The 232,090-nt window shown below is 37.7% G+C and overlaps 1 protein-coding gene and 4 long non-coding RNA genes across 11 annotated transcripts; 2 read left to right on the forward strand and 3 right to left on the reverse strand.

Annotated features, from left to right (window-relative positions):
• The first annotated feature begins 36,143 nt into the window (after window positions 1-36,143).
• On the forward strand, window positions 36,144-39,365 carry LOC146445502 (uncharacterized). Its single transcript, XR_014855201.1, has 4 exons — window positions 36,144-36,267; window positions 37,349-37,442; window positions 37,717-37,785; window positions 38,887-39,365. It is a non-coding gene; the product is annotated as an uncharacterized LOC146445502 (long non-coding RNA).
• Window positions 39,366-68,583: 29,218 nt separating this feature from the next.
• GBE1 (1,4-alpha-glucan branching enzyme 1) lies at window positions 68,584-201,257 on the reverse strand. Of its 2 annotated transcripts, XM_085075148.1 has the most exons (17): window positions 201,068-201,257; window positions 169,461-169,630; window positions 162,190-162,302; window positions 146,633-146,758; window positions 144,804-144,939; window positions 142,655-142,745; window positions 141,422-141,631; window positions 120,388-120,503; window positions 119,567-119,694; window positions 115,058-115,156; window positions 112,338-112,448; window positions 109,618-109,789; window positions 85,426-85,610; window positions 84,191-84,321; window positions 79,265-79,382; window positions 77,565-77,621; window positions 68,584-70,315 (listed from the first exon to the last, which is right to left on the reverse strand). In XM_085075148.1, the coding sequence occupies exons 1-17, from the start codon at window positions 201,166-201,168 to the stop codon at window positions 70,259-70,261; spliced, it is 2,121 nt and encodes a 706-aa protein (XP_084931274.1). In that variant the 5' UTR covers window positions 201,169-201,257; the 3' UTR covers window positions 68,584-70,258. The 2 variants fall into 2 exon arrangements, with proteins under 2 accessions (XP_084931274.1, XP_084931282.1); XM_085075156.1 differs by lacking the exon at window positions 77,565-77,621 and having other exon boundaries at window positions 201,068-201,254.
• Window positions 200,583-211,643, forward strand: LOC146445504 (uncharacterized). Of its 4 annotated transcripts, XR_014855208.1 has the most exons (5): window positions 200,583-201,099; window positions 201,650-201,961; window positions 209,079-209,218; window positions 210,563-210,767; window positions 211,184-211,643. It is a non-coding gene; the product is annotated as an uncharacterized LOC146445504 (long non-coding RNA). The 4 variants fall into 4 exon arrangements; XR_014855209.1 differs by lacking the exon at window positions 209,079-209,218; XR_014855207.1 differs by lacking the exon at window positions 201,650-201,961 and having other exon boundaries at window positions 200,853-201,099.
• On the reverse strand, window positions 202,357-218,344 carry LOC146445505 (uncharacterized). 2 transcript variants are annotated; one of them, XR_014855215.1, is made up of 5 exons: window positions 218,028-218,344; window positions 215,981-216,035; window positions 212,823-212,907; window positions 205,766-206,296; window positions 202,357-205,073 (listed from the first exon to the last, which is right to left on the reverse strand). It is a non-coding gene; the product is annotated as an uncharacterized LOC146445505 (long non-coding RNA). The 2 variants fall into 2 exon arrangements; XR_014855214.1 differs by having other exon boundaries at window positions 202,357-206,296.
• Window positions 218,345-219,846: 1,502 nt separating this feature from the next.
• LOC146445506 (uncharacterized) lies at window positions 219,847-229,894 on the reverse strand. Of its 2 annotated transcripts, none has more exons than XR_014855216.1 (5): window positions 229,817-229,894; window positions 229,044-229,153; window positions 228,532-228,594; window positions 221,414-221,584; window positions 219,847-219,927 (listed from the first exon to the last, which is right to left on the reverse strand). It is a non-coding gene; the product is annotated as an uncharacterized LOC146445506 (long non-coding RNA). The 2 variants fall into 2 exon arrangements; XR_014855220.1 differs by having other exon boundaries at window positions 219,850-220,036.
• Between the last annotated feature and the right edge of the window lie 2,196 nt (window positions 229,895-232,090).

Consider the following 232,090-nt stretch of genomic DNA (forward strand, 5'->3'; position numbering starts at 1 on the left):
ACAGAAGGCAAACACGTTTTCCTAAATCTTTCATTGTAACCACAAATTATCAGAGGAAAAGTGTCAAGGCTGGAAGGAGCAGAGAAAAGCTGTTCATTTAGTAAACAACTGTAGATGGTAAAATGTAATTATCACAAAAGCAAACTTTACTAAGGGGATAAGTGTGAGGCTGTTACAGTAAAAGGTCTCTTTGCATTTCTAATCTGACAGGCTGAAAGTTCTCTGGAGAAAATGGTTCTTAATAAAACCACAGAGGCAAGAGGTTCTTTTCAGCTCTTGTTCTTCACTGAGCCTCTGGTAATAAGCTTACAAAGCAAATTAAACTTGTTTGTTTGCAGTAGTGACCACGTGTGGAAGGTAAACAAAAGCCTTGCTCAGTATTCACTGGCAAAGTAATATAAGCAGATTTTAGAAAATTAATCATTCTTGACTCACAAGCTGAACTAATAATCTGGATCCCACTTCTTCTTTTCAGCCTTTGAGAAATGTGATAACTCTTTAAACTCACTTTTAGGGATGAAGTGAAATGCGCAAGAGAATTAATAAAAGCCAAGCTCATTCCGTGACCAGCTTTCTAACCTTAAGCATAGATATAGGAGATACCAGAAGCACCATTTCTTTAAGAACAACCATGCACATACAGTTTCTGCCTACATTTTCCCTTGAGAGTAATTTCCTCAGAAGTATCTAATACTATGGATAAATTTATTGCTACATTTTAAGTGGAAAACATAGTCCTCAGTTTCTACATTTTTATTTAAATATAACCAACTCTGTCCTTGTCATATTGCTTACAAATCTATAATTTAGAGCTTTATTACTCCTCAGTTGCCAAAAATATACATATGCAAAATTCAAATTGTGAAAAATATGTCCTAACATGAGACTGGTGAACAAAAATTCCTACCCAGGGTCCTCATAGCTTCTCTGCCCTGAGCAGACACAGAGCTCTATTAAAAATAAAGGGAAAATTCCCACACAGTGTCAACCATCAGAGCTGTAGATTGCAAACGGACAAAAAAATAAACTTAATAAGAAATGTTAGATGCAAAATATTCTAAATACAACCCTTTAGAACTACGAGGACTTTCGGAGTAACCAGAAGCAGTCTGTACTTCCTCTTGCTTCCATTCCACAACAATAATTCCGTCAATCCCAGCTCTACAAAGTCCAGTCAGCTTTTGGAAGGTCTAGAATGTCTTTTGAGAAAGACTTGGAATTGTTTCATCAGTTTAGCTTGTTCATTTGGGAACAGGCAGTTTGATGTTCTGAACATCTGTATTTGTTCCTTCCCCAAGGTCCAGAAGAGCTTGGAATCACAAAATCAGTTGCCTGTGCAGTAAAACACCAACCTGCTCTTGGCAAGTTATCATAGCTCAGCAATGAGTGTTTGATTGATAAATCTGATGACATTGCTTCACATTTCATCCTTCATTCTATTGCTCTTTCTCAGGCAAAGCTCGCACTGAAGTTAAAGGGAGTTATGCTCTGGTAAAGATGGTTCTTAATTTAGCAGCTGTGCCTCTGTCTGTGGATTAGTGGTTTGTTTGTGGCATCTTAATCACATTTTCTGATATGATTAAAGAGCCAACATTGTCTTAATTTCCAGGGCCATAATGCCCTATTGATTTTGAAACAAACTCCCCATTGATTTCAGTAGGAAACTCTACTTTTAAAGGGAAAAAAGAAAGAAAAAAGAGAAAAAAATAATCAATGGCATATTATGGCCCTTGGAAGGTAAACAGGACAGGAGAAATTATTTGAAGATGTTTCAGGCATTACAAAGGGATTTTGTTTCAAAACACGACGAAATAAGAGTACTGCATTGTCTGAACTTTCTTATTGATTTCCAGACTCAAACAATGTATAAAGTACAAACATGCAATGTTCATACCTGCCTGAGGGAAAGATAATAAAACCTGCTGAAGTTATGGTGCTAAGCATGTCCAGTGCACAGCTATAGCAACAGCTGGATGATGGTGAGGGCAGAGTGGGACTGTCGTTTTCTCCAGAACAGTTATTTCACTAGAGCTGGTCAGAGAAAATATCTTTCCTTTAACACATAAATTCTGGGAATTTAAAGCTTATTTGGGTTTGGGTGTGGTTTTTTTGGGGTTTAGGTTTTTTGTTTGGTTGGGGTTTTTTTGGTTTTTTTTTGGTTTTGTTTGTTTTGTTGTGTTTTTTTCGTCTTTTTAACTAGAAATAAATTGCTATTAGTGCACAAAATTTAGATTTAGAATAGAGTTCTTTTAGTAAAATAAAATAAAATAAAACCCTAATAAAAATGGGTGAAATTTTCAATTTATATTACGCTAAGATTTTTCCAAAGAAAAGGGAAAAGAGAAAGGTACATTATTACAAAAAATCTTGCATGCTTTTCCTGCATCTTCCTCTCTGTTGGTCCGGTGAGGACATTTGTAATGAGGAGCTACCAGACTCCAGCGGAGACTAGTTCTGCTCTCCAAGATCCTGTCTCACAAAGACCAGCACAACTTCATGGTGCATTACCCTGTCAAATAAAATCTCTAATATATGCTCTTCCATTCCTCATTCATGTAGTGTTCAGCATTGAGCTGAGGTTATTCTTCAGGCTAGCACAGGTGATTTATTGTGATCACTAGCACTGGAAAAGCACCAGAGCCAAATGGATGAGAGGCATCCATCCCACCCAGGAGCAGCAGGATCATCCCTAACCAAGTGTGGAGAACAAGGAGAGGCAGCCTGGGTCGCCCTGCAGCCAGCCATGCATGCTGGATCAAACAGCACTGAGACGATGGGGTGAGCCCTGCTGACACCTCCTCCCTCCATTTGTGCTGTTTCCCTTCTCCCACAGCCTGGAAGAGAGGCTGGAGCCCTGCCCGAGTCCTTCTTTGCAGAGTCTGCAGCCTGAATGAGCACATCTAATCCCCCATGCACAGACTGGGGTCAGGGCTGCCAGAATTTAACTCTCTCTCTCTAAAGCTGAACATTTCAGTTGCTCCTGTGTGAAATGAAGGACTGAGGTCTCTAGATGGGACTGTAATAGACACACACTCTGTATATTGACACAGGTAAGGCTGCAACATGCTCGGCACTAGGTTACATGTTACTTCTGACAATGTCAAACAGCATTATTCTCTCCACTTTCCTTTCTGTATTTGTGCTTGGATAGAAGATATTTGATCTTCCTTCCTTGGGAAGATCAAATTCACATTCAAATTACAGCAGGAGAGGACAGATGTATTCTTTTCATGACCTGGTGTGGTAGTACCAGTGAAAACTAGGAAGGAAAGGATTCCCATCCCTGAAGAGTTTTCTAAAGATCCCACATCTTTGCTTCACTCTCCCCCATCCACCACAAGTGTAAACTGTGTAAATTGTACCCAGGGAATAAAGATTAAATAGAGCTATTAGAAATTTGTGGTTTTGTTTTCTTTTGTGTTGGATATGCAAGTAAATCAACAAATATTTTTTAATCCAAAAATGAAGTGAAAGAAGAAATGGATCAAAATTAACAGCTCATTGCTAAAAATGAAAGTTCTGTGCAATCAGCTCTACCCTGTGAAAATACTTGAGCACCCCTGTGAGTCCACGTGAAGGTTTCTTTCCTGCCCAGAGGGAAATGATCCCTGCATTCATCCTGGCACCTTCTCCCCTTTTCAACCAGCTGCTGGGACTCTCCCAAGCTTCCCAGAAAGGACACTCCACCCCATGCTTCCATGGAACAGCTTCCCTCAGAAAATACACAACTCCCAAAAAGGGAAAGAGAGGAAAATTACTTTTCTAACACAATGGTGATGAAGGAACCTTCACAGACCTTTCTTCAAAAGGGTCTGTGCTGAGTGTTCAAGGAGAAAATAAAACTGATTGAGATGTTATTTTGTATCAAAGTGGGGCTGAAAATGCGGTAACATCTCCAATAAAATGCTCAATGGGGTTTTCAGCTTTTAGCCCTAGCACATATTCATGATGAACGAATAACCCATGGATTCCAAGGTCTGCAGAAATTCATGCACATGTTACCCTAGGACTGCTCAGAAAAAGAAATAAAAAAGAAGCTATCACAATGTCTTAGCTTACAGATGAGCTTTGAGTGAGTTTTTAATGACAGAGGTACACAACAGATTATAACAGTCCAGAAAATGAAGATTAGCCAGGTAAGTATAGGGAATTCACACAGTATACATTTTAACAGTTTTGTATTTACCTGAGAGACTCAAATGGTTCCTACAGAACAATTATGTCAATCCAGAAGCAGCACATTTCAGGACAGTGATGTTCTAAGAAAAGAAAAGAAAAGGCATGTGTAAATATTCAGAATATTCCTCACACCACAAGAACCCAATTCAGAATTCAAACCGAAGCTGTGTCCTGAATGCATTGCACCCAGAGATTGGCCTCTCCTGTGGCTCTGAGACCAGCTGAAAGCCAATTATAATGTCTGATCCCAGGGAAAGAGGAACTTATTTTTTGTTATTCAAAACTGAATTCTTCTGTAACTGTGGCTGTAAAGTGACTTCTTGAATTTCTTTACATTTCAAATGTATCTGCTTTCTTGACTAGTACTGTTTAGTATTTAATAAGAGGAAGAAAAGGTGACTCCACTTTTAAAAAGGCTCCTGGTATAGGTGGTGAATTTCAAAGCACTCTGCTTGTTTCTGCTGTTATTTCTGAGTGTGAATGTCACAGTATAATTCTGCTGTTATTTTTCCATGTTATTTCTTGAGTTAAAAGACCTGACTGCTACACATTCCAAGGTTGCTGATTTCCACTGCAACTCTCATGCTTTCAAGCTTACATTATTTATACTGCTTTGTCTGCTACCTTCATACCCAGCTGTCTTCTTCTTAAATATTAAAGTAATATAAGGAACTTTTAGGCATGCTTTATACTTAAAACAATATCATATGGCACACAAAGTCCTTGTGTTGTCAAAGGGCTACAACTCACAGACCAGCTTTGTGTTTTTATTTCAGTTTGGCTCTAAGCTAAAGTACCTGGGCATGTATTCTATTGTGCTGTTTGGTTTGAAAATCATAGAGAAGCACTATCCAGTGCAATATGTAATCAAATGTAATGAATCAAATGTCTCTGTAATCACACAAGATGGTCTAACTGAAAGATCACACTGTGGCTAGCACAGGTCTTTCCCATGAGAAATCCTTTTGTGTTTTATAAATAAAGATAAGGTTTGGATGTTATTAAAAACAGTGTCCCAAGACTTGGACGGTGCAGACCTGGCCAATCAGGCCTAGGGGGAGGTTTTTGACTGACCAATCTGGGTGACTTTTGAAAACTCTATATATATGATGAAATCAAAACAATAAAGGCTTTTTCCTTCTTGCCACTGAGAACTGACTTCCTTACTCTGCTAGCTGCTCAACAGCGACATCACACAACCTATTGTCAGAAGCAAGGGACAGGTTAGTGAAACACAATAAAACAAAAAAGCACAGCAAATTAATCAGAAGAATTACTCCATCATCCAGAGTCTGTCACTGAACTAAGGTTACACAGCAACAACAAAACTGTCTTCAAATAATCCACCTCAGTCACATCATTGATTCTCCAGTTCAAAATGACGCTGCTCTTTGGGGACTGGCTGGTGCTCAGAGCATCAAAAGTGCTCACTTCAAAAAGGAGAGCTCAGGTGGCTGAAACAATTCTGAGACCTCAAAAGACCTTTCAGCCTGTGGAGGAGCTGGATGGTATTTGCTGTGCAGTGCAGGGATTTGCAAAGCAGGCTCCCCCGGGGTGGAAACAGTGGAAAAAGCTCTCCATGGCTGTGGGCTTGGCCGCCTGGGCACAGGGCACAATAAGGAAGCTCTGCAGTAGAGGAGGCTTGCTGGCTCCAAAGACAGACGAGGCAACAAAAAGGTGCTCACAATAAGAAAAAGTCTCCAAAAATCAAGGTCATAATTTCAAGGGAATACTTTCTGCTCTCTTGCTTTTCTTGAGGTTCTGGGCCTTTTAAACGGGCTTGGGCAGAGGATGACAGGTCTTGGGTTTACTCTCTTACTCTCCTCTACAATACATGACAGATTTCCCTAGAATGCACAAATTCACAAATAACAAGCACAGCTTACCAGTTCTTGGGCCTCACATGAGAATCCCCCTGACCCTTCTGAAAGAAAGAACAATGCTGCCAAAAGGGATTTTTGTGGTTTGTTATAGGAGAGGGTGGAGCCCTTTTCAATCCATTCCTCTGGACTTCATATAACTCAGAAGATGAAGTGGCAATCGGGTCATGACTTATTGGATGGTCTATTTATTTCTGGTAATTTTCTATTATATTTACTGAGTATTTACCTGTTAGTTGGGAAAACACACAGTCAAATATTACAAAATTGTGAAGAACTGTGCACCCACTAAACAACTCCCCTGTCATGAATGTCTAAAAAAGAAGTACATCATCAATACCAATAGCCTGTAAAGCACCTACCAGTACCAACAACTTGTAAAAGATGGAAAAAACTGGTTTTCCATATGGAGACTCCTATAGTAAGAATAAAATGAATTGTTGACACTTTCATTCCCCTTCCCTGGGTACTCTGTGTCTTGTAATTGCAGTGCACATATCAAGTAATAAAAATTTAGATGGGTGATATAAACAAGATGTTCTTTAAGGTATGAATTTATTCTTATTCTTCACTGACATTGAGAGAGCATAAACATTTCCTCATTGAAAAATGAAAATTATTTTTATGACAAAAGGAAGAAGGAATAGAAAAAAATTAATTACTTTTCTTCCAAAAGAAAGAAGTTTTCACCTGGGACACCCATGTTCCCTGACACAAAAGAATACTGAGTATTAATTCTGAAAGAGCATTCAGACTTTATTATGGCATAGCTTCTAATGGGAATGGATTGCATTCTGAGCCTCAAAGGCTGTACATGAAATTATCTTCTTCTTTCAAAATAAGTTTTAAAAAAGTGAAAAAAATTCCACATTTTCAAATGTTAACTATGTCTTAAAAGAGAGGCTGCATAGAGCTCTACCTTTGGGTAGAGTTGCTTTGGTAAGGCTAATTTCTCACAATTATACAGCATCATGCAAACCCCTGGGGATACTGATTCTATTATATTTTATTGTTCCTGACTTCAGTGAATTTCTTTAAAAGGACCATTTAAAAACCCAAGCTAACAGCAGTTCTGAAAATGTTGCGGTAATCTGTATTCTTTATTAAGCATACTTTTGCTGACTAAACAAATGGCTCTTGTTTATTTCCATAGGATAATAGCTCTGGTGTTCTATTTGTCTGCAAGTCTATTGCATGATTTGCTGCCACAGAGCAATGAGAGTTTTGGCAGTGAACAAGATCCAACCACAGAACCAAACCTCGATTTAACAGAACCCACCTGATCACGCCCGTAAAACAATTACATTGTGCTGTTCTTTATTAACAACATTGAACATTTAAGTCTATTAAGATGCATTTCAATACCTTGGCCAAATGCAAATGCCTTTCAACCTTTTCAGAGCAGTAAGATTTATCATGGTGTTTAAAGAATGATTGTTCCTCCGTTCTGGTACAAACAGGATTTGTTTTCATGGGTGCGTTCCCAGCAATTTAGCAGCTATAATTCAGCGGGCTTGATGTACTCCTGTAAATATTTGTGATGGAACTTGAGTAACAGCCCTGGCACATCTACTTTGATTTACTGAGAGATACTTGCAGGAATGCAGCCACAAATCACATTGCAGTTCACATTGTTAACTACTGAAGTAATTACACAGTTAAAACACCATACAGTGCAGAGAGCAACTCGGTCTGCATCTCCTGTTACCAATAAGGATGTTGTTTTAGGGTGGGACATGGGGTGACAGTTATGGCAAAAGGTAATGTTTATGAAGACATTTTCATCTCTGCTCCTCCATGATTCTACATCACAGAAAATAGGTTACAGAATTAATAAATTTAATGGGAGCATGCAAACATGCCCTAGCATATGCAGATTTGAGACGAAATTAACATTCAAATCCAAGTTCAGATTGCATGTAAGTTTGTGTAGAGCCTATTTAACTTAGAGCCTTTTTGCTAAATTTGAAAGAAAATAGTCTGTGCATCAAAACATCCCTCAAATTACAGCAAACAGCATGATACTACAACCAATTCTTCGGTTCATCACTGTCTGTTCCTGGTACCCACCACCACCCTGATATGATGGCAAGCACAGTGCTACAGCCACTGTTTCTTCCATCTGTCACCCTGTTCTTCGTCCTCCCTGTCACTATGACAGATTAACAACAACTCCACTGGGTACAGCTGTAGGGGAAGCACATATGCAGGAAGTCCACCCCACTGTACCAGTATTTACTACACAGAGACGAAGGTAAAACATCTGCTGGGGCCCAAACACTGATGAAGATATTTCCCAGTCACTGTCAGGGCTGCAGGGTAGCAAACTAATCCACAAGAACACAACAATGAAGTATGAAAATAGTTTATGACACTGATCTCCTTGGTTCAGTATTTATTTTTTCCACTTATGTATGCTCCAAATTACCTGGGGCCTTTAATATTACTGCTCAAAAAAAAAAAAAATCCTTTGGGGTCAAAATATTGCCCAGAATTGGAATGCTCAATTACATATCTTCCAAAACCACATTTATTTTTATTTTTGTCAGCCTCAAATCTGAACCTAAGTAAGGATTCTGCAAATAGGCAGGCTATTAAAATGAGTAAACTTGTGTCTGTATCAGTAAAGAACCTTTTGAATTAAGCCTCTCTGATGTGAAACAGTAATCTGAAGTCAATACCTGGGCGTATTTCTAGTCTTCAACAGCCTACAGAACATGTTTTTCCACTTATTTTCCTTCTATCCTGAAAGAAATATGCCTTACAAGCCCAAAGGACAGGCTACATAATGCCATCCCTACAACTCTGAAACCCTTCTGTAAGGTTCAAGCATGGGAATTACTTGAAGCTAATTGGGAGAAGGAAAGATGCATTGGGCAATAAAATGAATTTAGAGCAATATATGAGCACCAGAAAGAGTGTAATTACTCAGCAGTGCTTTGAGAAAAATCTCTGCCTTCATTTTCAACTACCAGCTTTCTAGAATTGTTGAGGTAAAATTACTGTTGAAGATAAATATGATTAGTCACTTAAAATATATTTCTGTGTTAGGAAGGCTGTAGACTTGTAAGGTATAAAATTTAAACACAGAGATAGGTATATTACCAGCTAGTCAGAATTCATTTCTCTAAACGTCTCCCAGCCTTAGACTGGCTTCTCCAAGAGAAAGACCTTCAGCTAATCCTTCTCACAGTTATGAGGTCTCTGGGACAAAACCTGTTTCTAATTTGGGATGTGAATGGCAGCATAGTCTGGTTCTCAGGAGGATCCAGGATTGCCAGGGCATCAAATAGTGGCCTGGCTTCCCCCCACCAAAACCAAAGATGAACCTACTCCTTCTCCAAAGCCTTCACACCCTCACTGCCAGGTGCTCCACCCTTGGCAGCTTTCTGGAAAGGTGGGCAGTCACAGCAGCATGAAGCCAGGTCCCACAGCGGGGCACAGAAGGTCCTCACAGAACAGTTGCAGAGCCTTATGCTCTGCCTTGGCCCTGCAGATAAAACTCCCAGCTGGCAGGGAATATTCCAAGTCTGTGAGAACTCACCAGAAGGAAACAACCTCCTTTCACTGACAGGAAAGGTCTCATGTGCTGAAATAATCTGATCTCCAGAGAAGTGAAGTCCCTCCTGGGGTGGCTAGGTCCCCAGCAGCCTCTGTGCAGGTCAGTCACCAAGGCTTTCTGCAAACCTACTGCCACTTCTGTCAATGTGATTTGAAGCAGAGACTTCAGGGCAGGCATCTGAAAAGCTCCTGCCAGAACAGAAACATCTTTTTAACTTGTGCCACTTGAGCAGTTCTGTAAATCCATATTGTTCCGTAAATTCTTGTTTGGAGAGCTGGCAAACAACACGATGTTTTTTACTGGTATTTAGACTCTCTTAGCTAAAATAGCTTCATCATTTTTAGAAGTAAAACTCACATAACACTCTCTCTGTGAAGCTTTCCTTTACTGGACCAGAATGTAATAATTACAAGGTGCCCTCTGTCTGGGAACAATTTCAGGAACAGGTATTTTGAATAAACCTACTAAGGAAAATGCTTACATTAGATGATTCATCACAAGACGTTTAACTGCATGTGAAGCCATCTTCCTTTGTGGTCTGGCTTTAACATGAGAGAGATTTTTTTTTTCCCTGGAGCTAGTATCTAGCTTGCTTTCTTTTTTGCTAATGACAGGGGCTTCTTTGTTGTTATGGTCATTTTCCACATTTGATACTTAAAGCATATTTTGCATAACAGAATAAACAAGAAAACATGAAATACACATTTTTACATGATATCCTAGGCGTTGGCTGAGCCTTCCTTCTATTCTGTATGATTCCAGGACAACGTGAATTTGAGTGAAAAAATCACACATTGCTACAAAGATAAAATTTACATGCAATTTGAAACTAGACGTGGATGTATACAACTTTTTTTTTCCCTGGTGCTCTTTGAGGGAATGCTACTCTGGCCTTTCAAACTATTCTGGTTTTCTAAACCTATCTGCCCATGATCTATAAATGTATACAGGACTATTTATAATAAAATTGTCTGTGGTCACTCAATATATAAGTACTATTTCAACTTGAAGTCTGTCTGCATATGACCCAAAAAAGGGAGGAATCTGAATGAAAATTACAAGTTCGACCTCATTTCACAAGGTTTCCTAAGTCATGTAATTACATCAGTGAACACTGAGCTAAAGCTACAGCAGCTCATATTAATTCTGTCATAGGAACACTTGACTCAAGTGGGTCCTCTACCCTGCAATCCTTTCCTAAATGCACATTATTCAAGCTCAATAACTAATTTTGCTAGAATAGTGCAGAAGCCTTCTGATATCTGCTTAAAGTCATTACAGCTCTGCAGAGTAGACATCATATTATTGTTATTTTTGAAATAAAAATCATGGCCATAACCAAAGGCAATGTTTTATACTAAGCTCCCCAAAGGAAGATTTAAGGGCTGAATCCAGATTGATGTTATTCTCTGAGAATTCATCAGCCTTTATAAAAAGGAGCAGTTAAATACATGTTCAGCAAAGATTGTCATTTTTTACCCCACATACAATCTGAATGTAAGAAGTGCCTCAGTTAAACAACATTTTACAATGTATGATCTTCAGACTCTGAATGTAATATTCAAAATGTACTGGTTAACCTTGGCTATAGATTTTAAATTCTCAGCAACAGAACTGGCCAGTAGGTATCAGTGCATACTACCAGATGGAGATTTTTACATTTATGCATAAAGGCACTGGAAAGAGATGAAGTTTTCCTTGCAAGCTGTTCCACATGCTGACTCCAGCACAGAGTTTTACTGAGGCGAATGTAAGAGGTTATGAAAATGAGGTGTGCTTGAATCCCTTTAAGGATGCCTGAGCTATTTTGCAGACCTGCACTATGCCATGGGCATAAAGTTTAACCCTCAGAAAATTGGGGCACAAATCCTCCCCTTCCTGAACATCACGAGGACATTTGGCTGGATTATGATCAGAGTATGGGAGTTGAAGTGCTGCATGCAGAAAAAAGCCAAAGAATCCAAAGCAAGACTTTGCAGCCTGAAACCTTATTACATGGGTTTGTTATTATATTAAATTATCTCTTTTTGTAATCATCATGGCACTGGTTCTAGGTCTTCACCAAAAAAACATACTGAACAAACAAACCAAAAAAACCCAAACAACCAAACAAAACCAATTCTTTGTGAATTTTTCCTATGCCATGATCTCTCTTTCCCCACATTCAGTACAATCATATTGCCAAAATACAAACAGGCTACATGCAGTATTTCAAGTATTATGTGACAGCTAAGGATGATGCTAAAACATTTTATTACAGCCTTAATTCTCCTGACACACTAAACTCAAATAGAACTACCCAAGCTGTATAACATCCTCTGCTGCTCAAAAACATGCAAATGAGATACTGTTTTCTGAATCCAGTGAGCAAATCTTGCCACCCATTTAAATGACTGCACAACTGGTGCTACAATGGTGAATTTGGAGTGGCAGAACAAGGTTACATCCTTTAAATTGTATGTATATATACACATACATATATTTGACCTTGGAAAACATCTCAAAATGCAAAAAGCATCTCACTAGATCAATTTTTGTGTAATGCGAGCACTCTCTTTGGCTGGGAGAGGGTTAATTTTCTCCGTGCTAGCTGGTACAGAGCTGAGTTTTAGATTCAGTATGAGAAGAATGTTGGTAACACACTGATGTTTTGGATGCTGCTGGGCAGTGCTTGCCCTAAGTCAAGGACTGCTCAGTGTCTCATGCTCTGCCTGTGAGGAGGAGAACAAGAAGCTGGGAGGGAGCATGGCTGGGACAGCTGAACTGAGCTGTTCCACACTACAGAATAGCATTTCTAGTGTATGAACTGGAGGAGTTGGCTGGAAGGGGCTGTCACTGCTTGGGAATGGGCTGGATGGGAATGGAGGGTATGGTCAACAGGTGGTGGGCAATTGAATTGTGCATCACTTGAATTTCTTGGGCTTTATTCCTCTCTCTCTTTTTGTTATGTCTTTTTTCTTTCTTTCTTCTTCTTCTTCGTAACAACTTTCTTCAATGATCAGACTGTTCTTGTTTGAACTCACAGGGTTTATCTTTTTTCTGATTCTCCTCCTTCTCTCTACTTCCTGTGTGGTACTTATTTGTCAGCCAGGGTTAAACCAAGACAGTGAGGTAGACATCAATTTGACTTAATCTGTTTTGCCCTTGACTAGATTACAACCCCCTGCAGAATTAAATACTGTTAATGAGCTTTGGACTATATTCAGAAAGCCAGGCCTTGGAAAAAAAAGGGAGCTTCTGTTCAGGCAAACACTTCAGTACAAGGGAATATTAAAGTACAGAATGTGACTGTAAATTGAGGGAGTTACACCTAATAAGCCCCTTCAGAAACTACAGATCCAACACCACAATGCCATGTTAGTGCTCTTGCGTCAACCAGGGACCAGAAGAGAGAGAGGGAGAAAGGGAAGAAGGAAAGGAAAAAGCAATTTTCAAAAGACAGATATTGCTATCTTGCACCTGCCTTGAATATAGGAAATACAGTTTTTGGTTTGCAGCTGCTAAATTTAGTTCATTACCATTTCACGATCAGAAGAGAAAAGAATTATAACAAGTTTCTGAAAATAATCATGCAGGACTTCTCATAGATTGTCTTTTGTTTGTTTGTTGTTGGGTTTCTTTACATAGACCAGTTAGTATCAATCCAGTCTGACGAGCTCATAAAAAACAATAAACAAAACTCTTACCTTTTCCAAATCACTCCTCTCCAAGCCAATCGTAGTTTAACTCAAAAATGCTAAATGGGAAAAAATATCATGATCATGATCTTTGTAGACATTATCTAATTTATGTATCTTTGTCTTCAAAAATTTTGTGTTAGGATACCACAGAAGTAAAAATCTTACAATAATACACTGTGCTAAAGAAAATTAGCAAGAAAAATGGGATGAGAACAGAATGCAACAATCCCAGAACATTTAAATTTCTTTCTTAAGGCAGCAGTTACACTTTTTCTCGTGATGTGTTCTGCTCTGTTTCTACTCACCCATTGGAGAGCTCCTGTCACAAGCCACAAATTCCTCCCAGCCATGTGGTGTCTGGAGTCCACCAGCCCTGGCCATGATGATGGGATTTCATCACCTCCTGGAGCTTGGTGCTCCCTATCTTGTCCTTCCATCTTCAGATGGGTAATTGGGGTCTGCCCATGTCAGTGATACCATTACTGCCACACTCTTGCACAATGCTGGAGGGTGAAGCCATGAGATCCTTCCGTTTCCACGTGTATTGCACAGGGACTTGCTTTTGTAGTGGGAGTCTTGTGGAAGCAAAAGGACACAACTCTCCCCTTCATGAGCTGGTGTAGCCAATGATTGGGGAATTTATTTTCCAGTGAAGTTGTTCAAGAGCTCTCAGACTCCCACAGGAGAGGTGCAGACTGATTTTCTGTCCCTCTCTTACCCTAAAGAATGATGGCCTAGACTGCTTTTATAATGACAGTACACACGCATGCAACCACTAGTGTTTTAAAATTACAGTAATAGCACAAGTAGGCTAAGATGGCTTAAGAGAGGGGCTTATGGGTATCTGTTCCTCTTATTGATGTCCAAAACAAAGACCAACCAATTTAAAAGTGCTTTTCCTTTCCCTTGAAAACTGGGGAATAAAGAGGCCTGTTTTCTTTATTCCTCCAGACAGTTCAAAGTACATCTGTCTAGCTGGTGGCAAGAAAGCAGCTTAGCATATGGTGATCCTTATCCCAGAGAAGACTCCTATCCTGCTGTCTGAGGATTCTTTTTCCTTCTTCCCCAAACCCAACATTTGATAGCTGTCTAATTCCTGACTGAGCTGCCTCTCTCCATACAGTGTGTGACCCAAATACGTAGCTTACTGCTTTGCAAAGCACATTCCCCTGCACTGACAGATAAATCAGTTTCTTGTGGCTGCTTTAAAATAGCAGCTTTAGCTGCTGGAGAAGTTCTCAGCAAGTGCAGCCAAAACACGAAAGGGAGTAATCCACCATGCTCTCAACAAGGCAGAGGAGAGTCTGCTGCACAAGCTATCACCCACACACAACCCCACTGGCACAGCTGCAGAGCTGCAAAATCCTCGAGGCACAGCAGTGGCTGTCAGCAAGCAGCACTAATGTGATTAGTTAGGGGGATCTGCTTGTTTTCCTCACACAGGCCTGGGAAGGGTGAGCATTGTTCAGCTGGGCACTCCCCTTAAGTGGGTCATCTCTGCTGCAGGCCCTAATAGATGCAATAGCTGTCAGCCCTGTCAGCCCATGCTAATGCTGTCAAAGCCAGACTGATAATTTGTCACCTTTTCTCAGGTGTCAGCAAAATTGGGCTTGGCCAAGAAGTGACTCAGCCACTTGTGTCTACACCACAGTTTTTGGATAAGAGTGCTTGCTCAACTTCTCACTGATATAATGTTCTATTACAGACAAGCCTCTGAAATAGACATGAATGGCTTTTTCCCCCGCTGAAAACATAAGAGACTAAAAGATTGATAAACTAGTGAGAAATGTCTCATTCTACCAAACCTGACTTAATGCAACATTTCTTCTCAGACCCTCCCCCAAAACTTTGGCACAGAAAGCTCTAAAAAATAAAGAGCTAAATAAAAAACTGCTGGGAGTTGAGGTGGCTTTAGAAACCAGTGGAGTAAGAGGATCTCAAGTGTAATTTTTCACCTAGTCAGTACACCATCTTTATGATATCTGTAAAATAAATATTGCCTGCTTTTGGGTGTGTATTTTTTGTTTGCTTGTTTGTTTATTGGGTTTTTTGTGTTGTGAGAAGACTGGGAATGCCATTAAAAAGTGGAAGCTGGTGATGGTGACTGCATAACATTTGCTATATAACCTCCCTTCTGACATGAAAATAATAATTTTTGGTTATGTACTTTGTATATAAGGCCCATGATGGATGACTTTAGAGCCCAATATGTGCTTCAACAGAAAAATCTGAGCTGAGAAAAAAAAAATCTTCAGAAAGGTGAATTCATCCACTGCAGCAATTAGGTCAGAAAGGTCTATGAGAAGGTCAGCCATCCTCAGTAAGTGTTTAATCACTCAGGATGATCAGGAAATATGTGCACATACACACCCTAAAGAAAAGAACAATAGTGTTCTTTGATTGATTGATTCCCCTGAAAATTTCTTATTAGACCCAGAATACTTACCCGTTTGGTTTTATGTGTATGTTTTCTAGAATCCAGTATATTTTTCTTGAAGCCTGTCAAATCTTGATATTCACAGTAAGCTAGGCAAGGTGAGCTAAAGACAGCAAGAGAAAAAATGAAACTCCCTTGACAGGTTAGGTTTTGTGGCACATGCTGCAGACGGGAGGTCACATTCTTATCAGAATAATCCATTCTGACCTGAAAAACTTTTTGAACAATGTGACATTACTGGCATGCCTAGATTTTTCTCCACATTGCATACTGCCCAGAATGAAAACTTTAAGATGGCTCTCCAGCCATTACGAGAATGATTTTTTTACCACTTGTCTGAACCAGATGTTTGTAAATAAAAAGTTAATTAAAATTTGAATAAAAACAACTATAAACCTTTTTTACTTCATACAACAGCAAAAGGTAAAAACTCTCTCAGTTACAACATACTGGATAATATGACAAATGACAAAATAAAAATATTTTTTCTGCTCCTTTTCATTGACGAAATCATTGATGTTTTTAAAGGCTTTGTATCTTTACACATTGCATGATGTTACCCCCACTTTACTCTTTCCAGGGAGGTCAGTCAGCAGAACATATTTTCCCATGGGTACAAATTCCAGTGGCTTGTCCTCCAAATCAAAAAGAAACAAGCCAGCTCTACTCTGGCAGCCACAGTGGCCTAGAGTTCAATCCAAATTGAAATGCAGTGTCTCTCCTCAAGCTTATGGCAGGGCCAGGCCTGAATTCCTGCACTTGTGAAGCTTCCAGATCCCAGCTGATCTCCTCTGAGCGTGGGCTGAGTGGGAGCATGACCGCCTCTGTCACAGGAATACCAACTCGCTGAAAAGGATGCTCAGCTCTCACAGAGGCTGCACATTTGTAGCCTACTTGTGAGTCAGCTCTGCTTGCTGGGAGCTGGCAGCCTCAGTGGGATTCACAAACACTCCTTTCAGCAGCTCTGGCCTTTAACTTTCCCCCTGCCTTGTACCTCCTGTATCATTCCTGCTCGGCTAGTACCACCACTGTCAGCAATTAGTAGGGTTGGGTGGAGCTGGGCAGTAAACCTCCAGCAAAATTGATACTACAATTGCAACAGCTGTCTTAGTGGTGCTCAGGCAATAAACCAGAAAGGAGGAAGAGTAATTGCCAAAATTAATTGCTGTCAAAAAAAAATAAAAAAGGAGGAGGGGTGGATAAAAGTGTGCTCACTCTGTTATACTGCAAATATATTGTTAGCACTGATTTTAACCCCTTTCAGAGCTGCTGCCTAACTCTGTAAAAGCAGGTGCAGACCCTCTGAATGCAGGCTAATCACTTCCATGATGAGGATCATCATTTCCAATATCATTTTCAGGACAAATAAAAGGAACACCATGGTTGCTAGTACCTTTAACTTCATTTGTGGCAGCATCTGCGGCACAATGCTGCTGAAACCTCTCCCAGGCCAGTGCAGAAATGTTATCTGTTCTCAGCTGCCAGATACACCTAAAGTTCCCAATGTAACTACCAGACATTCTATCAGTTGCAAATTATCCCTGTTTTAAAAGCAAACCCAAATAGAACCACCAAATATTGCATTCAAGATTTCTCCCACACAAGGTCATTAAACTACCAGAATGTCTTTTGTTTCATCAACGGCACATACAAAATCCAAGAGGACTCTTGTAATGAAAATCTTCTTCTACTTTTTATGAACTGCCAGAACCTACATGTAGAAAGCAGAAAGGGCAATAAGTAGCAGTAATTTACAGTCCTGGAAGAATCTTATCCCTTAGGAACCTACAATATATTAATTGCAAACCTCCACATTTTACCAAAATATATCAAGAATCCCTTTGATAAAATGGTCTGTCACTATTGAATTCAAATCAACATCTAGCTTTTAGCCAATACAAGCTTAATTGATAAGATTTAGTTATATTCCTGTAAAAGGCAATACTTGTTTATGAAGCATCACAAAATGTTTTTGGAATCAATATAAATTCACATTATCCTTGAGACAAAAAAACAAGGCATAGTGTCTGTAACTCACCCATTTTTCCTTTATTAACCCAAGGCACAATTTCAGGAACCCACAACACTATCACATTTTACCAATAATCCCTAAAGTTTTCTATTCCACTATTTTTTCATGCAAATTTAGAGCTCTTCAGGAAGAGAGAGGAGACAGCATTCAAAAAAATCTTCAAGACATGGTTGAAGTGAAAGACTTAATTTGGAGTTACCTGCCTTGATGGTCTCTGATGATTCAAAGTTGCCAGAGGTTTAGAAAGGCTTTTGCACTTAAATAGGAGGTTCTTAACATTTATCTTATCCTAAAAGAAGAGAAAAAAAAAGAGGCAGTGTTGCTTGGCACTCTGCTAGATGATTTATACATTAACTCATTATAAGTACATATAAAATCTCCAAATCTTAAAACATCTGAGAGGTTAATGTTATATTTGGATTCATGTCTAGTAGAAAACCTGTAGCTGTATCAGTCAGTTTAAAACAAACCCCTTTAAGCAGTGATCATAATTTTTATTTTTCTGCAGTTCTGGAAATGCACATTGGCTGCACAACCCCACTATTACTGAAAAGCTTTAAACTCATTCGTATATTCTGGTTATTCTCCAGTGCTAAACATGCCTCTAGCAAAGCAGAGCTCAGCTTATTAGCACAGATTTTTAATCATTTCTCCCTCCCTTTTCTCCTTCATTTTATTTTTTTCTTTTTTATGTTATCCCTTTTCAAGTGCTTTCTTTTTTGGTTAGCCATTAAATTCAAGATGATCCAGTACATAAAAACCTGAATTATATCACCTGGCAATAAATACATTTAACTTAAAGATTTATTTCTTTGCTACCTTTGTGTTCTTCCCCAGTCACACTCCAAGGTCTGTTGTAATACATCTGGCTAAACAATCTTGGCTTATTTTTCTGTGAAAATATGGATTCCTACTGACGGCAAAATTTTATTGCAGAAGTATTGGAAAGTAATATCTGTTCACTCTAACAAGCTCTCCTGAATCCATGCTATCAACCACAAACCTGTTGTGGGCCATTCTTTTTGTCTTTTTTTCCCCTTCTCTGTCTTTTAAACAAGTGTAATTAGAGCTGGAGCAAAAAGGCATCCTTGAAGGACAGATCTGGAATGGTCATCCCTCAAAAGTGTTAGGCAGTGCACATTGACTGCTTGATGCCATCAGTCAGTGCCCCTGAATTCCCTCACAGATGAGAGCACTGCCTGTCTTGCATTCCAAATGCATTTGGACAGCCAGGTTTTCTTTCAGGTCTCTGAAAAGAGAATATTTCCTGACCCAATGCACCTGCTCCCATTAGCAAAAAAATCCATCCAAAACAACACACGTGAGCAAGGAATTCTTCACTAAGATAACTCATCTTCAGCTCTAAAAACAGGCCTACATCTTGAACAGGGCTGCATACAATTCCCTTCAAGTAAGCACTCACTCTCAGAAACACACTTGTCCAAATTCTTACTTTTCCACTGTAGGTTTTATGAGAGAGTGATTCATATGCCTTGATGAGCATAAATGAAATGGAAGAATACAAATTTAGCTGATCTGAACTGCCACTACAGTTAGACTTGGAAAGCCAGGGACATTCACACACTGACTAATGTAATTGGGATGGTACTTAAAAGAGCAAAGACAGCAGCAGAGATATCTATTTTAATACACTGCTAGAAATGAGAACTTTATGCCATAAGCAATTATTTCTTTTTTTTTGTCATAGCTGCTTAACATTCCATAATATTGACAAGCTAAATTTGCCCCAAGACCCTTTAAAGGTACAGTCTTTGCCACTAAAGACACCTTGTATTTGAGTTAGGGTTTTTTCCAACAAGAGATAAAGGTAGAAAAAGTTACTTTCAGAAAAACAAAACCATAGTATTTTCCTTTTTACAATTCCTGATTTGTATTACCACAAGGAAGAGAGAAACTCCTGTCATCAACAAGGCTGGAAAGCAAACAAAATTTAAACAGAAAAAACATGAACATTTCCAATGTGAAAGCTACATACTTGTTGCCTTGAATCATTCCAAGCTCTCCTTTCTCTGTTCTCCATTCGTGGACTACTCATATTAATTTCTTTCCATATGAACAGTTTTTCTACTTGAGATGGTGATAGCACCCATATTTCTACTAAAAAAGAAGATACCTGTAAGCATGTGAAGAGTGGTCAGGGAGGAATATAAGAAGGTTCAAATCATTTTTTAGACTTTTAAGTTTTTCTCATTGGAACTATTTTAAGCCTGCAAGACAAATATGATTCTCTGTATTACTATTCCTCCTAGAGCCCCTCTGCCCCATTGGCAAGGCTGATTGGAATATCATTACATTTCAGCTGCTAGGACTTGAATTTGTCTTATGCTGCTCTTCTTTTTTTTTTTGGCACACTGAAACATTCTTACTCCCCTTGTATCTTTTAAATTTACCAGATTACTAAAATAAAAAATAGCTGACCTTTATAGACATGCTGACACAGATCTATAAATCTTGTTTAGCCACTTACTTCCTAATGATTATTATAAAATGGGATAACTCAACTGGCTTGTTCAGCTTGTAGGTTGTTCCAAAATGGCTTGAATCTTCATGCACTGTCCAACACCTTCTGTAACTGAACTCACCCTTGTTGAGGCCTTCTGGTCACCTTCTGAACACAAATAAAATAACCACAGCTGCAGGTGTTGGGCTTGGTGGCCACAGCTGGAGCAATTCTGGCCCTCCATGATTAGCAGCACTTCAGCTCACCCCCCTGCTCAGTCTTCCTTGAGACCTTCTCTTTGCTTTGCATCTCTTGGGCTTCTTGGGTGTTCTCAACACCTTTAATCTTATGCCCAGGAAAGGTTTATAAACACATATCAGATATTGTTCCAGCAGTAGGGAGCTTCTCAGATATTTTGGTCAGAGATTTATTCAAATTCAAAAAAGTTCAGCAATCCGTCTATTCTTCAAATAGATGCAGAAGTGCCTGAGGATGTGTTACATAATACTGATTTAAGGCATGTGTACATACTCAAACAACACACATACTGCTCTGTCACAGAGCTAACTTTCTTCCAAGCAACAAAACTGTGCCAAGTTTATCATGACAACTCAAGAGTCAGGGAGGAAAACAGGAAGCTCTAAAGAATGAATTACCATCTGTCAAGTGGCTGTGTACCTTGCCTTAAAATTATTGTAGCATAACTGATATGCATCCTTGCGTGTCTAGACACAGAATCTCTTTTTCCTCAGTTACTGATATTGATCAGACAGACTATGAAAACAAATTTTCAGATGTTCTTCATATGCACATTTCATTTTGAATGCATGCTCTGCCATGAGTTTCTTCACAATCACAGGGCTTTTCCTTTTATGTATATGGTCTGTATAACAAGGATAAGAATTATCTATGAAGCACATCCTATTTATCAATTTTTATGTCAGGAAAGGTGATGAATCCAGAGCAACGCTGATGGATTTCTCAAAGTTTGCAGAAACATCCATCATATACAGACAACAACCTGGAGTAAAGTGGAAAAACAATAAAACACGAACAGAAATCCTCTTTGAAACTGACCTGGAAAATGTTAAATCTCAATGACTTTAATTTGTATCTGTGTGTTCTCTTACAGACAACTTTCCTCCACATGGGAAGCTGTGTCATCAGGTTCTGTTGGGACTTTTTCAAATGCCCTGTGTATGCACTGAATTGCAGTAATGTTTCAGTCAGAAAGATGTTTATGAGCACATTTGAAATAAAAGTGAAAGCAAGATAAATTTTTGATCTAAGGCATAAAAAATATCCAAAGAAAAAGTGGCTCTGTTCATATCTGAAACTACCAGGAATTTCACCAACTATCAACATGAAAAGTTACATGTATTGCAAATTCAAGTTATTTTATTAGAAGGTATGATAAAGGCAAAATGATTCACATATCATCCTGACTTAAGTGCGCCATGATCATTCTTTATATCTGAAAAAACAAACCATTTCCATTTTAGAAGTCTAAAAACTTGAGAGTAATATGAGCTTCTAATTTATATCAACATGAAAGAGCTAAAATGCCAAAGACCTGGTTTAATGTACATTTGAGCCTGGGCAAACCTGGAGGGCAAGCATGCAAGTGTCAAAACAATCCAAGCAAACCCAGGATACCTCTTCTAGAGAGAAACTCAGTAACAGAAAGAGTTTAAGGCACTGGGATTGTAGATCTTGTCAATTGGTCTGGATCTACCTGTAAGAGAAAGGAAAATTTCCACAACATCCCTGCAAATACAGCTTCAAAATAAAGCTGATAAATCTGTCCTACATGAATACTAGCTCATACCACAAGGACATGAAGCAATGAATTATTTTAAAGTGAATCCTAAGGGTTGTTGACTAAATACGAACTCTGAAGGGGACTGTAAAAAAGTGCTAATTTTAAGCTTAAGAGATGCTGAGTTTCAGATATGAAAATAAAATTGTCTGAAAGTTTCTTGCTGATGCTGTACATATTACAGATTATGATCAAAAAAACGCCTCACCCTTATCTAGCAGATTTATTGAATCGAACATTGATCTATGCTCAAAACTTGAGGTCTTACCTTCATCCTTCATAAATCTAGGAAATCATTTGCATCTCTGTGTCTCTTAGCACAAGCACAGAATTCCATTGCCCCCAAACACCCCCAGTCTGCAAATGTGTCAGTGAATTAATTCAAGCCATATGGAAAAAAGGTGTTTGTTTTTGAAGAGCAGAATGCCTCTGCAGAATGCAACAGACTGTGACAGCAGCAGTTTCTGTTCAGGTGACATGCCAGGCAAGAGGATGCACTTTTACCCCAGCACACAGGTGGAAGAGCACATAGTGCCCATTTAGTTCCAAAGGCAGGAACTACATTGTCCAAAGGCCAGGTTTTTCTGAGGAGAAGCTCTCTTATTCCTTCATCATCTCATATCTTTCAATGCTTAAAATACTCAAGCTTGTAGTCCTGCTGGAGGCTAATTGCCTACCTTCCAAAGTGGAGCAGAAAAGCATTCAAATCCTTTTTAAAATACCAGGAAGTGCTTCATGAGGAAAAATGAACATCAAAAGTAATTTGCAACCTGTCTGCTCTCAGCATTCTTCTAACTTTTCTCTTTAATCTGATAGCAACAATAGACTGACTGCTAAGAACTATAAAGAGAAAAAAAAAAGAAATCTGGTATGATTTGAATGTCATGGTTGTTTGAAACATCCACTTTTCACAGATGACAAAGCAGAGGATATTAATAATTTTATGACATCATTAATACCTTATATTAAATTTGACCTGAGTGACTAAATCAATGCTCTTTAAAATCAGGGCTATGACTTGGTCCAATAGCGCTGGAAGGCATGTCCCTCATTTCACAGCAGTGAGTCTTCCCCTCTTGCTGTGTCCATAAAGAGCACTGCAGCAGTACTTTAGGGACACCCAAACTCATTCCAAGCACAGGACACACCTGGGCAGAGATCTTGGAAAAGCACTGCTGCAGTGCTAGGAAAGAATCACCCTTTGCTGCTCTGATATTCTGTTTCCAGGTCAAAAATCAGAGTACTGACACTGCTGCAGGGATCTGGTACGGTTTGCTGGGCTCTACAATAAGTCATTTATAGACAAAGATAAATCATTGTTCAAAACTTCATGCAAAAGCCTTGTCTGCAGTGGAAAGCCACAACATGTTAGAATATGGCTTCAGGAATACTAGGAATAAGGAGAGTTTAAAATGCATCATTTCAAGAAGAATTGCTAAATTTAGCAGTAGTCAGAGAGTGTTAATTCAAGGTTTGGTATTTGCTAAAACTGAGCATAATCTCTTTGAAGAGATTGGATTTTTTTTTTTTTTAAGGAAGGAGCTTACAAGTAAGAAGTGCTGGCCAATCCAAAATATATTCCTATTATAAAATAAATGAGGAGTTGTGCTACTAACAGTCGCTAGGTCAAAACACAGTAGTTTTCCCTGTAGCATTTACCTAAAACTAAAATTCCTAAACTAAATTTACCTAAAACTAAAATTAGCTTTTGCTAAGACCTGTATTGTGTTATTTACTACATTATGTAGTACCTAAAAAAGCTTTTTCTCTCTCTCCTGCTGTGAGTCTGCTCTGTGTGTGCAGTCACATCTGCCTCCATTCCTTGACCCCAGTGGGTGCTCCAGCACCATGTGGGTTTTGCTAACGGGCAGGGACTGGGCAGGTAGCTCACACTCTGCCAGCTCCTCCAGCTCTCCCATGAACACAGAAAGAGAAGGACAGGAAATTACAAAGCTACACAGAGCTCTGTGTGGGGTTGTGCACTCCTTACCATCCACAAGGTAAGCTAGCAAAAAGAATGATCCCAAGCAAGAAAGAGTAGACCAAGCTAATAAACCAAAAAATAATTCGAAGTTTTAGATCCACTTAGTAATTTTGCATGTAAGACTCTCTGTAGATCCTATGCTGTCAGCTTTAGGGGTATTTCATGCCCAGCCTTTCAGAGTATGACAGTGTGCAGTGATTTATACGGAGATTCCATAGCAGTGAAAATCAGGACAAAAACTACTATTCAGACTTTCAATGGAAGCCAGACAAATGTAATTATAAATGGAACTAAGAAGAGTTATCTCCTTCTACCCAACTATTTTAGGAATTTTTGGGGGCAAAAATGGTAAGAAAGATAACAAGCATGCTGAGAAACTGTGTTAGGCATTTCTACACATCTACTTTGCACTCTACTTTTTTAAAAGGTTTTTTTTCAATACTGCCTGTTTCAAAGAATGAATTTTTTTTCTAGCTTTCTTTTAAAAAACAACAGTGTATAGTTAGGAAGTAAGGGGTTCGAAAAGTCAAACCAGAAATTACAGAGAAATGAAATTATTTACTACAATTTAGTAATTAGGTAGCTGAGGTTTCTCCTTGTTGCCACACCGCGCACCTATGAAGATCCCAAATGAACAGCCTACATTTTCAAACATCACACAAAGTGAATTTCCAGCTGGGCTACAAAAAAGATTGGGAAAAATCACTTTGCAAGTCAGTTCACTTTATTTTTAAAAGCTCACCAAGGTCACAAGCCCAAGGAAAGCTTAATTAAAGTCAATGGAAGATGCAGAAGCGAGGCAGAAAGAATAAGATGGCAAGAAAAATCATTTTTTAAAGCATATTAGATTATGTGAAGCCAGAGAGGCTTGACACCATCGATTTCAGAAATGGGTTAAAGATAAGGAACCAAGTATTGTAGGAATTACAATGAGGCAAAGCTGGCTGGGAACATCTGCTACACACATCCACTTTCTAATTCCATGGGATACAATGAAGGCTGAGACTTTAGGGTGTCTAAACCCAATAGGCTTTCATTAGGAGCCACATATTTATTCACAGGTCTACAATGAGGAGAAAAGAACCCAGACCAGTGGTGTAGCTGGGCAAACATTTCAGTTTTTCCTCTTGTTAATTGCTAGTAAAGCCCATAATATTTTGCCATTTACATTTTTGATTTACACACCCCACTCTACCCACCACCACTAGTCCTGGAAAAGATGTGATCAGATTTCCTGCCCAAGATGACAAACAGTTCCACTGAGCTGAGAAGCTGTCTCAGGAAAAAACAGAACATGAAAAAAAACCCACAAGTTCAACTATCACTTATTATGCATAAAAATATTGGCAACACATGGTACTTTCATGCAGCTTCTCCTCCTCATCATTGTTTAAAAACCAAGAAAACTCTCCACAGATAATGTGGAGTTATGTTTAATGCAGTCTTTTATAGAACTGCATCTTATACTGACTTGAATGACATAAGGTTAATGCTTGAAGGTGTAATCCCTGTCAACAGAGCAATTTTCATTATCTGGGTGAAGAGTTTGCATCTTAACCTCTAAGGCACTCGACTCCTCTGAGCACTCGTTGGCTGCTGGTGATCTCTGCTGCAGTCAGCAACACCTCAGAGGGATGGCAACTCCTTACATGCTGGATGCAAGCTAGAGTCAGCAAGGCCAATTCAAAACTTTGGGAACCAGCACAAGGAAAAGCTTCCTGAGGGTCTCTGCAGAATCAGAGGTGTCTGGGACATGCCACTGAACTTAGTGGTCAGGGCACATGTAGAATGAAGCTGGAGAAGGGTCGTCATCCAAGGAATTCCCCAAAATCTCCCAGGAAGTTTTCAGATAAATAGTGTTTTCCCTTTGCTTTTTAAAGAGAAAACAACTGATTGCTCTTTTTGGCAAAACATTTGAAAATACAGTTCAGTGTTTTAGAGTGCAGAGCTAGAGACTCTTGGGGAAGCAGAAAAACTGTCTGATTCTAATATGTTAAAAGCTTTTTAGCTTGAGGCAGTGCTGGCTAGAGGAATAGCAGATTTATAATCAATTTTACTAGCCTCTCTGTTGTTTTCCAGATGTGCTTATTGATTATTGGTTTCAAACAGTAATACTTCGTCTGAATAAAATATAAGTAGTTAAGAATCACACAAACATTTAATTATTAAAAAAATGAATAAGTTAAAGGGCTCTATGTATACCAACACCTACTACACCATTTCTTAGCATGTTGTTTCCTTTCTGGAGAATGTGACACTTGCTCAATGCTCAGATGAAAAAGAGAATGAAGAAATTACATCCAGCTCTAAATTCAGGAGAACTCTGAAGTTTAAAAACTCTAAGATTACTCTTAGAATTAGCTATCTGATTACTAGCCAAGGAAAGAATTTAACCAAATACTGGTATTGGAATAGGTTCAATACTACTACATTTATGAAACCCATTTTCCCTGTTAATTTGTCCACACTCCTCTTGTTCACCACCAGTCAAATTATTGCCTTGGCTGCTGAAGGAAACCATTACCTCTTAGGTCGCATGTTAAGTAGACATCAGCAGCTGCCACTTGTCCTGTCCAAATAAATAAATTATTTGTTTACAAAGATACTTTCATTTTTCTCAATGTGACTGCAGTCTGTAATTATTTGGAGATCTTATGTCAGCAGCATTTAGCCTATGACATGCTTGAAAATTGTGGTTAGAGAATTAATATTGCTGTTTGTAGTAGGTCACCTTGGGATATGTTTCAGCTCTTCCCTTTCTTGATGATACACTTCATTATATTTAAGTACATTCCTGGAGGAGGCAGACTGAAGCAAAGGCAATTAGGAGGAGCCAGGTCAACAGATTAAAAAGTTAAGGGGTCTGGGTTTTTCTTTTGAAAAACTGTGTCTTTCTGAGCAGCTCTAAATACCTCTGGACATATGAGTTGGATTAAGCTAAGAAAGCTACCATCCCTGATGGTCAGACTTTCTCTCATTGCGAGGATATGTGGTTTTGTCGCCTGGAACTCAGCCTACCTCAAAGGTTTCTGGTTCAGCTGATGTGGGGCTGTGCTGGAGACATCACAAGAATAATATCGTCTTGTTGAACCTTTAGAAGAGTGCATTTCAGTGTAGATTTGCTTGGTTCATAGAAGGATTTTCTCTCTTGATATGCCTTCCTTATTCTTTGGCAGATATCACCTGCATGGAAGGGGCAGAAAATAGCAAGGGCAGGGGGATATGCAGGAAGAGGGAGGGAATTTATTAAAACAGGTCCCCCCAGACCTTCTTTAGATATTCAGGAGAAAGATTCAAACTGTTATCAGCAGCATTTACTTCTCAGCCCATCAAGGTAGTTCTGATGGTGAAGAAGTGTATAATGGATAGACAGAAAGAAAGTGAAAAAACCCAATGAAGATAGAACAACAATCACCCTAGGGTGAAGAAGAAAGAATATTTATGATGGGACCATTAAAGATCTGTTCAAGATCGAGTTTTCTATAGTTATTCTATAATGCAAAATATTACAGAAATCTCATTATTGGAGATATTGAATTACTATATGGAGTATTGAATTTGTGTATGGAGATAGGTAATGGTGGCAATGGGGACAGCAAGGAACTGGGTCATTGAGAATCACAGAATCATTTAAGTTGGAAAAGACCTCTAAGACCATGGAGTCAAAGCATTAACCCATGAGTGCCACATTCACCACTAAACTGTGACCTTAAATGTCATGCTTACCCTGTGATGGAACACTGATTCCATCACTTCCCTGGGCAGCCTGTTCCAGTGCCTGACCACCTCTGCAGTGAAGAAATTTTTTCCAACATCATGACCCATTTCTACTTGGAGTGCTACCTAGGGAAGAGAGAGGGAGTCAGGGAAGACTGAGAAAAGAGCCTTCTGACAAATTTAATTGGAAAACCAGAAATCTATTACTTTCACTTTTACCTGAAATGGATTTCATATACTATGAAACTGATTTCAGCTTACAACCTAAAAGTCTATTTCTCAAGCTTTTGTACAAGTAAAATTTCACTCACATGAATACAAATATTTGTGAAGAGATGAACATGAAAATCAATAAAACATGGCCAGCTGTTTCCCTTTAAAAATAATTCCAGATATTGTGATTTATTTTTTCTTTTATTTTGCCCAGCTTTAAATTGAACCTAAAGCCTAACTTTCACAGCCTTCAGGGGAAAACACAAAGATTTCTCTTCCAGATAGGCTACAGCAATGTTCTATCTACTTCACAAAAAGAAAAGGTTTTACTATTTAGTTTGGTAAGCTCTATAATCCCTTACTAGGCTCTAAATATTGCACCTTCATTAAAAGGCATAACCTTTTAAAAGCCATCTTAATTTTGCTTCTAAATGTTCAGCTGGCAGAGTGAACAGAAATCTTTGGCTTTTTATATTTTTCATGGGACAGTACTTCAAATCACCTATGTCAAGCTTAGGTAGCTCTTACAGTAGTCCTTAATGTGAAAATTTGCCACTGGGCACTGCCCTTACAACTGCAGCTCTTAACAGTGGTGATTAAGTGAGAGAGAAAAGCCACTTCTACTTTGTCTTTAGCTTTCACAGGATAATGGATACAGTGCAATCTTAGTGAAAACCAGAGATGCAAAGAGTGGTTTGATCCTGAAAGTCATTTCAGTGCTGCAAATGGATGCTTTTTGGAATAATGCCCAGTGAACTGCAACTTTCAGAAAGTCAAGAGACTGCCCTATTACATCGAAAAGGTTAGTTTGGCTGGTATACAACAGATACTAAACTCAAAGTACAAAAGTCAGATTGACTTATTTGAGACATTTATCTGCTGGAATGATAGCCCACCTTTCACTCTGCTCTGCTGAACTACCACATACCTAATCATGTCTTTATGGCCATGGAGGTATATGAGTGACATGAAGCAAGGGTCAAGTGTCAGCCCAGGGAGCCTAAGGAACATGGCAGAATTATGATCACTTATTTTTCCCCATTTAGGAACAAAAGGGGTATATAGTGTTTAATCCCTTGACAGGACTATTCTTCCCAGGACTGACTTTTATCCTGTGTGACCCAATCCTTTCTCCAGTATGAAGTTTCCTGCTCTGTTATCCATGGTGATCTGTAGGGAAGGAGGCAGAATGTGATCCAAATTCTACCATAACCCAAGATATACTTCCATAAAGAGCCGAAAGGAGTTTCTGTGAAATGAGTTCCCTATTTTTGAGCCTTTGCACTGGACTTAGCCCATTAGCAGAAACCCCATTAAGAATGCTGTTTCACTGCATCCTGATGACTAACTCCAAAGCACTCCTCTCCCTAGCCCTCCTGTTTCTACAAAAAAGAAATCTTGCACTGAGGACAAGAGCCACATAACAGCTGAGCTGGTGACAGAAAGCTCAGGCTGCACTGGGAGTGCACTCAAAGGTCATATTAAACAAAAATTATTGGGCTTAGTCTTCTCCTCTCCACCAAGCACAAAGGCACGTAATTCCTTCTCCCTGGCTGCCATCTCAGAGAGATAATAGTTGCAGAGTCAGGTGTTGCCCTTGCTTGTAGTCAGCACAGAATGCTGTCATCTGATTTCACAGATATTGGAGGTGCCACTCGGCCATCTCCACCCTCATTTTCCTTCAGGCTCAGACTGAAAATGAGAATGAAGCTGAAAGAGGAAATTAGCCCCTCGGTCACAAGTATGAACATGTGAATGGGATCAGTGCAAAAGGCTTATTTCTGCTCTTCCTTAAAAACAGAAAGAAAAGTAGTGTCAGATTCCTAAAGCTTGTTCTCAGTTTTAATGAGCACGAGGGAATAACACAGAAAGGACTTGTATGTTTCAAATTGCAATACATCAGGCTGTCAAAAACACTGGAATGCCACATACTCTAATCTTTTTTCACTCACCATTGCACAGTCAGTACAATTATCTTGTTGCAGCAAATTGGGGAAAAAAGTATTAAGAGTAAATTAGTGTTTAAAAGCTATGAAATCTGCATTGCAGGTTGTCCCATTTCCTAAATAGAGAAATATTATGAAAGCACTAAATAAGAATGTGAATTTTTAAGAAGCCTATTTCCCTTTTCACAGCATTGAAAACACTTCTGGTGCACAGTCATGGCATAATCTGTAATAGTATCAGTGACAAGGAAAAAAAATTAAAACTGGATGAGACCTGTAATTTTAGAACCAATACATAACAGCAAACAAATCTGATGGAAAATGCCATGAATAGTAATTGCTTGTTTGCAAAAGATATGAAGGTCAGGAAAAAACACTGGGTGAAATCTAAAAGATGGGAATGCATACTGGGAGAAAATAAAAAATTTCAATTCATGCAGATACCTTTCTCAGTCAGCGAAAGATTTTCTTTGCATTTTTCAAATGGTAAGTGTACTCTTCACTAAAAATAATTAATGGTAAATAATTTGAAAAACCTTTTCTTTTTTCAGGTCCCTGCTGTTTATGACACTTCAAAACTGCCAGGATGAATTCATCTACCTCTACCTGCTCGCAGAAGTTCAAGAGCCACATGCAGTGCTTGGATACTCCATCACCAAGATTCCCATACCTCATCAAAGGTAAAATCTAAAGGGATGTGCACAAACACAGAATTAAATTACCCTATTTGGTTTTGTTATTATTATTAAGAAGAGGAAAATAAGAAGAAAATATTAGAAAAACAGGCTGAGATTACACATTTGAAACTTTTCCTAAAATTAGTCAATTGTGAAAAAATAAAAACAGGCTGTCTTCTGTCAATGATGGAACGTTATTTTGGAAACTGTGAGGTGTGGTTTTCTGTGTCCTAATTATAATTAAGTTCACAGTTTCACAATTGGGCTCCTGGGGGCATTGCAATATATAAAGATTAGTACTGAAATGGTTGTTCACTCATAGTATTTAATTATACAAAGGAAATAAAAGACCAGAATTATCCCTAAATTCAGTTGTACAGAGTTTATAGTGCAGATAATTTTTGGATTTTGTTTTCATTTTGCTCCTGAAGGACTTTGCAGTGAGCAATGGGAGCTGATCTGCTAATGATTCTCCATGGCTGGAGCCTGATGCAGATCTTGAATAGAGGAAACCTCTGCTGTGATTCAGTTAATACCTCCAAAAATATCAGTCTTTACTGTTGGTTTGCTTTAGAGTCTGGTTCTACTTTTAATCAGTCCAGTGGACTGCCAGAGAACCCACATTAACTGATTCTGTTGCAAAAACTCATCTTCTGATAGTGCTTTTTCAGCTGCAAGACAGATGAAGGTTTTAGGATTAATGTTATATTTTTATATTGATGCCACTTTTTGTTTCCCAACTAGACAGGCAAGTTTATGTGGATAAGTTATGCACAGAGAGACATTTCTGTACTGTGGTAATGGAAGCCATAAAATACTTAAACCCATTTGCTTCAGTAATTAAATCATCCATCTCAGGAGAATCAAGAAAAAGCTGCAAATGGAGACTTTTCAAATTAAGAAAAATTAAGCGGCAAAAAAATGTTTAAAACCCACCCAGGTTAAATTGAGTTTTCCTTTAACAGACTGAATTTCTTGAGCTTTAAAAGAAAAACCACAAAAAAATCTGACCAGCATAACAAACAACATACTGAAAGCTGACGTTACTCACTTAGTAATGGTCTATTCTGTCAGAATATGGAGTTTAGAGATTTAAAAACAGATTTGAATGGATTTTTTAAATGATTATTGATCAGTTGTCTTTCACCTTATGAAAGCCCACAACAGATGAATGATAATTAGCCATTTCATCATTATAGTGATTGGTGCATAATTCACATGGGTAGAAAATTAAACAAGACTTTGTTGTTGCTCTTGTCCTTTTAAAGAAGTCTAAAGGGTTTTTTGTTAATTCACTGTGGTACCCTCTCATACTTGAAAATATATTTTCCATTTAGATAAGGCTTCTTTTTTTATTTATATGTGTGCAATCAAACCACTGTGAAGATTCAGGAAGACCTTTGATTATATTGGTGAGCCCTGCACAAGGGGCTGCTTCCAGCATCAATGTTTAATCGATTTTAAAGACACAAACAACGAAGCCCTTGAAAACCAAATTCATACTGAAGTGGCTAAGCCTTTTCTGTTCATCCCTCTAACTCCAGCATTCAATTCCAAGTAAGAAAGATCAAATTCTTCTCAAAGTATTTTTCCCCCACACTTTTTTTGGTGATTAGCTATAGTGTATAATGCAGTAAAGTGCCTGATGTACCACATTAAGAAGGATGCTAAGCGGTTTACAAATCTCAGTAATTAATGACTATTTTTATCACAGAGAATATAGACGACTTTCTTATATCTATCCAAAACTCAATATAAACCTCTATAAGCCTGCAGGCTGCATAATTGGTGCAATAGAGCTGAAAATGAGATGGAGGATATAATACAGCTCAAGTAATCCTGCCTTTAGCTGAAATGGAACAGTGGAGGCTCTGAGCATCCAGAAATGTTGTTTCCACTAAGATTTAAAGCCAGCCAGCTGTCGGCTGCTGCAGTGAAAATTGTAGTGTTATTTACTTTCTTTAGTATACTCCAAATATTTAAAGTGACACTACCATATTTATGGGCATTTTTTTATCTTTAACAACTTAAGCGATGTATGCGATCACATTTTTTCTTGTTAGGGGCCAAATGGATGCATATTCTTCATAAAAGTTTCAATTCAAGCACTCTGGAAATTACCTCAGGTCACAACATCTTGGAAACGATGCAATTGGTTTTACCTTCTCTATGCAGTAGCTGTGAGAAATAAAATCTTTTTAAAATCATAATGGGTTTATAAAGGGCTCAGAGCACAGGAAGGAACACTGAAAAGGTTTATGCAGTGGTGACATTTTAAGATTTAAAGAGAGGGCTTGTTATACAGAGACCTGATGAAATCTGTCAGGTTGGGATTTACTGTTTAGCACATTTACCTCAGATGTAAAAGTGAAAAAAGTTTAAAAAAGTAGAATAAAAACCACATCAATCTCACCTTTTCTTTTCTTTTTTCTTTTCTTTTCGTTTGCATTGCAGAGAAGATTTGAATGCACTGATGAAAATAATGACAAAATCTTTAGTATACTTTCTTTTAATCTATTGTGTAACTTATTAGTAAATAATAAATATGGTATATTGCATCTCCTTTTTATGTAAGAGCACTGGAAAAATTCCCCAGTGTTCTGGCTGAAATACAGTCAATCAGTTTAGGGTTTGGGTTTTTTTCTCCCTAGGGAAATCTTGGTTATTTAAAGTTAGAAAAGTCTATAACCTATGGTTTGGGGTAAGGATTACCTCTGTTATTAATTGTTTAAATTAATTTAAAAATTGTTTAATTAATTTACCTAGCAGAGTAGAGCCCAGGGGCACTGCTGTAAAACAATCATTAACTAACATTAAGCTTGTGGCAGGGGAGAAGGAATCAGTGTAATCACTGTACATCTTTCCCCCCAGATTCACCCTCAGACTAGAGCCTAGTTCTTGGTCTGCTGGAAATGCCATCTTTTGATTATGACAGAAAAATCCCATTAATGTTCCTGCCATTGCCACAGTCCTGCTGTGTTTGTCCTTGCGACAGATTCATCACCCCGTCCTGCTTCATCATCTGCATGGCTAAAATGAGAACACCGATTTTCTGTCCCAGGGACACGGCATGGATTTTGACACTGCTGGACTGAAAATGATGTGGAACAGCAGAACATTGTCATTACTGTTTAATAATGGTGAACAGCACTCGGGAGCTTCTCGAGCTTCACAAGTGCTGCTCAGGAAGTGCAGCCACCTCTCATAAGGGAGGAAATCGCTGTGCTTCATCCAAATGGGCTGGGTAAGTAACCTCTCTGTGGGAACTGTTCTTGTGCTGCAAAGCATCCTCCACGATCACTTACCTCACTGAACTTCTGTCACTGTGGGATTGTGACCAGAGACTGCTGGAAGGAGAAGCTTGAAGGGCTGGTGGCACCTGGTCACTCTCTGTCACCTTCCTGCAAGAGAACACACACACCTCCCAGTGCTTTTAACCCAAGCACAGATGGGTTAATAAAAACTAATTTACCCCAGAGGACCTGAAATTCTGTATTCTGTGATGTTTTGGCTTAGGCAAAACATCACTCAGAGGGATAAAAACTTAATTTCAAAGCTGCAAAGATGAGGCAATGCTGACTTTTGTGGATGGACAGAAAGTATCTGAATGTGCCTCCTCTGATGGCACAGCTAGGACCTCAAAAGGAAATCTATGCCCTGTATTCATCTCTTCTGTGTACTACATCTCTTATGTATTATTTTGCCATTATGGATTACACTGCCAAAGAGTTGCTAGGTATTATGCAAAGAGAAAATATAGAAGGTTATGCTAAAAACTGGTTTATCACACTTACATTAAGGCGGTGTTATCAAATATGTTTTGCTATTCAGTGTGGAGAAACGCTTCTCCTTTTTCATGTTAAATTTTTACAGTTTTAACAGCATCAGATTTAAACTGGTTTCTTCCAAACCAGGGTGAACTAGGAGACAGAAGGAAATACATTAAACTGGAGATGTTGGGAAGCTCACATTATTGTCTTTGGTTCACAAATGCCTGTTTGAGCAATTACTCCAGGAATTTAAGACCACTCCTTCTGAGAGGCAACTAAACTGTTAAGAGACAGTCTTACAAGCCACAGAAAGTTTTGGTGATGTTTCTGGAGATATATGTGACCAAGGCAACAGTGGTTTGGTTGAAAAGAATGTAATATTGCCACAGAAAATCTTCAATTAAAAAAAAAGAAAGAAGTAAGGAAGCAAGACTGAGCATTCTAATAGGAAAAGAAATAGAGCTGTTCTTGTAGGGACCATGTTCTCTATTCATGCCTTGAAATAACTAATCAAAATTTTGATTTTACTATTCAGGTCTCCTCTGTTTTATCCTATAGCTTTCAAATGTTTCAAATTTGCATATTCAAATACACTTCTTATCTTTCTACTACTGTCTCTTTCTCTGGATTTCTCATCAACATTGTCTTCCTGGTATCACACAATTCATTTTTGTATTTCCTTCTCAGTATTTTCCCTTTTTTATTTTCCCTTTCCTCAGTATTTTCACTATTTTCTCAGCTTCTCATATCATCAGAACTTGAATCTGGCAATATATACATTAGATTTAAGTTTTGAAAAGCAACCTACTGGGGAAAGAGATGCAAAAACCTTTACCTGTCCCACTCTCCCTTCCCTGCAGCAATAGCTCAAGAGGAAAATATTGCTGTCTGGATATGTACACACAGAGCTCCTGTCTTTTGCCATGTCCTACACCTTTAATTGGAGTTCTGGATGGCACACAGAGAGATTGCCTGAAGTTTAATAGACATCTGTTGCAGGACAGAAGTTTTGTTAACAACTCTTTTTAAAGTTTATTTTATAGAATTTGGCCTGGCAGATTAATGCAAAATAATTCCTAAGCCTCAATAATGCAGAATCACATACTAAGTCATCCATTTCTTAATGCTAGAGGAACATTAAATTTGGAAATTCTGCTACCTGCCCACAAGATAACATGTACCTGCAAATTTTGAAGCAGACTATATTTGACACATCAGAGTGGAGCTAGCAAGAAGGAAAAAGAAAAGTTATCTGCAATTGGGAAATAATCAAGCGAGGATAGTTATGATAATTTATATAATATATCATTAAAGCCATAGAATTGTTATCTGCTGAGCCTGTGGGTGCATTAGATGCCATAGAAACTGTGCAAGAGTGGCAGCCCAGGTAGAGTGTGAATAATCTGGGCAGGTAGGTGTGAGAAGCTGATTCAAGAAGCTCAAAAGGTGGGAGGATAATTGAAACAACAAATTTGTTTTCCTGCAGGATTATCAGGCCCAGTGTGGTGCATTCAGTCTCCTGGGATCCCATAAATTTCCTGTGTCATTCTGAAGGACAACGAGCTCTCACACACGCCATGCAGAACCCTAGGAGGAGCATTTGCATCTCATCAACTTGACCTTGATATGTCCACAGCACAAAACCTGATCTGTGAGAATGGCAGTGTGGATCTGCCTAACCTGGCCATGTCCTGCTGCCACCTGCACTGCTCTGTGGCAGCAAAGGGCTCTGCCTGCTCTGCTGTCCCTCTCCTGGGAGCCAGAGGTGCCACATGCAGCAGGGACAGCACAGAACCTGGCAGGGAGCTAACAAGCAGTGCCAAGGAAATAGGGAACCTTTACTTCGCTAGGACTGCAGCCTCACAGTCCAAAGGGTGGAGGAATGCTGAGATGTTTCTGCTGTTTCCTATGTCAATTATTTGCATATATTTGCAAGCCTAGCACCACATTTATGTGTATATTTATAAATAAAGGGACACAGTGCACCTGTGTGGGTGCATCTGCACAGGAGACTGGATGTGAGATCGTCAGGGATGGAAGAGCTGGGGCCTGCTCTGCAGAGTGCAGGAACAGCTATGGAAACTTCGTTCCTACTGTTAAGGAAGCATCCAGTGTGACCCTTCATGGGACTCTCTGGCAGCCACACTCCCAGTGTCACAGATTGTCACTGCTGGGACTGAGATCCCTTCACAAGTTCAGGTCTGGTGACCCAGTGGGTCCTGCCTGACTCCCTGCACACCCCGCTCACAGTCAGGCCGGGTTTCCTCATAGGCTCAATCCCAGAATTTCCATAGCAGAATCTCAGCTGTCTCATACCATAAAGCCCTGTATCCACGGCATAGTGACATAGGAACAGCCCAAGCTGGTGCCTCCAAGGAGGGACTCTGAACAAAGGAACCCCTGGGCTTTTATCCCCTCACTGTGCAGCCGCTCCGAAGTCTCGCTGTTCCTCCTCACCATGGGTTCCTGCCGTGTCTCTCAGTGTCCCTCACCCCACAGCTCCCTGTGCCCTTTGGTGGGAAAAGGGTGGCAATTCGTGGCCTCCTGGCTCAGGTTCCCACCTGCACCTCCATCCGCAGCTGCACCCTCAGCTTCCTGCACCTAATGTGTTCCTCAACACTACCATGGCATTGCCACAGCAACACCACAGCCCTCTATCCATCCCTCCAGACCACCACACTGCTCTGGAAGGAAATCCCTCACCATCCAGGCTCAGCTCTGACCCTGCTCAGTGCATCCCACAGCAACAGGGCCCTGCGCTTACCCTCAGCAATTCAGGCATCGCGGCCCTGTCTTGCGTTTTGTGGTTTTGCTCAAGAAGAAAATATCTGTACAGCCTGAACCAGACGCAGTCACTCCTGCTTTGGAGTCTGGGGTTTTGAACAGAGGGAGACAGAGCTTTGATCAGGGAGAAGGATGAGTTGGGAGGCAGGTAATGAGCTATCTTCAGGCGAAGGAAGAGCGCTGAGCTCTCCTCTCGTCTCCCAGCAGGTGCCATGAGGAACGCGGTCACACTCAGCGTGGCTGCTGAGCAGCAGGCCTCCACACTGTCTGCACGCTGACAGGAAAAAAGAAAGCCGGAAAAGTAAACAACCAGTATTTATTTGTGTAATTAATGGAGACTAAAACATGATAGAAATACCTAATCACCACAAGAAATCCCGTAACCAATTTCCAACGTGATTAAACTCGCATTGTTGCAAAATAAAGCAATCTAATCATCAGGCTGTGTTCTAATTACGTCTACCTGATCTCAAAATATTTCTGGGCTTGTTTATATCCCCAAGCCCTTTTATCTCGACGTACTGTAAAATCATTTCTAAAATGAATCAGGTAATGTGTTTTCCTTTCCTTGGCAGGTACAGCAGTGTGAGCACAGGGAGGATCAGAGCCACTGCCACGGAGTGATGATTGAAAATCTCAGGCAAGTGGGGGGAGCAATGGAGAGGGAAATGAGAGTGCTCAGGGGGAAGAAATCGCCCTACTCCTGGAAAAGGAAGGAAAACACGCTGTATACAAATGAGGACAGAACAGACTGACGGGGAGAAGAAACTACACAGTGCAGGAAAAGAAGGTAGAGCAGAGACATGAAGGCAGGGCAATCGGGGGCACCTAAAAGTAGGATGGAGGTAGTGGAGAGAATTCAAGACTCCCTTAAATTACCATTAATTAAGTTTCAAAAATTCACATTTCTATCTCTTTCTCACAGTGTACTGTTTTATTCATTTAAGCATTTCCTCAAACCTGATCTTTGCTCTCATAGCCATGGGAGTTCAAACAGTTAATGAAGGTTGGTCAAGGAGGAGATGGGTGGACGAAGGAGATATATGCATATAGCTGAATAGTTAATATTGCAGGACACATAAGTTACCTCCAAAAGACAGGGAAAGACAGGGACTTTGGAGAGTGGTAAAATTGAGTCTTCTTGTTTTGCTATACAGCAAAGTGAATTACAAGGTTTACATCACAATATTGGCTTCTGGATGCTACAGCAACATGTAGAACTAACATGGCATGGAAGTGGGAAAAGGCAACAGGCTTGAAATTAGAAAGACTAGAAGCTGGAGCCTTAGTGCTTTTAGCAGTGGACTAACCACAAAAATGATGCAGAGGGGAAAAAGAAATGCAGACTTTCAGGGTTTTATTTTCTATTATAAATTCTTACATAACCCAAACTACTTAAAAAGCCTTTCCCCACACACACAGATACACTTTACTTTCAATGTTATGATTTAAATCAAGTTTGCCTCCTGGAGTGCTGAAAATCAAAGGGACCTGTAGCACACAGGCAGAGTTCCAACTAGAAAAATTCCAAACGAAACACTGCACAGTGTTGCCCCTGCTTTCTCAAACAATAGGAACCTACCTCAGGTAAGGAAAAGGTAAGTTGCTTTTGATCAATGTGACAACAGCAAGACCATTTAGACAGGGGAAAAAACAGAGCAGATAACTTTCAACTGAAAAATAAGCAATATTCAGCCCTTATAGTGGAGGCAGACGTTACCACATTTTTGTTAACATTCATGAAGATTTCAGATCTGTGGTGTGAAACACTAGCTCCCCTGGTTTCTTGTTTCTGTGTGCAACCAGGAGGATACAATAATTCAGAAGAATAATGCAGAAGATACAATAATTCCTTGTTTAAGATCCATAGAATAAAATTCACTGCATGAAAGCTTTTTACTCCTCATCTATTTCATTTTAGATCCCTGAGATTTAATGCTGTTCCCATTGTTAGTCACTATTAATGACAAAAACCCTCTATTACCGAGATCAGTATCTGAGAGGGTGGTCTGTCCTCAATGAGACACAGCAGGGTTCTGAAATTTTGGCAGACTTCCTCTGAAGCACATCTAGAGGCCCTCCAGTGCAAAAAGGTATTCAAAGAGGCAGCAGCTGGAAAACTGAAGAGAGAAAAAAAAAAAGTTATTTTGACAATGACCTCCATTTCAAAATTTAAAAAAAAAAAAAAAAGAGAGAGAGAGAGAGAAAAAAGAAGAAATAGAAACCAAACAACAGCTCTGTGAGCTGTTACCAGGAAATGTCATGGGTGCAGCCTCAGAGCTAGAAGAGAGGAAAATCCTGGCCTGGCTCAGGCTTTCACATTTACTTTGTACAAGACAGGACCATTCAGTAAGGCTAAAACAACTTTTTGTATGGACTAATTGGTTTTGTTTAGAACCTGCTGTGACATATACATATCTCACAGGAGATTTTTCCTAAGGTCTAAAGGGCCTTGGGTACCTGATCCAAGGGCAAAGCCAGGAAGGGCTTGGAGAACTATTTGCTATGGGAGAATGCCAGCAGATCAGACTAAGATATTCTCCTCAACAAGTAAGAAGCAGAAGGAAAATGAGAGCAAAACAAAAAATGGAACAAAAGAAACCCTGACTGGGTTAAAAAATGAACAATTCACAGCTTTAGAAGTAGGCTAGCAATTCTCAGAAGTCCTTACAAAACCTGCAGCACAGGTTTGGCTTTTGCTGAAATATACCAGTGCCTATATTATAATACAGAGACATTCAGACCTCCTTTGTACTAAGGCAGGCCTGATTATAGGCAAAAACCTAATGTTGGCTACACAGAGCTCAGCATCTAATCACTATTTTTCCTCACCTCTTCTCCTCTGGCAGCAGTGTTTATATTACTCGAAGTGCTCAAATCTCATTTCTTTGTGCACTCCCCCTTTAAAAAGGTCTCTGAGCTTCTGAGGCTTTGCTGTTTCTCCTAACACAGAGAGACAGAGAAACAGGACAATTATAAACTTCCAATTACGCAAAAAGTTGGTGTAGTTGCTGATGATTTATATGTTGTTTGATCTTTTATAGGTCATCCTAAAAGTTAACATTTAAATTATTTGAGAAATTCTGACTCTTAAATTGGCTGTTTCAATAACGTTATTGCTGCTGACTCCCTCGAGTGCTTGTGCTCTTAGTTTCCTGATTTTAATTATTAATCCACCACCGCATGTTGTGTTTCTCTGTAGCAGCAGAAAGGTTAATATTCATAACCAGTTTTTAGGTTATTTTTAAAGGTAGGTGAGGAACTGTGCAGGGGAAGATGGAGGAGGGAATCAAGTTTTAATTACTTGTTAATATTGCTATCTAGGTTGTGGAGCTGATTGCAGCTCTGCTCCTTCCCAGGCTCTTTATGAGCACATGCAGAAGCACAATTCCACCCAAGGCTGAACATCACTCCCTGTCTCTCCGAAATTACCTCTGTGCCAGCTGCTTTCAGGAGCCTCTGACCAGCAGCTTGTGTAATGTTGATCTGCTGAAGCAATAATTGAAGGGAAATATTAGAGAATCCTCCATAAAAAAGAAAGCCTGAACACACATGGAATCTCATCTGATCTTATGCTGCATTAAAATACAAATAAATCAGACTGGCTTATTTCTTTGCTTGGGAAGGACCAATTCCAACTTCCATGCTCTGAAAACACAGAGCCTGCTGGAGACCTGAACTCCTCTCTGCCTTATTTTTAGTGTCTCAGACTGATTTTTCTCCTGACAAAAATCTGGACTTAAATAACCAGCACAATTTATTCCCTACTGCCTGAGTCTCCAGAAAGTGCGAAAGCTTTTTTTTTTCCCCCTCTACAAAGTCACACTGAGAAATATTCCTTTATATCAGCAAGGATTTCCATCACAGACTCGACTCTACATTTATTATCAGAATGCAATATTTGGTCCTTTTTCAATAATGGGTGCACTCAGCTACATCATTTATAGTGAAGCCAAAATGAGAAAGAAAAGAGGAAATGAAGAAAATCCTTTCATGAGCAATCTTTACTCCATTTTTTTCCTCAGGAAAAAGTAAAACTAGCTCACAATTAGTCACATCTAAAACCTGAATCGAAGCTCAGATTTGCCTGAGACAGATCTCTACATGTCCCTGTGTAACCTCTCTGTGTTCACATGGGGAGGTTCCTGCAGGGACTACTTTCTTTCATTCTGCCCTAAAAATAAAGTTGAAAATGGACCAAATTGGTACCTTCCTGTCTTTTAAACATAAAAAGGAAATTGAGACTCACACACTTCTGTGCCGTTTTAAGTTCTCAGCCCATTCAAAATAAGACCAGAGGCCACTCGCTTCCATCTCCCAGTCTCTCTCCTCCTCTTGCCCTCAGAAATGAACCACCAGGAGCTACAGGGTACAAATCAAGTCTTGCCCAGAAAACTGAGATATAAAACTGAATTTTAAAGGTAACCCAGCAGATATTTTTGGAAGACAGAGTAGGATACATACTGCAGTATTAATTTTCCCCTTCTTACTAAGAGGTTCAGGATCATCTTTGTAATAAGAAAGCCCTGGATCACCAACATCACTCAATTCCAATTCAAATTTCATGTTTACTTGGCACTCCTGCTGTATCTAATCATGCAAAATGCATTCCAAAGCCCATTTTCCCAGGTTCTAAGGGAGCGAAATGACTACAGTCCTGTCACATAAATGAAACGCCTGTTGCCATCCTGAAAAGAACCCCAAATATTTAACTGATGAACAATTGGTGGAAAGAAAATAAAAATGGATGTGAATATATTTTTTATTATCTTGTAGGATTGGTACAAAATTCCTTTATTCTGAATGAACCTCATGGACACTATTATTGCCACACCTTTCTTTTTTTCTTTTTTTTTCCTTTTCAAGCACAGATTTCTTTGCTTTCAGAATTATGAAGCTTTGTTTCACTGCCTGTTAAAATACGGGCAGCAGTAGAAATAAAAATTATTCTTCATGTTTTCGACAGTTTCACTCATCTATATTCACAAGAGGACATTCACCTATTATTCTCTCCTGTAAGAATGATGCAAATATTTATTATGCAGCACCATTTGAAAAGTCTTTTTTATGTTCTACATCAAAAAGATGAAGTGAATGAAAACTGAAAGTCTTGCTGCAGACACAGGAGATAAAAACTCTAACCTGTAAACTGCACTCCATTTTAAATTGCTTTTTCGAATCAGAGAAATGATGAAACTAACCTCAGCTTATTCCCTGTCACCAGTCAAAACATGTACAGTTGCCCATGGCTTCATGCAGAAAGCTGAGTTTTGACTAAAATTATGTGCAGCTAAGACAAAATACTTACAGAGACACTGCAGGGATGCTTCTCTGAAGAGATTTAAGTGTTCTTTCTGCTCTGTCAAAGCCCTCTAGATGGCATTCTTTAGTAAACTTTGGTGATTACACACATTTTGGCCTCAGTGCAGTTTACAGTGTTTTCACTAATGTTTTTAAATTAATCTACTGTAATGACTGTCAGTTTAATGAGTTATTAAAAGATATTCATGCTTTTGTAGTGCAAAGTGTAACAAAAATAGAATAAATAACGTTTCGTTTATTGCAAAAGTTCCTGGAATAAAACATATTTCTCTGCCCAAAGTGCATTGCAGGCTCTGGGGAAAAAAAAAGCAACACCATTTTCAAGCAGTGAAATATTTTCTGGAACAGGACACATGCCTGCAAAAATTATAGCAACCCATCTTCCTCCCAAAGCAAGGCCTTTATAAATGAGAACTTCACAAAGTTTGAATAGTTTATCTGGTAGGGATTCTCTGAATGGTTTTACATGCAGAACAACTGGTAAACAAAAGGAAAACCCGCTGCTAGGACTCCTGCTTAGCCCTACATCAGAATGCTGCACTAATTTGTAGTAGGCCCACAAATGTCAGTCTCATTAGACGAGCAAACACAAATTCCTGTGTAACTCGGGCTCTCTGTCACTTCTCCATGGAGCCAAATAACTTTGCAGAAGCAGATCCCAGCAGTAAAGCAATGTGTCTGGAAAAGGGCAAGGCAGAGAGATTCTGACTATCACTGCCATCAGAAGAAGGTGGCAATCTCCACCCTATATACATACACAATATATATACACACAACATATAGACACACATATGGACTCAAACTCATATATACAAGACTGGTATTCTTCCCTGCCAGGTCAGCACATGACCACTGGGCACAAACAATGGGATTACTGAAGAGGTCATCTCCCTTTTATCCAAGGCTAGGGGCTGTCTGGGGACTCCTGACTCACAGAGAATCAAGGCTAGTACAGGCCATGGGATCATCTTACTCCCACTGATATTTCCCAAGGAGCAGTGCCAGGTCTGTGCTTGTTCCCTGTGCTGGAGCTGCTTCCCAGCCCTCATTCCATCGTTCCCAGATCATCACCACACTCCTGCCTTTCCTTCTCACCTCCTCTTAGGCACCTTCCCAAGTCATGTCTCATACTCCTGGCTCTCAGCTGCCACGCTCCTCCCTTCCTCCCCTTCTCTTTCATCTTCCATTCCAAGTCCTAAATGCTTGAGGAAAATACAACAGAGAAAGCCTTTCCACCTCTCTCACAGGTAGCTCCCAAGTATTGAGATGGATTATAGATCCTGACCCACACAGAGCTACCTAATAATAATTGCTCTGGGGCATGTCTGCAGCCCTACAGGCTTTGTTAGAGAATGTAGATGTTTGAAGAAGACATGAAAACCTAACCCCTAAACCTGAATCATTAGTTAGCTTGCTTGATTCAATAAGTACATAGCTGTTTCATTTCATTTTTAAACCCCCAAATTAAGCCATATACTCCCTCTTGTTTGTATTCCACCAGATGGATGCTACCTCATGCCTTATGCAGAATACCACAGGAAAAAAGGAATGAACAAATGCTATATAAAAGAAGAACAAGCCAAAAATACCCCGGGGTTATTTCAAACTCCAGCAGTTTTTTGCAGGTGTTCTGGGCTTCAACAGCACAGTGAGACTTTTTCATTCATGTTCTGCCTGCTCCCTGGAAAACAACACTGATGTGAATATCCAAGCTAAAGAAAACAAACCTCAATGTATATTTCAAAAGGAGAACTGGCTTTATATCCTATGGATTATTATATAGCTGTGTTCACAAACTGTGCCTAGGTTTCTGAGGCATGTTGAACTATTCAAGCATAAACAGAGCCAAGAATATTTATAGTTCTATTCTGTCATAGTGGATGTTGCAATTGGACAAATAACAGGGTCCAAGGTGACTTACTATAATATTAATAGAGGGGCAGAGTGAGAAATTACCAAACTGAAGTGCTTGGAAATCTACAACCTATAGTAAGAACAACCAATGTCATAAGAAAGTCATTCCAGAGTGAGTACACATGGATTCAGGTTCCTTTTAATCATTTTGTCTAGTTGTGTACTCTGTTTTATGATGGTTTAATTGTAGCTGTACTTCAAATGTGGTGCACTGATGGGGGACAGCAGGGGAGCATTAGGCATAAAATTTAACTGCAAAGCTCAATGCAATCCTAATTATGGTGCTGCTATGACACCTCCATAATTACTCATTCTTATCCACTGGCTCTACTAAAATAATTCACAAGACAAAAAAGCAAACTGAGAACGCCAGCATTGTCACTGCAGTCCAGATCTCGACAGGACTAAAACATGGTGGTGCTTGGCTTTTTGACACCCCCATCCCTCCACAAAATTTACAGAAGCCCTGTTTTTAGGTCTCAGTTTCTGTATAATTCAAAGATCATCTAAACTACCTAGAAGGAAATGTGGAAGTGAGAAGTGCTTAAAATTTCATCTTTTTCAGGTGTCTATGTGTGATCTGTGTTAGCTGTTTTTATTCAGTTAGGATCCACAGACCTGCAGGACTTGGGAACCTTTTTAACACAGGCAGACAACTTACACTTTCCTTTTAAAACCAGCTAGAAATAGAAGTGGAAGTTGTGCTGCTATTTTTCTTTCTATAACAACCTAGGAGCAGAGCATTTCATTCATGGACAAAACAAATAAGCACCACCATGCCTTTGTCCCTCTCTAGAGCAGGAATGCAGTGACAGGGCTGGCATTCTCAGCTTGCTTCTTGTCTTGTGAAACACTAAGCACAGACGGTGGGTAGGGAGGAGTGATGATAAATGTATCATAGCAGTGCAGTAATTAGGATTGCACTGGGTTTTGCACTTGGTGCTGGAAGCAGGGATCAATCTTCAGTCCTCTTTGCCTGGGGAATGCCCTTATCAGGGGACTGAGGAGACAATCTTTCACTTTTGTTTTAAAAGACTGCCCAGTCTAGCCTCCAGCTTTACAATTAAGAGACTTCCATGGGAAAGGACAAGCAAGGGTCTGCCTTCCTCAGGTAGAGAATCAATTAAGACTTCGACCTTCACATCCTAATACAAGGGATATGTATCAGGTCTGGGGAGATTTCTCAGTGCTTCCTCTTCCTCCACACACATTTATCATGCAATGGAAGCTAAACCAAGCCTGGAGAAATAAATGCTGTTCACAAAGACAGAAATCTTGGCTACATTATTTAAAAACCCTGAATTCTAACCACCTTGAATATCCACTAAAATAATATGGGTATGTGGTAATATGGTATATTTACAGCCCTTCCAGAATCAAGACAGTTATTCTGTGCACTGCACTCCTGTACTTGTGCTTCATTTTACCTGATTTAGTGTTTTACATTATATGTCTGAAAGTATCATCAGAGCTGGAGGAGCTACAAAACTCCTGATAACCTGCAACACACACTCTGGGGTGTGAGAAACAGCAGCAACATCTTCTATCACAAAAAGGTTAAAGAGCACTTGTTTTGCCTGTGCAGAAAAGGTCAAGGACAATTACCAAAACTCTCATTGCTGTATTTCAGTCTTTCTGTCCTCCAATTTTAGAGCAGCTTAGGTAGGGCACAAAATCATTTATTGGATCATGACGCAGGAGATCTTTAAATTTTCAGCAGGGTCACAACAGAGATACAGATTTCCTCTAGTACTGGTGACTCTAAGTAATATAAAAAGTTCAAATGCTTGGTTTGAAATAAAAAGCTTTAAGAACTTTTGCAACAGAGAAAGAAACCACACATAGTTTAAAAGGGTTTTTTCCTTTTTAAGAGCAAGGACTATGGAATTTAAAAAAAAAAACAACAAACCTTCCAAAACATACCTAAGACCAGATTCTGCAATAAAAACATACAACTGTGAAACTGAAATGAGACACCACTTACTGCAAGAACTACAAATAAACAGTAACTTTGCAACCCTGAACACTCTCTGCTCAGCTCATTCATTTACTGAGTGCAAGGTTGGCTGATAGCTACTGACAGCTAAGGTTAGATCAACTTCCCAATCTGCTGGAGGGTGCTTAAAGGATTAGTACCAAGGGACTTAATAATATTGAAAGTACCTGATTCTCTCTGCTGTTCTAGGTTATTGCAGGGAGCTTCTTCCCTCTGCCTACACAACAGTAAAATATCTAATCAAAGGTAAAATCTGGTACAATTTTCATTTCCTGATTATTTCCTGGCTGATTTCTGAAAATTGAGACCCATTTCACTTAATCAAACTTGTAAACCAGTCTGGACTCAGAAGGCACAACCACAGATCCATATATATCCAACAAAACCAGGATGTGCATGTTGACTGGAAAAATGGACTGTTTGTTTCACAGTAAGCATATTTAAAGTAACAAAAAATTTCTTTCTAACTAAAATTTTTGCTTAAAAGCAATCTAGATCCACACTTCTGTTATATAAGTATATACATATATTTATACACATATACATGCATGTATATATAAACCATTAGTGTTCTCTGAAGAGTTTTCTAAATTTGATTTAAAATTCAAAGTTTTCTCTTCAAGAGCACCGACAAAGCAAGGCAAAGGAAGTTTCAGTGCTTCACTTGCCTGAAGTTATTTCAGGAGTCACCTGCCTGCCTACCAAAAATACACCTATAATGTACAGGATATGTGACAGTTGGTCAACTAGACTTTTATTATAGGCAGCACAGAAATGGAGGTTTATTCAATGTGTCTGATCTCAGCTGAACCTAGAGGTCTAAATGAGACTAGATGTCTAAAAATCCAGTGAGAGAAACATTTTTTGGGCCCATTTGCCGATCCACCTCACAATATGAAAAAGGACAGCAGATATCCATTAATTACAGAAAACGAGTAACAATCAAATGTCTTCTGAATGCAAACCTACAACATATTCTGGGTTCAAATCCGCCTTGCTTTTTCTTAAGATCTAAAATCCAGTTACTGCGTCATCCATTAAATTGCATATTTACAGCTCTCCTGATTCAAAATATATGGAGAAAGCCAGAGCTAATTAAATTTTCTTTACTCTCCAAAACATAATTTCTGATCTGAGGCCAACCATGGAATATAGCAAACCAAAAGGGATCTGGCTGAGGAAGCTGTGGAAAATTGACATGAGAATGGTTAATGAAACAGAGGCCTCAACAGTCATACAGCAGCAGTGCAATATGAATATTTCAACAGCAAAGATGTCACTAAGAAAGATTTTTTAAGTATGTACTTAAAATGGAAAAATTCCTGAAGATGCATATCATCCATTTTTTTTTTTTCCCCCCCCATAAAAGTCTGGGGAATATTCACTTAATGCCTGTTAGCTCTTATCCAGTCCTTCCAGACAGGCTTACAAGTGACCACACCTGTGGCAAACAGGATGGCAAGGGAGAGGTTACAGACTCATGCAAACACCTTCAGGTAAATACAACACAAACAGAAGAGGAATTAAAAGAGATGGGAAAGATTTTTCACCTGCAAAATTAACGACATCCATGTTTCATGTAAAGTTTTCTATTCCATTCTTAGTGGTTCACAGATAAAAGGTAAAGGGCATATAAGAAAACCCTGACACCTGAGTTGTTTTGTCAATACAGAAGAGAAACACATCTAAATCTCCATATGTAATTCCTTAAGTGGAAAAAAGCTTCCTTTCTAGTGTCAAAATGCTCATCTATATAGGAAAATGGATAATTATAGTTGTCTCCTCTGCTATGTATTAAAGAAAGAAAATTAGATGCACAATAAATAGGTAATTTGTGTCTCTTCTGTAGGAACAAATTATCCTTCTTACCCTTTAACAATCCATCACAACTTTTTTTGCCATCAGCCCAAACCACCAGCTGAGGGGATTTTGCTAATTAACTACAAGTTGCAAGGTGTAAAATTCAGCCATCAGTTTGTTTTTTCTTCTTCTAAATAATAACATAATCAGAACATTAAAATGCTCCCGTTGGCTTTATCTTATATCCTTATATAAACCAGAGTTATTTAAGAACCAGAGTAAATATTGAGAGTATTAACTAGTAAAAGCTAATGGATGATAGAGGCCCCATGAAGCTAAAAGTGAATGCCAAAATGCTCCAGCAAACGAGGCCATTAGATTTTCCACCCACTACGCTGCCAATAAGGCAAATACAATGATTTCATTTATCTAAATAACTGCTGCTAGTCACAGATAATGGCAGCTTAAGCTACTCAGTGTGCAGCAGGCCACTTGGAGAAACAAAACAAAAATAAAGCCCACTGCAGAAGAATAAAACTATTGTGCAGTTGCATGCCTGGGCTCTGACAGAGAGTGCCCATTATTCCTGGTCACCAGAACGAGCAGGCAGGTGAGCAGATAACTGCCTGGATAAACAAATGTTCATAACACAACTCTCACATTGAGATACTGGCCCACAGACCAAACCTGCACAACCTTGATCTTAAGTAAGCTCTTTCTTTTTTTTCCTTTTCCATGCCTGCATGTACCAGATAAAGTCACAGGACTCCCAGCCAGCGACTAGAACAAATGAGCTGGTTCAAAGGGCTGTTGTGAGGCGCTCTCTCACCGTGCAACAAAGTGCCATTTTTCCTTTGCGTGCTCAGTGCCATTTCTAATCCAAAGCAATTGCCCTAAGGTGCCAGACACATACAGAATGAGACAGCCAGCAACAGCAAGTAGCATCAATCTGCCTCCTCCAGACACTAAATGTTGCTGGACAGAAAGCTCATGCTATATTCCGCCTGTGTCCCACCAATTCCAGAAGAACTCATAATAATCTCAGCTGCTGCTCCTCAAATCACCACAGCAATTCTGTAATGAATGTGTCACTAAGGAGAGAAAAGTCATCTAGATTCACTCAGCAACGAATATAAAAAGGGGGCTTAATTACAAACAAGATGTTTTATTTTCCGATAGTTCACAGTTAATTTTTTGCACTGCCATGGCAGCAAAGATGTTTTAGCTGATCAACGAGCAGACCTTGAACCACATAGTTTATAGTGCAGAACTTCAGTGTAAATTGAAGCAGTTGCTGATTTACACTCTGCAGCTGAGGGCAGTAACTTTCTCAGCCAAATAACGCAAGCTACTCACGCTGATGTAGGAACCCAGGGGATGGAGTGAAAAGCAGTGTGGAGAGGGATTATCAATAAATGTTTCTAGCATCAACTGTTTGCCAGAAGAAGGTAGACTCCATATATCATGCTCTAAAGTGAGTAAAATAACGGAAAAAACAATGAATGGACTAGAGGTTGGTTTCTCAGGCTGCATGTCCAAGGTCTCTGAAACTTCACTGATACTTCCTTGAGATTAGTGAAATTAAACGAAACATTGAAAAACATTCAAACATGTTACAGCAGAAAATATTGGGGGGGACAAAAATGGCTCAGTTGGTAGCTCATTTTTGATGAGCAGATTCTGGCATCCAGAAGGGAAAGGTGAACCTTGAAAACTCTCTCAAAGAGATTTGTGTTGGATCTTTTCTCATCTCTGCCTGGGGGACCAATAACTTCAGTAGTACAGCAAACGAAATTAACATGAAGAAGCTCGTGAAGAAAGATAAGCATCTAGAATATCAGTACTCCCATAACATAAGGCTTAGAAGGACAAAGGTAAAACAAAATTATCAGACAACTGTTCTGCATCACTGAGGAAATACCATCTCACCAGAAGCTGGTACCACACGGGAACAGTGAAGCAATTTCCACCCTCTGAAATGCGATGGTTTTCTCCCAACAGTAACAGCATAAAGATAATCAAGACTAACCTAACTGGAGAGAATTTTTTCACACAAAAGCAATAAAGAAAGGACTGTCCACACCCAGGCTGAGGTGGAGCTGATCAGGAGCACCCAGGCACGGAGGAAAGCCATCAGCAGAGCTCACAGCCTGCGCGTCTGCCTAAGAGCAGAAAAAATATCTTTCACTCAATGCACAGCGATGGGGCCCAAGGGCCAGCTGGTGGGAAAAGACATCAGTGCAGCTTCACTGATTGTTCTGAAGCCATCTCAGGAAAGGTGTTCTTCCCAAATATTTACTTTTGGGAAGAGTAAATATAGCAGAGGTCAAGAGGCTGTGACCAGATGTAAAGCTTGAGAAACACCTGGCTTCACATGGCCTTAATATGGGAAGGACCAGAAGTCATCACCAGTGGATAAGAGAGAGCAAAACACAGTCTTTTCAGCTCAAAAAAGTACCTGATTGCAGTCATCCATTTGCAGCACTGACCTTGAACACATTACCCCCTCACTGCGCTCCTTTGCCTTCCCACCTGCACAGCACCTTGAGGGCTGCTCTGACAGAATGGTCAGGGCTGGAAGGTGCCTTGAAGATCATCCAGTGATGTTCAATCTACTAGTGATATCTAAAACCTAAAAAATTATTCTTTTAACCTATCTCTCATAACTAAATTTGATAGATTTGATTTTGATTTAAAATTGCATATTTTATGTCTTTCACATATTTCACTAGAAGCATAGCTCTTGTTTTTATCAAGAAACACTTGACTACTTTGTTGTTAATTGTACAAGGTGTATTTTTCCCCATAAATATCTCTATAATGTAGACTTTAATTTACTTCCCACCATTTTACTTTTAATTATTATGAGACTCCTAAGCAATAAACAGAAGAAACATATTGATGGGACAAGCCTTTTAAATGATGGGACATAATAATTATTAATTACAACTTAAAAGTCCCTAGCAGCATTTGTTTGCTATAAATACTGGCTGACTTCAAAAGCTGAAAAAGACTATTATTGTGCAACAGTCAATTAATTAGATATACTGCAGATACCTTTCTTAATGAATTTGATTATTAATAGCACAACTCTCAGATTTGACTCTCAGATACTGACTCAAGTGTTAGCATCCATATATTTTTTTCAAGGATGAATATATTAGACTGTATGGGCCACCTAATTTATTTGCAAATTATTTCCTTTGCTTTTGTGTGGTGTAGTGTATGTTGAGTTCACCTTATTGGACTTATTCAAACAGCTGTGCTAGGTGGCAGCACTTCAAATCATCCATAAAAACAAACAATCTTTTGCATTTCTTCTCTCTGTTCTCTCTTATTTTCTGTGGAACATGATGGAATTTTACTCTTAGCTTGAATAAAAGAACAGGATTGTAAAATAGCATGCCTGTCACAAGTAAATCAAGAGTGTCCTTTTTAAAGACACGAAAATGCTTAGCAAGTTTCTGTTTTAATCCAAGCATGTTTGGGAACTGGTAATTTCTTTTCAGAAGGAATGTCTCCACAGGTAGGGAAGTTATTTTGTCACTTCTGTGAAAGAGCTTTTAATTACCTGCATTTAATTGAGTCTTGTACATACACATTGGGAAACAATTTATGAGGTTTTCTGAGTCTACAGCATAGTTCACACAATAAATCACTCTTTCTCCCTGTACTTAACTCACATGCTGTCTTTGAGCCATGGTTTGTTGTCGTTGTTTTTGTTTTGGGGTTTTTTTGGGGTTTTTTTGGTTGGGTTTTTTTGTTTTGTTTTTCTTTTTTTTTCTTTTCCTTTTCAAGGAAAATGAAAAGCACAGAGAAATGATCTGGTGCCAATAAAGTGGCACAGACCAGGGTTTAGGGTCAGAACAGGATAACTCGATTTTCTTCCCACCAGTTAAACATCAGGAGATTGGACAAGCCATGTCACCCTCAGTCTGGCATTTGCATTGAGGTGGAGACAAGAATTTGCAATTTCTGCTGCAGTTCTGTGAGAAATGAAGAAACAAAACCTGCACATAGGAACAAAATACCCCATTATTGCTTTGCAGAAGTTCAAACACCAACTCAGGCTAAGATGAAATTCAGCATGCATTTTCCACTTTGCTTCTATTTGCAAATTGGATTAACTTCAGCAAAATCCACTAATTTCCAGTTGTGATCACAACTTCCTGCATAGAAAATGGGAAGGGAAGACAGATGACTAAATGCTTGAGAAAAACTCCAAATATTTGAATTGCAGAAAGACCCAGAGGACCCAGGTACAACCAGTAGAAAACTGCCTCTGTTCTGATGTGTTCCCCTCAGGGATAGGACGGGGGGAAAGGAGTAGCTCTAGCATTATTCAGCTAATTAGTGTCATAGTTTGCTCTTTGTTTTACACAAGATGTGAAAGATTTTCTGTGGACAAGTCAGAGCACAGAGCACACGAAGGAGAAAGTGCTAAACATACTACAGACCTGACTGCTCTGGCTGCTCCTGTGGGCTCCAAGATCTTCATAATCAAGAAGATTATGCAGTGAGGACAAGTTTTTTTCAGTTGTTACCTCACTCAGGGTTTACCAAGATAAAATATAATTCAGAAATATACATGATGCTAACTGCAAAATGAAGTGGAGATCTTACTTCTGCAAGCAAAGTCATGGGAAACATCGACCATGCACCCTTGACAGATCCTTCCTTTTTATTCTTAGCTCTTGACCCTGGGAAATCCTGCTACAAAGGAAAGTTAAAACAAAGATATCTCACAAGTGACAGAAAAACCATCCACAAAGCTGACACAAGAGTATGGTACTAACTGTACAGGTAATACCAGTCTCCTGAAGAATTGATTAAATTCCTTATGAAAATTTTAAGGTATTCTCCTCAGGGAAAAAATAAATCCTATTGAGACAGACTGAGAGACTACTAATCACATTTCTTCTCAATTCTTCTCCCTAGCCCTAATTAGTAGGGAATATTTGCATTGAAACAATCTCTTTTTCTCCTTCATTCATTTGATCAACTGCTTATCCCTCACCTGGAGCCATAATCTCTTGTCTGTAGCCTCATAATCTTCTGCACTGCTAAAAGGATTAGGTATCCAGGTGAAGCATAAACAGCAGGAACAGATGATCACACAGGAAACAAACCCTATTCTGATTTTTCAGATGCCACTTTTCCCCTTGGTAATTAGGTAAAAAGAAACTCTAACCAGCACTACCTCTTAGAAAGCAAAGAAGGAACCCTGTAAACACATACGAGAAACAAAAAGAATGAAAAAAAAAACCCTAATCCAAACCTCAAGACATATATTTTTAAATTATTCTTTCCCAAGTTAAAACTGCATGAAACTACAAAATTAATAATATTTAAAGAGAATAAGAAGATTATGGAAAAAAAAAACAAACAGAGATTATTCTAATGCCTTAACAAAATTGCTGCAATATTTACAATGCAAATATTTTCTGTTCTGAAAACAGATGTCACTGTCTCTTCTGTAGTCGTCTCCTGAAAGACTGATGAAGCTGAACTGGGAGTGGTAAGGTTACATTTTCTGTCTATAGTTTACTCTGGGCAAGATTGAGTTTGCCACTGTACAGCTCATGCTCACATTCTCATTTCTTTTATGAAGTTATAGGGCATTTCTTGCATGGGACTTGTTTTAAAGCCAGGACATTTATTAAAGTAAAGCACTCTGACTGCATTTGCTCATTAAAAATGCATGCAGGAAACAGATGTAAAATTCAATACGTATTCAGTTCAAAATTCAACACTGGTAAAATTCAACATTTCAAAACTCAAAACTGTAAGATCTAAATCCAACCAGTTCACACCCTTTTGACACACCTGATATTTGAGACTTTTGTTATTTACCATTTCACTCTTGTCCAACTAGGTTTCTGACATAAGGGTCAAATACAGCTCTCACTAATACACTGTGCAACTGGAAAGTTTTCAGTAATTGCTTTGGTTGTCTAAATTTGTGAGAGAAGAAAAAAAATGTTTTGAAATGCATTGTGCTCTTTCATCAAGCCTGGGTATACAATAAGTTTTACAAAAAACAAACAATGACTGATGAATATAACTTTTTTGATTATTCAGTAGTGCTTTTATGTGGGAATGGGGTGAAATGACAGCACCACCTGGAAAATGAAGCCAGTAGAGAAGCATAAAACAAAATCAATCTATTCTAAAACACATAAATCTTCATAGCTCTCCCCCAGTTCAAGTAACAAGGTGTTCCTATTTACCAATCTACCAATATTGTCTGGGCCTAACAAAGTGTGGATTCCTTGCCTGGCAGTTTAATGAGCAATGGATCTGCTGCTCTCCATCAGGAGCCTATGGAGATTCACAGGAAGTAAAGCAAGCAAGCCAAAGCCCATTCCCAAGAAGTTCACTGTCCTTTTCATCGATTAGAATAGATTTCAGTCAGTGAGTGGACATAATAGATGGTATGAGGTTGGAAAGGTTGTTAGAGATCTGCAAAACCTCCAGTGAAATGTAGATTGAGTTCACATAGTTCTACTGATGGAACCAGACTCTTCTGTGCTCCTGCCAACAGCACAGGGGCAGCTTCTAGGGAGCTGTCAAAAGATTCTTTTCTGCCCCAGCAGAAAAGCCCAACACCCCAGCCAGGGGAGCTGATATTTGCCTATGCCTACATTTCTTCTGAATAGTTATTTAAAATCCCACCATTTGGCAAAACCCATTGAAAAATAACAGCCAAAAATGTTCCAACTTCCCTTGGCAGCCCTCTCTGCTACACTGTTATACACAACTACAGACACTTGTTTCCAGGAAGAGATATGCATGGACCTGGGAGCAAAAATTCAGCAGTGGTTTGGGGCAGAGAGAAGATATGTGCTGATGATGTGGCAAGGATTGCCCCTGTGGTGTTACACTCCTGATGTTAAGCTGACTTTGAAACAAAAAATGCAACACATTAACTTGAATTGAATTATGAAAGTAATGCAAAAGGGCACTCACCAGAGGATTTTTTTCTCCTTTTTTTTTTTTTTTTTTTTTTTTTTGCCTGTGAAAACACTACCACTCTTCCAGGACATGTATTCATTGCCTGGAGGTTTCCAGGGAAAGTTACCCTACCTAAGACATTTGCTGTGATCTGCAAACCCCTCTCAACCCCAGCTGTGGTCAGAGGCACAGAACAGCAGTGAGCAGGGATTGGCATGCAGGCAGGCACAGTGCTGAGTTCATTCCCCTCATTCCTCAGAGCAGCCTCGGGCCATTGACCTTCCAGAGAAAGCTGCAAAGCTCATCTCTTTCCTCCATGGAAGTGGAAAAATGGCTTAAAAGGCAAGAGCTGAGACTAAAAAAGCTATGATATGGAACAGCCTGCTCTTTTCTGTCCTCCTTCACATTTGTATTCATTATTCTAATCACAGCAGATACTAGAAGAGCTTAGAATCTAGGGCAGGTGCTTTAAATGTCATACATAACTCCAGTCCACTAAATAGCTCAGCAAATTGGAACATCATCAGTGATTGCTCAGTTACTAATTAACAATGAAGGACAAAAAGCACTGCAAATTTGTTATTTGGCCAAGAATTAACTAAAAAGCAGAGGGTGGAAAAGAAAGTATGGGTGTATTAATGGAATAAGCAACACTTGAAGGCTGCAAGCACCTAGGGAGGAGAAAAAGTTATACTTTCTCAGACTATTTTAAATAAAAATAAAAGTTACACATATTTAGATATAATTATTAAATAATAATTTAAATGTGCTCTTTCTTTTGAGTAGCAAAGATTTGAAAAATATTTATATGTAAACACCAAAGAGTCCAGGTATCAGTGTCTTGAAAAGAACTTATATTTAAGTTGGGCTTTATATTAAATATTAAATATTCAAAAACCAAATTCACCATCTATGGTACTCAACCAAGAAAATGTTAAAGATGGATATGTCATATATGTGACTTGAAAGTGCTGTTGGCCAAGAGCTCATACATTGATGAAAAAAAGGATTTTTTAAAGGTTACAGCTTGAACACATTTTGATATACAGTTTGCTAACTTAGAAGTTCAAAAACAACAGTGGAAAAGAATTAGAATACACTGAAGAAAAAATAAAATTCTAGTATGACAATATGACTTTGATATTCAACACTTGCACAAGATAAATTTACTAAAAGCTATCAGATTTATGTTGCTAGAGAGTGGATATTGGGTACTGTTGAACATCAAGTAATATTTCTTAGTAAAAAAGAAAGAAACAGTGTTCCTATTGAATCTCAATTGATTTGTGCTGTGCTGCTGCCAGCACAGACAAACACAAGAGATTAGTAAAGGGGAAAATGCTTATTTTATACATATCTGGATAAAATGTGATCCATCACCATGAAAGCACACACTGTGCAGCTCAGCTAAAGCTGCTCCTTGCAGCTGCCTGGTCTAGACCATCACCTGGCCAGGCTGGGCAGTTTGGTGCCTGGGCAGGTGTTCTGATGCCTCTCAGGTGCTCTTTGGGAATTGCCTCATTTGTTTTGGTGCACAATCAGGGAAACTTGGCTCAGACACAGGGAAAAAGAGAAATGTGTGTACACAAGAGTGATTTATGTAGTTTTGTTTACTGACTTGTCACTTTCAGTCAACTAATTCAGCAAATGTCCTTTTTCTGATTCACTCACAGTCCTGAGTGCAGTTCAGTTTCATCAAAATTGTTGCTTTGTGGGTTAAACCAGTTTGTCTTCAACTTTAATGTTTCCAATTACTCTACGTTTTTCCCATTTCAATTGCCTTTTTATTTTTCCTTTCACTCTAATCTCTCTGTATTTGCTGTAAGTAGTGCACTTAAAGGTCCTTAAAATCATTGCAATAGTGAAAGCAATATCTTGACTCTGTATTAAATAACATAACTGCCCTACAAGGATTGTTAATTCTGACCAGCCTAGTTTGTTCAGAGAGCACACCAACAGGCTAAAAATGAGATTAAAATGTGCACTGAGAATGTTGAGATGGAATAACACTGATAATATCACACATACTAACATTTTAACGAGGATTCAGGGAGATGTACTGGTAACATTTGAAGAAAGAACTATGCAGCTGAGAGAAAGCAAGGAAATTCAGGAAATGCACTGGGAAATATCCCAGGAAATAGGGGCTGATATAGTAAAAAAACAGATTCAACAATAGAGCCTTGAGCCCTTGAGTGCCAATTGAAAGCAGAGGCCAAGCAGCTTTAGTTCATATCTACTCTAGATGGAGTAGGTGAACTAAATAATCAAATTCCAGCATCTCAAATCAAGGCACTGGAAAGTTGAATTTCAAGTTTATTACATGAAAGTTATATTGCTTGTTAGCTCAAGTGTTTAAACCCTTTTTTCTTTTAGTTCAAAAATGTTAAATTTTGTAGTCCATCAATCCAACCATTTCAGAGCTTTGACTGTAGCAAGAAAACCTCATAAGGGAAAAAAATTAAAAACAAATTAATGTGAGAAGATGAGATAAATCAAGTAGTGAAGTCAAGAGTAAATTATCAAAAAGATCTTTTATCGAAAATGAATAATTTTTTCTACTTCAAGAGTAACCCATTAATTTTATTCCCCCCACTCCATTCCTTAGCACGATTGTAGTTCAAGCAGCATAATATAAAAATAGGCTTATTAAGATATGAAATGTATTTAACTCTCATCATAAGCACCACAGTTCTTCAAAATTTAATTTAAAAATATATATAAATCAGGAGACCATAAAAGCATTTGCACTTTTCAATAATTAAGGAGAAAAATGCATTTATAATTGGCAAACGGTAAGCAAAAGGGAGCCAGAAAATAAATGGCCTGGGTTGGATTTGGCAACTCTGGCAGTGCTGTGACTGCTTTCATTGACCTTAAATGAGCTTTTGCAGCATTCCCTACAGAGTAATTCCAGGGATTTTTGTCAAAAGACAAGGTGTAGGAGGTTCAGTGTGACTTGATATTAGTCAAGCACAGTGATTCCTTGCGTATCTGTATGGCATTCCTATATGATGCTGAGCTCCCCAGTCCTGAAGGAAAAAGGAATACTAAAAAGCATTAAAATATATATTCACCCTTAAGGTTTTTATCTTAATTAAGCAAATCATTAAATTCATCTCTGGTCTGGCCAAAGAGGTGGCAGCACCTCACTGACACACGTGTAACACAAGAATCATTTTGCAGTGGCTTAAACTACATGTAAGCCATGGTTAACTTTGCTTATTTGCTTTGCACAATCCTTGCCTGCCTCTTCTCTCATGGAGTGATTGCCAGATGAGAATTAAGGTTGCCTGGGCCAAGGCTCCATGGAGCTAAAAGGAACATCCAAGGCACAATCCCCAAAGCAAGAACCTGAGGGACAAATTCCCACTTGGGGGAGTTGGCGGCAGAGGTTATCAGACATCATGAGATAACTGGCACAACACTTTCAGTGGATTCTGGGGGCTTGTTGAGAGAGCTTGCAATAAAATATGCAGCTAAATCACAGCAGAGAACATTGGTGATGCAGCCAAAGTATTAATGGTGAAGGCAAAGTAATAAAAAAGATGTAATAGTTTGCCAGTCATTATCAGCTCTTATTATATGATTATTATTTGGCTGAGATACCTATATCTAGATCTCAGGAAATGTAGGAAGCCAAATTCCATTTCATAATTCATATGGAGCCCTGATGAGGTAGGCTGAATTTTTGTGCTAATTTAAAATATTAAAACACTTCTGCAAATTCAGTATACTCAGCCTTGAATCCTACCTTCTATTTCATGTAATTCTGATCCCAAGGTATCAGAGTTCTGGTAATTACATCTCTGTGTCACAAAAGAAAAAAACACAGCTTTAAGAGGGAAGTATAGCAGTTCCTACCAACCCAGAATCTGCAATCCCAGAACTTTCCTGACTCACTTCCCTAAGGGAATCCTGTTCAATGAAAGATTCAAAAGAATCTACTGAACAAACAAATAGCATCCAAACTACTTAAGCAAGAGCATTCAGGATTACACAGACTCTATTGCTTCTTTAGCAAGTTGTCAGGGCAACAGTTTTGCCTAATATTTAAATAAATATACTTAATGTGAAAGAAATACATAGGCATGTGGTCTTTCCCTCTCTGTATATTTTCCATAATGAGTGCAGAGCCTACAAAAAAAGCCTCATTAGCAGAATTCCACAAGAAGAAGTTCAGTCTTTTCATCCTGTTCCTGGAAAAAAAATTTAAAAAATCGAATCTCTGTAAATGAACAATCTGATGACATGTTAAAAAAGTTTTCATTATTTATTTTTTGTGCATAAATGTCTAGGAATTTCCTAAACAAACCAGAACTTTTGTGTTAGGTTTGTTCAGGCACACAAACATAAGCTGTTCCTGACCCTAAACCGGGTGGAATCTGAAAAGTATTGATGCAATCTTGCACTCAAAGGGATGAATTAGAGATATATATTTGTGTGCTCATGCATATGGCACACATACATTCAGAAATGTACTCACATACTTTTTGTGGAGACAAAACAGCCTTAAAAAGGAGAGACAACACAGACCCAGCAGGCCAGGTATTCCTAAAAGCAGAAAGTGATGCTTAGTACCATTTGGTACCATTTTCACTTAAGGTCATGGAAAAGATCTGGTCTGGCTTTTTCCCCATTGAAGATCCCAGGCATGATCCAGTCTGGGTTTTCCTGGGTGATTGCAATGAGAGTGACAGCTTTAATACTTTTGCTTAGCCCTCTTAAAATTTCAAGATTACTTTTTTTAAGCTTTAATGGAAGTTAAACTCTATTTAGAAATGATTTTTGCTTCCTGTGATATGAAATGAAAGCATAAACAGGGATTATTCTATAAGCAACAAATCTATTTGAAGTCAGTATTTTTTTTTGGTGCCTTCTGTCTAATACCCTAATCTGTATATACCAGATGCCTGGGCAATGGATGTCTCCAGTGAGCAAGGACTGGCAGCACCTGGAGGTCTCATTTACCTACTGCAGAAATACAACTTTTGCCATTTATACCTTTTCATACCCTGATGAACCTGTATCATGCAACAGGACACCCTCCACGATGACTCCATTTGCTGCAGAATGCAACATTACAGTGCAACAACAAAATGCAGCAGAAAATGGGGAAAATAAAATATGGGAAGGGCATCAAATGCAGGTTTTTTTGGTTTTTTTTCTTTTACTTCTGAGCTTTTGCTGAATATGCAACTCATACCTCATGATCCCTTATGTGAACATAATCATGGAATCATAAAATGGTTTAGGTTGGAAGGGACTATAAAGATCATCTTTTTCCAGCCCCCCTGCTGTGGGCAGGGACACCTTTCACTAGACCAGGTTGCTCAGAACTGCATGCCACCTGGCCTTGGACACTTCCAGGGATGGGACATCCACAGTTTCTCTGTGAAACCTGTGCCAGTGCCTCACCAGCCTCACAGTACAGAATATTCTTCCTAATATCTGATCTAAACCTGCTTTCAGCCTGAAGCCATTCCTCCTTGTCCTCTCACTATGTGCTCATCTGCTTGTGGCACCAGGAAGACTGAGAACCAACTCCTGATTTTGAGCTTTTGGCTGTACCAATGGGAATGGCAACCCTCAGGGGAGGCAGACTGCAAATGAGACAGGGAGTCTCCAGGGGCTGAGGGGAGCTCTGTTTCACTGTGTGCAGCTAAATAAATTAAAAAACTTCCTCACATTAAAAAAAAGCCATCATAAAAACTTGTTAGCTTTTAAAAATCTTCTGGCACATGAAGACGAATTAGTCCCATCTAAAAAAACCTCCCAAGCCAAATTACAGTTGCCATCCAAACATCCTGTTGGTAATGATTTCGTTCACTGAAATGTTACATGCACCGCTTCAATATATAAATCTGCATTTCAGATGAAAAAGTGCAAAATAAGGTCTAGTAAATTAGATATTAAAGATTTTGCTACTGACTGCAGTTTCTGTTGCATTAGACAAGCACATTATTTGCCATAGCAGGCAGAAAAACAATGACTAAAGGCTGTTATTATGCCATAACAGCTACATTAAGATAACTGCAAAAATAATTGTAGATTCACAACATCAGTTCTGTGTAAACAGTTCCAGAAACATTTCTAAAACTTTAATTTGTTTTGCAGCGTTACATAAAGAACAAGGCTTAAGCCAAGGAATATGGATTGACAGTAGCAAAGTCTTGCAAATTTAGAAATAAAAGTGCTGGCCTATTATGCTACATCTGCATTAGCAAATATTTTAGGAGCAGATCAAAGTGGCTGCTGAGCTCCTCACACTGCTATTCCACGTGGTTTGGGCAGTATACTCTGGATTAGAGACAGTCTTACCTCCTGTGCTGAAGCTTCCTGACAGGAAGATTTATTAGATGTCCATGGGAAGTCCTTGCAGTGGACAGAGGCCATGCTTGGAAATATCTCAGCAAAACACACCAAGGGACACTCAGAGTGCTTTTAGAGAAGAGATTGTTGTTTTCTTCCACTTCTAAAGAATCTACATTTTTCTGTCTCAAAATCTCTCTGGGAACTGAGTTAGCATGTGGTAAGTGGAGACCATCAGGGAACTCACTTCAAAACTGCACATTCCTCCTCTGATCTGAGCCACTGCTGTAGACACAGACTTGCAGGGCTACCAAACAATTTGCAGCACATTTATCTTTCTGAACCCAACTACCACTTTTCTGTTATCACTTTAAGAGGTTCAGGCCTTTTAGGTAACACTTCTAGAAAAATGCCACGTAGCATTATTACACATCACTTGGTTAATTAAGCAGCATAATTTGCGGAAATATTGTGCAACAGTAGGTTGCTGTTGCTAATGATGCGACTTAGAGATGCAGAAAAGAAGTGGGTAAAAACACTACAGAATGTGTACTCAAAAAAAAAGGCCCAATTACTCATGTTTCAGTGACTGAGAGACATTAGCAGAAGATTTCAAAGCAGGAGAAACAGCTTCACTGCAGACACCTGCCAGAGATACCTGGATATCTGTGCTCCACATCGATTCCTCTACCACGTGCCCTCCATCCCCAAACAAACCTGCCTTCCCAGGAGGAGGATTATCAGACAGGTACCTGCTGCTGCTCCTCATGCCTTTTGCCAGCAGCAGTCACAGTGAAGGATGAGGTGAGCACCTGGTGGCTCCAGTAAGAACTGGGAGTTAAACACCAAACTCTGTGTGTGTGTGTAACACTTGAGGTTTCATATCCTTGTCTACCTTGGTCATTCTGTCACCTGAGCTCTTGACATTACACCTGCAATCCCTGGAGGATATGCAGTACCTGCACGCTGCTGTAGACAAGTCTGGCTCCCTAAAAGAGATGGGAAGAGGGTGAATTTGATTGTACCAATCCAGCAGGATTCCCATCTGGGCCATACACTGGGCATCAGAGCAACCTCAGCAGCTGATGTGTCATCACAAGCCCTTCATGTCTTCACACTTTGCTTTGCTTCCCCCAGTGCAAAAGGCTGTACCTGGTGAGTTTTGGAGTGATTCTCTCAAATTCTGGCCAAGTCATCTGCCACATATCAGCTTTTCAAAGTAAAGATGTGTGGGACACAAAACTGACTTTGAGATGAATGCAAAGACATGCTCAGATTTACCATTTTTCCTCATGGGGAAAATTCCCAAATTGCAACGTACAAGTATTGCTCAGCAGATGACATAGAGGAATAAATTTAAGAATCTGAAGGTGCAAATTCATTTGCACACCTCAGATTGCTGTTTACATCTGTGCAATTCTAGTCACTGCTGTGAAAGCAATGGCTGAAACACTACTACTGATCCTTTTGTGTCTGAAAAGGGGCCCCAGGCCACAGTGAAAGAATCTGTAAAATCTGGGGAAGTTAGGAGTTAGAAACTTGACCTTTAAGGATGGAGTAAAACATGGGCCAACATGTTTGTGCTGCAGTTCCTTGTGTCCCCAAGCAGCTGAGAGATTTGTCTTTAATAAAATGGGCCCAAACCCCTGAAATTTTTAATAAAATGGGCCCAAACCCCTGAAATTTCTCCTCATCAAAATTCCCACCTCCCTGGGAGGTAGGAGACAGGAAAATAGGAAGGGATAGGGACACGAGGGCTGCTGAGAAGATTCACATGGCTTGATACAACAAAAAAAAAACAGCTAGAGGCATGTGGGGCTGACCATGGCATAGTCCTGTGATGTGGCAGGACTCTGCAGGGAGCACGAGCACACCAGACACCTGCTCACATTGTCCAGAATAAACAGAAAGATTCACAAGATCTGTGCTCAGAAAAAAGCAAAAGCAGACAGGACAGGTTGAAAGCTATGCCTCCCATCAAAGCCCACCATGGCTTGAAACCCATCAAGGCTGTAATGCTAAAGGTCAGGGTATTTAATCAGTCACAGGAATGTCCACCTGTGAGTTACAGCCAGTGAAAAATCAGCAATTATCTTTCATGTTGAAACAACCCTGCACAGTGTTTTACATAACAAGGTGTGCATCACCACTCAAGCCCAAATGGGACTATTACAATCAGCCACTGTAAATAGCATGCAGAGCAAGGCAAGTGCTTCCTGGAGAGAGCTTCTGTAGCAGCAGCAGATGCAGAACTCCAGGATATTTGCTCCTTTCATGTTTTGTACCAGCTCTACCCAGTTAGGCAAATCATGTTCAGCTTGTTTCTAAATACTTAGTCACATTACTGAATGGTTCCTTGGGGATTTTTAAAATGAAGTTAACTGTCGTAAAGAACTGTCCAGTGCAATAACACACAAATATGAGGTATTGCATTGCACTTGTCTGATAAGCTTGAGGAACAGGAGCTGTAGATCCAGAGGGTGATTGAAAAATGAAGTTATTTCTGTGTAATAGCTCAGCTAGAACAAACACAAATACTGAATGCAGCAGTCACCCCCACTGACAGGTTGCAGGTAGACTGCGATGTCTATCAATTGCAGAGTCACTTTTCCAGCTAGAGCTACAGATCTTGGCAGATTATGCCATTCAAGAGAGTTACATTTCCACCAAATCAGTTCTCCAGTCCAGTTCACCACTTGGCATCACCAGCTTTTGTGCAAGGACCACAACCAGGACAGCTTGACCCACCTGGGAAAGAAGATGCTGAAGGCAGCAACTTGGCCAAACCACAGCCTGCCAAGCTCCAGGCAGAAGCTATACCGGTGACTGGAATTTTATAATCCCAAGGAGGCCTATGGAAAGCCAACCCAATAGCCCTATCACTTTACATGATTGTTAAAGACCTCTTTTTTTTTTAATATAAAAATGGCGCAGTAATTGCATTACACAGTGAATTTAATGAAAACCCCCTTTAAGCAGCTGTGTACACTAACAGAGTTAAAGCTGGGAGTGTCCATGCTTTGCACATAATGTAGGCATTGATTTTGAATACTGTTTTTATTTTTATAGAACTGTTCTGGAAGGATTTTTGACAAATATCTTCCTATGAAAATGCTCACTTGTCATGATCCAATATTTTTCATGAAAAAAAAATCCCATAATTGAAATACTGGAATATTTTTTTGCCTTGGGAAAATAGTTTTTTGCACAAAAACCTGCTCTATATGCTATACAGCCCATCTGCCCCATTTCATGAAGTGATCAACACTAGGCCCCTTCAGATAAACAAACCTGGATAGAAAAATACATTTCAGTTTTGGACATGAGGGTGTTTGCATAATTGGCTTTCTCATGCCAGTCTAAAGCCATGCTTCTTTTGGTGCTGCATAGGGCTAGCTGTTTTCTGACAAAACATGCCACAGTCAAAGACTGAAAATGATTAATGGGATTGCAAAGGCAGGAATTCAAATGGCATTTAACAAAACCAGGAAACATGTTCAGTCTCTCCTCTTATCCCTAGCCTAGAAACTCCCAAAGCAAGGCTAACTCCACCTGACTGATGACTGAAAACTGTCATATTTAACATTCATAAGTAGTAGTGGCACAGGTTACAAACACAGAGAGACTCAGAGTGTTGCACTTGGTCCAAAGCCACTCCTACAAACAAAGAAAACAACAAAAAACAGAAGCAGCAGTCAGCAGGTGAAAGGAGCTCTGTGCTAGACGTGATGGTTAAAATTCCATACATTTTAAACTCCAGGTTTTCATTTCAGTTGATTTTCCATGTCTTGACTGTACCAGTAGGTAGTGTTTTGACAGAAGGTCCTCTCCCCTACTCCCCCTTAATAGTGAATAAACTTTTATGAAAGATTTTACATGAGAAATTACTCACATTTTGAAGTACAAAAGTATTTTTACACTTTTCTACAGGGATAATCATATGCTGCTACTGCAAAAGAACAAGTCCAAGAATTTTTAGCATGAAATGGACTGAATATATACACTTTGCTGCTTCTAACAGATGATAATTTAACAGCAGGGTAATTAACCTACTCCAGTTGTCTTACTCTACAACCCAAGCAGACACAAGATACTCACTCAGTGTTTCATGAAAGGCAACTAAGGAAGGTTGGGATTTAACTCTAATGTTTTACTTCAAATGACTTTCAAATTACTTCAAATGACTTCAGCTTGGTTTCTTCATTGTTTGCAGACACACCTCTCCTCCTAAATGAACTTTATCTATTTTGTCATTAACATCCTGCCACCAGCAAAGAATAAATGTTGGATACATTAAATTCACATCATTCTATCACAGACCATCCTTGTTCTATACATTTAAATTATCTCTGTGAGGAACATTCAGAAGAAACAAGCAAGTTGAGAAAGTTCTCTCCTAGCTTTTAACAATACTGAAAATTTGGAGTTAATTTGACTTGGAGTCAAATGGCATGGATGATTAGTGCTGAATCAATTTTAATACTCTCCTACTATTGAGAAATTATTGTCTTTCTCTTAACTTTCTAAGACAGTTTTCAGACCTAGTTCAATTAAACACTTAGATTTTTTTTTTCCCCAGTGTTCAGAATAGCTTTGTAAACATGCAAAACCAGCAGCTAAGCTGAGACTGATTTCTTCAATACCTACAAGTTCTTATGTTTTCTCCTAATTTATTTTAGGCTTTAATTTATCATGAATAGCCAAGACTTATTTATATTTACAGGGTACATATTGTACTCCCAGGCATGAAAAATATAATTTGTCTCATCTAATGAGTCATCATTAGCTTTTGTTTCTACCTTTCCATAAGCAGAATATTTTTAATGCATTCAACTGGAGTTATTTTTACCCAACAACTTATAGAATTATTTTTAAGAGCAGTCATATGTCAGCCCATCGCCACTGCAGCTTATTTTCACATAAATCAAAAAGTGAAAAAGCCTACGTAAAGGAAATATTGCATGAAGAAAAAAATACTTCTCTCTAGAAAGGCAGACACGACCAAAACTTTTGGATCTCCTTTTTTTCTTAAATGCTTGTGAAACTTTCAAAAAGATGGTGCTTCTCTCCTCAAGAATTTGAAACCAACTCTAGATAATCTGGAAACCTAAACAGAATTAAAAAGTAAGATTGGCATAGGAGACAGCTCTCCATCACAGCAAATTACACTCCCAACGCTTTCAAAACACTTGAAGCACCAACTCTGAGGTGTGAAAACACACACATGTGCATAGTCTTTGTTGGTAAAACCCTTCCAGTTCATTGTCACAAAAATGCCACTTACAGGCTGATTTTTATGAAACTGGGACCCCAGCTAAGGTATGATATATGAATATAGGTAAAACTGCCTCATCTCTGTAGCAGCATTTCAACAATGACAATGTGCCCAGTTTGGAAACAACAGTCAACAATAAAACACTCAAATGCAGAACACTTAAATTCCTCAGAAAATCAAGTTATGAAGCAGAAGACAGACAATCACATCAGTCAACATAGCCTGAACACAATCTCCCCATTTTTTTAAGTAAAAGGAAACAATTTCTGCTATTAATTCAGTTAATCACCACCCTTTACTACTTAATTACTGAGTTACTTTTAAGCTCTGAGAAACAAGACTTAAATAGACAGGAAGTTCTTCCTTTAACCATGAATGGGCTGCTAAGAACCTGTAATCATGTGAAAAAAAAAAAAAAAGGGGAAACTAAAACTACTTCAAGATGCTTAAGACATCATTTGAAAGCAGAACTGTGACTGACAGATTAATACACAAAAATATCACCTGGCACTATCTGCAAGTACCACATGATTGCTTATCTAGTCTGGTTCTTACTGCTCACACAGCTGCTCTCTCTTTGGCAGAGAATTACCAGCACCACATCCCTGTCTTTCAGAGTAAAAAGTCTGCACTAAATTCAATAGAATGAGCAAGAAAAACTTCATAGGAAAAAATGCAGGAAGCTCAGTTTTTTCCAATAAAAATTTGTTTTCCAGAAGTACTCACCAGTTTTAAATAATGACTGCATTCTTCATCTTGAAAATAAAACTCAGGACAGTAAAGCTTGAATTGTGGGAGGAGGAGAAAACAGCAGGGAAATTAAAACTCATTGCTCATAGAACACACCAGTCTAGTGGATGCCTGCCTGTTATCACAATAACCACCTGGTCTGGAGAACAACTTGAATTATTAAGTACAAAGATCCATTCACACACACAGTGCAAGACAGAGGGAAGGTCAGCCTGAATCTTTAGATAAACCAGGCGAAGATGAACTTGAGTTCTCATGGAGTTTTAGAGAAACCACAGAGCAAGAACTTGTGGGGCCAGGGCTGGCAAGAATTTCCAGGTGACAGGCAAGCCTGTATTTCTAAACGTTGAAACATAAATCCATATCAGTCCTGTACACAAAGAGAAGTCTGAATATCTGTGGAGGGCTTTGTGCCAGAGTGTCACTAAAAGGAAAGTAAAAGCTGAATTTCTTTTCATAATCCATCAAAATTCAAAGAGCAGGAGAAGTAATTGGCTTTCCATAGGAGTTGCAAATGAAAATTTTCCAGTCTTGCAAGACAGGCAGTAGCACAGCCACCATTAAAATGTAGAGGTGGCCTCCAAAAAGCCCTAATTATTATGCTTTCTGTATTTACATGTTCACCTTGCAAATTCTGTAGTTCGCTTTTATTAATCTACAATTATGTAAAAGAAAAAATGCATAGGACAAATATTCTACCAATTTCATTATGAGTGTTTCTGTCCAAGACAAGTCCCTGATTTCACGATGGAGCAAAATCTAATCTGCCTTTCAGTGTTAAGACTGCTGTAAAATCACTTTACAATGCAAGCAATGAAACCATATATGCATTTGTTTTCTCCTCCTCAGAGTTTATTTTGCATGTAATTTTACAGTTTATACTTCACATCATACATTTATTCCTTCTCTTGAAAAAAGGTTTGACACAGACGCTTGCCTTGCATTACATTTTGAAACCTGGAACTGGTGCCAGCAAAAAAAAAAAAAAAAAGCAAAAAAAAAGCCACCCTATAAAACATATTAGATCAATACAGTGTAAATATAACATGTATTAGAAGTTGCTTGTTATTTCACTACAAGGAAAACAATCTGGGAGAAAAATAAAAAAAAGATAATCAGTTCCAGTTGCTAAAACAGTTCAGTATATTTTATTTAAAATCATAGCGTAACAGGAATGCTTTTATTAGCTCACAACCAAACAATGATCAAACCAGTGCAGAGGAAAATGAAGCATGATCCTAAGGTACCCAACTGCAACACAACATTCTCTGTCACACAGAACATACTAGACTGGGGATGTTCACAAAGTCCCGTCAGTGAACTCTGCAAAAGACTGTTTTCCATCATGCTGCATTATTCCATCCCTTATGTTGCTTAAGAAGTAAGCCACAAGTAAGCATTCCAGGAGGTGTGAATAGATTTTCAGTGTTGGCACCAACTCTTCAGTAGTTTACACAATGGTTCACAAAGGAAACTGGGCAAAATTATGACTGGGAAATGGTCACGGACATCTTCCTCTTTGGCTACTTTAAAAGTTAGAAAATTCAGATTTGTACAAAAGACATTCATTTCAGAACCAATTCAAATATGTTTTTAAATAAATGGAACAAAATAAAGCATGTCTCGTTAATTTGGTATTAATTTTCCAGAATACTCTGCAATACATTTTCAAATATACAAAATCTTATTCTTTACAAAAAAAGTTGTAGCTCATGAAGGAACTCACTTGAATTATCTTAGCAGCACTCCAATAATTAACTATCTTATTTTTAATTAATCAAAAAAACACCTTAGTTTGATCACTGTATTTTGAGACTGCTTCTTCACGAGAAGCAATGTTTCAAAAGTTATAAAAGTGCAAGAACATCATCATGTTCCAAGCTGAAAGGCAGCTTCTGGAAGTAGTGAAATCAGTATTGCAAGGTCCTGATATTAGTGAAACAAATGCAGTGGGAAGAAATGCACTTGAAGTACATCTTCCAGTATGGCATTGTTGATTAAGAACAAAACACGCTTCTCACTGAACATTTTAGTGATCTAAAGGAAACAGTTGTGTTATTTTTGTCCAGCTGTGACAAGTGAGATGCACAGACTCAGTGACTTGGGTGGGAGCAAATAACCAGCACACACAGCAGCAGCAGCAGGCCACCAGTCAATCGGCCTGCTGGTTTTGCTGCCCAGCATTTTTGTGCATTTCTAATTCAACAAAAAATGGTGAAGCACAATTCTCTCAGAGGACCTTCTCAACCATTTGGATAAACGTTTCTAATTCCATGTTAGACTTCATTGAAGAAGAGGAGCCTCAAATTAGGTCCCACAAACCGCTAAGGCTGCCTTTTAGCCAAAAACTTCTGTTTCATTTAAGCAAACTACTTACTTTTAGTAAGAAGCATTAATATATAATGAATATTTGAATTCACTATCAAAATGAGGATTATAAGAAATTACAAACTTTGGAGCAGGATCACTCTTATCATTCCTGATAAAATTCTGTAAACAACAATTTAATTGAGAATACCTGCTGCTTTGCAACACCTTAAGTGTAATTTTGTACTACTAGAACTACAAACCCAACATTTTCCTTTCTGCCTCTTTGTAAAGCTTCCTCAAAAGAGGGTCTAGCAAGTCAAGAGCTCTGCAATTACATGTGAATATTAATCTTACATTTTAAACACCTAATATTCCTATACTCAGTCTCAGAAAGCCTCCTTAGATCATGTTTTGTTATACTTAGTACTAGTACAGTGTATCAGCACTTTGTGACTTGCTTCTTCAGTGGGAGTTACAGAGAACTTCACTTTGGGATATCCATGTTCTGAAGCACAAGAGCCACTCTGCTTGGAATGTACACCTAGGAAAAACAGGACAAGAACAGCTGAAAACCCCAGAAACCTTACAAGACACAACTTCTAAATAACAGCACATGGGAAAAAAAAGCCATATTTTAACTGTTAAAAATCTATCCTTTTTACAGTGTTGTGGGTTGTAAGTATCATATTTTAAGAATGATTATTGACTGCTTAGTGCCTGACACTGGAATTACACAAGATAACAATTTAAAGGTAGCATGGTTACAATCTATTTTCAATCTCTTTTCTATTTCTCTTTTAATAACTTTCAATTATATATTTTAGGTGGCTACCAGAAGAGGGCCTCATATGACTTACAATGGCCAGTTTCAAAAACCTGAGGACATTTCAGTCAACAGATTGGTCAATGATAAATGACAAAGCTTTGCAACTCTCTTCTGCTGTGAATTACAGTTGTCCCAAGGCCTGTGATGTCATTTCATACAGGTAAAGACCAGCAATATGACACAGCAGTCTATTCTTCACACTTGGCACCTGTGGAATGTCATTGTCTGAGCAATAAAACTCACTCTCAAGACTGGAGAGAATCAAAATTAACCACTTAAATTATTGCATTTTTCTTCCCCCTTTTTTCCCTGAATACCACGAAAATAGCCAAACACATATAACCAAAAGACTCCTCATAGATCACAAAAGAACTCATGGCAATGTATTTTACATGACATTGCTTCCAAGCTGAGCAGAGTCACAATCAGAAAACAAGAGCGATATGTGCTATCTACCAATTACCTCAATACACAGCACTCCATCAATTGTCAGCTCTATGAATGTGTTTTCTGAACAAGTCAATAAAAATGCAATTATAAAAGGTAACAGAAGATTGAAGATTATTGGCTTCATTCTGACAACGTCCTCTTTTAGACTATTCTTCATCCCCGCAGAATGTCTAACATTCTGCAATTTCAACTACGTTATCTGCTAACTAGAGCCTGATGGCATGAAAGCCTTTCATTGTTTTTCAAAACAGAATAAAGCAATAAAGCAAAGAGCTTTAGGAAAAGGAGAAAAAGGGAAAGAACAGCTGATCTTCATTGAACCAGACAGAGCTGTGTCCAATGCTTCTCGAAAGGCAGCGAACATAATGATTTCCCCTAAGGTTTCAGTGATAAATAGCTTCTATAAACCTGTGCAGGAGAGGAAATGCTTAATGAACTCAACTACCTCAAAACATATAGATAAAGGAGAGATTCTGAAGTTGTGTGTTGAGAAATTCATCGCTCTGGGTTTGGATCATGAAGGGAGAAGGGAGAAGGAACTAACAGAAATAAGTTTTCTATGAAAGAATTTTTTACTTCAGCTAAGGGAATAGAAATTAGCGTTAATACACGGCACAGCAATTCTCAATTATATTCTGATCAATATTGTCAGATCCTAGGAGGAGTAAATTAGCCCAATTCCTTTTAAGTCAATTTACATCAGCTGAGAATCTGAGAGCAGTGTGGATCATTCCACTCCAACCACTTCATTGACAATCAGAATTTTAAAATTGCTTTAAGCACAATTCCAGAACTTGTGCAGATGATTGTATTTAGGCTAATGAGAGATATGTTTTCCATTGGCCATGAAGAGACATATCTTCCAGCTTACAACTTTAGTCACATGATTTTTCCTTACCTAGGGAAAATAACTATGCATTTTAGAGTTTTTTATCTTGGTGGGATTCTTAAATCACAGGAAAGCCACATATGGCACTATCTCCTAATCCTATTTCACTGCTCAGTGTAATCACCTCCAAAGCTATTCACACAAAAAACAACAATTAAGGCATGAACTATTAAAAATATTAAATATTGATTAAACATTAATAATTACAAATAACATAGTTAATTTTTCATTCCACTGGTGTACAAAAGGAAAAAATACTACACAAGTATTAGATAATACTTGCTACAAATATATTATTCCTTTCCCCAGCCCAATATTTCCAGAAATACTATGTTCTGTCTGCTCCGGCTTAAGTACTTTTTTAAATACACAGAACTATGAAGATTTGTGTGCTGGACTGGAGGAGATAACTTGTCCTTCCTGGAAAGGAGAAAACTGGATAATTATTTGCCCAGGATTCCAGCCTGGATTTCTCACCTCCACTCCTTCTGAAACCCTGAATCATGGAACTTCCTTAGCTTTTTCACTACAGTATCATTCCTTTTCTTTCAGCACCTCTCACCCAAACTACTACTCCTGTAGTAACATATCCCCATTAAATTAAATTTATTTTCCCTGTACTTTTCCTGAGTGTATTGACTGTATCAAGTCAACTGCTCCAAGCATATGCTTCAGTCTGCCATTTAGTGACACGACTGAAAAAGTCAGGAACCCATTGCTGATGGGATAAGTTGAAATGCAAGCATTTTATTGTATGTTTGAGTCCAGACACTTTCAAATATAGAAAATCTGGATACTCCTTAGCTCTAGATGTGTCTGGATTGGACCTTGAACAGGCTGACTGCCCTACAGACACCTCAGTCTTTTCACTTTTACTGCAGCCTTGGTTCAGCTGTCAGAAATTTCCCCTGACCACTATGATTTTTCTCAGATAATGGTCATCAGCCTTGTAATCACATCACTGAAATCATCCAAGCCTCTGGGTGTCTCCCACTTATATACACCATCTTTAACCTATCGCTTTCCTACTTTATTTTCAGTGGTGCACTGACACACAAAAAGGGTCTTGAAAGCAGTGGCTTTGCCCTTGGAGTCTGAGCCAAGAAAGGGCACTGAATACTCCTGTATTGTCCATATTGTCCATCCAAGTTCTGAGTCCTCCTTTTGTCAAGGGATTTGCATCTCTTTTTTTCTTAAGCTGCTCTTCCAATCAGCAGATTTGCAGAATCACCTTCTTGCCCTTCTTCATTAACTCTAGCTAGTTTATATATATAGTATACAGTATATGTATCTATCTATAAATAGATAAGTACATTAAAAATACACAGAGGTTTCCTGATTAAAACCATTACAGGAAACCTAGGTATTCATCAGCAAAAGACATTATCAGATATGTAATTTCTGACTTTTTCCATACCCTAGGAAGAGTGTCTCAGAAGTTTATTCTTTCATATGCTGTTGCTGAATTTTATACTTTCAATTACCAGCTTCAGTTCTATTGATCTCTCTTCTTCTAACCTGCTTTTTCTGATCACAAGTTTTATCCCATTCATGTCTCCTTCACCATTTCCCAAGGCTCACTGGATGAACATGGACAGAAGAGAAAACCCAAAGAACAGAACACTAAAGGGAATCCATTCACAGCTCATCCACGTCAATCAAATCACCCTCAGAGTCTCCCTTCTGTTTCAGCCTTTCTGCTCATCCTGAACACTCTTTCCAGCCATTTCCTCCCTTCCAGGCTCACCTATTTTGGAAAGGGCCTCAGGAGGCTCAAGCTCCCTGCTGAAAGCAGGATGAGCTCTGAGGTCAGAGAAGGCTGCTCAGGGCTTTAGATCACAGTGAATTGTCCCTCTGCTTTCTGTACCAATTTCCAGCTTACAACCTCAGCCCTCTACAGTTCACACAAACTCCACTATTTTAGGAAACATCTAAAAACACACACAGGAAGACTCATGAAGCCTTTTCTGATGAGGGAGTGTAACATGGGGACCAGAAAACATCAGATCTGTTTGAGACAGTCAGGATGACTCAGCTGTAAAGATAAAATTTTTGACCAAGTTAACATTCTAATGTTTAGTCATAAAATATCACTGGAAGTCTTTTTATTCTCAGTTTGGTAGGAATGGAGTAACTGCTGTTACTTCACCAGCAGATGTGCTAACAGAGGATGGTGGGGAATAGGAATCTTATAAATAAGTCAAATACAAAATGAGGTTTTGTTAGCACATTTGACCTTTTTCTACAGCATATCCATTTAAACTATGAGGCAGTTACACTGTCTGAAACTAGGCAAATCCCACACAGATCAAGGCTTCTGGCACTCAAACAGTATCTAGTAAAGAGACAAAATAAAGGAGATTTTTTTTTAAGTACTCAACCTCTTTCCCACCAACACCCATGGAGTTCTATCAAGATCATAGTCTATTCATGATGGCTCTCTCACAGACAGGGAAAAAACAACTGGTACTACTATTGGCCAGGAATGTAAAATGTTTTCAGCCAGATACTTACTCCTTATACATTTTTTTTCCAGTGAATATCCAGAAAATTTCAACAACAAAAAAAAAAAGAGATTAAAAGAGCTAAGAATACAGGAATCCCACATGTGGGAAGCACCTGTGAACAGCAGCAGCTATAAGCAAAATATCACCTTCCATATTTTAGGAGAGGACTAAAATACACAGCAAATCTCCAAATGTACCTAAAAACCCACAAGCAAGAGGTTCTGCAAATGACAACTGCTACTTTCAGATCTGTCAGACTAATTCAGTACCAGGTGCAAGCACAATTGAAATTGGCTGGAACTGCAATGAACTACTCTTCATCCCACTTTCAGGACTGGAAAACACCAAGCCCTAAAAATAATTTCAAGGTCATTTTGTAACAGATGGGAGAATTACTAGAACTCAGAGCTAGATCAGGCACTGCAGAAAAATACTCAGTAGCACATATTGCAGCTGGTAGATGCAGAAGGCAATGTCACAAGAGTCTGTGCCAACATTATCCCAAACTTTTAATTAAAATGAGGGCTTTAGACAATCCTGTCCCTGGATCACTACTCATTGTCAGACATGGATGCTATTCTGAGAATGTAATTAACCATTAAATGATAAAATAGATGATAGCTCTTCCTTTCTGACTGTATTATACAAAACCTCACACATTTTGGTTTTCATTTTGCTAGATATTGAACATGTCATAGAAGGTATGCTTAAAATAATGTGAAGTTCTGCCTTCCAATTTGTTTTTCAATTTACAGCTACACAGCATGAATATGCAGAAAATAATTTCTTAGACTCTCTTGCTTCATTTACGTAAAGGAAGTCCATATGGGTGTGTCTCAAAATTTCTTCTCTATTATCTTCTGCACTCTTTTTCAGGTTGACAAAAAGTACTTTAAAAAAGACAGCAAAACCCCCTGAAAAAGAATACACTGAAAAGGAAGATAGGATGAAACAAAATTACAAACAAAATAACTGGAACCATTACATTTGCTGGTGGTTTTAAGGAGTCAAAAGATCAATGAAGATGAACAAACAAATTCAGAAGTCTTAAGCATCAAGAGGTAAAAATCGAAAAGACCTTTCTGGTATTAATTTCTTGCTGATTCACCTAGTTTGAACAGTTAAGTTTTTAGCTACAAGCATTCTTTCATTTAATCAGTGTATCTGTGCATGTCAGGGGAGAAAACAGTTAAAGATTACATCAGCCCCTTAAAATTCAATCCATAAATCCTTATGAAAGTTATTTAAATGAGTATTTTCAAAGCTAAGGTCACTAAAAGCTTTTAGATAATTTCAGTCTATGGCAGTATTTTAATTTGTCCAGAGACTCAAGGAAGCAGGAAGTTGCACTTTGACATTGAATAGTATACATTAAGGTCAAGGTTAAAAACCCAAGCCTGTAATAAGGATATTCTTAAAATAAACTATATAATTTCACTTTCATTTAATATGAGAAGATTGTATCACTAAATGCCAAAACCAGAGAATCAGAGAAAAGACAGCATTGGGGACAGGGGAAAAGGAATACTCTGACATCTATTTATTTTTTAACTAATTGGAACGAACTACAGAAAAAGTAAATCTATAAAAGTTGAAATATGCTAAGCAATTATATTTCACAATAAATCATATACTACTTTTCCAATGATAAAATATCCTCTGCAATATTCCCCTTAGCCTCCTTATTACTGAGTTCTGTTGGTGCATGAAGGAGGAAAATATAAACACCACCATTTTTATATAAATCCAAACTTTTGGTATAGTACAAAAACTGTATTAGGACATGCATTGATAGCTAGTTCTTTCCCACAGCAAAATTCAGTCAAGTTGGATGCCTTGGAAAAAAACAACAAAACATTTTGAGTGACATGTTATTAAAAAATTATGTTTTTTTCTTCCCCCTGCCCCAAATCTAAGTTTCACATCCAACCACAAAAGCCAAGATAGGTACCAAGAAATTAATTAATCCCTAAAGGGGCACTAAGATCTGACTGGGGTTGGAATGTGTGTGCAGCACTTCATTTACATCTTGGAAAGAGATGATGAGACATAAACAAGACTAAAGGTTTACAGCAGCATTCAAAAAGCACAAATCTTTTATAAAACATACCCCCAAAAAGGTAATATGAGAATACTACAGTGATGTTGAAAACAGAAATGAAGGTGTGGTGAAAAGAGTCTACTCTTACAGTGACAAAATGGTTCACAGCTTGTTATCAGAAAGTGTGATTGCACAAAATGTTATGTACATTTCATACATTTGTTAACAATCCATTATAGAAAAAGCAGTGGAATGGGAAAGTTAGTATAATTATTTAAATAAGTCATATTACAAAGGACATTTCTGTGGATTTTCTGTGGAGTTTTCAAGGTGTGTCTGATGATTTTGAAACCTGGTCCTCAAACAGCTTTACTAAAAATTGTACAGTGAAATGCTTAGCAGTGTTTATGAAGCTTCATCTTCTTCCACAATTCTTTTCTCCAGGAATTTCGTATCTCCCTTCTTCTCATTTTGATATGTCACCTTGAATATTTCTTTTATAAGGTGATTTTTAAGAATGAATCATGTCACATTTAATCTTCTATTTTTGTAATGCATTTGTGTGCTACTTAAGCTTGACTTGAGAAGCAGAATTATTGCATGTGATTTCATTTTGTCACGACCCTCTGGGCATGTTTTGCTGACAGTGTTTACTCACACACCTTAGGGGAGGTGCATCTGTCATTAAAAATTGCTTCTTTGAAGTTTGTGGTGGAGGGGGAACTAAAATTTTTGAAACAAGAAACATGAGTCTCATGCATTATGAAAAATTATTAAACAAAAGGAAAAGAACTCTTCTGAGTTTACTGGGGTTGGATTTGATGGGAATACTTTTGAATTGGGTTTTAGAAACTGCAATTAAGACTAAAAATCCTAAGCAGGACAAACTATCCAATATTTTGGATGTAAATTGCTATTTAAAAGAAAACGTCTCTGTTTTACTGCAAAAGAGCAGCTGGAGGCATTTACTGTAACTTTTTTTCTTTCTTAAGTGAAGATCTACTTGCTGAATTTCGGTTTTTCCGATTTTTTCCTCAGTTACTACTTTGACTCGGTGTCCTTTCACTGGTATTTTACCTGTATCTGGTGGCATCCTCTGGGGGGTGGGCTGAAGGTGCTCTGTGAATTGGGTGGCTGAAGGACATAAGAGAGAGTTTACCTGACCCAGGCTGCTGGGTTTCTTTCTGACCTAGAGGTGCCATTGCCATGCCTCAGCTGATGCTGCAGAAGTGCATTTGCTGCTCTGTTTGCCACATGCCTTATCTTCCACATGCTCCTAGCAAACCACAGCTTCACAGTCTGTCACGCTTTTTGCTGGCTTGGATGGCTTGCACTCACCATCTAACAGACTAAATGTGAAATACACATTCCAAATTACAGTTAATTGGCTTGCAAAAGTTAAGCTAGTGATGGATAATTGAGATGCTCTCCAAGCGCCCAAGCAAGGTTTTGGAATTGGGCACACGAAGCAAGAACTCTGGAAGCAATAATTTGTTACATAACCTCCAGGAATGAAATCTCAGACCTTTCATTTCTTTGTGTACAGATTGGCACAAATACTTACCCACGCTATGAGGGCATTGTCACATGCAGATACTTTAAAAAAACTCAAAAAAACCATTCCTAAGATCCTTTACACCAAGCACAACAAAAGCACAAAAATTCTTTTATGTAATGAAACTATTTCAAAGCAGGGAAATGAAAGAAATGCCAATACTCCAGATACAATGAAAGAAAGAGAGAGAGATTAGAAGTGACAATAATTCTCAGGAGTTTAGATCTCATGAGAATTTTTTTAGTGAACTCTTGCTGTAATTCACAGCTTTTTTGAATCTTATTTTCTTGTGCTTGTGAGCATTTACACATAGGTGAATGCATATATAAAGAATGGGAAATAGGTGCACATGTATATACATGCACATGCATAAAGAATGGGAAAAATAACATTTTAAAATTGTTAATTGTGATGGTTGTGATTCCAAGAGTAATTAAGAAGGGTAGAGTTTTATTAGTAATGATCTCAGCTAAAAGAAATTGCATGTAAATTGCATCGCATTTATTTATTTTATAAATAAATCCATTATTTATAGCACTTCAGGACTGGAAATCCTTGAAATTCTTGATGTGAACAGAGAAATTCTGTTCCATTTTGCAAAGTTTTTCCTGTAAACTGAAGAGGAGGAAGCCAGTAGGCAAACACATGAATTGCTCTAATTCATGTTTGCAGAGTCAAGCACATGACTTTAAGACAGCAAAGCAAGATTCAGTTTCTACAGAACTTTAAAAAAATGCAAGCATGAAGATGAACTTTCTCAGACATGAAAATAAAGCAAATGATAATATTAAGGATGGCAACTCAAAAGTGTATTAGTAGGTTTGCATGCATGTTGGCAAGGAGCATTGTGTGCCACACACTGCAAAAGTGCATGGAAATATAAAAGTAATACTGAAAGAGAGAATTTATTTAACAGTATTAGTTATAATCAAATCATAATTTTGACATCTCTATTGTATTTAGACAAAGGCTAATTTCAGAAAATAAATTAAAAATCCCCCCCTCTCCCAAATACTAGAATAGACTCTATATTTGTCCAAAGAATTGAAAAACTTATGCAGATGAAAGTAGAATTTAAAAAATCCAAACAAAACCAAAAACCAAACAACAAAAAAAACCCAAGGGAAAAAAAAAAAAACCCAAAAAACCCCCCAAAAAACTAACTCACCAAACCAAAAATAACCCAAAGAAACAAACCAAAAATCCCAAACAACTTACTTACCATAATCGAATTAGGTCGATAATTGTGAGGATATTCTTCAGAGAAGTATTCTGTATTGTGGTCCAGCCTTTGATGCCCTCCATATTCTCCAGCATCAGAATCCAGAAGGATTTTATACTTAAAGCAACTGTTAAGGAACTACATCAAATTACTCTTAAACAGGAAAGAAATCAAAGCAAAAAACCTAGAAGGATTGCAGTAATGGCAGCATGCTGATATATTTAATATAAAGCATGTAATTTTACAGAAGAAAACTCCACAACTCCTTTGAGAGTCTTCTGAAAAAGAAGAATTTCTTTTTATTTGGGAAAACAACAAATAGAATATTTTATTTTTATTATTATTTCAGTACCTCGTAATTTCTTGATTGGAGAAAATTGAAGCATCTTTTTCCCTCCTGAAGTCACAACAGAAAGCAATCTCCACTCCCCACCACCCAAAAAAGAGAGGGAAATGACAGTGCTCTATAATCCACAATCTGCTTCCTCTGTTCTAAACTGTGGAAGAAACTTATTTTCCTAGAGCTTGTATTTAATAGGATTAGGGACGAGTGAAGCACCACTCTTTCAAAAAAGTCAGTGGTTCTTAAACTGTTCTTGGGCTTCTTTGTTTGCTCAACCTTTTGAAATCAGACCTGCTCAAAACCTGAAGGATTGTGATATAAACAGAATTGTTTTTAAGTGTTTACACAACTCCATCAGATGAGCTGGGAAATGTCCCAGCCAGCAGCCTTACTGATTGAAATCTCTGCTGACAAGGAAGGCTGAAGCATGACAAAAACCAGAAGTAAACACAAATTTACTCCAAGACACTTCAGTCTAGAAGACTGGAATGAAGAAAAGGAGATGCACACGAGGAAAACAGCAAAGCTGTCAATTAGCTCCCAAATCATGAATGGTGACTAATCCCTTCCCCACAAGTGCTTGCAGCAAAATCAGGGAATGGTCCAAAACTGCCAAGCACGTTGTTGAGCTCTACAGGGTAAGTGCCCTAAGATCACCACAGTCCCCAGCAAAATCTTCATACATGTTCAAATTACCACTCATCTGTTGTCATGTACAACATGCAAAGCCACAAACTACATGATCCAGTCACTGTCTTCAGTGTCCTTTCAGCATCACCAAAGTCTGCTACAGTTCCTCTGCATATTTTATTAACATGGCAGGAGGATGTCTCCATCAAGCATTTCCCACCTCGCTCCTGTGATCTCCACTATACATTAAATTTAATAAGTTATCAATGTTGTTGAAAGCCCTGACGTGTTTAATGATTCCCTTAAAACTGTTTACAGCAAATGCCATTGTTATGGCTATGCTATTCTAAAAACAATTCATAAAATTATGTCCACATTGCTAGAGAGCACTGCTAAAGTTAATATCACCACTTCTTCACAACCACATAGCATATTTTGTGTAAATACTATTAACCAGATCCTGAATAATGGGGTCACAAAAGAATTTTAAGATCTTCACAAATTAGGTATTGGGGAAAAATAACTAGGTTGGTACACATGTGCATTTGCCTTCCAGCTTAAAGCCTCACAAAAAATGTCAGTCTTCACATTTTGGAATTTTACAAGCATCTAGTTTTCTGAGGACGACTTTCACAAGAACATTAAACAACAGATGTGCATTTTAATTAAGTACATAATGGAAGTATTTTTTATGTAGTGGTGTCTCTTTTGTTTCAGTGACTGTTGGAAACACTAGCCTGCATTTTCACTGAAAAAAAAAAAAAAGGCCTGATTTCTGTTCAATTTGGTGCTCCAACTAAATTTTCTACCCACTGCAAGGGAGGAGAGCAGCAAAAGCAATAAACCCTTATATAGATAAAGCTGAAAATGGGAAAACTGACACATAATCTTATTACAATTACCAAATTACTGTGCTTTTCCAATGTTTTGAAATACATACTTTAACACAATTTTTAATTTAATCTTCTGCATGCTTAGTGATACACTTGCAAAATAAATGCAAATAATGAAATAGGATAATTTGTATTTTGTTCCTCAATACTTGCTGTTGATAAAAGAATCCAAGTGGTGCTTGTGGGGGTTATAGAGTCTAAATAGGCCATTTTGTTTTTAATAATTCTTGAATTTCACTGAAAAAAACTAGCATAATTAATTTCAAGATGAAGGGTACAATTGCTGCTCCTCTCCACACACTGCTAATTTTGAAGATTAAGGAATCAAACTGGAATTGACAAAAATATATGAGAGTATTAGGTTGAATTTTGTAATGAAGTTCAACACCTTGACCTGATAAAATTCAGCTCAGGATGCTTGAATGGCAGTTGAAGCCATTTAAGAACTCAACATATGCACAGAAACTGAGAGGGAGAGGTTATTGTCCCTTTTTGTTTGAATCAAATATGCTTTTTGTTTAACCCAAATGTAAATTTAGAGATATGTCAATCCATGTTGATTGGTGATTATAAGCAGAAAATGCAGACTTATTTTTGAGCCAAGATTACAAACCTTGTTAAAAAGGGGTGGGGGGAGGATATACACAATTATTTAACAAAATCAAGTTTGGGATCTCTTGAAGGAAAAGGAGTAATTTCTGAAATCTTTAAGCTCCCTTTTCCTGTACTTTCTCCATCCTTTCAGTCATATTCTTTTTGAACAGAGGAAAGAAAGTTTCCATATTGAACTTTCACTACAGACCAGCCTTGGAATCCAAGCACCATCCCACAGAAAGTCAGCATTAAAAATACAAAATTGGAAACTTATGAGTGATTTTCCTGTTAACATTCAAAGTTGTATCTACAATCAGAAAGCTAGAGACAGCTGACCTAGATGTTGATTATTCATCTACCTCAAAACTGAAGCAAATTAGGCAGAAATAATGTTAGTTCAAGCTGCCTTTCTCATGAAAAGGCTACTGAAAGAGCATAATTTATGAAGTAAAATTCCAGCATAAGGACAGGAATGTTTTTCTTTTTCCTTCACATAATGACTCAGAAAGTGGGCAATAGATTATGCCACTCTGATTCCTACACAGACTCCTAGTGCTGCAAAGCTCTGCCTTCTCCCATGCAGATCAAAGATGCCTTCCCACATTAGCATGCCATATTCCTTATTCACACCTATTAACCTTAAGCATCAAGCACCTTGATGGAATTTAGCATTTGACTGATGCTAAATTAAGTCCTTTGTCTGACAGTGCCAGAATTGCAGCAGGCAGGGACAGTTACACAACCACACTTCAAAGCAGCGTCTTTGCCTTCAGCCAGTGACTCATTTAAGTGACCTTCCTTGCTCATTAGAAGCTCTAGGTGCACCTTGTAAATGTCACAGAGCCTGAATTCATGTGAGGATTTTTTTAAAAAGGATAGTTTTGCAGCATTTTGATGATAATATTTGTGATGCCTCACATCTCAACTGGGTATTTGCTTACAGACAGCTCTGATTGCAAATCACAGAATATCCTGAGTCGGAAGAGAACCACTAGGATCTGATTCCAGCTCCTGGTCCAGCACAGGACAGCCCCAGGAATTACATGTACCTGAAAGCATTGCCCAAATGCTCCTGATCTCTGCCAGCTTTGGTGCTGTGACCACTGCCCTGGGGTGCCTGTTCCAGTGCTCAGCCACCCTTTGGGGGAAAAACCTTTTCCTAATATCCATCCTAAAGCTGACATAGCTTTATACCATTCCCTATCACTGATCACCAGAGAGAAAAGATGAGTACCTGAATGTCCTTATGAACCCTAAATTCATGCCACTGGTGTTCATTCCTTCTGGGACTACAATGCTGTGACACATGCTATACAAAAATGGCAATATGTAAAACGAGGAAAGCACTATTTCCCAGGACATTTTTTCCTGCTTTAGCAGGATATGACAACATGAAATTTCAATATACAGGGTTAAGCTAGCAGCCATAGTCCTCAACAACATTTATGGACTTCCATGCTCACTTATAAAATGAAGGTCTCATTCCTTGAATACCTGACACCAAGGTACAGCATTTTAAGAGAACAAGTCATACAGTAGAGCAACCCAATGCCAAGGAGAATAAATCAAGAGAGAAGATTGAAGTATAAGGAGGAAGAAAAAACTGATCCCAAGCTGACTGTGACTCTTCATATAGCCACTGACTGGCTGAATGTCCACAGAAAGACTTTCCAAACCAGGTGGGACCAGCAGAACTGTAATGTCTGCTGGCTACAACTCCTCTTATAAAAGTAGAATTATGTTTGTTATGCCAACAGGCTATGAATACAGAACAGCTGAAAGAAGAGTGACATTTTCAGTGAGTTCAGAACAGAGGACTTCCTACAAAAATGCAGGACAGGCAGGAAGCTCTGTGACTTTTAACATACCTGGTAACATATCTGAGAAGCTCTGTATAAAAATAGCTTAGAGATGTATATCACTACAATACAGGGAGAGGCCAAAGCCATCCCCTTAACAAAGGCAAATTTAATGACAAGTGTTATATGCACTCATTTGACTGGTTCAATCCACAAAACTAATTTAAACCTAAGTAGTGAAAGGATCATCCCATTTCCCACAATTTCCAATATCGTTCAGAAAAATATTTAATTGAAAGAAATTTAATCAATGTGTTATAGCAATTTGTCTCTTCTGGCTTACAACAGCAAAGAGCATCAAATTAAAAATCCACCAATTCATTAAAAGAAACAAATTGACAACAAACTTTTGCTTCTAGGAACTTCCTCTTTATGAGTAAGTTTCAAAGGAATAATAAGGAATTCTTTTCAAGTGGAGAAGTTGTTGTGAGGATTTAATAACGTTACCATATTTCCTAGTAGTAGGACTTTTTTTTTTTAAGTCTTAGGTTAAAAGGTTTCATTATAAAACTATACATAAAATTCATGCTTCTAATTGCAGAAGAGGAGTTAGGTAGAAACCCTAGTCAACTTGTCCTCACAAGCAAAACAGTACAAAAAAGGATATTTTCCTGGAGTTTCAATACCCACTCTGTAGTCCACATAACTCTGGTATGGATGGAAGTTGAAAATAAAAATGAGATGTGCTCTCTCAAATGCTATGACCTTATTGGCTTCATGCTTTTCACTCACATAGGCCTAGGGGAAAAATAAATCAACACTTTAAAAACATTTCATTTCTAACTGAATTAACAAAACAAAAAAAAAAAAAAAAACCCACTGCTGCTGTACCTCATTTCAAGTAATACAGTTGAAGATTCAAGCAACATAGATAACAGCATTAACATGCAAACTGAAATTGTTTACCAATGAAATGTCATATAAAGTTTTTGATAATTAAACTGTAATTTACTTTTATAAGGAAACATAAACTTGAAGAGGTAGAAGCTTTTTCAGCATAGGCCACTTGAAAAATTCCTGTTCAAAGATGGGTAACATGGTCTTTTCATCACACCTTCCTTTAGTAAAAAATGGATCCTCTTGTCAAATGAAATCTTCAACTTACTTGTTAGGGGGATCTGCATCACATATGCTATTATTAAATTGGAAAATGAAGCACTGGGTATAGGGTTTTTGTTTGCTTTTTAGAAATTGTGTGGGAAACAGCTTTGATAAGCCACATTAAATGGCTGCACATACCACCTTTGTTCTATTTGCTCAAGCCATTAATAAATAACTAGATATCAATTTTTTTTAAAATTCTTTAAAGTGGATTATGCCAAGTATGAAATAATTAAACATTGAGAAATTATAATAACTGAGCTTCTATCATAAAAATTACAGTGTGATACTAGAGTAAAAAATGTAAATAGAGAAGTGGCAGGTTGAGCCCTGGGAGACTATAACTTACACTAGATTCTACTGAAAGCTTTTCCTCAGAAACAGAGTAATTATTTCTATAAAGTGTATTGTCAGTACAATTTATACTTTTTTAAAGCAATCCTTGGGTTGGATTACACACAATTTTATAGCCTGCTTTATCCAATCCATAGTTACTAAATAAATATAGGAAAAATAATAGGAAAAGACCTTGCTATGAAGCTAAAAGAGACTGTTTCAGGTTTCTGTTATCTGTGGAAGATATTCTGGTGCCATGTTTTGACAACTTGAAATATATGGTGAGGCATTACACAGTGCATAATAAAGCATTATTTAAAATTTCAGCATGCAAATTTGGAAATGTTATTCTACACATGCACCCAACTGGTGACTAAAACTTCTCATTTTGTATATACCGCTTACCTGAGGAGATGCAAGCCAGCCAAATCTTTCCTCCAATCTATTCATATCTCTATCAAAGGCATTTAGGAATTTATAGCGAAGAAGATTATCCTCAGTAAGATTAAACTGTCTTCTGGCATAGTGGTAGCTCTCATTATTCCCTATTCTGGGGAAGTCAAGCCATTCTGGATGTCCAAACTCGTTACCTGTATTTAAAAATATTAAGGATCTGTGAAATCACATGCAAAGAATGCACTGAGCTGGCAGAAGCAATATATATTAATGTGTACTTCCTTTCTACAAGTTTCAAATAATCCACTTCCATATATAAACCAGTCATTATATTATTATGTCTCTCATTTATTAATATATCTCTCAGAACTTCCATTCACGTTAGCAGGTTTGTTTGTTAAATCTATGAGACCAAAATATCCATGGACTCCAGGGGAATTATAAAGTGACAAAGGAATTATAAACTCCCTGCTACCATACCATGCTTAAAAGTTTCCCAAAAATTTTTGAGCATGTGGTGTCATTTTATCTCAATTTTTTTTTCCATAGGAGGAGCTTCACAAGCCTGTCAGTCTCATCCAGGTCATCTAACTCACACAAGTACTGAACTTCTCTTGAAGTCAAAGAACAGGTGACTTGGATCACATTCAAAAAGAAGGAAAAAGGTTGACATTTAATCAAGAAAAATTTTAGCTTCTGTTATGTAGAATCTCCAAAGCAAATCTCAGCTGTCAAAACTAGAGATTCAAAGCAAGACCTCATTTGGGACTCAATATTTTGAGTGACTTTAATGTACCCAAAGTTTTCTTGGTTTATATACTCATTGTTACAGTGTGAGAAAACTCCAAGTGGATTTAATGATCCTAACTCGTGCTATGACCTGCTGTCCTGCAGACTCTCAGTCATTTTGGATTATTCATTTGACACAGGACTACAGCATGTCAAGCACCTTGCAAGTCAAACACTCCTTTCAAAGCCCATGACAGTTGATTCTTGTCAAACATCTCAGAGATTACACAACACCTGCTCACCATAAAACACAAACAACAACATGTACCTGGACATATGTATGGTAATATGAAATTTAAGATGTTTTCTACTACTTAAAAAAAAAGAAAAAAAGAAAAAAAGAAGGCAAGAGATTTCTGGATGGATACCCAGCATGTGCAGCCACCACCCATCTGCTGTCCCACCCAGCCTGCACTGCCTTGAAGGCCTGGAGGATACAGTCAGCAGTGACAACTATAAGCCCAGATTTGTGAAGTGATTTTTGTAATTCTGTGCTTCACGGGAACAAAGAAATGAACAGAGGACAAAAGAGAAAAGCCTCATATATATTTAGGTGAATCCTTCAGAGTGGTATCCGCTTTGTAAACGAACTGACAGGTTGTAAATTAAATTTCCTATTCAAAAGCTAAACCACTAAATTTCATATTCAGCTCAAAACTGAAGACAAATATAAGAGAATCAGAATCACAGCAGGACTTTCAAAATGACCTTGGAATAATGCTGGACTGAGCTCTTAAACTGTGCTAACAATACGGTTTGGAAAATGAGGAGAGATATTGCTACAAAACAGACACTGTATCTAACCAAATTCAATATTCTCTGAAGAGCTAGGCAAGGTATTACCTCCTTTCGTGATCTGCACACTATTGAAAAGATGAACTACATAAGACAGCTCAGCTAAAGACAGCAAAAAACATCAGAAAGTCAGAGATGATACATATCTTAAAATGATAGGCAAGGAAATCATACCTATTTGTTCAAGAAAAAAACAAAAACAGGGGAAAAAGCAATAGAAGATAGCAAACAAATTAGACTGAACTAGCCCACAATTTCCATAGATTATTTCACTGTAAGCAGAGCACACTTGCTTCAGGTTTATAATGCATAACAACTCCCTCACTTCTGCTTGCTCTGCCTATTTTCCCACCACAGTAACTAGTCTGGTTCCAACCCTGTTTTGTCATCTCGACTTTGTAAAAAGAACAATATAAGCGCAGCAAAATATTAAAAGCAATCTTAATTTCCTAACTATTACCAATGGCTATTAAAAAAAAAAAAAAAAGGGAATTTATCACAGTAAAGCAACTTGACAAAAGACTAAGACACTTTCTGTTGCCAGAAACACAAGGCAAGAGTCTAAACGCTGCATGGACTTTGACAGTCTGGGACTGTGGGAACCTTCTGGACAATATCCCTGTGAGGTTTGCACTAGTTGCTTGACTTTAAAAAGGACTCTTGATTTCTCTTTATAGGAAGAAAACCAGAAGTTCATAAATTGTAACAATGAATTCAAGTAAGCATTTTGGTTATGTTTTAATCTGTGGTATAGAGAAGAAGAAAGTAACCTTTAGGATGTATCTCCATCTGCATTAAAGCCATGCATCCTATAAAAAAACCCCACATATAATACTATTTTTTTAATTGCTATTTTTTCCTAGTTTAACTTCATAACAAATGACAGGAGGGACTAAGAAAGGGAAGGCACAGGTGAGTGGCCAACATTTATTTCTAGATAACTACTGGTTCACTGAAGTTATCTATCACTAAAGGTGAAGAACAATCTGCCTCCTCCATGATCCACTTCTCATCTCTGACAAGAATCAGCACCATTCATTTCGATACTTAGAGGCTTTCACAATTATCAAGAAGAACCACTGGGATTCCTTTTCCTCTAATTAATTTACTGTTTGATATAAAGGTCCAAACTACAGACTGACAAGAAGCCAGCTGCCACAAATGATGCAAATCAAGACAATGCAACTAACGTGGGGGAGGCAGAGAACAAAGCTGAAATTAACTGAAATTTTGATTAGACAAACAAAATATAGACAAATCCTTGAAGTGCAATGCATGCTAATTTGATCTAGGAATTAATTGAAGTTTGCTATTTCCTGCATATTTTGCACACTGGACAACTTTATTATGGACGAGATTTCAAGATCACAATTCCAACAAATAAATGAACTTTCTACTGCCATAATGAAAGTTTATGTCACCCTTGTTCATGAGGCTAGAAATGCATTTACACCACAAAGAAGTTAGGCTGCTGCAGATTCTTTTGAAGTTGTGCCCCGCAGGTCATTAAAGTTTTCTTGCTCTCTCTACTTTAGACATCTTTAGTAGCAATTCTCTCTCAAAGAATCAGCCTAAGCAGAACTGAAGGGATATTTAAAAGATGGAGCAGGCAGTTTCAAGAGATGTCTGTTATTAGGAGTTGTTTACATTTTGAATTAAGTATTACACAAAATACTTTAAAAGCAGTTAAAACAAGTAGTTTATTTTATACAACAAAGGAAAGAAATTTAATTAGGTGTGTAAGACTAAACAAGGTTTTAAATTATCTGTAACACTACAAAAAGATCCTGTTTAAAGCTGATGAGCTGGAGACTGGACACACTGGGACAAAATTCCAACAGTTCCACCTTCAAGTACATCTACCCAAGCAAGTGGAGTTAGAGCAATTTACAGAAGTCAGGTAATTAACTCATCCAGGGACTGTAACTGGTTTGAATTTAACTCCACTATCTTTGTGAACAATAATGTTAGTGCAATGATCTGCAGACTATAAATAGAATCAATGTAAATCAGGTCTAGATAGCATATTTATCATTATTCCAAACAATAAACACTTCAAACAATGAATCTTCATTTTCCCTAGTTGCAAACCTCTTGGGTATTTTGTAATTCTGATATTCTGTTTTTACTCATATTTGTACCAAATCATCTTAGCATTCATTACTACCAAAACCAAACAATAAACACTATGCTGCCTTCAAATGATGAGAGCATGAGCTTCAGTGCAAGCATTTGTTTAGTCTTGTAATCCATGCAAAAATAAAATAAAGTGAAATTCCAAATGGACTCCTTCTGAAACACCTGGGTTAGATGACACAAAGACCTTCATATTTTTTAAATCCTCTAGCACTGGTATTCAATTATATACTGGGTCAGAAAAGACTAACAAAATCAATTCAGGCAAACAATTATATTTTAACTCCTCATAAAACACAGGCTAGAGGAAATCTCTGGCATGATGTAATGGTATAGAGGGCTATTGGTAAAGCCAGTTCTGTGAAAAAATGTATTTTTCTCCCATTTTCTGAAAATATCAGATACTGTCTCCGCCCAAATTACCAAAGATAAAAATCAGGATAAATACCATATTTGTTTTGCAGCTTGGATCTTCCTTATCTTCTAGGGGAGAAGGGAGGGAATGCTCAGCCTTCCATGGATTAAAGGACCAAAGAATGCACCTTCTCTGGTCTGTCTTCACTCATTTCCTACTGATGTTTACATGGTACAACAGCTCCCAGCTCTTAATTTTATAAAACTGATTAAACAGTTCCAAGTTCTTAAAGGAGATAATTTTCCAATTGTTCCATCAAAAATTCCAACCACACTAAATGGCATTGCTGAGTTCTTCTGTTTCAAACTCACACCTCTCTTTTGCCAGACCAATTATACAAAAATAACCCAAACCAAAGCACAAGAAACAAAAGCAATTCTCCTCAGAAGCACCAACTCTGCACCTCTGTTAGGAGAGCCTGGATAGCTGAGAAGATTTCTCATATAGAGGAATAACCAGGCACAGGCAGAGTTGACAGGCCATGGCATTGCTTACTATGATTTACTTTATTTTCCAAAATAAGCAAAGCATATGATGGTTATGCCCACATGCTGGTATTTAGCAGAACTATGTTTACACAGGAAAACACCCCATTTATCTGGATTAAACTATCCTTTCATTTACTTATTTGTAGTGTTCCATCAAAGAAATATTTAATAAAATATTAGTGGCCTCACTGACAACAGTATTCAGTTCCTAAGGGCAGATAAATATTTTCCCTCAAATGTTTCATTGAGCAGGGCAAGAATTTCTGCAGTTCACACTAACAGACAAGAAAAAAAAAAGTTATCATGAGAAGTTACCTAGACTTGAAGGGAACTTGAGAGGATAATCATTATTAATCAATTCTCAGAAACTTTAAGGCCTAAAAGTTTACATTTCAGCACACTTTTCCCAGCGCAGAACAATATATTTCTAATTTACAACTTACTCCATGCTCTCATAGAATATTTAAAACAATAAAGTAGTAATTAAACTATTTGTGGTCCTTTTACACTGAAACAGTTCCTATCTCGCTGTTTTTTATTAGCTGCATTCTGGTAGAAACAAAAGACTGACTTTGGAACTGTGACATTTCCACCAGGCTCTACATGGACATGCACAGTATACATTATTTAGTCAACCATCTCCAAGAGCTCACAAAAATATTTAAGAGCAGAAATATTGCACAACACAGTAGTTAAAGGTTAAAAAAAAGACAAAAAACCAAAAAACAAACAGACAAAACCCCCCCCCAAACTAACAAAACCATACAAATCTATACCAAGAAATTTTCTTGGAAAAAAAAAGATGGAAAGACGTTCTAGCTAAATCCTTCAGTGAGGTGCACTGCCAAGTATTGACTAGTACCACAACTGACAGGTTAATGGGCTTACAAAGTTAATCTAGGACAAGGCTGGAAGAGAATGAGGTCCAACAAACGTGGCAATTGTTCTGCCCTGGGATATCCAACCCATAGCAGTTTTCTTGCCAGTGTCAGTCAGAATTACATTGTCTAATTTTGAAAAAGCATATAAAGGATTGAGAAAGAAAATGCATAGGAAAGGTAAAGCTTTTCATGTTAAGTAAACCAAAAATGAAAGTTCAGTATTATTCTGTTCTTCTTATGGGAACAAATCTAATTACTTAAATAACCACGCATTTGTTAACGGCGCGAAATGAGAAAGTTTGAAATCAAAATTTGGAATGAACTTTGAACAGAGTAGAGGAAAAAAAAGGCATTCTAAAATAGATGTCAGTAATCAAAACAGAAGGTCTGTTGTGAGAAGCCCTGGTTTCCTTGAAGCAGTACAAATCAGCCATCAGAGCATACTTCTGATCGCAGGGCTGAACCTCTGCTTACCTAATGTCCCCAAAGTAATACGTTCCCAAAACTCTTCCCAGACTCACATATCTGCTTTGAGACTACATTAAACCTTCTTTCTGCCACCTCTCTCCTGCCCTCCACCTGAGGCTGGCTCAACCCTCCCGTGCTAAGAATGTATTTATAAACTTCCTAAAAACATCTGCTTTAAAAAACACCATCTCAAGACCTTTACAATTTTAAACATCTCTCATTTGTCATTGTTTCCAGTGAACCTGGACACTTATTAAGGTATTTTCAAAATCAGAATTATGTGATTACTGTAGAAGTCTTTGAAAAGGCACAGCATCATACTGCAACACTACCTTTTTCTCAAAGAAATGAAAAACTCCAAACAGCCACTACAGTACCTGAAGTGGTATCTGGGCAGTACTGCACAGTTTTTACAGTGTGCAGAGACTCTTGATGTGCTCAGTCTCAAGGCTGTGCCTGCCAATGCTAAGACTCTACACAGAAAACCATTCAATGGTATTTCTAAGTTCCCATACCAGTTATGCTTTAATGTAGATAAGGAAATGGAGTTACTTGTTTCCTGAATGTTACACAAATGATCTGTGAATTTTGACCATTCAACCAGTGTTTAGTTTGCAGGACTCAGCACTGTTTCAAAGCAACCTGTAATGTCTCATCACTGTGAACTTGTATATACACAAATATATACAAACACAATACAGAAAAAAGGCAATCGATTGGTGGGTTTGTTTCTAAACACAATTCAACACAACAGCTGAAATCTTAGGTGAAACTAACACCTAACTTAAGCCATACTTTAGATATGCAAGGATATTTGCTTAGGAATTAGTTGGAACAAACAGAAAAATGGCAATATAAGGCAGAAAAACAGCTGATAGAGTCAGGTTTAGGGTTAGGTGCATTGCATGTGAGTTAGTCCTCCTCTGAAACATTTCCAGTGTGCAACATTTTCCCCACAGGAGACTCCACTGCAACAGGGACCATGCTATCCCCACATTTTTCAGCAGCGCACCACCAACATCTAGGATGTGCTATCCCCTTACTCCTCAAACTCTTTGTGAAAATACCTGAGACAGAAGTTACCAGTGCTGTTTTCAAATGTAAGTTCTCCACATTCATGAGGGCAGCCAGGCTGAAACAGGGCTTGCACTTCAGGCACAAGTTTGCAGAGTGACAGCCTTTACTCCAGGAGCTTATTTCACATTTTCTGATCACATTTCACTGATAGCTATTCATACATGGATCTGCTTCACTTATAAAGCTGTCCTGGAGTCAGAGATGTCCATCTGTGAGGATGGTGCTCAGCATGGTCTCTCTCTCAGACATGTATTGTATGACAAGTTTGAGAACTACACTTCACTTTGAGAGATGGAACAAATGGGAAATAATATATTTCTGCAGAGCACGGAAGAGCAACAGAGTGATCTGATTTATTTGTGCTGAATGTGAACTTTCAGTGCTTAAACAGCCCACGTTTTACACTCCAGCACAGCTCTGGTGAATGTATAATTAACCATGTGAGTGAATACAATCCCTGTATAATCAGGTCTGGACATAGTTTAGTCTCCAAGACTTATCTCTGAGAGAAGTTGCAAAGCTCAAAGGCCTTCGCCAAGTCCTTGGACAAAACAAAACAAAACAAAATTGCAGGAAAGATCATGGCAAAATTTAATGTCCTAATCTCAAAAGTTTATAGAAAGGAGTACAAATTTTGATGTAAAGTTATAGAACTGTCACGAAGAAAATCTTGAATGTTAGCAGAGAATTTCACCCCACTGAAAAGTAAAAAAAAATTGTTAAAATGATCCTAAAATGAGGCATATATCATATTACATTAAAAAAAATAACATTAAAATCCTCCCAAATCCCTAATTCAGCATTTAAACATCATGGCAACACATGTCAAAGAAGTTTTTGCCCTTAATTGTATCTTCCAATTCAATACTGTTCAGAAAATAAAGATTGGGAACATACAGATGTATTTTCCAAGTGTTCAATTATTATGGAGTTTGACAACACCACTCCAGCATAGCATGTGTAGTGCTTGGTCAGTAAACCCAAACCCATCATTAAGGAGAAAGACAAGTGTTGTGATCCAGAATTGTATATTAGCAATATTTCAGAATACAAAAAGCCTTCCAAAATGAGAAGAGTTGCAAGCATTTTAAAGTCAGGTTTCTCTTACAGAGTGTTCTCAAATAATTTGTTTCAAGAAACAGACTTGCCTCAGTGAGGAAAAAGCATAGCTCTCGTAAAATCCAGCCTTCCTACTGTTCAGCAGTGCATTTTCTTTCTACAATTACTTCACTTTCACTACTTAGCAGGAAGACATTCAAATTTTTATTGTGCTACTACCTTGCAGTAAAAGAATGTATGAAACTGATGCTAAATAATCACACACTGAGGATTCAAGGTCATACCAGGTTAGGCTTTTGGGTATTTTGCTTGCAATTTGGATTTGTGTGGGATTTTTGGTGTTGGTTTGGGGTTTTTTTTACACAACAGATGAAAATAAATGCCGAGTACCGACACTGGAAAAAATTGGCCAACTACTCCTTTGGCTTCAGGGCTGCTGCTGAGGGATGAATGAAACATTAGCCATCTGTAAAATTCAAAGTTGCGGGGGAAAATATAAATACAAAATCCATATTTTGAGAGTCACTTTGTGAAGAGTTTAAAATAGTCCTGAGATAGGACATAACCACCTAAATAATTATTTTTTCTATAGTTATTAAATGTTAGACCTGAGATAAGGAGATTGATGAAAAGAAACATATGTGTTGACAAGGAACTCTGAGTGTGGGCAGCAAACAAAACATTGGCTTGGTGTTTTCTAGCTGTATTTAAAGACATAGCAAAACCACCAACCCCAAAGCAGAACACAACACAGAATTATGCATTACTGTGTGGCATTTCCACTCAAACTAACACGGAACAGCTGCTGGGTTTTGGAAGGAATTTTTATCTAGTAACTCAAGTTAAAACATGTGGCCGTTCAAAAAAAACTTCCAACAGGAGTACAGACAGATTCAAGAATGGTTACAGAAGACTGACACTACCTGAAGTCAAAATTAACTGACTACTTAAGCTAGGGAAATACAAGTCTGCCAAAAACCTCCTTGTGGAAGTGTGAATATTTTGAGCAACATGAGGAAAAAAGAGGAAGCATCAAGAGTTCAAAATTCTCATCAGGCCTATGCCAAATTAAACAGTACATTTACATTATGATTAATTTTCCTTCTGCTTACTAGTAAATAAATAGATTAATCAAGTACCATAACCAGTTTAAACTCTATGAATTAGAAATAATTTCCCTATTTTTCTTCTCACAATAATTTGATTCTTAATCTGGGAAGAAAATTATCTCTGAAATACACTGATATTCCAAAGAACAAAAGTGCTGTTTTGCTGTGCATTTCAAAAGCAGTATCTTCAGTGGATGGTAAATATTTATGTTGGTACAAACATAATTAATGTGTATATCAGAAGAATGTCTCACATCAATTTAGGTAATTTTTGCATTCATTGTTTTAAAGTCTTTTGCTCCCCCCTTCAACCTGTTCATTGTTAGCTTCACAGTTTGGGGTTTGTTTGTTTGTTTTTGTTTGGTGGGAGATTTTCTATTTTAAGATGCACTTATATAAAAAAATGAAAGATAATGAGTAGTTTATGTAAGACTCTAACCAGACACTTGAAAGCAATTTTTCTAAACCATGCTCATTTGTTTGAGCATATTTCAAAAATCTTAGCATAATAATCTTATGGTGACAGCATAATCTATTGCAAGATCTCTGCTCATTAGAATAAATCATAGCCAGAATGTCTAAGGCAAGGTTATTTATCCTGTTGTTGGGGGTTTTTGTTTGTTTTGTTGTTTTGGTTTTTTTTCTATGTGGAAATGGATATTGAAACTTACTTTCAAGTTTGGGTTTTTTTCAGAAAGAGCACTTAGAGATCAGGAGTCAGGGTCCCTGGTACTTTGTCATGCTACCAAAGGGGCAGGTTTTAAGAAGAGTCTCATCTGCCTGATAATCAGCTGCATGTCCTATGACTACCAGTCTGTAGATTAAAGTCAACTGCTTAGTCTAGGAACAGAAAATGCAAGGTTTGAATGGGAATACCTTGTCTGTAAATGAGATCTATTAATGAAGGTGCACAAAAGGTGTGTATTAATGAGAAAAACATCTCATGATGTAATTCTGACCTGTTCCAGGCAGTAATTGTCCTGGTCTCCTCTCTGCCTCTCACTAGAACAGGGGCCAATTCTCAGAGTTTTTAAAGTTATTCTGAACTTTTTGCAAGATACAATGTATCTATTGGAAGGAGGGTGACTGCACCTGAATAATGCTAACAATCAGAACTCATTTAAAATCACTGAGATGTGCTGCTCCCAAAAAATACTCAATCTTGGAATACTCACTGCATTGGATTTTAAGCTTTAGCATAGATTTGCAATTGCTTCAGGTGGATGTTATGCATACACGTCTGATATGAAAGGCAATGTTATAAAATCTGGTTTTTAAGCATCCTAAATCTGATCTTTGAGCCATCTTCAGTCACATCTCAGAGTATAAGAACAAAAAAGGAAAAGTTAAAAATATCACAGCAATATAATGCTTGCATGTTATTAAAATTCTTTTACATGTGTTTACAACACCAGAAGAGGATCAAGAAAGGCTGTAATTAAGAACCAGCCTCTGAAAGAGCATCACCTCCTAATACTAATCAACAATTAGTTATACCAGACTAATTGCTGGCCTTCCAGCATGAGTGGGCATGTGGAGACCTCAACTACAGCACAGGCTGGGGCAAACCTTTACAAGTGGTGTGATGACCAAATGGGCTGGACCCATAATGTAATTAAAGATAGTCTTGACTCACCTGTACATTAACCAGTGCCAGCACAAATGAGAAGTGGGAGAAAGGGGAAAAAAAAGGAAAAGAAAATAGAGGAAAGATTAAAAGAATTTAGATATAGGCCAACAGGTAACAGTCTTAAAAGATGAAGCAAAACTGTTGCTCAGATAAAAAAGAGACTTAAAAGTATTGGTACTGATGACACCTTTGCTAAAAGCAGCAGGTGGATTATAAAATAGCCACCAAAGTCTATAGCAACTGAGCACAATTATCCAGGAAGGCATTAATCTTTTGTTTCCTTACTGTGGTTTAGTTTTTGTCATTGTTTTTGTTATGTAAAGAGACGTGAAAAAATAAATCTCACAATATTGAGAGAACAGGCTTAAAACAAGTTGTTTGTTGAAATTTAAAACATAATACAGAAACAAACCAGACTATAGCAATATTACCATAGTCTCTTAGCAGCTGTGGCCAAAAAAAGCCCTTTCTGCATTTTTAGTTACTCCTTCACATTCTCTTTCCATTCTCCTTCTGAAGAGCATATACCTTTAAAATCAGCTTTAAGAGACATCAGAAGAGAGACAATATGCCCTGACTTAAGTGGCATGATTCCCCTTCACTTCCTTCAGGTAACGACTCTCACCACAGCCAGAAAGACTAGGGAAAAACTTACGGACATTTGCTCCCTAATAACAGGTCATTTGGTAAAGAGATTTCAAGAGGTACTCAGAGTATCATCAGGCAGAGCTTCTGCCAATTTTCTATTTCATCTACCAATTTTCAGGGTGTAGCACAGAAAATTTTTCAAAAGGCTGGGAAATCTGAGACCCACTACCACACTCCATTTCCTGCTGATGGGCACATTACATATGCAACCCCAGACACAGCTCAGCCTGTGCATTAAGGACACTAGCAAGGAGCACATCCCTGGAAAGTGATCCAGGGCTCTTCCTTATTGTCCCTCTGGTGCAGGTGGCAGGAAAAGCTGCTTTTTGGTTGGTGGGTTCTGGTGGCAATTGAGGAAGGGTTGACTGAACAAGTGTCTTCATAACAAGAATGCTGACTTTTGTCCAGAGTCATTCCCATGAGGAAGGAAGGTATCATGAAGTCAGATTGGTTATCAGTCTTCACACATGATGTTTTTTTCAAATAACTTTGTTGAAAGGAGGTTAGAAAACAAGTAAATAGTTGTAAAAGAATGGTCTAGAACTGTGAACCTCTGAGATTCAGCTTCTAAAAAAAAGAGGTTCACCATGAGCCATTCCCTCTGTTCTTTCCACTATCTCATGCCTCTATTTGCAGATGACAGCTATCCCTTCTGGCTTTAAAATTGAAAAATTTGCTGTATGCACAGAGCCAAACAACAGTATTCATCTTAATGCTTGAAACATATTTAAATTAGCCCCAAGACCTGAATCAGCTGAAGGCATAACAAAGCTGTGAGCCTTTAAAAACATAACTAATATTTTTAGATTTTTCTTGTGCCTGACACTAAGTTAATGGACAGAAAATAAATTTACACTGATAAACAAGAACCAGAGTAGAAATTATTTCTGGATTACATTACAACTGCTTAAAACATGATAAAATTTTGGGTTTCAGTTTTGAAACAAACACTTCTGAACTAGTGTACAAAGTAATAGAAGCAATCTCATTTAGGTAGCCACCTCCAACTTTTTCCTTGATCAAATTTTTACTAAACACAAACGTTCATATGTATTGCTCTTTACCCTACCCCAAAGTTTCATAGCTGCTGGAATTTATTCTGTATGCATGCACATATTTTTAAAATATATTATTTCCAAAGACAGTGTTTAATTTCACTGAAATATGAATGCATTCGAAGTACTACACTTCAAGATGTCATTGCACTGTATACAAAGAAGTGGTACAGTTTTTTTAGGGGCCAAGCTGAAAATATGTTGCAACCCTATTAGACACATAATGCTTTTTGTGCCTTTAAGACAAAACTTCTTTGTCAAGGGAAAAAGTAAACTTTGATCTCAGAAAAAAATCCCAAACCTGCTTCCATGTCTAAAAGGCATTGTGTTACAATTGTTTGAGGAAAGCCAAATATGTACAAACACTAAGATGATTTCTCTTCTCCCCCTCCAGCAATTCTGCATAGAAATTCAAAATGACAAAAGCAAAACACAAAACACAGACAAGAAACCATTAGAGATTACTTGCACAAAGACATTTTGAATTGGACATATGAAATTTCTCAGTAATGATTTCTCATTCCTTTGTGGGTTTTTTCTTTAAAAAAATAAACTTGCTCAAGTGATAAATGTTTTGCATGGCTCATCTATAAAAAAGGGGAGAAGAATCCTCTGAAACAAGTAAAATTACACCTTTATCTGCAAAAAATTATTTGCCAATGCCATTACTCATTTTGTTTTGTTCCATTTCATTCCTTTACACAGCCACATTGTGGTGGTAGCTTATTTCAATACTTGTTTTCTTATTTAGCTCTTAATAGGAACATTTTATTGTCACAAAACAACATATCCTTTGAAAAGCTCATATGTCATGGTGACAGCAGGAGGAAAGAATAGAGACAGGACCCTAATAGGAGGTTAGCAAAAACTTCTCATGTCCCTGAGCCCAGCCTCAGGGTATCTCAGACATGGATCACATCATCCCTTTAAAAACTGGGAAATGGAAAAACCTTACAGACAGATATCCTACAACTTCTCAACCAAATACAGTATCTCTGCTTCCTCCAGGCTTTGCTCAATACTCATTCCTAGCACAAATGTTTCCACACTCACAGTTATGCACTGAGGAGGAGTGGAACATAAACCCTTCAGTCACACATGACATTTTTCTGTCCCCTGTTGGTTCATACAGTGCCTGGTCTCTTCTAGGGTTCTCAACATTTTTATATCACAGAAAACAATACAAATCAAAAGCTTACTGAGAGAATATAATGAGTAGACAGCTCCTTTATTAAGATAAAATTTATTTATTTCTACAGGCCTCTTCCTGTATTTCAGTTTCCAGAGGCAAGTGATGGATTTAGTTCTGTATTCTTACATGCAGTGTACAAACCAAGCTAGAGCCTTCCATGTAGGGCACAGAAAACTAAAAATGCAGTCTTTCTCACCCACAAATATAAAAGCAACTAATAAATACAAAAAGGTACTTTCACAATTTTACTGAAAACGTCAACTAGGTCTAGGTTAAACTCCAGAAAAAGAAAACTATTTTAAATGAAGATACTCCCTGCTTCATATTTAATTAGGACACACCTTTCCAAACCATATGTAGGAAAGCAGGATATTAATAAATAGCTTACTATATTTCTAAAACTAGTCACAGCCAGAACTGTAACAAGCTTAGTGCAATATTGATTTTTCTTTCCTTTTTTTTCTCTCCAAACAGAACAATAAATTTCACATATTGAGGAAATTTGCACACATAAGGCATGTTTTCTTTACATCTTTTGAAATTAATATGTCAATACTCTGGCATACTTACCAGCTGTGGGCTTTGAATAGTCACAGAATCATTAGGGTTGTCTGCAAAGTCCACCACTAAACCAGGTCCTCAAGAGCCACATCTACACATCTGACAAGCACCTCCAGGGATGCTGACTCCACCACTTCCCTGGGCAGCCTGTTCCAGTGTCTGACTACCCTTCCAGTGAAGAAATTTCTTAATACCTAATCTAAAGTCTCCCTGGCACAACTTGACAGCATTTCCTCTTATCCTGTCATTTGTTACCTGGGCAAAGAGACCAAACCCCACCTGGCTACAACCTCCTCTCAGGTGGTTGAAGAGAGTGATAAGGTCACCTCTGAGCCTCCTTTTCTCCAGGCTAAACAAAATGCATTGAAAAATCCAGAGTTTGAAAGAATTAACTATTCGCATATTCAAGAAGATATACACAAAAGCTGTTTAAGTGCAGGTAAACAGTACACAAGGAAGAAAAAAGCACAGTGACACAAGTAAAGACTTATGGAAAATAGAATATATATTTACATAGTTTTTTGGTACTTATAATAACTAGCACTTGCACTATGTGAGCTTAGATGAGAGAAAAATATGAGTTATGGAAATCCACCCATGTTCAGACTCCTGCACTCTTCCTTTCAAGCAATATTAAATACAATTCTTCGCTTGCTAAAATGGTGGCAACCATTAGGAACTACAATAAATAAACAATCATGAAAATATACGAACAAGAACAGCTCAGCTTGAACTCAAGCTTTTGTTCGATATTTTTTAAAAGGCGTTATACACATCTTCCCCCAGTCCTAGAGAGAGCACATGCACAAAAGACATGAACAGAGAAGTCTATGATGAGAAAAAATACAAAAAAAAGTGGTTTTACTTCAGGATATGTATCAATCAGTAAGAAGCACACATCATAAACTCAAAATTTGTGCTTTTCACAAATTTAAGGAGCCCAAGATAAACAGTGTAAAGCATGCTGCCTATCCAAGAGTATATCCTAACACAGGTTAATGTTTTCTGTCAGGTATCCCTTTTTTTTGCCATTAATATTTTGAAATAAGACCATCCATTTCTCCATTATGAAGATAAAGGTTATGAGCTTAGGCTGCACAAAGAGCTGACCTATAATACAACCATCAAGATAATCCAGGCTTTCCTGCAGTATTTTGTATTAACAGTTAGCTGGATTAAAAAAATATGAGAGGCTTAGGGGAGCTGTTTCATAGTCCATGGATTGACTCTTAAATCAGGAGTGAGTGGATTACTAGATTGCTTTTAAATAATCTCTCTAAAAATGCCATTTGAGAAGATATTCAGTGAAAATACCTTGCTTGCAGGACCTGCTCTGAATTTCATAAAAAGATCTGAATACTTATCCCAACTGAGTAAAAGTTCTAAGCTTCTGGCTGCAAAAAGACTGCACTAATACTTTTGGCTTTGGGAATAATCCTGTTCTCCTTGAGACATTAGTCACTTGTCCTCTTACTCCTCCTGCCCTGCACTTTTACATAGCATATTAAGACAGAAGTAGTGGTTTATATTCAGAAAGGCATCCCAACTCAAAAGGTAAGTGTACTATTTGGGGGGAAAAAAAAAAATCTAACAAAACCCCAAAAACAACCCCCCTCCAAAAAAAAAATCCATTTTCTTTTCAGCCAAAAGTGGTATTATTGCCTTCATAAATTCCCTTTCTAATTTACTCCACTATAAACTCTACCTCTCCCTTCTTGAAAGCTTACTGAAATCAGCTCTATATTCATATTCAAGATTAACCTCGTAACACTTAACTCTGAAATAAAATTAAAATACCTCATTTTCACTCTATTTTTCTCTATTTCCATGAGCTCACAGAAATAATTTACCCTGAATTATGTTCAGGAATGCATCTTTTTAGCTAGAAAGATAAAGCCACTGTGATGGGTTAATGGAGCCCTCAGTTCCACTCCAACACCAACCCAACTGCGAGCTTCCTTCACCTTCCCATTGTGCTGATCACCCTGCACACCTTTCCTCCCTCCATCACCAGCACACAGCTACTTCTCTGTGCCTGACAGAGTATAAAAACATTTCTCCCTTCAATCTCTTGCCATATGGAAGGACACCGAGGGGGTTAGAGTGATTTCAAGCACTTTTTTGCAAACTTCAATGAAGTGATAACAAATTACAAGAGAAATGGAACTCTACATTGAGGTCTGAAGTCTATGCTTGCAGTGATGCATTCTAGTGACACCTGATGTCTGCCCAGCTTTAAGAAAGTGTATTTTGATCAGATATTGGCAGGGAATTCTTTACTGTGAGGGTGGTGAGACACTGGAGAAGTTGCCCAGAGAAACTGTGGCTGCCTCTGGACCCCTGGGAGTGTCCAAGGCCAGGTTGGATGGAGCTCTGAGCAACCTGAGCTAGTGGAAGGTGTCCCTGCCCATAGCAGGAGGGTTGGAATGAGATGATCTTTAAGATGATTTTTTTAATTGTTTCCCTTCCAACCCAAAACATTCTACGATTCTATATAATTTCAAATTGAAGATCTCCAAAGACATCTGAGAAAGACAGGTCAACATTTATAAAAGATGTTCTAGTGCTAATATGCTTTGCTCTGCAGACATAACACTTCTCAGGAAAAATAGAAAATACCTTGTCTCCTGAAGATCAATGCAAATTTAACTAAAATGTTGTTCAAATTCTTATTCTAGCAAATTCCTCTCTGTGTGTTGGATTGATGGCCTCAAAAAATTAGGATAATGAGAAGATTTTAAACTAATAACATCTAGTGAAAATAAGAAGCTCTTAAATACATAAGGACATCTCTTTTTTATTCCAATGTCATCACAAAGTGTTATCTCAGCTTAAGCTACATTGATTTGAGGAATTAATATCACTACTGCGATGAACTCATTTCAAATTGCCTCAACTGCACATATTACAATCCAAATTGGAATACATGCCTAAGGATCTATTATTCAGAGGTTACAAATACAACATGTCACCTGCTCAGTCATGTCTCAAACCAACAATTCCTTACTGAGTAACACATGGGGTTTAATTCTATTTGGCTCTGCATTACCCAAATCCAGTGTGAGAAAGAGCAATGTGTCACCAAAGGTAGGCTTGTGATTAACAGATTCCCCTGCATGCTCCTGCAGCAGCTCACTAGAGTCTGATGTTGCTAAATTACTTGATTTGAATCACCTTTCTCTACCTTTTTAAAGGCCAGCCTACAAAGTATACTCAGGAAGAATTTTTTGCTCTTTGGTAGATGGCTTTGGACAAAATAGTTCCATTTTCCTCTCAGCCCTTTTCAGACCATTGAGTAGAGACAGACTGAAAAAAATAGAAGTAAAGCCCAGCTGGGTGTGGTAAGAGGCTGCTGCATTTCAGCATTGGGGATTTCAAAAATAAGTAACTTAAGTATTGATAAATTATCAGCATCAAAACTGCATGAAGAACAGTGAGCAGCAGGGAGAAAAGACAGCTTTAACATCAACATCGTATTTACCCCTGCTTGAATGCGCATGATTCCCCTTTTTCTCCTGCTCTTACACACAAGAGTTTAGTTTTTATCAGGTAGACCACTTCTGTATACACCTGGCATCCAGGAAATGAGTGACCACTTGCACTAAACATTTCATTAGTGACACTTCACTCATCTGCTCTGTGACATGGCAGAAACCAAGGTCTGTGAAAGGGTGAAAACTGCATCTTATTACACAAACTTACTAAAGAAGGTACAAAAGAGGGAAACCCCCCCCAAACAAGTCTACTTTATCTCAAAAAGGCAAATTATAATGGAGATCTGAATGCTGGACTTCAGGTTTATCTACAGAACAAAATAATATCTACTCAAAAATCTGGAAATATTTTTAATTTCCTTTCAGTTTTGCATTGTGTCTTTCACCCAAGGACCCACATCACCAGTGGGAGAAATCAGAACAAAACCACCTCACAAAGGCATTTTTACATAGCTTACAATGTGAAGGCTCTTCTGAAGCACTAATGATTAACAAATTGTTCATAGACTGAACCAAACTTTATGTGATTTTTAAATTGATTGTAATATGTAAGTTTAAAGCACCTCAAGAGTATATAAACAGAAGATACTCAAAGCATTTTGTTTGAATCAAAGTTAACCATAGCATAGAAATTGTGAGATGACTATGTTTAATGGCTTACACAATGAATCATTGAGCAAAGAAACCTTTATGCATAAATACAAAAATTTGCACATGTAAATATAATTTTTTTCTATATATAATCAAATTTAAAAACTTAGCACAGTTCAATACAACCAGGCAAAAAATATTCTGTCTGTTACCAAAACCTTTATTTTGAACAACATCTGAAGTCTAACCAAAATAGATTATGTACAAAACTGTGCACTTATATGCACAACTCCCAAGAAATTTGAGATGCATTTTTTATGACAGACCTTCTACTGCAGTGCTTACATTCTGAATTAAGAAAGCAATAAAGTCAAAAAATGAGGTAAATTTGTTGATTTTTAAAGTTGTTTGGACTTAAGGTCAAGAAAATGAAAGCAAAATAAAATTTAGTCAGAATATTGCAGTTTTTGGATCTGCCTCTAATTGTTTTTTTCATTAAAAACAACTGAGTAAAACTAATCAATGTCATCTGTAAAAAGTTTAACTATAGTTTACTGTAAAGAAATTCTGAATCTTATAGCTATGGAGGGAAAAAACCCCAACAATTATGACAGGAGAGAATAACAGCCATGTTCTGTAGAGTCAGAAATCCAGGTGTGAAAAAAGCTTTTCATAATGATATGAGTTTGTCGTAATTTCTGTAACAAATTACACTTTTGAACAACTGAAAAGAGAAATTCCTCTAAAAACCAGTGCTAAAAGTCATAATGCATAGTACAGTCATAATATATAGTGTAAAGTTATCTAAAGTTATAATATATAGAAGCCTATTTCTGTGTTCTTCAAAACAACAACAAATAAAACAACAATAAAGCAAATATGAAGGCTGCCATACAAACAGAAACTGAACTCTAATAACGCAAAGATTTATTTTACAACTTTAGTATTAACTTTTGATTCTCAAGCAGTTCTGAGGATGCTGCTGACTGTGAAGATTTCTGTTTCCAGGCAGAGAAGCAATAGTGTGGACACAGCTCCACCATCACATACAGACTGCTGCTACTAACAATTGTATTTAAATAACACACACACAGATGTGTAGTGCTTTATTCTCTACTCTTTCAAGGAGGATGTACAATCAACTCCCACAACAGATTCCTAATATTTGGACACACTTAATTAGTGATTAAAGGTGGATAAGGCAGATCTGTGTGTGATTTAGTTTTAAACTACAAGACAGTCTCTCTCTTTAATTGCTTTTCTCCCAGTCACTCTAATGTGTTTTGAGAAAGTATAGAAATGAAGCTTACTTCAGTCAACTCTAAATGCAAAAGTATTAACAGTTTGCACATCTAGACCTTGCAGAAGAGACTGTCAAAGTGATTAATGAAGCCTAATATATAAATTTGGATTATTCCCACTGCCACAGCCCAACCCAAGCTGTGAGTGGGGTTGCATACAGGGTATTATGCAACAATCTATCCCTGAGTTTCTGAGAAATTGTAGGTAGGATTTCAGATATTAATATTCCTAAAGAAAATGGCACACACCTTTCTCACACTGATATTGGTTCAACTGACACAGTTTTCCTACCATTCCTTTTCTTGTTTGACAGTATTTTTTTCAAGAGCCCTCTGCAGTGAAATTCCTTAGTTTAAAAGCAAATAACTGAAAACATATCTAAGTTTCTCTCCCTAAAATACTCTGAGGAATAGATCATGCATAGCATTTCATTTTTAAGGGCAAAGAAAGAACAAGGTCTCATCACACCAAACCACTAGAGAAGACACTGTTTGGGTGCATGCAAAAAAACCCTAAGACTAGGGAAGGTGAATAAAAAAAATGCACTAACAAGTGGGAAAGAGCAAACTGAACAGACAAATTTGATAGTAATGAAAAAGGCAACAGTCAACCCAAACAGTAACATCATCAGTCAATGCTCATGATTGAAAAAAAACCAGTTCTAGTTACTTCAAATCACTTCCTAGCTATATATTGAGATAGATATATATATAGAGAGTCAAAAGTTGTTTTGCAGGGAGTAAGACAGGGTCTCTGGAGGCTTAATTAAGAGTTGTTTTACTATGGGAGAGTCATGAAAAATAGTGCCAGAGGTTCATGTAGGAACTAATCTCCACTTAAATCAATAGATTTGAGCTTAAGCCAATTTCAAACAAAAAAAAGAACCAAGAAAATGATTGTTACAAAGATGAAAAGCAAGACCCTATACAGGCATAAAACAGTAAGTATTTGTGCAATGAAGGATCTCAAGGACCCAAAATGTTATTTAAGGCCCCGTGGGTATGTATATTCAGGGCAAGAAAACAACTACTCTTGCTTGTCTAAATCTAGACACACAGATGCATCTTGCAAGATAAGCAGAGACCATGGAATCAAGTTCACTGAAAAACTGGCACAGCTTTTCCCCATGTCCTGCAGGGTTTCCCTAAGTGCAGGGCACAAGCAATGAACAAGAAAATAGAAAAGGAACATTTAAAGAACAACAATTACCACTGTCTACAGCTTGTCTTCAGGGGCAGAATGGAAAATGAAGGAAAATGTAAGGATGTACAGACAGAACACTTTTACAGTTTCAAATTCAAGTTTTATTTTCAGGAAATATGTGTGAGTCTTTATACTGAAGTTAAACATTGCTGGGTAACAGCAGTGCTTGCTTTATTTTCAAGCTGAGATCAGAAGATTGCTATAATACTCTGGAAATCTTATAACTAATAGAAGTCTCTGTTTGGTGATTGAGGAATTATACTCAAATCTCAAGTCCTTTTGTTATTTTTGTATGGGACTGAAATTGACAATTAAGAATTTTAGTCAGATACAGAGTTTTTATTTTGGGTTTTCAAATTCTGATATTAGGGAGGGCAGAGATCTGTGGCCCAAAATATTTTTGCATGTACTTTCCTGGTTTTAAGTTAATTAGATGCATATAGTATTTCCATATCACTACAATTACAAACCAAAATACTTGAGTAGGAAATCATGAAAAATCAGTGAAGAAAGAAACCCCTTAATAAGCAAGCACGTGTGCTCCTAACTAAAGCACTGTGCAGAAGAACTCAGATTTTTGTGACTTCCTAAATTTCTGTGATAATTTCTGACCTGTACTGGCCTGTCTCAGCATTAAAATCTGTCTAAAACAGGAGCTGGGATGAACAAACTACAGCTACATTGGGATTGCTGCTCCCTACCTGCTCTATAAGAAGAGAATTTAGACAGAGCAAAAGTTTCAAAACAATTGCTACTTTGTAACTTTCACTAGGAAACAAACTGGCCTTCCAGAGAGTGCATTCTCTGCAGCAGGATGTTTATCATAGTTATTCTCATTTTCAGCCAAACATATGGAGCTTTTCCCTTTCTAGGTTAAGTCTTCCATGCCAGCTGCACACACGAAGCCCAAGAGATCACTTGGAAAGTTGCACATAAAACCAAAACACAGGCTGGAGGAAAGAATGCTCCCGAAGGTTTTTGTTGTGAGGGACCAATTTACAGAAATGACAGAACTTTCCTATTCACATTTAAGTTTGCATGCAACACTCACTGCCAATACTGGGATATAAGCAATTGGGAAGAAAAATAAAAGCCTTCAGTGAAAATTAAAACATCCAGGAACATGAAAAATAAGAATCACAGCTTTCAGGATTTTTGCAGTGGTTTCTTAGAGACACATGGAAGAAGGGCAGGGAACCAACCAGTGTGAAAACAGAGAAAGATGAAACAAAGCCCCAATCAGTGTTTGATCCCCAACTTCTGTCAACAGGAATCTGTGCATGTATGGAGCACAAATGATGCTCCAACACATATTTAATTAAATATTATTCCATATTTTCAAAGACAAATTCCAGGATATATTTGAGAACACAGATTTCCACTCCTGATACAATATTGTTTAGATAAGGTTTTTTTCTCCTTAAGGTGAGCAAAGCATTCAGAAAGCAGTGTGTTTCTTTGCTATTTTTGCAGAAAAAGAAGGTACAAGATGCTTAATGGAAGGACCTAGGGAAGCACAGAGGCACCTGGAATGCCTTCTCCAGGAGTTGTGAAAGATTTCCACCCCTTCCCCCACCCTACAGAAGGCTCCTCTTTCTCACCTTTGGCACTCACACAAACCTGCAAGTTAAAGAACTCTTCTGTCACTGTATTTGCTTAACTAGACAGCATGTTGCAAATTCAAGTCCACAGGATTGCCAGCATTCTGCACTAATGTTTTCTCCTTCAACAGTTATTACAATCTTTTCACCTTTTTCATACAGCAAACCATAATACAGTTACTGAACCATTTGCAGTACTCAAAGATATCCAATATTAATTGCTCAATCAGCCAGCATTGACACACTGGATTAAACATGCCACATTGCATTACTGATCATTTTTCTAATCTTACTAAGTCAATCTGGGGCGAAGCCACCTGCAGTTGAGCTGGAGTATTTTGTAAACACCTGCTTCCTTAACTATTGTAGTAGCACTAGTTTGAAGGGAAGCATACACCTCATACCTTGAGCACTTTGGTGCCTGACTGCACACTTCATAAATATTTAATTAACTCTTCTTCACTCTTGAGGAAAAAAAGAAACCTGCATTTTATTGGAAAGGATAGTTTTACTAGTATGGCATACAGTGAATTAATTTGTTCTTTACTGAAGTGGCTGCAATTCTTTTTAAGAAAATCTACACAGTATTTTCTGAGTTTTCTTCTAATGCAAAGAAAGAGAACATGTACCATGTTTAAATCCTGTGTCACCACTGTCTTATGTTCTTTAGTTTTTTAATCAGAAAATATATTGTTAAATATTCTATTATGGAAGAAGGACAATATACATCCAACAGTCCCCTTAGACTTTATTTAACAAAGCATCTGACCACAAAAGTGGAAGACATTAATAGGCTAAAATTTCTATAAGTTTGAAGTGCTACATTATCAGAAAACTGAGATACAGCAGGCTTTCAGCCTTTTTTTTTCCCTGTGAGACTGTCATAACTGCTATACAGAACTTGTCAGACCACATTACAAAATGGTGATTTTTACTATTAAGTAAGAAGCACTTTGCAAGGAAATTAAATAAGTGAATATGGTAAAGAGCAGACAGCATACATAACTTTGGAATTTTGGATAAAGCTAAGAACATTCAACTTTTAAGATGACTACATGGAACTGTAACTTGCTGATTAAGTTAGGCTAACAACTGAATTTTCTTGTAGCAACTTTGCTTAGGAAGTAACGCAACAGTTGTGTTTTACAGCTTATGGACCAAAAGAAAGTACCACTTACTCTTACAATTTCTGTGTTTTGATAGCAGAATGTGCCTCCTATGTCTGTGATTTGTCCTTGCCTACCTCATTAAGCATGAAGAAGCAATGAAATATGTCAACTGATTCCACACTCCTTCCTGACAATTAATAACTGAAATAAGCACAGAGCCATCTTTAGTACATTCACTGTTACCCTAAAAAATTTAGGAGAGTAAAAGAATAGAATGAAGTACAACCCAGCTGCGTGAGCCACAGCTCACCACCCAACAAACTTGCAGAACAGCAATCAAAATTCTAGTCTGAGTTGTAAAAGTTATTCCTGCTACAGTTAGGAACCATCTTGATTTTATTTGCTTGTCTTATAATACATCTTACAGACAGAAAAACAATGCATATTACCTTTTGCACTAAATCTATGAAAGCATTTATGCTCCAAATATCAGCACCGCGATAAATGCCCAGACACAAGATGATGTCAGATCATTTTATTTCCCTGCCAAGCATTCTGCAGATGCGAAAATGAGAGCCTTTCCCCTAAGATTACTTACCCATGAAGTTCAGATAGCTCTCTCCTCCGAGTGCATGAGTAATGAGCCGGATCATCTTATGAAGCTGTATCCCACGGTCAATAATGGGTGTCAGAGGCATCAGCACACTCATGTTGGTGTACATCTCTGCGTCCATCAGCCGGAAGGCCAGCGTCTTATCACCAACCAGAGCCTGCAACAGTTCCAAATAACAATGAAGAAAATCTCTGGGTGTAATATAAGTGTTGCTGTTTTTTGGGTTTTTTTTTAAGGACTTGTGAGGCCCCAGTTTTCTGTTTCCCCCTTGCCATCCTCCCTGTGGTTCCTGGACTGATGGGATTGAGTTTACAGACTAACAGCTGTGTAAACCCTGGTCCTACATTTCACCTGATGGGATCAAACTGCAGAGTTACTTCTAAGAACTTTTTCACCGACAGATATCAAACGTGAAATGTAAGTATCAACTCAGTAAGTGACAACTGACCTACCATTTGGGAATTTTTATGAGAAACACAGAAAATAAGAAAGCAAACATCTAAAGTGAAAGGCTCCCAGAATGTAAAAATAAATGGGTATTAACAAAACTCTGATTCAGATATGCAGAGTGAGAATGAAGCATTCATTTCTATGCAATCAAGAATGTGATTGGTTTTCTGTGATTTCACCGAGGAAAAAACTGAATTACTAACTGGCTAGTGCTTACTGCCACCTGAGGAAGGCTGTTGCAAATGCTATTCAGTACATCAGCAGACAGGTAGTTGAAAACACTCTGAAGCATCTATATTTAAATAGCTGTTTTTTGTTCAATTAGCCCAATTCTTGTTTTATATTCTTTCACAAAAACTTACTAAATTCCAGAGAAACAGATGAATTGTAAACAGGTCTAGCTGAAAAGCATCATCATCCTGTCATTTTCCAGCTGACAATATAGCAGTGTAAATAGATTATTCACTTAAGCAAAAAAATAGCCTATTTAAAGGGCAAAAAAAATCCTATGTGACAATGACAAGACTGAAGACTGCAATGAACAACTATTTTCTGGACTCAGAATGTGGCATTTGTTAGTGCCACTTAATATCCCCTAATCTTTCCATTGGAAGAGAAACTAAGTGTTCCCTATTCATGTTTTCTATGACAGCTGTGATTTTATAAATGGATATATTTCCCCCTTCAATGATCTCTTTGCTACCCCAAAGAATCTTACTCTGTTTAGTTTTCTTCTTATGGAAATCAATCCACACCTGCTATTCCTCTCTCACAGCATTTTTTTTTTCCCAGTTATGCTGTACATCCTTTGAGATGAAGCTCCAAACCTGCCTCCAACATTCAAGATGCACACAAACCATGGAAGACTGCAGTGGCATACTGATTGTGCTCTTTGCTCCACTCCATTCATAATAATTCCAGGGCTGCATCTGCTTTTTTGACAGCTATTAGCTTTGGAGTTGCTTTTTTCACACAGTTCTTATAACCACAAGGCTTTGTATTCTGACTGGCAACAGTCAGCTCATAGCCTTGTAACAACATGTAAGCAAGCAGAATTGTACCCTCACATGCACCACTTCAGGCATCTTCAGACTGAATTCTATCCACACTTTTGATTTCTCTATCCTGCTTTTCACAGCCTGACCTACATCTGTAATTATCGTTTTATTTTAATTAAAAATATGATGTTTTCCTGAAAGTATGAGATTCTGAACTGAAAATGCATAGTCATGTGGAAAACAACTCAATTGCTAAATATCAACATGAACTAAAAGAATAGCAACAGTAATATTGTATGTCATGCTTTAGGGTGAAGAATTTTGATGAATTTGATGAAAGCAGATTATCATCGAATAATATACATTTCCAAGTATTTTTTGAAGTTCTTTACCAGGATCAAGACTCTTCTCTCATGCCTAATAGTCTCTGAGATTAAATAGGTACACAATGTTATCTCTGAGAATGTAAATAGGTACACAAAATGGATACAATGAATGGTAAACTCTGAAAGCTCTTTTTAAAATCTTCAGCTTGTTTTGGATACTTCTGTTGGCATTTATTACAGAGAGTACAGGAAATAGAATATCAACCTGTATTAGGTAAAGGAAAGAGCTGAAGATAGGTTACTTAAATAAAATATTTATTTCCTAATAACAGGTTTAAGTTCCTAATTTTACAATTCCCAAATTATATGTTTTCTGACTCTTCAGAAACAAGGGTTAAAAAGATTGTCAGAGATAAGTCTTATCCAAACTCATCATTACTTTTTCATTTTTCCACACACAGAACTATTACAATTGCTGTGCTTTGAACCAAACTGTTAGAGAATATTTAATTTAGGTTTCAAAAGAGGATGTTTGCAATCAAAGTCACAAATTTCTTAAACTGGGATATTGTTTATGCTAATCCTAAACAGTGTTCCAGATCACTTAATGAAAACAGGATGATACACCTTCCTATGTTCTGTGACAGGCAAAACAAGAAGCTACAAATCATTTCTTAAAAACAAAACTGAACACCAACATCACCCACTCAACTCCAGGAGGATTCCTTTATAAAAATGAAGGATCATAACAAAATAAAAACACAACAAAACCCAACCAAAAAAAATGTAAAAAAAAAAAGTCCAAATCTACCAATTTCAGAAATTCTTGCCATACTTTTCAATTCCTGTCTCATTTTTAAAAAATAAAACCCACAAAACCGCTAAACAAGATCTTTTACTTGCTTATAAACAAACAAACACCTAAAAATACCTGGTCATGACTCTCTGCATAAGCAATGTATTTTTCTTCATACCGTCTGTTTGTTAATGTATGCACAATGTTGCCCATATTCCAGTCTTCATCTTTCAGCTCCTTAATTATCTACAGAAATAAAAGAAAGATCACTGTAAAGTTATTGCTGTTTTAACTAAAAACACATAACATTGTCCTGGACCAGAAATTTCCAATGGATTGTGAACTGTATTCTCATGTTCCCAAGTTTTGAAGTGATGAGCTTTCTCTGATAATACAAGGAGATTTTTTTTCTTTCTCAATTTCACCACATAAATATAATAACTAGAATATATTATTTCTCCTCTAGCTCGCTGGGGAAGCACGGACAACAGGATTTGCCATTTATCATGTGAATCCTCTGATACAGAGGATAATTTGATTGATAGGACCTGCAAGAGAGCACTGCACCAAAACCAAGGAAGAAATATGTGGGCCACACACCTACCTGCTTCACAATATCAGGAGATGCAACCCTGGCAAGCTTCCAACTAAAGCTGAACCACTGGGCACTATGGTGCCACCTCCTGATTTTCAGCAATTTAAATTAAATCAAATTAATAGGAATTTTCTGCCTCATATCACATTATTTCGTCCCTCTGCTAAATCTAGCTCAATTTCAGTGTTCGTTTCTTTCTTTTTTTCTACACCACTTTTTAAACCTCCATTGATCACTATGACTTAAATGCATATACTCAAATACAGAGACATAAAAATAGAAGTGATAAAAAGGCAACAGCACCAAGATGGCCAATATCATGCTGTAAAGTTTAACATTCTAATTGTAACTGCCCATATACTCCTAAATAGTCTTTTTTTATCTTTCTTTGTTGATTTTTTTTTGAGTCCATAAATTCTGTCTCTGAACACATCCAGGACCCTGTGCCCCATCATATTATGTATTATTTCTATCTAGAATCTGAACTAGTACAGCCTCACTGTTGTGAAAAGTAGTTTATCTTTCTTACTTTTACAGATCCCTCAGAATTCTTTCATGGAATCTTTTGGAGATTATTCAGTTTTTAAACTGCTTTTAGCAAGTTGCCTAGAAAACTCACTATTAACAGGTATGTCCTTAAAAACTGGAGTAAAATGAAAGCAAGCAGTCTAGGAGAGTTTGATAACAGCTGATAGATTGGTTTCTTTCTCCCTTCCAATCATTTAAGCTTTACTTTTCCCCTTCAAGAAATGTGGCAACAAACTGTTGGCATCAGCTCTTTCAACTCCATGTCTCTACTGTGGTCACTTATTTGCAGTTTCCTTGGCAAGGAGCTTCCTGCCTGCATCACACAACATTTTTGTACAATCCCAGTCATAGCTGATTTGCACCCAACATCCCCTCAGTGTCCCATGCGTTCCCATGCCAAGCACATGTTTAAACTGGAAGATGTGAGATTTCCTTCAGTTAAAGAACAGAATTTACTGCAGCACAGTTATGTTTCCTATCCCAGTACCGCGAATTAAATCAAGCAGACCATAGCAGAGGTTGCTAAATTAGATTATAAATGTCTTGCACTTGTAAAATTCTACAATCTGGCATTTTCCTGTTTTAATCCTTGGCCACTTGCATTTTGCCTTCCTAGGAAATTGCTCATCTTGCCTGTCCTAAAGCGTGGTAAGGAACAAAACAAAACCCAAAACACTAACAAAACTCCAAACATCCCAATTAGGTATTGGTTGTTAAAAAAATATGAGCCCTTGCTGCATTCCAGGACCTAAATATCTAAATTGCACATTCCAAATTTTAATGATGCAGTCTGTTGGAAGAGCTGTCAAGTTTATCTTCTGAAAAGAGGTTTGAAATCCATTTTTCAATTGGCCCTCTCCCTCCTAGATACAAAATTGAAAGATGCTGCAGGTAAGTTAATTTTTTTATTATTATTTTTAGCTACTCGCTATATTTATTGAAGCATTAATGGTCATACAAAACACTTATTGTTTTCAGGTCATCATGACAGCCTGAGGATTTTGGGCATAATCTTCTAACTGAAGATAATCTAACTGAAAAACATTCCCTAAAACATCAATAGAAACCTTTGCAGATCATTTAATGTTTTATGCCTTTTCTTGTGAATCTCTGTATTAAGGAAAAAGAGATATAAATGCTTACTGTAGTCAGAATTTATTAATACATTATTTTTCTTCATAATTTACGGAATTTCATTATTTTTTTTGTAGCCCCCTTGTATCAACTGCAGGTGTTTGTGCAATTCACTTAGGTTTACTTTGCTTAAACTTTCAAGTCTATCTATATTCAATGTCAATTACCATGCCCAGTGTCAGGAAGGTTTACTGCATGTTTTTGGAGCAATTTTTTTTTTTTTAATATTTATATGCATATGTTAACTTTTTATCCACCTGTTCAAATTCAATATAGATTACACATTCTACAGCTGTTGCAAAATACAGGTTATTTCAAAGACATTGAGCTTATGTGTATTGTATGAAGAAAACAATTACCAGCTGGAATGCAAATCCCAGCTCCTGAACTTCCTCACCTGAAACCTACATAACATCTGACAGCTCTCATTTCAGCCTCTAATACCTGAGCTCAAGCCTGTCAGAATTCATTTCAACAGCACATTAACACAAGAGAAAGCCAAACTTGTCAGAAGGATTCAGAAGTATTTATGTGTATGCACTGACAGAGAAACATCCCACTTTGAAGAGCAGAATGTATTTTTTTAAGAAGTTCTCACCTGTATCCACTTATCTGGAATAGCCATGGCTAGTCGATAATCAAAACCCCCTCCTCCCTCCGCGACAGGACGACAAAGAGCTGGCATTCCAGAAACATCCTGAAACAGAGAAAACAGCCCACAACATCATTTCCACAGCACTGCAAATATTAGTCCACATTTTCTACCCTATAGTAATACTTGTATGCAAACACTCTATAAACAGTTTCACAGATTGACCTGGTTAAGGGAGAAAAGAATAAATTTAAATCAGTTATTACTACACCCAGATGTGCTGTTTGAATGCAAAAGTTACAAAGAAAAGCATTATGACTTTTCTCATCAAATACTCTACCTCAAGATATTTTAATAGAGTAGATATTTGAATGGGAAGAGACCTCAGTAGATGCAGAGTTTGAAATAATTAGCTCTCTTGAGCTCCGAGTAATCAATAGAAAGTACAAAGTAGTCAACAAAAGACAAATTAAACTTTCAGTTTGTTTATTGATATTTTGCATAAAGAATGGCGTAAAAAAAGGTTAAATATTAAGCACACTAAGGAAGAAAAACACGATCTCTACTCTTTTCCCAAAACCAAACCTATTGATCCAGCCAGCCCTGGAAAGTGACATGCTCTTACCGCATAATTTTCCAGTTTCATATGGATGGAAGCTGACTATTCTTAAATTTGTAATTCCAGGTTATCAAAATATTTATTTCACCATGTTGTTAGGCTATTTTATCACACAGCATTCTTTTCTAAAGTTGTCTGGACAGAAAATGCAAGTCTCCAATAATTGCAAAGTACCCATCAGTACTCAATTTTATTAACATTTGTGGGGAAATAGCTTCTCACTGACAGTGCTTATGGATTAACAAATACCTCTTGCATCTACCCAAGAGAATTTATGGAATTAATACTGACTAGAACCAGGCCTTAATTAGGAAGCTCATTCTGGTTTTCTGGATTCAATCCAGTTTTCAATCCACTTGCTGCACTCCAATAGTGAAAAAGAGATTTACACTTGAAGTCATACACATATACAGGGATACACACTGACACTGACACACAGGAGGAGATCAACCACATCACCAGGAAGCTCAGGGATGGCATCCCCTGGGTGGAAGGCAGAGCTGTCATCCAGAGGGACTGGCTGGAGTTATCAATCAACAGAAATGTCACCACAGAATGTCACCAAGTTAATCCCGACCCTGGGATGGGCTGCCTCCTGCATCCAGCCAGGCTGGGGAGCAGCTCTGCTGGGAAGGAAGGGCTTGGGGCTCTGGGCCAGCAGCAAGCTGAGCAGGAGGCAGCAGCCTGGCCTGGCAGCAGGGATGGCCAGCACATCCCAGGCTGTGTGAACAGCAAAGCCAGGAGATCAAAGCAGGGCTTTATCCCCGTTAGACAGCAGCCATTGGATCACACAGAAAACTGCATCCACATTCCACAAAAATGTAAAAAACAGTGAAGTGGAAATTCTTTACAAACTTTTAGATGTGATAGAAGCTCAATAACTCTCCTAAATCAGTCAGAAAGGATAGACACAGACTAATGGTCTGTAGGTTATAGAGGACACGATGATATGAAACAAAAGCCTTTTTCTGTGATACTTGGACAAGGTTCAAGTCTGAGATTTCAGCTCCCATCTACTTCAGTCACAATATTGAAAGCCAGATTCTTGGGAAGTAAAATTCCAAATTTAACAGTATTTATATCTAAGTTTACCAAATTTAACTGGGCACAAAAAGGAAAATCAATTATTTTGTTTAGTATGTCTTCCATCAAATATACTTCTGCCAGGAAACTTCCTAGCCTGGTAAAGCTCTCAAACTACAATCCATTACAGATCTTCCATGCAGGGGCAAGGAGGTGGCAACATGAGATCCAAGGGGGATCAAAAAGGACTTCAGGGCCTTGGGACAGTTGGTAAGGGAAGCTCAAGCAGAAGCAATATTATCCTCTGTAACTCCATATGAGGGCAGCAACACTGAAAGAAATGGATGGGCTGAGTCTATTAATACATTGCTCCATGGCTGCTATCACTGCCAAAACTTCGGGGCTTTTGACAGTGGAAAGGCCACAGCACCAGGCATGCTGCCATCAGACAGGAATCACCTTTAAGTGATGTTTGTACTGGAACCAGTTTTAGTGGGCCCATGCAAGTCTCATGAGCTTTAAGAAGACCCAAATCCATGGGGCTGCACCTGGGTTGGGGCAACCCCCAGGACCAACCCAGGCTGGTGATGAACAGATCCAGAGCAGCCCTGGCAGAAGGACTTGGGGCTGCTGGTGGGTGAGAGGCTGGACATGAGCTGTCAGTGTGCTCTTGCAGCCCAGAAAGCCAAACCTGTCCAAAGCCCCGTGGGCAGCAGGGCAGGGAGGAGATTCTGCCCCTCTGCCCTGCTCTGCTGAGACCCAACCTGCAGTGCTGCATCAGCTCTGGGCTCCCAGCACAGCAAGGACAGGGAGCTGCTGGAGCCAGGCCAGAGGAGGAACCTAGGTGATCAGAGGGATGGAGCAGCTCTGCTGGGAGGAAAGGCTGGGAAATTTGGGATTGTTCAACCTGAAGAGAAGGCTTTGGGGTGACCTAATTGTGGCCTTCCAGTAGCTGAAGGGAGCCCACAAGAATGACAGAGAGACCTTTCTGCAAGGGTATGTAGTGACAGGACTAGGGGGAATGGCTTCAAAGAGAAAGAGGGTAGGTTTAGATTAGATATTAGGATGAAATTCTTTACTGTGAGGTTGGTGAGGCACTGGCACAGGTTGTGCAGAGAAATTGTGGCTGCTCCATCCATGGAAGTGTTCCAGGCAAGGTTGGATGGGGCTCTGAGCAAGTGGAAAGTGTCCCCTGGTCACAGCAGAGGGTTGGAACTTGATCTTTAAGTCCCCTTCAACCCAGGCCATTCTATGATTAAACAGCTAATGTCTAAGCATTTGTTCAGACCAGCTTTGAAAAGGGCTGCATATAAAAATAGAACCCACAGCATACTGTTTCTTTCCCTGTTTGTGTTTATCATACTTCAGGCATGACAAAATTTTACTTATGATTTTTTCTTCCCATTATAAAGAACTTTAATCACCGCCTTATTTGGAAGACAAAAATGAAAAATAAGCATATACTCAGTAACACCTAAAAAATTACCAATTACTAAGACAGTGAAGGCACAGAATATGAAAAAGCTGTAAAACTCATCAATTAATTACATTAATTAAGGAATATATTTTAATTAGTTATGGCTAGGGAAAAGCATTTTTCTCACATGGCACTGATTCTACAGGCAAGAAGACATTCTTCACTGCCTTCTGTAATTTTCAATTATGTCAATAGTTTCTCCTTCTGAAATTCTCCTTTAACCATGCAGCATATTGATCAATTCTATGATTCATGTAGCAACTTCCCGAGGCAGAAAATTATGTATTGAAAAAGAAGCAGCTCTCAACTTAAGCAAGAGAAACTGAAGACACATCTTATTAAGAAAAAAAAAAAAAAGAATTTTTAGGCCAGGTAATACAAATCAGCTAAACTCAGAATTTCTTTGGTGGTAATACTTATAATCTATGACTACCTGGAAAATTAACTGATTTTATTTCAAATAAGCCCACAGCTCAATGAAACCACCTCAAGTTTGCTACTGAGTGCTCCCCACATGCTGTTTTGGTAGACTGTCATTTAGCTCTTAGCAGAGGTTGTCTAAAATGGAAAACTTCACCATAAGTAAGAAATGAAGTTAAGCAGTATTTTGTTTCCTGAAGATGAATAGGGAACTCTTAAGAAACATGAACTCTTTTATTAGAAATCTATATAGTACCTAATGATATCAGATGGATCCAACTTCTCTTTTAAACAAAATTAAATATTTAAACATAATAACAGAAAAAAACCCTCAATGTTTAAATGATTTTTCTTGTGGATAAAGACAAAATATCAGTGAAAATATTAATAGAATTTTGAATGCTCTGCTGTTTCATATGATTAAAAGCTTCATGTGCCAAAAATATTTTTCAGTCAAAAATTGATCTCATTTAACTCAAGTAATATAGTCTATTTACTCGTTTAGAAACCTGGAGAAGCTTAATAATAAATTTAAATTAGCCTATATATTCAACATTTATAATTTTATTGCATTTAATTTGAAGGGTAATTGTCAGATATACCAATATAATTTAAAATATGCAAAACATCACTAGGGTTGTTAATCTTTAGTACCACAGAGCACTACTGACAAATGGCTATCATGCACAAGCAACAAACTAATAAAAACAATTCTTATTACAAGTTCAAGGTGATGAAGGTAAAAAAACAAAAAGAAATCGCCACATTAATTAATAACCTATTAATGTAGAGAAAATTCTCAGTGCATATTCAAGTTGTTTTTCCCCACCAGGCAAAGTCTGTCCACTAATTAATATTTTTCAGCTCATGTCACTGCTTGAGTGCCCAAAGTGTGACTCGATAATTAACAGGAAGTTCACATCCTAAAGCAAACTAATCAATATTAATGTCATTGAGGATGGCAAAATGGTCTTACCTCTGCTATGGTTATGCATTCTGGGTGCAACGAATTAATCATGTGATTGGCCAGCATCAGGTAACACAAAGCATCTTCATCCACATGTAGCCCAAAATACTCATTGTAATCTCCACTGAACCCTGTGCCTAATAAGACAAGAACTTCTAATAGCCACAGGCAGGTTTTTTTTTCAGAAAACACAGGTATTTTACACAGTATTTCACTTTAAAAGTATGAAATATATTAATGATTTCCCATCTATTCTCACAGCAACAAAGCAAGATATTAGCAAATCTGGAATTTTTGGTCATTCAAAGAATATCCTGAGTTGAAAGAGACCCATCAGGATCACTGAGTCCAACTCCTGGCCTTACACAGGACCATCCCCAAGAATCACACCCATATTGGGTTGTGTTCCCATCCAATGTGGCACTCCAGTCACAGAACTCATCCCACCAAGTTTCACTTATGCCAATGCTGTCACATCTCTGGGATTGGGCCAAAGCTTACAGCTCCTGTTGTTTTTCCCTTATGCTGCATGTGTTGGTATAAAAGCACTTCAAGTGTGGTTTTCTGGAGCTGACACCTTGTGGAGCAAATTGAGGGATCTCACCCATTCTCAGACCCTCAAGTTTTGGCTGTGCCATCCCATTGCTCATCACTGCCAAACCTGCTCTTGTCCCTTCCTCCTTCCCATCTAATTTCAAGCTCTGTGTGTGAGCCCTCCTAGTTCCTGTGCTAAATCCCTTTTTCCCCTCTGGGAAACAGTGACCTTCATAGCATTATTTCCTCAGAGATGTAACAGGACTGCTGAGATCAGAGCTGATGAAATTGCTTACCAATGCCGTGGTGGTGATACAACATAGACGTAACGCCATCGAATCGGAATCCATCGAAGCGATAGTCTTCTATCCACATTCTCAAATTGGACAGAAGGAATCTCAAAACTTCCCAGCTGAAATAAAAGGAACATATTTTGTTAAGCTTTTAAAAATCTTGGGATCAACTGGAGTTCTCTATACCATGTTCTCTGTTTGCATATATGGAACTTGTACTGTACATTTTACCATTTTAATGACTTCTTCCCCATTTTTCATTAATCCTTCCATAGAAAGTTTGTCTTTAAGTCTTAGCCTTTTTACTGCAAAAAACCCTAAGACTGGAGACAGGAGGTTGGGAAAAACTGTCAGTTGTCTACATAGACATCTAACAGGATAGCACTGTCTTTACACATGTACTGTACTTTACTACCCATACTTGCTGGTGGAATTTTCCTGTCCTTCTCTAAAAATGGTTACACTCTGTAGGAAAAGATATTATAGAAATGGAAAGAAAATTATAACAGGTAAGATTTTCTCCCCAAGATTTTATGGATTTACAGCAAATTTTAGGAGTAACTGCTGTTGAAAAGCTGCCTGTCCCCAGCCCTCCCTGATTATTACAAGTCACATGTCACCAGCAGAGTTCCAAATCATCTACTATGTTGCAAATTTACAGATTTGAAAAGTAAACCAAGGGGAAATTGAGGAGATATATTTTGAAATTCAGAACAGCAGGAATGGGATATAACATGCACACATACAAAGCACGGACATGAAATCAAAATATAAAAGGGGTTCCAAAAGGAGCAAGCATGTGGAAACATTCATGAACAGAATTTGATATTAAGGAATAAAATAGTTTCATGAACAGTTTTCCTACTATTCACCACCTCCTCTCCCAGCACACTGGAATAATCTCCATTTTGACAAAACAAATGTCCCCATCTTCCTTCCTCCAAAAAACTTCTTTATATGAAGGATGCTCAGTCTTGAGTCAGTGGTATTACAGGAAAAGATGAGAGGCTATGGACACACTGGTCAAATCCTGATCTCACCAAATAGCCAATTCTTATTTACTTCCGTAGAATTTCTCCTCCTTTTTGCATGAACTGCACACAGATAGACATTTGTGCATATAAAGATAGAAATAGTACCAAATCAAAACCTCCAAATTTAGGAAATATGAGTCACCTCACTGTGAATTCCCTCAGTTGAACTACTTTCCTGGGCATGCATTATATGACAAGATTTATTTTTTGTTCCATCCCTGCACTCCCCTGCTTCCAATCAGCCAATTCACAAGTTAACACTACACTGGGAAGATCTCAGGAGCTTGTTTGGAGATCCTTTCATATATTTATTATTTCTTAGGTGAGATGGTTTACAGTGAATGAACAAGATTGAGAATGCTCTGATATTGAAAGGAATAGAAAAGCATCAAAAGTCTCACAACCTGGTCACAAAAAATGCAATTTTGTGCCAATGTTTGCTATATCTTTTTCTGACTCAGCATGAAATTCACTGAAAGCTATTTCCTGCAAGCCAAATACTGTGAGAAAAGAGCACAGTATTTCAGTTAATAAAAACAGTATCTTGCCCAGAATTAAGATAATGCATGTACAAAGAGAACATTAACTACTACAAGCACCATCCAGACTTAAAAGTTATTTCTCCTCATTACAAACTGCTTGACTTGATAACCTTAAAGCCCTTAAGATGGTGAAGAGGATTTGTACATTTGTAAAACATACACAGGAGTCTCAAAATGGATAACAAATACAATTTTTTCCACCATTGCTGGCACTGAAGATTGATCTTTGGGAAAAGATGGAGAACCAGTATGAAAACAAATTGTAATGACTTTTAGATGAAAAAGTGACAATAAGAACAAACAAGATGAATTTGTTGCACCAAAATATTAGTTAGCAAATTGATGAGATCAAAAACCTGAGCAGCAGCAGCAGATGTTTTCCAAGCATCTGATTGCACAAGGGAGAGAAGATCATAAATAAATGAATAAATAAACAAAGAAAGAATCATTAACTCCGATTTTAGTCTACACTTGGAAAAATTCAGCTTTAGGATAATTTTTAGGAAGGATAGCAAATACAAGAAGCTATACTGAATTTTAGAGAAGTAACTACACAGCTTCAAAACATAAGCCACAACAACAGGTTTTTTGAAGCATGCAAGTCACACAAGCCATTCAGAGGTTCGTTTTTTCATCCAAGTCAATTTGTTCATGAGAGCAGCAGCATTAGACTCAGAAGCTGACAGAAGTAACAAACGATTTTGCAGAATGCCAGTAGAGGGCAAAATTCAAGATGCATAATTGAAATACATCCACCACAGAAGCAATAATTCAGGAGCATTTCTAAAACAGTACATTGTCCTATTTTACAGACAGATATGGAAACAGGATAGAATTCTTTAAGAATGTAAATTCTTCTGGAAAAAAAAGCCATATCTTAAATTATAGCCTAAAAATGTCACATTTTTGCATATTACAAAATAAAGTTCTTTCATTGCATGCATGATTAAAGAGAGGAAAGTTATGCTGTATCATCATCAAGGAATGGAATGATTTACAGTGTAAGAAATAAAAGTAATTCAGAATTCACTCAGACATTGAAAACAAAAAGTCTTTGCAGAGAAATATTGCTGGAATTTTTTTCCTTACCCTGGAGCCCATAGCCCATGTATTAAAAACAGATTTCTTGTTTGAAAAAGTGAAATGAGTACATCTACATTGATGACCTGGTTTCACGAGGTGATGAGAAATTTAACAACTTTCCTATACTAGGTCAGCAGAAAACCTGTGAAATTGCTTACAAGACACACTTGTTATTTACTTTTTTTCCTCTATGCTAATAAACAAAAAAGCAAAATAACGATTCACCATAAGCATTTTAAATTCCAATCCATGATGAACATGAAATATTTAGATGCAAGCAATGCATTTAAACCAGTTAATTTTTTCACTATGGACAAAGAATAATGTTGGCTGTGTCTAATACAGTTTGAAGATGTAATTCTTGAACCATATTAATGCTGACCTTCAGGAACTGCATTTATTACTATGTACTGGAGAACTGCTGACCTTATAAGAATTGAGACTTTTATGATGATATACCTGTTTCAAATCTTAGTGCTTAATTAACTTAAGACATAGTAGCATTGAATTGCTAAAATATTATTTCTCAAACTACCCTCAAATATTTCAACAGCTGACTGCTTTAAATTCAATCAAAAGACTGCCAAACAAAGAAAATGGCATTCAGTCTAATGAATACAGTGCTAACTATAATACTAACTCTTTCAGTGAATCTGGCAGAAGTTACCTGATGGCCTGAACATTTAGGGCTGATACAGAGATATTCTTTTTTTTCACCACTTCTTACGAGCATAGAGAAGTTTCCCTGTTTAGATGCACTTTGTTGGATTAAAGTTACACAAAAGGGTAACTAGACTTATCCTGTTTGGAAAATAACAACAGCAACAATAAATCCCTTTATATTTCAACCTCCTTAATTTACCACAAGTAATTCTCCTCTGTTATCTACATAATATCATTGCCAAGATGTCAAGGGGTTGAGAAGCTGAAGCAGTGCAGCAGTGCCTCTCTAAACCAAGGGACAATCCTGACTCACATCACTACAGTGCTCTCAACACCTGCACTCCAATTATTCTGAACAGCATTCTGTGGCAATATACTCATCTCTATCAGTCAACAGAACGTGCTAAAGTCCTTAACAGACCCAAAGAACTTTTGTTTGGCAATCCAAACTGCATTATGTCTCCAAAATGGACTGTGCAGACAACAAATAAAAGAGCTGTCCTCTTGGGGCACATGATAGCCTGTGAGCAGAAGGGTCAGCAGCAACATGGCACTTCCCCTATATCAGTCCCTATAAGAGACAGAAGCAGCAAATTAGCTTTTTTCCCACAAAGGCACTGATGTAGAGCGCTAGCATTTTGAGACTTCACACTCCTGGAAGTTCATTGCATGACTGCATCCTGTACAGCCAGAAAATAATAATAAATAATAATAATAATAATAAACCCACCCCAGGCAGTTCTATTTCTTCAATATTAAGCTAACTCAGATTTCAAAGTTAGTATTAGGACACAAAATAACAAGGAAAACAATACCAATTAATAACAGTTGCATACATATAATAGGTGAGAAGTTACAGGAGAATAAAGTTTTCCATTTATCATGCACTGCATTTTTACCATTATTTTAAAATAAACAGAAAACAGCTGAGAAAAATCCTGAGAACAGTCTCCTCTCCATACCCCAACTTCCAGTTGCAGGAGAACTTGACTGATAAAAATTTTCAGAATGGCTGCAATATTCTTACAATGTTATTGAATTATTCCCGAGAGTGCTACAGTGTTTGGGATATTATTAAAATGAATTGATAAGATGAAATTGGTTTTTTAACATCCCCACCCTAAGCAACCAACACAAAAAGATAATCAGTGTGGTCATGATCCCTTCGGGAAAGCAGTTTCAGCTGTTGCACTGTGAAGGTGATCTGGGAGCCAAGGATTTCCAGGTTAGGTGCATAACTTGTAAGGTCTGTACCACTTATCCCTCACAATCTTGCCCATGGATGAGGCTTGAAATTAACACTTTCAACAGCAGTAGATCTTTATTCACACAAAGCTTGCAAAGATGCTACCCATACTGCATGGATTACAACTGCATTTTCTATGACAAGCTAATGGGGAGAGTTCCCAGCTCTCTAAGTCTCCAGCTGCCACTGGCTCAAGACTTCCTTAACAGGGAGTTTGGATCATTGAACATTTAATCTTTATCTTTTTCAGCCATATCAATGATAGCCACTTTTTCCCCCGAAGCCTCTGAATTTAAAATAAATAGTAGCTTTAGGTATAGCTCCCTAAGCTTTTTTCCCCTCAAATTTATCAAATATCTTAATTACTACCCCACTGTCTTCTCCTTCCCTACTTACTGCTTACAATCGTTTGTTGCTTCACCTCTGCTCTTTGCATTGTGAAGTTTTGGTTGTTTTAAAGAGAAACAGATCCATACCATAACCTCTGTTTCACTTGATTATGTTCTGTTAGCTTTGCTACCTGCATAGAATTCATAATGCCAAAAGCTGATAATTTATATACTGAGAGAGAGAAAAGAGTTTGACAGAGTCAAACAAAAGATTTGCAAACTTTGATTTTGCCCTTGGATATCAGTGATGCCAAAATGATTTTGCTTTTATATATTCTTCATATATATTTGTAACTCTGCAGATTATTATTGTATAGTTTTACAGTTCCTAGCGAACTCCAGTATTTTTCCTATTGGACAAAACCCATTTCTAGGCTCCTATCATATCTTCTCCTGGGAAGCAAGGATGAGCTGCCCTCCCAAGACACTTTCCCATAAACAACTGGCAAAGAGGGGAACTTCAGAGGAGGTGGAACCAAGGGGGGAATTACTTCATCATTTGTGTCTCGAACTGGGGATTCCTGTCAATTATGCTAATTTGCTAAACCTGTAAAAGTGTCAAAGCCCTATATCACATGATCTTTTCCCATATTCGCCACTGGAGACCTCAGTTAAAGACCAGCTTTTATATTACTTGCTGTATTAACAACTCAAAAGTGTGTTGTTTTGTTTCTAGGTTCTTTTAAGGCATCAAAACCTATATGTGCAACATCCACACACTTCTAGCATTTCCAGGGATGATTATTCCACCATTTCCCTGGGCAGCCTGTTACACCTGCTCACCCTTCCAGTGAAGACATTTTTTCTGATATATAATCTAAACCTCTCCTGGTGCAACTAGAGGCCATGTCCTCTTGCTCTGTCACTTGTTCCTTGGGAGAAGAGACCAACCACCCCTCACCACAACCTCCTTTCAGGAAGTTGTAGAGAGCAATAAGGTCTCCCTGAACTTCCTTTTCTCCTAACTAAATAGTCCAAGTTCCCTCAGCTACTTCTCACATAAGAGAAGCAGTTTACTTTTCCATGTGTGTGTGAATGTATGTATGTAAATATATAAAATAACAATACTAATATACATTATACATAATACACATTTTTTATATATTTACACTTTTATATTTAAAAATTCTATTAAGCACAACACTGGTTATTGTATAGATTTTCTTTTTTTGTTGAGAGCAAACAAGCAGCGGCTTTGAAGATGCAGAGTATTTTCCATTTTAGTTAAAATTGGAATTCTAGAGTGCCATACCAGACAACAGCCCTTCTGGAACCATTAATCCTAATCCCCATAAGTCCACTGTTATGTAGGGAGAAAACATTTTTATTCAATATGCTGTAAACAATATAATAGCAATATGCATTTATTAGACTTACAGACTCATTCAGTAATTACTTTGGGAAAATGATTTCTTAGAAATAGGCATGTTGTTTATTTATATAGAACCAGATAGAACCAGTAGTTCTGAAGATTTATAAAGGTGTTTTAACTTTTTTTCCCCTCAAAATTCTACTTCCTCTGTTGGAGCAAAGCAGTGCCACACAGCGAGGAGTTACGGCACAGATAAAACAAGACTTTCCCAACTTTCAGCTGCTTGGACATTTGATCAATGCTTTGAAAATACACATAATTTTAGTTGTGCAGGTTGATTCTGCATCAACTCTCGCTTGCATTTTGCCAATGAACTATACATGTTTATGAATATATTCACATGACTTTAGGGAGATGCCATTTGCACAAAAAGAATTTTTCTCCTTAGATTAACTATAGACTATATAAGGGTTTAAAATATCAAGTAAGCAGTAGTGTCCTAGGCTTGCATTTTTCTGGCTAGTCTTATCCACACTTGGGAAAAGTAAACTAATATCAAATAAAGCATTCAGTTATTTGCCCTATGAAATGGAAGCAATAATTCAAATACTGCTCAGCAAAGGTTATGTCCTGCAAAATGTGAATATAAGAACAGCCTTGGAGGCAAAGCAGGTAGGTACTTATTGTAATGAAATTTAATATTCTTGATGCTTTTTGCTCAGTGAGCTTCCTGAGGTAAATAGAAAAGGAAAAAAAAAAGTAAGTACTGAAGACAATTACCTGCAGTTTTAACAGAGCCTGCAGGGCATACACATTTTAAAATAGAGAAAGTATCACATATAATATTACAAAACTCTTTTAAGTGCTGATAAAGCCTACACGGATTTCAGCCACGATTTGGATAATTTAGCATTTGTCCCACTTATATTCTACCCAAGTAAATTATACTCTAATAGAATAAAAAAAATCTTTGAGGTTATTTAAAAGTCTATTCTACCAAAATAAGCTTCTTAGAAAATACTAAGTTTGTTTGGTCATATAATCAACCCTGCAAATTAACAAACAAAATTTGCTGTTTTGCAAAATGGAACTAAATCACAACTTTAAAGATATACCATCAGAATATGAATACAATTTAATGCAATTCATAATTTCCATGATTTAATGAAATTCATAATTTCCATAATTAAACTGAGATCTCAAACAAACAGAAGTTTACTGTTCTACACTAAGTTGCTTTTAAATTAAGTCTGCATGTAGTGCAGAAATATCTAAAAACTATTACAGATCAGGTGACTTTTGGTTTTAAACAGACCATTATCCTGAACTTTACCTGAAAAACAGCACCAGAGTTGAGATGGAGGCTGGTAAAAAAATCAAGTGTCAAGAGAGATTTAACTGCTGTGTTGTGAGGTCATTTTTCTCCCCTGAAATAGTATGCTATTATAAGAATAGAAAAAAATTATCTTCAACTTTCTTTATTCCCTACACAGGAAAACAAAATTACACTCAAAGTCAATTCATTCCATTAGCAGTGACAAAAATATTAACTATCTGGCAAATTATTAAAATTTTTAAGCTCTACTTTCTCAAAACCATCTTATTAAAAGCCTGAAACAGTGTTTTCTATAAACCTAATTTAATTTTTTTACTTTAAAATACTGGCTCCCTAATTTACGCTTACACAACCGATTTCAAAGGGACACTGAAGGGATGTCTGCTTCACACAGAAAAATATTTAAAGCATTCATACTGTGCCTGTACCTTCATAATGAAAATCCAAACTGGCTTAATTTGAATTCAGGTGCATTTTTTTTCTAATGCCAATGAATAGTGACAGATACTTAAGAAATCAAGAAGTAGAAGTCTTCATAAAAGAAAATTCTGAAAAAATCCTAGGTAAAAGCTCTAAAAAAATCAAAAACCAGACCTCAGCCCTTGAGAAAATTACGGCATTAGTACAAACATACCATCAAATATCTGTTTTTCTACAAGTTAAAGTGCACTGATGATTGAAAAGTCTTTTCTGTGTACAGATGATGGTGAATCATGGTTGCAGCAGTTTACACTGAAGTTTATACCATAAAGTCACTAACAATATCTTATCAATCTATCATTCGGTGTCCATATGCTACTACAGGTTTTTTTTTTTTAAAGTAATTACCTTGAAATTCCCAAATCAAATTATTAATCCTCAAGCAACAAAGCACGTCAGCTATTTTTTGTCAACATGGCAAAACCAACCTGATAAGGAATAGTTTTTATCACACAGAGAAAGCTGAAAAAGGGGCAAACTTTTGCATTTTACCAAGGTAGAACATCAACTTGTAAGATATTATCTGAATATCCTTTTACTCTAGACCCTCAGAGACAGGCACATGGAATCCCTGAAGACATAGTTGCTTGTCTGTATTTTATTGACCAAAACTCTATCCTTCCCTTCATCCCAACTAAGTAGTTGGTAGCAATACCAAGGTGAGTAGAAGTGCTCATTATCAGCCACCATCCAGTACAGACAAATCAGGAGACTTTAAGATACTCATTCCATGTGCTGAATGGTAATTTTCTGATTTCCAGCCCTGGGGAAGCAGGGGCTAAGGGAAGTTCACTCTTTATACTAATATTAGCTAATACAAAGCTTAGATTACTTCCTCTCATGCTTCTACGTTGCACTTTTTGAAGTTATGCTTTTCAGAAATGTAATTAAAGAACGATATTAGCTCAGATTGTGCTATGCCAGTAGAGTTCTGAACTTGCAAATATACTTCCTGTATGCTTCATAAATACCTTTTCATCTAAGAGAACAGAAAAACAGGTTTGTATTCAAAGACACTTAGTTTTTAATCTCAATTTTTTACTAGATACTGTCATTTCAACTACATAATTTGTACTTCATGAAGATGAATATGAGAACAATAAGCACATTTATGAGAGATTGTTACAGTAGCTTTGTTTAGTAAAATTGTAGCAAAATTGTTATTTGAATTGTCTCTGGCATAAATTGCTACAATGTAATTCTTGTATTGATTCATAGCTCTACTCTGTTTTATCCATGATTTTATTTTTTAAGAATTATGCACCTATTTTAAAACCTTTCATGGTCTGAACATGTTATACCCAGTATCTTTCTGTAGCCAGAAAAATCATAGACTCCACAAAGGACAGGTGGGAAAGATACTGTGCCAAAATGTATACAGTTGTATTCCCACTAATTCCCTGAAGTTAAATCGAATTTATTCCATGAATTACCTGAAATTCAATTAATTGAAATTAATTCCACAGAGAATGGAAAACTCAGATAGTATCTTGAAAACATTGAGAGAATAATCAGTGTCTTTAGATATATATTACAAAGAGCATATTCTCCTGCCTACAGCTTAATTAGAAAATTGTTTAATTGTTTTCAAAAAGCTTTGAGAACTGAATTTGCATTTTCAAGTCAACAGTGGAATGGCAACTCCCACAACAAGGTGATAGAACACTTTGATAATTTTAAAGCCAACTGCTGCTCCTCAAAGACAACTGCTTAGTGCACGAGAACTTGTACAAAATCACAGAACTACAGAATGATCTGTGCCAGAAGAGACCTCAAGGATGCTTTAGTCACAACTCCCTTACCATGGGCAGGGACATTGTCAGCTTAGAGTCCTGTCCAACCTGGACTGAAACATTTCTAGGGATGGAGCATCCACAGCCTCTCTGGACAACCTCCCAGGTGTCTCATCACCCTCATCATGAAAAGTTTTGTCCTTGTGTCCTTCCTTATGGCCTAAATCTAGATAATTTTAAAACTTTGGCCCCATTCCTGTCACCTGTGTCCTGTCCTGCATCCCCTCCCTCAAGCCAGTCAACTGCACCACCCACTTTGGTGCCATCCACAAACTTCCTGAGGGTGCACTCAATCTCACTAAATTCCTTAGGGACACCACTTGCTACTGATCTCCATTTGGACATATTAATCTACCAGTGCAACTCATATATTGGAAATATGTATTTATTTTTAGCAGTAAGGTCTTTCCATGAAATTCCATTATTTTTAACTGAAATGAAAGCAATCTTTCCTACTAGAGATAGCCTCTATTTCAGATGACATTTCAGCACAACTGTTCCTGATCCTGGCTTATGTGGCAGCGGAATGATAGCAAATTTTAATTAAAATACATATACTCTCTGTAAGTCACTAGCTTTGTTAGCCAGTGCTGGATAAGGATTAGAAAGAACATCCACCTGAAAGTTGTTTCAGTTTGTCCACTTCCTGTCAGACTCTCACTTTTCTCCCCAATTATCCCAATGACAAACTAATTACCTTGAAATCTCTTATAGCCATAGTAGATTTTCATATTTTCCAATGCCCTTATCCAAGAAGGTGGTGGCAAAGGAAGCCTGAAAACATTGATAATGTAAATGTTACTGTTCTGTAGATTACTTTTTTTTTTTTCTCCAAAAAGCATTCGCTTTCTGAATCATCTATGGGGCTTAAGAATCCACCTTAGAATGGTTATAAGCCCCCAGCTAATTTGCAGGAGGAAAAATACAGGATTTCAGATTTCAGGGTAGTGAATAAAGTCTAAAAATCCAGAGTCATAAACACCAAACACTCAAATCAGAAAATGGGGAGAAATAGCAGTGAAAATCTTTTGGGATATTTTTTTCCTCTGGTGTTTGGTTGACTGATTACTGCAAGTCACCAATTCTTTGAACACAGAAACTATCTAAGGAATCTTAAAGCCAAGAGTTAAATTTCAACAAGAAAAAAAAAGAATTTCATCTACTCGTTATCCATAAAATCGTCTGTATATGTAGCAAACTGAAAGATTATGCTATTTATTTCCTTAAACACCAACTTCTGGAACTTGTTTCTGAATGTCCAAACTTAATCCATTTAAAAGTAAATAAATTAATAGAAATCCATTATATTTAAATGACATAATTCAGAATAAGAAATGTTTTTGGCTAGTAGCTCTGGCTATATTTACAGTCACAAAATGTCATTCTTTCAGACAAACTTGACACTTGAAGCCAACGAACTATATGTATTTCCTTTGCATTAAAATTCTATTTATTATTATTATTATTCATTCTAATTATTTACCAGTCTAACTTGGTGTCATAATAAATGAAACAATAACTTCAATGGCTTTTTCCACATTTTCTTTTTTGCCTTCGGGGAGAAGGGAATGGAGGGAAAACAAGGGGGAATTTAGCACTGCCTCCACCTGCTTGCAAAGGTCAGGGTATGAAAATGTAACTTTGTACTCATAGAACTCATAGGGATGATTCACTTCCAGTTGTGGTTTAATAATGAACGGATTCTTTCCTCAAAAGACACCAATACCTCTATTACTGCTCTGGAGAACTGTCTTAGATATGCTACTACCAATAAAATGTGTTCTGAAATATCATACCCAAATCAAAGTTGTGCTACGGTGCAATAAAAATGTTGCTAAATAAGAAACAGCAATGGGGGAAAAGTTGATCACTCCAAGTGGATCTGAGGAAAACAGTAAAGGATAGTACCAATCTCTGAAACTTTGTGGGTTAGAAACACAGGCTGTAGGATCTAACTGTGCTGGATGCTTCTTTTGACAGGGTGAAAGGAATAGGGCTTCACTCCACAGCATGAAATGACAAATTCTATGGTGTTTACATAAATTCCTGCAGCCAAGAAGAGGCGATCTAATGTGTTAATTTAATCAGGAAAGTGACAACAGTCATTACTTTACTTTCTTTACATATCTTAAAGGAACAAAGAATAAAAATAAAGAGAGCAAAGAGCATTATTCTCTTCATTGTGAAGCCTTTTGATAAACACACTCAGTTAAACACCTTTACTGTAATGACTAAATATATTATCGATACAAAAAAATCCATACTTTTAGTTAATAGTTCTTCATAGAACTTCATTCTCAGCTCTTTATTTGAACAAAGTAAGTCATCTCCCACAGAAAAAAATTACTAGAGCACATAGTAGTGACTATGGATGTGATTTTTCATTCTTGTTTATTTGTTCACATGTATCTATCCTTAAAACTACACTTGACAGGACTTAATTATCGTGCAGTAAGACTAAATAAATCAAGAGGAATAAGGTCTACAACATATTACTTGTACACTTGTTCCCTCTCCCTGAAATAAACTCACTAAGTTAACTGTAGTAGAAAAACTTGTGTCAACTATCTAAACTATTAAGTAATAACTAGGGCAATGAATTTCTTTTTTTTTCCAAATAGCATTATACCAATTTTCAACGGATTACAAGGAATTTGAATATCAATAAATAGAAATAGTTATACCCCTTATCAAAGAGGAGAGACAGGGATGAACCAGGACAAACAGATGTTTGATTGCAGTTCTCATAGCTAACTAAAAAGTATTCCATAAAGATACCCTTTTTTACAAGGAACTGCCCAAAGCAAATGCATGGGGAAAATAACCAAGCAAATTAAGTATGTTAAAAAAAAAAAATAAGCAAAACCAAAACCACAAACCACTCTTTTTTCTGACCTGGCTTAGAACAATTTGCTTTGTTTCCAGGGATAAAGCTTTTAATACAGTATCTTCCTTATTTATTAAGGCACATTTGCCATGATCTAGAACCAAGAACTATCTCAGTTCTTCCAACTTGTCCTGTAACTACATCAGCCAGAACAAAACCAAAAGCTGCTGCCTGTCCATCCATTACTATTATCATGGCAACAGTAGAACCATTTGCTTTTACCTTCACAATTTCACAAAGAATCTCTTGGTATTTCTCTAGCATGAACTCTAATAAAATTTCTCTCAATAACACCATCAGTTTCAAAGTCATTTTCACATTTAAATAACCCCTACATAAAACTTCATACACAGCTGTGTGAGTCCTTATAAAAACTCCCTAAATTTTAGCTTACTATCCCCAATACAGTCTCATCCAAGCTGAGGCTCAGTCAGTGGCTACAGTTAGGAAGCAATTTCTTTGGACAGACAGCCACTCCCTGAAGCTTTGGGCTGACCAGCTCTGTTGTATGCACTGATCTCCACCTCCACTTTCAACCGCCTTTCAGAGACAGAACTTTCATCTTTATGGCATCCTCAAGAAAGCATGGCATCCCTTTCAAGACTGGAAGTAATACATCAGATTGACATAATTATTTGCAGATTATTTCTGATCTGCTGGCCATACATCTGCTACTGACTTTCAGAAATGTTACAGTATTTTGACAGTTTTCTACTTTGTACACATAGTTGTCAACTGGTTTGTTCTCTTTGTTATTTTCTGTTCTGTCTCATGAGCTTACAAAAAATGGATTTCAAGTGGATCTGTGCATTTTACAGCACGGGCACACAGAATCAAGGAAAAAACCAACAGCTGTCTTCATGTTTCAATCTTCTTTCCCTGCCATGAGTGCTACCATGCCCAATTTTTCCTCCAACCTTTAATTTCTCTGGATAAAACCCTAGTAGAAGAAAGTCAGCATCCCCCATTTCATTTGTGGATTCTTCTCAAACTTTTACAACCATCAGCCTTTTCTCCAGCACAAACTTCTATTCACAACAGACGCTGCTCATCTAATCTGCAACAGCAATCAAGAATGTTGTGGAAGTTGTCAGTTCAAGTGTGGATTATTAAATGCAATATCATTAATGCATTTAGACTAATGCAGTGATTCTCTGCAATGTGTTGAATCTTGTCTAACTTTAGATATTTATTGAAATACCATAATCAATTTCAGCTAAGTGTCACTGCATTTATTCAAGATATGATTGAATTTAATTTGCTACAAGTGGTGACCTCTACATTCCAAAATGTACTACCTGAAAAAATTAGAACAATTGACTGCAATTTTTCAGTGTGCCTTTTCTTCTCATCTCAGTAGCTTGCTTTATCACAATATCACTTTTTGTGCAGCTACATTTTAGAAACCTCACACAAAGCTGTGAATGCTGCATTGGAGGTTAATTTGAGAAACTGGACACTTCAAAGAAAGCCACATGGATTTTTATGTGAAGCTCTGAGTTTTAGAGTACCTATGGATTTAAAGCTTCCCACTCTGCGATATCAATCTAAGTATAGTGCAGTAAAATAATTAGGCTTGTTTAATTAAAAATATTAAAAAATTAAAATAGAAAGCAATTATACAGCAACTCTGGACTGCATATGCTATAAATCATATGTTCATGGCTGCAACTTTTTTTTTTGCACTATTATTCTAATTTTTTTTATCACATTGCAGTAAGCTCCTATATATCATCTCTTCTGTCAAAGCTTTCAGTACTCATTCCCTTCAAAAAAGACAATTTATAAACTGCAATGTCCATATCCTTGAAAGTGTTTACTTACTAGAATTCATAATGATGACTAAAAGAAGGAGAAAACAAAAAGAAACTAAGATTTTTAGCCATGGAAGGTCTTAAACTTTAAGGTTTAAATTTCATGAAATATTTTTATATTGTCACTGTCACCATCAAAGTCCAGTCTATTAGAAGCAGAGTGCTAAAGAACATAGGCAATCAGGATTTTTAAAGTCAATCTTCAATCAAAACAATTACATTTATGAGGGGTGGGGGGAGGAATAAAAATCTCACTATTATACTACAAGCAGGGCTTCCTTAAAACAGTCATTAAGAAATAATCTTCGCCAGCCAAATGAAATTCCAATGCATATTATGCAGATCTTTAAATACAGAGCTTTCCTAAACTAATTTAGTGGAGGAAGACTGACAGGAAATGAATTAAAACCAGCACAGCTTTATGTTTTACATAATGAAACACAACTTGCATCCCTGTTCTATTGTAATTACCGTAGAATCAACAATATACCAAAAAGTCATCACATGACTGAGAATCTCTCTCATTGACAACTCTCATTGCATTACCTTTAGTCCAGCTGGAATTATGGCCAAACATTCTCCCCAGTGAAAAAAACATTTGTGACCAGCATGGCATCGCATGGCATAGGATGTCCTCACTACTGCCTAAATGCATCTGGGAGAATGTCACCTGTACCTTGCTAAATCCACAGAAGCTGAAGGAGAGAACATTTCAATTCTTACACTCTGGGAAGTCAACTGCATATGATTAACTAACTATGTGCAAGCTCCCTCTCCTTGCTTTTCCCTCTCCTCTTCCTGTGTCCCAAACTGTGTCCCAAAACCTGTACAGCTTAAGCTTCTAAGAAAATTCCTTAGCTGAGAGAAAACTGAAAAAAGTCTTTAAGTTAGAACTATACAAGGTAAGAAAGGTAAAGTTACAGACAGACAGGTTTGTTAGGAGCTCTAAGATTCAAAAGGAAGAATGTGGAAAGGTGCAATACAGTGGATAACCCAATATCATCAAGTACCTGCTAAAAGTAGTGGAATCTCCTTTCTCCCACCTGACTGACACCTGCCTGGCCAGCAGGGTTGCCAAAGAAGGCAACAAATCTTTACCTCCACTGATTTAGAAGTGATATTATTCATCACTGAATGGAAGGAAAACAAAACAAAAAGTAAATTCTGGACTGAACTCTGAAAGATGCATTCCAATTCATTCCACCTATTAATAATATCACATCAGTGGGAGACAAAGATCGGAAAAGTAGGCAATCAGAAGAAAGAAAAACTATTTGGGTGAAGAACAGCTGTTTAAGGAAGAACTACACACCAATCTTAACAAAGGCTGCTGAAGATGTTAGAAGATAAACATGTCTTTAAAGAGTCAGATTCCAAAGTCAAGAACAGTGGACCAGAAATTTTTTTTCCCCAGAAAACACAGCACAAGGTTTATGCAGGATTTAAACACTGGGTGGCAGAAAAGGCCACTGTCTCAGCATCCAAACAAAGGGGGATGTTATAGATGCAAGAGAGCACCCGAGATCCTGCCCGAGGCTGGACCACAGGACAAGGGAGAAAAGCTTCAGGTGACCCCACCCCACTGTGGAGGGGCAGGCTAGGGAAGAGGCCACCTACAGCAGAATAAACACAAAAACCTCAGCACCTGACAGCTGCCCTGTTTCTGCAGCACTGACAGCAAGGTTAAAAGCAGTTTCTGAGGTATGGCAGTTTATAACCCATTTTCAGGAAAACTGAATTTAAAAAAAGAAAAAAAACATTACTGAGCTATAATCAGCTGTTCCACCAGCAGTTCAGAAGACTGAGCTGGAGAGAACATCTGGACTGGCAGCAGGGGACCAGCAAGTCATCTGCTGCCCTGATGTAAAACCTGTGGCTCCCAGGACAAAGTGTTTATATACACTAAACCCTACCTGGAGCATTTCAAAGCACATTTGGCATGGATGTCACTTGAAACTTCATAATACTGAAGGAGGAAGAAAAAACTAAATAGAAGAGATTTCTCCCATTACATGGTTTAGTTACAACTTTTAACCCCCAAAACATGGTCACAACATCCAGCCCTAAAAAGCCTTGAAAACAGGGTCTCAAAAAATCCCCAAAGCAGATGCTGGGACATCTGCTGGCCCCAAATCCTTCTAACTCACTTGCTGCATTCAAGGAACACGGACATATTAAAATTGAAAACAGATTGTAAATCGACCTTTGACTTTTGTACCAAATTCACCTCGCAGACTGTGAAAGAACTTAAAAGTTTGGCTAAGTGATCAGGTGAAGAGGGTCATCACATTAAAAAAAAAAACTACAAACCAACCAACCAAACTAACCCACCTCAAAAAACTCCAAATGAACAACAAACCAAACAAAACTTAAGACATGATTTCTGAGTTTTACTTCTACCACCATTCCTAAAGGCTCACAGAATTATATCAGTATACCTATTAACTTGTTTAAGACACAATAGAAACTAACAAAGTCTAATGAAAAAACAGGAAAAGTCAAAACAATACTCTCTGACCTCAATAAGTCTACATCATTTAAACATTGTATTTATGTAGTGCTGTGGGGAAAATCTTTGCTAGGTAATATCTCGTTCTCAATTATTTTTAAATTGTTTTGCCTGATTAGTATTTTAGATGCATTTGCTATTCGGAGAAATGGATTTAGATTAAAAGACAATCAACCAACTCTAGTTGTGATCCCACCTGGTCTCCAGAGTCTACAGCATCATTTCTAATGAACCCGGCAGCTGAATAACCTTTGAATATGAATTTAGGAAGAAAAAGTTGTTATACTTCTCTCATGCAAAATTAATTACAAGTAGAATCCTTACTTAAGATGGGAGGGTGCTTACATATATTTCAAGAAAGCTACCTTAAACAGGAACACAGAGGTCATTAATTTACTACAAAATTACCTGGACAGTGACAACTGGAGTACAGGTGCACAGCTTCTGGCACCCCTTTAACACTAAAGCATTTCCCTTTCATGAATTCAGGGCTAGAAAAGTCACACTTTTTAACAGGAAAAATATCATATAAAATTTGTTTTTCAAGAGAAAATACTGAAATCAAGTGCAATTCTCATGAAGCTTTGTGATTATGATTTTTGGGTCAGTCACTGAGGGAGACAAGGGATGGACACAGCTATAGCCAGAGGAGATGGAGATGAACAAGCGGAAGAGACACCAAATTAAGAAATTTGAGGAAAAAAATGCCCAGGATCTAGATTTTAGAAAAACTTCATAAGAATGTGCAAAAGCTATGAAAATTATTAAAGCAAAAGTTTATTTCTCAATATTTTTAGTTGACTTTTAAAGAACAGTTTATATACTTTTATTGAAAAAAGTTAAGCAAAAATTATTCTTCTATTGGCCAGTTATCTTACCTGCAAATTCTCATTTCAATGACACTTGGGTTTTACTCTCTTGTGACAATACCATGAACAGCCTAATTTTATATTGTTGCTCACAATTTACAGAAAAGGTCCTTGTTCATAAAACACTTGTATAAATATGGATTTAAAAAAATAAATACAAAATATGCCTTTAACTTTTTAAGTAGCACTGTGGTGCAAGATAAAATATCCAGGTTGTCCTTTGAACAGTTTTACTATTGCTTTTCTTAGAGCAACTCTTTACTTACATGAATTTTACTAAAAAATAGTATTTAAATACACAAGGGATATAATCCTTTTTTTTTTTTTTGCATGGATATAGATCTTTTGCCACATTCTGTTACAGTAAGTATTCACAGTCCCCTTCACAGACAACTGAATAATCTTGCAAATGCTGTGAGATAAACTTACATCTTGGCTTTCAAAGAAAATGTAGACAGACTAAACTGATAAAGCAATTGTTCCCTAATCTCTTTTGTGGCAGAGAATTAGTTTCTCTCAATTCCAAAGTGAATTGAACATTTTTTGCATTTGATGTTTAAGTACCTGTAGACTTAACAGTTCTCCCCACTACAGAAGGACAGGGATTTAGTACAAGCTCTGTACAGGATAGATGGCTGTGCTAGCTGAAGGAATTTCACTCAGCAAGCAAGCTTTTCTGTAGACCATTCAACAGACTGTGTTTGCTGTCATTTATTTCGAGCAAACTTTCAACATCTGCCAGCAGCTTGAGTCTCTCTCACAGATTTTTATACTCCCCTCATCCAGACTAGAGCTGCTCATCCACTGGTATGGAAACCAGCAGTATGCCAATACAGACTAAATAGGGGAGAAAAAACCCAAATCCAGCATTTTCAATGAAATGTCAGTTTGATTCTTTCACAATTCTGCTTGGCACCTGCACATACAAAGACCAGAGGAAAAAAAAAAAACCAAACCATTTTTAAACCACGTTTGTGAAACTTCCAATAAACATGAGGGTTATATCTTTTCAGCCTTAAAATCTGACTATAAACACATACAGAATATTTCCTGTCTCAGGTACTAGGATGAAAGAATCCCTTAACGACCAGAGACAGCTCACAGCTTCCTAAGCTCGAAGAGGAAGGAAGGGTTTCCACAAACATTTAAAACCCTAATTTGTTGTTGCTATCATGAGAGGGCAGGGGATGAGAAATGACATTTGAGGGACCTTCAGCCATCCAGCACAGAGCTTCAGTTTCTCCGCTCTTTGCTATTCCCTAATCTCATCTCTGCCCCTCAAAGCTCTTTCTACTTCCCCCTTCCAACATTCAGCCTGGCACCTATTCCAATGCCATAGAAGCTGAAGAATATTCCACAGCAGTGTGAACTTGGCGTTTCTCTTATTTATAAATCATCCCAAACACTCAGCATCAGGCTTTTTTCCCAGCAGGAAGAACCTGCCTAAGCTTGGAACAGAAAAAGGTCCATAACTGCATTCTGTTTTCTCACTAGAGACATTGGTACTTACACACTTGTTGATTACTCATAAGCATCAAATGTAATAAAATGTGAAATACTATCATATTGATAGCAAAGCTTTGATATTATTTGAAATACAGTTTATTTGAATATGAATTTAAAGCTCACCAGGAAGGACTAAAACATATTTCTTATAATAATTAAATCAATTCAAAAAGTCCCCCTGAAATATTCTGTTAAATTGTTCCAAATAACAAGTAAAAAAAGAACAGCTCATCCTACTGTCAGTTCTCACACTAGTCACTTGGTTTATTTGAAACTGTGAGCTCCAATAAACAATTGGCCAATGCTGTGTAACATGAATTTTGTAATAGTGCAATATAAGCATGTCCATCCACTTCATGGCAATTCAATGCAAGCAAGAGGAAAAACAGGAAGTTGATCCTGCAGCACACAAAACCTAACAACTCACAGGTTAACAAGAGACCAGTTCTACACTTGCTCTGTGATTAGCCACCACAGGCATCATTCAAATGCAACTTTCAAAGGGTTAAACCAGAACTTTGTAATTGCTAAGAAGGTCAAACAAGATTATTGTGCATCTCAAGGGCGAAAAATAGGAGAATTTTTCCTGGAATAAGTGAACGATTCTGTAAAGAATTTATTAAGACATGCTTTAAGGAGATTGTCGAGTTACACAAAACTTATTGTGGAATGTTTAGAGAAACAAAGACAAGGAAGAGGGGAATCAAGGTGATTCAGGGATGAACAAATAGGAAAGAAAGTGATGAGGAGACTGAAATAAGCAGGCTTCTTGTGTGTGTTTCTCCATTTAAACCACTGAAACATTCAGCATACAAGATCAATCTCCTCACCCCCAATACCTCAGAGAATACAAAGTAAACACTATTAAATGCTAATAATCATCTGGTATTAATATGTGTTTTGACACACACTGTATTTATACTGGTTAATTAAGCTTGCCCAAACTGGGTCTCTAGATCTGTCTATTGAAAATGACCCCTGCTCTGTATTAACTGTTGATTGACCTCCAGAAGCTCTTTGAAATGGAGTTAGTTGTCCTGGGGGAAAACTTTTCCTACATTTCAACAAGCTTCCAGTTTGGCAATAAATTTACAGAGCTTACAAGTTTTCATCAACTTTTCCTATTTTATTTTTATATACAAACATTATCTATTATATATATGCAATATACTATTTATAGCATATGAATATGAAATCTATATATGAATCTATTTTATAATGTGTGAAATAGACAATTATATAATCCTATATAACAGATATTTAAATACATATTTATGTATAAATATATTGTAAAATAAAAATAAATATAACCACACCATTATATAATACATACAATGCTCATGGTGTATAACACATGTATAGGTAGCCACAGATGAGAGAAGAATAACAAAATTGAAATACTGTAATTTCCTGTTACATTTTAAGCATTTAGGCAAGAAGAGGAATTTAACCTCACATACTGCACCTGTTGAACTATCCAAATGGCTTCACCAATTTGGCAAAGAGTGTAGTTTTGACAGAATTGGTAAGAAACAATAACCACTAGCACAGCTGAAGTGGCATTTTACACTCACTTTGCGTAGTCAAAGAGCCTGCTGTCCCAGAGCTGGTGGTTGCCTCTGTATCCAGAATGGAAGAAACAGGAATCTGTACCATCAAACTGGTTGAGCCCATCTTCTGAGTTCTTTGAGGCGTGGCTGTGCACCACATCCAGCAGGACTGTGATGCCCATTGAGTGAGCGACGTCAATCATTTCCTTCAGGTCGTCTGGAGTTCCGTACCGGCTGTGAAAAGCAGCGGGTTAGAAATGCTACAGTCAGGACCTTTTTCATTAGAAAAATTACATCATGCCCACAATGATTTGCAGAAATAGATGCAGTTATGTTCTTCCCTTTTTAATAATGCATAAATTCAGTATGAAAGGTAACAGATACAACTTAAAGCTGTTATCTAATATTGAACATTTCCTTAGTTCATAGGGGACAAGAATATATTAATATTGCTGGAGCAAAGTAACACCATGATTATAAAAGTAAATGTACATTCACAAAGTCCACAAAATAAATACACCATCTGCTGTTTTACTGCTTAGTTCTTTGGTTTAGGTATTACACCATTCTCCAACTTATATTTAAATAAACATTTTTGTCTCCTACGCACAATACACCTTTTTTCAACTAATTACGCCAATTAAAAACTTCCTATCTAAAATCAGCCAGGATGCCACTTGAGCTGCTCTAAGATTAAAAGAAAAACAGTTATTAAAAAAAAAAAAAAATCAAAATCAAGACTTCCAGGTTCATCATAATTTTCTTAACAACTACCTGAATTCATTTTTCATCTACATTCACCCTATGCTTCAAATCTAAGAACAGTCTGTTAAAAGCCTGGGAAAATGTTCCAACAGAAAACACAGAGCCATGATTTTAATCAGGTTCATTATGAACCAACAGTGTATATTTCTGTTTGTGATAAAAGAAAGCCCTACACATCCTGTTTTTTACAGCCAAGAATCCCACAACCCCAAACCCATGCACATAAAGACTGCTGAAGGTGGATTACCCAGAATATGCCATGGCAGCTAAAGTTACTTATAAACTTTTTGTCTGTATCCTATCCAAAGTGTTTCACAGAGTACCTGATCACTGTGCCAAATTGATTTCAGATTTAAGAAGGTAGAGCAAATACTTAAGCCATTGCTTCCCATTATATATCTCCTTGCAAACACACACATGCAGGCATAGAGATTTCAATGGCTGGGAAGGAAAGGAAAAGAACAGAGATGATGATGGAGCACTTTAACCCACCTTGATGCTGCGAAGAAACTTGTGACCTGATAACCAAAACTGGCGTAGTATGCATGTTCCATAATAGCCATCAGCTGGACACAGTTATAGCCTATAACAAAAATAAATATCACCAACAGATCACGCTTTAAGGGTACTTAAAAGAGGATTCCATTCTAATGGTTAACAACTAAAGATTCAGTAACTTTCAAGAAGCAATTCTACCTAATAGTTTATGTTGACATGATCCCCATTACAAATGAAACACTCAATTTGTCAAGAGATCTACACATATCAAATCTCCCAGATGTAGATAGAAAGAAGTGTAATCTTCATTTCACCTAGGAAATCTTTATTTTTCATGACAAAGGAAATCTTTTTTTATCCCATCAAAACCACTATTTCCAACTTGAATAGTTATATCCTCCCTCTACAAGAGTCTTCCAAAAAGAGTGATGTATTTTTATTCCAAGTTCATCCAAGAACCAAAGCAGCCCCCATGCTGTGTCATATCACCTAAGATAGTTCAGTGCATTCTTAAGGAAGGGAAATCTAAAGAATCAGGTTTTATATACAGGCTGTTGAGATTCACATCAGCACCACTTCTCTATTAGTTTGAAGAAAATCTTCATTCCTTTGTTTTGACAAGATGCTGTGGGGCTTTTTATTCTTCCTGGGTTTTTTATAGCCATGACATTTAAAACCAGAGCTATTATTAGCAGACAGTTGGCATGAGCTCAGCAATTTGTCAGATTCATTGCTGGTTTATAATTCAGGTTCATTGTACTTATTTTTATTTACAGCATTTTTCTAAATAAACAGCAACATTGCATCAAATTAATCTCATTCAATTTGCTTGCTATTTATTTTGCTATTTGTCATGCACATATTTCTACAAACAAGTAATACATTAGCTCTCATATAGCTATGTCCTTAAGCTTGTCCTAAGAAGTAAGACATTGCAAAACTCAATCTAACAGATCTTAAAAACGTATTTTAAAAATACTGAATTCCCTCAGTGTTTACTTAATGTAAACAAGAAGGAACATCAGTTATCATTTCTGTATAGCCTACCTAAGTTTGATATTGCTTTTGTTATTTGGTGTATCAGCCTTTTCATGACATTTCCCCACAAAGGAAAATTTGTAGGCAAAACAGAATGCTTGCTTAATTCTGTAAATCCTATTAACTTCCTGGGACAAGTGAAATTCCTTGGCAGTAAGGAGTCACCGATATGTAACGTAAAATCCAAATTTGCTTTCTGTTAAGGGCTTCCAGGTTTGCAAACTCCCTCATCTCACCTGCAAACCCAACTTTATCAAAAGGGAAAAGCCACAGAACACTGACTCAACATGTGAAACTACAAAAAAATGTCTTCTTCAAGCACTCTGATAAATAAAATCAATAAATCAAACACAAACACAGCCACCATCAACAGAGGTTTCAGCTACAGATGTCATGATTATTTTACAGATGAGTGTAAAAAAACCATATTTCATCACAAGGCAGTGAAACACAGTAACTTCTAACATTGTCCATTACAGAAACAATGCAGAGACATCACGGTATAAAATTATTAAAGCGAAATTGAGGAGAAGAGTTTTGCTATGCTTCCTGAGAGGACTGTACCAGCTGTTTTGCACATCCTCTCCAATATACTAGAAGTGCTTCTCCTGAAGATTTTTCACATTTAAAGTTTCCTTGCTCTGATACTTCAGAGGTACTGCTCAGGGATAAAACAAGTCTACATGGTTATAAACATGCTTATTCTGGCAAAACAAAGAAAAGGTATTTCTTTTGTCTTTCCTTAGAATTAAGTGTTTCATTAGTAGAGCCAATTAAGAATGAAGTATTTTCTGGAGACTGTCACAAAAACAGATCCTTTTCCAAACCATGCCAAAAGCAAATTGCCTTACAATACTTATCTAGATTTTAAGAATCATATTTTACTTAAAAATCCAGAATGGATTTTGATTCACATACCCTAATTTCAGTCTTTGTTCTCCATAGATTTTACTTGTTCATAATTTTTGCTCACCTAAGGATCTACTTTCATAGTATGTGTAATTGGAAAATGCAAAAAAACCTTCAGGTACCTGACAGTTATCTTTTCTAACAAGAGCACAGGCACATAAAAATTATCTCTGCAAGCATCTCTGTTATTACTTACCAAGATCCTTTATTCTAGGTAGTACATTGTGTGTGAAGTTTTTATAAGAAGCTACTTTTCCTTCTGGGGAAGCAATTCCCACATGAGATTCATAGATTCTTAAGCTTTTTAATCTCTTCGGGGATGGATTCTTATGCTATGAGGAAAAAAACAGAGTTGTCATTAGGAACAGCTTAGGAGTGTTGACAAAATCACATGATTTGCAGAAGATGAAAAACAATTTAATGTTTATTTTGTTTTTCCTCTAAGAGCAGAAACATTTCAGAAGCAATTGACCATTTTAAACTGTTAAAGCAAATGCCTATATGAAATTAATATTCTTTATGAACAAGAAAATGGACATTCATGATTCAACACTTACACTCTTTTTAAATTACACTTCAGTGTTCAAACTGATAGCAGCCACTGCACTTGAAATCCTTATGAACCACTATGAAGCTTATTTGAAAATAGAACAATAGTAAGATTTGTATTTGTTAAGCACTCCTGCTTTTTGCAAGTATGTGAAATTGCTCTTCCTTCTCTAAACTGAATTTTAGAAACATTTTATTCCTAAAGAATAGAGTTCCACAGCACAGAATCACCTATATCCTAAGTACTTAGGATTACAATGTAATTAAAAAATCCCAAGTTTGGAGATGAGTACACAGCATTTCTAGATGGGTGAAAATATTTGAAGAATACAGAGGCCATTGAAGTTAATATCCTATTTGTTTATGAAAAGGTAGAAAAAAACTAGTGGAATACACACATGCAAATACAAATTAAAGGAACAATGTGAAGAACAAAACTTCTGCTTGAGGCTTGTTAGCTGTGTTTTATTTCCACTGGGCACCTCTCCTATTCAAAAAAAGGTCTTTTTTTCACTAAGGTCTTCTCTGCACCCAAATGTAATGTTCTGTCCTCCATTTTACTCCAGGTCACAACAATCAGTGCATTTCCAAACACCCATTTCTTTTCTTACAGGGCACTGAGGTGTCACACAGCATCCTCCATAAAACAGGCCACTAAACTGATAAAGACTACACACTTTAATATGAGTTACTGTGTATTATGTTATCTATTTTTAAAGAAAATATTTTCCATGTCAGTAACCTTTTCTCTGTCAAACTGTGGCTTCATAATTTGAGGTGGATGCTAAAATTTAACTCAAAACAGAGGTTACAGCACCTCTAGTATAAAGCACTGCATACAATATTTCAGTAAAAATATCAAAAATTTTAGTATGAAACAACATCACTTAGTCTAAAGTTTCCAGATTTTCTCCTAGGGTATTTTTCATACATCATGCAAAGAGTTCTCTCCCTTACAGCAGTGCATGAGAAGAAAGAGGGCTTTAAAATCACTAACAGGATTTTCCTGATACAAAGAAAACAGGATTTGACTGAAGCATGGGCACCTTATTTTGGAAAGCTTTTTGCTGACTTCATACAATGTTAAGTTAAAGTTGAGTGCTGAACTTTGCACTTGTAGATAACCAATTCTTAAATCCAGTACTGATAACTCCCTGCTCTCCTCCCTACTAGAACAACCATCTTGTCCCAGAATACTTGTCATTCTTACCTAACAGGTAAGAAACTAAGTTAAAAATACCACATTAATAACTACTTTTTACATCTTCTACAGGAGACTGAAAAAGGAGCTTCAAAACATCCATCATTGCAGTCACTTATTTCTGTCAAAGCCGTGACTAAAAGCCCTTCACTTCTCAGGTAGCTGCTTTAACTAGTTTACTATCTCCTTTTTGTGAAATAACTCTTTTATTTTCTTCCAAACTGGGACACAAAGACAGCATGATCCACCTCTTGAAAACAATATTGAAGCCTTACTATATATGACTGTGGTGGATTCCAGTGAACCCAATCATAATTCACTTTGTCTTCCTCACGGACCACATATCTCGCCCAGGGTGAAATACGATAGAGGAGGGCGCCGTTCTGAGCACGAATCACCACCTATAAAATAACACAACATATGCACACAGTCACTTATAAGTCAGAGAATGCCTTCTATGCAAGCCATAGCAGGGAATGAAATAGTGGGCTACACAGAAATTTGATTTAAAGAACACACGAACACACAATGCAAGTCAAGAGAAGGAAGAATGACCCTGCTTGCAGAGATGATTTGCAAAAGGACAGTAAAGCAGACATGTCAGACAGGAGTGATGTTCATGAGCCAGAGCTGAAAGGTGAGGTTATATATAAGCTTTACATAAGTAATGGGAGAAGAAGCCTTCCCAAATGGATTACTCTTAGGTTCCCTAATTTCCCCTGTCATTGCTATTTCCTTTGCATGTTCTTATAAATTTAAATAGACATGCAGTATAATGCCATTAGGATGAGAACTGTGATTTGTTTAACTTGGCAAACAAACAACCTAGTAAGGCAATTTTAATATCTTAATTCCATCTTACTTTCCATGCTCTGTGAATCCCTAACAATGTCATATAGACCGGAACCACAGATACCACAAGAAGCACAGGAGGGCTTTTCAGTCAAGACAAGGAAAAAGTTCCACTTATCTCACCTTCTCCCACCTCCATCCCACCTCCCCTCCCTTCAGCATCCAAGGAACAGCTCCACTCTGGTTTTGCTTGGTATCTTGGCTGCCATTGAAACAGTAACAGAGATGGTTTGCAAATTTAAAACCTAGAAATGTACAAGCAAGTAAAGGCATGGAAATCTTAATTCTGCTTTTTTTTTTTTAAGAAATTGATGACTGGGACTTTTTAGTTTGATAGTTGCTTTACAGGTTTGTTGGGGTTTTTTTTTTTGGTTTTTTTTTTTTGGTAAGGAAAAACTATGGAATTATAAGAAACCTCAAATGAAAAGGGAAGAGGGTTGAGCTTTTTTCTCTCTTTTTTTTTTTTTTTGTTGTTAAAAAAAAGTCACTTGTCTTTGCTCTCAATTCCTAACAGGCAGCCTGGAAGAAGAAATGATCAAAGAATTGCTTTTTCACCTCTGGCAACTATCTTTACTGTTTTGATAGATTATCTGCATCCTTAACCCAACTATGAAAGAAGACAGGATCACAGAACAGTGGATTAGTTTAGCTGAAATGGACCTTTTAAAGGTCATCTAGACCAACAAAGAGGAAAATACCTATATGCAGAAGGTTAATGGAAGCTGACAGAGTAAGGCAAGGAAGTATGATTGCTGTGCCTCAGTATATAGTACTATAACTAACAATTCAAAACAGGTTTTATAACAAGGAGTAATTGATACCAACCACCTCATGAGAAAAAGCCAAGAAAGTTATTGCAAACACTTTACACTTGCATGGAAAGTTTCTTCTGTTAACTGTGGTAGCAAAGCTGACCCAAAGAGTATTTCCGCAAATTATACCAACATTGTGAAGATCCTCCTTGCTGATAGCATTGACAATTTTCAAATTACTCTTAAAATAATAAAACTTATCTCCTCTTTCTCATATCACACTCCTGATGATGCTTCTTTTATTATTTAGTCTCAATTTAACCATCACAGAAATAAGATGATTACTGAATATAATAACCTACTCACGTTGACATTCCTTTTTTCTAATATTTTAGTGTAATTCATACTAGACAGGCTTATGAAGGGTGGGCACATTTAAGAAATATGAAGTAATTAATCTACATTCAGAACATTAATTAGTTGTAATACTGGTTTAATCCAAAGATGATACTGGAGGGGGAAAAAGTAAATTTCTTTATTATGATATATTAATCCAGTCACACACTGTCTTTAATTTAAACCATTAAGCAATGAAAAAGTTAGGAGAAAAAAAAGATATTAGAAAACTATTTAAATAACCAACAAGTTATTTCACTTTTTCAACTTACACTTCTACAGTTCCACTGCACATTAATTAACCAGAGCCCTGCATACCATCCTTCTGACAATGTAAAAGAACTTCTGCTGTTCTTTAGTCACTTAAATTGACCATATTTTCCCTCATTTGTGAGACACCAGTGCATTTGATTTATCACTTATTCAGAAGTCAGTTTGTTCAAGTACTAGTTTTGCCTTTATTCAAAACACCTACAAAGTCAAATTTAATGGTGACACTTTTCAGGAACTGAGAGACTCATGGGAAGTTGTACAAGTTTCTACCAACATTCACAGACAGTTTTAACAGCTACAACTAAAATGTCCAAGAATCAAATATATACATTTATTCGTCATATATTATGATAGTAACATAGAGCCATAAACATATAAATCTACCACTCTAAGGGTTTGGTTTACACACTTGAACAGTCTTAAACTTTAGAGTCTGCTCTGTTTTAAGGCTCACAATTTAAATGTTTGGGTTCATTTATTTTAAAACTTTGCTTACTTCTATTATGCAAAGATAAAAGAAAACTCCCATGCTCAAAAGAAAAGGATACATTTATCTAACAATAGAAGTCATGAAATTCAGCCATGCAAATATCAGAAAATCTCTAAACAAGTGAAGGAGCACTTATTTTAAACAAGCAATCAAAATTTATTTGTTGCTTTCTTTACTGTGTAGGTGGTCTTAAGAAATGTTTTTCAAATATATCCAGCCATGTTTATAGATTAAGCTCACCCCAACAGCAGACACCTCAAGTTTGCTCATGTGTTGCTGTAATTTTTGATTATCATGGGCTGTGCACAGAGAAAGCAGAGAATCAATAAAAATGATTATTACAACACTAGAGCTGGTAAAGCTGAATCCTTTCCTTCTCCAGTTTGTAGAACCACAATCAACACAGTGAGTGTCTTTATGGCTCTATGAAGTGAACCATGACAACTTCAGATCTTGGTTCCTATGCTTCTTTAATACTTTTCTTAGCTTTATGTGAATACAGAATTTACAGAGTCATTCCCAGGCTTAATTAGCAAGCTCTGTACTCAATCAGCTTATTCCTCTCTCCTAATATTGTATAAAGTTTATTAATAAAGTTAGAAATAGAAAGACTCCAAGTAATGTTTTCTCAAGTTCCTTGAGGCAGAACTCTCATATCATCATGTTTAGCTAAATCATGAGCAAAGAAACTGGGAAAAGCTGAATGACACCAAAAAACAAACCGCAATCCAGTCCAAGACTGATAAATAACTCTAATGCAAACATTCTGACAGCTTTTATTCCTGTATTTGCTTTGCTATTTCTTGAAACAATTACATATAAGTAAAAGTTGTAATAAAGGGAACAAAAATACAAAGCACACGTAAAACAAAGACAGGTAAAAACTCTCGCTCCACTCACCCCAAATTATGATTTGTGGTTCTTTCTCTGCAGTGTCCAGATATAAAAATGAGCTGCTGTGTATACTCTGAATGTGCTGTTACAGATTTTACATGCATACAGAATACTGAATGTAGTCATTACACAGCCCTTTTGACACACTACCTATAAATCTGTTTAACAGATACTGTACTTTTCCCCAAAATTAGTTTGAAATGAGGGAAAACAAATTCATAAAAGTTGTAGCTTGTTAGCTACCACTTAGTTTATCAACACTTTATAGCTGACTCTACATTTTTTAATTAACCACAGGTTCTCTAAAGAACATACATAAAATGATAATGTACATTAAAATAGGCTTCTTCGAACTGGCCTTGGGATTTACCTACTTCATTTTCAAGAGGCATGTCTCTGATCATTCCTCAATGTATATGAGGAGGCACATCCCACCATTTGATATAAAAACTAGAGTTCCCATTAAATAAAGCTTTTAAAATGCATAAAACTATAGCATGAAACACATGTCAAATGAACCAAGCAAACTGACAAAAGCTTAGCCTCTCATCCCAAGTAACCTGTTTTTCTCTTATTTAAACTTTAACTAAAGAAAACCCTAGGTAAAAATAGTCCCTGTATTTTTGATCCTATTATTACAAAGAAACACTCCAACAAGAGGACAAGTGCAGGGGAAAAAACCCAAAATCTAAGTTTCCAATACAAATTAATACACCCTCCCCAGTTTGTAAAAAAACAGCCGAAAATTGGTTAAGAAGAAACCTGTATGTCAAAAGAGTTACACTTACACTGCTCAAATTCAGACAGAAAGAAACAAAGACAAAATAACAGATGAAAAGAACTTGCCACCATCTACATTAACCACCTCTTTGTCTGAAACACGAGGTAAAGTAATATATTATCAAACTGTGTAACACATGGACAACATCCTGGTTTTTTGCATGTGTGTGCAGAGAGAAAAGTCTCTTCCAACAGCAAGCCTGTTCAGATTTCTATCAAAAAGACGTTTCCTTCCCTACTTCCACAGTCTCCAAGATAGCAGTCCCATTGGAAACTTCTAACACAAGAATGTAGAAAATTAAAAGTAAGTCATGCTGAATTTGCCTACATCAGCTTTACAAGCAGCTCACCTAAATAGTTTAGGGTTTTTTTCCCTTCTCCCCTAGTGGTAAACATTCAAAATCCTTGATGAGACCTTTGAATGCCACATGATTCTGGCTTCCAAGTGAGATATAAATACATGTGAATAAATGCTCTCACACAAAGAAGTGTCAGAAAGACAGAATGAAAACGTCCTTCAAAACCTGACATTAAAAAGTCAATTTGCTCTAATAATGGACATGGCACAGACACACAATTTATATAAGTACAATTGCAAAACAACAGAAGTGAAGACCTTACCCTATGCTGTACATCTTTTGTATGCAAAGGTTAAAAATTTTATGTTTTGTATTCATTTTCCATTATAGGGATGTTGGCTGCATTTTAAAAGTTTCTGTCTGAAGTGTTCAGTATCTTGGAAGTTTAGCATCCCAAACCACTGTAATTAGTGCAGGGGATTTCACAAATGAGTACACCCAATATAGAAAAAACATGAACTTAAACCTGAGTTTTACATCAAAGATACTGCAGTGACCAATGCTGAAGTACTTTTAGATCTAAGACAAACAAATGTATGGCTGTAGTCAGAAACAACATAACCAACAAAGTCTGCCTTTTGAAGGTATGTAAAAACTGGTGTGCAAAAGTGCATCCCAATTTTCCAAATGCTGGGCTGCTGGAAGACAAAGCAGGACCTAAATCTCACAAGAACATTAGTATCAAAGTGACAAGGTGTTCCATGTCTGTCCACTAGAGGATAGGAAATTCATGAAATGGGGAGTAAGCTGCAGGATAACACTAAATATAGGGGTTATGAGTCTCTTTGATGATGTTTAAAACTCTCAGAAGCAGTTTATTACAGTTAAGAGGAAACCATCACTGTGAGGTCAGTCCAGTATCATAAAGAAAAGGCAATAACACATAAGAGCAATTCAGAAGCTGAAATAGGTCTCATTTAATGTAATGATGCTGCCAATGCAGGACAAGTGAGATTGAGAGGCCTTGGTTTTTCAGGCATTTCAGACTCTTGGGTATCCCATTATTCTGCCTTTCCAAAATAACACAGGCCTTTCATATCACCTACAGTACAGCTGCCAACTCTTTCTGGATGTCTTGGGGCATTTAAAGGAAAAATCTGTGCTTACTTTCAGGTAATTTTCAACCTTCTGTGACTCACTGAAATCTGCTGGCTTTCTATGAACAGACCCCACATCTTTTTTCTTACATGATCTATAATGATAAAAAGCATGAAAGGTGCACAACAAATTTAAAAGCTTTGTCACAAATTTGAATAAAACGTAAACCCACGTGTAGAAATGGAGCTTAATGTGGCTGTGCTATTGTTGTGACAGATGAAACTGTGCAGTAACAGGCCACCAACTACCACATTTAAAATTCATATATTTATGAATATCCCTTTTTCTTTGTGCTTGCCTACCTTCATCTTCTCTTCACATCAGCTCCATTTGGCTACCCCAACTTGCAGTGAACACATACATGGATCTTCAGAACAGTGGGAGAGAATAATTCAAGGGACAGTTGCACAAGATCAGACAACTTCTCTGCTCAGCAACCACTCCTTTAACTTTCAGTTCCTGCATCTAAAGCAGACTTCAAATCTATACATGAGCTTTTCATTTAATTATGATATGCTTCTATAAGGTGTTTGCCTCTCTTTCCACTAATTGGGAGACAGGGTCAAACATTAGAAATAAAAAGCCATGCTGTCATTCCTTATTTTTCAGATATTTATTTTGCTTTAAAGCTATAATCTTCTCAACTTCTTAAAAAATATAAATATATATAAAGAATGTAGACATATTTCTGCTGTTTGAGAAATTTGTTATATAGTGGTTTATCATTTATACTCGAGTTGGGGAAAGGAAAATGAGGAAAGAATAACTAAATAACTGATGAATATATGCAAGCCAATAAATTGCTCTGAAACACTGTATTATTATTTCATTACTTTAATAGCTTGAAAGCACTTAGAATGATTCTTGGTATATGTGGCTTTTAATACAACGATGAAATTAAATTGGCCATCAAATCAACAATAGCTAATAAAATGAGAGAGTGGACTAGCTTTAATATAAACATGGAAATGTCAGTAACTTGTTATATAAGGGCAATAAGCTATTATTTCAGTATTTTACAATCTACAGTATTTCATTAGCTTTAGAACTATTCATTTCTGACACAAAATTATCCAAATATAAAAGCCACAGGAATACAGGTGAAAACACCATCTCATCTCAAGAATATGCATCTGATTTAAAAGCAAGTTCAACCCAAAATATAAAACATGGGCAGGATAAGCTCTTGAAGACTCCCTAGGAAGTTTATATGAGATGCTGCAATATCATAACCAGATTTTCCTACTACATGAAATTTATCAGAAATCTACCAAAGTATTTCCCTCCCTCAGTTACTCTGAAAGTGCTTGGAGATGGAAGGCAATTGGTTGAACATCCAGAATTTTTAGTATAATGTACATCATAAGTTTAAATTAAAGTTTATATTTTTACTTTTAGCACCCAGGATGGAGCACACAGTTCTGACGATCGTTTGCCAGTGGGCAGTGTAAATTGAGCCCATTTACAACAGCAAATAAAATCACATCACCACCTCACAAACACAGAGAAAACCAGAGAGCAACTACTCCTCCTCTCTTTCCACGGGTCAGCACTGGTTTGTGAGAGAAGCACTGGAGTCCCGAGGCAGCATTTTGGTATGTTTGGTTCTTAATACATGGGACCACAGAATAACATTTTCTGATAACACCATCCAACCTCCTGCAGAGCCCAAGAGTGGAATCTAGAGTTTCTTGTCTGACAGATCGCGTTAAAGAAGCTTTAGATAAAAATACAAACACCTAATAAAAATTTGGGATCAAAGAGCACAGTAAAGAGCATTATTCTGTAATTGTCTCGCTTTACCTTACAGATTTCAGAGACCAGAAAAAATTTTTTTCTCTTTAATAGCCTCAGAAACAGAAGGCAAGAAATGAAGAAGCAAACACAGTTTCTCCATTAGTGCCTCACTCTTCTTGCTGTTGCACAGCCCTGTAAACAAAGCTCAGGAGAGGCAGCAAGGAAGAAAAGAAATCAGAAGCTGTTCAACACTTCAGCTTCCCATAGTCAGGAGCATTTTCTCAAATAGTCCCTTCATCCAAACTGGAAGGGCAAGAAGCATGGAAGATGGGAGATCTTTCCAGAACTGAACTTCCCCTGAAAAACTTCACCATACTCCATTCCTACTGCTCCAAATAACCACGAAATCGAGTGCATCTGTCAAGGTGCTTGTCACTGAAGTTATTTCCTAACAGTGAATTCAGTAGAAACCTTGAAATGAAGTTTTGGAAAGAATGGACAGCATGTTGTTTCTGCCAGGCTGTTCTCCTCCCTAAATTGCAAATTGGTTACACTGGAAAGAAAAAGTAATAGACACTAGTCACATTATTCCTTCCCCCAGCTTTATTTTCCTTATCAATTTATGATTACTGTCAACACTAAGTCAGCTGATACAAAGCTGTCTGTTTTGCTCTTTTTTCTTCCTAAGAGTTTTCTGGAAAAGAAATCTGCAAAGGGGCAAGCATTTAAATCAAATACTGAAAAAAATATTTCTAAGTTATCAGACATAATAATATTTTTAGGTGGCTTACATGTTTAACAAAGTTCTGCAGACAAATCTGTGCCATTCAGAAATCATTGGAGAGAGGTTTATTTGCTCTGCAAATTATTTTTCAGTAAATATATCATGACATCAGCTATTACAATCTAAACTTATTACAGATAATAAATATTTGTTCACAATTCCCCCTTCTTTCCCCTTCCCTTCTCCCTCAGGGAAAGAAAATAAATTAAAAATAAAATACAATCAAGATATGAAAGAGGCAAAAGACTATCTTCTAAGTCAAGTCATGCAGTCATGCCTCAATTTTCCAAAAGAGGGAGATGCAGCTCCATTTGTGATTTAAGTATTTCAATTGCATTGAAGAAATTCTGATCATATTTAACCAGTTTACTAGATCAGGTTAAAAAGGGAAACTTTTCTCCTTTTTCAATTTCTATGCTTCTCTTAGAAAACCAAGATAAATTAGTACTAACAAAAAGCACAGAAAACACTGTATTACCTATTTGAATAAAAAAATAATTCAAAAGATGGGGCCAGTTGCCTAGTATTATAAAATATCTACGCAGACAAAAATACCACAGGAAAATCAAACTGCCAAAATCCAGGAAGCCATAAGAGAGTTAAAAATGAAAGCAACATCACACAGAAACATTCCCAATTGATTTTAACAGTCAAGTGTATAGAAAATACTTCACCTAATCATTGAAGTACACGGATTCATAGCTGCAACCTACAGTTATGAGGCAGTATTATTAAGTATGAGGGACAGCCAGTTTATTTTCACAAATGGAAAACACACATCTGTGTTGAGGGAAAGCATTCCAACTTTTCTTCCAGTCTAGCATCCTGATTTTGAAAACCCTTTTTAAAAATAAAATTAAATCAAAGTTGGAATCTCTTAAAACACACAGTCTAAAAAATATTGCAATCCGCCCATGACTGAACCAGAATCAAGTGTCTATAACAAAGTGATGAAGATCAAAGACTAAAAAAATTTGTAAGCATAATATAAAAGCATTCCTACATGTATTTTGCTAGTTTCTTAGTTAAGAGGCTTGGGGTACAAGAGCATGGCTTGAAAAGCAACCCTAATAATAAAGCACGTGACACATACAATACACATACAGTTAGTGTAACTCATTAGAGTTGTTTCAAGCCATGTCAAGTAGGAAAAAAGGTGATAAAGGATGTAATAGGGGCACCCAAGCATTAAGTATTACTTATCCTCAACTGTAAAGCATTTGTATCCCTCTTTACCTCAAAAAAACCCAACAAAAACACCAAAACTACTCAACAACCACAAAAAAAAACCTCTAGGTTTTGCTTAAAAGTACCCCCAATAGTTATTGAAACAATTAGTCTTCTGTAAGGATAAAAGTAAAAGGAAAGTGTTTTTAAATAGCAAAACCTCCTACCAGAGAACTGTGCAATCTTCAAGTCACCGGAGAACTCAGCCTGCCAAAACAACCGAGCCAGAATATTCTGATGTGCTGAACTCAGTCTGCAACAAGGCTTTAAAGAACAGTCCAGTGCCTTACAATGGTTCACTGGTGCTACAACCTCCCCTGTGAGCCCACAAGTAGTTGCACATGGTTTACTAAATCCAAACAGGCAACATCAAGAGAACAATTAACTCCCAACGAGATAACTCTTCCTGCTGGAAACCTCATCTGTAACACGAAGAAGTCTACCATAACTTGAAGGGTCATAGCTCACAATCACATGGTGAAACATGAAGGGTACTGCCACAGAATTTATGTTCCTCTTCTCTTCAGCACGACTGATATCTAGAAATGTATATGGCACCTGACTTCAGTCCTGTTCAATAAAGTTCAAAATCCCAGGAATGCCATGTCTGCTTCGTCTTGCACACAGCAAAACACTTGTTTCATTCACTGGTCAACTTGGCAGACCTGGTAATTGTTTTTTGAATTGTTGGGGTTTTTTTTGCATCCTACACACCATTAAATACACGAATTTAAGTGATACACAACTTAACAGACTGAACAAGGATGTTCCCTTTCCCCCTAAACTAAGGCAAAAACCAGAATAATTAGAAGTTTTACTATTTGTCCATGTAAGGAAATGGTGAACATTTCTTCAGGAAGATTTTCATGGAAATCTAGTTTAGTATCTCTGCTCAGGGAGCCCAAAATTCCCCTTGAAAAAGCCATCTGACTACACACAACCTACCTCATAATGAGAACAATATCCCAGGGAAGTGCTGGATGTTGGAAGCGCTGGATGATATCCCCAATGTTGGACACTTGAGATCCAGCAAGACAGATTGCTGGGCCATTGTTACTAAACCATGCTTTTGCCAAGAGTGGTTGGACCAGAGGATCCTTGAGGTCCCTTCCAACAAGGTATCCTGTGTTTCTATTTACATCTTGTAACACTGAAAGCCCACCACATCTTGAACACTTCTGTCCCTACAGTCCTAGCTACCAGCCTACCAGTTAAAAGCTTCCCTGGATTTTCACATTCTCATTAAAAACACCTTCCCATTTTTGACTGCAGACTGCTTGAAGTGTGTGAGACCCAAACTCCACACCAGTCTGGTACTACACTGCTGCACCTCCTGATCAGTGGGGTCAGCTGCAACACCATCTATTTCATCAGTGACAATAATTACACTTGATGAATTTTACTAGCTGTGGTTCCCTGACACAGATTAACCTACCTGCTCACTGTATTTGATTCCCTTTCAAGGTTTACAGTTAAACACAGAGCATTCAGATCTACTACGGGATACAGTAGTTTTCACAGTAGTAAAAACTGTATTCTTCACAACTAGCTTTCCTCTATCCAGCACCTCATGAATACAAATGTACTTTCAGATATTTTTAATCATGATTAATAAACTGTTAATGTTCTGACTCAGTGTAGCTCCCCCTTTGCACACTTGAATATTAAAAAGGGTAATATATTTGGACTGGGTAACTATTCAAACCAATAGTAGTGAACTTTGAAAGCGTTTTGCACAAACTGATGACAAAATCATGTTGCTTGTGCTTGCCCTGATTTTGTATTGGACTTGGCACCTTTAACTCCTGTTCAGCAGTCACTGAAACCACTCAAACATGAAAGAGTAGAATACCAGCAGAAAAATATAGTGTTAACAAGTGCACAAGATATCAAATCTAATCACCTCATTACACTACAAGCTACTCCCTCAAAAAACTATAAACGCCACCATTTAAATACATAGAATATACACATACACACACAGACATGTGAAGGAGAAAAGAATACAGACTTAGCAAATAACAGAATGCAGATTTTTTAAAAAGTTTCTGTGACTTTCTAAGATGTTCTTTCCAGGAAAAACATATGAACTATATTTCATGAATATACAAGTGATATTTAGTTGCATATATAGATTCATGGACCTACCCAGCACATTGCTACCTAAAGTGTCAGATGAGTTTATTAATCTAAAAAATTATTGTTCTGGCAATAATTTCAGAAATCACATATCAATTATAATTTCTAAGAAGTTGAACAATCACTACTATTTTAATATATCCTCTTCAGCTCACTAAAGAAAATTTAGTGTTTGTGCTATTCAGTCTTTTCCTATTTATAGGAATATTTATAATGTTCCAGGGCAGCAGGCAGTTCTATCATAATTGCCAATATTTTTCAAGTACTGACCTTGCCATTTTTTTCTTATTTAGATGTGTGAAAATATTTTAGAACTTGACCATGAATTTGGAAATTCTTTTCAGCTAGGTTTGCATTCTTACAGGATTACATTTGCCAACTGTTTTCCATTTTCTGTGTTCCTGTCATTCCTGTAAATAATATTAAGCAAGTTCCCCAATGCATATATCAAGATCTCAATTTTTACCAATACTATCCCCATCCCTAAACTACACTGACACTGTTTCAAAATTAGGATCTTGCCAACTACAGCAAAAACTTAATTTACAGGTACTTTTAAGCAGTTGGAAAAATAATCTATAAATAAACAGCAAAAGGACAAAGTGGAACACTGATTAAGCTCCTGCATGCATGCAACCACACATGATGAGATTTATTATAAAAGTCTATCCATGATAGTTTTTTTAAAAGCTTGCTGTGTCTTGTCAAAAGGTAATTAAGAATCTCAATAATGAAGGGAAAAAAAAAATCAGTCATTTTCTACCACAAAACCACACTTGCACCCTAACTGCCATCACTGCAGAATGAAAAACATGCGAATGTTTAAGGAAAACAACTTTCAAATTACCCTATTACAAATAGAGAGGTAAAGCCACTTGACTTATTCAAGCATAAAGTTTGGGTTTTAATCTGTGCTTACCTTATGACATCTGTCAGAAGCTTAAAAGCCAACAATACAATATCACAACAGCAACTGTATTTGTTCACTTAACTCACTCTAAGCTCCAAATTGATCCACGGGAGAAAGAAAAAAGATGCCCTTTTCTAGCAGGTAACTTTATTTTATAGATGAATGTCACAATCCCTAAGGAAGTCACTCAGCTGTCATAAGCATGCATCTCTTCACACAGAAAAGTATCAGAAGATTTACAGCAGGTTTTTTTTAATTACTCATTTTCTTCAATGTTTGTATTTCCTTATGAGAAGACTGCCTGAAGAGCTACAGTAGACAGCCTGCTACTGCTTGAAAATAGGCCAACGTTTGACCTCTGCTCCTCATTTGTTTTCCTAAAAAAATATTTTGTGACCTGATCTAAATGAGTGTCACCAACTACACTCCATCCATTTCCTATTCTGGCTTATATAATACTTATTTAAAAGAAATGACCTTGTTACCAATTCATAACTTTGCATTCGCCTGTGTAGAACTGAAGATCAAAACAGCACAGGCAGAAGATAAAGATAAGGACCTTCTGGAGATGTTTCTTCCCCTAGAAGATTAATCACCACAATAATGTCTAAAGTTGCCTATTTTAACCTAAATATTTAAGAATCATGTTGGTAAAAGAAACTTTTAAAGTTGTGATTCCCCTAAGCTTTTTTAGTAAAGAAAAACAGGAAATACTTTCATTACTAGAAAGAGTTTCTGTTGCTTGGTCTAGTGCAGACACCTGCAGTGCCTGTGTATTTAAACATCACCTCTGCAATCTGCATAGTAATCTCCATCTGCAGACAATCCAAAATTCACAGCTTCCTCATGAACAAAGATCTGCAAAACTGTGCTCTAACCCACAAGTAAGTCCTCACGCTCCCAAAACCAGACATTAATGTACAATCAAACACTAACAGAACACACAGTTTGAGGAAAACTGACAGAAAAGCAGAAGTTTTCTGAACTCATCAGTGGAATGGGAGAGGGTAAGATTAGCTGTAGCATGAGGGTAATTCACATGCCTACCATGTGAATACTCCAAGAGCTTTTGTGACAAACCATCCTTGAACTACCTTAACTGGAGACTATTTTTTTTTATATTAGTCCCATTGTCTGACTACTTCACTAGTACACACTGTGATGTGCTGAATTCAGTCCTGAAGGCACCACAGAACAAAAAAATAAACAAAGTGTCATGAAAGATTATTAGCAAAGCTACAGATGAGGCTGGAAGTAGTTCCATATGTATGGAGTTATCAATTATGACTACATACACTTGTGAAACATGTTTCTAAATATTTCATCTTCTTTTTTAAGGAATATACTCCAAAGGAAATTTATTTCACATGCAGACGGGCAGTCTCTGCTTCACAAGCCTGTTGGACAATAATGTATTTTGAGTGTCAGAGACAACCATATATCTTTATCTAAAATTGACCATGGAAAGCACAATTTAAGTGGCAGGATAGAAAAAGCCTATAACAATAAAAAAACAATCAAACAAAACAATAAACAAACAAAAAACCCAAAAAAAAAACCCCACAAAAAAACCACCTCTAATTCTACTCTGCCAGTGGGTATCTTCTGGCTTTTCAGAAAACTCAGAGCAAGTACAGAACTACAGCAATTCATCTTACAAGTACATCAGTACTGAGTGCAATCAGTAGCAATTCTGCATACTAAACAAATTATACATAACGCAATCTTTGCTTTATGGAGTTTATATTTCAAAGAAAATGCTGAAAAGGAAGAAAATACTATCAAGACCTGTACTTCAAAATAAGGAGTTATGACCAGTGATTATATAAGAAGACTGACAAAAAATAATATTAAATTGCTCTAAAATCATTTAAGAATCTATGGGGTTTTTTTGCTATTATGTTAACGATTATCAACACTCATCATTCACACCTCTTATCTTTACAAAGAGCATAGAATATTCTACAGTAGATGAGTCAAGAGTTTTGTAGATAAAACACAGAAGGTAAAAAATCTAACCTACTTAAATCTCAAAACCATGGAAAATATTAAATAACCATTCTGTACTCTCATACATTACTGCATAATCACTTCATTTCTGAGTTGCAGACAACTGTTTTCTTTCCTGCTCTGTAAAAATCAAAGCAGCTTTCTCGTCCTTGAACAGTTATTCCTAAATTTCAATTTATCCATATTTATTAGTGGGATGATTTCATAAGCCATAACAAAAACCATAGAGATAAGCACACACACTGAGTAAGCATTTCCAGAGCATTTTTTTACATATCTTTGTTTTAACAGATTTGTTTCCCTAAGCTGATTTTCAGTAGAAAAATTGGGATTTTTTCGGTATTTTCATTTTGTTGATGGGATCCCTGAAAATATAGCAGTATTATACAAATGCTCCCAGTTGCTTGATTTTCCTAGTCTCTAGATAATTTCAGTACATTTCTTTCCTTAACTACTTATTCCTGCCCTGCATTAGCACCCAGTATCTCTTTGACTGCGCATCTCCGATTTAAATCGGTATTCACCTAGAAACAATCTACTCTGCTCTTAGTTAGGTGTCACTGTGGCATTTGACAGCTCAAAAGGTTTTCCATTAATTTCTGGAAGAAACATTTTAAAATCATGGATACTCAGGAAATACAACTGTGCTCAGTTTAACTTACTTAAACCTTACACTCAATACTCTTAATTCCCAAGGGATAAGATTTTACAAATCTGCATGCACCATTAAAACAACAAAAAAGATCACCTGAAAAGCCATGGTTAAAAGGATAACAAAAATTGTCAAGGTATTGAGATTTAAATAGGATCTTAATAACAAGTAGTTGAATCAAGTACAGAATGATTTTATCTTTACTTGATTCTTTTTTAGATTATCAATATGTAAACAGTTTTCATCTTATAACATGGTGCAACACACTATAACCACATTGCAGCCATATGCCTGTGCCAAAAATCTAACTCTCTTCGTGATGCTTCATGTTTCACTCCTTTAGGTCACTTTGCTCAAGCAGATAAACTGATTCTGCTTCTTAGAACAGTAAGAAGACAATAAAAGTTACTTAAAAGAAAACAAAATGGACAACTGAGTAAGAAGGGTTACAAGGGTTAGAATAAGTTTAGAACCAACACCTTTAGCTTTGATCCATGGGGCACAGGAGAACAACCATCTTGAGCTGGAATGAACAGCTCCCACTTCCCATATTCCAACTTCTTATATGGATGAGAAAATGGATTCCAGCCATCTGCAATATAAGAAATAGTACTAAGTGTTCATCTTAAAATGCATCATGTCCATCCTAAAATCACAATTGAAAGGTGTAGATCAGAGTTCCATCTTTCTCAGAATAAACATCAGTGAGAGCAAACAGAAAGAGTTTTATACCTTATACTATGATATACATTCAAAAGGGATAAAATGAAATATGTAAGACTTTCACTGAGAAACCATACTCCAATTCTAATTTAACAATGATTAAATTATTTCTACATCAGCTTCTTCCATCAAAGTCAAAATAACCTCCTCCTTTCCCCCTCCCAAAAAAACCCAAAAAACCACCAATAAAACAGCCCTGATTTTAATATCACAAAGTCATGATGATATAGAAAGTAGTGGCTGAAATGTAATGCTTAAGGTAGATTTAAAAACAAAAAACCTCACCTCCTAAACAAGTCAGCAGAAATACTTGTTACACCACTATGGGAAAAACTACTGAGCAACTCTTGATTACAGAGAGGGGAAGTGGACAAAATGTAGACTTCAATAATCAAGTATTTAAGATAGGTTTAGACATACACACTTCTCACTGTATAAAATGCATAAAATAAAAGTGTATAAAATAGGAAAAACAAAGGGAAACTGCAGACAAACTTGCTAACAGCAGCTAGAAAACCACACAATACCATAAAATGACACAGTGAGGAAATTTAGCCTGAAATGCCAGATTAAGTCTTTAGGAAGTTTCCTTTATCATTTACAAAAAATTTCTGAAGCAAGCTTTAATCCCATAATTCAAGATTCTTTGTCCTCCTTGGATTTACTGAGCACTGGAAACATGCAGTGTTGGTCATTATGACCTGCCCAACTGAAGAAACACCTGCCAAGGGTGTTTGGCAGGTGTTTCTGCCAAAACCAGAAATGCTTGTAAGCACATTCAAGGTTAACTCCTATTAATGAAGTGAAAATATCACTTCTGAACTAACACACTTCAGCAACGGAGCCATTTCTAGGCTAGAAGGAAGTAAAAAGCTAAGTTTGAAAATTGTTTTTTTTTTTCTTTTTGCCTTGAAACATCTATTTCACATAGTTTAAGGCAATACACTCTTAAGCTAAATAGGAACCAGTCAACACAGAAAATTGAATTACAAGACATTAAAACACATGTTAATCTTCCTTCATGCTATTCTAGTTGCATGCCACTGCTTCCTGTAATAAAAAAAAAAAAAAACAACAAACCAAAACCAAAAAAACCCCATAAAAAATGAAAACCCACACATTGTTGAAAGAAGAACAAGCAGCCACAACCTTCAGCTTAAGAACAGTAACTCAGACTTGTATAAAAATACATTGCTACTAAACATGTCAGGGTTAAAAGCATTTCAGTATAAAACTGGACATTGTGACTGCAGCAGGATCATCACTTTTGCCATCATGGAAACCACAGCAGGAGAGGTAAAGAAACTAAGAAGTTCTATTCATCAGCATATGTATTTTCCTGAACATCAGTAATCGCAAATATTATCTGCTGTGCAACAAAAGGATAATATTCCCTAGCAATGTATGGATGAGTTGAGTTTCAGAGAAAGACTAGATTGCTTTCAAAGTTGCTGGTTGCATTCACACAGCTGTTTAAACCTGAGAACTGCCAATATTTAGATAAAGAACACTGAAAGATACAAATTAAAGGAGGCCACACAATGTGATAAAAATAACTATGCCAGACAAATATTCTGGTACTTACTCATGTTACAGTGGAGAATAAAGCAGAAATGCAATTAATTCAATACTCCATTTAGATGATAGTTTTTATCATGATTAAAGTATTTGGATAGTGGAGCCAAATTACACATATTAGCAGAAAGAAAGTATTTACTAAACTATTGCTTAACAGCAGAAGAGCTTACATATTAGTAAGATTTAGATGGGTCCTCCCCCTTGGCTTTACTCTGAAATTTCAATCAAGAAAAATAATGAAACAAACACTACTAATATCTACTAAGACCAACATCAAACAAACAACATCTTGGCAATAAAGCAATACTCCTTAATAAAATGCCAATTATAAACTAGTTATACACCATAATGCACATATTTATTTTATTTCAGGGTCTGGTAAAAGGACGTAGAATAGAGCACTTAAAGTTGGGGTTTTTTAAACTATAAACACCTAGACAGTCTGAAATAAACATTCCAGGCAAAAATGAGAGAACAGAAGAAGGTGAAAAATGTAACAAAGATGTGAAGGAGTTGCAAGAAGATTGTTTTCAAGAACTGGTTAGGATTTCTGATAGTCAAGACCCATCTTGTGGCATTTACTCCTAATACTTTCAATCTTCTTCTCCCCCCCAGATATTCCCACCATCTTCATATCTTCTCACCCAACTCTTTCCAATAGAGCTACACCTCTTGATTACAACACACAAATGGAACCAAATATGCTGGGTGATGACTTACTGATACTGAGAAAAATAAAAAGTTCCAGCAAAAAAGTCTTAGACCCACTTATTATAAAAAACTCACCCTGGAGAACCTGCACAGAGGTAATCACATTCACCAAAACCACTGAATTCTTACAATATTAAAAAAGACTCTCACGGCCTCTACTAAAACCGCATCTCTTCCTCCCTTCAGAGAGGGAATGGTTACATCTCCGTACCTATTTCAATATTTCTGCATTCCACAGACAGATTTGACAATTCTGCCAAAGTCACTTGAACATTCCCCTTCACCTGCCAGCAATGCCAGATGCTCCTGTTAATCCCTCCTGTTCCCAGCCACAGTCCATGATTGCATGCCTGTGGCTCATGACTTAAAAATAAATGCAAGGCAATACCCATTTACCCCAGATGGTCCTACTTAAACCCACTGTTAACTAATTACCCCTGGAGAGGAGATCACTTAGAAAGGTTATAACAAAATACTGCTTTGTATTAATGCCAGAGGCATGAAGTACACCAAACACCCTGAAAACTGAAGATTCCCTTCCAAGAGGAAGTGGTCCAGGCTTCTCTTAGTTTTACTGCTTGGTTTTCTGATTTTTCAGCAAAACTTAGCCAAAAATGCCTAAGGGAAGAAAAAATAAACCCAACAAACTCAACTAACAACAACTGATTATTAGACTGTTATGAAGATGAAAAGAAAAATTCAAAAGAAATCTCAGTTTGAGAATGGGGACTTCAAAGATTTTGCCAATAACTACAAACAGGAAAAGGCTGAGAAGATTACTAGCAGAAGTTCAAATAATCAGCTTGAACAGGTCTTAGAGAAAATGGACATCATCACAGAATACCTATAAGCCATACACAAAGACAAGAGCTTCTGTACAAAAGGTCAGGCCCCAGATATCTCTCAATCCAACACAGAAAATATCCTCAAGAGCCTGATTCTTTGTTTTGTCTCATCTCTGTGATTAGATCTTCCAAACCCAGCCAATTATTTAAACATTACATCCTATCTCAGCAACAGGAGGCACAAGGCAACTTCTTGCTCAAAACTACACCCTTAGCACGCCCAAGAATCATGAACTGAGCTTTAATCTAGAATGGAATTCAAAGCTATAAAGTTTTGGGTTCTACAATTTCTTACAAGAACTCAATTTAAATGCAGTATTTCCAGCTACATGATAATTAAAGTGACTTGTTCAATCTCCTGGTTTTGTTTTCACATTGACAACTATATAGACTTACAGCTCTGAGGCTCGTGCCTGAACTTGAAGTTTCAAACCTGAAACAAACACTTCTCTTGCTTCTCATAGAGGAAAGGAATTCTTCTTGCACTTTAACCAAATCATTGACTTTGTCCAATACAGGAAATGTAGCTGTTTTTTCAAAAGTGAAAGAAATTTTACAAACTAAGGCTGAATTCTCAAGTGAAATCAACTCATCTCTTACAGCAATTATATTTCCACATACTTTCCAATCAGCTGAAAGACACCTAAGGAGAATTCAGAGTTTAGCAAACACACAGCATCATTGAGGAAAGTCTATCAGACAAGTAGCAGTTCAAAGAAGGGAAAGGGCATCAAAACCCCAGTATCCCAAAAAGATACCTTTATTCCACTTGATTATGAATATGAAATCAGAACATAACTGGAGAGCTTCTCCAAGGACACTATTCTATTCTACACAGTGGCCAATTAGGTCTTCCTATTCCCACATTAATCACTTTTTAAGCAGATTATGTTAATGATCCTGCTCTTGAGCTGTTAGAAATTGGGCAAACAGCTCAAACACTGACATAAAAACAAGTGTCATTTTTCAGATAAAATCTTTCCCTGTATATTAATACCATTTCATATTTCAGTCTACTGCCTTCAACCATCTGCATCCACAGAAATATAAAAGTCTTGGAAGGAAGCAGTTAAGAAATTCAGTATGATATCACGGTAGCACCTAAAATCCATTTCAGTAAAAATCTACAATAAAAAACCCCCAGAAAATTCTGATACATAAAGTTTTTAGACAACTGTCAGATACCCAAATTATAAAGACCAGTGCCTTAAACTCCTCTTTTCACTCTGAAGGAATCCTGTCAGAGTTTAAATACTAGACAAACATCCTCCCAGAACCAACTACCCAACCCTGCCTCCACCCTCCAACCCCAGCAAAAGCCTTCCCCAGTAGTGCAGGAACAAGCAAGCAGGAACCAAACCAAACAGCCATTCCAGAATGATCACCATTTTGGATCTAATGGTAGCTGGGAAAGAGGGAAGGCAAATAAAAGAGGAATTAAAGAACAGAGACCACAAATTTAAGAATGTACTATAGTGAATGTTGACTTTAAAATTAACATATGCATAGTTACGCTGCAACTCCTTAAAACCAGTAGAGCTTTCTTTTCAAAATTAAGGAATTGTTTACAGATAACCTACTGAGCCTTTGCATGACCAAATATAAATTTGGGTGTTCCAATTCCCAAATAAATTCTGCAGGTTACACTCAAAACTCACAGTTCAGAGATTTATTTTGAAATAGTCAATTGTAAAGCAGCAATAAATTGCCAGAAGTCACAGGGTTCCTCAGCAATAGACCACAGGAATAAAATATTCAGTGTTATCACTGAGAGCTTTTAAAGGAGCTATAATGTTGATAGTGCCTCTGCTATTGGAAATTCAGCTGACTAATTGCCTCATACACTTGATTTACTGAGATGCTGAAAGTACTAATTGACAAATCTTAATGGTTTTGGGTGTTCATTTAATACTACTCAGAGTAAAGCATCATACCAGAAAACCAACAGATACAATAGGTCTTCTCTCCAATTATGGAGTTTTAAAGAAACAAAAAACAGCTCTGAAAAGCATTAGGATTTTCTTGAATTCATGTTTTTCATTCTCCAATCTACATACAGATTTGTGTGTTATTACTAGTTTCTAGCTTTTTCTTCCCCAAAATGCACAGTGATACTAAGAATTTTTCTATGAATTGGAGCTATCCCATTCATTACAAATTGCTCAAAATGAGGCACAAAACCACCATAATTTTGGTCAAAATACATTGATAGCAAAGCTCTCATTGTCTGCTATAAGGCATAAGCATCATTTACAAAAAGCTTCATTTACAGGACTGAGGCTTTGCATGTATATAATTACAGAAATTAATTATTCATGTTTATTTTAATAACAAATCATAACAAAGCTATTATCAGCTTAATTTTAAGTTTTGAATAAAAATGTTCCAGGTCTCTGTAAACAACCTATACTTTCCAATTTAATTTTAATTCTGTTTTCATCCTCAAAAACTTCAGATTAAATAGGAGAGACTAATACTTTGTGTCTTTGTGCCCTTCTATCAAACATTAAGGGATTCTCAGACAACACCATATTAAGGAAAACACTGCTATCAATCTCTGAAAACAAAGCATGAATTGATAGTGTTTATATTAGATACCACCATATTTCAGTTTAAAATCAAAAGAGCTTCTATCATCTAAGTTCAATGTTTATTTCTTTGTCTAAGATTTCCAACTTCCATGACACGGTTCCACTACAGTTCTCTCTGTAAAAGTTTTATTTAAAAAAATCTTATTAAAAGAATCCCAATATCCATTTTAAACACAATATAATCATAAATTTAGTTTGAGACTTTAACCTGCCTGAAAACTTTAGGAAAGGTTAAAGGGATTCTCTTTTAATTAAACATATCTGTAGCAATCTGAATCCAAATCTTAGGGTTTTGCAATCCAATTTCTCATGAGAATATTATTCAAGATCATATGAATTGAATGACAATCTTCCATTCCTCCAGTCTTTCCAAGTACACCATTGTCCCCTTTGGGAGTGAATACTTTACTATAACTGACTGATATGATATACAAGAGAAACACAGGATTTTTTTCACATTATAGTGAATTTCTTTTCAGTTTTCTTGACTTCTTATTGCCACATTTAATTAGTGTCTAGACACAACTACTCTAAGATTTAGTCCTAAATTCCTGCTAAATTTGGTGTATGACATCAAATATTCTAAATTATGTAGGGTTTAGAAAACTATTCCAGTTTCTAGCTACCCTGTCCTGATATATATATATATATATACATATACACACTTCCCCTCAAAACCTGGTAGGCTAATTTACAATTTACAAAGTTATCCTTTTCAAGATAAACATAATTAAAAGCATGTTTTTAATATTACCATCCCTTAAAACACATATTTAAAACAAATGCATTCTAGTCTTTAGCAGCGTTGACTAATTTAACCTACCTTGAGCAATGGATGGGCTTGCAGCAAGAAGAAGGACAAGGAGGGGAATTTTCTGCATATTTATCCATATAAAGGTGACCTAATAAAATAGGCTGGTCTAGCTGCCATGCAGTCTATATTGACACCTGAAATCACTATTGTCTAGCAGTAGGTGAACTGTACATGATTCATTCAGTTTGGAGTTAGAGGACATATCTGATTTCAATATTAAAATGCAAGAATTACAGTAACCTATGTTATCAATGTCTATTCCAATAAAATGACAAGAAGTACTTCAAGGAAAAGGAAAAATGCATAGCACTGCCCATGCAACAGAAACACATCTTCATAGACTACTGCAACAGAGGAAAACTATTCATTTAAGCCATGACATACATTTTATGATCAGAATTTCATCATTGCCACAAAATTTTCTTTAAAAGAGAATATTGATGTGAAACATTGTGCAGGGGAGAAGAAATCTTTCCAAGAATACTTACTGAAGTCACCTGCAAGAAACACTGCTTCTGCTCCTGGTGCCCACTCTTTACAGTATATTCCACCATCTGCAAGTTGGTTAACTCCGAAGGTTTTGTAACTTTTTGTGAATTTATCAAGGCCTCCTTCACATTCCTCTATGTTCTTCAAGTGGTTATGAAACAGAGCATACCTTGCAAAGAAAACAGAGAACATTTTTAGAAAGATTAGCAAGTGCTTTTCTTACATGAACAAGCATAAAAACATTTAAAAAAAAATAAAATCAGTGAAACACACCGACACACTGCTTAAGACTCACATGAGATTCACTGCTCTCTACAGGAATAGAAAAAAAAAAAAAATCAAATACAAACCACACAATTTTTCCATGGTTGTCACACAGTCCAAAGCTGCAATCTTCCTGTTTGTCAGTGCTTTCTCTACTTTATGGGAACATTTTGCACTTTCAGTCTAAAACTACAACTCCTGATTGGCAGTCAAGAAATCCCAGTATTACACACAACAGGAGAACTTCACACTCTGAACAGCCAAGCACTTTTCCCTCCATCTTATTAATATCAGCCACAAGCCTCCTAGGGAGAGCTGTATAGGCCTGGCACATTGCTCACAGCCAGTTTTAATAGGCACACAATCTCAAGGCACTGAGAACTTTGCAGTACTGCATGTCAGCATGGACAAACCAGTCTGGTCCTTGAAGAAAGTGGCTCATTAGGCAACCTCTCTACAGATCAGCAAGATTTTGCAGTCCCTAATGCTGCAATAATTTGGAAAAAATTACAGCTTCATAGAAGTACTTACTTGGACCCTACCCTACTCCTACCAGTAGGAATCCAAATGCCCCAAATCTTTAACATAAAACATTGCTACATTGCTAGTAACAGCTTAGAGTTTTTTGACATATTTTGCTACATTTTCTCCACGTTTCTGGAATTGATGGTAACATCAGGTAACAATATAATCAAGAGAGTCAACTTTGACTCCTGAATTATGAGCTCTTCTGGGCAGAAACACAGCTAAAAGATGCAGTTGAGCATTTAATTAATGCTGGGGGGGTTGCTTGTTTTAAATAAGACACTCTGGAGATAAATTAGAAATGTGTTTGTGTTTTCATAAATGGTAGTCTTCTGAAGTGTATAAAAAACAGTAAGAACCCCAGCAAAAAACCCCCTTCTGCTGAAAAAGCAGCAGCAGTCTGCATGCAGTGTCAGGGCTTAGAACTCTGTGATTTGTTGGAAAGTTTTTATTTTTTTTGGCCTTTAATTAGTTCAAAGTAGAGGATTAAAATGTCTAATTACTAGTTACAGTAAATAGCAATACCTATATTAATCTGAAGTACTATGACTACTTTCAAGGTTAATGTCCCAGTAAATTTTTATTATTTTATTATTAAGATGGATGCCCATCTTTAAAGAGAGCAAGATTTGAAAATGCCTTCAGGACAAACTATAGCAAATACACTCATAACTATTTTTGCCCATCCACCTGCATTATTCCTTTAAAATTTGCTCATGGGCATAATCCTCAGAAGCATGTTACAAACTACTACTGCTCTGATAATCAATTTCATTTATGTGCTTGAGGGAAGATATTTTGTCAGATTTCCAACTGTAAGTATATTATATGCATATACAAACTCAGTTGACTTACATTTTAACCAACTGCAATCACAAAGATTTATATAAAGCTTAAATACAGAAACACAGAGCAAGTCATAAATAGCCTCAGAAGTTAAACGTATGCCATCTGGTAAATTCAAATTACTGTATTATCGAAGGGTTCTCCTTGAGGAAAAGAAAGAAACAAACAACTAGTATAGCTTTAAAATGTAAATCACTCTTAAAATATGATACAAGAGCTATAGTTAAATATATATATATATATATATATATACACTTTTTTGTGTGTATAGGAATACTTAATTGGTTAAGGAAAATAAATACATATAACAAGAAGTGTATTTGCAGTGTTATCTGCAAATCCCTATTTCTCTGCCATACATAAGCTGTTTCAACTTTGCTGTCTGTCACATGTATTGTTCCCACCTTGTTCCCCTGTGGCTGAAGCAGGATGGGTTTTACTACAGGTCACTGCTGTAACTTCAGAGAAGATCTAACTGGAGCAATGAGCTTGACATGGGTAAAATAGAAGAGGAGGTTTTGAAATAGGTTATCTAATCAAAATTATTCTTTTCCTCCCCATTCTTGCCACAAGTACATTTTCACAGGTTTTAAAACATGATTAGGTGGATGTGGTATTTCCCACATTCAGCAAAAAGTAAAAGTGGTGAGCTTCATTTTTAAACAAAAGTGAGGCACAAGCCCTTGAAAGCTGCAGAAAAAGGAAATGGTATCTTTATTACCAGAGAAGAACAGCAGGCCATAAAGGACTGAAATCTCAGCACAGAAAAGAAAAAGGCCATAATACACTTCACATAACCTAGAGGTGCAACATATGCCAGTGGCCTATTCCTCTTCCTCAACATAATACCTCCCTAGGAATCAAACCCATTCATCTCATTCCAAGGAAAAAAGCATCTGACAAATTCAGGATCTGAGTATGGGATGGATTAAAATGGACTTTCAGAAAGCAATTATGCGATTCTGTATCTTAGGGAAAAATCCCTGACAGTAACACACACATTGTAAACTCTTGATTCTTGTCATAAAGGCACTAAGAGAACACCCACTGCTTCAATTTTTGTCTTTCAGCAAATTCAGAGTTTAAGCAAACCATGACACAAAGACATCATGGCATTTAATATGTGAAATGATCATGAGTATTATTGCAAAGAAAAGACTGCTCTTTGCTCACTTTGCAAAGAGTGGTGAGCAAGATTACCTGCTCTTTTTCTTTTTTTTTTTGGGGGGGAGGGGGAAATGGGCAAGAAAGGGAACAGATTAAAAGAATTGTTGAGCAAGGGTGTGTAACATTCTTATAATAATGGATTTTTATACAGGACACATTTGGAACAAGCAACAGAGCATCATGGACAGTGAGTAAGAATGTTCCTTCAATTTGTACAGAAGCACACTGCTTATAACAGACCAAGTTAATTCAGGTATTATTGCTGCATCACTTGCAGAAATAAAGATTTTTGCAACAGTAAGGATCTGTAGTTTGCTCAAAATTCACAAAAAAAAAAAAATCCACCAGCTCCTGAAATGGATCAATTACTTGTATTATGAACTATTCCAAAAACTCATCTCAGGACATGAAGTACATCTGGACACAGAACAACATCAGTTGTCATAGAAGACCTTGTAAAACAGCAAAAAGGTCTTGTAAAGCAGCCTGTTGCTCCTTTGAAGGAAGGACTGAGTCAAGTGTATGCTCATGTCCAGATTTAGGGAACTTAAGGCTTTGCTTTCACTGATATTTTGGTTTTCATTTCCACATTACTAAAACTTGTTATACTTTTTTTTTTTATCGTCCAATGAAAAACCCCAGGATTACACAGAAAATGGCAGGATTTTTTTTTTTTGTTCAACCAATTTCAAATATTTATATTGTTCACTAATAGCATACAAGTTTTAAGACTTGTATGCTATTAGTGAACAATATAAATAAATAAGAGATAAACACTTGATTAAGATTAGATTTTTGTGATCTCCTCTTCAACACTGACAGTTATGTCATGCTCAGTTATGCATATAAATACATCTGTATGACATAGGGCAGACTGAATGCATTTCATAACTGAAAGTCTCAAAATTCTGGACATGGGAACAGTCAACCCCAGCATCTAGAGCTATCAGCCACAACCAAAGACTGACTTCTGCCTTCATACTTTTCAAGTTCTCAGAGCCTAATGACTAACAGCAAAGTCTCTTAAGATTTTTCAATTTCCAAGCATTAAAGTTGACACTGATGAGGATTACAAGATAAAAACTGTACCTAACTATGACTTGAAAAGTACAGCCATTATGTTTGGGTAAAAAAAAAAAAAAAAACCCCTAAAAAGAGCAAACAAGAAGGTCCACAGGACATCAGGTACAAGGGTCTGAAGTGACTGAGAGAAGTTGCATGTGAAGTCCTTTACTAAAAGTTCAACAACACATCTGACAAGTGCAGGCAGCAGAAGGGAGCTGCTTCTGGTGTATTCCTTGCTCCTTGAGGCGTTTTTGAAAAAGCAAAAGTACCATATTCATTCATCTCACCTCTGTTAGCAGGTCAATGTATCTTAAAACTGAAGTACTGAAACTGTTTTCTTCAGACCTACTGGTAAGATTTCAGTCAGCATTTCGCAAAGAACAAGACCTAGATTGAAACAAAGTACTACTCCATTACCAAATGCTTTATGCCAACATTTTTTTCCCCCTCCCCATCATTATTTCACTGTGAAACACTGGTAATCGTAAACATCATCTGAAACAAGGTCACAACAGTCTTTTCCCATTGTTACATTCATAATTTGTAACACGGCATTGCTTTAAATCCCATGCTTTATATGCAGCTTTGTTTAAAGCCTTACAATAGAAGTGTAGGAATTGGCTGACTTTCCATAGAAGCAGGATTAAAACATCAAACATGAATTAGTATAATGGCTATCCAGAAAACAACTACCTTGCCAATAAAATAACCTTCCAAGTGAACATATAAGGACAATATTACACCAGTAGCCACTTCGAGAGCTAACATGTCAGGTGAGCACTTACTCCTCACACTTCTACTACTCAAACACCCTCAAATATTTTGTCTTATGGATACCTATACATCTCAAACTTAGACAGGAGAAGTAAAGAGTTCTCAGTTTAATACAAAACTACACAGCCTTCTGAAAAAAAAAAAAAAAGAGTTCTATTTATTTCACAACTTTGATATACAAACACCCCTGGTTCTGCAGTTCCTATAACCATTGACTTAATTCAACTATTGAACCCACTAAAAAAGTCACAGGCATATATTAAAGTTGGTAGCCTCAATATGGAGCATAGGAGAAATAAAGCTGAACTTCTCCTTCCTCCCCAAAGTCAACTGCTTTAATGAAATAAGACTGTTGGCAGATTATTGAAGAGTCTGATGGTAAGACAAAACACTGAGTTATGGCTCCATAAAAAGCTTTCACATCTTTATTCTTCCAAGCAGACAGAGGTACTAACTCCTTCCTGGCCACCTTGTAAAATAACAAAGAGGTAGTGTAGTATTTTAAACTTTCAGATTTAACCAGATTAGCTTTAGTTTCTTAGGCATCATTCTGTAAGCTAAACAGAAACTAATATAACCAAAAAGACCTTGGCAGCATACAACACACTCTCATTTAAAGAGGCTGGTGCTGAACTCCAGGATGGCTGCAAACCTTCAAGACATTTTTATGCCCATTCTCACGCTTTTTTATAAAGCTGTTGTTATTGCAGTTTATAGAACAGTCAGTCAGCTTATTGTAAGACCTGTGGCAACAACCCTGAAATTAATTATTTTAGCGTCTCTTCTGCTTATGATGCTGATTTTAGTAGCTATTCATCTTTTAGATTTTTGTCCACATCAGCTTTTTTGTCATAGTTTATTTTTACAGTATTGGCCCAGTATTAATGCTAATTTATTCAAAACATGAAAGCAAATAGGAGAGACTTTGATGGTATCTAGTATCCATATGGAAAACCCAATTCTGCAGATACTAAAGGGAACAGGATATGAAAGAAAATACCCACTAAGGTACACTCTGTAGCCAAATCCTCCATTTTCCAGCAAATACAGACATTTAAACTAATGCCAGTTAAAAATAAAACCACAGTCCACAGCTTTATGGGGCTGTTCACAAGTTACTTTTTTCTAATATTGTTGCAATGACTTTGAAGATGCAGTTACAAACACTGACACCAAAGCCAGAGCAGAGCCACTGCTCAGATCAGCGATGCCTTGATTCAACATCAACAACATGAAACTCATGATGCAACCTTTGAAGTGCTAGAAAAATTCTGAGAGATGCTTAGAAGCACAGCATAGCAATGGCTGATGATTACACAGATCCAGGAGATGACCATTTAATTTGCTTTTCTGCAGGTTAAAAGTAAAGTTGTTACATGATTCTGAAATCACGATCTTGAGAAATCTCTCCGTAGCTAAATCTGAATTTCCCAAATGTTCTAATTGCTCCATTCACAAAATTGTTCACTATAAGGTAGTTTGCTTCTCTCCAACATCAGAAGCAATTTAAAACAGACTTTTAGCTGAAAGCTAAGGCTTCTGCATGTTGGCCCATGATGTTAAGTTCCTTTCAGGAGTAATAAAATCAAGAGTTATCCAAATAAATTGAGGATATAGTTATTCCAATAAGGAACTTCCACAGTTAAACTATTTCTGTTGCAATTCCTACCAGAAACATGCTTTTTTACTAGCTACAAGAAGACCATCCAACAGAGAACTCCTAAGGGTGAGCAAGAAAGGCAAAAACTTTCAAAAAAAGTTTTCCAAATTTTCTCTACTTGGCAGATAATGAATAGCTCCCAATGCTCTTTGGATGTTCCATGATTTCAGAATGCTGAGGTAAAGTATTTGTGCATAGAACTCTAATGTAGTTCATATCTCACACTAAATGCAGCATCAAAAATTAAGAAATATTTGCTTGGGATAAATAATGCACCATCACTTGCTCTGCTGAAAGCCATCAATACAAGACGACTGATTCAGCATCACCTCTTTTCAAAGTAATTTAAAGTACAATGACATGCAAGTCAAACAAAAAGTCTAGTTCATAGGAGCACGACACAGAAATGGGCAGAAGAAGAGAAACTACAGATTTTCTTGACAAGCTACCAGAAATTTCTAGCTGAGAAAAGACCTATAAGCTAAGAGGTCCCATACAGACAAGTATCATTCCATAGTATCTTAGTAAGAAGACTATTTGTGGCTGACCAGCAGCATGACCAGCGCCCTGCTTTAACCACTAAGATAACTTAGTGGCTTTGGTAGCATTTGCCAGCTGTAATGTTTTCACCAGAATGAACACCCACATTTGGTTCTTCTCAATTCAGAACCAAATGCAGGAGAGATTACAAGATGTAGGAAATGCAAACTTAATGCAATAATTTATTAACAATTGCTCCACTGGTTTATCTAGCCCAATCTCACTCCTAAGAACAATCACTCTCCCCACCCACCTCCCCCTGGCCAATATTTAGAGGCTCTCTTATACACACTCTTGTTCATCTCTCACCCACTTCTGTTTATTAGAAACACATGGATGCACCTCACAGCGTAAGTATAACATATTACCAGTGTTTAGAAGGACCAAGAGGCATTTTCTTTCCATCGAAGCCCAGCAAACTACCTAGAAACATCAATTCCAGGTGAGGAGAAGAAAGAAGTGTGTATGTATGCTACCAGAAAGCAATATACTTTAACCCTCTAATGGAATAAAAGGTATATAGTAATTAAAAAAAAACAACAACAAAACACTAACAACTAAAGCACACACTCCTCAAGGAATGAAGTAAGAAAGAAAAACAGAAAACACAGCCAACTCCCCAAATCTTACAGTACTAAGCTCTGTTACAACCTCCTTGAATGGCACAGCTACATATATTCTGTATCTGCCAAAGCACTCAAAGCAGCTTCCCTATCATGAGGAAATAGTCTAAAAAAGATAGAAATTACAAAATAATGAGAGCTCTCTATATGTTTTCTCTGTAAGCAGACAAATTTACCAGCAGCATACGTCATTTATTTAGGTAGAAGATTTCTTCATTTAATAGTCATTGTCTCACTATCCCTCTGCTAAGCAGTCTTTATTATGCATGAATTGTACACTAAAGCCCCTCTTTTAGTTATAATAATTTGCTTCACTGTTGTGATGATATCTGAAGCAAGTTGATGGAGTTTCAGGAATTAATATAACCACAGAGAAACCCCATCACATCTGAGCAGAAAGCTGCAGAAACACAGCGACAGATTTTCTTGAAATCAGTAGACTAAGACTGCGTTAGCTCATGTTTCATATTACACAAGAGAAAATAAACTGAAAGGTCAGTTGAACAGTTACAGCATTGCCCTTTTCCAAGGTAATCAGCAGAGCATGTAGCAAAGACGTGAACACAAGCGTGACTGGAAAGACAGTAGCTGATAAAGAGGCTCTTGCTGCCAAAAGCAGTGGGACAAGACACTGCTGTCTCTCGGTGACTGTCGAGGAGTGGGGCACTCTGCACACCTTCCTGCACTAACTCTGATTTATGGCTTTCATTTGAACTTGTGTTCTTGTTAAACATGCAGGTTTCCATATTGCCAAAACGCACTAGAAAATGTAATACTGAACATTAATCACATTCACGGGTAGCCTACAGGAACAATATAACTATTAATTTGTTTGCAACAGGGACACAACAGAGTCAAAAATTCATCTGGTTTACTAATGCATTTTTATCTTAAGCTCACAAATTCGTCTTGTTATTCAGTACTATTTAACTGAAAACCATAGATTAGATTTTCTCCCCATGCTAACAGTGGCTTATTTTTCCTTTTCTAAGCATGTATTTATTAGCAGAACATTCCAAAACTGTTTCTACCCATCATATCAACATATGCTTAAAAGCACCTTAATCTGGAAAGAACTTAGATGTTTTATTTACCAGAATTCATTTTAATGAAGCTGTAGACAACAGCTTATCAATTCCCATTGGACTGCACGACCAACTATTGCTGACAGACCATCTTTGTGCTAATAGAAACCAAGGTGTAGTTTGGGGGAAAGTGTCAGTGAGTCCTACAGCAGCAATACTAAGTTGGAATCAGACCACAAAGCAGCTGTGCAAGAGGCTTGAGGAGAAAAAAAACAAATATTTTCAAAAATTATTTGTAAATTCCCTCTTGGTGGTCAAATGTTATTAATCCTTACAGGACTTCAGTAACTTGGAAGCATCAGTTAGTACCATTTCTAAAACATGGATTTGTGCAGTGAGAACAGCTCACACACCTCCTATGGGCTGTGAAAGCTCTGCACAGTGACAAAATAATACAGACTTCAATAACTCTTTAATTTTATTTTAAAGCTGGTTTGTATATTGTGGGTTTGGGTTTTTTATTAGCTTTCCACAGCAGCAAATATAAGCACACTGGTTTCAAACTTGGATTTCAAGTCTGCTGCATCAGTTTGACTTCCATATTCTTAGAAAAGCTGTGAGTAACATTAACTGCAATAAATGAAGCTCAACACAAGGCTAAGGACTTCCTAAATAAATTCACAAGAAATTGAAACTGAAAATCTTGTTTGTCTACCAAACAGAAGAAAGCTTTTAAATCAGAAGTCAGAACTTCTGATAAAGCATCAGATATTCCTCCCTGCCTATGCCACCCACTGCACTTTGGCAGAAACATGATGGAGTAAGACTTGCTATTTGAATTCCCTAACAGAGAACTGCCCAGCTGCTCTAGCTATGACTTCATTGCTCATTTCCATAAGTCTTAATTCACCTTCTTTTAAAATATATTCCAGAAATTAAAAATAAAGTCATGATATAATGGATCAGATCAACAGCTTCTATATATAAACTGTTGTATAGGTCACTATTTGAAAGATATGTTAGAAACTTAAGTAGAAATTCACATCTTTGATAAATATCAAATAAACACAACCTCCCCTTACTATAAGGTTGTTTTTTTCTCAAGCTTGAAACAGATTTAAATGGACAGCCATCTTAAAAGACTGTCAAAAGATGGTTTGAGAGAGGTACCTATAGCAACACCTGGCTCCTTTACTACCTCTCCAAAGCTTTCTGCCTGTAACAATTTTCCTCTCCATAAACCTACACTATTCCACCTAATTAAATAACCCCTTACATCCTGTTAGTTTTAGAATGTGCATGTGCTCATGCAGCATCTAAAAGACATGATTTGTTTCCTTTTTATCTTGCACAAACAACCTCCCAATCCTTCTGTCATGCACACAAATATATTCCCAGTGTAGGTTTCTCCCTGGCTTTTAAGCATTTGTCATCATACACTTTTCATTTACATCTGTATTTTATTGCGACAAACAAAACTTCACAGTACCCTGGGAAGAAAAGCCTGTGTGAGATTTTTACACAGAATGATAGCTAGAAAAACAAGTATTAAACACGGAATGAGAAGGAAGGCCTATTGCTTTTATCAGTGACCACTATGCCAGTTTTGATCAGGCGTCACTGGTTTGATCAGGGCATGTTGTCTCTGCAGGCTCGGGAGCTGTGTGGGGCTCTTCAACACACCACACATTCAACTCCCCCAGCATGCCTGCTCTGCTTGCTGGCTTCCCTCAATGCCTGGGAAAAGCAGCCTTTTCAGAAGACAATTTTAAGGAAGAAAAAGTAACCTCCAGTGATTGGAAAATGAGATCTGGAGGGATTTGGGCTGGGGGGAGGAACACCATTATCACACCAGCTTCAGTCAGCACAGCAGAAGCACCACAGCAGCTTCACAGCACAAACTTTTCTAAATTTAATTCTTAACTGCTCTCACTGCAGACAGGACTAACAAGGGAAGCCAAGCACTCTTAAACATTTATACAGCCCACAATGCCAAGTCTTTATAATTTAGTGTCAATGTAGTAGAAGTAAAATTAGAACTTGTGTACTTAAGAAATGTCTGTAACCAGTCCCAGGCAATCAAATCTATTCCCACAGAAAACAAGCAAGCAAATAGCAAGTATTGTTGCAGTGAGTAGTTTACACAACAGTTTATGTCATTCAGGGCCAAGCATTTTCAAGGTGCAGCCTAAACATTGCTTTTTCCAGACTTCAGTTAGAATGAGTACCAAGAAATACTAGTCATTAACTAGTCTGTATTATCATCTAAAAACTCTAAGTATAAACATCAAATTCTCCAAGTTGTTATACTGAATATTCAAACCTTTATAGAAAATGGAAGACTTCAGATTTTACATAGTCTGGCTATTCTTCTGAAATATTAAGGTTCTGTATCTGACAATCTCTAACCTGACTAAAATTGTATGATTTGCTGCATCACACAGATTTGCTAAACACATAACTGCAGAAAAAACACTGCCCAGCAGCTGTTGGATTTATCCCACATAGCCACTTCCACATGATTTAATCTCCTAAATACATACAACATACCTTCCAAGACACCTCCCTTCTGATGGGATTGTAGCTCTATTTGATGTCAGGAACAGCCCAATAATCTTAGACATCATTACTTTGCAGCCTCCAACCACGTGAGTGTTGTCGGTAATGTGACTTGCCTGTCACAACATTAGAAAGCTTATGATTCAAGTTTTGAATTGATATGACTAAAGGAAATTGCAAACAAAAGACAGGGAAGAGTATTAACTAATACTTCATTACTATGCAAGACTCAAATCCCTTAATTCAAGGCACAGCTAGACGGTGAAGTTTATATCAGAATTTTAAATATCTGAAGTGATGAGGTAACTTGGGACACACAGAAAACCACTTAAACTCAGGGCGTGAGGGAGAAGGAGAAAACAAAACCACAAACTTAGAAAGCCTGATATTGCCAGGGTTAGTCATCCTGATGCCCTGCACATGCAGGCGTAACCAGTCTTATTACGAAGTACCCCTGGGAAAACTTCAGAGATCCTGGAATAAACACTTGTCTAATATTAGAAGTTAAGAAATATAAGATGAATGTACTATTTACAAGGTAGGTAAAATTGTTTTTTGCAATTTCAGATTTATCTTGTCTGCTCAAGACTATACGCACCTTTTAAAATAACTACTACAGTTGGAGACCTCTTTCACATAAAATTTGGACATAAGCTTCATTTATACAAAACCTTTCTCATAGAAAATTAATATTAAAAAGCACTCCAGATGGATAAGCTTAAACAGCAATTAGGTTGAGGAATATAGCAATGGATTATATGTTGGATAGAATTTCCCTTTCTAGTAATTTTCCACTCATCATGACATTCCTATGACTACTTAGTATAGTTTTTTTCCTCTTTATAGAGGAACTTAGACAATTTGCACTGGCTGACTTGCTTGAAAAGCTGTATTTTAAAGTACCTGTCTATCTTTAAAGTGCAAAACAGAAAAAGCAGTGCACTATAGTCTTGATTCAAAAATATAAGTATGTATATGATTATCTCATTGTTTACATCCCCTATCCCACCTGAAACTCATAGAACAGAACATAAAAGTAATATCTCTTTTACTGGAACTAAGCCTAGAAAATACTGCTAGATCAAATTCCCAGCCTGGAGAGCTACCAAAGAAAAGCCCACAAACTGAAGCCAAGCAGGACAACAGGTTAGTCCCAAAGCTTCACTCAGTACAGCCTCCCTACTTGAGGTCAACTTGATGTGCAACAGCACAAGAGAATAACAAAGAAGGAAAACCATGAGCCAAAACTTCAAGTATTCACAGGGTTTTTTTTGGAAATTAACCTCTTCATTTGTGAGATATATATGAAGAATAAAGCCGGTAATACTAATATTTCCAAGGCATCAATGAAGAAACAGTATTTTTAGCTATAGAAAGCATTAATGTGTTTAATTTTTTTATTACATTGTATTCTTCACATCACAGTAGCCTGACCATTTATTATTCCATAAATAAATCTATAAACTGTAAACTGTGTATAACCCTCCCAAAAAGCCATAGTTAAACTTTTCCTTCTCTTCTTGGAGAGCTTGAACTCACATTCAGCTTCTAAAAAGCTACACATACATTACCATCTATAGGCATAAGCTCCTATTCTTTCCCTCTTAACATGTGCAGTTTGTGCACTGCCAGTTAGAAACTTTTTCCAGTTGTCAACTGAATTGCTACAAGATGAAGGATTTGAGAGTAAAACACATGGAAAAATTGACAGGAGGTACCAACTAGAGAGAAAAAAATAAATATTCTCTTAGCACCAAGGCCCCAAAGAGGGTGCAGAATCTCTATTCCTGTAGGTTCGACATGCAAGACAAGATATCCTGAACAGTCCCAGTTCAACATTGACCCAATCCTGAGCAGGAGGCTGAGACACAAATAGCATTGAGGTCCCCTTCAACCATAACTGTTGTGTGAACATTTAGTACTTCACATCCACTCTAGCTAGACAGTTCTGCTATATAAAAAAAAATTAAAAACCACCACAAAAGAACATAAGATTTATAAAACTAACAATGCAGATCACGACAGAAATACTACAGGCACTGCAAATGCCAAATCATTCTAATATATCTTGGATTACTGGCAATCACATACACCTCCTCTAAGCTTGCATTAATCTTCTTTGTTTGTGTATCTATGCACACAGATAAAGGAATTCCACAAGGCTAAAACACACACAACCATGGACAAAACAGCACAGCTACTACCTTGAAAGTAGTTTAGCATCTGTCTTCCTTTGCAAAGGACAACACATACTTCTACATCACCAAGGAGGAGTCAGACAGTTTGGTTCATTGCAGTGTGATGGCTGGTTTAATGCCACACATTATATAGCCTCTTACACAGCAAAGAGCTGTAAATTTGCATCTCCCTTATTTTTAGATCTGAAGACTAAATTCTTATAGAAAAATTCATAATTACTCTCACTTTTTCTTTTTTGAGCTGAGCATTTAGTTACTTTAAGAAACACAGTGCACTTGACTTCGGGGGAGGCTCACATCTATTCTCCAAGACAGATTTCAGTTTGCACACATGACACAACTCAGTTCTATTAGACCCTTTAGCAGCACACAGGACCTACTCAGCTCCCCAACCAGCCCTCCCATTTAGCTCCTCAGACTCCCAGCACTCCTCAAGTCTCAGACAAGCAAAAAGCAGGGTCCCACAGCCAGGACCTGACCTGTTCTTTGCCCACAGCTTTCCCTTTTAGCAAGACCTTCCTCCTCCCCTCCACCTCAGTGTGGAGCAAAGGCAGGCTTTGAACTCCCCAAGCAACAGGGCAACTTTTCTCCATATAGGTCTCAAAACAAGTACAAAATGTCCATGACACTATTTTATGAATGTGACATTTCAAATAGCTCACACATAGCCTAGACACACGGGAAAAAGAAAACAAAACCAACCGATGGAAACAAAACCCATTCTGTTAAAAGTTTAAGGTAGCATGAAGGGAAAAGCTGTTCTTTAATTGGCTCATTATTTACCTATTAAGTTATTGGGCAACACAGGTAAGCACTTTCAAAGTATGTATTTTGGCAGAGGCAAAGGCCAGCCAACGTGAATGACAATGAACGTGATATGGTAACCTTTTACTAAAACAACCAGAATGCAAGGCCTAAACTTAAAAACTAAATCTTGTCCTACTGGAGGTCTACACCAAATTTCAGTGTCAGACACCCTCCATTTCAACTTTCAGAATAAATTCCAAGTAGCAACTAGCTGCCAAGAGTATTTTGTGAGGACTTTTGTTTGTTAGGGTTTTTTTGTTGTTGGTTAATTGGTGTATGGTTTTTGGTTTGGTTTTGAGGGGAGAGTGGTGTGAAAGTAAGGGCTATGGGGGTGAATGTAACAGAAACTATCTCAGCCTACTGAATTCTTGATTTCCTATTTTGTTTGTTCTCCCAGAAACAAAAATAAACCTAAAACTCAGTTTACCTTGCATCCAGGATAACTATTCAAAGACCATTCAGCGACTTCCAAGTTTGCTGACTGCTAGAGTTCAGAAAATCCTCACTCCTTGGACAGTTCACAGAGAAATTCAGAGAGCAAAAAAACCAAAAAAAACCACAAAGCCCCAGTCCCAAAAAGACACAGAAAATACACACCCACAAACAGTGCCCCTCTCATCAAATCTGTGAATAATATACACTGAACAGAGTTGACTAGCAAAAAATATCATTTCATTAACAACTCTGAAGACTAAAGAACAATGCTGCCATGATTTTACTTTGCACTTGTAATCTTTTTGAGCTGTGTGATCGCATGCCACCAGCTCCATACAAACTGACCATATCCTCTACTCCCTCAGCCCTGAGATCACCTATGAGTGTTCATGAGTTTTCATCAAGAGTTTCAGCAGTGTAGAACATATTCCAACTGAGCATTTCAGTGTTATTTAAATGTATGTTATAACAATGACAAAATAAGACAGATTTTGTTTCACAAGTACTTTTATTCTGAAAGTTTACAACAGATACACCACAGACACTACAGGAACAATAAAAAAACCTATTCTAGATTACCACCAAGTACTTCAGTATTTCATTATCAAATTTCCATCTTTCTTTCTTTTACCCTTTCACAATATTTAGTAAATTCAAGATACCTTTGCAATAATCATGAGGGTTGTGCATTGTCTGAAATGTATCATAACATGATTTTTGTTTGGCTGGGTTTTGCTAGGGTACAAACATTCCCCATAATATGCAGCATTCCCTGGAGTACTGACACTATCATATCCAATACAGATTGCATCATGAATAATGCAGAAGCTATTCTTTTAAGATTTGACAGTTACCTGTATTTCCAAAAATGTAACAAAATGCACTTAGGTGATTCTGTCTACTAATAAAAATTTCTTAGTGATATCCGGTCAGGATATCAGAACACTAAGTATTAGTGAAGACTCACGTTGAATTATTCCATGATTTTACCTGAAGGTTGATAGCCATCTTGCTTAGGTAGACACATGATACAATGATGTAATTATTTAAGCTCCCTGCATTTGGCCATCTCCCTTGTCAGCTATCACAGCAGAGCACAAAGGAACAAGCAGGCAGAAGCAATAATCCACCATAAAAGTCTTTGAGATTTCATGTGATGTGCAATTGCCATGTCACTGCAATAACCACCATGAAAAGCAACACTACAGGTTGCAATTACAACCTGTTTGCTGCAGTCATCTTATAACCACCATAAGTGTTATTAAAAAACCCTGTCCAAACAACTCCCATACCACACACTTCCCCTTCATAGATGGAAAACAGAACACAGCAAAGTCTGGACACTTTCTAAAAGAGATGTAACCCAAGGTCTCATCACAACTTTTAGAGGTGGTCTGCAAATCTACATTTCCTATTTCCTTTTCCTTCTGCTGCCAAGTTTGCCTTGGTTCTCACAACACCCACGCCTTTTCATGTTATTTTTGTTAAGGCAATGAAGGTTTTTAAAAGTTGCAAAAAAAGTTTAGATAGGACAGGAATTCAAGTTTATATTACAGTAGCCACTGTGTGTGTACATATGAGTGTATGAAATCCCACTGGCTTCATACAATTCCAAATCTGCTTTGGGTTTATTATGAATGGTAGAAGCAGCAAAGTATATAGAGATCTTATGGTAGTACGTGCAACAGTATCCTAATATTTTATCCTCATCATGTCAGCACCTATCCAGGCTTCCAAGTCAATATAAGTTTGGAATCACTGCACTTATAATCTGTAATGCTACACTACAACAGACCGGCTTGTTTTCTGAGGATATACACATTTTAATATTGTTTAATAAACAGCTCTGCCATTCCATTAAGGGCATACACGTAAACTGTATTTGCCACGATCTATCACAGTAAAACCCACTTTATTCCACATCACAAAGGAACCTTTCCTGAGTCCATCTGTCAAGAGCACCATTTTCTCTTTGCTTCAATCTCCTCATAGTTTCTTTCATAATTTACAAGTGGATCAGTTGATGAAAGAGTATCAATAGAAACAGCAGGAAAAAAGAAAATCTTAAGCCAAAGCTTTTAGCCAAACAAATGATGCATTCATTGCCAAAGCACATGCACAACAACACTGCCATCTCTACTGTTTTCTAGATGCCTCTTTACATCTTACAGGCTATTAGATTTTTGCCAGGTAAAAGCTCATACCCCACTGAATATTGAGGTTTCTACAATGCGTCTCCTCTTCTGAAAGGGAAAGCAAACCACAGCAGGAACTCCACCTTGATGAAGCACAGCAAGACCCAGAGAACTCTTAACTGGCACTTTTCAATTCCTTCCTATCTTCTCCAACAGAGCTGTTCATGCAACTTCAGTCTTGGTCAGCCTATTCTGCACAAAGCTTTGGAAAGCCAGAAAAGTAATTTACAAGCTGCAGGGGATGGAGTACTTTCTTTGCGCTGACATTTGAGAATCAAAAACTTCAGCAAAATAGATCTGGAAAGCTAATCCACTGCAGACAGATATTTTAAAAAACCAAACCAAACAAAAAAAAAATTCTAGTTTAAAATAAAAATACCCATACATCTGAAAAATGTTATGGAAATACACCATTGCAAAGTATGAGAGACATTACAAAGCTAGTCACAAAATACTGCTTATTCCCACTTTTCTGTTAGAGTTTTCTTGCTACAAGAATTGTAGGCCCTGGGGGAAAAAAAAAAAAAAAAAAGCCTATCATTGTTCTTCTACTCGCTACTTATGCTTTTGCATGATCAGAAACAAAGCTAGGGTTTGGATCCATCATATCAAAATTATGTTTCTCTGTGCCATGAAGAAGCAAGTTTCATCTTCCAGCCACTCCAAAACCATGGTATACAAGGTGATTTAGGAATTTCAAGGTTTTATGCCATTGTTTCTCTGGTACATATCTGTCTTCTCTTGCTCTAACTAGCAGCACCCTCTGGGAATCCCAGGAGTAATACTACCAAAAAAAAATCCAAACAAACACCAAAACACAGCACAAGCCATTTCTGGTCTTTACCCTCCCACTTGTTCTCAACAAGCCATCATCACTATGGCAATTTATGGAAAACCAGAGGATAAAACACATAGCTGTTCAACTCAACAATATCTGCTCATTGTCTGTATGAAACAACATTGCAACAGGCATGACTGTAAGCACCATGTTGTCTGACACCTCTCATGGAGTAATATTGACAGAATGAATGCCAGAAAAGGTTCCAGAGGTTAAAAGCCTTCTCCCTTCTGACAAATCCCTGGATTTCTTACAGTCCTGGCAGACAACTCACACGGCCTAGGAAAGAGAACCAAGATAAACTTCGAATAAACAAACAGCACAAAAAACAACCTTGACACATCTTAACATATGTTCTTTTAAACAAGCAAGGACTGGACAGACAAACCTTAGTTTGAAAAAAACTTTATAAAATAAATACAAAACCCACCAGTTTACTGCTATCACATTGCTTTCCTTCACACAGATTAAACATGGCTTCTATTAGACAAATGTCATGAAGCATTTAATAAAAACCTATCTGTGGAGAAATCCCAGTGGCATTTTTATAGTTATTTAAACAAGCAATTACATACAGAGGCTGCTGACAAGAGTCAACAACACCCAGAGCAGCCTTTGAAAGTGATAACCCACAGTAACCAGCAGAGCCAAATCCTGAAGTTCAATGTTTCCTCTTGGTAAAGTCCACAAGTTGCATAAGTGTGGTGTCAGACCTTGTACTTCAGTCAGCCCCAGCACCACCTAAAGGAATTATGCCAGTGCACCTAGCAGCTGTCTCTAACCTTTCCAAATGTGAAGGCTATGGTTCTAAAACCAGCTTTATATTAGAAATGCTTGTTAATGTATTAGCAAACACAACTGGTAAGCACTGTCCTTGCTGCAAAAGTCCTTAGTGGATATGCCATTAGATGAAGGAATTCATCACTACATGTTTTGTAACAGGGTTGGACTGGGCACCAGCAACAATTTGTATTATGAATAGCATGTTCTTACACCTCTAAGCTGTGTTCACTGTACAATCACTTTGTCAATATTTTATGCCACATTGGTAGTGTCTTTCTGTGGATATTTTCTACTTTCTGTGGACTTTCTACTTCAGTTAACTCCCTCTTTCGGTTTCCCTGTCAAGGAATGCAAGTATTATCCAAACTCATTAATTTATTATCCAGAACTCACTAAGCATTTTTGAGGAAACACTTTTAAAACTGAGTAACAGTAACTGACAGGTACTAGGTTTGCAACAAACTACATTGATCTCCACTGCATAAGGACAAACAAGCTGTGCAGTGAGGTACCTGGAAAAGACTCAGATCTTGACAGACTTGGCATTTCCTGCATCTGCAAGGCTTGGGAGATGTTTCTGTCAGAAGCCATTATGGTCAAAGTGGTCTACAATGACACTTAATGGACATAATTGCCACTTATAGCTATCTTCATTTGAAGTTGGAAATCACTCAAGTCAACTGAAGCTGAAAGCTCAATCTGATGTCTACTTTGATGGCAATATGTTATTTATGATATCAGGCAAGGTCATGCCTTGCTTCTTATTCTGCAACTCAAAGGCCCCAGTCTCAGATGGAGTCCTTGCTTCTGCTGTAGAAGAAAGTCTGTTTATGTCATTGTTTATACTACTTACTGCTAAGCAAAAAGCCAAATCACTTGGCCAAAAAACAGAATGCCTGATAGCCACACTCAAAGACATCGCTCGTTATCTTGTGATCCTCAGTCCGTAACTTCATGGTTCAGAAGAGATCCTATTCACAATGCAAAGACACTTTAATCCAGTCATTGTTACAGTGCAGTAACAACATTCCTGCTTTACTGGCTGAGCTAAAATAGTTGACATCCAAGCCCTGTTTAGGTCCAAATTTAATAAAATTTCAAGTGAGAATAAACATCAGTTGTATTTAGGCACCTAATCTTTTTAGTAAAGCTTTTCCTGTCCTTCCTGAATTCACAAGCTGTAGCTGAAGTATGCAGATCTTCAAACACAAACTGCGTATATTACTTTTACTCATTTGGAACCCACAGACACTTTGTACCAATTAAAGGTGTAAAGGACTAGGTTAACTTCTGTACCATGAACACTTTTTCATCCTATTATCAGTTCATGGAAAAAGGAGGAGATTGCTTTCCTCAGATGAAAAGGCGTATTTTTGAACAACCAGATTTATAGATTGAGTCTTTAATTGTCATTCAAGAACTTTATCAGCATCAAGAAACTTATATTTTTATTATCCAGTTGAAAACATTAAGAGAAACCATTTAAGTTTAAGCAATAGATGCACGAAATCTGTTGAAACACACCGTACTGGGAGCCTTGCAGAAGAGGAGCTGGTGACACCTGCTCTGTTTGGAGTCATTCTTAAGGCTTGAGCAGCCCTAAGGTCAGTCTGAGCAGCAGTCACTGACTGTGGGTGAGGACAAAGTGAATTTTAAACTAGCTTATGTGCCATCTTCAGTCCTAAAACATGCTCACACCTATCTCTGGAACAAAATACTTTCCAATTGGAGAAAAGACAGCTCCTGCTATAAATCAGCATTCACTGCATGGCAAATTCTGGGGATAGATGGGTGGAATTTATATGCAGTAACAAAGCTGAGTGTGTCCACATAATATCAGTACATGGCAATATTAAGTCTGATAGTAAACTTTTCTAACCTCCCCCAGTCTTGCCCTCCTGCAAACTTGAGCTTTTCAACCATCGTCTACCACAGCAATAGGAAAACACACATTTCATACAGTGCTTGGTTAGACAATGGTATTATGATCCAAGGCCTCTTTCCCAAAAACAGGAAAAAAAGAAGCCCCATACCGATTATTTTGGATTTGAATTTTTGAGGAAATTTCTACATATACCTTACACACACATCAACTATGTGGCATCTAAAACTGAGGGCACAGGAGAGAGATGGAGTCTTCAGCTTTGAAGTGTTTTTAACTACATGAATTTACAGTGTTCAAGTGAAGCAGAAAATAATCTGATTCATGAACCCACACACTTACCTATTTTAGGACAAGTAGTAAATAGAAAAAGCTCTTCTGTCCACAATTTTTTCATGATACAAAGAAAATGCAAAGAAGTTTGGCAAATAACTCTAAATGCTAACACTTCTTATTTAAAATTTTCTGTCTGAAAGAACTAATCACTGCAATCACATTCAAATTACACTGCAATAGCAAGCAGATTTTTTAACAGTAATCTGCTATTTAAAGAAAAGACTGTCAGGAGCCTGATTTTTTTCTTCCATAAATAGTTTCCAATTGTTGTAAACAGGATTAAAATAAAGCAGCAATATTTTGAAAAAACCCTTCAGATGTTTATAAAATTAAGCATTAAGGAACCCTTATTAGAAAATTTGTAATAAATATGCCATAGATTAAGTCAATGGATTCCATAAACCATAGTTAAACTTGCCAATGAACTCTAGTGGATGGATTTATACACTGACTAGCTAAAACTCAAAAAAAGCTATGTCTAAATACACTTATGCATTAAGCACATGTAGTGCAACTAATAAAGACATTTTTATGGTCTTTGGGGAAAATACATAAAAAGCCATGCAGCAGCCAAAAGAAAAACTAGCGCTCACACTCAAAACCAGCTTTACATCACCAAAAGCTAAGATACAACTACCTTGAATTTTGCACAGACTAAACACAGCTTTAGGGATCTGCTTCCTCCCCTTTCTTAGGGGGGGAGGTTTGTGTTTGGGGTTGCACGTGGAGGCAGGGCAGGAAGGAAAGAGTTAAAACACAGACCTTTCTGATACTCTTACCAGTACCAAACTCCTACTTCATCTGACCTTTTTAATCCCTTTATCACTTTAGACTTTCCCCCTCGCTGCCTGACAAAGCAGCCAGGAACGCCTCTTTGGATTTGCTTTCTCCAAGAAAGGGGAAAAGCTGCTTAGACAACAGACACAGACCAAAGTGTGTAACCCAAATGCTATGCTTTGCTGCAGCCTCTCTCCCATCACTTACGGGCTTGCCAGATTATTTTTCTGCTCATGCTACATGCTGAAATTAGTGCAATAACCCATAAGTACCTGTTGTTGCTCAAAACAATTGCTAACCAGCACTGAGAAAGTAGCAAAGGGCTGAAGGAAAAACAGAAGTACGGGGACAAAGACACGCTAACTAAAAACAACATGGGCAAATTGGTACAATTATTTAAGCCTTCTAAAGAATGGACCAAAGGAAGAAGATAGTCCAGCCACCACACTACTTGGAAGATTTAATGATATTCCACAGTGCTTTTTTTTTAAGCTGCATTTTTTCTAAATTACTTTCTCTTTAAGTGACAATTAAAAAATGCACAGAAGGCACCTGATCCCTACTGAATGGGAAATGAAAAACTTTTTCCAACAGACTATGTTTCGGTGGTAAAAGCCTCACATACATGTCCATAGAGGCCATGCCATTGGCAGAACTAGACACGTAGTGTTTACTTCTCAGAAGTGAAACATTTTATTAAAAACCATATCCATCTATTCAACTCGAAAGATACAATGATCCATGAGCTTTCCAAAGATTAGGTTAAAGCTTGGGAGTTCACGTCAACTGAGAGAGAGGATTTGGTTGCCCAGACAGTAGATTTAAATCACCTGGCTCATTCAGCATGCAGAAGCTTTACCTTGTTCTCCACTGCTTTAGCCTTCTCAAAAAGAGCTGTACTCTAAACAGACCCTGAAGTTGTAAAGCTTGGGGTTTTTTTAGCTCTGTTTTTCCTTTCTTACCAAGGAGGGATTTTTCCCCATTTCTCCAAGGGATGTCAAAGGTTTACGGGGAGTAAGAAGGAAAACTGCAGAAGGGCAGGACACAGGAGATAACACAAGGTGACAAATCCCATCAAAATATAAACTGTGAAAGGATTTGAGAACCAATACAAAGTATTCATTTGCTTTAAGTCAGATCTTGATGTACCAACTATAGATTGTTCTCTAATTTCTACTTCTCAAAAAGGTAGATTTTTAGGTCTAAGCCCTGGAGAGCCCTTGCACCAGCTCCTGTCCAAAACCACCACATCTACTCTGTCACAAATGCTTCTATGGAGTCATTACTACTGTTTGTGTAACAATACAAACCTATTGTGCAAGGATTTACATGCTGCCCAAATTTCCCCAAAAAAGCTGGCAACCAAAGCAGCATCGCAAACTCCGCATTTCTATTAAGTTTCAACAACTTCCTAAAGGAGTAGCATTTGTCAGGAAGAACTGTTTACTCAGGACAAATTAATCCTTGTTGAAAGTGATCAAAGAGTCATAACTTCCTATGATGGAAATGGAATTGTTTTTTCTTAGAATGGGAAGCATCCATTAATTTGCAATTTACCAATCCCTACCAAACCAGGAACATTTATACTGCAGATATATACCACAATAGGTATCAATCAATTATGTTAACTATTAACAAGTGTCAAATAATAATGCTAACTTCCTTGCATACAAGTAGGGATGTCCAAGGGCCTTTTAGACACCATAAAATATGCAAGGTTAAGGCTTAAGCCTGACACACAAGACAGAATTTTTTTTTTTTTCCTGGGATAGCAGGTATGGTACAACCAGGATGCCCCCTAAAGCTGCTAAAAATGAGCTGCTGACTCTAATGTTCATGCAGTGAATACATTCCAGATGGGCAATTTCCAAAAACAGTTGTGGTAGTGCAGCATGTTTACATTTACAACACACAAAAACTCAGCATGATTTTAACATGAGTCTTTCAGGCAACTCCCCCTGGCCCTCCTGCCTTTCTTCCAAATCATCTTATCGAATGCTTACACAACCAAAAACTTGGATCTGATGATGACAATGCATTCATTCACATGTGACCATGGGGAATGCCTGCAGACACACAACCCATACATAAATGTAGCTTGCCTCTCAGGGACACATTAGGGAACAGAGACTGCTCTCAAACCTGAAGTCTGACCCACACAGCTGGCACACAATTTAGCCACCATCTAAAGTATTGTTTCCTGAAAAAAAAAAAAAAAATAAATCCCCACACTAGCTGTAAAATTACCCACAATCTGTGATCAACACTAAGTTTATTTTTCACTTGTCCCAAAGCAATGTCTCCTAAAGAACCTTCTCTAGAAGCTCCCTCCTGAAGAGAAGGATGAGAACAAATGAAGATCAGACCCTAATGATGCTCAGAGAATTATCTTACAGTCACACAGATTTGCAACCACCCTCCAAGATCAACGTAGTCTGTTTGTGTATGTTAACTTATCCACACTTCTAGAAGCCTTTTATCAACCGGAAAGGTGGGGTTTGGTTCTGAGTGGGAGGAATTAAAGAAGAAATATTTATAAGCTTGAAGACCACATTCTCCTAATATTATACTTTGGCAAGATTCCTTGATGTTTCTATTCCTACCATAAAGGACATTATCCTTTGGCATGTCATACCAGCAGCACTTGTCACTGAGAGAATCCAGATCCCAACCTCCCTTTAAAGACTGTGAAACACACAAATCACTCAATGAACTCCAACACTAATCCAGGCAACAAGGGCTGAAACTCACATTTTTTATCCCATGAACCATACACATCTCAGTTAATTTTGTGTGACTGATCATAATTTAATTCTTTTTGTACATCCAGGCTACATTCTTTTGGACTTGGCATAACCTTCCAGCAGTGGCACTCCTTCTCTGGAGAATGTAGGTTCACCCTTACTGGAACTTCATGCTCCACTTTGAAAGTATTTTCTGTCTCCATAACTAAGCAAAAGGGCAGACATGCTAAGCACTAAGAGAGGCAACACAGCACACCAGGACAGCAACAATACAAAGGAACCAAAGTATGCTATGCCTGAACAACAGTTTCAAAAAGAAAAGGTGGGTATCTAACAGAAAGCATTACAGCCACCTCTACCTGCAAGTCGTATCAGTCAGTGGAATCAGAGCTCCATGACTAAAACTGTCAGTAAGGCTTTTTTGTTAAGTATATCAAGAGAGTAACTTCAAATAAAGTTTGGCATTAGAAATGCCCAGATTAATGGAACAGTTGTTTCAACATGTTCACATAATAGAACAGACCTAGGTCCTTAGACAGATCTTCAGATATCTATTTTACCAAGGGTCTATAGTAAATTTAATTGTAAATAATGCCCAGAGAACTTTTGTTAATAAGGTGTTTCCAAGAGCAGCATCTTGGAGTCCTATTCTTTGCAGCAAGACCAGGAATCACCTCTAGTAGCCTCTAATCACCTCTAAGAAATTTCAATTTCTTAATATGAAATGCTATAAGAACATCAAACTGTAGGATACTTGGGGAAGAGGTAGTCATATTTTAGATGGAAACTTTTTTTTTGCTGAATATTCTTTTTCCAGAAGAAAACTTATGTTTTAAACATTTTAAATACAAAGACCTGATCTTGTTGCACTAGACATTTTGCCTGAAGACATTACTTTCTTTTTAACCTAATGAATAGCTGTATGAAACAAAGTTCCAGAAAGTACAAAGCAAATGGAAGCATGAGTGAGAGGCTTTAGATCTCTGACATTGAACAAGTGGAAAGGAGCTTCTTTTGGAAGACAGAAGAAGGAACAACTAGAATTTGATAGCACGAGTAAATAAAAGGTAACAGGGAGCCTGAAAGAGAAGTGTCTATACATAAATATTGAAATTGAACAGGGGGAGAAAAGTATCTTCATGAGATATGATGTCAGTTTAAGACAGTCTGCCATGACAAGAATGTCTACTTTACAGCTTTGAAGAAGTGAAGAAACATGCATAAATACCTGAATTTAAAGTATTCAGCAAGGCAAAGCTTTTCCTCACTATTACAATGAGACAGCAGTCAGATTCCTGGTCACATAATAAATTGCTCTAGAATTCCAGGCAAATTCTCAGAGTCCAGCCAACATGCTCAGACATGCTAGCACTACATAATGGAGCTGAGGGGGCCTCAACTCATTTTTTCAGAGAATACCAAGTTTTAATTTTTATACCAAGGCAACTGCTCTACTAACTAAAAGCAGTACATACATGCTAATATTTTCCAGCCTTTTTATACAGCTGGCAGCTATTACCACAATTCCAACTCAAATCTTTTGATGAGAACTACACCCAGACACACATACACGAGACGTACATTGGCTATGTATGCACTTCCTTACACACTTAAAAATTAAGGTCACCAGTGAGGTAGTCAACTATGCTTGTCAGGGTTAGTAATCCAAATACACATGAGCTAGACACCACCATAATGCAGAAGGATATATTCCATTAAATTGGCTGGGTTCTAGAACTAACAGAAGTCTATTGAATTTATGGGATGCCACCAAAACCAGTAAAATACAGCCATACATGACTTTTTCATGAGCACTTAGTTCTGCACCCCCAACACAGCACCCTGTATGAAACAAAAAGGAAAAGAAAAATCCAGTTTATCTGAGTCAACAGCATGGGTCCCTACACTGATGATATATAATAATTGTGTTCATTCTGTGTCAGACCATATTCCAGTCCTTCTCCCCTCCCCATCTTCATCTAAAATTAGGATTCCAGCTTAGTCACCTTTCAACTGCCATTCCCAAACTTGCTAGACCCCAACAGCTGCCTTCCTACTCAGCCCTATCACCAACCAACCCAACTGGACACCTCTTCACTTTCAATACCTCAATCAAGTAACCACCACTGTGCATCTTTAAAATAGATTTAAAAAGACAGAACCATAAAGCAGCATTAGACTGATATTAGGCAGATGCAAAAGGGGAGATAAAAATGGAAGAATGGCATGACCTTCCCTTTTGTTAGAATGGAGGGATCTGAGAACACTATTAGAAAGCTATGAACCAAGTGACAAGACTTCTTGGTAACTACTACTGCTACAAAAGCCACTGAATAGATGTTCCTGTCTTGATCAACTTGCCAACACTTCAGAAGGAATTGAACTCCCTCTCTCTCAACCCATACCTATGGCCAAGCACTATCAGCAGCATTTTTTCTAGCCAAACAAATTAGTGGTTTTTGATGATAAAGACTGAAGTTATGCACTGGTATTATTTTTCTTATTTATTCTATAAACTGAACTATTCAAAAAAAGCTTTCATCAAAGACTACATAATCAGTAGGTCACAGAGGCAGTTGCATGGACTGGTAAAATATAATAAGCCATGCACATTGTTATAGCTGAAAATTCTAATAGGCAGCACTTTCTAACACCAGTTTGTAATTCTATAAAATGCAATTACTCCACAGGCATTAATGGTTTTAATTGAACCAATTATGTTCTAAGAGGTTAAAGACTAAAAATACATACTAAATTATACAAAGTCTTAAGTCTAAATAACACTTGAGACTTAACAAACTACTTGTGGGAAAACATATCACAGATGGTCAAACAATGTAGCACAGTGATACCCTACACAAACACTACCATGAGGGGATTTTTTTGTTTGGTTGGTTTTTTTAGTAGATTTTTGTTTAAAGACCTGAACAGTGTGTATTTGGGTCAAGGCTGAACGGTTCACTATATCTACACTGATTTCCACTCATCCCAAAGAAGATACTCCTTCTTCAAGTCAGGGTAAAATTCAGGAATTCAGCAAAAGAAAAAATTTCAGATTTCTATTTTCCCCATGAACACCATTTGCAACATGCCCAGGCATGACAAAGTATTGAAAAGGGAATGTTACCAGTAATCTTTCTTCCCCCTATAACTCATTTAATTATGTCAGTCCATCCTCCATGACTAGGACATTAGTAGGTCTTACCATTTTAGGCATTACTTTTTTAGAGAAACCCTTTGCTCCTATCAAAGCACTCCTTCAGCATTTGCCAAGGTTTTACAAGAGAGAGGGAAAACAGTCAGCTGTCTAAAGCACAAAGTTACATTTACAAGAGGGGAAAGGAGACAGTCCTTGAAAGCAAGAGGAGAATTTTCAGAACTTGAGGCAACATCGTGATTCATTTCATCACGAACCTGGCAACACTCAAGGTGAATCAGGATAATCATATTACACAGCAGAATCCAGTCTGATGGGACTAAAGCCTGTCTGTCCTTCAGCAACCCACTCCCACCCAGAGAAAGGAAAACCAAAAGAAACACAAAGGTCTCAATATTAGCAACACTGCTGTGCAGACTTGGTCACCATCCTGAGGGTGAAAGAGCACAGCACAGGGTAGGAGAGGCAGATGTGAACCCCAGGAAGAGAGGCCTGCACCTTCTCAAGATGAGCAGGAACATCCTAGAGCCTCTGCAGAGGACAGCTTCTTGTTCCTGGTCTGTCATCTACTATCTATGGCACACAGATAGGGCCTGAGAGATGGGTTTCCTCAGACTAGATAAGCAAAAGCTAACTTGAGGAGACATAGGTTGCTCTCATCCATTCATAGTTTTAAGCTATTTACAGGGACAGACAGCTGGGAGTGCCTAAGACAGGCTGTACTCCAAAGTAAACAAGGAAAACACCAAAAGCAACAAAGTTGCATCAAGAGAAGTTACAGTACTAAAAAAGAAACTTTCACAATTTGGGTAGCCAAACACCTGGAGAGGCTCCCCAAGGAGGCTGTGGAAGCACATCCTCAGAGACCCAGCATAACCCAACCAGGTCCTGAGCAGCCCAATCCAACACCAGAAATGGTCCATCTTGCAGTGTGAGAAAAACCAGGTCACCTGTGCAACCTGTGACAGTCATGCATGCACAGCTAGAAAATTTTCTACTAGCAATAATCTGGGCATGCTAATACAGTGCTGCAGCTAAGAGAGCAGACAGACTCAAGCCCAAAGGGCAATTCAGCAGCTTGCTGATGTCACTGCCAAGATTAGGCCCCAAGTCTTTTATTTCCCATCACTTCTACAAAGGCACTTTTACTGAACATGGTAAAGGGAGGACTATGTCACATATTACTCCACAAGGCATCATATGAGGATCTCCACCAACAAACGTTTACAAGCTTTGCTACTGAAGCATCCTTAATCCTGTCAAAAGCCCCAATTTTTATTTCTTTAGGCAATACACAGTATGATAACTATAAAATTTCCATCACTCCATGATGATTTGGTTTAATATTAAGTAAGGTCAATATCATTGGAAACTCTAAGAAGAGATTCAGACTACTACAAGAAATGCATCCATGTATATTGTATTTGATCAAGTCTCTTCCACTTTGATTCTTTCCCAAAGCTTCCTAATCCAAGTAAAACACTTTTAGTGCTACAGGGTGCCAGGCCTCAAATTTGCCTCCTGCACCCCTGATCAGGAAAAACTCAACCTTCTGAACTGAGAAACCACATGTATTTTTATTGCATAAACTATTCAAGTGGAAAAAAAATGTCACTGGGCAGGGGAATCAGAAGCAAAGTCAGAGAAAGTCAGCAGGATCAGAAGAAATAATGAACAGATTGTCACTGGTTCAGCAGTTGAATAACACTATTTCTACTCAGTTTTCCTACTCTACAAAAGTAAATTCATTGGTAATATCAAGTATATATTTAGGGATAGTCCTCCTGTCCTACCTATGATGAGGCCATGGCAAGCAGCTGACAATCAACTCTTAACACATAGATTTGCTTAACTGCACATTTTCCTGGCAGCTTCATCACAGCCTTTTCCTACACCATGTATGGGGTAGGAAACCAGATCCATTGGGTTATTTAACAAGTCCCATACCACAGTGATGGGTCATACCACCACCAGTTAAATGCATCAGGATCCTTCAGCCTGGAACAAAGACCACACAGCTCCACACTGCTCAGGATTTCATAGACACAGTGCACACAGCTGTTCAGGGCTCTTCACCACCTCCCCCAGCACAAGAACTGGACATAAAGTATAAAAATCCCATATACTGAAGGCCCTAACAAACTGATTCTCCACACAAGCAGCAATTAAGCTGCAAAACTCCTTTCTCCTGGTTGCTCTTGGTAAAACACACCTGAAGTCAATAAATAAAGACAATAACAATTCACAGAAACTGCAAGGAGCATTGCATGCAGACACCAACAAGCATTTCCCTGTGCTTACAAGTGCTCCTCCTTGGCACTCTTTACCATTCACAGGACATGCTGCTTCTTTGAGCTTAGAACAAGACATCCAGTTCATCACAGACTGCCACAACTTTTCCTTTATTCTTTTAAATTAATCAACAGTATACATATTTCCACAATAATTCTATGGCAAGTGACCAGGTGGAGGTTCAGGAGTCAGAAAGCAACAACACACAGACAGGACCACCTGAAGTTCTATGCTGTACAAACCAGAGAAGCACACAGAAGTTTTGCAAACTCACAGTACTCAGTCATACTAACCTCAGCAACAGAAAGACCACCACCCACAATATGCCTGTTTTGATGACAGGCACATTTGGGAAGCCAAAATGTTATAATGAATACTTTTATTATGAGCCAGACCTACCCACTTATTAATTCCTACACCCTGGCACCCTACTGAAAAAATTAGGTGTTTTACAGCACTGCATGCATGGCCAGGAGCTTGTCAGGAGCCATTGTATAAAACTCTGAGTCGTTCTATCATTAAGAGATTAGTTTGAGAAAATGCTCTGCAAGTCAGCCTAACAGTTTACTCAATCCTTAATCCTATTTTACAAGATCTAGACTTACCACTACTCAATATCAGAACCCGACAGGACACCTGGTAATGTTAAACCATATAGAACACAGTAACAGAAAAAAAAAAGTCAAAGACTCTTAAAAAAAAAAAATTCCTCTTACATCCCTCACACACACAGACTTTTCCAGACTTCTGGGACACAGGGCATTGGCCAGTACTACAACTATTTTGATTGCCAGAGGACCACTAGTGAAACACAACATATAAATGTGCAGCATAAAAGCTCCCAATGACTGTGCTCAGCCGGCGGGTGAGGTTTCAGCAGGTTTTCCAGGCCAGCAGCCTGGCTCTGCACGATGCAGGCCTCCTCTGCCCAAGCTGCTGCTAGCAGGCTCTCACCCAGGCCCTGGACAGAGGGTTGGTGTCACAGTTCCCAGTGAGAGGCACAAAAAAAGGGATGCTCAGACTGGCGACCCGGCACCAACCCAACACACACTTCATGCATTGCAGGTCTGCCGAACAGCTGAGCTGGCGGTTCAGGGATACCTCAAAACATGTGCCTGCAGGAAAATTCTCCAGAAAGACGAGATTCAGGAGCAGTTTATTAACAGATTATCGCAGCTAAACAGAAAAACACTTTTATTAGTGACAACCGCTCAATGCATCACCCTCATGTCCTGACTGCATCCATCTCTGGGATCCCCAACACAGGAAAGGCACTGAGCTGTTGGAACGAGTCCAGAGGAGGCCACCAAGCTGCTCAGAGGGATAGAGCACCTCTCCTGTGAGGAAAGGCTGAGAGAATTGGCATTGGGCAGCCTGTACAAGAAAAGGCTTAGGGGTGACCTAATGGCAGCCTTGCAGCACCTGAAGGGAACTTGCAGGGAAAAGATGGGGCTAGACTATTTAAATGTAGTGACAGGTCAAGGGGAAATAGGTTCATGCTAAGAGTAGGTTTAGATTAGATATTAGGAGAAGTTCTTTCACTGTAAGGGTGGTGAGGCACAAGAACAGGTTGCCCACTGAAGTTGTGGCTGCCCCATCCCTGTAAGTGTTCAAAGCCAGGCTGGATGCAGCTCTAAGCAACCCGAACAAGTGAAAGGTGTCCCCGCCCAGGGCAGGGAGGTTGAAACGAGATGATCTTTGAGGTCCCTTCCAACGCCAGCCCTTCTGTGACTCGCTGACTGCCGCAAGCTGTCCCCGGCTGCGCCCCAGGGGCCCGGCTGGCCCCGCCAGCCCCGCCGCTCTCGGGAAGGCCCGCGGGGCGCAGCGCTGGCGGCCGGAGCGCCGCAGAGCCCCGGGGAGTGCCGGCTCCGGGCGGGACGGCCCGGCCCCACCAGGCCGGCGAGAGGCCCGCGGGTCAGGCCTCCGTGCAGCGCCCCGGCCCGGGAGGCCTCGCCGAGCCCCGGCGGCTGCTCCGCCCGCGGCGGCGGCGCCTCTGCCGGAAGGGAAGCGGAGCCGCCCCGGCCGAGGGGAGGGGAGAGCGGCGCGGGGGAGGGGACACCGCCCGCCCCGGCGCCCCCAGAGGCGGCTCCGCGCTCCCCTCCGCGCGGCCGTACCTGCGCTGGAAGTCGCTCCGGAAGGGCGCCAGGTAAGGATCCCTCTCCAGCAGCTGCTGCAGCCTCGGCGGCTCCGGGGGCTCCGTGCTGGCGGCGGCCATGTCGCCGCCGCGGGCTCCGCGCGATCCGCGCCGCCGCTAAATACAGCCGGGGAGGGGGCCGGGCGGGCGGCCGGGCACCCCTGCCTCTCCCCGCCCACCGCCCGGGGCGCCGCCGGGGCCGCCTCCCCTCCCTTCCCCTCCCTTCCCCTCCCCTCCCTGCCCGCGGTGCGGCGGGGCCGGGACTCCGCGGCTGCGGGAGGGGCAGTCCGGCCAGCCCCGGCCAGCCCCGGCCTCCCCTGGGCGATGGGTTCGGCCCGGCAGCCCCGGCTAGCTGCCCGCAGGGCGGGAAGGGGCCGCGGGCGGCGTGCAAGGAGCACCGGGCTCCGAACGGCCTGGGGTGACAGCAGGGGAAATAAAAAAACTGCAAGCAAAAAAAAACTGTGCGGGAGTCGAGCCGCCTGGCAGGAGGGGGATGTCTGCCTGCCGTGGCTCGGCGGTCCCCCAGTTTGTTTTCTTAGTGGCTCTTTGATGTCTTTTCCAGCGTGTCAGCTGCCGGGTGAACTCTGCGTTCCCACACACATAAAACCCACCGCACAGCCCAGCCAACACCAACACTCCCCCAAGCACATTTGGCATCGTCATGAGCGCTGGAATACTTTTCTCGACTGTTTGATAGGGTGCTGGCGTGCTCAGAGACAGCTCAGCAAAACAAGACTCTGGGGACATCCATGAGTTCTCATAAGCACCGTGTCTGTACAGCAGAATGTCGCTTTGTCAGACACGTAAACAATTCCAAACGTGGTAAGATTAGTTCAACCGATCCTAGTCCAGCTCCGAATGCTGAATAGCACAGGTAGATGGCTGTGGAGGTTTTTCACCTGATATCAGCATGTCTCGTTTTTAGATAGGCCACCAAATATCCAAGGCAACTAATCACCAGCCTGACCATGCCTCTAGGCCAGCACTGAGCACTTTTATTTAAGGTCCAGCAATTTTGCTTTGTTTAGACATGTAGTGAGAAAGTTTATTTAGAGGCCTCTTTTGAACGCTTTTCAGAAACAGTTCATAAACTTTTCAGCTTCTAGATACCTTAACTTGTTCCCACAACCATCCCCAAAATTGTTGTCCTCTGTTTGAGACTCATATCCTCTGTCTTGGCTTCCTCTGAATTTAAGTGCTATTTCTCCTCTCTGTCTGCCAGATGACTAACAGCACAGTGTGTGATGAACACTAACAGTTTATTTATTACTTCACCCAAAACTGGCTACAATGAAAGTTTCTGTAATGATTTGTTTCATCAACAGTGCGTGTACACTTAACTACAGCGTATTTCCTTCTTTGCAGCAGTTTCTAACTACACAGACAAAAATCCAAGTACTTTTGTTCTTTTTGTCCTTATGGAGTGCAACAGTTATTCTGTCCTAAGACTCTGTAGGGCAATAGTCAAACTGTTTGCTAGAGCAGTTGCCCCAACAGGAGACCCAAGGAGTTTTGGTTTGGTTATTGAAAGAAGTGGCATCTGTGCTGTAGAGGAACTACCTATCATATCCAGCTCTGATAGATCAAGATTTCTTTTTTTCACATTAGCCACCATATCTTCAGTCACTGGAGACTGAAAACCTTGTTTTTAAAATTACCCAGGCTTCTCAAAACTTTCTGCGTGGCATTGATTTCAGTGCCTCCACTAAACCAACACTTAACAACTCTTACCATCTTCTTTTTGCTTCTTTCATCATATTATGTGCATCATGTTCTTTTGTGAATGGGTCACCCTCAATATCACAGTTAACGAGCTTGGCACACTAAAAGGAGAAGAAAAATTCCAGCTGATTCTCAAGAGCCAGGAAATTGGGTTTTTTACAATAGTTGCATGTCACCTGTGCTGTGCTGCTGCTCTGGGGCTTCCAAGTGTTTGGTACTGGAGAGGGCACCTGCTGTTGAAATGGAGGTGGGAGGGCAATTCCTGCAGCCTTTGAATGCACAAGCACTGGAAACAGCAGCTTCAGTCTTAGCACAATTTTTTTGTTTTATTCATTGTCAGGAAGCTCAAGCAAGTTCACAGCACTGTTGTTAGCTTTTCAGCAATAAACACAAGAGAGACATCTAGAAATGATCATTAGCAATTTGTGTAGGAATGTAGCTGTGACTTGCACCTTCCTGGGGACAAGGATCCCTTCCTGACCTTCATTTTTAGTAAAAATGACACAGCATCCAGCCTCATATCCAAGCAACCTTGAACTTCAGGGAGTTAAATTCTGCAGATAGCCCCTGTCCCTATAACAGAAAAAGCCCCAATGATATATTTAAAAACCTCTGAACCAGGAAATGGATAAGCATACCATTTGTATCTACTCGTTTCATTTTACAACTTGGGCATGATTTTATCTGCCTGCTTTGTCACAAATAACTCCAAGATACAAAGGCATATGTTATTTTGATCATTGATTCCACCATGATCCTGGTATTCCCACCACGAGCCGAGGTTGGCTCTCAGGACACTGCTATTTAGTCCCCTACCTGGAGGCAAAACCAGCAGTTCAGACAATGAACATTGTCCCAACAGCTGAATGTGTCTTTGTGCATTTGTCAGGGATGGATACAAAGCTGCCAGCTGCTGCTGCCAGTAGAAGCAGAAAGAGGAGGACTGTTGGGAATAACTGCTCTTTTATGGGGACAGCAGTGGATCATATGGGAGTGGTGTCTAAGGCGTGTGTCTGGCACCCAGTTACCAGTGAGGCTGGAGAATATCAATTACTCTGGAGTAGTCTTTCAAAGGATGTTCATGCTTAAGTTAGGCATACTTTAAAATTTTGCATAGTGATGCTGAGCAGTAACTGGATAATTAAAATTATAAAATCGATTTAGGTGGTTTTTTTTAATATGCAAAGTTCAAAGAGAAATCTAAGTTTTAAAGAGAAAAATGGCTACTCCTATAATGCAGCACCTCTAGTTAGATTCACTAATATTTTGCACTTATTTTGCAAAAGGTGACAGAGGTGATAAACCAAAGCAACAAAGTTAGGAAAAGAATCTTTTTTCATTAAGGATCCCCTATGCTTTATAGAGGTGTCAGACATTTGAGCATGTTATGGTACCCATTGCAGCTTCCCGCTTTTGGACTGAATTCTGCACATTCAGTTCCTAACACAAAATTTGAAAGAAAATTAGCCTATTTTGCCACATTGGCTAGCCATATTTCCCCATGTTATTTATTAAAGGACCCATAAGGAATTAACTGCACAGTGGTCATCCAGATCCAATGCAAATGCCCCCCTTAAAAAAATAATTATCCTTTATCTCGGTAGTCTTCCCAGAGAGGTCAAACATTGGGCATGGAGCTGTAGCTCGTTGCAGGGCAGTTGTAGTAGGTGACCATTAAAGGTCTCTTCTGATCCAGGCTATTCTATGATCCCATGACACTTATCCCTATCTTTGGATTCGCCAAGGTGAGACACATAGGAGAAAAGAAATGGTCAGAGTTGCACAGCTGCTGCCAAACATCATGTCACTGTTCCATAATTAAAACTACTACTAGCAAGGCTTCACCTGTTTGATTACATATGAAGGACAGAGCACATATCCTTGAAAATTGCAGCAAACATTCCAAGTGTCTGTGTGTATATCTAATAATAGTTTATAGGGTTGAGACTTTAGGGTTGGGGTTTATAAGAAATATAGGGTATTGATACTGTCTTTTAAGATAGTATTACCTTTGCCCTGTCAGAGTTTCAGGAGCTTTACATAACAACACATCTTCAAAGATCAGAACAAATATACAATCTGAAACACTAAAAAGCCAGTTTCTAGGTTGTAAAATTCCAGTAAGCACAGTTGATGGGAATGCCATTTTCACTTACCATTCAGAACAAAATAAAAACACATTCCAACAACTGAAAGTCCTAAATAAAGACTGCTTCTTGCTTTCACAATATTGCAGCATGATTATGATTTGGTGTCCTCATTTTCTATAACAGAATGTCAAAAAAAAAGTAAATATATTTCAAAGTTGTTTACACATTAATCAAGACACTTCAAAGTGTGACACCAATTTTAAAATATCAGCAGATGTAGAACAATATTTGTTGTGAAAATGTTTGTGAGTCTTACTAAAAAATCAAGTAGGACTGGGAAACAGTTAACAGATACAAAATACAAAAAAAAAATCCTCAGGGATGTCATGTTTTTGGATGTTGCAGCTACTCTTGATTGTATGCCTTCTATATGTATTTCTCAAAAGTAATTGCTGCCAATAGTAACAACTTTCTCCAGTTCCCAGTACTGGTATTTCCTGGTGTTTGCATGTGTGTTTATGTATTGGGGGAGGAACATAAAACATTCTGGACACCCTCTTTACTGCCATACCACAATACTTGCTAACTGTCACCTCTGTCTTACCAGTATGTGTTTATCTCTAACACTTAGAAAATAAGTAGCTTGAGCTCTCCGGGATAGTTGCCCCAGAGGAACATTCTTGCTATTATTGCATTGGCTTTTGGAGCAATATATTACTACTAAACAAGCAACTTACTAACACCAAATATTGTATGTTTTATATCCAATACTTAGAACTGGGAATGAAACACCCCAGCAGCAGCAATTTTGCTTTCTTGCTGTTCATTGTAAGGACTTTCCTAAAACCCCTGAGGAATGACCTTACCTTGGGCATTTCTTGGTTGCATGGTCCCACATTCCTCCCTGAAACACTACAGGCATTTAGGCTGCCCAGCCTTTTACTCAGAAACGAGAAGTTGCCAGATAATCGTTCAGAGGGTAATACAGCTAATCCATTGGGAGGTCAGGTGAGGTGAGGAGAAAGGAGGAGATGCATACTGCTGATGCTCTGACAGCTCTGTCAATATAAATTCATTGGTATGTATAGAACTATTTTAGTTCTCAAAAAGCAGAATAGTACCTAAATTGTATTCACGAATTCAAGTCTATCCCGAGTTCACCACAGGAAAAGCAGATGAATCTGGAGCAAATTGTGTGTGAAAAGGGAAACTTTTGGAAGTCCAGAATGCTTTCCACAAACAGCCTTTTAGATCTTGTCAGCATTAGTTCTTGCTTACTTTTTCATGGCAGGCAGAGGCATTTGACCCAGCTGATTCTCAGGTGTGACCACCAGTGTCTTGAACGAGCAGAAAGATGGGACAGGGACCAGATCCTTAGTGCTACACTCAAAATCTTGCTGTAGACAGAAGAAAACACCAAATATGGAACTAAACTTGCTGTAGTACAATGAATATTTAAACAGTATCATTGTCTAAAATATCAGATTAATATGAAAAAAACCCCAAAAAACAAAAAACCAAAATCCTTATTAATAACACATGTATAACATATATATACACTTAAGGGCTTGAGAATATAATTATGTATAACTACTATATATTTGTACAACTACTGAGCAACTAAAATTACAACTGTAAGTTGTAAAGCTAAGCTCAGGTTTCTGTAGATGTCAGAGACCATAGTCTCACTTTTAAAGTGATGGTGTAATTTGTATCTTTACATTTCATCTGCGCCTGTCAGTGTGCATGTTACACACTCTGAGCTGGTGCCCAGTGTTTCCTGAATGTATGTGAACATAACTGGATCTTACATAGATAATGGCACAATGACTAAAGCTATTTCATAATTGCATCCCGGTCAAATTCTGATCTAAGCATTTATCAAAACATGGAAAACTAATGTCCTTACATTTGTAGTACATGTCATGAGCTGTTGCTTTTCTGGAATCTGTGTAAAGAGACTGTGAAGAGCATCTATGGCGTTAAATTATCCATCTGCATAAATTCATATCTCTCATCTCAGAGCTGCTATACCTCTAGATCTCCAAAGGTACCTGAATTAATTGAATAATCACATAAGGTTATGTATTATAAGTCACATTTTGATACCCTATCAGTTTAGGGACCCATGGTTTCCACTATTTTCTGTCTTAAGATATCCCCAGTACAATAACTGAAGGTGGAGTCTTCACAATGCCAATGATACAGAGCTATACTTACAGGTGTGCAATCCGTTGCTATTGGTGATTGTATTAAATGCAATACAATTTTCTATAGGATATTTTTTATGCCTTGGTGATTCACCTTTTCTTCTTAGAGCACTCAACACTTGACATTTGTATAAATATAGAAATCTTCATACAAGACAAATGTATACACACAGACATTTTTGTTAGGAACATCAATATTCATGGATTAGGAAGAACTAATCTGTCTTCACACAGGTTTTTTTCTTGCTTAGAGATAAATCCTTTAGGCTGGATCCTTTTTCTCCTATTACCCAGGTTTATATCATGCTCTTGTTTTTAAAATCAGCCATGGCATTCGAGTTAAAAGAAAAGCGGTATGACATTCACTTTTCCTATATATGTGCAGCTTAATAAAATTATGCAGTAAAGAAAACTAAGTGATACAAATCTTACAGTGTGAGTACATTTGGAAGGGATTGCTGCTTATACTGTGGAAGTATATTGCTTATACTATTGCTAATACTATGTGTTATCTGTGGAAAATAGAAGGACCAAATGTTATTAATAGTTATCTTAGTTACCCAGGCACCCAGCACCTCCCTTAGTATGAGTTTCTGAGGATATCCAGGATTATTAGCTGCATTTCTGTTTGCTGAATACTTTATGTAGGAGTATGTACTAATGAAACAACTGCTTCATTACTACTTAGTAAGAAAATTTACTTCATATTATTACATAGATTTAGTAATACTCCACCTGGTTTTGTTTCACTTTGGTGATGGACTTTTTGTTTTTCTTGCTTGCTATTATTTAGTGTCACCTAGAATCACTTCTTCCCTCATATGGGTTGCTAGCTCTTTCTGTTCTGTTCCAGTGTCTACAGGCCCTAAAACTAAATGCATTTCTGTGTCGAGGACACTCACTACAGGTCTCAAAATGCACCCTGGTCATAATTCAAGGCTTGCCTGTCTCTACCACATAAACTTGGAACACAGACTGACAGCTTTTTCTGTTCCTAATACATCTCTGCTTTCTTTTGGCTTCTGATATATCCCCAGATGATACAATCTTTCAAATTCTGGGCCTCCTTTTCAAGCTCATGCAGTGTTACGCAGCCACTCACAGCAGGCAGTTGCTACTGCAGGAGCCAGCTGGTTTGCAAGAATCTGCATCTCAAAGACTTAGTCCCTGCTGAATGTGCCATTCCCTCAGCTCAGCCATTTCTTCTGAAAACACGAGGAGGGCAAATATTTCTAGGAGCAGAGTGGACATGTGTAGTAAGAGGTTGGAGTTGGTTTTCTCTTTCATTGATTTCCCTGTCAGTCTACCTGATTTTGTCCTTTACAGGTAAAGCCATCATAAAAACAGTCTGCGCTCAGCTGGGTCATGAGAACCCAGAGACAGAGATCTCTGATCACACAGGAATATGAGCAGAGGCTTTTAAAGCAAGTATCAGCTTCCATTCAGTGTCCACCCATCATCAGCTTGCTCTGACTGCCATCTATTTTCTCCTCTTTCTTCCAGATTTTCGGGAAAGTTTCCTTCACACACCATGCCACTTACCCAGGCAAGGTTTGGCTGGAGTGAGTCACAGCCAGATCATAAATTGATGTAACTACTGTTTCTCTGCTGTCCTTGGATCATTAGCGATCCTGAAGCATCTGGGTGGCCCAAAATTCTTTAATTTTACAGTAAATGAGATAATTGCCAGAACACAGGACTGAACACCTGCTGCATTCATTCCCAGTCTTCTATAATGACTGTAGGTTTCCTCTTACAAAAGTTTTTGCAGAGGCTTGGTTGTTCACCAGCCCACCTGTAAGGGTTCACAGGTGAGTTTGCCCATGTTTTCCACTGATTTGTTACACTGAAAATCTTCTGAACACAGCGCTAAGAATTTACTCTTACTCCAGTAAATATTCTAACAGTCTAAATTATCTGATTAATGCACAAAAACCTCACATTTCTGGTGTTCTGCTCTCCTTTCCAGTGTGCCTCTAGGTCCTGAGCTTGGCAGTCTTCATGATGCAGACAAGAGGCAGGACTTGCTTTACAAGTCATCAGCCCCTGAGGTCTTCACGAGAAGAACAATGATATTCATGTTGGGGGATTCTAATTCCTTGTCCTGGGGTACATTTACATTGATTTTTAAACCTTACAACATCTGCTTCCCTCTTACCTATTCCCAGCTAGTTTGAATATTGCACAATACCTTTACTCCAGGGCTCTCAGATGTCTACCATCCTCTGCATTTTTATTCCTCTATCACACAACCATTTACTTTATTAAAGTCAGTAGTTTCAGCAATATAAAACTATAATTCCTTTGTGGCAAATCCAGGAGACAGGTTAGAGACAGGTTGATTTTTCAAAATCACAGTAGTTTTGCTGAAATGCACAGTCAGCAGAGCTATATAAAACTGGAGATCATTGCATTGTTAAGTTCAAATTTGTCATTTAGCTTCTCCAGAAATGCATGTATAAATGGAAGACATTACAAATGTTTATAATGTTGCAGTACAAAGGGCTGGTTTACAGCCTGTCTGCAATTTAGTAGTTTGTCAATACAGAATATAAAAAACTTAAGCCCAGGATCTCTTCCAGTTTGTTCTGGTTTTGTAGACTTTGCCAAATTTATGTTGAAATCCTCACAGATGTTACAAAAAACCTTATATCCATGACTTTTAGTGCAATGAACAAATCAGGTGATCATGCACTAGTCTTACATTAACCAACTGTTGATAAATATGCTGCAGAAATACTTAAGTATTCAAAATGCTGTGTCCTGATAAAAAAATACAAATATTCTTATGTCTTCTTTTATTTCAAGGTTTTTTTCCCAAAGAATTTGAAATATCAATAATTGTGATGGGATAAATGAGAACACATGGACCTGTAGGTATTCTGAGTCTCTGGAACCCATGTGCCATTTACTTTGTGCCATCACAGGCTCTCATAACACAGTGCTCCAGGCAAAATTATCATTACAGATTTATATTGTTATAGGTTGCTATAGATCTTATTATAAATATATAATAATATATTATTTTATATTATATACAATATAATATGATTGTTATATACTTTGTTATATTTATATATTGTTATAGATACATATTTTTTCCATAATACCAACCTTCTGTAAATGTAACAGTTTTTTAATCAGTGGTATAGTTCACTGTCTGGTCAGTCAAGTAGTCAAATATAAGCCATAATTGTACTCTCTGGTAGGAATAGTACACTATAAAGTAGGAATAAATTCAAAAGTCTTTCAATTTTTTTGCCCTCATTAAAACTTAGTCTCATAAACCACACTAAGTCCTCTCCTGACATTTTTCTGGTTGTCATTATCTGGTTCTTTTACTGTTTATGGTTAAAGAATTAATTTATGCACATAAAGAAATTCCTTCATTCACGAGATAATTGTCCTCACTGTTAGAATTATTTGCTCTCTTTCCTCCTTCTGCTGTTTCAGCTGCACACAGTTGAAATACTGAATTACTCTTAAAATTCATGAATTAGCTGTTGCTTCTTGACCTAAGCACTCCTTCAGCTGTCTCCTCAGTAACTCCTGTGTTGTCATCTGATTGAACACATGCACAAAGGGAGCTGAGTCATTCTCTAAATCTGGACCATCGTCCTCTGAACACAAAAACTTCCTCTGCAGGACTTGAGGGCAAGTATTAACTGTGTCATTTTGCATAGCATGTTTTACCTTCCCTTACTTTAAATTACTTATATGTCTAACTGAAAAGCACATAATTTACCTGTATCCACCAAAATGTTCTTTGTGTCATTTGTGTTACATAGTGCCAAGTACTTATTTATCATCTTACTTCTGTGTTCTATTTCTTTTTCTTTTAATGAATTGTCATTTCAGAATAGACTCACATCTTCACTGGATTGTTTTTTGTACATACATGCAATTTCTGTGAACTATGACTACTTTGCAAAGTAGTGACTACTTCCCAAAGCAATACTTTTTTTTTTAAGGTTTATTTTCTTGATTTATGTACTTGCATGTTTATCTTCTCCCTATCTCGTCTAGTTCTTTTTTGATTTAACATTGAGTTTTTTCCCTTTGTTTTACAGTAAGTCATGTGGCATTGATATCCCTAAGGAATTTAAAGTTACATGGAAGAAAATTGAGCAGCATATCGATGGATAAGCATGATGGTTTCTCCACCATGTCATTCCACGTTGCTGAAGGGACAGGACTGTGAAATATGAGATGCAAGTGTCATCAAAATATTACCCTGGTGTTGCAAGAAGTTGCATAAGGAGCCATTCCTTTTCTGCAAAGGAAAACTTCAGTATTCATAACTGTATAAACAAATACCAACACTGCCAGCAACAGAAGAATAACTGCCATATGTTTCTTGTTTTTCTATTCTAATTTCCTTTCTATGCCATGAAGTATAGATATTCTTATTAATGAAAAAAAAGGCAAACTATCACCTCGTCTCTGTTTTTCTTAAATCTAGAAATGTTTTGCACATTTAACTTAAAACAGTCCAATGTCTTTTTTCATTTTTAGAATAAACTGAAGTATTTCAGCTTTCAGTGTCTGTCCTGCTGGTTCGCTTGATTTCTTTTTCATGTCATGGTCCAATTTTTCATAAACATCAATACCTTTTTCAGTACTGAGGACCTGAGGTTCTGTTGTATTTCTGTACAAATTAAATTAATTTTATATCCTATTCAATACTCAGAAACATGAAAACAAGTCTTTTTCTGAGTTTAAATCAGGTACATTATGCCTTAAGGTTAATATAATTTACATAGTGCTTTGAGTGCAAGTTTGCATATTAACTGAAAGAGGTTTGATTAGTTTTATTCTTTTCATTCTTTTCAAAAAACTCTTTTGCCTTGTGTATTATCTCTATTAGTGAAAAGTATAAAATCTCTGATAACTTCCCATTATGTTAGAGAAGATTCAACAAAGCCTTTAATTTCTTTTGTCTTACATTATAAACCAGGATAGTTACAGGGAAAAAATCTTTCGAGAATGTGGTTATCTCCTTGTAAATATAATACTGTCATTCATTGTTAGAGATAACACACAGGGGTTAGAGCTCTGTGAGCTATTTAAAAATCAAAAGCAGCACACTCAGAGCGTGGCCATGTTTGGAGGAGCAGTATATAAAAGTTATCTCTCAAGATCATATCATTCTGAAGGGTAACCAAATATAATTATTTCATGTGATGCCGCATAATTGAGATGACTTGGAATTCCCCCTCTTGCAGCACTTTTGAGCTGTCTCTTAAGTTTGACAGGGTAAGGTTAAATCTCCTTCTCCTGTCACGGGTTGGGAAATACTTCTGGTGCTAAGAATAGCTCATTAAAGATGGATGGAAATTCCCCTTTTCTAATGTACATATTAATTACCACAATACTCAGTGACTGTGTCTTTGCTGGCAGAATGACATACCTTGCTGCTGTATCAATGAAAACTGAGTTTCTTGTTGGTTAAAACTGTCACTTGCCTGGAATAACTAGGTCCAGTGAAGTAAAACCATGGGAAGTGGTGCAAAATTTTTTTTTTAATATATATATTTCTGTTCTAAACAAGTCAGCATCTATTTCTTTTTAGAGGGAATTTGAATTGAACACAGGACTTGTGAGTCAGTAAGCTCAAATGAGACAATCCACTGTTCTGGGCCTCATGTTCCCTCTGTTGAATTCCTGACTTTACAACAATGCCATGGCAGAAAATACTTGTAGGAAAACTTACCAATGTGCTTGAACTTTAGGACTTTACATGAGCAATGCCTGGGACATCTGTGGCCTGGAGGCAGGGGCAAAACACTCCTTTGCTCCTACAATATACACAGAATGGGTCAGGTTTGGAAGGGACTGCAGTGGGCCATCTGGTCCACCTTCCCTGCTCAAGCAGGGCCATCCCCAGAGTACTTGGAATAGGATTGCATCCAGATTGTTCTGGGATATCCCTAGTGAGGGAGACTCTATAACCCCTCTGGACAGCCTGTTCCAGTGCTTGGTCACTGCACAGTATTCAGGTGGAACTTCCTTGTGCCCCAGTTTCTGCCCTTTGCCTCTTGTCCTATTGCTTCATACCACTGAGAAGAGCCTGGAAACATCCTCTTGGCACCTCCAAATATATCCTAAAAAACTAGTAGCGTATGCAGCCTTGTGTGACTCTCCTTTCAGCTGTTGAAATAAGATCCCGATTTTCTCCGTGTGTATGTAGATGGATGTCTAGAGTTGGTGAACTGCCAAATGTGTCACTTGTGGGATAAGGGTCAGAGAGGCAAGGTAAACAAGGAGCTGCTGAGCACTGGATAGTGACAGTGCTTGCCTAAAATCCAGGTAAGGACACAGTGTTCCTAGTAAGAAAGGCAATTCATGTGTGGAATTTTTTCCCATAGAACAGGCATCTCCATCGCAACCGTCATCATCACAAAGCAACAAAGTATAGAGTAAATACTTCAGTACACCTTCAAAGGACATGGGGGAACTAGAGGAACACTTACAAAATAGAATTTGCTATATCTTATTGGAGCTTGACCAACTTTCAGCATAAAACTAAACAGAAATATTACATAATTATTTAAGTACTTAACTGGCATTGAAGGAAAATGCAGAGCATTAATTCTTTAAGAAACTTTTCCCCAGTTGTTAAAAATCTTTTCTGTGAATTTGAAATCTTGTCTGTGCATTATTTTTGGTCTGTAGGTAATCCACAGATAATCACAGAATAATAGAATGGCCTGGGTTGGAAGGCATCATGATAATCTGGGATTTATATCCGGGAAATCATGTATCTGGAAAATTGAGTGCCTTTGTCTTGTTTCAACTGAACTTGCATGATATTCCTGTTACCTGTGGATACTTAGCACACTGCCACTGCTAGACATTTTGGCATAGCTATTCAAATGCCATTTTGAGTGATTTTTTCTGTCAGGCTATGATTATCAAAACCCAAAAGGAACATTAAATTACTGAGCATGTCCTTTACCAATTTGACAAAATATTCCCAGAAATGTTCTTAAGCATTCACTGACTGGCAGACAGCAGTGCCTTTATATCAAGTAGCACTGTCTCCCATGGGACCAGAACAGTTGCTGGACCTTAGCTGTGCCTAATCTCTTCAGTGCAGTGTTTCTGAGTGACAGGGCTCTGCCCATGTATTACTGCAGCAGAGCTCCCCCGAGAAGCTCTCCTTTGAACCTGATGAGCCTACGGCAGCCCACATTCTTTATTTCTGAATATAAATCTCCTCATAAGTGCATCCCTTTAATGTCTGCCTTTCAGAACATCTGATTCTTCCTACTTTGAGTGTCCTGCAGCTAGCAGGTTTTGATGAGCCCCAAAGAGGCACCTCTCTCTTTCTAACCTTATGAACACAGGATGACTTGGCTCTGTGTGACAATCCCCTCTGGGCACCACACCACTGTGCAGTCACTTGCAGTCCCTCCAGGAACTGTTTTACAGAAGAAAGAAAATGTTTCTCCTTCTGTATCTTGGTGGAAGGTTTATCCACTCCAACACATGCAGCAAGCCATCCTGCCAACTGTATGCCAAGCAGGATTGCCAAGAGCCACAGGCACCCTGCTCAGCAACCACTGTGTTTTTCACTGCTGCTCTGGAGATGCAGCCACCTGGCTGGGTTTGCCCCAAGTTTAGATTGTAACACTTAAATTTGGAAAGCAAGGCTGTAAGCTGGAAAAAGGCAAAACAAGTCATTCCTCAGTTAACAGAGTGGTGATTCCACCACTTCTCTTGATGTATTCTTGGAAATATTGCCAGTCACAGTCTGATTCCCTGCTTCCTTGAAAAATTTCAAGCAAATTCACCGTGAAAATATTAAGTAGATGAAGTGAGATATGTGTAATATTCCTGAAGCAGTTATTCCCCCAAGTTCCAGTCAAGTCAGAGGCACTTACCCTTCTGGTTAGCTTTCATTCAACATAAGGAAGGATCAAATTATGACTCCTTGTTTGAGAGACCTAAGCGCAAGTTTATTTTAACTACTGCATCAGCTAAATGTGATTGTTTGTAATGGGATGATTCTCAGTAACATTACAGATGGCAAAAAAAAATTTTTTTTGAGGACCTGGTCCTTTAGCCACTCCAGACACCCATCTTATGTTATTCCCTTCTCAAGGAAACGTCTGTGGAAGAAGGAGGGGCAGTCTGAGGCCTCAGAAGAGTTCTCAAAGCACAGATCACAGATAAGCCAGTTTACTGTAGCTGATTTCCTAATCTACTTCATGCTGCTCTACACATTATTCATTCTTCTCACCCTTAGGACTTCTTTTTATTTTTCAGCCTGACACACCAAAAGGCAAGTTACAGACCTTATTTAATCCTGAAGAGCGGGGATGTTAATTGGGTTGAAAATGGTAATGATGCATCTAATTCTGTCTTATCTGCGCTGCTCATCCTGCTCTCAGGACACCTGAGTGCACCTGCATTCCAGAACAGAGGCTTGGACTCATATTCTTCTGTGTTATACCCAGCTCCTCCCTTGACCCACTATCAGTGCCACATTACTTGGTGACTTGAATATGAATCCCACAATATTTCCTCTCATGCTGTTTCCGAGTAAGGGCAGGTCCCTGCTGGAGACATTTTTGATGTATATTGCCTCAGTCAAAGTGTAATTAGTTCCATGTAAAGGAAGGGGCTTAACCAGCTCCACCTTAGCTGAAACCTCTGTCACCTTTACATTTCAGACTTTTATTTGGTTCTTCAGCTATTTCAATTACCAGTCAAGGAGGGGTTTAAATCCGCAGCACAGTAATACTTGCAGTTACGAGTAAATAGCATTTCACAGCATTAACCAGTCTGTCCTTACTACATCCATTTCAGGCAGGCAAATAAATGCTATTATCCTCATTTTACAAACACATTGATTAAGTGACTTACCTAAAGGCCACACATCAATTTCAATGTCAGTGCCAAGATTAGCACAGAGAAACTTCTGCATTGCAGACACAGAAAAAAAATGATTGGTATTATCAAGCCCACTCCCCTTCAGAAACAAACAATCATTTCTCAGCTGTGTAGTCAAACAGCATTTACCCTCCTCACATCCCCCATATACTCCCTCCACCTCAAGCTGCTCCTTGATGATGGCTCAAAATGGTTCCCAAGTACGTCTCTAACGTGGAAAAACTTTTCTCTCTGTCTCCTGCTTTTAACCCAGGGGTTGGAAAGCACTGCCTGGAGAACCTGTGAAACTCCCACAGTGGTAGCTAAGCCTGTGGAGGCAGAAGGTAAGGGCAGGGAGAGGGGCAAGGGGCTCATGGTGCTCTCCAAAAGGCAATGTGAAAATGAGTTGTGATAAGAAGAAGCAGCAGGGGCAGGATTAGGTAAAAATTAGGATGATCTTTCACAATCTCATTTTAAGAGATTTCTTGCCTCTCCAACAAAGCAAACTTTCAAATTTATGGTTGTGTACAAGAAGTGCAATTCTCTTTTCCATTGCTGCTGTAGCTACTGTTTGGAAATTGTGGTAATTACATTGGTAATACTGGAAGCTGAGTCTTCAGCTCTAAAATGCAGTAGCATCTCTTGTCCTCTGTCTGCTGAGCTATTGGGTAAATTGCCCTATTTTAAAGCTCCTGCTTTTAAATTTGGAAGGAGTTTTGGATTTGATCCCTGTTGTCTGGTTTAGATAGACAGTCTGTGTCTGTTCAACACCTAACCGATGAGTACAGACCTTTACACCATTGTAACATCACAATGTGCAAAAGTCTGTTAAACAGCATTTAATATATGATGGTAAAGATGTGCTATGCTTGCAGGCAGTTAGTTCTAAGGAAAAATATATGGTGACTGTATTTACTTCCCCTCCAGAACGAGGCTCCCTACCTGGAAAAACAAACAAAGCAGAGCAACTAAGGACAGCACTTTCAACAGCCACTTAAGGCCATCTATTTGTAAGTCTGGGAACCTTTTGTTCTGATTTAGGTACAGGTCCCAAGATCTTCTTGACTCAACATCCAAATGTGACAGAAAATCAAAATAATGAAAAATCTTTTGAACCACAGTAGTTTAATTCCTCAGCAGATTCACAAAGCTGCCATTAGAGCCCGCAGTGTCATCTGCCAGCACCTGAATTTGACCTAGTCATTGAAGCTGATCCTGTGCCAATGTCTGAAAGCAGATACATTGAAAAACTGTTGAGCATTTATGATAGATATTGGTATTTCACAGCAGACTCCCAGGCAATGAATTATATTCTTAATAAACAGACATGACAAAGTCAAATTTAGAAGCAGAATTTGAGCTAGTTGCCAAGTTTTCAACTGAAGGTCATTTATTCCCTTTATTTATTTTTTTTTAACTGCATGCATGTAGACACAAGAAATGTGTGAACTTACCTTCAAAATACCTCAAATATTAACCATATGAATTATACATTTGCCTTTTTATGACTTTAAAAGATTATTTCTTGCATAAAACTAACATCATTCAATTTACTGCTTGTGAGTCACCTGTAGATTGCAGTATCAGAATTATTCAATAGGTTTATGCCTGTCAGAATTTTATATTAGCTCCATTATTCACTAACAGTATAAAAAAAAAAAAAAAAAGCATGTTTTTAAATGAATGTTTAAGCATGGGTGTTTTCTTGTCACTTCGTTGGCTTGTCTTCTGTGCAATTCTAGTCCTTACTCTTCCACCTCAGAATTATTAACGTGTCATATACAGAACTGATAAGTTTAGCTGCATCAAACTGCGATAGAGGGTTAATCTAGGGAAAAAGCAAAACATGGCTGGATGGCCAAAGATGTGATTATGAGTTCTGAAGCCTGATAAATATTGTATCATGCCACAATTTAAGATGCTCAAGGGCTTCACAACCTTAATTGCATTTTAATCATGGCAACTCTGTTCAATTATGTTCTTTGGCTTCTTCAAAAATAAAGCACTTCAGCCTTTGAAAATATATTATGGTACACCTCACCTGCAGGGCTGCTGCCCTATTTTCTTCAGGCATGGTTCTGGATGCTGAGAAATGCAAACCAAAGGCTTCTGCATTGGGAGAAAAACAAGGTAACTGAAAAGAGAATCAAGAGTAAAAGAAGAGGAAGTGGTATGGTGGACAAAATAATGGAAGTGTTTTCTTGAAAATGAGGCATTCTCTTTAGCTTGAACGTTCTGCAGAGCCAGTAGCACCTAGTGCTTCCTGAAGTGCATTACACTGCACAGTGGGAACCTCATTTGAGATTGATACTTACCAAATATCATGAACATCACTTTGGAAAAGAAGCTTTTCTTATAGCTCTTTCTGTTTTGAAATTTATTTTACTGAGCGTCTCATAAACTCTGTTCTACCTCCTTGCTAAAAGGAATTAATGATTTTGACTAGGCACTGCCATTTCAATCTACTAAAGCACTTAGGAGTCACACCCGTGTCGTCTGAAACTTTTAACATTCTCTTTGCCTTTGGTGAAACTTCTCACATTATTTAGAGTCATAAGCATGCTTTACTGTTTCACTGGATTATTACTTTAGCCATTTTTCTTTTCTTTGCATTTATTTCTGTGACGTGTGTTTTTTAAATCTGGTGGGTTAATTACACTTCAGCATTTTATCATGTTTTTTGGCTCAGTTTTCTTACTCAAATGTTCACAGAAAACTTCTGTTTTTCATTCACTTCCAGTAATCCACTCATGATTTTAATAAATACCTCAAATCAGAGATATAATGAAATAAAATACTTAGCCATGCTTGGAAAAGAAGTTAAAATTATCTAGTGAACAGTAAGTCTGGGGCAGAAAGCCTTATTTTCACTTTAAACAGCCCTTGCAAAGTGAACCATTGTGTTTGTCCAGAAGCACAACTTGTGCAGGAATTGTTAGTGAAATTCTCTTCGCTTCTCATGTGTGAGAAGTCAGGCCTAGCTCATCAAAACCCTCCCTCTTGGCCTTACAGATCTCTGATGAATTTTGAAGCATCAGATCAATGATATGTTATCTTTGTTTCAAAAGAACAATCCTCTGTGATCATTACTGCTGTGCTAGCTGATCATTTTAAATTAACATAACACAAACCAATTTCACGAAATCAATTCATATTCTTGTCTCCAGAGCTCTAATTTTAAATGTGGCAAAAGTGGAGTCAGAAAATGGGTATTTGTAGGAAGAAGGTGCCTTAAATTTCCCAACCAATAACTCTGTTGTGGGCTGACCATTCCTGGGCTTCAGGTGCCCACTAAAGCCACTCTTTCACTCCCCTGCTCACCTGCACAGGGGAGGGGAAAGATAACTAAAGGTTCACGGGTTGGGATAAGGACAGGGAGAGATCACAAACTGATTATTGCCATGGGCAAAACAAACTCGACTTGGGGAAATTGGTTTGATGTATTGCCAATCAAATCAGAGCAGGATAATGGGAAATAGAACATAAATCTTAAATCACATTCCCCCCACCCATCCCTCATTTCCAGGCTCACCTTCACTCCCAATTTTCTCAACCTCCTCCCCTCCAGCAGTGCCGGGGGACAGGGAATGGGGTCTGAAATCAGTAAATCACACTGCTTGGCATTGGCCCTGCTGGACATGGGGGAAGCTTCCAGCAGCTTCTCACAGCAGCCACCCCTGTAGCCCTCCCTGCTATCAGAACCTGGCCAACCCAACACATCCTCCATTATCTCATGGTGCTTTTCAAATAAATGAGTTCATGTAACTCACAACTTCTAAAGGGATTTGAAGGTTATTGCATTCCATTCATTTCCAAGCAGATTGGATACTAAATATAAAAAGTAATGACTCAGAGCTTAACTTTCCTGAATCTGGAGCTGAAATGGTAAATATTTAATGAGGGAAACTCTTTCCCAAAGTTTTGTTCTTCTTTGTCCTTCTCTGTAATAAAAAGTAAAATTAATTTCTGAGCACACAGCTGTCCTGGTACCACACTCATGGATAATCATGTTCCCATACTATAGATGCACAATCCCCATCCTGCAGAAACCTGTGAGGATAAAAATGGCCCTGACAGAGACAGTGAGAAAATAATTGAAGAGCTACTGTTCGCTGTGGAAAAAATCACCCAGAGATCCAATCTTTCCTTTCATACAATGCAATGGCTAAATGGCCTGAAAAAGCATGTTACCATATGCTTTACTGTCTTGATATCACTGGAACATTTCCAAACAAAATATACATATATACATTATGCAGATTACAGTATTTTTTAAAATGTATATTACATATGTATATATATAAAATTACCATTCATGTACTCAGGAGCAGAGGACACAGTGCAGCATTTGTCCTTCAGCCTGCTTCTCAAACAGGGAAAAAGGCAAAGGCATGAGGCTGACAGTCCTTGTGCTTTCCTTGCAAGGTCTGAATAGCTGAATATAATTTGTTTCTAATTCGCATTGTTAAAAGACACTTACCTAGAAGAAAAAGCTATTAGGAGGAAACAGACGATGCTTTGTGCATAACCAAGCGAACAAAGGAATCTTTTCACCAGGATCCATCATCCCAAGGAGACGCTGCAGCTCCTCTGGAAAATCTCTCTCAGAATAGCACAATATCTTTGGCTCAAGGTAAGAGATAAATAAGGGTGTGCCAGCAGGGAGAAGTGTGAATAGGGAGTACAAAGGAGCAAGTACAAATAAAATTGCCGAGCTGGATGTTTCAGCTACCTCTCCAATCAACTTCCCACACTGTCAGATCCACACAGGCCTCAGCCCACATCCTCGGTCTCTGAATGATATCAAAGACACTTTTTTTTCCCCCCCTTAAGATGGTAAAATAATATTTCATAGAAAGTAGCTGGCATAGAAACAGCAAGTCTCCACAAATCTTTATTGATCCTAACAGCTCCCTGCCAAAAAATCCATAGGTACTGGAAGTCCAAAGGAGTTCCTAAAACATCTTACACGTAGGAAATAACAAGGGTGTTCTCTAAACCTCACCTCCCCACTAGGAGATAACATCGGCTGGGTTGGGGATAATCTCAATTCAACAGCCCCTGGGGCTCAGATTGCCTGTCCTGCTTCCTACCTGGCCTTCCCATGGCAGCACAGCCATGGTGCAGCCTTTGGCACAGAAAGTGCGCTCAGATAGCTCAGGGAGTGCACTCTTTCAGAGATTCCCATCTTTCAAGAAGCAGCTAAAAGAGTACATCACTAGTAAAAGACACTGCAGAGCACGCAAATGAATGTACACAGCCACCATGGGACATACTGAAGCTGTCTGACCACTGAGGGCATCCTGAAGATCAGCATGGTGCAAAACTCACTTTGTCATCTGGTGTGAGCTAACTAATGTTCAGCTTCTGAAGCTGAATTGCCAGAGTAATTTGCTTTAAAGATATCTTAAGAACATCTGGAGTCACCTGACATTCAAATATCTCAGAAATATGTTATGGATGATGCCATGGCTATTCTTGAGATGTTTACATTTTTCCCCTCAAGTATATGGCAACTGGAATTTTAATGATGTGCTCTGGTTCAGATCTGTCCTAAACAGGTGAATTTGCATCCAGAATTAGATTTTAGTTTAAGTTCTACAACAGATATAAAAGACAACCCATGAAGTTCACAAAGACATCTGGATTCCCTTAAAAGTTACAAATGGTTGAATATTTCAGAGATTATTTCTAGTTCAAATCTAGGGGTACTTTCTAGAGAACATTTGTACCTGCAAAAATGCAATTTCTCAATAACTTGCACTGCAAGCTTTCCTTACCTTTTGCTTTCCAAGTTCTGTCAAGGTGAAACAAGAATGAATACCCTCTTCATAGAGAGATAAAATGTAATTTTTTTTCTTATAAATATATTTGTACCACAAGAGTCAGGATGCTTTGAGAAGGCTAAGTGGATGAAAGCTGCAATTTTTAATTAACTGACTGTTTTACCTAAGCATGATAGGAAAACAAGATGTTTACATGCTTTACTTTTCTAACATGTATTTCTCTGCATTTGGGGGAGGGCAAGAGGAAGCTTGGGGAGTGCTAGAAGGACCCAAGAGGAACAATCTTAATGGAACACTTATAGCTTCATTTTACCCATCAAATGATGCCAGCCTAGGTTATGTCTGTTGGATCTGGATTCCTTGGCTAGGAATCTAACATTTAATTCCTTTAATCTCTCCCAAGACAGAGTAATGATGTTACCAAACCCTTCCAAACCTTGTGAGCTGCTCACAACAATATTATTAGTGTTATTACTTTTACTCTTCCTTGCAAAAAATGGGTGATTTGGGAGTCCAGGCACGAAAGTCAAAGTGTCAGAGATACTCAGGGGTGCTGCTGTCTGTTTCCTTCTGCAGGCTCAACAGCCACTGCTTGAGCTGAAGAGAAAACTGGTTTTTGTATTCCCAGATGGAAAGTTTTCTGTGGTGCTAATTAAATAGTGTGCATGGCTCCAGGTTACAGCAAGTCACATATCACTCACGGTCTACTGTTGATTGTTTTTGTTGTTTAGCTGTTTGAAAATCTGTCTGTCTAAGGCAGATGCAGCACTTTTTGGAAGATCTTTCTGCAGCACCAGTCATCCTTACAACTCCAAGTAAGTAATACTATGCCTCATTATGTCCTTGTGCAAAATGAGAGAAAAAGGATGAAATTACTTTTACGAAATTGTACAGCAGAACAGGGAAAAATCCCAATCCCTCCCTCCTCTCTTCCAGCAGCCTCCCACTTGCCCTGTCTCCTGGGCCAATTTGAGGACAAGCTGGGTGACTCTGGGCTTGCTGAAGTGCTTTTGTTTGTATTGTCTTGTCAGGAATTTCATTTCACAACATCACATGCTACCAACACAAGCGTGTCATTGCAATTTAACATGCATTTTGCTGGCATGTTCTATATCTCATTAAAGTCTCATCTCCTTAGCCAATACCATATGCTACTCATCTGTAGCAAAGCTCTTTAAGGTAATGAAAAAGTATAGTTGCAGTTGAGAAAGGAATTGTCGACCAGCAACCTACAGATATCCCAATTCCACAACGCTGCTGAAAGAAATCATATTGCAAGAACAATAGTTTTTAAACCTCTAACATCATTGTCTTACAGGAAAAGAGTATTGGGCTTAGAGATGTTCCTAAGTCATTCCAGTGCTCTTGCAGCATTCTCAGACCACCAGACAACGCTGTGTCAATGTGTAGGGCAAAGATCAATTTCTAACCTTGTTTGTTTCAACTGAGAAGAAAGTTATGCTATGCTGGACATCTGCTTTCAAAAATACTTATTAAAATATTCTGAAAACAGTTTGAGACTATTAAGCTACCTTATTAAACCTGTTGCTCGGTTTTCTTTCACCCAGATTTTTATTGCTTTTATTTTAAGTCACGATAGGAATTTTATCTATTTTTCTGATGACAGATAAATATACAGATAGTTTTTAAAGTGATAGTTTTAAAGGAATAAAATATTAGTCATAGCAAATTTTATTTAGTCATTATGAATTATAACTAGTCATTATAAAACAAAAAATAAAAGAGCTAGTGGTGATAGAGGTTAATCAGATTCTGTCCTCAGACGTGTGAGGATAACTATGAGAAATCAATGGGAAAAGCAGCTGGATTAGGTAACAAAGTAAGTTTAGAGACAAGAGCAGAAGGGCAGGCTCTAGCTGCTCAGAATGGCTGCTGATGGAGCAATACCTGTCCCTCTGCTGGTAGGGAGACTCACCTGCCCCAGGCACTGCTTTGAGCCCATGCTGGCTGCAGTCACCAAACCCAAAAGGTAAATCTTCACAGGTCACTGACAATGAGAATTCCAATAAAACAAAGATAACTTTTACCCCTTCAGTATTAATAACAACTTCTTCAAGCCATGTATCTTGACTCCAGTGCATCTCTAATTAAATCTAAATTAAATTTCACCGAGCAGAATTGCCAGGGCCTAATTTTTAGACTGTGATAAATCCAGCTTCCTGATGCTGACTACATGTTCACTGAAGACAAAGATCCACAAAGAACAAATAAGTTTGGCCTTTCTTGGTATGTTAGGTCACATCAGAAGAACTGAGCCAGTACCTTTCCTTAGACAGGCAGTACATTTATATTTAGGCAGACGTTTTAATTGTACATACCACAAATTATGTTTGGAGCTAAATCAGAGTTCTTAAGATTAAAAAATAGCCACGTATTAAAAATTAAACTTTTCTATGTTTCTTTGGTGGCAGCTTCTTTAAAATACTTCCTTTTCCTACGTCTTCCTCTATTAAAGTTGAATAAATGTGCTAATGGTTGCTTTATTAATGGTTGTCTTGGTCTCACAGAAGTTTTTTCTTTCTTTCTGTTAGCATAATCTATCTTTTACATGCCTTCTGTCTGGAAAAAATTGCACAGAATTAGATGGACCTTTATAAAAGAGCACAACTTAATGTTTAGTTTTAATTAAGCAGTCTTTTTCATTCATTATTTTTTATCCTAAGAGGCTCTAAATCATAGTCTGTTTCTGCCTGAATATACATAGATTACTGCCTTATATTTATATATTCACTTTGAACAAACTTGGATGAAGCTTAAAAAATTTCTGAGGATCACATCTAAATTATTACTCATATGCTCCTTTTCTGTAAACACTGAATGAATAAAGCCATTTTGCCAGTGAAGCCCTGTAAAAACTGATTACCATTTCATTAATCACTGACAACAAATTAGTATTGTGAAAACAAGCTGTCTGCATTCTTATGAAAACACCACTTTCTCTGCAAAATTTAGAAGATGACTGATGGTTTCATGTGCCTCAGTTTCTGAATGCCCAGCCTGAAGCTGAAAAGCCCAGAGTCCCAGCTGGAAAACAAGGTTCTCTAGATGTAGTCAATGGATGAGTGTAATTTGTGCAGAGTGTGGTGGTGAGGAGTGTGGTGATGCTTGCAGCTCCTGCCACAATAAAAGGTCACTTCCCTGGCTTTGCTTATAATTATCATTCTTCCTTACAGCCTCTCTGAAGCATCTGCCTGTGCTTTGTTCAGGCTGTCAGCTCCTCTAAAGTCCTTAAGCAATCTTGACTATTAATAATTAGCAATTATTCTGGATTTATTATATAAAATGATTAAGAAATTTCTATTCCAGATGTCTACACAAAGCTATTTCCCATGAATGATGCTCCCCGAAAAAAAAATAGGAGTGAATAAATACCACACATCTTTTATAAATAATAAGAAACTGATTCTTAAATAAAGATGCTTACATCTGCCTCTTGCTCCAGATGGTGCAATTTAGCTGCCTATGTTGGTTTTGGTTTTAAACAAATACTTAACCCACCAATTGTCATATCAAGAATTCTCTGTTTCTCACAGCTGAAACCTAAACTGCATTGCTGCTTTAATTCTCAGAACAGGGAGCTTCTTCTCTCGCAGGTCAAAAGTACAAGGAAAAAAAATATTTTTAATATTTCAGTGCAGCAGCCACACTTGTAAAATTGCCTGATACTGTACCCCCCTGTTAGTAGCAAAAAAAAAAAAAAAAAATCAGGCAGCAAACTTAATCTAAAATTCCCACAAGGTCTCACAGCGTGCAGAGAGTAGGGCAGACCTGGAGCAACTTTTGTTTCTCCTACATCACCTGATCACTGAGTTTACATTTCTCTTCCAGCCCCGGGGAATCTCAGCTCCAGCTTATAGCAAATCCTTCAGCATATATAGCAACTCTGTGTCCTTGCCCTAAAATGTGCCCAGGAGGAGGCAGTGAGCAGGCTGCAGCTCTCTGCCAAGGACAGACAGGTGCTGATGCTGTTTTCCTAGGAGAACCACTGTGGAATGGCACAGCTCCTCCTGGGAAAAGCAGAAAAAAACCAAAAAAACAGTGTGTATGGGATGTCCTGCAGGAATATAAAGAGCACAGCATGCGTAGTTTGACAAGGTCCTAGCAAAGTTATGGCCCAGATCCACCACGTGAGAGGAGTTTACACATCTTTGGATGAGATTCACCTGTTTGCTGGCATAATAAGCAGGGATGACTGAGATATCCCTCTGCTATGCCATGCTGTGGTTGTAATTTTTGCCTTGAAGCTTTATTGCCAAATAACATATTTTGAAACAATACTAAATTCTAAAATGTTATAGAGTTATTTCACTTTGATTTTGTAAAATTGTATTCTTATAAAACCAAATCCTCAGACTGATTTTAAAACTTGCAGTGGTCTTGAGGCTTTCATAATAAAATCAATGTGTGGTTTGAGTGAACTCATTATTAGCTAGAATAGAAATAGAGTAAGTGAATGCTTTTCCAATTATCATGTTAAAAAAGTGATTGGAAAACTCTGGTTTCAGAAGCTTGGGGGGAAAAAATTACAACTGCTTTCCACTATTTAAATGAAAAACTTAAATCTATTTCACTGAATTTTACTCTTGGAGTAATTTTGGAGTCAGAAGTAATTGGAAAGGTAAAATCTAAATGAAGCTATTTTTTTATTTATTATTTCTTCATATGTTTCTTTACTATTATTGAGGGTTTCATTTTTTTTAAAATTGGTTTCCATTTGATTTTTTTTTTTTTAATTAAGATAAGAAAAACACTTGGAATAACTTAAACCTGATTTGATTTACTTCTTCTTTACCTGAGCTGATAAGTACTTTTATTATGAAACTTTCTCAAAAGATAACAATCTCTTTACTCTCATTTGTCCAGGAAAAATAGCACAGTGAGCAGGGTGGCCACAGCTACCTAATTTTGAGGGTGTGTGCTGAGTATCCAGAGGTTTTTACCACAGTGGACATTTGCTCTGATTTTAGCTGAAGCTACTGGCAGAGCTGTTTCAAACAGGAGTAGCCCCATGATCCCTAAAAATATGCAACTAAGAACCTTGCCACTGTAGGCAACCAGTGAGCAGGAGATTTGGGATCACATTTTAGACTGAGATTATCAAAACTTAGGTCTATTCCAAAGTAATTTTGATACAGCTAAAACATCTAACCAAAACTACTGGAATGCCTTAGTGGAAATCCAGTAATTCCCCAGGCTGGTAGTAAATCCAGTAATTCCTCAGTCCTTCTTAGCACCTCCCTGTTTAAATTAGTAGAACAAATAAGGGATGCTTTAAGAAACTCTTCCTGGCCACCTCTTGGCTGTTAGTATAATTTTTGCACCTTTTGCAGGTGACTGGCTGTAGGAATGTGCTTTGAAAAATGGAGAACTAGCACCTCTGTGGGTGTGAAATGGCAGGAAAGAGCATCCCTCATCCGCTCAGAGGCTCCTGCCAACTGCACGAGAGTCCTTCTTGGAAAAGGGGCCTGGGTCTGATGGAGCAGTCACAGTTCATGCTGGAGATGTTGGCAAAATTCTTTGCTGTGGGCATCATTTTAACTTACTGACTCTGACAGACACCTGTGCCTCTGTGCCTGGGATGATTAACTCTGCCTAAACACAAGTCGATAGCCTTTGCAAAACCAGCTTAAATTAAAATCATACTCTCCCCGGGCTTTTCGTACAGCCAACAAAGAACTGTAGCCTGAATGTTGCTGTCTTTCTGTGAGATTGAGGGGTCACATCACTAAAACAGAACTACATTTAGCAAAGCACTGCCCTGCTTGGTTCTGTATGCTCATGCAACATCAAGTTATCACCATTTGGTTGATATACAGTTTTTATAAATCTGCTAAGCCATTGCTAAGCTGTCAGTTCAGACTGTTTCCTCTAAAGCTCAAAGATCCATGACTGCAAATTATGGGGGCTTAGACTCCACGTTTCCCAACACACTTTGACAGTGTGTCCCCACCATTCTTGTTTCTGAGGCACTTAAAACCCTTTTACAGCCAGTGAATGACATCTGAAGATACTGTACAGTACCAAAATCCTCCCAGATACAAATAGCCAATTATAAAATGCAACTCAGTGTTGAATAAATTCTTTGCTGACCCTGTAGGTAATGAAGTGATGACCAAAGGTGGGGGTTTCATTATCTGTATCATTACCACAGCTCATATGACTCCCATGTTAATGCCAGCAATTAGTTTGCTCAGATTGTCCATGAGAAATTTTCAGTATGAACCTTGCTAACTACATCCTGATCACTTTGTTCCAGCTTTCCAAGACAGAGACATAAATACTGTGAATGGCCATATATCTATTGATTATGAGCTTGCACAGACTCAACACCCACACAATAATAGGACATGTCCAAATAAGCTTTAGGATCCAAGGCAGATCAGGCATGCAGCAATTGTACCTATCAGCCTCATTAGCTAACCCTGACCATCCTTCATGCTTCACAGAAGTGCTTTCTGCATTTTAAAATATTGTTAATGGGGAAAAAACGTGTTTGGGATCTCAAATTATTGCTACTGTGTAATGTTTTTCTAATGTGTTTCTATGAGCATTGGAACTAGCTGTTCACACATAATTTGGGTTGCTTTTCTGAGCCATCAGAGCAACTCCTACACAGGACAGTGCTGTACCAGGTGTGGCTTATACAAAAAAAAAAAAGTGCAACAGAGAAGTGCCTAGAGACAACCTTTAGAGGTAGTAAAAGATGAGTCCTTTCCTTTAGTCCCTGTGCTTTGTTACCTGAGGAATCATCAGGAGCACAGGGTTACTCCATGTGGTTCACGAGCCTCCTTGGTAGTGAGACTGGAAAATGACATTAAAACTGATCTTGATGTGACAGCAATCACTTTTCCTTTTTAAATTCCAGTGTTTTGACACAGCTTTTCATCACACTGAAATAAAAAGCAAGCCTATTAAAAAAAAAAAAAAAAATTGAAGGGTGAGGAGTATATTCAAATATTTGTTTCGGATGTATCTATTAAGATGACAGAATCCTGCCATGTAGTAGTGAGGATTCTGTGCCCTAAAATGAACAAAAGTAGTATGCAGGGAGATTATTTTACTTTGTTGCTGTTATTTCATATAACACACAAACAGATATATATATAATACATAAATTTACGTATACATGTGCATGTGTGTGTATATATATATACATACAGATATATATATATGTATACACACACACATGTGCATATATATATATATATATATGAATTTTTATACATATATATCTCCAGAAATTTTTTCACCAGAAAAATAACTTGAGCATGTCTGAGCCTTCCAAATATCAGGCCACTGCTGTAGTTGCCAGGCTACAGATCACCAGAGTTCTTAACTTCCACTGCACCCATTTCAGCTCCTGCAAAACAATATACTGTAATGATGTGAAGGGGAACATATTTCAACAAAATTTCAGCTACCTTTAGCAGAATTGCTTCTGTATCTTTCTAGACATTGCCATAAAATAAGAAAAACTAAATACAACAGAAAGTGTTTTTCTGACATTACAAGGCTATAAATAGGACAGTGCAGCATAAAGAATGATGCACTAAACCAGAAGTCCAACTATTATTTTAGGTATTATACATGAAAGTACCCCTTCTGGTCTATCTCTGCTTGTAAAAATAAACCATTGCAATGCCTGCTTTCAACGTGTGGTCCTGCCTTGGTGCCTGTTTGAAGGTGTAATTTGGCAGGTCCTTTAAACTGAGCTCCTAAGTGGCCATGCTTTATGAGTGCTCCCCTCAAGAGCCAGCTCCAAAAGGAAGAGGAGAGAGGAGCCTGTCAGTGAACATAGAGTTATGGCTAAATCTGAGATACTCTGTGATATAAGTTACTGAAAAATGAAAACAATCTCGCAGAACATCATTGTGCACGGCCAATGAGCCATGAGAGATTTGGTGGGTAGAATGAAAGGTAATACAGCACTGTAATAACTCCAACAGCTTAAGGACAACCTGTGAACTGAAAGTACATAACAGCTGCAGTAAACACGAAGTTTGAATGTCAGGAAAGGTCTAACCTGCACTCCTTTGAAACAAAAGGTGTGCTTCATCTTTTAGTAGAAGTTTGATCTCCAATAGCAGACTTCAACTTTCAATTCAGGACTGTGGCTGATGCTAAAAAAAAATAAATAAAAATTACTTTACATACATGTAGAAGTAAAAAAACCACCCCGATTTTGCCCTTTCATTGCTGCTCATCAGGATTCCTTTTTCTTGAAAAAGACTCATTGTTGACTCACTATCTTTACTTAATGTATACCCCACATACACAGTAACAGAATGTAAAGGTTCACTCAGACAGAAACAACAGCATGGATATGCACTGCCGACATTTTCCCTCAAAAAATTTACATTTGAAAAATAACTTGCAAACAAATAAATGCACATTATTTTCTGGCCAGCAGGGTGATGTTCTCAGTCTGCTACCCTTACTCCATGCATGGAAAAAAGTAAAAATAAAACATTTTCTAAAGCTCTGTTATAAATTAGGAGCTTTCAGACAGCTTAGAAGGGCTTGTTTGCAGGAACTCATCTCTCATAAAAGGCTTGTTGCAGCTCTAGGGAGGAGTAAAATAGCTGCTGATGACATTCAAATCATGATCTGTCTTCTCAGTCATTAATTTTAAATATGATTCATACTCCATTATGCTCTGGAAACCAAAGAAATTATCCTTTATTGTGTCTAGCCATTTTTCATCACTATGTACTCATAATGACCAATTTTACTCTTCCCTTCTGGTATGTGCTTGAAAATGTGCAAAAATTAACCCCGATATTTACATTTGCCTTTAATTCAGCTTCATAAGGATTTTCCAATGTAAATACATATTTATACAATACAACATTATTATTAGCATTCAGCATCTATAAACAACATTAGCCTTTAAATTGCTAAATATTAGGGTTCATAAATTAGAAACAAGTCCAGGTCAAACTTCAGGGAACGAGAACTATTGAGCTTTATCCTACTTAAACACAAATACATACAAAAATATACATTTGAATGACTGCCTAAGTCTGTGTGCATTTTAATAACCATTGAAGTTAATTCCAATAAGTGATGGCTTTGCAATAGTCATACTCCAATGCAATATCAATGACTTCTTTTGTTCTTGGTTTGATTTGGTTATTTTTTGAAAAGCAGAACACAAAAAAAGATTTTGGCTCAATTTTCAAAAATCCAGATGCAATTCCTTGTTTCAGCAACGTGACTTTGGACAAATCACTTACTCTGTGACTCCAAATCCCACCTGTGAGATGGAGGTTTTCATTATGCATTTCCAAACAAAACAGCGATGCTGCACAAAGCTGAGGCATCACTTCCTTCATGTTTAAGGGAGAAGGGTACATCCTCCTACTTTCACCTAAGTCGAGGCAAAATTCTTCCTCCAAAGCCTGTATGAGAGATTATTCTGCTGTAACTCCCATTAATCTTTATTCCCAGGGGTCACTGTAGTGGAATATTATATTTAATGTGCCTCCCTCCCTGCCCAGGTCCACATTCACTGAGGAGCTGCAGCAGGGAAGCACAGAGTAACTCTCCATCACTACAGAATTACTCAAATAAATAATGAGATAAGATCATTGAGCTAAGTCTCACAGCACACAGCCCAGTTGGATAAATATCTGATGGATTAGGATGGAGAACTAAATACTATTTATTATCACAAGCTACTTATTAAATAGTATCACAGCATCTCAGACTGTGCTGAGCTGGAAGGGACCCAAAAGGATCATTGAGTCCAACTCCAGGCCCTGCACAGAACCATCCCCAAGAGTCACACCATGTGCCTGAGAGCTTTGTCCAAACATTCTTGATCTCTGGCAGCCTTGGGGCTGTGACCACCACGCAGGGGAGCCTGTAAGCAGGGCATGGTGTGCAGCATCCTCAAAGACAGTGTAATTTTCTTTCCTGCCTGTCCAGCATAAGAGTTCTTGGGTATCAGAGGTTGAGTGCATTGCTGCTGATTTCTTAAAAAAAAAAAAAGCCTCATTACTCTTAACATAATGTTGATGAAATCAGGACATAACAAAGCTTGTAAAATCCTGGATTTTTTTTTTTTCAGAGTAAGGAGAATCAGGAATTACCTCTGCCAGTGAGGGATAGTAAATGAAACTAGGCAGCTCATACAGCTTGTCACATGTGAAGCAAATCCCACACCTCCCACAAGTACAAGCTTCAAAGAGCACATTTTCAGCTTAATCACTAATGTTCAATGTTAAATTAGGTTATTGATGGATTGCAAGTAAATATGAGATCTGAAGTGGGGAAGCCAGCATGGCAAAACCTT

The sequence above is a fragment of the Lichenostomus cassidix genome, chromosome 1 (genome assembly GCF_008360975.1).
Source record: "Lichenostomus cassidix isolate B80296 chromosome 1, HeHo_3.0, whole genome shotgun sequence".
NCBI classification, from domain to species: Eukaryota; Metazoa; Chordata; class Aves; order Passeriformes; family Meliphagidae; genus Lichenostomus; species Lichenostomus cassidix.

Bases quoted from the DNA above. Each gene is read 5' to 3' on its own strand.
- GBE1 (XM_085075148.1), bottom strand. From the start codon at position 201,168: ATGGCCGCCGCCAGCACGGAGCCCCCGGAGCCGCCGAGGCTGCAGCAG. The intron at 146,759-162,189 runs GTGTTGGTTCTA...GTTATTTTATAG, and splicing joins CCCATGGATCAAAGCTAAAG to GTGGTGATTCGTGCTCAGAA. The intron at 144,940-146,632 runs GTAAGGCTTCAA...TTTTCCTCATAG, and splicing joins ATCCACCACAGTCATATATA to CATAAGAATCCATCCCCGAA.